This window comes from Salmo trutta, chromosome 22 (assembly GCF_901001165.1).
Source record: "Salmo trutta chromosome 22, fSalTru1.1, whole genome shotgun sequence".
Lineage (NCBI taxonomy): Eukaryota > Metazoa > Chordata > Actinopteri > Salmoniformes > Salmonidae > Salmo > Salmo trutta.
Window position 1 is genome coordinate 8563186 of NC_042978.1, and position 273865 is coordinate 8837050.

Below are 273865 nucleotides of genomic sequence, written 5' to 3' on the forward strand. Positions count from 1 at the left end.
TTCAACATGTCGCGGAGAACATTGTTAACCAGTGCCTGGAACACAGCAAGAGCGTTGGTCAGACTGAATGACACCACCAGGTATTCGTAGTGTCCGCTAGCCATGTTGAAGGCTGCATTCCACTCATCATCTTCCCGTATCTGCACCAGATGGTAGACATTCCGCAGGTCCAACTTAGAGAAAATGGTGGCACCCTGAGCGACTCGAAAGTTGAGGCTATGAGTGGTAGCAGGTAGCGGTTCTTAACCGTGATGTCATTGAGGCCCCGGTATGCTGGCAGGGGAAGCAGAAAGACAAATACACCCAGCAGCTAGGGAGTCCTCAATGTACGTTTCCATAGCCTTGGTCTCTATACCAACAGTGAATACAGCTGTCCCCGGGGTGGTGTAGCGCCCAGGAGAAGGTCTATCATGCAGTCATAGGGTCGATGCGGAGGAAGCAAAGTGGCCTGGGCCTTACTGAAAACCTCCCAGAGGTCCTGGTACTCTGCGGGAAAGGCGGAGATGTCCGAGGATTTTTCCGAGCCCATAAGAAGATGTCCCGGAGCAGGCTGCGCCGACTTCAGGCATTGAGCGTTGCAAAACGGGTTCCAGCCCATGATAGCACCACCAGTCCAGTCGATGAGGGGATTGTGACGCTGGATCCAAGAAAACCCCAATACCACGGGTACCTGAGGAGACTTGATGAGCATGACCTGCATAGTCTCACTGTGGTTCCTTGACACTCGCAGGTTGATAGGAGTGGTATTATTGGTGACTGCCTATAGAGCACCCATCCAGCGCTCTAACGTCCATGGGAATGGAGAGGGTGGTTGAGTGGGGTTGCCCAGCTCTGACACCAAGTGTCCATGACATTCTAATTGGCCCCAGAGTCAATGAGTAGCCAGAGAGATTTATACTGGTCGCACCACCGCAGGATTGCATGGGGATGGGTACGAGTAAGGGGAGAAGGAAAATTCTACATATGGCCTACCAGAGTACTCGTACCTACTGATGTCTTTTAATGGACAGGTAGACATGTAATGACCGGTAGTGCCGCAAAACAGACAACTCTTGATGTTAGCTCTGCCAAGTTGCATCGGCTCCGGAAGAGGCGAGTCGGCAGACCTCGGAGACTCTCGGGGGAACTCGGATAACCTCAGATTCTCTGAAACGTAGACGCCGGGGACTTCCGGTATTCCTCAGAGGCGAGGTGGTATCCTTGGGCGAGCGAGTGGGACTGGAATTAGACCTCTACCTCCTATGTTCCCGTAGCCGCTCATCGATCCGGATGGTCAAGGTGATGAGTGAGTCGAGATCCGTAGGCAGCTCCCAGGCTGCGAGCTCGTCTTTAACTTGCTCCGATAAACCGTGGTGGAACGTGTCAAACAGAGATTCTGGGTTCCAGGCACTCTTGGCAGCCGACATACGAAAATCAACAGCATAGTCTGCCACACTGCGGGAGTCTTGACAAAGCTGGAGTAACTTCCGGGCAGCCTCTCTCTCCCGGACAACTGGAAAGTCCTCCAGACTGAAGCATACGGCAGATTGTTGTTCCCACACCGCCGTAGCCCAAGCAAGGGCCCTCCCGGGCATCAGCATTATGAGGTATGGGGCTGCAGCTCGAAAATGAGGGAACACAGAGAGAGAAACACCAGACAGGTTCCTGACTGTCCAGCAAAGTATTTCAGAGGAGTTAAGCCGAGTTCTCGGGAAGCCGGGATTACTGAGGGGTTACTGCTGACAGCGGGGTTACTGAGGGGCTGGGAGGTTACTGTCGTGGCTGGCCACCTAACAAACAATCCACGAAAGTCTGCTGGGGCAGTCATGGCAAGTTCGTACTATCAGAACTCAGGATAAGACCCAGATGCAGACAGTTTATTTTCAAAACAGTGGGCAGGCAAATGACAGGTCAAGGGCAGGCAGAGGTCAGTAATCCAGGGCAGTGTCAAAAGGTACAGAACGGCAGGCAGGCTCAGGACAGGCAGAATGGTCAAAACCAGAAGAACTAGAAAACAGGGACTAAAGCGAGCAGTTGTACGGGAAAACACGCTTGTAGGCTTGACGAGACAAGACGAACTGGCAACAGACAAACAGAAAACACAGGTATAAATACACAGGGGATGATGGGGAAAATTGGCAACACCTGGGGGGGTGGAGACAAGCACAAGACAGGTGAAACAGATCAGAGTGTGACATGGTATTTCTATTCCATATGTTAGCTTAGAACCTCCACAATCTTAGTAAAAGATTTCACTAATTTCATATTGTATAAGACCACATTGTATAGGTATTTATCATGGTAGGAGACATGAGGTTAATAAACACTTTTGTCCATTCGCAGGTTAATTGAAGGGAAATAGGATGGAACAGAGCTTGACCACAGAGTTTTGTGTTGGGAAAAATGAGATCGAGAAAATGTAACACACCACCTACAAAACCTAATGTAACCAGTAGAGGAATGCACCATCTTCAGACAAGAACAGCCCTTCTATATCACTTCCTGTAATACCTGTCTGCATCCCAAATGGGACTCTATTCCCTTTATAATGCACTACTTTTTACCAGAGGCCGTTGGTCAAAAAATGGTGCACTATATAAAGAGCATAGGGTGCCATTTGGGATCCAACCCTCTTCTGTCTATGTCTTTTACCAGACGTCTCTCCTCTTAACTCTGTGTTCAATCATGCCTCCTCGCTTCCCAGTCATAGCTTGTTCAGCCGGCACAGCCATGCAACAGTGACATATAGGTACGATTATCCAGGATACAGTTCAATTATGATAAACCCCCCTCACACCTCTTAGGCCCTGATTAAAGGCGTAGTCCACGGGTTGATAAAGAGATCCCATCTGCCTCCCATCACCTAACAGCCATTGCTGTTCGATTATAAACCACTCTGCCATAGAGTTCTGCCTCATGCTTTTCACACCACCACCACACACGTGGACACACGCTCGCGCGCACACACATACTGGAGCAGAGGAGCGTGTGGTGTAGCTTACAGCTGATCCAGATGGATTTGGTTGGGAGTCTTTATCATTCACACATGAGTAGCGAGTCATCCCACCTACCCATCTTCGACCTGTTTTTTTTATTAATATATATATTTTTATTAATATCATGTCTGCGTTTATACTCTACACTCGCATGCGTGTGCACGCACACACCACACATGCAAACACAAGCACACACACCTTCTACATCTCAGAAGCAAAGTCACTCTCATAGTAGCAGGTTTGATAAATGGATGAGCGGTGATGAAAAGAAGATATCAAAAGAGCATGAAAGGAGAGAGAGGAAAGGAGAGCATTAATCCAACATGAGCCTAGCGCTCCACTGAATACAGGGGGATGGAAAGAGAGAGAGGAGAGAGAGAGAGAGAGAGAGAGAGAGAGAGAGAGAGAGAGAGAGAGAGAGAGAGAGAGAGAGAGGGAAAATAAGAAAGATCGCTTCTCGTCTGTGTTCCGTCAAGGGAGAAATTACACATTTACGGAGGTTTTTTCAAGCGGCGAAGGGTTCCATAGATCAAAACCAGTGGATTTACGAGCCAATTTTCACCATGAAATATAGACACCAGGAATCCATTTACCCATGTTTACCCGCCTCTCACCACCTCCCACGCTCAGGGATGAAGTTTCCCCTAGGTACAGATCAAGGATCACACCCCCCCACCCCCTCCTCCATCCTAACCGTAACCATTAGTGGAGAAGATGCAAAACTGACCCCAGATCAGCATCTCGGGGCAATGTACACCTCCTTCCACTGAAAACAGCTTGTGAGTCCCTCAGATATGCTCTCTCCTGTCCAACACCAGCAGGTTCCTCCAAATGAAAAGCATATGGCATGATTACAAACACACGCACACACAGTTAGAAATAAACCATTCAGATGGTATTTATAGTGCCTTCAGAAAGTATTCATACCCCTTGACTTATTCCAAATTTGTATGTGTTACAGCCTGAATTCAAAATCTTGCCATAGATTTTCAAGCCGATTTAACTCAAAACTGTAACTAGGCCAATCAGGAACATTCAATGTCGTCTTGGTAAACAACTCCTTGTGTTTTAGGTTATTGTCCTGCTGAAAGGTGAATTTGTCTCCCAGTGTCTGTTGGAAAGTAGACCGAACCAGGTTTTCCTGTAGGATTTTGCCTGGACTTGGCTCTTTTCCTTTTATTTTGATCCTAAAAAGACTCCCTAGTCCTTGCCGATGACAAGCATACCCATAACATGATGCAGCCACCACCATGCTTGAAAATATGAAGGGTGGTACTCAGTGATGTGTTGTGTTGGATTTGCCCCAAACATAACGCTTTGTATTCAGGACATAAAGTTCCTTTCTTTGCCACATTTTTTTGCAGTTTTACTTTGAATTTGTATTTATCAAGGATCGCCATTAGTTCCTGCCAAGGCAGCAACTACTCTTCCTGGGGTCCAAACAAATGATGGAAAAAAACTAAAATTCAATAAAACAGTACATATAACATTATTACACCACTACATATCTAAAATACAGCATTTATAATAGCACCATACATACACGTGTAGAGTGCATGCTCTGGCGTGTGTGTGTGTGTGTGCCTGTGTGTGGGTCTCCTCACAGTCCGCATTGTTCCATAAGGTGTTGTTTTTTAAAATCTGATTTGACTGCTTGCATGAGTTACTTGATGTGCAATAGAATTCCCTGTAGTCATGGCCCTGTGTAGTACTGTACTTTTTCCAGTCTGTTCTGGACTTGGGGACTGTGAAGAGACCCCTAGTGGCATGTGTTGTGGGGTATGCATGGGTGTCTGAGTTGTGTGCTAGTCGTTTGAACAGACAGCTCTGTGCTTTTAACATGTCAAAACTACACAAAGACAAGTAGTGATGCAGTCAATCTCTCCACCACTGTGAGCCAGGACAGACTAACATGCATCTTGTTGTTCTCTCCGTGAACATTTAAGCCCAGCCGTGCTGCTCTATTCTGGGCAAACTGTAATTTGCCTATGTCCCTCTTTGTGGCACTTGATCATATAACTGGGCAGTAGTCCAGGTGTGACAAAACTAGGGACTGTAGGACTTGTTTTGTTGATGGCAATGTCAAGAAAGCAGAGTAGCGCTTTATTACAGAGAGAACTCTCCTCATCTTAGCTACCGTTGCATCAATGTTTTGACCATGACAGTTTACAATCCAGGGCTACACCAAACAGTTTAGTATCCTCAAACTGCTCAATTTCCACATTATTAATTACAAGATTTAGTTGAGATATAGGGTTTAGTGAATGATTTGTCCCAAATACAATGTTTTTAGTTTTGGAAATATTTAGAACTAGTTTAGTACTTGCCACCAAATCTAAAACTGACTGCAGCTCTTTGTTAAGTGTTGCAGTGATTTTTCACTTGCTGTGGAGGGCTGACGTGTGTAGTGTTGAGTCATCAGCATACATAGACACACAGGCTTTATTCAGTGGCAGTGGCAGGTCATTAGTAAAAATTTAAAAATTTAGAGGCCTAGACAGTTGCCCTGGGAAATGCCTGACTACCTGGATTATGTTGGAGAGGCTTCCATTAAAAAAACACCATCTGTGTTCTGTTAGATAACTTTCGATCCACGCTATAGCAGGGGATGTAAAGCCATAAAAAAATATGTTTTTCCAGCAGCCGATATTTCTTTCAGCCAATCATAAGTGCCCTACATGTTGAGTGCACTTTCCTATAAGCGTGCTGAAAGTTGATTCTTTGTTTACTGGGAAATAGCATGGTATCTGGTCAAACACCATTTTTTCAAAAAGTTTACTAAGGGTTGGTAGCAGGCTGATTGGTCGGCTGTTTGAACCAGTAAAGGGTGCTTTGCTATTCCTGGATAGCAGAATTACTTTTGCTTCCCTCCAGGCCTGAGGGCACACGTCTTCCTGTAGGCTTAGATTGAAGAAATGGCAAATAGGAGTGGCAATACAATCCGCTATCATCCTCAGTAATTTTCCATCCAAGTTGTAAGACTCAGCTTGTCATTGTTGATAGACAACACATTTTTTTAACCTCTTTTACATTTGTCTTTCATAATATTTTCAGTTATTCATGGGTGTGTAGGTTCAGAATTTGTTGTTCGCATGTCATGCCTGAACTTGCTAATCTTGCCAATGAAAAAAAATATTTTAGTTGTTGGCAATATCAGTGGGTTTTGTAATGAATGAACCATCTGATTCAATGAATGATGGAGCTGAGTTTGCCTTTTTGCCCAAAATTTCATTTAAGGTGCTCCAAAGCTTTTTACTATCATTCTTTGTGTATTTAGTTTCATAATACAGTTTCTTATTTTAGTCACATGATTTCTCAATTTACAGTACATTTGCCGATCAGCTTTTGTAACGATGTGCGCTGAGAGTCGGGAAGCAAGTTCAGGGAGTGAGTGTTTTAGTAAACACAACATAATACAAAATAAGAAGCACGGACAGACATGACACAGGAACAGAAACAATAACGCCTGGGGAAGGAACCAAAGGGAGTAACATATAGGGAAGGTAATCAGGGAAGTGATGGAGTCCAGGTGACGTGCAGGTGACAGGTGTGCGCCATAACGAGCAGCCTGGTGACCTAGAGGGAGCACAAGTGACAGTACCCCCTCCGACGCGAGGCTCAAGCCGCAGGACGCTGACCAAAATGACGATCAGGAGCAGACCGGTCACCTCTGCTGAGGCGCGGGAAACCTGTCGGTCCGGCTGAGACGCGGGAGCATGGTGACCTAGAGAGAGAGCATACGTGACGGTACCCCCTCCCCGGCGCGTTCGGCTCCAGCCGCAGGACGCCAACCAAAGGGATGTCCTGGGGATCAGGAGCAGACCGGTCACCCCTGCTGATGCACGGCAACCTGACAGACCGGCTGAGGCAGAGGAGCCTGGCGATCTAGCTGAGGCATGAGAGCCTGACGAGCCGGTGGAAGCAGGGGAGCCTGGCGATCCGGCGAAGGCATGAAAGCCCTGACGAGTCGGCGGAGGCAGGGGAGCCTGGCAATCTGTCTGAAGCATGAGTCTGTAGCGGCTCCCGGACCCGATGTCATTCCCACCAATTATTATTTTATTTTTTTATAAAATAAAATAACTCAGCCGGTCAGGATGGTTCCCTTAGGTGAGGCGTTATTCTGTAACGATGTGTGGTGAGAGTTGGGAAGCAAGTTCAGGGAGTGAGTGTTTTAATAAATAAACGCAACGTAATACAAAATAAGAACCACGAACAACGCACAGACATGACACAGAAACAATAATGCCTGGGGAAGGAACCAAAGGGAGTGACATATAGGGAAGGTAATCAGGGAAGTGATGGAGTCCAGGTGAGTCTGATGACTTCCAGGTGCGCATAACGATGGTGACAGCTGTGAGCCATAACGAGCAGCCTGGTAACCTAGAGGCAGGAGAGGGAGCACAAGTGACAGCTGTGCAGCCAGACTAATTTGCCATTTCTTTTGCCTGGTCCCTCTCAACCATACAATTTTTTTTCTAATTTTTTTTAATTCCTCATCAATCCATGGGGATTTCTCAGTTTTTAAAGTACTTTTCTTAAGGGGTTCATGCTTATTAGTAACTGGGATAAGCAATTTTATAAATGCGGAGAGGAAGGCTTTAGTGCCTTATTGCAAACAGGATGAATGTTTTGGAACATTTTTATTCTGTACAGGCTTCCTTCTTTTCAATCGGTCATTAAGGTTAGTCTTGTGGAGTAACGACAATGTTGTCGATCCATCCTCAGTTTTCTCCTATCACAGCCATTAAACTCTGTAACTGTTTTAAAGTCACCATTGGCCTCATGGTGAAATCCCTGAGCGGTTTCCTTCCTCTCCGGCAACTGAGTTAGGAAGGACGCCTGTATCTTTGTAGTGACTGGGTGTATTGATACACCATCCAAAGTGTAGTTAATAACTTCACCATGCTCAAAGGGATATTCAGTGTCTGCTTTTTAAAATGTTTTACCCATCTACCAATAGTTGCCCTACTTTGTGAGGCATTGGAAAACCTCCCTGGTCTTTGTGGTTGAATCTGTGTTTGAAATTCACTGCTCAACTAAGGGACCATACAGATAATTGTATGAGTGGGGTACAGAGATGAGGTAGTCATTCAAATATCATGTTAAACACTATTATTACACACATGGAACTTCTCCATGGAACGTATTATGTGACTTGTTAAGCACATTTTTATGCCTGAACTTATTTAGTCTTGCCATTACAAAGGGGTTGAATACTTTTTGACTCAAAACATTTCAACTTTTAATTCATTTGTAAACATTTCTAAAAACTAAATTCCACATTGATATTATGGGGTATTGTTTGCAGGCCAGTGACAAAACAAATCTCAAATGAATCCATTTTAAATTCAGGTTGTAACACAACAAAATGTGGAAAAAGTCAAGGGGTGTGAATTCTTTCTGAAGGCACTGTAAATACCATCTGAATGAACCAAAACCCCAACTTAAATCAGTCATTTAAATAGCACACTCTAGATGAATGAGTAAAAAAAGCGCCAATTGACACTGAAACAAACACACTTTTTCACAAGCTCAAAGATAACCGTGCGCTGTATAAAAGCGAATGAAATATAGAATCATTAACGTAAATCCATTCATTTCAGCAATCAATTGCATTTTAGAAGTTAATTTATTTAATGCGTCTGGATGCTTGGGTGGATATATCATCCTCATATATCCCATCCTGGGGATCAACACATCTATATTCCTTTTCGGGGAAGTAACATGACTTATCAGTTATTAAATATTTCGTACTACTATACCTGGTAGAGATGAATTGCTATAAGTGGCCCTTATGCCAGTGTAATGGAGGAATTATCTATTGGCCTAATTGTTAAGATGGTGGTTTCTCACGCAGTAGACCTGGGTTCAGATCCCACCTGTGACACCATCAGTTCATGACGTTCTAGACTATTCAAATGCACAGACACAGCAGCCCTACAATGCAACACTTCTCTGGTTGTCATGGCAGGATTTTAAAGGTGAATAAAAAACACAAGAATGACTATTTATGCTAATGAAAATATTAATTGTATATAAAAATGATAAGATACTGCAATCCTCAAGAGCCATCCTTTTTTTGTGTGTGCCTGTGTGTATTTGTTCTGGGGTTGGGGTCAATTCCTTTTAAATTCGCAAAGTAAACTGAACTTCCAATTGCAATTTCTATTTTCCTCAAAGCCTTTACTGATGTGCGCATATGAATGAGTGAATATCAGCAGATAAGCTCCCTCCTCTTTCCTACTGAGGAAGCGTTTGGGCGAGCTGAGGTCTCCAAATCACCAGTTGTCGTCTTTCTGGAGCCAGATTCCCTCCATCAGCACATTGCCGTGCTCTCCGGAGAATTGCCAGTTGGCTTTGTAGCGCTGGTCCCCTGTGCCCTCCCCGAGGTCCCAAAGCTCTATAGACAGTCTCTCCTCGGGCATGTCCAAGAAGTCCATTAGGTCAGAGGTCATGCCCATTATCTGGAGGTCAAAGGTCCTCGGTGTGACAGTGGAGGCTAAGTACTGGGCCAGGGAGGGGCTGAGACGGTTGGCTCGTGGAGTCGGCTGAGGCTGGCCTTGCGCAGTGCTGCCCCACAGGCCTGTCAGGTTCTTCATAACCTCCAGACGACCAGGTTCCTCAGCTCTATAGGATACAAACACAGCCTCACATAACACCTTGTTCCTGGCCTGGTTCCATACTGTCCTGGTATGTGTTGTAGCCAACTCAATCATTGTACAGTATAGGACCTACCTTGTTTCTAGTCTTCGCAGGAAACCAGAGCTATTGAATTATATTGGGTCATTAAATTAACAAAATCATACAAATTCCATAATACAGTATTAGCTGTAATGATATTTACCCAGTGTCTGTATTGTTCCAGGCGTCTCCTGTGGACTGACCAGGCTTGAGCTGGGCCAGATCTCCAGAGATGTCCTTCTTGGCTGCTCTCGTGCACCCCCTGCTGTTATACACCTTATCGGCTGGCCTCTTCCTCTGTCGCTGCTGCTTCTGTCGTAGTGGGCTGGGGTCCTTGGAGGCTCTGATTCTGGGGTCCAGTTTAGGCCTCTTGGGCTGGCTCACCTTCTTCTGTTCCGCAATAAAATCCTTCAGCCTCTTCCAAGAAAGGTACGAGGATACCTGACTGGCTTTGGCACCGGCCTCCACATGCTGCACAGCACCCTGGGACAGCTGGGTCAACTTGGGGCATGACAGTTTAGGCCTCTTGAGCTGGCTCACTTCCTGATTGACAGGAGGACTATCCTTCAACCAAGGAATGTAAAGATTTCTTGCCTTCAACAGCTCCACTGTCAGGGGGCAGGAAAGGTCATGACTGGCATTGGCACTGGCCTCCACATGGTGTACAGCACTCTGGGACAGCACAGGACTCCACACAGCCTTCTGAGATGAGCCTGGAAAACCAACCCTTCTCAGGATCATCCTGATTGCTGAGGGATTTGTGGGGTGGACACACAGGTTGGACTCCCAAACCTGAAAAGTGTGTTATGAGTTAACAATTGGAATTTCTAAATACATGGACATCATGATTTGAAAGGTTCTGGGAATCTTTTCTACACTAGTAAGGATGGCTTTTGTAGGCCTACAGGCCAAACCTGTCGAATTGTTTATAAAAAAAAAAATATTATTAGGGTTACCTCAAAACAGTAAACCTGTCAACAACTGAAAAACGAGCAAGTACATTTGCCTACTCACGTTGCCCATTTTTGAATTCCTTTGTGGAGAAGTTTGGATAAATCTTATTTTGCGCTGAATGGAAGTCTGCGATGAAAGATCTTGTTTGAAATGTCATCCAAGTGATAGCCTATCGAATTTATTTGTTGGAGTTTAACTACCTACAGATTCTGGAATGAAACGTCATAAAAGAGCGGATGGAATAGTGGCGTTGCCTCCATTTCAATGCGCAACCGTATAAACGTTATCGGTCTCAGCTTTTGCACTGAGTTTTCTAATATGTTCAGCTATGCAGTTATCCCTGTGTGATATCATTAAAATCTTCCCTATGTAAATCATTAAAATCTTCCCCAAATATATATATTTTTTTAAACTATCGATCATTCTCATTCAAAGATGCGCGCATACTTTACCAGCCAACCCCTTTTACGTGACATTTGCGTACACATTCATGCCCAAATGAGCTCAATAGCATCATTCACATGCAATTAGCAATATTATGAGAAATCTAATGCTGGTCCAGTGGCCAGCGTAAACAAAAAATTAACATGGCCTAATTAACATATTAATGAACTCATTTGTAATTTAACTGGAATGGCAGGCAAGGCCAACATGTCATGATCTTACAGCTTTACATCACATTTATTTTCAACATTAATTGTTTCGGAATAAATCTTACATCACTGCTGCAGAGCATGATTTAAATTTAGACCGATTAGAACTCAGGGATGCTCCCTGGCAAAGCGACGGGTCTATGAGCATAACACGTTGAAAATACGTTTTTTGTCGTTGCTGGAAAGACATTGAAAAGCAACTTTTCAACTCCTCTCGGTCACACTCTGTTCTGAGCTGTCTCCTCAATCTCGTTCCACCCCATGCCGGATCTTCTGGTGTTAGTTTCAAGCTCGTGCCTTTAGATGTTTTATGTGCTGATTACAGACCCATTATACTACACCGATTCTAGCATGACCTCAATACGAGAACTATGCTACAAATGAGATATTAGAACACACAAGACAATTTGGGGAAAAAAATAGGTTTATTTATTTGGTCAATCTTGTAGGTTGCTTTCAACTCTTTTCTGATTCACTGAGGACAGCAGTCCATCTTAGCTTAATCAAACTATCAAACTATCTGAAATAGCACTTTCCATGGCTGTTGCTTTTAATGCAATGACAGGGGGTGCCTCCACTAAGCAGGAACACAAAACGACATAACCCAGGTAACAAAACAGCATGATGAAACTGTGGTCAGAGATTGCCCTTATTTATGGCCCTGGTTACCCAAAAGAATATTAAGGCTAAATTAAATTGTTAAAATTTAGCCTTAAGATGCTTTTGGAAAACCAGGCCCTGGCCCAATCTCAAATAGACAGTAGACTCATCTCTCCACCATGGCTCTATTAGCTCGGTCCGGCTATTTACAGTTTATCTGGCCTCATCTCAGCCTGCACAAAGGAGGGAGAGGAAGAGTAATGAAAAGGAATGTCAGTCGTTGTATTTGTCATGATATTGCTGTAAAGGGGAGAGTGGATGTTGGGCCTGGGGTGGTGGTGGGTGGGTGGGGGGGGTTATTGTACAGGAGCATCAGTCACATTTAGGGGGGGGGGGGGGGGGCCTGGTTATTTGTTATTTGTCGGGGGGGTGATGTGATGGATGACAAACCCTCCCCCTTTCTCCAACCCACAGCTCTACAGGCCACTCCACTGAGGCCAGGGTGGGATGTGACCTCATCCTCTCTCCTTTCCTCCTCAGTCACATAAAACCCCAGGGCTCATTTTCCACGTCAAAGCTTCTCCACCTACTTGATGGACGAGGAACTGGAGGCGGACTCTCTGCGTTTACGCTGGAATGACAAAGAATGCACCAAACGCTGTCAGCCATTGGTCCAGAACATATCTGCATAATTTCACATGCAACTATGACAGTGCCCATTGGAACACTACCTAAATGTATTCTCTTTGACAAGTTCTATTCAGCCAACTCCTGTTAGACAGCCGGGCTGTATTCATTAGGGTACACTATATCAGAACGTATAGCGACGGACAACGAAAACAGGCATTCCTCATAGGACAAGCTCCGGTAGTCCCTCCTCGTTTATATCCGTTTTATTCCGTATGGTGCCTAATGAAAACAACCCAGGTTTGTGTGTGTGGGGTGGGTTAAAAGACTTACTGAGTTGGGGGTGAGTGGGGCTCCCACCACGTCGATGATCTGCTCCTTGGCCTCCCCATTGATGTCATCGGGGCCGGGCACCTCCAGACCCCCCAGTCCTCCTCCCCCTGGGGGCCTGACAGGGCCCACCCCTCCTCCAGCCTTCAGCAGCAGGGCCTTGTAGAAGTGGCGGGGCATCTGTTGTTCGTACTCACAGTTACCATGGGCCTGCTTCAGCTCCTAGACCAGCACCATGCCAATGAGCAGCTCGTTGAACATCTGGACCATCTCCTCCGTGGGCTTGGGGTTCAGGTCTACACAGAGAGAACACAGTAGGGAAAGATGGAATTAGAAACACGCAGAAAGTATCCCGCGTACCACTTTGAGGCCCTGATTTAGGTTGTGTGAAACCGCAATGCATTGTCAGTAACCAAATTGTTTGCCTTGTTTTACTATTCCTACATGGATATGCAAACTCAAAAGGCGTTGTAACTCCACTACCTGGTAAGTGTACGTTGGTATTTTGGGGATGGTCTCTCTTACAGGTTTAGCCAATTTTTTTGTCAATACTTTCTGATTTCTGTTTCCTCTATTCAGATTGGTGTGGTAGATGTTATTTCTATAGCTTGTGTGGGATAGTGCCTTGGTTTGCTTTCCGTATCATTTAGTCCTAGGATATGGTGGTGGTAGGTGGTAACTGTGCACTCACCCACTTCCCGCTCCGTCACAAACTTCTCAATGGCCTTGATCTTCTTCTGGCCTACCGAGCTCGGCAGTTTCATCTGTAACACACACAATAAGTCGGGGGTGTCAGGAATATAGGGATAAACGTCCTCACCTCTGGCGGTTTATTCGTATGAAATGCACTTCAGCGGGGCCGATCAAAATGTATTTATCCGGCCGAGTCTATCTGACAGATTATCTGAGGAGAGCTCCACTCCTTTAGCCCTAATGCATTTTGCATAGAGAGTAACGGCTCCCCATCAGTCTTTCAGATGAATAAGCTCCCTCTGCTGCTACGTCTTACAGATATTAGTGCGCCACAAACGGCATAAATCATGGTTTTTGCTAATGAGAGCTAGGACTGTGTCCCACCTCCCAAATGGCACCCTATTCCCTATAAAGTGCACCACTTTTGACCAGAATCCTATGGGCCCTGGTCAAAAGTAGTGCACTACATAGGAAATAGGGTACCATTTGGGACTTAGAGCCAGGTCTAACATGCTCCAGCCACTCTCAGCATACATCACAAGCTATGAGACCACGCATGCTAGACTGGTGACTTAAAGTAAAATAAATGGATCTTTTGGACCCTTATAAAAATGGAACGTTGGTGGAGAGTTTTCCAAAACCATCTCAAATTGATTGTTTGAGACGAGTGCTTTATATTGGCCTTTTGTAAAGTTGAGGTCCTAGGATGATATTTTGGAGGGGAACAATCTAAGCAAAACCCATATGCAGTTCCTATATACAAATCATATACAACTGATCATTTTAGTGAATGGCCATGCTTACCCTCTGACTCCAGCTGATTTGAAGTCAGGGAATTTGATGCCTGCCATCTCAGGAACAGCCTGTTGTGGACAGACGGAGACAGTAGAGAGGTGAGCAAGACAGACAGCAACTTTTTTTAAAAGCAGGGTGGCATCAGGGTCCTTTAAATGCAAAACACACTTGAAATCGTAACCACACACACACAAAAATATTGATAGGAGTTGAGAATTGCACATGGCCTATTGGAGGGCAAGGTGTAGCCCTTCACCATTTCTCACAACTATCAGATACTCTCAGATCTCTCCAAAAGCATGGGGGGGTGATGGTTGATTTACCGGTTTCTCGGTCTCTCGTTTCAGTGGGAGCTTCTTTTTCCTGGCCTTGCGCTATGCACGTCTCATCTCTGTGCTGGTGTCGGCGGCCATGATGAGCTTCTGCAGGACCTGGGCCTTCTTCTCACGCTCCTTTTTCCTGCTCTCAATCTTCCGCAGCTCCTGCATCAGATACTCCTCTTCTTCCACCTGCAGGGCAAAACGGGGAAGTGCAACGTGAGTGCTGGGTCATGTTCATCCGGACAAAAATTAACAATGAACTGAAACAGGGAGGTACTATCTGAGCTTGTCCACTAAGAAATTTTATTTTGGTTTTCCGTTGCAAATTTTTTTTGCCCTAGTGAATACGACCCTGGACTATAACACAGCATAAAATGTTGGATCCAAACTGGGGAATCGAAACAAGAAGCTCAAAAAGGCATATCCATAAGAACAGGAGATGAAATAAGCTGCACCTTCAAAACACTAACAGTGGAATTGTCTTAATAATAATAGATTTATTTTTGAATAGCGCTTTTCATACAGAACCTCACAAAAAATAGAATTTGAAAAAAAAAATCTGCCAGCCAGATGGCAGTTCATGGGATATGGTCTTCCACAGCTGGATGATGATGCAGTTCATTAAAGGAGTAGTTTAAGTGGAGGTGGCGTCGATGGTGCAGCCAGGGAGGGAAAACATGTCAGACTTGAGCATTTCCTTAGGCACCTCTGTCTCTGACGTTCTATCAATCACATTTATTTATAAAGCCCTTTTTACATCAGCCGATGTCACAAAGTGCTGTACAGAAACCCAGCCTAAAACCCCAACCAGCAAGCAATGCAGATGTAGAAGCACGATGGCTAGCAAAAACTCCCTAGAAAGGTCAGAACCTAGGAAGAAACCTAGAGAGGAACCAGGCTATGAGGGGTGGCCAGTCCTCTTCTGGCTGTGCCGGGTGGAGATTATAACAGAACATTGCCAAGATGTTCAAATGTTCATAGATGACCAGCAGGGTTAAATAATAATGACAGTGGTTGTAGAGGGTGCGACAGGTCAGCACCTCAGGAGTAAATGTCAGTTGGCTTTTCATAGCCGATCATTCAGAGTATCTCTACCGCTCCTGCTGTCTCTAGAGTGTTGAAAACAGCATGTCTGGGACAGGTAGCACATCCGGTAAAAGTCAGTTGGCTTTTCATAGACGATCATTCAGAGTTAGAGACAGCAGGTGCGGTAGAGAGAGAGTCCAAAACAGCAGGTCCGGGACAAGGTAGCATGTCCAGTTCACAGCTACTCCTGTGTAGGTATGCTTTAGGTGCGTGCTGCTAACCTGATCAGGCGTGCGGTTGAATGGTCTCTCCGACTGCTGTTTCCTGCGACTCTCGTGACGCGCAACAAATATGTAGATCTTGGGCTCTGTCCATGTTGCAGCCCGGACCTTGCTCAGCGTGCACAAATGTTGTAGTAACATTCCTTCAGCTCCTCCGTTGAACGTTTCTGAAAGCACAAATTCCTGGAATGTTTACGGAATGTCTGTTATAATGGAAAGACATTGTATTTCATGAAGTGTCACATTCCAAAATGTGCTTTTAAAAAATGGCAATATTCAAATTGAAATGTTTTTAAATGTTTAAATCCTTCCTGACTGCGATGTGATTTGTGGATTCAAATGAAGTATTTAAAGTGTGTGTGTAATGTCAGTCATAGATAGCCTCCGCTGATGGTAGGAGCGGTTGTGGACGACGATGAAACGCAGGCCAAAGCACTTGCACAGGTCAAACAGTTGGTCCGTCTCTGCTTTGGTACAGCCGTCGTCATGGAGATACATCTGATACTCCTGCTCCGGGTACACTGGCACCTGCACTGCCTAGATATGGGGGGGGGGGAGAAACGGGGTGAAAGCGGGAGAGAGACAGAGACACGGGGGGGGAAAAGAGAGAGACGGAGGAGGGAGAGAGAGAGAGAGAGAGAGAGGGAGGGGAGAGAGAAAGGGGGAGGTGAGAGGTAGAGAGATGGAGTGTGTGAGACCAACAGTGATGGAGAGAACAACAGAGAAATAAACAGCCAGACAGAGACAAAGAGAGTGAGAATGACAGCAGAGAGAGAGAACCTGCCACTGAAAAACATCCCCACAGCATGATGCTGCCACCACCATGCTTCACCGTAGGGATGGTGCCAGGTTTCCTCCAGACATGACACTTGGCATTCAGGCCGAAGAGTTGAATCTTGGCTTCATGTTATGTTAAGCATATCCCAGTTTAGGTCACCTAACAGTACAAACTGAAGATAAATGGGGGGCAATCAATTCACATATGGTGTCCAGGGCAGTTGGGGGCTGAGGGGGGTCTATAACAAGAGGCAACAGTGAAAGACTTATTTCTGGAAAGGTGGATTTTTAAAAGTAGAAGCTCGAACTATTTGGGCACAGACCTGGATAGCATGACAGAACTCTGCAGACTATTTATCCAGTAGATTGCAACTCTGCCCCCTTTGGCAGTTCTATCTTGGTGGAAAATGGTGTAGTTGGGGATGGAAATTTCGGAATTTTTGCTGGCCTTCCTAAGCCAGGTTCAGACACGGCTAGGACGTCAGGGTTGGCGGAGTGTGCTAAAGCAGTGAATAAAACAAATTTAGGGAGGAGGCTTCTGATATTAACATGCATGAAACCAAGGCTTTTACAGTTACAGAAGTCAACAAATGATAGCACCTGGGGAATAGGTGTGGTACTTGGGGCTACAGGGCCTGGGTTAACCTCTACATCACCAGACGAACAGGGCAGGAGTAGGGTAAGGGTAAGGCTAAAGGCTATAAGAACTGGTCATCTAGTGCGTTGGGAGCAGAGAATAAAAGGAGCAGATTTCTGGGCGTGGTAGAATAGATTCAGGATATAAGGTACAGACAAGGGAGAATGTGAGTACAGTGGAGGTAAACCTAGGCGTTGAGTGACGATGAGAGAGGTTTCGTCTCTGGAGGCACCAGTTAAGCCAGGTGAGGTCTCCCCATGTGTGGGGGGGTGGGACAAAAGAGCTATCTAAGGCAAGTTGAGTGGGACTGAGGGTTCTACAGTGAAATAAAACAATAAGAACTAGCCAAGACAGCAGTAGACGAGGGATGTTGACATACTGACAATGTTAAGACTACACAAGAGTTAAGTAACCATCTGTCTTATGTAACCATACCAAACATAACATATCACACTCATTGTGTGTCAGTTACATTTACTATGTTACGTCTAGTCTATGAGACCAGAATGTCCTGGAACATTGTGGAAGGCAACCAGTGATGTACCAAATATTATAACTAACCCCCTTTCATCTGTGAATATACATCATTGTAGGCAATCCGTCTGCCTAGGGAGACTGTAATAATAAGATTATTTTTGGTCTGTAGGTGCCCAACATAACAGGTGGTGGTGGGTTGGACACATTCACTCATATAGATATAGAGGTCTATAGAGCCTGTCTGCATTCCTGATTTCTGTAACCATTAGCTAATCTGTGTAATATTGTCTTAAGCTAAGAACCAATTGTTTTGTAAACATCTAACGGGGCACACACTGATTAAAATCGACGATGTATCCAAGTCTTTTAAATGAAATGACTTTGAACCAACATGGAATACACATATTCACTTCACTAAAACTTTTATTAAAAACAACCATACATAGAAAGTTATTTGTTGTGAACATTTGATCCTGACCCACATTTTTCAAAGTAACGTTACACAGACATTAGAATGATTTTTTTTTTTTGGGGGGGGGGTTCTTGCCTGTTTTGCATGTTATTTTGGCATTAATACATGTCACATGTCAGCTTGCAAACAATGTAAAAAAAAATATATATCACTGAGTTAATAAAGCCGCATACATACATGGTCTCTTTTATGTTTTGTTAAGTAAGGCAGCTTCAAAATGCAGGTGTTTCAGCCTAGCTCAGTGCTTTCTGTGCTGTGGTGGTGGGGCAGACCAGCAGAAAATACAGAGCGTTGCACCATGATTGGCTCAGTGTTCTGTCACTCATGGGGACACTACGTTACATTAGAAGTGCCCATACAAGAAGGATCAATGTCATTGGCCACCCATAAAATTACATCAATTCACATTATATGTACAGTAGCTTTGAATGGACTGCTTTCAAAATCTTAGCTAGCAGTCATCGTCATGAATCAAGTCGACAATCTACTGTCAAAACCTTTTTAATCCTTGTCATATGAAGAGAAATAATGAACAGAAATTATAGATAAAACGTATCGGTGCACATCGGCCATTGGACATAAACATTACACAACAAGTTTGAAATCGCAAATTCAACAATGAGTGGTTTGGAAGGAATCAGTGACAGTGGCTGTGTGGTCCCAAATCTGGGATTAAGGGGCAGTTTTCCATGTTTAAAATGATAATGTCAATGAAGCATGATTTATGCCGCGTTCAAAACAACTGTTAACTCGGAACTGCGAAAACTTGACTTCATTGAGTTCAAGACAACTGGGAAATACAGAAAAAACGAGCTCCGACTGGGAAATACATTTTGAACGGACATCCAACTCCGAATTGTAAGTCGGGCACTCTGGCCTCTTTCTAGAGCTACGACCAGAAGATCAATGACGTCATCATGATTCAACCTTGTTTTTTTCAGAGTTCCCAGTTGTCTTGAAAGCACCATAAATTTGCCCACGAAGGACTGCCGTGCCACCTTCCTGTTCAAGTGAGCACAGCACAACAAGGTGAGTCCAAAAATGTCTTGTATGCTGCTGCATAAATGATGTGATATGCCAGGGAGATATGTATACTGTAGCTAAGAAAGTAATACTAAGTGTATGTTGTGTAGTAAGCTGTTAGTAGCCCATGTGCCTCACCCGTGCTTCTACATTGCTTCTGTTAGGGGTTTTAGGCTGGGTTTCTGAATAGCACTTTGTGACATCAGCTGATGTAAAAAGGGCTTTATAAATACATTTGATTGATTGATAATTTGTTCTATTTACCCCTCTTAATTTCACCTACTGTTCTGATTTGGTGGTGCACATGTAGCCTATAACCTGTTTTAGAGAAATGTAATCATCAAATTTTGTAAGAGCTTTCATTGTCTGCTTAAATGCCCCCTTTATTTATCCTACGCTTCTGACTTGGTGTACAGGAAGAACACTGTAAAAACGGCCCATGTTCTGAATTCTGTCGCTTTACATTTCAAAAGTGCTAAACAAATAGTTATATTGACTATATCCGTCCTAGCTCGCTAATTAACGTCTTGCTCGAAATTACGGATTGCCCCTTATCCGCTTGTCGTCCCCTTATTCCATAGTTTGTACATCTCAACTGTCAGTAGAAACTACATTTGTTTAAGCAAGTCAGCCATATCAGCTATGTTTTTATAAAAGGCAGTAAATGAGGCTGAATTAACTGTTTCGCTGCCAGACAAAGACGCTGATAGCCAGGTATTGCAGTGGTAAGGTGTTGGGGCTGCTGTTGGGACAGCTTTAAATTGACCCTAACAGTTTGTGGGCAATGTTTGTCTCCGTTATAGTGCAATTAATGTATTGTTTAGTGTTGTGGCTTTGCTGGCATGCATCCCATTTGTTTGTTTTTTTGCCACACCAAGATTTACATGCTAAAATCGCCACTGAGAATGACAATGCAGTGTTGCCTGGAAGTGACATTCAGAAGATATTGGATGGGTTAAACAAAACACTTAGGATTACATACATTGACGTTGCTAAAATTGTTTTGTTAAACTTGGACAATTGAAAAATAACTACTAACTACCAAGTGATCTTCGTTCACTTTATCTCCTCATATTCATGTCCCTCTACTTCCTGCTAATTCTCCTTGATCTCAGTGGTGTACACAGGCTGAACCACCACACGGTAGGAGAACTGGTCTGAGTGGCACGGATAGGCCTGGCCCGCAGTGATGTTTGCTGGGATCTGGGCCTGATTGCCGCCATTGCCAATTGTGGATGCAAAATCCTGGACATGGAATACAAACTCCCCTTCACACATCAGGACAACCTTGTTGAGGTAGCGGATGCTGTCCTGATACTCTTGGGGCAACTCCCTGTTATTCTGGGCAGTTAGCGAGACCATCGGCAGCGACGGACAGTGGACACCGCTGTTTGAGCATTCATGGTTGTGGATAAAGACCCTGGTGTTCCAGTTTAGCTTTTTGAATAGGGAAAAAAAGGCACTGTTGTGCACAGGGCTGTCAAAGTTGGCACTGAGGCTGTTGAGGTTCTGGCCTGAGTGGGAATAGTGTCCGATGTATCGGAACGTGGTGACATCCTTTGAGCTGAAAGTGAAGCTCCATGGCTTGCCAGTGTAGATCCTGGGTGTGTATTCCACCTTTTTAAGGAGGAGGCCCCCAGCTAGCGTCTGGAAGGGTAGTGCATTGAACTGAAAGCCCTGCAACATGCCGGCATTATAACGCTCTTGTTGGTCCATGTACAGTTCAGACTTGGCTTTGAGGTTGAACAAATCTTCAGCAGCGATCATGGGAAAACGGATGTGGTCCAAAATGGCGACCTGGTCTTCGTGGGTGGACGAGTTACCCTGTTCCAACACCCAGTCCTCCAAACCCTTTAGGAGGAAGGCCTCATCTGGCACTACCACGTCTGAACGGGCTAGAAGGGTCTTTACTGTGCCCAGGGCAAGACCAGTCCAGGCTGGGGAACGGATCAGTGACTCACAGTTCCAGGCAAGGTAGCGCAGACAGGTTTCCTGCAGAACTGGGTCGCCTGTGTGGACTGAGTACTCGTACAGAGAGGTCTGGGTCTGGAAGGAGGCATCATCGGGGAGCAGCCAGGTGAAGAGCCTCCCTGCCGCCTCCTGAAGCTGCTTCAGACCCCAGTTGGACGCCATCTTGTGGATGCACTGGGCAGAGGACATGGTCACGTTAATCTGCCACGTGTACAGATACCTGCAGAAGATAAAAAGATTACAAAAATACATGGATTCTCTGCCACGGCAAAGCTTTGCTTTGCAGAACAATATTGTTGATGTAACAGTAACTAGATTAAAGTTTGTTAGCAGGTTGGTGCCGCCTTACCTCAGGAAGTCGGTGACATGTGGCCGGCAGTTGAGGCTGACGTCTAGGTTGAGGTTACTGAGGTTCTCCTCTTGTGTGGCGTTTAAGATGGAGGCATTTGGGTCCAGAGTGACAATCAGCTTGTGAACACAGATGGTTTCCACAGTGCTGTTTGAAACCCGCACCATGATGTCAAAGTCGCAGTCGCGTCCACTGTCAAACAGCGCCCCCATGCGGTTACCGAGGCCTGTGTTGTGGTCCAGGGTGTAGACGCGACTGTTATTCCGAGACGATTCTGATCAAACAGAACAAATATTGATTAAGCACATCATATGCTGAATAGCACAAACAGTTTATCAACACAATATCAGAAATGTATCAAATATTTTCTTCAAATCCAATAGCCATTCACTGTAAACCTCTTTGAACATGTAACAGTTGTAACATCTTCATTAGCATCGAAAAGTGAGCCATGGGCCAATAACTTCTGCTACTGGATACTTCAATTCTGTCTTTGTGCCTTTCAATGAAACTGTGTCTGGTTTCTAGGGCTTTGTGTATCAGTCATTGTGGTCACTGTAGACCTGGGTTCAAATATTATTTAGGGTATTTCAATAACTTTCAAAGACAAGGAGTTGAATATTGGAATGCATTTGGAAATACACTGACTCAAATACACACATACATTTGATCAGTTTGGTATTTGAAATCATGTATTTGGAAATAAGTATTTGAAAATACCTTAAAATAATAGGCTATTTATAGGAAACGATTTGAAAATACTTTCCAATACTTACAATAGAAGTTGATTCCAGCCACATTACTTGAACATACTAAAATAAGTATTTAAATAATAAATAATCAAATACACATGTACCTCTTTCACAGACCACACCGGCATCCTCAGCATGTTGACAGTCAGTAACCCCCCAGCCTTTGAAGAGACAGTGGGACAAGTCTTTCTCTGTCCCCTCACAGTTTAGATCATCCATCCAGATAGGACCAGATCCTAAGGCCGGAATACAAACGTGTCACGGGTCAATGCAAACAAACAGTGCAGACCTCCATTGTATGCTAGACACTGAATGTACAAAACATTAGGAACACGTGCTCTTTCCATGACATAGACTGACCAGGTGAGTCCAGGTGAACGCTATGATCCCTTATTGATATCACTTCAATCAATGTAGATGAAGGGGAGGAGACAGGTTGAAGAAGGATTCTTAAGCCTTGAGACAATTAAGACATGGACTGTGTATGTGTGCCATTCAGAAGGTGAATGGGCAAGACAAAAAATATGGTAGGGGTATGGTAGTAGGTGCCTGGCACACCGGTTTGAATGTGTCAAGAACTGCAACGCTGCTGGGTTTTTCACAGTCAACAGTTCACGTGTGTATCAACAATGGTCCACCACTCAAAGGACATCCAGCCAACTTGACACAACTGCGGGAAGCATTGGAGCAAACATGGGCCAGCATCCCTGTGGAATGCTTTCGACACCTTGTAGAGTCCATGCCCCAACGAATTGAGGCTGTTCTGAGGACAAAAGAGGTGCAACTCAGTACTAGGAAGGTGTTCTTAATGTTTTGTACACTCAAGTGTATATGGTTCTGAATGGTGAGGTCATACAGATCTAACCTACCTTGTCCGTATATCCCACCTACCACAGCAGTGAGAGCACCAGGGTAGTTGAGATAGCGACACACCACCTGTGCCTCAGCAATGTCCCAGTTGTCATCACACACGGTCCCCCACTGTCCATTATAGTAGATCTCCACACGGCCCTCCACGGCCAGCTCACCCCCCACCAGCCTCATGTCCCCATCCTGTACCCCTGAATGGAAGTATTAGAATACAGTCAGTAAGTCAGTCAAATAGTCCCCCAAAAGCACTGAAAAAACGGGACAGTGGAAAATCTCCATTGAAATAGCTTTTCAGTCCAAGCCTAGGCTTAACCTGTCTCCGGGAAATGAATTGCACTTGGAAAATCAGTTTTAAGGGTTTCCAGCTGCAGAGGATGACCAGTGCATGAACTCACCCACAGACAAGCTGACCATGAGCAGAAGGACACAGGAAATTAGGCAATACTCCCCTGACATGTTTCTAGCCAGGCTCCAGGTGATAAGTATCTGAAAAACATGGGTAACAAAGAATGTTGAGAAATGTGTCTTCTGACTTTCCCAATGCCCCCCCCCCTCCCCCCAGATAGAGACACAAACTACGGATGTTAAAGGTTAACCTAGCTGTCGAAAATACATCTGACCGGTCATGCTATCAATCTATATGTTCATTTGCATAATTTTGTAGAATTACATTTGTGTATTTTCCTTAGTCGTCATGCATCTTATTTATCACAGGCGCAGAGCATACAGAGCCTAGTTTGAAGAGTAGAATATCCTATCACCTGCCAGAGAGAGTAGGTCCTCAATGGAGTGAAAGGTGCTTTTGTAAACCCAGTCGTTGCGCAATAAATAACAACTCTAAATACAACCCCGTGTTAAAAACTTTGACGGCCACGATTAAAAAGGAGCTATTTTTATTTCTCAACCTCAACTCGTACTTAAAGCGCGCCTCCCATTTGCCATTCCAGTGCATAGGCTATAGTCAACCGTAGGCAGGCTATCAGCGCGTCACCCACCACTTTGCAATGTGAGCTAGAGGCAGGAATTGTCTGAAAGCTTTACTTAAAATAATGAGGCATGTCTTACCTTGCTTTAAAGTAGCCTTGAGAAAATCCATCCATAGAAACGAGGCGGCAATTATTTTATAAAGACTTCCTGGTGCCATTAAACAGCATTTCTCTCCTGTTCTATTGGCTTTCATATCAACTTTCTTCATTGTTCAGAAGCCGAAGGCACAATCCTAGTTATATTAGCAACCAATCCTAGTTGTTGTTATAGATTCCCCCTCTTTCTAAGTTTCTAACAGAGATTTCCATCTGTCACATATGGAACCGCTCGCATTAGGTGCTCTGTTTTGAACTGTGTTTTCCAGCGAATTCCATTTTTGAAAATTCCTTTTTATTAACTACATAACAAGAGCTGCATGTTCAATAATAGGCTATGGCATTTTGGCTGTAAGACGATAGGCTTGCTATTGTTGCATGTTTCCATTAAGCTCTTAATGAAAAATGTCCGGTCCTTATATGCATTTATTAACTGGGTGCATCGAGCCCCGAATGCCGATTGGCTGACAGCCGTGGTATATAAGACCGTATACCACGGGTATTACAAAACATGTATTTTTACTGTTCTAATTACATTGGTAAACAGTTTATAATAGCAATAAGGCACCTCTGGGGTTTGTGATATATGGCCAATATACCACGGCTAAGGCCTGTGCCAGGGCACTCCGCGTTGTGTCGTGCTTAAGAACAGCCCTTAGCAGTGGTATATTGGCCATATACCACACCTCCTCAGGCATTATTTAAGTGATAATGCCCGAGAAGCCGGTGTTTGGAGGATATATTGGCACGGGTGTTGTTAGGCCCGAAAAGAAGTCGAGGGCAGGCAAACCGTGCCAATATATCCTCCAAACACCGGCTTCGAGGGCATTATCACTTTTATACAACGGGTTACCAACATATTCAAATAATGATTGACATATTTTAATTCAATGTTATTTTGATGAATTTATTCATACTATTTCATCCTTCCACAAGATATAGTCCCGAAACAAATCTAGTGTTGCTACCCAAGCCAGCTGGTCGTTCTTTCTATTGGTTAGGTTGCCAGAGATGGAAGCCAGATGTTCAGTCTTTTTGTTCTGTATCTTTGGACGCGACCCAGTCGTTCGTTCTAAATGTCACATTGCCATACTGGCTGGCAACGTTCTTATCCCTTGCTTGCTAACTAGCCAACTACGGCTAACTTACGATCACGTCAAAAACAGTGCAGACAGAATAACAACAGTAGCTGCATTTGTTTAAGCTGTTTTCTAGTGACATTTGGATACATCCATAACAATGGCCTAATGAGGCACGATTTCACCTGGCATAGAAAATGTGCTCTCTCGTTATGGACACTTGTTCAGAGGAGCTAGCCAACAACACAGCTAACCCAATAACTTCAAACTGAAGCTGTAAACTAGCTGCCCTTCATTCCTTTTACCGTTTTTCAATTGACATTTCTTTGTATGTATCCATAAAAATGATGCCAGCTGATTCATGATTTCGATTGTCTGAGGAACGCTGCCTGCCTCTCTCGTCTCGACTCCCGACCCCGACACGTTCATTACTATGGGCCAGCTGGAGATCGAATTTGAATATTGAAACAATGTTGCATATGTCAGAGACAGATCGTTTATACTGTTTATACAAATCTTTATACAAGGTTTATACAAATATCCGCTGTTGAAAACTAAATGTTAGTCTAAAAGAATTGTGAGAATGTCTAGATGCTTTTTATAGTGGAGATCAAGTTTATAACTTCCCTGGCTGGGCTGATGAGACAGCGGATTGCGCAGTCAGATGGAACAGAGTAATAGGAATATTAACGTCATAGATTTACCCTGTGGTAACTTGTGGAATAGACACTGTCTGGAATGCACATCAACAGCATCCTCCCAGACATCCTAGACCCACACCAATTCGCATTCCGCCCCAACAGATCCACAGATGACGCAATCTCAATCGCACTCCACACTGCCCTTTCCCACCTGGACAAAAGGAGCACCTATGTGAGAATGCTGTTCATTGACTACAGCTCAGCGTTCAACACCATAGTGCCCACAAAGCTCATCACTAAGCTAAGGACTCTGGTACTAAACACCTCCTTCTGCAACCTGATCCTGGACTTCCTGACGGGCCTCCCCCAGCTGGTAAGAGTATGCAACAACACATCTGCCACGCTGATCCTTAACACTGGGGCCACTCAGGGGTGTGTACTTAGTCCCCTCCTGTACTCCCTGTTCACCCACGACAACGTGGCCAAACACGACTCCAACACCATCATTAAGTTTGCTGACGACACAACAGTGGTAGGCCTGATCACCGACAACGATGAGAAGGCCTATAGGGAGGAGGTCAGAGAACTGGCAGTAAGGTGCCAGGACAACAGCCTCTCCCTCAACGTGAGCAAGACAAGGGAGCTGATCGTGGACTACAGGAAAAGGCGGGCCGAACAGGCCCCCATTAACATCGACAGGGCTGTAGTGGAGCGGGTCGAGAGTTTCAAGTTCCTTGGTGTCCACATCACCAACGAACTATCATGATCCAAACATACCAAGACAGTCGTGAAGAGGACACGACAAAACCTTTTCCCCCTCAGGAGACTGAAAAGATTTGGCATGGGTCCCCAGATCCTCAAAAGGTTCTACAGCTGCACCATCGAGAGCATCCTGACCGGTTGCATCACCGCCTGGTATGGCAACTGCTCGGCATCTGAACTTAAGGCGCTACAAAGGGTAGTGAGTACGGCCCAGTACATTGCTGGAGCCAAACTTCCTGCCATCCAGGGCCTATATAATAGCTGGTGTCAGAGGAAAGCCCATAAAATTGTTAGAGACTCCAGTCACCCAGGTTATAGCCGGTTTTCTCTGCTACCGCACGGAAGCGGTACCAGAGCGCCAAGTCTGGGACCAAAAGGCTCCTCAACAGCTTCTACCCTCAAGCCACAAGACTACTGAAAAATTTATAAAATCGCCACCGGACAATTTACATTGATCCCCCCTCCTTTTGTACATTGCTGCTACTCGTTGTTTATTATCTATGCATAGTCACTTCACCCCTGCCTACATGTACAAATTACCTCAACTAACATGAACCTTTTATTGTTATTCTTATTGTGTTACTTTCTATTATTATTTTTACTTTAGTCTATTTGGTAAATATTTTCTTAACTTTTGAACCTCACTGTTTGTTAAGGGCTTGTAAGTAAGCATTTCACGGTAAGGTCTACACTTGTATTCGGCGCCAGTGACAAATAAAGTTTGAATTTATTTTACTTTTAACCAATCAGCATTCGGGATTAGAACCACCCCGTTGTATGACGCTTAAACATAGTATCAGAGAGGAAGAGGCGAAGCGAGAGGTTTCGCTCTCTCCAAAATCTATCCAGAACAAACCCAATGCGTTTCTATGTCTCCTGCCTTCCAGCGGTGGGACGACTACCATTGTTAGGGCAGAGAAATACGCATCTCGTCATTATATACAGATCTCTGATAGTATTTTCTGTTGGTAACATAATTTTACTGTTTGGGAAAAAAGTAACCATTTGTTAGCCGGTTAATTTTTTTTACCTTTATTTATCTTGGCATATCAGTTAAGAACAAATTCTTATTTTCAATGACGGCCTCGGAACAGTGGGTTAACTGCCTTGTTCAGGGGCAGAACGACAGATTTTTACCTTGTCGATCTTGCAATCTTTCGGTTACTAGTCCAACGCTCTAACCACTAGGCTACCTGCCGCCCGTTAATGGGGGTCAGTTAGTTGGCAGCAAAATTGACCGAAATGTGCATTCCTAACACACACTAAAGGAACATATTGTGCAACATTTCCGAAAACATCCAGCAATCAAAGAAATTACAAACTGACATGCACACTAAAAACATAATAAAGCCATTGCAGAGGTATACATTACTTCAAATATAAAATCAGAACTACTACTACAATTTTAAAAAGACAGACAATTTACACTGTAGATTGTTACAACAGTTAACCACTGAGAGCAACCTATTGTCTCGGTCTCTCTTGATCATTGATTTTGCTTGATCACTTATTTTAATTGTTCCCTCCAGTATTATTAGCTTTTTGTATTTCAGTCACATGAATCATTCTACATTCAAATGTTAAAAATAATAATACTCTACCAATTGCTTGCCTAAATTGCCTCGCAGTGCCTTGCAGTTAGTTTCTGGTACCTCTGAATAAATACCCCCGTTGGAGTTGTTAATCACCGTTTCTACATAATCTTCTCCCTGCTCGTCCTCGAGGGCTGGCCAAATTCATGAGTTTCGTTTCTTCAGAATGCTCAAATGACATTGAATAGGAGATGCATGCATTGCTAGTCCTAGACTCCTACATGGTGCAACGCATTCAATGTGCGGCGTCCTATGTAGGTTAAACTGGCTATGATTATGCCATGTATTTCGCAAATGTGTTCATGACCAAGCACGCTCGATTCCCAAAATTGCATTGCCACGAACGCTGGATTATAAACTTGTTATTACATTGTTTTTACATATCCCATACATCACTGTGTGGGAATGGGAAGACCCCCGTTCCGGGTTAGCTAGCTAAGCAGTTGATTCAAACAACTTGAAAAGCTGTGGCTACCTTATATCATCTAATTTACTAATGAATATTGATTTGACGTTCGCGAACAATTCGTTCGATTCGAACGAGATTTTTTACTGACTCGAGAGTCGTGATTCATCTTTCTGAGTGACTCGTTCATTTGACCAGTTATTAGTGCTAGCCGCAATGAGTCATATAGCAGGATTCATTGTCCGGACCAGTGGACGAGTCATGATAATAACCATAAAACCTAGCGGTCAAACACGAAAATGGTTCAAATCGTTTTTTCACCATTCTTTTTTCACATCATGGATTTTACAAAACACTTCAAACTAAGTATGTGTTTATTGTAGGTTTACTTTGGCGTGACGTTTTGATCACTGTGTAATTCACTACGTGACAAATTGAGTTGTATCAATACATTTGCCTGGGGGTGAAAGTAGATTTCATTTCTTCTCGTTACAGCATCTCTACGGGATCAACATCTTGGCAAATGTATTCACAAATGTAAATCACTTTCCACAAATGTCAATTACCAATCCACAATATAAAACACTTTCCACAAATGTAAATCGCTATCCACAAACAAACACCTTTTGATTTGTATTTGTACATTTTTTATAACTGCAGATATGCATGTTATTTCCAAGTAAAATGACTGCCATAAAGATTTGCACAAAGGAGAGATACGTGCAAACATGACAGATATGGCAAACCTGGAAATCCATATTTGGAAGCGCTTAGGTCACCTGACTTTTAGCTGCGATTTGACGACAAGAAAAATACAAAACTTCTCACACATGGAAAAAAAGTCGCCGTAGAAAGCGATTTGTATTCATAGAAAAATGTTTGCGTCAGAGTGCTCAAGGAAGCAGGAGGGTTGAAGTCAGGCGCAGGAGACACAAGTCCGTGAACACACGTTTTAATAAATAATCACCACAAAAACAAACCTACACAGAAAGACTAAATAACCCCCCCCCGATGTCGTCCGCTTGCCTTTTTAGTTGACGTTCTCACATACTTTCTCTCTCGCCTCATTAATAAGTTAATGATTTAAAAAGTTTCTGTCTTATGTAATACATTTGGTCTCTAGTCTACGGGCTACAGAAAAAGCACAGGCTACTACTCTTTCTATCGTACTCTACATAATGTATGTTCAATTAATTTGATGGAGCATTGGAGAGGCGAGCTGGGCATAGACAAGCTAAATGTTTTGAACCCCTGCCTTTGGCAAAGTGGGCACTGCTTATCATAGGGCGGCATCAGCGCTCACCTGAATAGCCCTCATGTCACTGGGTGAGAGAAGTTATCACTTAGGCAGAATAATGTGAGGTGTTATGTGTTGCTGGAGGTGTGTCTTGGTCAGTTTAACTCAGAAATGGCCGCCCTCGTCAAACTGCCGCTCTAGGCAACTACCTAATCCTGCCTAATGGGGCCTATGATTAGCCGTGGGGCCTAATGATAGAATTCTATAAAGGGCCGGTTTCACAGACAGGGCTTAGATTAAGCCAGAACTAGGCCTTAATGTGTACTAGTTAAACTAGGACATTTAAGTTGCTTTCATGAATGTGGCTTAAATTTGGCTTGGAGTCCTGGAGTAAGGTAAGTGGGCCTAAATGAGAACACCTGGGTTAAGCCTAATTAGGTTAAGTATGAGCACATGCTGTTGGTCTAATGGTGCTCATAAAAACCCGGAATGGAATAGAAAACACCGTTACTGGTGTGAATCTTGAGACAAAACAATGCCAGGGGCAAAAATAATTTGTTCAAAAAACTTTAGTGAGTATGAAAAAATGCTACTAAAACAAGTTTTGTTAAACCATCCAGTTATTGAAGTAAAAAACCATACTACTGCTACTGAGAAAAAGAGAGTGTTTGGGCTGCAAATTGAGGTGAATTCAATGCAAATGAAAATGTAACCACAAGAAGAGTACAACAACTTCAGGTGAGAAATCTTCATTATTATCAGTATTTCTCATATTCATATTTTTGTGACCTCACTTCTATTGAATGATATCTGCCTTTATAGACTCTGTGGAAGAACCTTAAACTGGCTTTAAAAATAGAGAATGCAGAGATCAGAAGAGAGCGATTTACTACTGGTGGTGGACCACCAAAAAAGACAAGACTGATGAATTGAGCGACTTGCTGTCTGGAATAATAGAGCACCAGCAACCTCTGGATGGTATACCAGACGATGACCATTTGGACAGTTCAGATGAAGAACTGAGCACAAATGCTACATATACCAAAGAAAGTAAATTGGTTACTTCCTTTGGTAAATATATTCCACTGTCTGTGTCAATCTTTATTCTTCTTTCATTCTAAGGACCATATGAGTTTATTTGTGCTTCTAACTAAGTGTTCTAAGTGTTCTTTCTCCAGAGGAAAGGAATGTGAACAGGTTGGAAGAGCCAGTGCACAGTGAGTGTGTACCCCCCACATCTGCTATAGCATCCCTGAGAAGAAGATTCTGCCACCACCTTTCAGCAGACAACAAAGATGACCATGCATGAAAAGTTAGCCAGAGAATTTCATGAGCATAAAATGAAATATCTCTAGGAAGAACATGAAATGAAAATGAGAATTCTACAGGTTGAATTGTATATGAAGTTGGAAGAGAGAGTTATGATCTAAAAAAGATACAGTAATGAGACAATTGTGATTACCAGCCATGGTGAACAATATGAAAAAATACATGTTTTTTTTCATTTGGATATTCATGAGTGAGAGTATTTGAATCACGACAAACTACATTTTAAACCAGCCTTGGTTTAGACTCTCATTTATTTTTGCTGCACACTATTTGAATTTTGTACAGAACAAACATTATCAAAGCAAAAATAATCCATAATGAATACATTCCATATTTAAATGCATCTCATCTAGTTGAAATGCTGCAATGTGAAAGCAACTGTGTGCAAGTCCTCGTTGGTCATTGCCTGCCTCAGCCATGGGCACATCTGCTTGATCCTGAGCTAGCCACTGACTACACTTCAGCTAGCTAGTTAGCGAGCAGTAGATTAAAGAATCATTTTGTATTATTTAGCCTAGATAATTGTTTGTACAGTATGTCAACTTTGGTGTATAATTCAGACCTTATAGCATTTGTCAAGGATGAGCATAAGAGCATTAAAAGGGGTGAAGACTGCTATAAGTCTGGTCATGTGAAGAAGTGTAGCTATAGTGAGGGGAAGTTTACCAGTTTGGTCAGGGCCAGCATGAGAGATAAAGTTTATTAGGTACTTAAAAACACTTAATCAATTATATCATCATTAATCAGATTACCACGGACACCAGACTTAGATGAGTGATAAATCAGTTTTAGAATGTTGTCATTGATGAGAATGAATCTAAAAAAACTATTGACATTCAGAATTGACTTTGTTTAGACATCCAGCCCGTATTATAGTTTCATGACTAGAGACAAATCTTCAAAGGCACAGTATGTATTTATTCGGTGTGGTATGCATTCACAGAGTCTTGATTTATAGGATCCTTCCCACTATATGATTGATATGTCACTGCTAAAAAAGGGTGCTCAGATCACTGTCGTTGGATGGGGTGTTGTCTGTAAAGTGGGGCACAGATAACGAAGAGGAGGGCATCAAGTCATTCAAAATGTCTATAGGGATGGATGTGCAGGAGTCAGGGCTTTGGGTCATGGGGTCTGGGATCCTGGGTGCCTCACCGGATAGTCTTGTGGGCACCACAGCAGTGGTGGAGGTCAAGTGTTGCTATGGTTATCATGGACACAATGGGAATTATATCTGTGGTGTTAAAATAATTTTTTACCCCCCAGTGTCTTACTTGCTGAAGACCCCAGTAATTCCTGCTTGTACCTGACATGGTTGAAAAACAAGTGAACAATTAATAAAGATTATACGCAAACAATAGATTCCTAGAATAGGTTATATTCCATTCAAGTTTTCCTCAAAGCAGCCAACTAAAGTAATGTAGTTAACGTAAGTTCATTCACATATTTTATGCGTTACTGACCTGTCTGTCCACAGGCTCGTTGTGCTGTAGTCTCCACAACTGGACCGCTTGCGCTCGGATCACACTGGCACAGGATGTCTTTCCACCGGATGGTCTGAGGGATGCACTTGTCACGCCCTGACCAGTAAAAGGGTCATTTGTAATTGTAGTATGGTCAAGGCGTGGCAGGGGGTGTTTGTTTTGTGTGTTTTGGGGTTTTTGGTTCTAGGGGATTTTGGTTCTAGTTTTCAATTTCTATGTTTTTTTTTCTATGTGTGGCCAGGTATGGCTTCCAATCAGAGGCAGGTGTCTTTCGTTGTCTCTGATTGGAAGCCATACTTAGGCAGCCTGTTTTTCCTGTGTTTTTGTGGGCGGTTGCTTTCTGCATAGGTCTGTATACTGTACCTTGCAGAACTGTTGATTGTCGGTTTATTGTTTTTTCGTTTAAGTGTTCACTTTATTAAGTAATAAAAGAAGATGAGCACTATACCCGCTGCATTTTGGTCTGTCCCTTTCGACGCCTGTGACAGCACTCCTGTTGAACTGGAAAACAAAGAGACATTTGTTCAGTGGTCGATCTTTTTCAATGCTATTTCAACATCTTTATCTGGACAGAAAACGCATTGTTTGCCATAACACAAACACACATTGGACATTGTGACAGGTGGTCCCTCAATACTCAAGCCTCATGCCTCATTGTTTGTTCTTGTTTCCCAATCATCAGTCTGGATCTTCCTCTTCTGCCATGGTGGATGAGCTACCTTTTCTGGTAAATACAGGGCCATTTCTCTTTCCCAGCGGAAAATGGCAGCTGCAGACCCAAGTGTTGTCACTGGGTTTCTGGTCTGCCCATCTGAAAGACAAAAAAAAAGTTACTTTTATTAGCTAGTTAAGTTGATTACTAAAATGGTAACAACTTTATTAAAATACAATAACCCACATACTTGACTATAATAATGGTTAAATAGACTGGGCTTTGGTCTGTGCTCATCTAAAATCCTACTATGTGGATGGGACAGTTCTACTGGGATGGAGGAATTATCTGGAATGCTCAACTAGATGATCAGGACAGTCTAGGGTACTATTTACCCAAAGAGGTGAAGTATTGCGATGAGCTATACAACTGTACTTCTGATTCTAATTCTCAAGAGGAAAGTTAAAACCCTCATCCGTGAGGTCACTAAGGAGGACCAACAGTGATAAGGGGGATTGTCTGAAAGGGACTGACATACAGGAACGGATCATAAGGATTTTGGGCAGTGGACCACGACTACGCTGAGCTGTAGTCAATGAATAGTATTCTCACATAAGTGTTCCTTTTGTCCAGGTGTGAAAGGGCAGTGTGGAGTGCAATAGAGATTGCATCATCTGTGGATCTGTTTGGGCGGTATGCAAATTGGAGTGGGTCTAGGGTTTCTGGGATAATGGTGTTGATGTGAGCCATTACCAACCTTTCAAAGCACTTCATGGCTATGGGCGTGAGTGCCATGGGTCCGTAGTCATTTAGGCAGGTTGCCTTTGTGTTCTTGGGCACAGGGACTATGGAGGTCTGCTTGAAACATGTTGGTATTACAGACTCAATCAGGGACATGTTGAAAATGTCATTGAAGACACCTGCCAGTTAGTCAGCACATGCCCGGAGCACACGTCCTGGTAATCCGTCTGGCCCCGCAGCCTTTTGTATGTAGGAGCACTCCCTTTAAGAGTGTGCTCCTAATCTCAGCTCGTTACCTGTATAAAAGACACCAGGGAGCCAGAAATATTTCTGATTGAGAGGGGTCAAATACTTATTTCCCTCATTAAAATGCAAATCATTTTATAACATTTTTGACATGCGTTTTTCTGGAATTTTTTTGTTGTTATTCTGTCTCTCACTGTTCAAATAAACCTACCATTAAAATTATAGACTGATCATTTCTTTGTCAGTGGGTAAACATACAAAATCAGCAGGGGATCAAATATTTTTTCCCCTCACTGTAATAGCAGATAACTATATTTTACCTAAACAGTATCAAGTTCTTAAAAAAATGTATTACACTTCTTTCTGCCATCATACTTTTTTTTGTTTGCCGTCTAAAGCTAAAGTCTGAAGCTAAACTGCCCTGATTGATCTCTATTGGAGAGCCAGAAGCTCCTGGAAGGGGTGTTGGTGGCCAAGTAGGGGACACTCTTCTCCACCACCGCATTTGTGTTCAGTTTGACCACTGCATTAATTTGCTTGTTTTCATCACAGTTTGATCCCATTTTGCATTGTTTTTCCCATAGAAATAGAATTAATAGAATATGATGACATCTGGGTAGAGTGGCAGCCATTCTGAGTGTACCAGTAGGAAAAAAGCAGGAAGTGTTATCATCAGTCTATGCTGTGATTTGTTTAATCAACTCAACTGACATTACAAAAAAATACATTCCATTGCATGACTACTTTAGTTAGCGTCATTTGAATGAACATTCTTCATTACCATGGAAATATTTGCATCACAATACCAGGCAGCCAATGCGAGTGTACCCATGAGTTCCCCAATCAAAGTTGCCACGGTTAGAGGTTCCAAGCCCGTTCTATTCATTCTATTTCTATGTTCCCCCCCCCCGTCCCCTGATTAGCTTTTCCTCAACACTGGAGTTGAAGAGCATGCAAAGACAGATGCATTCTGGCTTTATAGTTGGATTGGACTGGCAGACTTGAGAAAAGAGGAGTTTTTCTTCTGGGTTAACAACAACAAGCTGGCGTATAAACCAGAGTATGAGCCATTACTCCCTGTTTTCCAATGGCAATCGTTCAATGCAATAACATCAAAAAAGGAGCCACAACACCTGCATGTTGTGGTGTATTTAATGTCATTATTTTATTGATTATTACCTCATTGTAACACATTAACACATTATATAATTTATATATAGGAACTTATTTTTATGTTTCACCATAATGGTTACCTGCTTACTCCATGGCTCTGTTTGAATTCTGAATCTGAAATGGTTGGATTGGTGTAAGTAATAGGGTAGTAACCTTGCTTACACTTCCTATCCAATATCTTATAGATTCACCACGTCAAAGGAGAAATTGTTGTGAAGATATTGGGGGGGACGAATAGTAGATGGGGTCCTGGGGGGGACGAATAGTAGATGGGGTCCTGGGGGGGATGAATAGTAGATGGGGTCGTGGGGGGGACGAATAGTAGATGGGGTCGTGGGGGGGACGAATGGTAGATGGGGTGGCAGCCATCTACCATTCGAATGGTAGATGGGGGGGATGAATAGTAGATGGGGTCCTGGGGGGGATGAATAGTAGATGGGGTCGTGGGGGGGACGAATAGTAGATGGGGTCCTGGGGGGGACGAATAGTAGATGGGGTCCTGGGGGGGATGAATAGTAGATGGGGTCGTGGGGGGGACGAATGGTAGATGGGGTGGCAGCCATCTACCATTCGAATGGTAGATGGGGGGGATGAATAGTAGACGGGGTCCTGGGGGGGATGAATGGTAGATGGGGTCCTGGGGGGGACGAATAGTAGATGGGGTCCTGGGGGGGATGAATGGTAGATGGGGTCGTGGGGGGGACGAATAGTAGATGGGGTCCTGGGGGGGACGAATAGTAGATGGGGTCGTGGGGGGGGACGAATAGTAGATGGGGTCGTGGGGGGGACGAATGGTAGATGGGGTGGCAGCCATCTACCATTCGAATGGTAGATGGGGGGGATGAATAGTAGACGGGGTCCTGGGGGGGATGAATGGTAGATGGGGTCGTGGGGGGGACGAATAGTAGATGGGGTCCTGGGGGGGACGAATAGTAGATGGGGTCGTGGGGGGGACGAATAGTAGATGGGGTCGTGGGGGGGACGAATGGTAGATGGGGTGGCAGCCATCTACCATTCGAATGGTAGATGGGGGGGATGAATAGTAGACGGGGTCCTGGGGGGGATGAATGGTAGATGGGGTCCTGGGGGGGACGAATAGTAGATGGGGTCCTGGGGGGGACGAATGGTAGATGGGGTCCCGGGGGGGATGAATGGTAGATGGGGTCCTGGGGGGGATGAATGGTAGATGGGGTCCTGGGGGGGACGAATAGTAGATGGGGTCCTGGGGGGGACGAATAGTAGATGGGGTCCTGGGGGGTCCTCCCCGTTTTTTAAATTATATTTTAAAATGCATTTCCTGCAATTCTACACAGTTTGACATTACTTTTTATGCCTCTCTTGAGGGGTATTTTGAGGGGTATATTGAAAACACAGTATAAGTGGAAGGATAAGTGGAAGCCCCCCCCCCCTTTATTATTTCATTCCAAGTCATCATCTCATCTCTATAGAGCTGCTGCCTATGCTGTCTGACAAAATCATTATTTTGTAGTTCTTCAAAGTAAATAAGGCATACTTTTATGACTGCTGAATACCAACTATCTTTCACTTTGATCGTGTATTTTCAGGTAGCGATACCTTGCAAAGCAACAGCTGCTCTCTATATCTCCACACGATCCTGCATCCTTGTCTCTTAGCAGGTGTAAAAGAGACACAGACCGGACAAGTATATGCGCAATGGATTATGGTCATTGTAGTTAATTAACACATTTTATGCACTAAACCAGGGTTTCCCCAAACCCGGTCCTCAGGACCCCAATGGGTGCACGTTTTGATTTTTTGTCCAAGCACTACACTTCAAATAACAAACATCATCAAGCTTTGATAATTTGAATCAGCTGTGTAGTGTTAGGTCAAAAACCAAAATGTTCACCCCTAGGGGTGCCGAGGACTGAGTTTGAGAACGTTGTGCTAAACTATGTACACTGAACAAAAATATAAACACAACATGCATCAATTTGAAAGATTTTACTAAGTTACAGATCATAGGAAGTCAGTCAATTTAAATGAATTAATTAGGCCCTAATCTATGGATTTCACATGAATACAGATATGCATCTGTTGGTCACAGATACCTTCAAAAATGGTAGGGTCGTGGATCAGAAAAGCAGTCAGTATCTGGTGTGACCACCATTTGCCTCATGCAGCGTGACACATCTCCTTCGCACAGAGTTGATCAGGCTGTTGATTTTGGCTGTGGATTGTTGTCCCACTCCTCTTCAATGGCTGTGCGAAGTTGCTGGATTTTGGCGGGAACTAGAACACGCTGTCGTAGAGCATCCCAAACATGCTCCATGGGTGACATGCCTGGTGAGTTTGCAGGCCATGGAAGAACTGAGACATTTTCAGTTTCAGATCCTTGCGACATCGAGCTATGCATTGCCATGCTGAAACATGAAGTGATGGCGGCTGATGAATGGCCTCAGGATCTCGTCACGCTATCTCCGTGCATTCAAATTGCCATTGATAAAATGCAATTGTGTTCATTGTCCATAGCTTATGCCTGCCCATACCATAACCCCACCACCATGGGGAACTCTGTTCACAATGTTGACATCAGCAAACGGCTTGCCCACACGACACCATACATGCTGTCTGTCATCTGCCAGTGCAGTTGAACATGGGATTCATCTGTGAAGAGCACACTTCTCCAGCATGCCAGTGGCCATCGAGGTGAGCATTTGCCCACTGAACTTGGTAATGAAGCCGAACTGCAGTCAGGTCAAGACCCTGATTAGGACGACAAGCATGCAGATGAGCTTCACTGAGACGGTTTCTGACAGTTGGTGCAGAAATTCTTCAGTTGTGCAAACCCACAATTTCATCAGCTGTCCGGTTGGACGTACTGCCAAATTCTCAAAAACGACGTTGGAGGCGGCTTATGGTAGAGAATTTTCTGGCAACACCTCTGGTGGTCTTTCCTGCAATCAGCATGCCAATTGCACGCTTCCTCAAAACTGCACATTTTAGAGTGGCCTTTTATTGTCCCCAGCACAAGGTGCACCTGTGTAATCGTGCATTTAATCAGCTTCTTGATATGCCACACCTGTCAGGTGGATGGATTATCTTGTGAAAGGAGAGATTCTCACTATTTAAAAAAGTGTATTTAACCTTTACTTAACTAGGCAAGTCAGTTAAGAAAGAACAAATTCTTATTTACAATGACAGCCAACCAAAAGGCAAAACACTTCCTGCGGGGACAGAGCTGGGATTTAAAATATATATATATATAACATATAAATATAGGACAAAACACACAACACAACAAGAGAGACAACACAACACTACATAAAGAGAGACCTAAGACAACAACATATCAAGGCAGCAACACAACATGACAACATGGTTGAAAAACAGCATGGTATCAGCACAAAACACGTTACAAACATTATTGGGCACAGACAACAGACAAAGGGCAAGAAGGTAGAGACAACAGTACATCACGCAAAGCAGCCACAACTGTCAGTAAGAGTGTCCATGCTTGAGTCTTTGAATGAAGAGATTGAGATAAAACTGTCCAGTTTGAGTGTTTGTTGCAGCTCGTTCCAGTTGCTAGCTGCAGAAAACTGAAAAGTGGAGCGACCCAGGGATGTGTGTGCTTTGGGGACCTTTAACAGAATGTGACTGGCAGAACGGGTGTTGTGTGTGGAGGATGAGGGCTGCAGTAGATATCTCAGGTGGGAGGGAGTGAGGCCTAAGAGGGTTTTATAAATAAGCATCAACCAGTGGGTCTTGCGATAGGTATACAGAGATGACCAGTTTACAGAGGAGTATAGAGTGCAATGATGTGTCCTATAAGGAGCATTGATGGCAAATCTGATGGCCGAATGGTAAAGAACATCTAGCCGCTCGAGAGCACCCTTACCTGCCGATCTATAAATGATGTCGCCGTAATCTAGCATGGGTAGGATGGTCATCTGAATCAGGGTTAGTTTGGCAGCTGGGGTGAAAGAGGAGCGATTACGATAGAGGAAACCAAGTCTAGATTTAACTTTAGCCTCCAGCTTTGATATGTGCTGAGAGAAGGACAGTGTACTGTCTAGCCATACTCCCAAATACTTGTACCTCAAGCTCTAAACCCTCAGAGGTAGTAATCACACCTGTGGGGAGAGGGGCATTGTTTTTACCAAACCACCTGACCTTTGTTTTGGAGGTGTTCAGAACAAGGTTAAACGTAGAGAAAGCTTGTTGGACACTAAGAAAGCTTTGTTGTAACAGGGATGTAAACACATTTTGAGAGAAATAAGCTTTGTGCGCATATGGAAAATATCTGGGACCTTTTATTTCAGCTCATGAAAAATGGGACCAAAAACGTACATGTTTACTTAATTTATATTTTTGTTCAGTATAGAATATTGCACAGTCCAGGTTGGATCTGATTTATCTGTAGAGAAACTGTGCAATGTGAGCATTGGGCTTACAGGGAAAAAAATAACGAAATGGAATTCAAATAATTGAACCGAAGTAGGTCAATTAGTTGTTTACAAAAAACGAAAAATAACTCCGGTAATAGCTCAGCACTGCCAGCTAGACTAGAGGGCCTGCAGCATGTTCCTGATGTATTCCATTCTTCCCTCAAGTGAACTCTGTGGCCAATCAATGACCATCAATTGATCAAATAACAAGTAGAAAATAAATACATGTTTGCCACAGTAGCTTATCTTAAGTGCAGTGGCCCCTATCCAAACGTTCACTTTAATTTCTATCGAAATCAACAATAAATCCACCGTCAAGGCTATGCACCTTTAAATGTAGCGGAGACGTCTAGTGGAAGTGTTTTTAGCTAGTAGCGGATTGGACAAACGGCTTCCGTTCCCTCCGTTAGTAAGTAACATGCACGTAAATCGCTATAGTGGCGGGAGAGGTCATGCGCTCTGTCTATAGGTAAACAAACAACTTGATCAGAGTATTGCATGAACAACAATAGTGAACATTGTTGTTGATTGTGGATAATCTATCCACTAGCAGCTAGTTTAACTTGCCAACTATACGGACCAAAGCGGGGAGAGAGTTTGTTATTATGAGCAGGCTTCGATCAGCGACGCAGAAGAGGATGAGAGTTGCGCTGGACAAAACCGAGTCGTCGTCAGCAAAACCATTGCGGAAAAGAGCAAAAGCAACTGTGAAACAAGGTAGGCCTACACGTTTGGTACTTTTGTCTCACTCGTCCAAAAAAAATGAGTTGAACAGAGTAGAATTATCAGCAACATCTTTGAATACGTTAGGACAACGGCGGAGACTCCTGGCACAAGTTATGCAACATGCCCCTTCTCCTAATTTTTGTCTGTGCATTCGCTCTCAGTCTCCAATCTTTATTTCGAGATGTGTGTCTCAGTCATTTCATTTCCTCTCAATCTTTGTCTCGTAGTCTCTCTTTCTCTCAGCCTCGAGTCTCTATTGACTATTGATGGATTCGACAACCAAACATGCGATTTCATAACGGCGTGAGGTAACGTCTTCCCTCCCCTCAGAGCCCGATGAGACTGCAGCGTCTACATACCATTCATTCCATGATCCTGCGGACATTACGCTCTTTAGGACACACATCCTGTACTGGTATGACCAGGGGAAGAGAGAGTTACCCTGGAGAACTGTGGTAAAGAGAATGATATAATATATATTTCCCATTATGGTTTCATTGACGCCTACACGCACGACAAGGCATGACCATGATTATTGAGTGTGTACGAATTTACTCCCTCATACCATTGGGAACGTCTGTTAGAATATTTATTCGATATTTTGCAGGATGAAATCTCTTGAGATGCACCATCTCATTTTCGATAGTGTCCAAATATTATCATGAATCATGAATATAATCCATCATTTGACATATGGCATGAGACATTTACATCGGTGGGCTATTTTAGCAGTATTAGTTTCCTCCCTCTCAACTCAGGGTAAAGTGATTGTACCACGGCTCGAACCCGGGGCCCTCTGCCTCACTAACACACATAACCGCCCTCCTCGACAACTTAACCACCTGTTGGCCTCCAATTTGACAGAACGGTCGACGGCATTTCAAGCTAGCTGTGGAATGAGCTTATGGCACATTCTTATTTCCAGTACATATAGAACCGCTTAGCTAGAATAAATGTTACTTTTCCCCAAGGAATGTGATTTCACTTAATGTTTCCTTAATAGGCTCTGACAGAACCGGACATCAACATCAGGACGTATGCAGGTAAGACACTGCATGCTCAACTCTCATATAAAAATAACTAGTGGGCCTTTGTGTTATCCTAAATTGACCTTGTTTCCTCTCTAGTTTGGGTCTCAGAAATCATGTTACAGCAGACCCAGGTTGCCACTGTGATCGACTACTACAATAAGTGGATGAAGGTAGGCCAGTCTGTCGGTCTCGTATGAACTTGATTTGAGCAGACTTAGTAAATCCCAGAAATAATGCATTTGGATTCATCTCCGTCTTCTTGTGTTTTTGCTTCGTTCTTTTCCAGAGGTGGCCAACAGTACAGGATCTTGCAGCAGCTACATTGGAGGTGATTACAATGAATGCAAGTGAGGGTCTGTGAGGTGAAAATGCCTTTGTCCTCTGACCATCTTGTCATCAGTTATCATCCTTTTTTTTATCTGCACAGGAAGTCAATCAGATGTGGGCTGGGCTTGGGTACTACTCCCGGGGAAAGAGACTTCAGGAAGGAGCTCAGAAGGTCTATGGCATATGTTATTTACAGTATGTCCTGGCTCAAGCAAGGCTTACCAACGTGACACTTTTATGACGAGAGGAGAGCTGTTCTTTGGTTCATTTTGTCGACTGCCTCTGCCTCTCTCAAAAACAGGATTTTATCTTTGATGTTAGGTCCTTACCGGTCTGTTTTTAGTTGGAGACATGGGTGGGAAATGTACTTTTTGGTGGCTGGTGGATACCAAAATTTTACCAGCCACAATTTCGAATGAAGACAAATCTCAGAAAACGCGTGCACGTGTTTTGTAATGTTAAAACAACACACAAACACACTTACACGCTGTTGATTTCTTGGATGTGAGTTTTGGATTGAACTGGGTGACCATCTGCCAATGTGACTGGTAAGAGTAGACGTTGTACTAGCCAATACCAAAATCGACAACACTGGTTGTGGGACATGTACTGTGTTGTTAGAACTATTGAGCGCCAGTTCTCTGTCTATAGTGACTTCTGAGTGTGTTGTTTTTGTTCTCCTGTCTGGCTGTGATTTGTACTACAGGTGGTATCAGAGCTGGGGGGAGAGATGCCCAGGACGGTTGAGGCGCTGCTGAAGCAGCTGCCTGGAGTGGGCCGTTACACCGCTGCAGCTGTAGGCTCCATCGCGCTGGGCCAGGTCAGAGCTCTCTCTATACGCACTCATGCTCACACACACCTTTTTTTATTTAAAGTGATTTTTAAACCCTCCCTCTTTGACATCATCGTTCACTGACATGACCTGTGACCTCTGTTGCCCAGGTGACGGGAGCTGTTGATGGGAATGTGATCCGGGTCCTGTGTCGGGTGCGGGCTATAGGGGCCGACAGTACAAGCCCAGCAGTGACTGAAGCTCTATGGTGAGGTTGAACCCATAGTTGAAGTGAGGAATTATAATTTTTTCTAATGGTGATTCTTCAGTGGATATTTAACATCCGTCCAGTGCACTGGAGGTTGGTGGCACCTTAATTGGAGAGAACGCGCTTGTGGTAATGACTGGAGCGGAATCCGTGGAATGGTATCAAACACATGGTTTCCAGGTGTTTGATGCCATTCCATTTGCTCCGTTCAGTCTATTATTATAAGCTGTCCTCCCCTCTGCAGCCTCCACTTGTCCAGTGGGGGTCATCTATTTTTAATACAAGCTGTTAACAATGAAGACATAGTTGACCAATTCCAACACCTAAATCATCATACTCAATCTCATGTTGTTGACTTGATGCGTATTCTTACCTGGCTAGATACTGTATGGTTCCCTTGGTAATTATTTGAAGGATTCATTGTTCCTCTGTGTGTATTCTAGGAGCACCGCCAACACGTTGGTGTCCCAAGAGAGACCAGGGGACTTTAACCAGGCCATGATGGAGCTGGGGGCGAGGGTGTGCACCCCGAAAGGCCCCCAGTGCACCCAGTGTCCCATACAGACTCTCTGCCACTCCTACAGGAAGGTACCACACCGAAGTCATCAACCATAACAAGACCAGGTCATAGCATTGGCCTATTCCAGACCAGTGGTGATGCCTCTCCAGTGCATATGTAGCTACTGTGTTAGTGTCTCTCTCTGTGCAGGTTAGCGTCAAACAAGAGGAGAACTCAACAAAGCTTCTGGGTAAATTGAACAGGGTACCTGCATCTCTGCGAGATATAGAGGATTGTGGTAAGTGTTTTTTTTTATTGTTTTTTTTCATTGTTTCAAGGGTTTGTGCATATAAGGATGGTAGTCATATACCTGGTATTTTGAATACAGTTATTACAGCCTATTTGATAGAAATATCTATTTTTGTCTACAAGTCTTTGTAACAGATAGATACTCTAGCTCCCGGTGTGTGTGTGTGTGTGTGTTGACGTCGCCAAATAATTCTCGCAAAACATGTAAACACTTCCTGACTCCTCCCCTAACTTTGTCCTCCTAACAGTGACCTCAGGAACATGTAACCTGTGCCCCACGGAACCCTGGGACAGCCAACTGGGCGTTCTGAACTTCCCCAGGAAGCCGGTGAAGAAAGCTCCTCGTGTGGAGCGCACACTCACCTGTGTGGTGACCCGGCCAGGAGCAGGAGGAGATGGGGAGTACCTGCTCACCCAAAGGCCGAGCAAAGGTCAGCTGCCCTTAATATAGGCTGTGTCTTAAACGGCACCCTAGTCCCTATCAGGGCTCTAAAGAGTGAACATTTTTGGCTGCTTATGCTCCTAAATATTTAGCAGTGCGACCTGGAATTTTTATTTGGGCGCATCAGTGCCCCTAGAAGAGAAAAAAAAAACTTCCAGATAATAATTAATTGTTGTAATGATTAGGCTTCGCTGTACATTTTTGTTTCCGAGTGCCCTAGAGAAAGAAGTGCAGATTTGTTAGTGCCATGGTTGCACCATTACTACTGCGGAAACATCTAGTTTCCAGATCAGAAGATCGTGGGGCCTCATTTAGAAACGTCGTGTATGCATAAGATCTGCCTCAAATCATGCCTGTGCCAGTTTTCACGCAAAGTTGCCACGTAGAAACATTGAACCTGACGTGAGAATGTGCTTATCCTCCCTCAATCTTTAGACCATGCGCACGCAGTTTCTAGTGGTTGAAGTCTAGCGTAGCAAGAAGCCAAAAGTAGCCTTGTAGTAACCTTGTGGAAATGGGGAATATGTGATAAAGGTCTTATTCATATCAAAAGAGCAGGTAGGTCTAGCTAAATATATAATAATAAGATGCAAACATTAGCTGTTAGTGAGACGAGATCTATTTATCTTTGCATTGTAAAATAATTAGAAATAGGCCTATATTTCCTATAATTTCTTTCATTTCATTGCTAAATAACTTCCTCACCTTTTCAGACTGATGGTTTCATAGTTTACTCACGAAATAGCCTATAGGCCAAAAACAAGTTAGGACAGGTTGTTCGTCCTATTTCTCTTTTAGTTGGACCCACTTTACAGTCATAAATAAATGAGATATTTTAAGCAGCCTATTTTGCTCTATGCGATCAGAAGCGCAGTTTAACGGTAGAATATGCGGTTCACCTTTTCCGTTGACGTTTGTAGGCTACGTCTGAATACTGTAAAGTGCCATTTCTTGTGTAGACAATATTTCATTTATGAACATAATACACATATAACCATTCCTCAGCTTTTCTGGCCATGACGAGTTCATATTCGCGAAGTAGCCATCAATATTGTAGTACCCGAGACCACATACTGAGTGTCTTGTCTCTGTGAGATACATTTTTAAGCGGTCTTGACTTGGTCTCGGACAGTGAGGACTAGTAATTTCTTCCCGATACCAGCGGAGTAAAATAAATAAATAAAATCAATCAGCTTCCATTCAGTCAGTGCATAAAAAAGCTTTGACAGGCCAAATATATACACTCCTTTCTTGAAACCATGAATGTCTTAACAGCCTATTGAAACCCGGGCTTCCTACTTTACTCGTTACTGTCCTTTTACTTTTGTAGAAAAATATCCTTCGTCTTTTGTCAGTATTTCCTTGACCCCCTTGGTAGGGAAGAGTGGGGGAACTTGTTGGAAAGTTGTCCGCTCACTATTAGTACAGTGGAGCCCGGGGGAAATTGTTACAGTCTTTATATCTATTATAGACATGTTTGTGCAGTGGCGAACCTATTGGACCTAGGCCTTCAGTGTGTGACAGGTTTGTGTTTCTGAAAGGACAGCAACCGTAATACCAGCACACTCATGTAGGAGAGGTCACTTCTTGTCAAACACAAAGGGCCAGTGGTGTAGTGGAGGCTATACGCAGGCCGTATAACCAGTGGGCTTTGCTTCTACTCACATCTTAATCCCCACTGATCCACATCAAAGTAGCGTAGTGGAGGTATAGGACTTAACCAGTATTGTACTACATACTTGATGTCTCACGGAGCAGCTCACAGAAGAATGACATCACTAGCTATTAGGGTAGGTAGGAGAGACCTTTCAACTTATGATATTTTCCAGTAAATGCTAACTAAGTCTTGGTTAGCAGACTAATTCATGAACACGCAGTTTGCATGAACATTTTCTAAAAGCTTTCCCCCAAAAAACTTCCCAATTAAATTTTGACTGCAAAGTAGGCCGACCTGACAGAATGGTATCATGCTAATTTGTATCAATGGGGTTTTGCTCCATTGAATTAAAGGTCAACTTCACCCTCTAAAAATATATTTTTGGGATTTTTACAAGACCTCAAAAATGGTCTCCTGAATGCATCTTGTGAAAATATGAAAGATCTACAGGAAAACTCGTAAAAAAACATAGGAAAATATTGGATTTTTCACACAGGGCACCTTTCCTTCACCGGGCAGGCCGTTTGGCTAAATTTGAGTATACCCACTTATCCAGGCACCGTTACCCCACTGCATAGTGCCAATGGAAAGACCACACTCACACACATGATTTTAAAAGATAAGCAGGCCATTCACTCAGACCAAATTATCCAGTGGGTCCCAATCATAAGACTACCAAGACACAACCATTAGGCCTAGCATTTCCCAATCGAAATGTACAACTATTACTTCCCATTTCAAAAAAAACTTTTCACGCTTATCGCACAAAGTAACCGGTGATCCAAAATGTTAAATGCAACAATGTTTCACACACAAGTTATTTTCAAAGAGATGGCAAGCAACAGCGAGTGAGCTGCAATAAAAAAAAACACAGTTCCGCTCACCAGATGATGATAATTTGAAACTTAACTTCTTGTTGAAAGTTATTCTTGAAAAGGGAGAAGCTAACAAATTAGCAACAACATCTTTGATAACACCTGCTGCAGCTGCTGCAAACTAGCCTACAAAAAAAGCTAGCTAGCTAGCTAGACCGTCGGAGAACTACTGCTCGCTATTGCGAGTAATTTTTTTAAAAGTTGGGAGCACCAGTGCTACCAATGAAAAATTGTTTAGTTTAGAGCCCTGGTCCTTATGCACTATAGTGAATAGGGTAGCATTTGGGACAGGGCTCTAGTATAGCACTAAAACACACCTTCCAAGCATTTTAATTTCGCATCATTCATGTTGTTTTCTGCATGATGTTTGTGCCGTTGTAAAGCTCCAAGGTGGGTGTGTTTACTATATCTTTACCATTGTTTTCACTAACATATTTATCAAAGGTATCTTTTTTATTATCAGTTGGGAATTTTGAGCACACTCATTAACTCTCTGTCTGCTTGCCTTTTCCTTCCTTCTTTCCTTCCTTCCTTTCTTCCTTCCTTCCTTTCTTTACTTCCTTGTAGGACTTTTGGCTGGTATGTGGGAGTTCCCTAGCCTGCTCCTGGAGGGGGAGAATTCTGAGATGAAACAGAAGGGGGCGCTGTGTGCTGGGGTGGGGAGAATGTTGGGAGTTCGGCTGGACAAGGGGCTGCTCCAGTATGTGGGGGAGGTATGTACAGGAAGAACAGGGCCTACTGTTATGTTTTGCCTATCAGGGACATTAAAGAATATGTCCCAAATTGCACCCTATTGTCCCTTGGTCCCTATGACTATTATTATACATTACTCTGTCAAAATGTGGAATAAATGACTTGTTATTCGGACTCGTGTCATAAGTTTGTATTAGTATGCTAAGCTAGGCTTCTCCCTAAGTCATTGCAATTGACTGTTGGTGTTTTGCTACTCTACAGGTGGTTCATATCTTCTCCCACATCCACCAGACATATGTTGTGTACAGCCTGTGTTTGAATGTCTCTGGAGATGGAGGGAAAGCCCAGAGTACTACACGCTGGCTCACTAGACCTTCCCTGCAGGAAGCTGCTGTATCCACTGGAGTGAAGAAGGTTTGTAATCGTAACTTGCTATGATCTACTGTGTGTTTTGTGTGCACGCGCATGTCACTAAAACAAGGGTGGCAACTAGATTTTTGCCGCAGACCGATTTTCCTCCGAGCAGATGGTCGGGGGCTGGAACACAATTGTAATAATTTGTACACTGCAAATTACATTGAGACGAGATCACGTCTCTCTTGTTATTCGTGGGAATATTTAGGAACATGGTTCCAATAATATCTTATTATTTTTGTTGCTCAACAACCCTAACAGTAATAGTGGTTAACATGATCTTTGAATTACCACTAAGATTGTACCCTACACATACAATTATCTGAAAGGTCCCTCAGTCGAGTAGTGAAATTCAAGTACAGATTCAACCAGAAAGACCAGGGAGGTTTTCCAATGCCTCACAAGAAGCCCTTACAAAAACAAATATATCAGTTATGAAGCTTCAGTAAAACTGCATTAACTGCGGTATTTTGGATGCAGTAATTGCAGAATAACTGCAGTGTACTGCAGTTGAACTGCAGTTATACTGCATTGTAACTGCCGTTACACTGCAACATTTCTGCAGTACATGTTTTTATTTATTTTGGATGCAGTTTTTGCAGCAAACTGCAGTTATACTGCTCTCTGACTGCAATCTTTTTTTGTAAGGGAGGGCACTGATTGTTAGTAAACAAAAGCAGATACTGAATATCCCTTTGAGCATGGTGAAGTTATTAATTACACTTTTGGATGGTGTATCAATACACCCAGTCACTACAAAGATACAGGCGTCCTTCCTAACTCAGTTGCCAGAGAGGAAGGGATCTGCTTAGCGATTTCACCATGAGGCCAATGGTGATTTTTAAAACGGTTACAGAATTTAATGGCTGTGACAGGAGAAAACTGAGGATAGATCAACAAAATTGTAGTTACTCCACAATACTCACCTAAATTACAGAGTGAAAAGAAGGAAGCCTTTACAGAATACAAATATTCCAAATCATGCATCCTGTTTGCAACAAGACACTAAAGTAATTCTGCAAAAATAAATGTGGCAAAGAAACTATATTTTTGTCCTGAATACAAAGAATGTTTGAGGCAAATGCAACACAACACATGACTGAGTACCACACTTAATATTTTCAAGCATGGTGGTGCCTGCATCATGTTATGGGTATGCTTGTCATTGGCAAGGACTGCAGAGTTTTTCAGGATAAAAATAAACAGAATGGAGCTAAGCACAGGCACAATCCTAGAGGGAAACCTGGTTCAGTCTATTTTCCAACAGACACTGGGAGACATTTGCCTTTTAGCAGAAAAATATCCTAAAAAACAAGGCCAAATCTACACTGGAGTTGATTACCAAGACGACATTGCATGTTCCTAAATGGCGTAGTTACAGTTGTTACTTACATCTGCTTGAAAATCAACCTGGTCTCAGAGCATTTTGAATTATTCTGTATGTAAATCCAAGACACTGCATTTAGTATGATATGTCGTATGGTATGTATTAATTTGTGGATGTCCATCACCTATTTCGTATGATATGTTACGAATTACAATTTGTATTATATGTTAGGTATTTGCAAATGTAGAATATGTTATGGATTTGCAAAATGTACTATATGTTACGAATTTGCTGAACCTATATGTTACGAATTGTAGCTAGGTGGCTAATGTTAGCTAGCTGATAATCGTTAGCTAGGTTAGGGGAAGGGTTAGCTAACATCCTAAGTAGTTGCAAAGTAGCTAAAAAGTAGTAAGTAGTTAAAGTTGCTAATTAACTAAAATGCTGATGTCCGTGATGAGATTCAAACTCGCAACCTTTGGGTTGCTAGACGTTCGCGTTATATGCCCTCCCTTATGCCCTCCCATTATTTTTCAATCATTCTTAAACATATATTTTTTAAATCTTCCACTTTGACGTTCAAGTATTTTGTTTAGATCGTTGACAAAAAAATTACATCCATCTTAATTCCACATTGCAACTCAACAAAATCAAGGGGTGTGAATACTTTTGGAAGGCATTGTTGGTTCACATTTCACAAATGGAGTGAAATATGTTGTGCAATTAATATAGCCATATGTCTACTGCACATATGAGTTAGCTTTTCTATTGCATGTACTTTGGTCCAAACTTTGGTCCATAAACCACTCCTTATCTGAAAATATAATTTAACTGAAGACTCACTCACCTTCACTCTATGACACAACATTGGACTCGGTCTCTGCCTTTACGCTATATTAAGTCGGTCTCTACTTCTTAAAGGCCCAATTCAGCCATTTTATATCAATATCAAATAATTTCTGCACCTTACTGTAAAAGATTTCCATTAATTTCTCAAGCAAGAATTTAGCTCGTACTGTCTGGAAGTGGTCTGAGTGGGGAGGGGAAAACTGAAAATTAGCGCTATGGAACTTTATTGGTCTATTAACTAATTCACTACATGGTGATGTAACCATGGAAAGCCGAAACTCCCGGCCAATGCAAACCTGCTGATTAGAAGGTCCTGTGTAGATTGTATTTTCAACCAGCAACTACAAGCAAATAGCACTGAAACACTTTTACAGTGTCCATTTCATCAGCTGTTTTACAATATGATATAAAACAGCATTTTGACTGCGCTGAGTCTTTCAATTTCAGAAAGAAATTAGAACTAATTTCAAATCTGTAGCTGTTTAATATTCCAGATAATAGAGAACTATTCTGTTGTTTGATCTGTCTGGATATGCTTAAGGATCTACTTCCTGTAGACACAGCTACTGTGTATTAATGACAACTGGAATCAGGATGATTGGAAACGTGTCTACAGCTGCTCCCATTGCAGACCTTCACCCCAAGGCCTGCTCTGAAGAAAAATAACGTGTTGGCTGAATTAGTGGAGAAACTGAAGAAGACAGGACTCCAAGCTGCTCCTCATGCTCACTGTTAGCTGGACATGTGGAGTGTGCACTGGGAGAACTCAAAGCGTTGAAATGCTATCTGGTGTGCCTGACCTCATACTGTGAGACTCAACTCCAGCCTCACTATGAATCTCTTGCCGTTTAAGAAGCACAAGTTGGTCAAAGCCTCCACACAACTACAGGAGAAAATCTGCTCTCATCATGACAAACGACTGGATGTTTATTGAGGTACTGTTCAGCAGTGTATCTGTCTGCTGTGTACAATGGATAAACATAAGGGCCATGGCACGGTATCGGCTGCAGCAAAAAGGACTGAGAAACAGATTCGGGTGAAATTGAGACAGGAACCATTCCAACAGATAACAAAAGGAAAGCAGGGTAAGAGTTCAGAAAAGCTATGGTGTCACTGTAACATTCCGCTAAGGCCACAGTGGAGGACAGTCTGAGCATCTTAACTGAGCTGATCCGTTCAATTGAGAGAAGGCTGTCTGAGGGTTAAGGAACAGATCAGAGCCCAGGAGAACGCTGAAGTGAGTCAAGCTGAAGGACTCCGGGGGCGACTGGAGCCAGGAGGTGGCTGAGCTGAAGAGGAGAAACATTAAGCTGGTGGAGCTCTCACACACAGACAACATCCAAGGATAAAATATAATCTTACTGTGAAATGCTTACTTACAAGGCCTTAACTAACAATGCAGTTTTAAGAAAAGAGTTAAGAAAATATTTACAAAATAAACCAAAAAAGTCAGTCACAATAATAATGAGGCTATATACAGGTGGTACCGGTACCACCTTTATTTAACCAGGTAGGCTAGTTGAGAACAAGTTCTCATTTGCAACTGCGACCTGGCCAAGATGGAGCAAAGCAGTTCGACACATACAACAACAGAGTTACACATGTAATAAACAAACATACAGCCAATAATACAGTAGAAAAAATCTAATATACAGCATGTGCAGATGAGGTAGGATAAGGGAGGTAAGGCAATAAATGGTCCATGGTGGCGAAGTAATTACAATATAGAAATTAAACACTGGAATGGTAGATGTGAATGCAATAGTCCGGGTGGCCATTTTATTAATTGTTCAGCAGTCTTATGGCTTGGGGGTAGAAGCTAAGGAGCCTTTTGGACCTAGACTTGGCACTGTGGTACTGCTTGCCATGTGGTAGTAGAGAGAACAGTCTATGACTAGGGTGACTGGAGTCTTTGACAATTCTTTGGACCTTCCTCTGACACTGCCTAGTATAGAGGTCCTGGATGGCAGGAATCTTGGCCCCAGTGATGTACTGGGCTGTACGCACTACCCTCTGTAGCGCCTTGCGGTCGGATGCCGAGCAGTTGCCATACCAGGCGGTGATGCAACCGGTCAGGATGCTCTCGATGGTGCAGCTGTAGAACTTTTTGAGGATCTGGGGACCCATGCCAAATCTTTTCAGTCTCCTGAGGGGGGAAAGGTGTTGTCGTGCCCTATTCACGACTGTCTTGGTGGGTTTGGATCATGATAGTTTTTTTGGTGATGTGGACACCAAGGAACTTAACTCTCGACCCGCTCCACTACAGACCCGTCGATGTGAATGGGTGCGTGTTCGGCCCACCTTCTCCTGTAGTCCACGATCATCTCCTTGGTCTTGCTCACGTTGAGGGAGAGGTTGTTGTCCTGGCACCACACTGCCAGGTCTCTGATCTCCTCCCTATAGGCTGTCTCATCGTTGTCGGTGATCAGGCCTGCCACCGTTGTCGTCAGCAAACTAAATGATGGTGTTGGAGTCGTGCTTGGCCACGCAGTCGTGGGTGAACAGGGAGTACAGGAAGGGATTAAGCATCCACCCCTGAGGGGCCCCAGTGTTAAGGATCAGCGTGGCAGATGTGTTGTTGCCTACTCTTGCCACCTGGGGGTGGCCTGTCTGGAAGTCCAGGATCCAGTTGCAGAGGGAGGTGCTTAGTCCCAGGGTCCTTAGCTTTGTGGGCACTATGGTGTTGAACACTGAGCTGTAGTCAATGAACAGCATTCTCACTGTGACCCTCCTGTGTTTCACCTCGCGCCACCATGAACAGTTGTTGTAGTTTTGGGAAAGCAAAGAATTCTGTCAGAACTGAAGCAGCAGGCAGAGAGCTATTGTGAGAAGGGAGGGGTGGTAATAACCACGGCAGTACAAGCTGTGAAATCTGTCCAAAAGGAATTGTCATTAGTAGAATATTGTGAAGAAAATTAGACTCTTGAGTACTAATCAACGGTTTGTGTTACAGTTTACTTTCACAGTTGGCTGAACTCGCATTTGATTTATCTACAGCTGGCTTCTTTTCAATATAATATTTGTACCACCAGTCATCCATTAACCGGTGTGTGAAACTCCTCGGTTAATTAACACATGTCTACGTAGGCCTACTCTGTTGGTTTAACTCGTTTCTGAATGTTTATTTGATTCAGCATCCTTTTTGGATTTGTAAAGATTGTATTCAAATTAAACATGCACTCAGGGAACAAAACATTAAGAACACCTTCCTACTGTTGAGTTGCACCCCTCCTTCCCCTGTTTGCACTCAGAACAGCCTCAATTCATCGAGTCATGGACTCTACAAGGTGTCAAAAGTGTTCCACAGGGATGCTGGCCCATGTTTCCTTTAAATGATTCCCACAGTTGTGTCAAGTTGGCTGGATGTCCTTTGGGTGGTGGACCATTTATTGATACACACGGGATACTGTTGTGTGAAACCCAGCAGCGTTGCAGTTCTTGACACAAACCAGTGTGCCTGTCACCTACTACCATTCACCCTCTGAATGGCACACATACACAATCCATGTCTCTATTGCCTCAAGACTTAAAAATACTTTTACCTGTCTCCTCCCCTTCCTCTACACTGATTTGAAGTGGCTTTAACAAGTGACATCAATAAGGGATCACCTGGATTCACCTGCTCAGGCTTTCATGGAAAGAGCATGTTCATAATGTTTTGTACACTGTATTATTTTCATTATGATATATTAGTACAAAATAGAACATTTTAAATAAAAAATAAAACCATTTTAATTTAAAATGTAATAAAATTGCCAGACTCCAGTCACCCAAGTTATAGACTGTTTTCTCTGCTACCACACGGCAAGCGATACCCGGAGCGCCAAGTTTAGGACCAAAAGGCTCCTCAACAGCTTCTACCCCTAAGCCACAAGACTGCTAAACAATTAATCAAATCGCCACTGGACAATTTACATTGACCCCCCCCCCCCCTTTGTACACTGCTGCTACTCGCTGTTTATTATCTATGCATTGTCACTTCACCCCCACCTACATGTACAAATGACCTCAACTAACCTGTACCCCCTGCACATTGACACGGTACCGGTACCCCCTGTATATAGCCTCGTTATTTTTCTGGTGCCACTTTTTATTATTTTAGTCTACTTTGGTAAATCTTTTCTTAACTCTTCTTGAACTGCACTGTTGGTTAAGGGCTTGTAAGTAAGCATTTCACGGTAAAGTCTACACTTGTTGTATTAGGAGCATGTGACAAAGTTTGATTTGAATTTGCCATTGTATCACATTTTCTGATATTTACAATAAGGATTTGTTATTTTGACCAAAAAATTAACTGAGTAACTTTAGAAGTCCATAACGGTTGCTAAGTGTGACATGTCCCTCTTTTTGTCTAATTTTCTTCAACTAAATTTCCTTGGGTGGAACAAAACAGTGCACCCACTGAATCGATAGGGAAACTCAGGAGAGCATAGTTAAAATCTAGAGTACAGAGGAAACTAACTAGCGCCCATGCAGTCTTTTCAATTGTATTTTTAAATCATCACTGTATGTCTAATACATCACTGTGCTTATTTCATGAAAACAACTCGGAACATATTTATTTGTATTTATTTCCCGGAGCCTCCTTTTGCCATTGAAATTCTGTTGGATCGTGTTGGCATGATGATACAAATGTTAATATATTTACATACATATCCCTAATTGGTGGATGTATCCTCTTCAAAGTGGATACATATGCAAATAAAAGTTTTTCGTCATTGGTCAGAATAATCCAATCAGATTTGATGTCATGCTGTGGGCCAAAAACTGCATCCCACCTGAAATAAACTATAATACATTTAAAATAAATGTACACTAAGAGGGCATTATCATAATTTTCTAAATTTCAGAGTGTTATGGAAATATCTTTAAGAAAAACAGGAAATACATTTGAGTGCACTGCCCTTTTTTAAAATAACAAAAAATACATATAAACTGTGTAGAAATTATAACGGACACTACATTTAGCTCACTAATAATCACCAAAATTAAAACTAGACAGTCAGAGTATCTAAAATTGCAAAAAAGATGGATAGAGGACTATCTTTAAAAATTGACAGCGAGGAAATATAACCCTTTTTTGGGGGGGCCCTCCGGACCTCGTTGAAGACCGAATGTGGCCCCCGGTACAACATTTGTTTGACACCCCTGATCGAGTGTGTGCGTGTGTGCACGCAGTGTTTTCTGATTTAGCACTGTTAAGGTGAGCAAGAATAGTCATGCGTCATTTATCTCTTGCAGATCATGAAGCTGTACGACACTATGGAGGATCAAGAGGGACAAACTACCAAGGTATTTCACTACATTAGCAAGACACCCTTATCCAGAGTGAATATGATTTATACTGTCTGCTATACAGTACATTCAGAATTTTTTTCCTGAAATCCTTCTGTATTGACACCTAGACTAAATGACCCATTGATGACCCATACTGATGCCAGTGGTAACTCTTCTCTGTTCTTGTCTCTGTCCGGATGGGAAACAGAAGAAGGCTACTAACGCTAAGAGTGACGGACAGCACAAGTCTAAAAAGCTCAAAGACAATTCAACAAACAGCGGGACCAGACAGCTGTCACTCAGTTCCTTCTTCAAGAGCCCAAAACAAGAAACTTGATCAATTTATACTTACAATGAATAACAATGTCGTTTTTTTAAAAGCTGATCAAGTACCATACAAGAACTACTACTGTGCCTTGCTGTCTGGATAACTGCCAGAAGTGGTCTAGGTGTTTATTCCATGACTGGAATACTTTTTAAGAGCACAAAGTTTGTCATTACTGAGTTTAATGCTGAACACAATTTTAAACAAGTTTAAAAAATAAAATCAATTGCAACAGTGGCCTCCTATACAGTTGAAGTCGGAAGTTTAAATACACCTCAGCCAAATACATTTAAACTCAGTTTTTAACAATTCCTGACATTTAATCCTAGTAAGAATTCCCTGTCTTAGGTGAGTTAGGGTCACCACTTTATTTTACGAATGTGAAATGTCAGAATAATAGTAGAGAGAATGATTTATTTCAGCTTTTATTTATTTCGTCACATTCCCAGTGGGTCAGAAGTTTACATACACTCAATTAGTATTTGGTAGCATTGCCTTTAAATTGTTTAACTTGGGTCAAGCGTTTGGGTAGCCTTCCACAAGCTTCCCACAATTAAGTTGGGTGAATTTTGGCCCATTCCTTCTGACAGAGCTGGTGTAACTGAGTCAGGTTTGTTGGTTTCCTTGCTCGCACACGCTTTTTCAGTTCTGCCCACAAATGTTCTATAGGGTTGAGGTCAGGGCTTTGTGATGGCCACTCCAATACCTTCTAGAGAAAAGAAACGCACACCTATAAAGGCGAGGTGCTGGCTAGCGGAGTAGAACACTAGAAAATAAAGGAAAGCCGCACACTCTAAGAGCTCAGATGCAAAGATTTAATAACCAACGTTTCGACAGCGAAGCTGTCTTCATCAGGGTATCATCACAAACACTGAGAGATGAGTCATTTATATAGTGTCAAGAGACACACAGGTGTTTGTAATCATGGCCAAGTATGGCCTAATATCATTGGTTAACTGAAATATTTAAAAAATGGTATACAAGGAACATACAAAAAGACAAACAAATGGATAACATATGATCATAGCATTTGTAGTCTAAAAAGTATAACAAACAATTACAATGGCAAAATCACAATAATCACAAGAATGGCTTCAGATCAAAGTCTATGTTGAGACCGAAGGGAGCAAGTGTCTTTAAATTAAAGATCTAGGCAGCCTCTCGTTTTAACAATAAATTATCAAGGTCACCCCCTCTCCTCGGGAGGGTGACATGTTCGATGCCAATATAACGCAGAGACGAAATCGAATGGCCTGCCTCCAAAAAGTGGGCCGCAACTGGGTAAGTCAGGTTTTTGCACCTAATGGTGCTACGGTGCTCTGAGATACATACTTTTAATTCACGCTTTGTTTTACCCACATAATTTTTACCACAGGGACAAGTTATAAGGTAAATAACTGCCTTAGTGGAACACGTAATAACACCTTTAATTGGGATAGATTTCCCTGTTTGGGGGTGTTTGAAGGATCTACATTTGTAAGTGCCATTGCATTGAGCACAGCCATTACACTTGTAATTTCCATCCAGTATGGGCGCAAATAGGCGTTGTTCAGGAATATCTTGGGGTGGTAAATCAGAGTGTACCAATTGGTCTCTGAGATTTCTGCCCCGCGAGAATACGACCAGGGGAAGATCAGAAAACACATTACCAAGACTATCATCATATTTCAGAATGTGCCAATGTTTGTGAACGATTCCTTTAATTTGTTCAGAGCACTTTGAATAGCGGGTAGTAAGAACGCATGAATGCGTCTTTTTGCGAGACTGACCTTGAAAAAGGTCATGTCTCGTTTTGTTTTGAATTTTCTCAATGGCAATATTAATCTGATCATTGTTGTACCCCCTCTCCTTGAACTTATCCTGAGTCTCAGCCATATTTCTGTCGAAATCTGATTGTTTAATGCAAATTCTTTTGATTCGACAGAATTGGCTGTAGGGCAAACTATTTTTCAAGGGAAGTCGGTCTCAACATAGACTTTGATCTGAAGCCATTCTTGTGATTATTGTGATTTTGCCATTGTAATTGTTTGTTAGATACTTTTTAGACTACAAATGCTATGATCATATGTTATCCATTTGTTTGTCTTTTTGTATGTTCCTTGTATACCATTTTTTTAATATTTCAGTTAACCAATGATATTAGGCCATACTTGGCCATGATTACAAACACCTGTGTGTCTCTTGACACTATATAAATGACTCATCTCTCAGTGTTTGTGATGATACCCTGATGAAGACAGCTTCGCTGTCGAAACGTTGGTTATTAAATCTTTGCATCTGAGCTCTTGGAGTGTGCGGCTTTCCTTTATTTTCTAGCACTCCAATACCTTGCCTTTGTTGTCCTTAAGCCATTTTGCCACAACTTTGGAAGTATGGTTGTGGTCATTGTCCATTTGGAAGACCCATTTGCGACCAAGCTTTAACTTCCTGACTGATGTCTTGAGATGTTGCTTCAATACATCCACATAATTTTCCTCCCTCATGATGCCATCTATTTTGTGAAGTGCACAAGTCCCTCATGCAGCAAAGCACCCCCACAACTTGATGCTGCCACCCCCGTGCTTCACGGTTGGGATGGTGTTCTTCAGCTTCCAAGCATCCCCCTTTTTCCTCCAAACATAACAATGGTCATTATTTTATTTTTATTTTATTTTATTTCACCTTTATTTAACCAGGTAGGCAAGTTGAGAACAAGTTCTCATTTACAATTGCGATCTGGCCAAGATAAAGCAAAGCAGTTCGACAACATACAACAACACAGAGTTACACATGGAGTAAACAACATACAGTCAATAATACAGTAGAAAAAAATAAGACTATATACAATGTGAGCAAATGATGTGAGATAAGGGAGGTAAAGGCAAAAAATGCCATGGTGGCAAAGTAAATAAAGTATAGCAAGAAAAACACGAATGGTAGATTTGTAGTTTGAAGAAAGTTCAAAGTTCAAATCTAAATAATATGGTGCAAAGGAGCAAAATAAATAAAATAAATACAGTAGGGGAAGAGGTAGTAGTTTGGGCTAAATTATAGATGGGCTATGTACAGGTGCAGTGATCTGTGAGCTGCTCTGACAGCTGCCAAACAGTTATATTTTATAGAGGACATTTCTCCAAAAAGTATGATCTTTGTCCCCATGTGCAGTTGCAAACCGTAGTCTGGCTTTTTATGGCCGCTGAGCGGCCTTTCAGGTTATGTCGATATAGGACTTGTTTTACTGTGGCTATAGATACTTTTGTACCTGTTTCCTCCAGCATCTTCACAAGGTCCTTTGCTGTTGTTCTTGGATTGATTTGCACTTTTCATACTAAAGTATGTTCATCTCTAGGAGACAGAACGCGTCTCCTTCCTGAGCGGTATGACGGCTGCGTGGTCCCATGGTGTTTATACTTGCGTACTATTGTTTGTACAGATGAACGTGGTACCTTCAGGCATTTGGAAATTGCTCCCAAGGATGAACCAGTCTTGTGGAGGTCTACAATTGTTTTTCTGAGGTCTTGGCTGATTTCTTTAGATTGTCCCATAATGTCAAGCAAAGAGGCACTGAGTTTGAAGGTAGGCCTTGAAATACATCCACAGGTACACCTCCAATTGACTCAAATGATGTCAATTAGCCTATCAGAAGCCATGACATTTTCTGGAATTTTCCAAGATGTTTAAAGGCACAGTCAACTTAGTGTATGTAAACTTCTGACCCACTGGAATTGTGATACAGTCTGTAAACAATTGTTGGAAAAATTACTTGTCTTGCAACAAAGTGGATGTCCTAACCAACTTGCCAAAACTATAGGTTGTTAACAAGAAATTTGTGGAGTGGTTGAAACACTTAGGTTGGAGTCATTAAAATTTGTTTATGTAAACTTCTGACTTCAGCTGTATGTTGCATAAAATATGCTTGGTTCATTTAACCTCTATCATATGATATATTTAGGTGATAATGCACGAGAAGCTGATGTTTGGAGGTGGGTCAATATCACAAACCCATACCATTTGGACCATGCAACATTTAACATTTTTATTCCTTTTATGGGAATATTATGTTGGCCAAGCTCCAGCACTTAGATAATTATAAACACATTTTCAGTGAATCAGCCATATAAGTCCACCCTGTTATGTACATGCACTTAACTGTTTTTAATTACTTTCATTGGACTATTTTAATAGTGTTTACATTTTCATAAAGCTATTGTGTACCCTTGTCAACCCTGTCCGTTTGTTCTGGCCAAATTATAAAGAAATAAAAAGTTTTGTATAAGTTTTATATAAAACTTCATCTAATCTGCACCTTATCTTTCTAAATTGAGACGGGTATTAATTATATTTTATCCAAGTTTATAAAATACATTACACAAATTCTTTATATTTGACAATGTAACTGAATTAATTTGAAAAAGATGCCAAGATAACAGGGTGCCCAGCTATAACGGGACAGAACATAAATTAAACACTGAATACTAAACACTGAATAGACATTACATGGTAATACATGTAGTAACAACATTGGAACTGCTATTTAGTTACATATTCATTGTGAAAAACAACAAAAATACATTGCCCCTACAAAAATCATTGGAATTAGCATTAGAATACATTCCTGTCCCTCTCTCGCTCACCCTCTTTCCATCTCTTCCCCCCTTTCACCCCAAATGCTCTTCCAAGTGGATTTTTTCCATCTGAACAGAGCGTTTTATTAACAGGCTGTGGCTCTGGCATCAGACAAATTATCTGTCCATCAGAGTACCAACAAATATCTTCCTTTGGACTTGGCCAGAATAATTTGTTGATGCCATTCCGGTGCATGGACTTCACCTTAATGTTATGTTCCTCTACATCCATGATGATCCCAGGGTATCCTTCATGGTCATAATTGACAACACACCACTCCCCTACGTGATTAAGTTCAATGGTGCCAGGTCGCCATGTGGTGTCAGCCTTGTCACGAGATGCAGGGAGCTGGCTAGATAATGCAGGGTCACCCAGAGTTGCCTCTTTGAGCTGAAAACAAGGACAATCCAACATGCCACTGTCCTTCTTGCACAGACAAGTAATGTCCCTGTTTTTTACCTGGCCTGGTGAGACACTGATAACCTGATGAATCTTCATCATTCCTTTAATGGCATCTAAGGCAGGCATCTGAGGTGAGAAGAGATAGCAAATGATATAAAGAGTAACAAACGACTTATATATTTTAAAACTCAACCAGCTACTGTACAAGAAAAATGTATGTGTGTATGGGGAGGAAGGAGGGTTACTTCTGCTCTTGCCTCAACATCACTCTCAGTAATGAAGAACATCTCCACAGAGGAGGAGAGGAGCCCAGGCTGATTTTCAGGAGTTGAGGGGGGTGTTTGGGACTGCAGCAACGCACAAGCTTTGGCACTGGCTCTGAGTATCTTTTTTGAATCTCTCCATTTCTTCCTTTCGGCACGCTGCACTCTGTCACTAAGTCCTTCTTCCCTGTCTCTTTGTCTTTCCTCCATTTCTCCCTCGCTTTCTCTAAATACTCTTTCCTTCTTTCTGGGACAGCATTACGTTGTTCTCTGTATTGCCGCTATCTTTCAGCTGCACTTAAAGGAGTTGCCATTCCTTCAGAACGACTTGATTCAATTGATATTTATTTATTCTTAAAATACTATACATGCTATATATACACTGTAATTATGTGATACAATTTATGAAGAAAAACATATTTTGCAACCCATTACTGCAAGATATCCATTTGTCCACCCTGTTGAGTGCATGTCCACTCTGTTACGTGTACATGGATAACAGGGTGGACATTTTGAGCTAAAATTAGCAACTATGCTCCAAGTGATTGTGATGAAGCGAGTATAATGATTGCCACTTGAAAAGGAATTTGCATTGTTTGACAAATATATTATGAAATTCGATTAACGTCTTTTGTAAATTTGCTTAACAGGGTGGACGTGTTATTTTTTATTTATTTTTTATTTTACCTTTATTTAACTAGTTAAGAACAAATTCTTATTTTCAATGACGGTTATGCTTTCCCACATCACATCACCAACATATAATGATGAAAATTTAATAGTATGAAATCTAGATACTCAACAGGTTCACCACAATTGTTTAAACTCCTGCCAAGGAAATGACATAATTTCCTGTTTGTGATGTCATTGTAGAAAATATATATTTTCTTAAAGTGCCAGTAATCACAATGTAACAGGGTGGACAACGACTTTGAGGACATACAGAAAATAGTCAATATTCTTATTAAAAGTGCAGCATTTTACATAAAGACTATACATAGGATAACATTTAATTAAGAAAATTAGGAAATATATATTTTTTTATGTATACATTTATTCCTAATTATTCTCGTTGAAGTTGTTTGAGCAGCACTTAGGAGATAGAAAAATTGCCTCCTTCCACTGAAATAAAATAGTTTAAAATGTATCAAATTTACTTTGAAGTCTATGCCACTATGCTTCTATTATCATGAAGGCATACACACATAAGGATCCTTTTTAAATTTGATCCAGTGTATATTATTTTATATACAATTTTGAATGATTTATCTTGAGGACAAAAAAATAACACTTTTAATGATTTTGACCCTGGTGTTGTTTGTCTCGGGCCGTCAAACACCGGCTTCGGGGGCATTATCCATTTTATACATAATGATTTACATATTTTCATTAACTTTATTTTGATGAATTCATTCATACTATTTCATCCTTCCATAATACACTGCAACAGTGGCCTCCAATACGTTGCATAAAATATGCTTTGGTGCGTTTTACCTCTGTCATATGATATAATCAAAGATAAACATGCATTGAGGAGACTAAAGACATGTAGACAGACTAAAATTTGAAGATACAGTATGTCTTCTTTGTTGTTGTTGCTATCTAGCATACCACCATCTCCATCTTGAGCACAATGAAATAATTGAAACAAAACATGATGTGGTTTATTTTTTTTATGTAGCCTCCATAAATATTATGGCAGCCTTTCGGTTTCGTCTTGCTGAACGCAAGCTCAAATGGTCAATAACGACTGCGAATTCCATATTCTTGAAGAACTTTGCGATACCTGCCTATATGCGCTGCTGTCGCAATGTCCAATCAAAATGCTGTGTGGAGCTTGCGCTGTCACCAGTCCAACGCTTTAGTCGGGTAAGTGCAGTTCGTTCACGTAGCACAGCTCTCTATTTTATTTATTCGTGCGAAAAGCTTAACATAAATATCTTCACAAATATGGACGTTTATAACTATATGAATTTATGGCGCGCGTGAAACGCAAAGAAGCCTAATAAAATGTACGCTAACAATGTGATTACTTCCGTACTAACACAATGTTTAAAGTCCGCTGAATGTTTGTCAGATGCATCGAGGTTATACTGCGCCTCTCTAATGTGCAAGAAATTGACCAATTGTTTGGTGATTCAGTGAATTGTATCAGACTGACCAAGATATATAGAATGGGAAATGGGAAAGTGTAAATCCTACACTTTGGTCGTTGTGTGGTCTGTCTCACAACTTGATTGTGCAAAGAGTGAACTCCGTCGTTAATTATCAATGACCAACGTTCTGTTCCAACAGTGTCAAATGGCTTCAACATGGCAAAGCGTTCAGTCCATGCGCCAGTGGATTTTAGAGAATGGAGGTATTTGCAGAATTTGTGTACAGTCTTTATGATAGGCTACTGTTATACACTGTATTTGAATTAAAAGTGCACTAATTTCTTTCAGCCTGTTTATCAGGAGAAAATAAAGCCTAAGGTGTTGTCACATTGTGCTGTTATAGTGTGAAGGGGTAGTGAATGAAATGGTGGATGTGTATCACAGCTTGCAATGCAGCCAATTCTTACATAATGGCTGCTTTGTGGCCAAGAACACAGTACATCACAGGACTGACATGAAAATTGGATTATCTAGTTGCAATTGATACACACACTGTAGAACATGCATCACTAGCCTCCCTCACACAGTCAACAGATATCAGAATATAGGCTACTACAAATATAATCAATCCATCTCCAGGGTTGTATTCATTAGTGCACTCCGTTTCAAACCGTAGCCAAACATCTTGCAACAGAAAGTGAAAATGAGTGGCTCTTATCGGACAAGTTCAGGTAGCCCCTTCCTGTTTCAGTCCGCTTTCTTCTGTTTGGTGCCTAGTGAATATGACTCTGTTGTATGTATTAGTACTACAGTGATGTGTTTCAGATAAAAGGACAGACCCATGGCTACTGGTCTACTCCCCCATGCCAGTGGCCTTTATATTCCTCCTCTATCTCGGTGTGGTCTGGGCTGGGCCCAAGCTGATGAAACGCAGGGAACCAGTTGATCTCAAGGCTGTACTCATTGTCTACAACTTCGCCATGGTCTGCCTGTCTGTCTACATGTTCCATGAGGTGTGCTATTCCTACTCCCATCAAAGTGTGTGTGTGTGTTGTGGCAGCCACAGAACTGGGACTCATTATGCTTTATAATGACATGTTTCACCTGACTTATAAGTGTTTTGATGTTGCAGTTCTTGGTCACGTCCTTGCTGTCTAACTACAGTTACCTGTGTCAACCTGTGGATTACAGCACTAGTCCACTGGCGATGAGGGTGAGAGTGCATCTGAAAACTCCCTATTGTACAACCACCGTTGGACCCCTGATATAGTTGACCTAACTGGCCTAACTCTCTTTCTTCACCAGATGGCCAAAGTATGCTGGTGGTTTTTCTTCTCCAAGGTCATAGAATTGGCTGACACGGTAAAGCACATTGAAAATCAGGGTCGTATTCACTAGGCACCAAACGGAGGAAAAAGTACTGAAATGGGGAGCGACTACTTAATAAACATTTGTTTTCCGTTCCAAAACCTTTTCTTACAGTTTGCGCTAACGAATATATCCCAGGCCAGGATTAGCATCAGAGTCAAGAGAAACACTAGAAGCCCATTCTAAACCCATTTCAAATTCTTAATTGGCAGGTGTTCTTCATCCTGAGGAAGAAGAACAGTCAGCTGACTTTCCTGCATGTCTATCACCATGGCACCATGATCTTCAACTGGTGGGCAGGGGTCAAGTATCTGGCTGGTGGCCAATGTAAGTCTAGCATGACAAAGACTAGGGCTGCGGTCCAAACATTTAAAAGATACACCCTCGTCCACTTACCCTCACCTTATGCCCTTGTGGGAATCCCCGTCGCCATCTTGGAGGGCGGTCCAAATGATTAGCCAAGCATGGGAAGTTTGCAACATAAGCCCCTCAGCCCTCGTTTTTAGTTGTCTTTGCGGGTGTACAATTATGTTCACTCCGGGGCCTGAAACTCCCTATAATTCAATTCGCTACGATTGTACATCCGCTAAGAAAAGTCAGCGAAAACTTAAAAACAACATCAATGGAGAAGTCAACATACAAGTGTAAGTAAAAACGAATGCAAATAAGTTAGAAATTGCGTCTCGTAAAAAGTAAATATGTTTTTGTTTGGTTAGCTTTTGGAAATTGTAGAAATAAAACATTTTCCTTCATAAGTTCCAGCTAGGCAGGCTAATGTTAGTTAATTAATTTGCTAGCTATCATACAGTAGCGTATATTAATAATGATATATTTAATATAAGTAGACAAGCACTCATAATTAACTGTAGCGCATATAAAGCACCCCCAAACTATCGGTGGCTGAAAACACAATCATCGCGGGGTGAACAAGGGACGAATTTCCGGCCGAGTGTGTTCCATTTAAAAATCATTCCTTCCTCCCTCGCCCCGCAAGTGTACACTCGTCAGACGTCATGATACTTCATCAGAAGTGTCCGCTTCATTTGAGGGCTGAGGGGATAGGGTGTGTCTTTTTAAGTGTTTGGACCGCAGCCTCAGGAGTTTTTCCTGATCACATGTCCTGACCAGGAAAAACTCTGGGCCATACTTGTTAATGTCATAGATTTGCTCAATACCTGCTTCATTACCATCTTATAACATTTTGTTATCCACTCCCGGGTTGGCAACTTCTCATTACCTGGGAGAATATTCATAATAGTATCACAAGGGTATCCTATAACAAATTGTCCAAACCTGTCATGACGTAGAGGTCGTGCAGCAGATGGCTGAGATGTTTTGCGTTCCTCTGTCTCCTCATAGCGTTCTTCATCGGCCTGCTCAATACCTTTGTGCACATCGTGATGTACTCTTACTACGGACTGGCTGCCCTGGGGCCTCACACGCAGAAGTACTTATGGTGGAAGCGCTATCTGACCTCGCTGCAGCTGGTTAGTGGCTTTAGCTTCAGCTCGGTATTCATCTAGTGGGGCATGAACATAAAGTGGGTAGGCTTGCACTTGGGCCTCGTATCCTGAACCTAGATTAAGCCTAATCGTGGATGAAAAAGCTACTTCAATGGAGAAACTTCTTTGAGCATGCTTTTTAATCCAGGACTAGGCTTAATCTGTGTCCAGGAAACTGGCCCTTTGAGTCTGTGGATAAGATTATTTGGGAGCTTAGGGTATTGGTACAAAACAGATCATGTTACGTCTATGAATGGATATAGTGTATAAGGTATCTGAAAACTTTCTGAACCCGAACCAATGTTCTGCCGACCTGGTGTTTCAGCTCCAGTTTGTCCTGTTGACCACTCACACTGGCTACAACCTCTTCACTGAGTGTGACTTCCCAGACTCCATGAATGCTGTGGTGTTTGCCTACTGTGTCAGTCTCATTGCTCTCTTCAGCAACTTCTACTATCAGAGCTACCTCAACAGGAAGAGTAAGAAGACATAAAGGATATGGACAATCATGCACTCACTGTGTCTTGCTGGACCTGAATTAAATTCACTGTCAAACGTAAACATTTTCAATACAGTATCTGGAGATAGGTTATTTTTGTGAAGCATTCTACAATGTTCGCTATGGTCTCTACTTCCCACTGGGCAGACGTCAGTTCAACGTCTACTCCACATTGGTTCAACGTAATTTCATTTAAATTGCGTGGAAACGACGTCGATTCAACCAGTGTGTGCCCAGTGCGTTGTTGATGACCTTTGACTGGCTGTGAACCAATGAAAACATCTTTGTCATTCATTGAAAGGAAAGAGACTGACATGTGTATTTTTGTTTGTCACGTATGCACTCTACAACTTCAATATAGAGTCAGAGGAGACATTTTTCAGGTTGTCTCAATACAACGGCATTACTTTTCAGATTGTCAGCGTGAAACGTTTTGGTTTGTACGCCTGCTTGCAGCATTTGAGAATGCCCACAAGAGGGCAGAGTCTGTCTATGGTTGGTGCGTCACTTACCAGCGTGTCAAACTGTAGTAGGAACTGTTTGCCGCTTTCTAATTTGTCTGCCACTTGGAAATTCCCATATGTATACACTACTTTATGTAGTGCTGCTGGTTATATCTTGGGCACATACATTTTAAATTACAGCAGATATATTGTGCTTTAGTTATTTGAAACTTGTAATTAGGCAAGGATCATGTACTTTGTGCTACAACCATGTAATAACACTAAGTGAGGATCATCAGGAAATGAGAAGAATACTTCAACACTGTTTTATTTGAACGCTCCCATAATTAAAATGGTCTTCTTTTACTATGACATGGCATTACCCTACACCTGCGATAGTTCCACGGATGTCAACCACCACCTTCCGGAGACACCTGAAACCCCACCTCTTTAAGGAATACCTAGGATAGGATAAAGTAATCCTTCTAACCCCCCCCCCCCCCCCCTAAAAGATTTAGATGCACTATTGTAAAGTGGTTGTTCCACTGGATATCATAAGGTGAATGCACCAATTTGTAAGTCGCTCTGGATAAGAGCGTCTGCTAAATGACTTTAATGTAATGTAATTTTAAATGATGTGCATACCACCGTAAGTTTGTATTATTGTAATAGTATTTATTTCTTAAACTTGGGAATAACAAACATTCAGAAGATCGCTTTAAACAAACTGTACATTTATACACATGACAGAGTAGATTTGACTGTGTTCCAGAATATTTCACGAATGACCATCCACCAAACCCTCCTGACAGTTCAAACAAATAAACAAACACAAAAAAACAAATAAAGCAATGCAAAGAATACATTTTTCCCCCACTGTTAAAAACAACACGGCAAAATGATATATATTTGTCTACATTTCAGTTCTTAGTAGATTGAATGATGTAGAGAAAGAGAAGGAGAGAGAAAGAGGAGGGAGTTCTGGAGTAGGTCATGTCTCCGTTTGAAATGTGTCCATTTGGATGCGTCTGAGTCCATGTGGTATCTGTTCGGGCAGGGCTGTCGGGAGCTCTGTCGTACTACAGAGTCACGACTGAGTTCTTTCAGAGCAGTAGAAAAAGCTACAAAGAATGGCCATTGACCAGCGGAACCATGGAATAACTTATTATACTAGAGTCTATCTCAATACTCTAAAATTGCCTTTCCTTGTCCCCCTTCCCTCCCCTTGTCCACCCTGATCTAACAAAAAAAAGCAACACAGAGGTCTGGAAGCTTCCGATTGGCTTGCTTTCACTCAGCTTGTTCCTCTAGATCAGTACGAACTCGAACGGAGACCAAGGAAAGGCTACCACTTCAGACTATTGAAATGCATATTCCATGAGAGGCCAGTATAGCGGTACATAGAGGACCGGATGCTGCCCTATGTCTCTGTGTAGACAGAGGACATCTGGCTCAGGCTGCGGTCGAAGCTGTTCACCTGGAAGAAGATGCTCTCCTCTGGGCTGGAGGAGAACTGGCACCCCCCTGGCCCCTGGAGGTCCTGGGCCAAGCTGAAGCCTGAGGGAGGAGAAGTCATGACTCCTTAGATACAAGCTTTGATGCTACGCTTAGGTGTGTGTGTGTGTGTGCATGTGGTTGACCTAACCGACATCAAGATATCAAAAAAATTCTGTCTTTAAAAAGTCCTAAATTGCTTTATCACACAGGCCCATACAAGATACTTCTTGTTTAGGAAGTGAAGAAGTAGGCGAAAAGACAGAATAAACACTACATTGCATAAAACGGGTGAGATGGAGAATAATGACAGGGAAGCACGTGAAATGTCAGAGGAGGAGGATGAAAAGGAGGAAGTAGAGGTGATATATCCTAGAGTCTCACCTGCCGCAGAGCCACCGCTGGTGCTGGACATGTGGAAGCCGTTGTGTTGGTGGGAAGTGTAGCCATGTGAGTCCGCCGGTAAGTGAACACCACTCACAGACTGCTCCATTCTGTAGGAGTCTCCAAAATGGAAGCAGCTCTGAAAGCTGCCTTGGTAATCTACGGCGAGAAGGAAGGAGAGAGTGAAGAATTGAAATAGAATTATTAGACTGGGAAAAGCCCTTCACCCCATGGCAATTTAACTGGAACACTCATGGATACACTAAATATGGCTGCTAGACCCAAAGACTTGAATGGGAATACCTGTTTTAGTCATGTTTTAGTCAATCTATTTCTATTTATTCATTTGATTTATTTATTTAACCTTTATTTAGGCAAGTCAGGCAAGTCAGTTTAGAACAAATTCTTATTTACAATGACGGCCTACCAAAAGGCAAAAGGCCTCCTGCGGGGCCGGGGGATTAAAAATAAAAATAAATGAAATAAAAAAATAGGACAAATCACACATCAGGACAAGAGAGACAACACAACACTACATAAAGAGACACCTAAGACAACAACATAGCATGGCAGCAACACATGAAAACACAGCAACGGTAGCAACACAACATGACAACATGTTAGCAGCACAACATGGCAGCAGCACAACATGGCAGCAGCACAAAACAGCGTACAAACATTATTGGGCACAGACAACAGCACAAAGGGCAAGAAGGTAGAGACAACAATACATCACGCAAAGCAGCCACAACTGTCAGTAAGAGTGAGGTAAAGAGGGGGGGGAGAAAAGGAAATAAAAGTGTATGAAAGGGGCATTCCTTGTGACCATACAATACGGTATGTTAAGGAGTGATTATTATGTTTGCAAAGTGATTCCATATACTGTGTGGCTTCCAGTTATTATAACGCTACATTTGTGTTAGCGCGCTAACCCTTCCAGTTCCTCAGTGGTAGCATTTGTCAATTGTCCCCTTCTCTTTTTCTACTCAAGTAATGATAATGTGAAAGCAGCCCATTTCTGGAGCGCTTTACGCAACTCCCCGACCACAGCGTGGTTTGAGAGACGTCCATGCATAGATCTTTAACAGGGAAAGCTGTGTTTAAAGCATTAGGGAGCGGGTCTGGAGTGACAGCTAACTAGAGCAGGCTTGGTGGAGCTCTGAGAGAGAGAGACAGCTGACTACAGAAGGCAGCGTTTTGTTGGCTAATTCAGAGCAGAGGAGGCTTCCGCCTGTGGTTTCGCCTGCTCTGTCTCTCTGACAGCAATCTTCTCTCTCTCTGCGCAACGCTAAACGCTCTAACAGACCTACGGGCCGCGTCCCAATTCTACGACACTGCTTCCTCTGCTTGTGTCCTTTCATGTTTATATGGTGGTAAAGTGTGAGGCCTATTCCATGGAATGGAATGTTTTAAAAGGTGCCGTTAGAAATGTATTGCATAGAACTGCTTGCATGATCTATTCTACATGACAGAAAGTTGAGTCGGTAGCGTAAAACAAATTTTAATCTTTAACCAATGCTCTGAGGCTTCCAGCCCACTAAATAGTCCAGTTGGGTTGTATTGAGTCTGGTCAGGGCTGATCTTACCGTCACTGGCAGCCTGGTGGTGGTAATGAGAGTAGGGCTTGTGGTGGGGGTGGATGTGCTGTTGCTGCTGCTGCTGCTGCTGCTTCTCCAGGGGAGGAGAAGTGCCTGTACCCTTCATCCCTGGGGAGAGGAGAGGACCCGACACCCTGCAGGAGAGCGAGAGCGAGAGTGAGAGACAGAATTCATTGTCTAATTTCCAAATATTTGTGCATAATCAGATGCTCAAGTGCACCAAGACATTGATTTCCTGTGTACACTCTAACAACTGTGGTTACATATGATTCTCTGAATCAAACGTCTCGCTTTATCAAAGTGCTACGTACTCAGCAACACATGATCTAACCGACACACTGGGGCAGTTAAAGAGTCCTGAACACCCCTCTGAAGAACACATGTTGTACTGTATGTACTGTAGTCAGTAAATGGAAACTTCCTCCACCTATCACATGTTACGATCTAAAGTCAACAAACACGAGAGCGTGCATTCGACTGAAACCAAGCTCCCCGTTTCCTTTAACTCCTTGCCTTGTGGCCTGGGAGGAGAAAGCCTATTCGTGTTTACTTTCACCAATATTTTAGAGATGGCATATGAGCATGACATGTTTGTGACAGAACGGCTCGGGGCGGGCAAGCAACGACCAATGCTTCCTCATAGGCTTTCTGGATTGTGATGAAGTAAATAAAGCTTTGTCCGTGGTGGTATTAGACACAGATGTGTGCAAGAAAATAGTTAAGAAACGTTAAGCAGAATAGCTCCAACTAGACGGGACTGTGCCAAATACCCGAAAGATCTGTGGAGTGTATTTCCCATGTTCTTCAGTTCACACTTCAAAGGGTCACACTTTGCGTTGAGTGCACCGCATTTCACAGAGGAAGGAAAACAACAACAAGGGGATGAATTGCTTTTTAAAATAGAGTTATAACTAACAGATGGGAACTTGTTCCAACCATTTGAATTCGAAACATGGTTACGCTGTTAGAACGTTGGAAAAACCTGCAATCAACGTGAAAGAAGTCATGGAACACAGTGGGTTTTTGGTGAACTTCTATTGCATTCAAGCGTTATGAGAGCAGATTGTCAAAAGGATACCACACGCTCTTTCATAAATACTGTCCCAGGAACCTTACATAAATACTGTCACAGAAAGCATCAATTGGATGTCATCCATTCAGTTCTTCTACCTATTCAGAAAGCTGCACTCTCTCCCCTTCTTCATCTAACCTCTTCTTGTTGTGTCCAGTCATTTACATTTCCAACAACAGGACATGGCAGATCATTTTTTCTAGCATTCTACAAAATACAGTTGAAGTCGGACATTTACATACACCTTAGCCAACTACATTTTCACAATTCCTGACACTTAACCCTAGTAAAAATTCCCTGTCTTAGGTCAGTTAGGATCACCACTTTATTTTAAGAATGTGAAATGTCAGAATAATAGTAGAGAGAATGATTTATTTCAGCTTTTATTTCTTTCATCACATTCCCAGTGGGTCAGAAGTTTACATACACTCAATTAGTATTTGGTAGCATTGCCTTTAAATTGTTTAACTTGGGTCAAACGTTTTGGGTAGCCTTCCACAAACTTCCCACAATAAGTTAGGAGGAATGGGCCAAAATTCACCCAACAGAGCTGGTGTAACTGAGTCAGGTTTGTAGGCCTCCTTGCTCGCACACTCTTTTTCAGTTCTGCCCACACATTTTCTATGGGATTGAGGTCAGAGCTTTGTGATGGCCAATCCAATACCTTGACTTTGTTGTCCTTAAGCCATTTTGCCACAACTTTGGAAGTATGCTTGGGGTCATTGTCCATTTGGAAGATCCATTTGCGACCAAGCTTTAACTTCCTGACTGATGTCTTGAGATGTTGCTTCAATATATCCACATAATTGTCCTCCCTCATGATGCCATCTATTTTGTGAAGTGCACCAGCCCCTCCTGCAGCAAAGCACCCCCACCACATGATGCTGCCACCCCCGTGCTTCACGGTTGGGATGGTGTTCTTCGGCTTGCAAGGCTCCCCCTTTTTCCTCCAAACATAACGATGGTCATTATGGCCAAACAGTTCTGTTTTGTTTCATCAGACCAGAGGACATTTCTCCAAAAAGTACAATCTTTGTCCCCATTGTGCAGTTGCAAACTGTAGTCTGGCTTTTTTATGGCGGTTTTGGAGCAGTGGCTCCTTCCATGCTGAGTGGCCTTTCAGGTTATGTCGATATAGGACTCGTTTTACAGTGGATAAAGATACTTTGTACCTGTTTCCTCCAGCATCTTCACAAGGTCCTTTGCTGATGTGGGATTCATTTGCACTTTTCGCACAAAGTACGTTCATCTCTAGGAGACAGAAAAGGTCTCCTTCCTGAGCGGTATGACGGCTGCGTGGTCCCATGGTGTTTATACTTGCGTACTATTGTTTGTACAGATGAACGTGGTACCTTCAGGTGTTTGGAAATTGCTCCCAAGGATGAACCAGACTTGTGGAGGTCTACAATTTTTTTTCTGAGGTCTTGGCTGATTTCTTTTGATTGTCCCATGATGTCAAGCAGAGGCACTGAGTTTGAAGGTAGGCCTTGAAATACATCCACAGGTACACCTCCAATTGACTCAAATGATGTCAATTAGCCTATCAGAAGCTTCTAAAGCCATGACATCATTTTCTGGAATTTTCCAAGATGTTTAAAGGCACAGTCAACTTAGTGTATGTAAACTTCTGACCCACTGGAATTGTGATAAAGTGAATTATAAGTGAAATAATCTGTCTGTAAACAATTGTTGGAAAAATTACTTGTGTCATGCACAAAGTAGATGTCCTAACCGTCTTGCCAAAACTATAGTATGTTAACAATAAATTTGTGGAGTGGTTGAAAAACAAGTTTTAATGACTCCAACCTAAGTGTATGTAAACCTCCGATATCAACTGTACATATGGAAAACACAGTAGGCCCTTGTCAGTATTAAAGGAGATCTGGGTGATACATGTAAGATGTCTTCTGAGTGCATTTCAACCCCCCCCCAAAAAATCATGCCTATTTCTTGAAGATTTATTAGAAAAATAATTGTACTTAGTCCATTTGCAGAAACAAATATCACATTTCTGATCTGCTCCCAACGCCTAACTTTTAACAAAACAGATATCCAGACCAGTAAGATACAAATCTCCATAAAGAGGCCCAATCTCCTCACAAATATTCAACAGCCACTTAGTACCCTTTTCCAGTTGCGTTTCAAGAATGCCAACACATAAACTGTTGCTGTGTTACTATGTGTCGTGGATGGATGCATATGGTTTGCAGTACGGGCTCTGTGAATGTGATGACAGAGAGTTGCCGAAGGCAGCGGAGCCCTCAGATGACTGCTCACCTCTAAGGCCAGGATGACATAGCTCTAACTGTGTGAGAGAGCTAGGTCAGTACCACCCAGTGCTACCACCTGGCACAGCCTTTCTACACCCCACAGGAACAGATTATGTTTCAGGCACAGCCAGGGCTCCCTTGAAAAATAGATTCTTATCTCAATGGGCATCACCTGGTTAAATAAAGGATACATACGTGAATAAATAAGGCTATGTCTAATAAAAGAAAGATGTGTTAGAGATAGGTATTTAGGCTGTGTCCACACAGACCTTTCTATTTGAAACCTCACCATGCACTAACCACGGACTCATGCGCCTCCTCTTATGCTACCACATATCCTAAAGCAAACCCTCTCTGTCGCTCTCCTGCCTCTTGAGCTTAGAGAGCCACACGCCTCTCCACTGAACACACACGGAACCATTTGAACCAGCGCAGTGTCGAACCAACGTCTTCTCCCTGCCTAGCGTTAGCATTAGAGCATTAGAACGCTTGCTAGCGGCGAGCGTGGCTAATCCGTCCATTGGCACGGGCCCAGTGCCGCGGCCATGTGTTTCTGCGGAGAGCGGCGCTCCCCCGGGAGCTGCTGTCAGCACAAACTCAGGAAACAGTTATACTGTTCATATTTTTACAAGCAGCCTCTATGTGCAGCTAAAGTGAATCATAAGCTAATCACTGCCAGCTGCCGCACGCTCAGGCTCAAGGAATGAGGGGAATCTTTCATATGCTGCACCGAGTATAAATCTCTCCCCTGGTATTCACCTTCCCTGATAATCCTCCATCCTCCTTCTCCTCCTCCTCCTGTCATTACTGCCTTTTTCCAACCGGCCGTCCCTGACCCCTTCTTCTGCTGTGAAGGAGTGGTTTAACCCCTGACCCCTGAAAGATTGACATAGAGGCTATTAACAGATAGGCTACTGGCTATTGGTCGAGATCAGGGGCGGGATGACGAGGGCTGGGGTGAGATGTTGGGGTGAGCGTTTCAGATTGACGGGGTGAGTGTAAAAGAACTGAGGGCCAAGTGTTTGAGGGACCTCACTGCTTGGAGCATTCAGCCAGATAAGCTTTGACTCAGATTACTGGCAATAGTACAGTGGATAGACTATGGCTCAGTGACTGTGACTCAATTTACCTGATTTAGTGAATATGACCCAGTGAACCTAATGTATAATACTGAGTGAATATGACTAAGGTAATACGTCAAAGTGAACATGATGATGCAATCTCTATTGCACTCCACGCTGCCCTTTCCCACCTGGACAAAAGGAGCACCTACGTGAGAATGCTATTCATTGACTACAGCTCAGCGTTCAACCCCATAGTGCCCTCAAAGCTCATCACTAAGCTAAGGATCCTGGGACTAAACACCTCCCTCTGCAACTGGATCCTGGACTTCCTGACTTGCCGCCCCTAGGTGGTGAGGGTAGGTAGCAACACATCGGCCACGCTGATCCTCAACACTGGAGGCACTCAGGGGTGCGTGCTCAGTCCCCTCCTGTACTCCCTGTTCACCCACGACTGCATGGCCAGGCACGACTCCAACACCATCATTAAGTTTGCAGACGACACAACAGCGGTAGGCCTGATCACTGATAACGATGAGACAGCCTATAGGGAGGAGGTCAGAGACCTGGCCGGGTGTTGGCAGAATAACAACCTATCACTCAATGTAACCAAGACTAAGGAGATGATTGTGGACTACAGTAAAAGAAGGACTGAGCACGCCCCCATTCTCATCAACAGGGCTGTAGTGGAGCAGGTTGAGAGCTTCAAGTTCCTTGGTGTCCACATCACCAACAAACTAGAATGTTCCAAGAACACCAAGACAGTCGTGAAGATGGCACGACAAAACCTATTCCCCCTCAGGAGACTGAAAAGATTTGGCGTGGGTCCTCAGATCGTCAAAAGGTTCTACAGCTGCAACATCGAGAGCATCCTGACTGGTTGCATCACTGCCTGGTACGGCAACTGCTCGGCCTCCGACCGCAAGGCACTACAGAGGGTAGTGCGTACGGCCTAGTACATCACTGGGGCTAAGCTGCCTGCCATCCAGGACCTCTACACCAGGCAGTGTCAGAGGAAGGCCCTAAAAATTGTCAAAGACCCCAGCCACCCCAGTCATAGACAGTTCTCTCTGCTACCGCACGGCAAGCGGTACCGGAGTGCCAAGTCTAGGACAAAAAGATTCTCGAACAACTTTTACCCCAAAGCCATAAGACTCCTGATCAAATGGCTATCCGGGCTATTTGCATTGTGTGTGGGCGTGTGTGTGTGTGTGTGTGTGTCCGCCAACCCCTCTTTTACGCTGCTGCTCTCTGTTTATCATCTATGCATAGTCACTTTAACTATACCTACATGTACATACTACCTCAATTAGTCCGACTAACCACACATTGACTCTGTACCGGTAACCCCCTTTACTTATCTATTGTTTACCTAATACCTATTTTTTACTTAAAAATTGCACTTTTGGTTAGGGCTTGTAAGTAAGCATTTCACTGTAAAGTCTACACCTGTTGTATTCGGCGCATGTGACAAATAAACTTTGATTTGATTCCGGGAATACGATTTGATTCAGTAGACATAGACTGAGCCCTGCAATAAACTTGGCTTCAAGAACTTCTACGACAGAGCAAACGGATCAGGACTATGTATTCCAACTTGGACATTGTAACATCACCCTGGGGCTAAAACAATCCAGTCAAAATGATTCACATTCCTACAACACAAGCAGGTATGTAAGGAGGACATGGACGTTATCAGCACTGGACTATCTGTCAGGTTATATACAATCTATAACAAGCAAAAAATACAATTGGCAGTGACGCAATCCTTCGCCGTTCTAGGATCTGTCCTCTAAGGCTTGGTTCTGTCTACAGGGTTGAGGGGGATGGAAAGATGGGAAGAAAGACGGAAAAGAGATGGATGCTCAGGATGAAGATTCATGAAGAAAGTTACTCTGCTCCTCGTTCGTCTTCCTTCACCTGCCCTTCCTGTCCCACTAGGGACCACGGATCAGATCCCCTTCCGTCCCCCCTCGGCGGCCCACCATTAAGCCCCTCTGATGGATGGGCATGGGCGGCTTGGCGCGGGACGGTGGGAACGCGCCTGGTTCTGGTTAGCGCGCTAAAGCCACGCGTGAGAGACGGGCCGTGCTGAGCTAAGCTAACCCTACGGCCCAAGACGAAGCACTCAAGGAGCTTTTCCTGGGCCGATAAAAGCGCTCTGTTAGTTTTAGTGAGATAACCTCTGAAAACACAGGAGGAAACACTGAAGCACTACATAAATGCCATACCTGGTGAAGGAATTTTGACTTTTGAATTGTCTGAATTGTTCTTTGAATCAGCCATTTAGCAAAGGCGGTTCAAAACCACGACTAGTCCTACTACTACCACGTCCAGAAACGTATATATGACTCCGTCCTGTCTGTTGAATTAATGACTATGATGGAATGTTTTTGTTTGACTTGGGAGATTGATACTCTGTGCAGATGATTTAGGGGTGATAATGAATGGAGGGAGGGATGGATGGATGGATTGATGGCATTGAGTTACTCGCTGACTATGAATGACTGTCTCCCTTCAGAACCGTATCTCTTAATGCCGTCTCTGCAGCCACTCTAATTCAATTAGATTGTGTCAATCACAGCTCCATGTACTCCACAAGGTATCAAACCATGTCAAACTAATATTTGCAGAGGGGCTCTAATATCAATACACTGGAAAAATTCTGTCTGCCCTGCCCCTGTAATTATAGAACGGCATATGGTAAAGAGGCACTGAATGACAACCTTTACCACCCATCGTCGCTTACAAGCCCCTCACCAACTGTAGAATGTCCGTGTCTGTGAGAGAAGCCCCGAGTGTCTCTAGCTCCTGCTCCAAGCTCCATATGCATGCCACGGATCACAGAAATCATATTTTAACTGGCATATTTTAATATCAGCTTCAGAAAAATGACACTGATATTTACAAAGTCAAATTTGTCTAAATGGCCCATTTGAGCCAGAGTAAACACATTTAACTATGAGGTCAGAGGCTGCCGCAGCACTAGAGTCAGGTTAGTTAGATCATTTTGTCAAAATGTTGAATGTCCTGCTAAACCGTTTGGGAAAAACAAGTGCTGCACGGCTATTGACTTTGGCAGTGGCCTGTATACTCAAGGCTTTAAACATGTAAATCAAATGCTCAATCTTCAGGCAAATGTGAGTAGGCATTTCATACCCAGCTTGTTGTAGGTCCTGGCACAGCTCTCTCTCTCAGATGGGCAGATAAATCTGTACAGTTACTGTATGTATGTGTATAGTACATGCATTTTTGGTCAGGTATCGCAATTTAATAAATTTGATGAAATCCACAAATTGCTGCAATTCTCGCAATGAAACGCTGTCATCGCATCACAGACGTACAAGTAGGAGCTTTGGGTGGGCAAAGAGACAGGCGTGGACAAGAACGATCACTTAGGCACTTTATCTTCATTTGTATGGAAACTGAGGAAGATTTCTCCACTTACATCATCCACTCACAGTGGTATATTTCAGATGGTCCTCATCAACCTTACTGAAAAACAGACCCCTGTCTCACTTCCAATATCTCATCATGTTGGTGGGTGTGTGTGTACCTACAGCTGAAGTCGGAAGTTTACATACACCTTAGACAAATACATTTAAACTCAGTTTTTCACAATTCCTGACATTTAATCCTAGTAAAAATTCCCTGTTTTAGGCCAGTTAGGATCACCACTTTATTTTAAGAATGTGAAATGTCAGAATAATAGCAGAGAGAATGATTTATTTCAGCTTTTATTTCTTTCATCACATTCCCAGTGGATCAGAAGTTTACATACACTCAATTAGTATTTGGTTGCATTGCCTTTAAATTGTTTAACTTGGGTCAAACGTTTCGGGTAGCCTTCCACAACCTTCCCACAATAATTTGAGGGAATTTTGGCCCATTCCTCCTGACAGAGATGGTGTAACTGAGTCAGGTTTGTAGGCCTCCTTGCACGCACACACTTTGTGATGGCCACTCCAATACCTTGACTTTGTTGTCCTTAAGCCATTTTGCCACAACTTTGGAAGTATGCTTGGGGTCATTGTCCATTTGGAAGACCCATTTGCGACCAAGCTTTAACTTCCTGACTCATGTCTTGAGATGTTGCTTCAATATATCCACCTAATTTTCCTACCTCATGATGCCATCTATTTTGTGGAGTGCACAAGTCCCTCCTGCAGCAAAGCACCCCACAACATGATGCTGCCACCCCCGTGCTCTACGGTTGGGATGGTGTTCTTCGGCTTGCAAGCATCCCCCTTTTTCCTCCCAACATAACGATGGTCATTATGGCCAAACAGTTATATTTTTGTTTCATCAGACCAGATCATACTTCAAAAAGTACGATCTTTGTTCCCATGTGCAGTTGCAAACCGTAGTCTGTTTTTTTTATGGCGGTTTTGGAGCAGTGGCTTCTTCCTTGCTGAGCGGCCTTTCAGGTTATGTCGATATAGGACTCGTTTACTTTGGATATGGATACTTTTGTACCTCTTTCCTCCAGCATCTTCACAAGGTCCTTTGCTGTTGTTCTGGGATTACCTTGCACTTTTCGCACCAAAGTACGTTCATCTCTAGGAGACAGAACGCGTCTCCTTCCTGAGCAGTACGACGGCTGCGTGGTCCCATGGTGTTTATACTTGCGTACTATTGTTTGTACAGATGAACGTGGTACCTTCAGGCATTTGGAAATTGCTCCCAAGGATGAACCAGACTTGTGGAGGTCTACAATTATTTTCTGAGGTCTTGGCTGATTTCTTTAGATTTTCCCATGATGTCAAGCAAAGGCACTGAGTTTGAAGGTAGGCCTTGAAATACATCCACAGGTACACCTCCAATTGACTCAAATGATGTCAATTAGCCAATCAGAAGCTTATAAAGCCATGCCATCATTTTCTGGAATTTTCCAAGATGTTTAAAGGCACAGTCAACTCAGTGTATGTAAACTTCTGACCCACTGGAATTGTGATGCCTTGAATTATATGTGAAATAATCTGTCTGTAAACAATTGTTGGAAAAATTACTTTTGTCATGCACATGTCCTAATGTCCTAACCGACTTGCCAAAACTATAATTTGTTAACAAGAAATTTGTGCAGTGGTTGAAAAACGAGTTTTAATGACTCCAACCTAAGTGGATGTAAACTTCCTATATCAACTGTAAGTGTGTGTTGTCTAACTGGTGTTACAATATCCTAACAACACACTTTGCATCTCTCTCCCAGTGGCAGTAACTGTGTGTGTGTATGTAGTACTACTTACCAAGGAATCCTGAAACCACATTGTAATTCTACAGAGTTCTATTCCTGCTGTTTTAATGTTTGACAAAACACAGCACCTTCCAGAAAGGGCCTGGCCTAACATGACATCTCACTGCACGCAAGCACGCAAGCACGCACATCCACACACACAAACGCACACACACACACACACACACACACCATGCTTATGTAAAACTATTCTTTTGTTACACTTTTTGCAATGCTTGATTGTATCCCCATTGCCTCCAAATGTTTTTTTAACTTTCTCTCCCTCTGGTTGTTTTGTACAGTACACACAGTGCCTCCTGACAACCCGTTGGCTTTGTTACTGTGCTCTGCTGGATCTCCGGGGAAATCATAGACGTTAATAGGAAACATGCTGAGAGAGAGAGAGAGAGAGAGAGAGAGAGAGGGGGAGAGAGAGAGAGAGAGAGAGAGAGAGAGAGAGAGAGAGAGAGAGGAGAGACTGAGACCTAGAGAGAGAGAGAAGGAGACCGAGACATAGAGAGAGAGAGAGAGAGAAAGAGAGAGAGAGAGAGAGAGAGAGAGAGAGAGAGAGGAGAGACTGAGACCTAGAGAGAGAGAGAGAGAGAGGAGACTGAGACCTAGAGAGAGAGAGAAGGAGAGAGAGAGAGAGAGAGAGAGAGGGAGGTAGAGAGAGAGAGGGAGAGAGAGAGAGAGAGGAGAGACTGAGACCTAGAGAGAGAGAGAGAGAGAGAGAGAAGGAGACCGAGACCTAGAGAGAGAGAGAAGAAGAGAGAGAGAGAGGGAGGTAGAGAGAGAGAGAGAGAGAGAGAGAGAGAGAGAGAGAGAGAGAGAGAGAGGAGAGACTGAGACCTAGAGAGAGAGAAGGAGACCGAGACCTAGAGAGAGAGAGAGAAGGAGAGATAGAGAGAGAGGGGGTAGAGAGAGAGAGAGAGAGAGAGAGAGAGAGAGAGAGAGAGAGAGAGAGAGGAGACCGAGACCCCAGAGAGAGAGAGAAGGAGACCGAGACCTAGAGAGAGAGAGAAGGAGAGATAGTGAGAGAGAGAGGGAGGTAGAGAGAGAGAGAGAGAGAGAGAGAGAGAGAGAGAGGAGAGACTGAGACCTAGAGAGAGAGAGAGAGAGAGAGAGAGAAGGAGAGATAGAGAGAGAGAGGGAGGTAGAGAGAGAGAGAGAGAGACTGAGACCTAGAGAGAGAGAGAGAGAGAAGGAGACCGAGACATAGAGAGAGAGAAGGAGAGATAGAGAGAGAGAGGGAGGTAGAGAGAGAGAGAGAGAGAGAGAGGAGAGACTGAGACCTAGAGAGAGAGAGAGAGAGAGAGAAGGAGAGATAGAGAGAGAGAGGGAGGTAGAGAGAGAGAGAGAGAGACTGAGACCTAGAGAGAGAGAGAGAGAGAGAAGGAGACCGAGACATAGAGAGAGAGAGAAGGAGAGATAGAGAGAGAGAGAGGGAGGTAGAGAGAGAGAGAGAGAGGAGAGACTGAGACCTAGAGAGAGAGAGAGACCGAGACATAGAGAGAGAGAAGGAGAGATAGAGAGAGAGGGAGGTAGAGAGAGAGAGAGAGAGAGAGAGAGACTGAGACCTAGAGAGAGAGAGAGAGAGAGAAAAGGAGACCGAGACATAGAGAGAGAGAAGGAGAGAGAGAGAGAGAGAGAGAGAGAGAGAGGGAGGTAGAGAGAGAGAGAGAGAGAGAGAGAGAGAGAGAGAGAGAGAAAATAAAAGTTGGACCTGATCTCTCTCCTCTCTCCGAGGAACTGAAGTAAACCTAGAGAGAGAGTGGGAAATGTGTTTGATAATCTGCAGCAGGACTTAGTGCCTCTTCAATGGAACACACGGTAGCTAGCGCTCTGTTAGCATCACTATATGCTAAACATTGAGGAGCCTAGTTGGTACTGCACTTATCATACTGCTACGAAATAAAATACTATAGGTATTGTATTAGTATTATACCACTATATAGTAATTCTAGCCAACATGTATTTCGAAAAGGGGAATCTTGTTAGAACTGTGCCTCTACTAAATACAATCGACACTTGTTCAGAATGAACTAGTTGACACACATTGGCGTGAACAGTACATGTCAAATAAAAGTGACGACAGTTTACACAGACAGAGCTAAACCAACATGGAGTATGTTTAAAGAACTGAAGGTTAAGTGGTGTTAATGTTCTACACAAACACACAAGAGGAGTCATCACCACACTGCTTTGACAGTTTCATCTTTAAAACCTTTGTTAAATCCTGGGCCAAACCGTTAGGTCATTGGGAGTACTCTGTAACCCCCAGCTGGGACTCGAATGGACCTGTGGATCATTGGACACAATGCCAGAAATAGAGCGGATCTTACTGGCCGCATCATTCTGACCTCACCATGGCCTTTCCCGTGAGTGCTGTATCCGAAGGGTCATGGTTAAGCTACGTCCCAAATGGAACCCTAGTGCACTACTTTTGTCTAGAGCCCTATGGGGCTCCCTATGGGCCCTGGTCAAAAGTTGTGCACTACATAGGGAATAGGGTGCCATTTGGGATGGGTTTTGATTTTGATTACGACAGCTAAAGTGATAGGATGTATTTGACGGTGGGCCCTAATATAGTTTTTGCACTAAAATGGGAATTGATTTTGGATGACACATAACAGACTTTCTATTTCGCAAGTGTCCTCACACTGCGCTGGGATCAGCATGATAATATTGATGAAGTGTACAGTATGCTATAATGATCTGTATGTGTGTGTGTGAGAGAGAGAGAGAGAGAGGGAGAGAGAGAGAGAGAGAGAAAAAGTGTGTGCGTGCGCATGCGTGCGTGTGCATGCGTGCGTGTGTATGTGTGCGTATCTGTCTGTGTTTATGTGTGCGTGTGTATGTGTGCGTGTCTGTCTGTGTTTATGTGTGAGTGTATGCGTTAAACAAATCAGTATCACCGTAGGTATGTGACAGGAGGCTGCTGAGGGGAGAACGGCTTATAATAATGCCGGGAACGAAGCAAATGGAATGGCATCAAACACCTGGAAACAATTTGTTTGATGTATTTGATACCCTTCCACATATTCCGCTCCAGTCATTACCACGAGCCTGTTCTCCCCGATTAAGGTGCCACCAACCTCCTGACGTATGTGACCTGTGACCACAATTCCATGTGTGTATGATGTCCATATATGATTTCACAGTAGTATGTTATAGGGGACTCACCCATCACGTGTGCTCTCCATGGTGGACAGAGGGGACAGATGATGCGGGCTGCTCAGGTCCCGGTCCAGACGAGGTTGCCTGGGGGGCAGGTCAGGGGCGGAGGCTGATCCAGGGGTGGGGGCTGGTCCTGGGGGGAGGAGCTCCACTGAGACACCGTGATGGGGAGTGCTGGAGCCAGTGTACAGGCCTGAAAAACAAAACAAAGTTCGTTCACTAAATGTGCCAACTTGAGTCCCTCACTCGGCCATGTTCCCTTTGACCAAATTAAAAAGCTTTTCATGGCAACGAGCTTTTGTTGTCACAACTGATCATCCAATCAGTGAGAGCTTAAAATGTTCTGTTGTTTTGTGCTGTTTGTGATTTACAGTACATTGTTTGTGCTGTCACAGGGGTTGTCCTCGGTTGTCCTTAAAATGTTTTGTTCTGGTTACAATACTATTTATTTCGTACAATAGTATTACGATTTCTGATGAGAAGACTTTATAGGAATTTTGAACATGAGTGGAGTTGAGAGAACTGCCACGGTGGCTCGGGATCTCTCTGTATGTGTGTGTGTGTGTGTGTGTGTCTGTCTGTCTGTGTGTGTGTGTCTGTCTGTCTGTCTGTGTGTGTGCGAGAGTACATGTGTGCCCCTGTGCCAGTCCCTAAGTATTTGTAGCAGTTTAAATGCATCTGACCTTCCTGTCTGAGCATCAGAAAAGAGTCAGTCTACAGATCTATGATCTTAATTTGAGCCAGTCTCCTACAGCAGGAAAATAATCCTGCAGCAACAGGAAATGTGAATTACTATGTGGATTATAATTAACGCACATTTTTTGCAGCGGTTTATACAGTGTATTTTCATAAGGGAATATCAAGTCTGAAATTTCAAAGTGGAAATTACAAACTTTAGAAGCCTTTTTAAACCTCAAAACACTACAAGTTTTACATTTCCTGCATGGCAGGAAAGTTATCCTGCAACAGGGTGATCAAATTAAGATTCCACATCTGTACTTCAGTTGGATGGTGATTCAGGCTCATGACAAATCACAATGACAGCTGAATGCTCTACTGAGAGCTCCAGTTGAAAGAGCTCAGCTCTGTCCAGGGGCTCTCAGATTGCCTAAGAGGGTCAAGGCACTGAAGTCAGCAGCCCCCTCTGCTTCTCACTCCTCCTCCTGTACTGTAAATCTGTTCTCTCGTCTCTCCTCTCCTCACTCTGTCCTGTCTGTGATGTCTTTCCCAGTGTCCTGGGGGACAGCGTAGCGTTGTTGACTGTCCAGGGCAATGAGGCGGTGCGGAGAAGAGAGGAGACGAGAGGAGCGCTCCTGGTTTCTGCAGTACTGTTCCCCCAGCTGTGCTCAAGTGGAAGCAGGGCCTATCTGACAGTTCTCTGAAATGGTTACAAGCTTGATTCATTACCCCCAAATCATCAATCACAGACCTTAAATGGTTTCCCCTTTAGCCCCCACATCTGCTACCAGACCAGCAAACATTCTACAAATAATCGCTGTGATTGCTTCAATTTCATCGCAAGCATCAGCGGTGCAGGGTTTCCCAGCGCGTTTGGGGATGATTGTAGGAGTGTTCTGTGACGATTCTAAATGTTTTCTTTTTATGTGGGTTCTGAGAGGGTTATGTGACGGGCCTGAGAACATTTGGTTGTGACGGTTCGGACAAGTATCTGTGACAGTTCTGAGAGTTTCCTCTGTGAGTTTTGTGAAGGTTCTTTGTGAGTTAGGAGGGGGTTCTGTAGGGTTAGGGTGATGTTTGTGGTGGCAGCATAGCCTGACTTGTCATAATTAGATGGACCTATGGTCATCTACAGTAATGTGCTCTAGCAGTTGAATTTAATTCCTAAACACACTAACTGAGGTCCTAAAAGGAACAAAGATATCTTCCTGAGTAAGATTGAGCCTACTGAACATCTCTTTAGCCTTAGAAACTAAAACCTACAGATACCAAAAACCAACCAAGGGGAAACATAAGATTCACAGCAACTAGAAGTGCTACCCATTGTCAGCTATGTTAACGTTCAAGAGCCTCCCTACTCTGCCCATCCTGCTGACTCTCCTCCCTCTGTTGGCTAGAGAACAAAGCTCAACACATGCAATGATGGATCCCATTTCATTTCGCCTGGCGTAAACCCTAACAAACCCGTCGTCCTCGAACGCCTCCTAATCAACCAATACGGCCACAGCAACACAACAGCTCCTGCGGGCTAGAAACCATTTGCACATTTTGTCACAATTGGAGCTAGCAACACATCCACTCAAAACAGAGGGAGAGGAGAAGGAAAGATGCCAGTATTTCAAGCATCGATTCAATAATCAAAGACAACTTGAGCTTTCATAGTCCCATAACAATAACAGAGAGAGATGGGGAGTCTGGATTGGACAAACTGAGCAAACAATGACAGATGTGTCCATAAACTGTGGACACTGCAGGGCATCTCTCCTCTCCTCCATAGTAAACCCTATATTTGATCCTGCTCATCAACCTCTCTTTCGCAAGCCAATTTGACTGTAGTATAGTCTATGGGATCTCCAAGTTGAATCAAAAAGAATGTGAATCGGAGATGTTCATGTTCAGCATTCACTGCAAGTCACAAATGTTAGCCATTTGTAGATGTTCTTTATTATTACATCTCAGTTTGATTTCCACCAAGTCCTAAATAACCCTCAACCAGCGGTCTCAACCAGCGGTCTCAACCAGCGGTCTCAACCAGCGGTCTAAACCAGCGGTCTCAACCAGCGGTCTCAACCAGCGGTCTCAACCAGCGGTCTCAACCAGCGGTCTAAACCAGCGGTCTCAACCAGCGGTCTCAACCAGCGGTCTCAACCAGCGGTCTAAACCAGCGGTCTCAACCAGCGGTCTCAACCAGCGGTCTCAACCAGCGGTCTCAACCAGCGGGAAGTGAGGCGAAAGTTTCTCGTAAAACATGAAGGACTTGTTTCTCCAAACCGAATCAGTTCTAATTAATGCATCAGGTATCACATTCAGCATGAGATTGAGCTGAAGGCACTCTGGAAAATTAACACTGAGACAGTGTTGGCCAGTCGATCATGTCAAAATGTCAACGTTTACTGTAATATTAAAGATAGGTCAGTGTGTCAGTTGGTGAATTGGGGGTTAAGGGTTGGAGTAGGATGAAGTTGCCCTGGCCTAGAAGCTGAGCTAAGGTCAGTTTTGCGTTAGAATAATTAAGAAAGATGATCCTAGATCTGAAAGCTGAGCTGATCCTAGATCCTACAGGCATCTTTTACCTGGAGCATTAGGGTCTGGGGTTATGGGTTAGCGGTTAAGGGTGAGGGGTTAGTGGGGTAGAGTGACCTCCGTGCACCTGTGAAGATGTCCTGGCCCAGTCCCGGGGAGCGGCCATCCTTCCCGTTGAACAAATGCTGCTGCGAGGGGGCGGGGCAGTGCAGGTGCTGGTGCTGAGAGGGGGCAGAGCCCTGCAGGTGGTGCACAGACAGACACTCACTCAGGACATCCTGCTCCAGGTGGGGGCAGGGCCTCAGCTGTCAATCAAGCAGAGAAGGGGAGGGGTTGTTGGACAATACATACAGGTGATTAGGAAGCATGAATTTCAGAGTTTGGTTGGACATCTTTCATACCAACACAAAGCCATGACATGAAAAGCGATAACCTGTCTTTCTGCAAATTGTATCTGGGTGAGCAAACACACATGAAACTGCAGTCTATCCCGCATTCCATGCCGGGGTGGAATTGGGGCAGCGTGTTTGGGAACACTCCTCCCAAAGTAAAAACATTACTATGACATGAAAAACGTGTTTGTGAGCTGAATTCCTGCATTCCCAGTGGTTTTAGTTACCAATCTAAATCCACGTTTTAAATTCCAACCCTGGGTATATTAAGCTAGCAGTGGTTTGAAGGTAATCTACATCAGTTGGAATGATAGCTAGGTAGTCTGTTTTACAGATCAGTGAAATGGTTTACTCTCTTCTATACATCAGTGCAGTGGCTTGCACTGTAGTAAAATGTTATTGTAGGGTATGGTACATGCTAAGGCAGTGCATTGCAGGAATTATAACAACCATGTCTTTCTTCCCCTTCATCTGCAGAAGTACCTTCAGAGCTGTCCCACTGGGCACATCTGTCAATTCAACGCCTATTCCATGTCGGCTCAACGTCATTTCATTGAAATGACGTGGAAACAATGTTGATCCAACCCGTGTGTGCCCAGCGGGGTGGTGACGTCAGGACATGGTTGATCACACCGAATGCCTGGTTTTAAGCTGAAGGTAAAGGCAGGGATTTTTTTTTAATCCAACATGATTCTATGGTGTGGCTGGACTGACGGGATAGGTGTGATCCCTCTATTGCTCTAATGAGAATCTCGTCGTTCTCTAGTCTAGTGGGCTGGTTGGCTCAGTTGATTAGAGCACAGCGCTAACCATAGAAGGTTGTGGGTTTGATCCCAAACGAGGCTATATTTATCTATAGATTGATACACTAAACTACACAGAATCTGTTAAAAGGGCTGTAGTGTAATGTTAACCACTCTACGAGGACAGCGACGCTGAGGCTCTGCCAGTAAGAGCTGACATAAGTAACATCAGGGCTATGGTAAGAATAAAAGGACATTTGTGTAAACTGGCCCACAAGCACAAAAGTCTTTAATAAAGCAGTGAATCAGTTCGTTAGTGGTGGCATCTCAACCACAGAGACTGAGAGGAAATGACAGGCTTAGAGGCCCGCTTCCCGACCACAGGCAGCCCACTTACTAGGACGAGGAGAAAGAGAGGGATCAGGACAACTAGTCCATCTAAGCTATCGTTCTGTTCATCCATTCTCTCGTTTACAGGTTGGACAAGCCAACGGAGAAAGCCAAGAGGATAGATACGCGGTTCGAAGCATGCACTACCTCGCTCACAGATATCCCAACAGATTAGTATACCAGGGCTGCCATCTGAACTACTTCAATGGAATTCATTCAGGATGGATTTAATAGCCAGTCTGGATAGATATTTGAGTTGGCATGAGGCTTTTTCTTTTATATCTGAGCCCTGGAATCAAGATTCCAGATGGAACGCTGTCTTTACGTATCACAGACCGATTCGACAATCATCACATTGTAAGTTGACACTCGGACAACGTCAGTAAGTGACCGAACACATGTGGTGATTGGCAACCGTTCCTTACCAGCGCCTTGCAACAATTCATCAAGTCTAATTGGGCCTCTGCCTTTCACAACATGACGCTGTAACAGATTGGACTGTCTTTTTTTCTGTTCCAAGATAGAGTGAGGGGGTTTGTTTGACATGTGTCCACAACATCTGGCCACTGGGGTATTCGGCTCGAGCTACAGCTTATTAACAATGGTGCAAGCCTCACATGTTTCTGTTTAACAGCAATGGTAAGCAAAGGAACACATTATCCAGGCCCAGGCCACCACCGCTCAAGCCCTTTAGACACAATGAGACCATTCTGTCGCTCCATTCTCCCCATATTTACCAAGCCCGATCAGCGGAAGAGTGTGCTGTAGACCATGAACATGACGAAATGTGGTCCAACCTGATCTATTGTCAGGGAAATAGTTTTCAAAGGCTCTGCTAAATTGAACCAACTGTGTGAAGCCGCGAGGAAGAATAAGCACTAAAACGGAGATGATTACACCTACTGGGGGACATTTGCGACGCATGTGGCCTGATAAGATCGACAAGAGTCTTAACACGCTCTCAGTCGTCATTGAATTTCTTCACTTTGACTTGAAGAGCACCGGCGAAACAGGGCTCGTCTCTTTTGAACGTCAGCCATTTAACATTCAGTTGATCAGCACGGCGGAGTGGACCCTTTTCCGGCTTACAAGTCATCGACAAGTCATCGATGTGCTACGCACTACTTACCTGGAAACGAGAACCAAGGACTAGCGCTAATATCTAGGGTCCTCCCGCTGGGGTGGAGATGATTGTGGACTACAGGAAATGGAGGACCGAGCACGCCCCCATTCTCATCGACGGGGCTGTAGTGGAGCAGGTTGAGAGCTCCAAGTTCCTTGGTGTCCACATCACCAACAAACTAACATGGCCCAAGCACACCAAGACAGTCGTGAAGAGGGCACGACAAAACCTATTCCCCCTCAGGAGACTGAAAAGATTTGGCATGGGTCCTCAGATCCTCAAAAGGTTCTACAGCTGCACCATCGAGAGCATCCTGACTGTTTGCATCACTGCCTGGTATGGCAACTGCTCTGCCTCTGACCGCAAGGCACTACAGAGGGAAGTGTGTACAGCCCAGTACATCACCGGGGCAAGCTTCCTGCCATCCAGGACCTCTATACCAGGCGGTGTCAGAGGAAAGCCCCAAAAAATGTCAAAGACTCCAGCCACCCTAGTCATAGACTGTTCTCTCTGCTACTGCACGGAAAGTGGTAACGGAGCACCAAATCTAGGTTCAAGAGGCTTCTAAACAGCTTCTACCCCCAAGCCATAAGACTCCTGAACATCTAGTCAAATGGCTACCCAGACTATTTGCATTGCCCCCCCCCCCCACCCCACCCCCTCTTTTACGCCGCTGCTACTCTCTGTTATTATCTATGCATAGTCACTTAAATATCTCTACCTACATGTACATATTACCTAAATTACCTCGACTAACCGGTGCCCCCGCACATTGACTCTGTACAGGTACCCCCTGTATATAGCCTCGCTATTGTTATTTTACTGCTGCTCTCAAATTACTTATTCCTTTTATTTCTTATTGTTATTCTTATTTTTTTAAACTGCGTTGTTGGTTAGGGTCTTGTAAGTAAGCATTTCACTGTAAGGTCTACACCTGTTGTATTCGGCAGATGTGACTAATACAATTTGATTTGAGTTAACTGGTCAAGAGATGTACAGTGTGAGAAAGTGGAGGCTGGAGAAGCTAGGATGGCTCCTTCAATGCATTCTGGCCATTACAATGAGCCCATCCTCTAATTTAAAGGGACAGCTTTTTGGGGGAGGATTGTCAGTAAATTCTCTCACTCTCTCTGAGTGTCTTACCTTTCTACGCACCTGTTGCTCTTTGGCCGAGTGGATCTTGACGTGTTTGCGTAGGGAGCTGGGGTCGGTGTAGCGCTTGGTGCATCCAGGGATCTGGCATGCGTACGGTTTCTACAGAACACGATGAACATATGAACAGTGTATGATTTAAAGCAACTAGTTATTCCGTAATGACAGCGCAGTGAAGCAGCCACAAGTCAAAGCAACCTAACATTTCGAAATGGATTAATACAAAACCGCATGTGAACTCAAGAACATGTAGGCATTGGCCATAGGCACTAAGTTACATTGCCAAAGAAGAGCAAAAATCAAGAACAAGAATGCACACAAAAACCACACAGAATAGTAATGAAATGTGATGAAATAAGAAGGCAAAGATAGCCTCCTACCTTTCAGCTGAGAATACAGAGAGTAACTGAAGAAATTGAGGGCAAGAGAGAAGGAATGAGAAAGAGAGTGAAATATAAAATATAAATTGAATCAAATATTCAATTTGACAACATTTTTAAGCACTACAAGAAATCCCATTTAAAGTAGCACATTGGCACTCCATGGAAGATTGACGACATAAAGATCACATGTGTTATAAGGTTTATAAAGATACATGCTCGTGAAGTTGTAGGGCAAACTACGCCAAAAGATGTGAGGGGGGGCAGTAAACATGATCACCGAAAGCAACAAGCACTTTGCTACACCCACAATAACATCTGCTAAATATGTGTATGCGACCAATAACATTTGATTGGATCACTACACCAGTGGTGTAAAAACGACTGCTCTCCCTGTCATTGACTTTCCTCATTGTCACACAATATTACTGAAGAAAACACAGCATGCAGCCTGGCGATGGAGATATTTTCCCCTTGTGTTTACCTGACCAAAAGCATGTGGACACATGCTCATCAAACATCGCATTCCAAAATCATGGCCATTAATAATATGGAGTTGGTCCCTCCTTTGCTGCGATAGCAGCCTCCACTCTTCTGGGAAGGCTTTCTACTTGATATTGGAACATTGCTGCGGGGACTTGCTTCCATTCAGCCACAAGAGCATTGGTGAGGTCGGGCACTGATGTTGGGTGATTAGGCCTGGCTCGCAGTTGTCGTTCCAATTCATCCCAAAAGTGTTCAATGGGGTTGAGGTCAGGGCTCTGTGCAGGCCAGTCAAGTTCTTCCACGCCGATCTCAACAAACCATTTCTGTATGGACCTCGCATTGTGCACGGGGGCATTGTCATGCTGAAACAGGAAAGGGCCTTCCCCAAACTCTTGTCACAAAGTTGGATGTACAGAATTGTATAGAATATCATTGTATGCTGTAGCGTTAACATTTCCCTTCACTGGAACTAAGGGGCCTAACCCGAACCATGAAAAACAGCCCCAGACCATTATTCCTCCTCCACCATTGGCACTATGCATTTGGGCAGGTAGCATTCTCCGGGCATACGCCAAACCGAGATTCATCCGTCAGACTGCCAGATGGTGAAGAGTGATTCATCACTCCAGAGAACGCATTTCCACTGCTCCAGAGTCCAATAGCGGCAAGCTTTACACCACTCCAGCCAAGGCATGGCATTGTGCATGGTGATCTTCGGCTTGTGTGCGGCTGCTCGGCCATGGAAACCCATTTCATGAAGCTCCCGACGAACAGTTATTGTGCTGAAATTGCATCCAGAGGCAGTTTGGAACTCGGTAGTGAGTGTTGCAGCCGAGAACAGACGATTTTTACTCGCTATAGCGGTCCTGTTCTGTGAGCTTGTGTGGCCTACCAATTCGCGGCTGAACCGTTGTTGCTCCTAGATATTTCCACTTCACAATAACAGCACATACAGTTGACGAGGGCAGCTCTAGCAGGGAAGACATTTGACGAACTGACTTGTTGGATAGGTGGCATCCTATGACGGTGCCACGTTGAAAGTCACTGAGCTCTTCAGTAAGGCCATTCCACTGCCAATGTTTGTCTATGGAGATTGTATGGCTGTGTGCTCGATTTTATATACCTGTCAGCAACGGGTGTGGCTGAAATAGCCGAATCCACTCATTTGAAAAGGGGTGTCCACATACTTTTGTATAGTGTATGTTTTTTCTCTCTCTATACAGTGTAATATAAGGTGACCATTAAAGTGAAAGGTGATACGCCTCTTTATTAGTTCTCCGTTTGTACCTCGCTCATTTCTGTAAATAACACATTGTTATTCCAAGCCACTCTCAGCACCACTCATCTCTGCCCTGTTTGTTATTCCTGCGCAACGCCACCCCGACACAGACCCGATGAGTGGAGAAAAGAGCCAGCGAGGGAGAGAAAAACACACACAACTTCTTTCTAGTATAAATATCATAGTTGAAAATGATTTTTCCCCAAAGTGTGTTTGGCAGGGTGGCGGGCGGCGGAATTAGGCTCTCGGCGGGGCGCTAATGTGCGGCCATCAGCGTCTTGGGCCGGTGGTGGAATTGGCTGTGTCAGTACGGTAGTGAGGCTGGGGGGGCTGAGGCTGGTTGAGGCCTGTGGACTGTGATAAAGTAGGACGTTGGAGGAGTAACGGAGACAGGAGGAATGAGTAGTGGCTGACTCAGGCTTTCCTTTCCTCTATATGCAGTCATTGGTTTCCCCCCCTGTAGCAGAGAGAGACAAGGCAAAGCCCTGTCTGAGCCGAACGCTCCGCGCTAACCTAACGGCTGCTTATTTCACATACTGTGACTCGAATCGGACTAATGGAAGTGATATTTTAATGATCTGTAGCATGTCGTGGCACCGGCACGGCCTCTGGCTGACGGAGGGAGTGTGGGGCGAGTGAGAACCTGCGTGCTACTCCCTGACTGATGGTCCGCTTATTGAACTGTGACACTGTCAATGGATGGAAATGGGCATTGAGGTTTGGAAATGGGCACTGACTCTTTCAAGTGTACAATTCCATTTTCCTTTAAGTTTAGTGAATGGTAGCCTTGGAAAGGAAGGGGGAAAAGAAGGGAAATCTAAACAAACACTGGTTGATGCTAAGTAAAATAAAAATTCCCCCATACACCGTAACCAGGGTTGGACGTTTGGGGATGCCCACTAGTGATTGTTACTCCTATAACAAATCAGGTCACCCCTATCAGAGTTCAAATGTTAACAATGGCCCCTCCCACTGCTTTTATGGCACTCACACCCACAATGAGTGTCTAAAATAACCCTGACTCGAACCCCTTACAACAGCCTTGATCCATGATCTACAGCAGAAAGGAAACAGGAGGTAGGAATTGTGGGTAGTAGAACCAGAGTGGAGGCTGTCTCCATGTGTTCTGACCGTGTCCAGGTGAGTGCGCTGGTGCTTGGCCCGGTCGCTGGAGTTGCTGAAAGCTTTCTGGCAGCCGGGGTGCTGGCACAGGTAGGGCTTCTCCCCCGTGTGGCTCCGTAGGTGGATCTTTAGGTTCTCCAGGCGGGAAAAGGCCTTGCTGCAGCCCTCAAACTGCAGGAGAGGATAGATAAGAGAATAGAAACACACACACACAGAGAGAGAGAGAGAGAGAGAGAGAGAGAGAGAGAGAGAGAGAGAGAGAGAGAGAGAGAGAGAGATCAATAAGAAAGGAAGGCTGTAAACAGTGGTACAATGAAGCCACTGTGTCCATGTACCTCTGTGACTCAGAGCAGCGCATGCTCCCACTCTTTCCCCCACTCCTTCTATCAGTCACACAGCTGGATGAGTCCCTTCCTTACAATGACACCAGGCCATGGAAACTAACAGATACTGTACCGGCCATGCTCAAAATCTTCAATTTTCACATGGGCTGGGCACTTGCGTTTCCACAGACCACTGTAAAAAGCTATTAGTAACCAAATTACATTGATTTAGTCCCAAATGGCACCCTTTTCCCTGTTTAGTACACAACTTTTGACCAGTGCCCATAGGGTTCTGGTCAAAAGGAGTGCATTATTTAGGGAATAGGGTGCCATTTGGGACTCAGACATTGTCATATGAGCTAGGAACACCTCACATCTGTATTTTACAGATGTAGGATCTTAATTTGAGCCAGTTTGCTACAGCAGGAAAATAATCCTGCAGAAAGAGGAAATATGAATTATTATGTGGATTACAATTAATATACATTTTTCTAGTGGATGGTACATATTTCTTATGGGAAAATCAAGTCTGAAATTTCTAAATGGAAATTACAAACTTCAGAAGCCTTTTCAAACCTGAAATACACTACAAGTTTTACATTTCCAGCATTGCAACAGGGCGATCAAATTTAGATCCTACATCTGTATATACATGCCTACAGTACTAGTGTTACTACAACTTGCTATGTAGCTACTGGTGAGGCTACAGTGCAGGGAGACGATAGTAAGCCCATACTACCAAGAGACAGGTAGTGGGTTGCAGGAGAAACGACAGTAAACCTATACTGTACAGTGACAGTTAATGGGTGAAATGCAGAGCATAGTATATGAGGGTAGATGAACTAGATAAGTGGCAGTGAGTGTAAAGAAGCCCATTACATCTGATCCTGACTGGCCACTCAGCCCATTTGATCCTATCCACTCAGCCAATGAACGCCACAGATTTGCTAGCACACCCATTATTCATGAGTCTGCTCGCATATCCTCCCCCGCTCATCAACACAAACACGGCTGATTGGCTGAGACAGTGGCCATCCTCCTCCTCCTCTATGCATGCTACTGTAAACAGCCATTAAGTGTATGGAGCACCCCTGTACATGTAGAGTACAGTACACCTCAACGTAACTTATATCCCACTTCGTTAATCTGTCTTAGCTATTCACGGGGACTCGCGGCAGTGGCTACGGTTAGCCTGACATCAATACCAGTCATGGTTGCTATCATGGTCCACAACAATGAGAGCCTTTGGGGCCACTGAGGAGCATTGCATCAAGGCCCTTTCAGTTACAATTACTTTCCTGTTACCCTATCTGAGGGCTCTGCCGGCTCCACCTCCCTGGCCATTATGCATCGATCAGGGGCGTGGACACACACACATGCGTGCGAGCAAACGCAAACACACACACACACACACACACACACACACACACACACATACATACACACACACACACACACACACACACACACACACACACACACACACACACACACACACACACAGCCACACACACACACACACACACACACACAGGGAGGGGACTAGTAGGGTCGCCTCACTCTGTGGCCTGGGCAGCAGTGAAACCTGACATGGAGGAACTGCTCTCTATTGTCCCCTGACCTTTAGTGAAGCCTGTGTGTGTGTGTGTGTGTGTGTGTGTGTGTGTGTGTGTGTGTGTGTGTGTGTGTGTGTGTGTGTGTGTGTGTGCGTGTGCGTGTGTGTGCGCGCACGCACTGGGCTGGGGAGTGTCGGGTTACGCCCAAGGAGAGAGACACACCATTCTTCTAATGGCCCTTCAGTCCTGATCTGAGCTCAATGCTCATACATGGCCTCCTTCATTCACTCACAGCACAGGCAGGAAGCGCCATCTATTCACAGCCCCCTCCATTTAATATGGACGAAACCTAACCCTGTCATGGGAGAGCTGGGTCAGATGACCGAGGTTGTGTGTGTGTGTATATGTGTGTATGTTTGTCCGTGCCTGTCTAAATGTGCTATTCAAACATAAAAAAAGAGACCAGAAGACTCCTTTGTCTCATCACACTCACATAGCTTACTCATCAGCACAACAGCTCCGTACTCAGCAACCCCATAGAGACTCACGGTTTTGTTGTGATAAGTGGACACCTTAAAGCTGTTAACACACACACACACAAACACACAAACACACAAACACACACACACACACACACACACACACACACACACACACACACACACACACACACACACACACACACACACACACACACACACACACACACAGCCACAGTCGTTTGGATTGTAGAAAGGGCAAGGATAAATATCACACAGAAGACATGATACGGCATGTAATGCACAGTAGATTTCAGTACACCAATGTCATGAGATCAACCCGACCATGCGACATCAACACAGGGCAGAGAAATGTGCCTACTCAGGCCTCCTCAATCGGAGGGCTTGGGAAACATCTAAAAGTGTCAGACAATACACACTGGAGTCGTATTATTCTAGAAGCAGGGTCATCAAATGTATAGGACTGAGAGGGGGGGTGGGTGGAATTTCCATAAAATCTCAGAGAAGAAGCCCTCTATACTAGCATGTCAGTCCTGACAGACACATACCGTGCCGACTCTTGAAATACAGGGCCGAACATTTGAGTTTGGAAAACAAATATAAACCTTATTGACGGGCCAAATGTGTGTATTTATGTAGAAGGGAAATAATCAGTCTTTCATTCTTTCTTTGACGCAATACAAATTTGAAGCTAAATGAGAGTTATAGGTCCGTGGAGAAAAGCGTGCTAATCGTGTTGCTCTGGATATTAAAGTGCCCGAGGTCGGCTGGCAGTGAGACAGTGCCTGTGTCCCAAATGGCACCCTTTAGCCCACACAGAGCCCTAGAATAGGGAGCCATTTGGGACGCAGGCAGGGAGGGTGAAGTTTCCCCGCCTGTTGAGAGCCTACTACCACCGCTGGGCAAGGGCACATGATTCACAGGACATTGGTTTACTGACCGGCTCATAGAGCATTTACTGTGCATGGTCAGGTGTTGCTAACCTGCCAGTCAAAATGGCATCTGTTAGTGTAGTGGGTTACTGGGAAGGTGTCGGCAAAGTCGAAAGCAAGACTGGGGCATAGGTTGAAATTCTACAGCGTGCGTATAACTTTACTGCTGTGTGAGAGCTACTGAAGCTATTTTGTACAGAGAAAAAAAATGTCACAAAGAATTTGGTTGTTGATTTTTCCGTGAAATGGATGAGCATAGATGTAAAACAGGACGACATGGAAGAAGGTATGGGTGGGAAGGCCTGGAGCCAGCCGAGGTGTCGAAACCACACAGGACAGCTTCAGCTTCTTCTAAACACGTCTTTGATATTATTTGTGAAAGCAGTTTAGACGCTAATCACATGAATTGCTTTAAACATGTTTGGCTTTCCCCTCTGAATGATTGGTTCTAAGGTAAACGGGCTCGATAACCACACGAAGGGAGCAGGCGAGCAGGGCCTGAGCCGGGTTTGACACCGTCTCACTCTGAGAGGGCGGCTCGGGCAGCTCGGTAAACATTGGGGTGACGGTGGGTTCTGACATGGCCGAGGGGCCGGCAGCCGATCACAACAGACAGCTTGTGGGCCCAGAGAGCTGGGCTGTGAAGGTACAGCGAGCTTGAGGCCTTCATGGGAAATTAATTCTGACTGGCAAAGAGAAGCCCAAACAGTTGGCCGCCTAAATGGCCGCAGTGTATCGCTAACCTACAAAAAAAGAGCTCATTAGAAAGAGCCTGACTGAGATGCCGGAGAAGATCGAAACAAACCGCTCGTTTATTGCGTAGCATTGGGGGGAAAAAGCTGCCGCTGACATCTCAGACATCATTTTGATAGAAAGCCTTGAGAAAGAGAGAGAGAAAGAGAGAGAGAGAGAGAGAGAGAGATGAAACGAAACAAGTTTTCTCAGGAGGTTCATTTCTTTAGAAATGCACTGTATTCGACTGTATCGAGGTCACGTAAGCGAAAGCCTCACCTTCTCAATGTGCTTTTTTTGTGAGGAATAACTTTTGAAAGTTCTTTCTCTCGACAGCTATAGTCTCCAGTGTTGCTGCTAACAGGAGGGAATCCTTTGATATCAGTGAAACCCCAGCAGGGCCCTGTCACGTTTCTGGCCTGCTCTCACCACCATCCGTTTGACTGGTGGCTTCTGACTAATGATGAGAGAAATGAGATGAAAATGTTTGGCTGCTAACTAGCATGAAATCCCTATTACTCATTTTGAGAGGACCTTCAGTAAAAGCAATAGGTACTCCGGGGCTTAACAAGGCCCACCGGTTCTCCGCTTTGATTAATTTCAGCTAATGCATCGAGGCTCTGTAATTGCCTAAGCTTCTAACGGGGTGAAGTGTTCTCTTAAAGCCTAATCTGGGAATCCAACACAGCGCCACAGAATAAAACCCTAGATAAAAAGTTATACTGGTTTCTTCTCAGTATTATTCTAATCGGAATAGGTACTGGAAGTGTGTTCATTTATCACAAGGTGCCTTTTTATACGCTGACCGACGAGGAAAACCGCCAACACTTCAGGATCTGTTCAGCTGAAAAATGCTGGAGCGGAGCGTTCAGGCTGCGGCTCGGGGAAACATGTGCGTTTAATCTGCCTGCTTCCAAATGCCCCGTGGCAACCACAGCAAAGAGCAGAAAAACGTAAATGGATGAAATTATATCCATATGATTCAACGAGACAGCTAAGGAGAGGCAGGTTTCTCATGTGCTTCGTCAGGGTACCAAATTAAAGCCAGCTTCGCTAAAACATTTGCATTACATAGTTTACACATATCATTTCCACAGCCAAGCAGGACCCCTTTTAGCAGCCAGACTCATCTGTTGCGAATAGAGGACCTAATTTGAATCAAAGATAGGGGACGATTTTTTTTTCTTCTCCTTTCCATTTCTCAATGCTGGATTGAGATGAATTCACACACACTTTACTTTGTTTTTCTTTTGCGTCATTCCCCCTTATCCTCAGCCCAAACTCTCACAGCACTTGATTTATGAATGGTGAGATATGAGTACACGCATACACAGCAGTGACTAAGGCAGGACTGTTGTCCAGATGGAACCGAGTGAGCGAGCGCTGCCGAAGCGATAGCTCGCTCAGCCGATAAATTGGTGGAAGGAAGTAGTCATGTAAATGACTAAAGAAATTGTTCCGATCAGCCATTTTGTACTCACACGGTCCCGCATAGTTTGGGGCAGATGAAAAAGTTTGTGAATGGCATCGTCTACAACAGGAAGCATTCCTATGATGACTAAATGAGGCATCCAGCATAATGGCCCACCAGCTGCTCTCTGCCACAACAAGGGGCCTGCGTCCCAAATGGCACCCTATTCCCGATATAGTGCACTACTTTTGACCAGAGCCCTATGGACCTTGGTCAAAGTAGTGCACTATAAAGGGAATAGGGTACCATTTGGAATGAATCCTAGCACTTTTGATGGAGATTGAGGGGGAACTATATGGTGGATTTGAACCCTTGTTGCTATGGGGGACTGGTATAGAACGACTTATAGAACTACTTTGGGTAAGTCTGGCTCCAGAATACATGGTGAGTCGAGTCGTCATGGAAGCACTTAACCTGTTGAGACTCAGGGGGCCTGCGTTCACATATGTGCCAGCTTCCAGGCCCTGTATTACATTAGAGAGCTAAGATGTGATTTCCTCGTGATCGGGGCATCGCTGGGTTTATGGCCCAGTTTGAGAGGGAGAGGGAAGTGGGGTCACACACGCGTACCATAGTACAGCCCTTCTCTCTTTGATAAAAGTAAAAAGGATATATCTTATTTGCTGATCTGATGTCCTTCACTGTTAGCGTTCAACAGCAACTGTTCATTCCCAAGCCGAACTCCCAGTTCCCACGTAAAAGCGAAAATGCCCTCAATGTGCCATTGGTTCAGTGGCACACCTTGTCTGTGTGTTACCTTGAAACTGGCCCGTGTTCATTCGTACCCAACCCTGTATGAAAACAGACAAACTGTGCAGGAGTTCCCATTGAAATGCACTCAACTTCCAACACAAACGGGGTCACGTTTCAGCCAAGTGACCAACCGCATCCATATCAATGCGTTCAAATGAGAGTGGACAATGTTTAGACTGCACCAGTACTAAAGCCTTAACAGTAGTCGTTTTTTTTTTGGCAGACTTGGATGTTACAGGGCAGAAGTTGACTTTTAAATCATGGTTGCGCCAACAACAACAAAAAATAATCTGAAGGGGTTTCTGAAACGTCAGTCCATTTGAGATTGAGGGAAGTTCAGTTGGAGGGCTTGTGTATTGGTTACAGCCAGAGTCTTATATTCAGGAGCCCTTATATATATTTTTGTTCAATGTAAGGCTCTGGTTACAGCAATGAAGATAGGTAAAAGAAAGACATTGGTTTTGGTGGACGAAAATCATTCCGGATCTTTACTCTTGCGAATAATCATTCAATGAGAGGTGATTGAAACTCATTATTCAGAGTTGGTGCGTCATGACTGTGTTTTATGGAGCTGTATCTCTCTCTCTGATTACTGGCCCTGTGTTTACCCTAGCTGCCCTAACCATTTCTAATAGCTAATTAGAGTGTATTACACAGCCCTGGTGCCATGACCATTAGTAGACCATCAAGGCATTAATTATAAACCTTTTCGCTGCAACTCGAACCCCCAACGTGAGGGGATCGTTAGTGAAAATCCTTAACACGATATGTGCTTTGAGACGGCTGCTGGACTGATGTTACTCCCAGTCAATACCGTATCATCTGTGACAGGTCTGAGAGCAGCATCCTCTCTCCTCTCTCTCTGCCAACCCGGGCTCAATCTGTCCAGGTCCTCTCCCTCACACCTGCTTCCATTCCCCCCTGCACCTCTTCTCTCCTCTCCACACCCCTTTCTGGGCAAAGCTCCTCTTCCTCCAAGGCTTCAGTGGGTTCCACAGTGGGGACTGTTATACAAGTGGATGGATTCAGGCGCCTGTTAGATGGCATTTATTAGTTGATCGCTTTGATACTTTTTTCTTCTAGATTGTTCTATGTTAAAGCAGCTTGACTCATACCGGCTCTCTCTTAACTCAATCAACCGTTTCTTCATCTCTTGAATCCCTCTCTCTGTCCACCACTGTCCCTCTCTCCCTCCTCCCGTGTACCTCTGACGTCAGTCTCTCGTGCATCATCCGGCTCTCCCTAACTCCGAAAAAGCAGGAAAATGTATGCGCTCACTACTGTAAGTTGCGCTGAATAAGAGCGTCCGCTAGATGACTCAAATGTACAATGTAGCCTTCTCTCTCTCTCTCTCTCTCTCTCTCTCTCTCTCTCTCTCTCTCTCTCTCTCTCTCTCTCTCTCTCTCTCTCTCTCTCTCTCTCTCTCTCTCTCTCTCTCTCTCTCTCTCTCTCTCTCTCTCTCTCTCTCTCTCTCTCTCTCTCTCTCTCTCTCTCTCTCTCTCTCTCTCTCTCTCTCTCTCTCTCTCTTCTTCTTTCTTTCTTTCTTCCCCCCCCCCCCCCCCCCTCCCCCCCTTGGCAAACTGCTGCTTGTCCACGCAACAAAATAAACATTTCAGAGGCGCCGCGTGCTGCCAAGCCAAACGCCTTGACGCCACAGGCCCCATATTATTCAGAGAGAAAACAGTCGCTGCGAAATGAAACAATAGGTCAAGATGGCATTGTGATCACCGCCCAGCACTGGCCCAAGCAAGGCGAAGAGCCGAAGAGAGAGAAAGGGCATTTTGCGCAACTAACAGTCCCTCGGAAAGAGATCGAACAGCGAACAGCGGGACGTCATTCACTCTGCTGGAGAACGTCCAGACCACTAGAGCCTTCTGGGTAATGGAGAATGGAGCGGCGGCTGCCCGAGACGTGGTGAAACTGAACTGCTAACGGTGCCCTCTCGGTTTGTTCAGTTCTTAGTGTGCCAAAGTCGTGCTCTCTTGTCTTCTCTCTCTGGGCGTCGGGGAGTCCAGTTTCACGCCAACGTGGGGATACGGCTGGCTGTGATATATCAGCCTGCAACCGGCATTCAATGTGTCAGTCCTTATCAAGGCTCAAGTATATCACCCCTCATTCGTACTTCAGCAGATGTCCAAGTATTCACTTCTGAATAAATCAATTCATATCAACATTTTAGTAAGTGGTTCCATGTTCACATTTAATAAGTCAATCCCCATTCACCACCAATCTGCATTACTGTTTTGGCCCATGTTCCTAATGCCTGGCTGCAAACACATTCGTTTAAGTGCAAAAACAGTCTCTGTTCCTGAGCAATTACTTTGGACAAAAGCAACCTGCCAACTGCAGGAATTGTGAGGTTCCAGTGTTCCCGATTGGTATTCCACAGTAAACGTTTTTATATTTATGGAATATTTTCCATTACATTTCTCATCAGACACTTGTTTATGTTAGCCGTAATATGAGTCTGGGCCTGGCACTTGCTGGCCGCACACCGTGGCCACACAATGTTTTTTCACATGCAATATCCATTAACAGTACCATCGGTTGACCAAATTGTGCATGACCTAATGTAAATCTTGGCTTTATCCCTTTAAAATATGAAACTTGGCACATCAGCAACACTGATTTTGGTTTCATTTTGCTCTGTGAAATGGACAATCTGAAAGGATCGGTCCTACGTGCCACAAACTTAATCGTTGTTATTACAGAAACCAAAGCTAGCATAAGACAGGAGAAACAATAAAAAAGTTCCCAGACTTATCCTTAATTCTGTAAGGAAACAAAACCAATGGTTATAAATCCAGCATAAACCTTTTACATCTATGTTAAACTAATTCCGAGGCTGAACCGATCAAATGTGAAACACATGTTTGAAGTTGTACAGGATCCTTTTCTGGAGACTGTTCAGCGTCACTGGAGGGGTGTAAAACTCTATGGGAGGAATGTAAATCAGATGTCTACCAATCGAACTCTCTGGTTCTGAATAAACCAAGCCAGTAGCACCAATCAATGGGGCCTGTACAATGCCACAACACAGCAGGTTAAACATTCTAGGCGCCGGTGTCATGACAAAATTCTCCACTATGACAAAGCGTGGAAGTTACTGTGATGTCGTTGCTCTCCCCCCCCCCCCCCCCCCCCCCCAGTCCCCCCCCATCTCTCTGGTCTAGGGTTGAAAAATTCCGAGAACGTTCAATAAATTCTCTGGGTTTCCAGAAATACTGGTTGGAGGTTCGGGATTTCCTGCTTATTCCCTCCTGATTCCGGAAACCCTCCAACCGGGATTTTGGGAAAACCAGTTCCCGGAATTTTGCAACCCTACTTTGGTCTCTCTCTCTCTCTCTCTGGTCTCTCACCCTCTCTGGTCTCTCTCCCTCTCTCTCTCTTTCTGGAGAGAGCTCTGATACAGCTCTGTGGTGCATCTCCATTAAAACAGGCAGAGTGAAGGCTTGACAGCGTAAACAGACAGAGCCTGTAGGGAGTGTGGACAGCCTCATTGGCCTGGAGGACTGAACACTTTGCTGGGGAACGCTCCCAGCTCTAATTGCCCTGCTGGATTCCAGCTGTGAGTCAGCGTTACAGAGCGCAATGTTCTGCCAACGCTATGAATGCTATGAAAAAGCTCACAAATATGGATCACATTCAGAACGTACCAAATCACTTTCAGGTACATCACACAGCGTGTTGAGTTGATTCTGGGCTGAATACTTTGGGGATGACATCATTTTTATACAATGACACAACTAAACTCTCTTCCATTTTCCTTCTGGCCTCCTCTTCCTTTCAAAACCCTCAAACGTCACCTGCTAGCTAGCCAACCTAGCCACTGAACACATATGTCAACATAACCCTACCACATAACACATTCTATTTCAATCCATTAAAAAAATGCTAACATCCATCCTTCTCTCTCTCGACAGTGCCAGTGTCTGTACTGTAGCTACTTTATATTCGTTTCTGGCCCAGAGTGACACTGGATCCTGGTCTGACTCTGGAGTCTGGACTGGTCTGAGTAGAGGCGTAGTCCAGGGGCTGGGGTCTGGCGGCCCTGGCTCTGAGGCAGACATGGTCTGGGTTTCTGGAGAAGGGCATATAAAGGTGTCTCTTGTTGCTCTGTTTATTGGGAGATGTGACGGCGGTCAGGCTAGGCGAGGTAGATGATGTTTCTCTGGGCTCAGTGGTTTGTGTGATGCGTGTCCCACTGACACCCAGCCCCCCTTGCTACATTAATACCTCAACAACACCCACTCCATCTCTGGGTACTGAGAGATTTACCTCTGTCCACATACTGTTCACACACTGTCCCACACACTCACCAACAGACCCGGCTCACACACTGCGGCTCACAGAGAATGTTTGCGGAATGGCTGCTGCTCGGTCACAAATTGTGTCTCGTCAGTCAGTACAAAACGAGGCTAGTGTTACGTAGGGAGTACTACGCTCGAGAAAGTATATTTTTCTTTTTCCTGGTAAACTGCCTCCAAATGTTTCCATAATAAGCTTGTCTGTCCTGAGGATTTAAATGGTTTACAAGCAAGGCCCCATGTTTTATATGACCCTTGACACTGCAGCATTAGAGAACCCAAAGTGCTTTGTTTGGAAGCGTTAGGAACAGTGGCAGCATCCCAAACGGCAACCCATTCCCTATATAGTGCACTACTTTTGACGAGAGTCCTATGGGAACTCTATGGGACCTAGTCAAAAGTAGGCTGCCATTTGGGACTAGGGTGCCATTTGGGAAGGTACCCGTATCAGAGTGGATCTGGTCTAATGAGGCCCATTACCTCAGAGGGAGATCCCAAAACACATGTTAGACCAGTGTTCTACAACAGGCCTGTTCAGGTCCCCATCCATCCCTCAGAGATCCCAGGAACGTGCCTGGATAATAGACCCTGAACACGGCTCTGTTCGTCTCTCCCATGTATTAGAAAACTGATCTGGCCCACTGGTGAGGTTAAACTGATTAAGGAATTGGATCGGACACAATTATGACACAACCACTGCGCTATGTTAGAGTCAAGCCTGTCAACTTCAGCCCGGTCGATCAGGTTTCTGATACAAAACCGTGATTAAATGTTAAGGAAATTACAAACTCAAAATATTGCATTCCAGACAAATGTAATTAGGGTACCGCATATAGTGGATCGTCCATGCTTTGATACCTGGTTACGCAGTCTGAGACAGGGGAGCTGGTTCACTGCATCTCTAACTTTGTTTCACTGTGGCTTCGTAATACTTTTATCTGTGTCAGCTGTAGTGAAATGAAATATAAAAATGACTATTGAGGCTCTTTATTTGTGGTCGTAATCATGGTTCAGCAATATATATATATATAGCTATAAGTATTTAGATCCAGACCCAAATGACTACGGAGAGAGAGAGTAAGAGAGAGAGTGAGAGTGAGAGTGAGAGTGAGAGTGAGAGAGAGAGACGAGAGAGAGAGAGACAGAGAGAGAGGAGAGAGAGAGAGAGAGAGAGAGAGAGAGAGAGAGAGAGAGAGAGAGAGAGAGAGAGAGAGAGAGAGAGAGAGACAGAGAGAGAGAGAGAGAGAGAGAGAGAGAGAGAGAAACAAGACTGGATTGCATTACTGTAAAGAGATTGACTGGAAAACTTTTATGGCTTGACAAGAACTTGGCCTGGCCTATTTGACAAGGAAAACAAGCAAGATCCATCTATTTCCAGGCCTTTCATTGCCATGCCAAAACATCAGTCTCAGACCATTTCTGCCAGCAGTTTCATCATACTAATATATGTATCGCATATGGCCAGTGTTTCTCCACTATTAGCATGACGCCCGAGACAGCCAAGTGGCACATAGGATCTGACAGATGACAGAAGATAACGATGGCATGACATTATGGCTTCATTGCACCAATAGAAGACGCGGAATAACAATTGGACGTGGCTGACCACAGGCTTGATCGATAAGAGATTGGGAGGGCGGGTACATAAATGATTGACAGCAGGCAGGGACGCTCTGATGCCACAGTCGTACAGCGGTGGTAATCATGGGTTGACACTGTCATTTCCAGATACACCGCAGACGGTTACTGTGGGCTCCTATTGCCTTGTGCTCCAAATTCAATTACTCTGGGCTTTCAAATTCTAGGCAAGCTATCAGAACTCAAGTTCCCCATACAATTATCCATTTAGTCCTGACATGTAAAAAAAAAAAGAAGCCTCCTCTCTCTTTCTCCCCTATTGCTTCTGAGTATTCATGTTTAACTGAATCGTACAGAGTTCTCCCTCCCCTTCTCCTCCAGTACAGAGTGTGTGGGTCTCTGTGAGCGCTGAGCTGGCTCATGCCTACAGACCTGGCCGTCTAGGTTAAAATTCTGCATCATATGTCTTCATTGCAGGTAGCTGCTACCGGGCCAGAGTCCCAGCCTCTGAAAGATTGCGCTGGCTAAGCAGTCCAGACAGTCCAGAGTGTCAGCGGCTCGTACTGGTACAAACACATTAATATCAACGTCAGTCGCCGCCCGCGCCCTGCGTCCAGACAGCTCCGGTTTCAGTACAGCGTTCAGGGGAAAAGTCGGGTCATGTGTAGAACCTCAGTTTTAATTAGCTAATGGCACTCGCCGTTTCATCTCCTGTGTCGGAGCTGATTGCTCACAAAAGACTCCATTTACCCGGAGAAAACACCACGCCATCTTGGCAACGGACGCCGCTGTATGTCTCAACGTCTGCTCGTGGGGGATTTGGCCACTCTCTTCCAAAAATCAGTCTAATAAATCTAAATATATATGTTTGCTGGTTTCACACCTGTGAAAAAAAAGGAAATTCCATGATCTATGTTTTTTTTCCAGCAGGTCCCTGGCTGACTGCAGTCAATTTTCCTTCAGCATATGGTGGTGTGTGTCAAGAGAGTGGTTTCATTAGGCAGGTGAGGTGGTGGCTGGGGTGTGTTTTATCATTATGACGTGGGTGGCTCGGTGCAACTCTGAGTTCTCAATCATTCTCAAAACTAAAACCGAAACTTTATTCAATTTGGAGGGTAAAATACCAAATGTGTTCTTAAAGTAAAATGGGTAACACTATTTTTTTTTCAGAGATTACCAGGTATATACTTGGAAAGTACATGGTAAAATGGTAATTACATCTGTCCTAATTCTTTTGATGGCTATATCCAATATCTTTGAATGAATTATATGTAAAATAAACCATATCTTCTATTTTATTATACAAATAATTGAGGGGGCCACATGTCCCCTCAGTTTCAGTGGGCATTATGCCTCTGGCCCTAACAGACACTCAAAAGCCTCCACACACCTGAAAAACATTGATGGAAGACACAGAGTTATACAGTGCCTTCAGAAACTATTCATACCCCTTGACCTTTTCCACATTTTGTTGTATTACAAAGTGCAATAAACATTTATTTGATTGTCATTTTTTTGTCAACGATCTACACAAAACACTCTGTAATGTCAAAATGGAAGAAAAATTCTAACATTTGTAGAAATAACTATGGAAAAAACAAGATAAGTAGATAAATATTCAACCTCCTGAGTCAATACATGTTAGAATCCCATTTTGTAGTGATTACAGGTCTGAGTCATTCTGGGTAAGTCTCTAAGAGCTTTCCACACCTGGATTGTGCAACACTTGCCTATTTTTTTATTTATTATTCAAGCTCTGTCAAATTGGTTGTTGATCATTGCTAGACAACAATTTTCATGTCTTGCCATAGATTTTCAAGCAGATTTAAGTCAAAACTGTAACTCGGCCACATTCACCGTCTTCTTGATAAACAACTTCACTGTAGACTTTGCCTGTGCTTAGCTCCATTCCGTTCATTTTTTATCCTGAAAAACTCCACAGTCCTTAACGATTACAAGCATACTCATAACATGATGCAGTCAACACTATGATTGAAAATATGGAGAGTGATACTCAATAATGTGTTGTATTGGATTTGCCCCAAACATAACACTTTCTATTTAGGACAAAAAGTGAATTTCTTTGCCAATTTTTTTGCAGTATTACTTTAGTGCCTTATTGTAAACAGTTTTGGAATATTTGTATTCTGTACAGGCTACCTTCTTTTCACTCTGTCAATTAGGTAAGTATTGTTGAGTAACTACAATGTTGTTGATCCATCCTCAGTTTTCTCCTATCACAGCAATTAAACTCTGTAACTGTTTAAAGTCACCATTGAAATCCCTGAAAAGTTTTCTTTCTCTCCGGCAACTGAGTTAGGAAGGATGCCTGTATTTTTGTAGTTTCTGGATGTATTGATACACCATCCAAAGTGTAATTAATAACTTCAACATGCTCAAAGGGATATTTAATGTCTTCTTTTTTTATTTTTAACCATCTACCAATAAGTGCCCTTCTTTGCGAGGCATTGGAAAACCTCCCTGGTCTTTGTGGTTGAATTTGTGTTTGAAATTCACTGCTCAAACAAGGGACCTTACAGATAATTGAATGTGTGGGGTACAGAGATGATGTAGTCATTCAAAAAATCATGTTAAACACTATTATTGCATACAGAATGAGTCCATGAAATTTATTATTTGACTTGTTAAGCAAAGTTTTACTCCTGAATTTATTTAGGCTTGCCATAACAAAGGGTTTGAATACTTATTGACTCCAGACATTTCAGCTTTTCATTTTTAATTAATTTGTAAACATTTCCAAAAACATAATTCCACTTCGACATTATGGAGTATTGTGTGAAGGCCAGTGACCAAAACAATCTCAATTGAATCCATTTTAAATTCAGGCTGTGACACAACAAAATGTGGAAAAAGTCAAGGGGTATGAATACTTTCTGAAGGCACTGTAGGTTAAAGAATAAACTGAACCACAATGAGTTTATATGGTATGTATCTAAAAGGTAACTTGACCCAGTCTACTTCTCAGGTAAGTCTCTGAAAAAATTGGAGGGAAGCACAAGAGAATCCTTCAACAGGCCTTCTCAACATTCATATAGTCCAACATTGAAAGTATTGCACAATGGACAGGATTTCAAAACAATTTCATACAATTTTGCCATTCAGCTAATCTGTGGAGACTTGGAGAGAACCAAGTAAAGAACCAAACGCAAGTTATGGTCCTACATGGTCCAGCATGACGTGTCTCATCAAGTTCTACATTATATAGGGTTTAGATGAATATTTATCTGAACTTCAAGGGTGCAGAGTGGAGCTATCTGACTCAGAGACATTAAGTCCGCAGGACCGTCTCGATATAACCCGCTAAGTTATCAAAGCCTGCGACTATGTCAGGGCTCCGGTTGCTGGATATATTTTTAATATTTATGCAGACAAGATAATAAAAAAATGTAATAAACTAAAACAACAGTCCGAATTAGGCATGAAACATAACAGGATATTGCAGAGAGATTATGCCATTTCCTTTTCGCCCGTGTGTCCCTGCCTGCCAGACTACTATACAACAGCTCTGGGGCCTGCATTAATTGTAGAGGGGGGGGGCTTTACAAGTTCTCCGAACTCAACGGTTACAGATGGAGCCACAATTTTTATGTGGGACCGCGTTAAACATAGCCAGGTATGGACAGTGACAAGCGAGAGGTCGGGAGAACGACTTTTGTGTTGTGATAATGACTTTTTCCTGCCAAGACACCGCATGAAACAAATGCTGTGCAGCTGGAGGAGGCTGGAGGGGAGGGGAGTGTTATGCTTGGATGTGAGCGCAGCTCCAACTCATGAGCGCCCACTGGAATCTGCCGCTGGAAAGATAATAAAGGAAATAGATGGGGGGGGGGGGGGGGGGGGGGGGGGTTCTGGAGCATTTGGTCCTGAATCAAAATGTCTCATCTGTTTCCTCTGTGCGAATAGCTGGAATTCCTAAATGCCTTTGTCTATTGCATGAGTACAGCAAACACAACAGGCATCCTTCAAACGCTTCTGACTGCAGTGGTCACAGACGCATAAGGACTAAATAAGGATACGAGATAAGATGCGACGACATACACACACACACATGCTGTACGTATAAATGCACACGCACTACAAATCATAGCCCACATTTGTGACAAATGGTGGCAGGGATCTATCTCCATAGTATTGCGCATGAATGACCACACACTCTCAACCATTACGCAAACACAAACTCGTTGCCTCAAGACACATGTGAAACACGTGCACACTTTCTTCCACTTTCTCTAAGGCGTTCTGTCGAGCTGAATCTAAATACATACTCATTAGAAGTGTTTATGCAAGTCCGAATACATTTCTGTTTTTGTTCAGTTTGAGAACTGAGTGTTAGAATCCAACATGGATCGAAAATGTGTGTGTGTGTGTGCGTGCGTGTGTGTGTTAGTGTGTGTGCGTGGGCGTGTATGTGTGTTTGAGGCCTTGCTGAGGTCTGAGTGATTGGGAGGCTGGGATGTGTAGCTTAAACCCGCACACACACTGCCTCCCGTCCCGAGATAAAGTCCAGCGGTTCCATTACACTGAGGCGAATTGTTCTAGTGTTAGCATCTGGTAAGCATCTCCCCACACAAAAACACACATACATTTATACATACATGTAGTACAGTACGTACACATACAGACACACACAAACACACACTCCGTCTATTTCCCTTCCTGTCCTACGTGGCACCAAACTGACCTCAGTGACAGAGTTTGAGTCACACTCAGGTTATACTGGCATGAACAGTCACAAGAGAAGAAGAAATGTGAGTGTTTAACATATATACAACACTCTCTGAAAAAAACACAACCAACAGCTGGACCAAAACACAGGGAATTTGTTCCCAGAACTCCCTAGAATTCCCAGAATTTGCATGAAAAACAGCACAGAGTTGAGAGAAGATTCACAGCCTGAGCACATTTTGAGCTACAACATGCACACGCACTAATGAATGATGACTCTGAGGAACTTCCAGTAACTTCCAGTGCTCATTATACATTCAAATACTACACTACGCATTCATGTAAAAATTCCTATAAAATGTAGCTAACAATGTAAAGCAGTGTTAAGTGTCACTTTAACACTTAAACACTTTAACTGCATTTCACTTAACACTTCCTTATAACGCTCGCCAGTTTTCACACTTTCACAATAATGATCAAATATTATTCTCTTTTTTTATATATCGCCTGGATTTCATAAAACATAAATCGAAATAAAACAGGTATTTTTGTGTTGTTAGGCTACGATCGTATTGCACAATAATAATTCTATTTTGGATGGTTTTCCTAGAACGAGGAAGAACATTTCTGACAGGGGTTGGGTGAAACTCTGAATTAAGCAAGACGAGATATTTTACCATCCATCCCTCTGCTTCGTAGCCTCTTCTTCCACTAGACTACTACATATTTCCCTGTGTTTGGTTTGGATAAAAAAGCCAGTTCACTTAATACTTGTGGGACAGCTAAACATTTAAACCTTCCATTTAAAGGGATCAAGTGTATGCATTGTTTGGTTATGTTAACCAGATGTGTTAGTTTTTCATGATCTGAATCCCTTCTTAAAAAAACGGCAAAGCGAGAGAAAATAAACATGACATCGCCCTACACAAATTGTGGACTATTGTGTATTTGGACTAAATCCTTCTCTAGGTTGGAGGGCTTTTTCCATTTGCTAAGGGATGCTGGGGAGTGACAGTTTGACGTTGATTGGTGTGTTGACTTGTGGAATTGGATAGTTTTACCTGTAAAGAATACAACCACAAAGCTATTTATACAGCAACGAGCTACACTGCTCCAATTATAACGCTTTTCTTCAATGGAAAATGTGTGCTTGAAACATTCTGCTAAAAAAATTCAGTGACTACAAATGTATCCATTTTCAATAAAAACTATTCTGATTTTATAATAAATAAAAAAAACTTTGCAATGAAAAAATGATCAGTCTTGCTTTTGGAAACAATGCATCTTGTTGATGTAGATGTTTCCTTGAATCACAATCGACCATCAGTCTCTGAGGATATTAAAAAAATATTTTTTACTTCTATCACCCTAACACTGCACGTTTTTTGGTTGGACACCAAACGATTTCAATGAAATACCAAATAAGGGATATACTGTACTAGAAACTAGTCTACCATCAACTTCACCTGTTCATGTTTTACACATGTACTGTACACAGCAGCTCCAAAAATGTATGTTTAAATAAAAGCTCTCTTGGCCTGCTCTGTGGGAACTAGAAAAAGTCATGTGCAGGGATACAATCAAACTGGTTGCACAAGCTGGGAAGAGTCAATTTCACACAGTAAAAATATACTGCGGAAACAAGAAATGTAACCTACAGTACAATGGACCATATAAAATGGCTTCCACTCAGAAAAGTGGGCTGTGAACAACATTGACTGCCGACACCAACCGCAATGGCTTGGTTCTCTACTCAGGGTAGGGAATTACTAGAACGGCATGGGTACATTCAATATGGCCGCCGGTGCACCCATTACGTTTACTTGAATGGGGATTTCCGTTCAATGAATTATATTTCTATGGTGGGGAGAGGGACTCACCATACACTTGTTGGGCTTCTCTCCCGAGTGGACCCTCATGTGGATGAGGAGCTTGTAGCGGGCGTTGAAGGGCTTGTAGCGGCGGATGCAGCCGGCCCAGAAGCAGGTGAAGTCCTCCCCTTTGCGCTGGTCGATGTGCACCTTCTCGATGTGCCTCACCAGCTCCTCCTGCTGCTCGTACGCCACACTGCAGTCAATCCAGCGGCAAACCTGCTTGTCGCCGAGCGGCCCATCGTCCTCTCCCCCGACGGAGCTTGATGTCTTGAGGCCCGAGAGGAGTGAGGATGAAGACGATGTGGGCTGGTTCTGGAGGTGCAGCAAGCCCCCCGGGCTTGGGCCCCCGTACTGGTGCAGGTGGTAGGGTGGGGGCATGGAGGGCCGCGGGGGGGCAGGGTGGTGGGGATGAGGACGGAGGTGGCTGGCAGCAGTGCGGCCAGTCAGGTGGTTATAATGGTGGTGATGGTGGTAGTGGTGCTGAAAGAGCTCCTGCTCGCTGGGAGAGAAGTCATCTAGAGGCTCCTGTTTCAGAGCTCCTCCACCGGCCCTCTGACAGCCCTCCAGCATAGACACGTTCCCAAGCAGGCCTCCCGTCATCAGGGCCCCACTCATCAGCAGACCCAGCCCATCGGCACCTGCTCCTCCTCCTCCACCCCCCGGCTGCATGGAGCCGGGCTCCTCACACAGTCCCTGGTTCTGCTGCTCCGGGTCCAGAGACGACACGGAGGAGGAGGAGGAGCCCGAGGAGGAGCCCGAGGAGAGGGACAGCAGGCAGGCGGCAGGCGAGGGCAGCTGACAACTCTCCTGCGAGAGGGGCTGCTGGGGGCTGCTGCACTGCTGGGCGGGCGGGGGCTTGTGGGGGCCAGCCCGGGAGGAGAAGCCGCCGCTGGGCTGGGGTGAGGGGTTTGTCCGGAGCCCGTTGACACAGGCCACCACGGACATCTGGGAGGAACAGATAATGGCGGTGATATCGATCCCCTCAGTGGCGGCGACGACGGCGTTCGCGACGGCGCTAGCGTTACTGCTGGCAGCGGCGGACTGGGAAGCCAGGGACAGGCAGCGTCTCTTCAGGCTGCTAGTAGTGAGCAGCCGCGCTGAATGTCGGGAGCCGCTTGGGGACAAAGACAGCGGGGAGGAGCCATCTTCATTATTAAACGGGTACGCCGAGTCTGCCGATAGAGCACTGCCTAAGCCACTGCCGCCGCCGCTTCCACCGAGAGGACCCTCCATCTCCCCCCGCCGGACCCCCATGTTTCCCCTGCTGTTCTGGAAGGCACCCTGGATTGTGGTGGAGACCCCTGGTCCCTGTGAGATGTTGTAGCCCATGGATGCCTCCTGTTTGATGGGATAGGAGAGAGGAAGTGCCCTGGCCCCGTTGGAGCTTCCGCAGCCTGGGTCGGGAGAGGCCAGGGATCTCTGGAAGGCAGAGGACCTGTAGAGGGGAAAAACACACGGCAGGAAATCTGAGCAGAGCGAGGCTATTAGGACAACACAGGGGAGAATATGAGCACTATTAGCCGCCCGCTGTTGATAGATAAAGGCCACGGCTGTCTGGGTCCTGCCAAGTCATCCTTCCCACATGCCGCAGCTTTCAGTCCTCGCACAACAGCAAGGCTGTGAGCTGCAGACCTGGCCTGGAGTGGGCTCTCTTTCTCCCCCTCTCTCTTTCTCTGCTCTCCCTTGCTCTCTTTCTCTGGCTACAAAAATAACATCTCACCCCAGAGAGCCCCCACAGAACTAAAAGTCTTAGTCAGGGGGTCTAACATCCACTTCACACAGCCAGAGAACTTTCAGAGAGAAACGGAAGGTTAGTTAGTGACTTGTGGTGTCCCTTTCAAAACAGGGCAGCATCCGCCAGCAGCAGATGATCCGGGAGTGATTTCATGAATAAATGAAAGGGGACCTTGAGCCCTGTGAGCAGTTATGAATGGGCATTTATGGCTAAGAATAGGAGAGCGGCAGATAGAGAGGATAGAAGAAGAGGCGATGGATGAGACTTCTTGTGTGTCACTAGTCTGACAGGCTTTGATGACACAAAGGGGTTAAACCTAAGCCTACATGTTGGGATAAATAGGAGTCACCTGGTTTGTTGGCATAATGGCGGCCTGTGAAGGGTCAGCGTTTACAATACTGTGTATTATGGTGGGAATCTTGCCCCTGGTGAATGGGGAGCCAGGTCGTATTTCTCCATGCGTCGCTGTGATGTCCTACATAATAATTCCTGTCAGTTCGCTCATTATGGATTTTGTGCAAAGCTCTTGAGTGATGTGAGAAGGCCCCTCTTTCTCGCTCTCCTGTCTCCATGAAGGAATTGTCTTTGTCCTCTCTCTCGCTCCTCTCCCTCTCGCTCTCTCTCTCTCTCTCTCTCTCTCTCTCTCTCTCTCTCTCTCTCTCTCTCTCTCCCTCCCTCTCCCTCTCCCTCTCCCTCTCTCCCTCTCTCCCTCTCTCTCGACGCACACTGGGGAAAAGTGCTAGATAGAGCCAGAGACTGACTTTTTCGTAGTCAATAAAGAGTGTGTGAGAGAGAGAGTGCCCCCCCCCCCTTTCTTTCATGAGCGCTATATCCTGTTTGGCTGTAGCGATGGCATTCAGAGACAATATGGGAGAATTGAATGTCTGTCCAGAAGCACTTTGGAGTGTATAGAGGCCAGAGAGGGGGATCGGAATCTTTGTCTGACCATTGAATAGATGTTACGTAGCGTACCGGCCTCCTCTATGAGAAATGTCATGACATGCTATAGGTAATTACATTTGACAGATAAAGTACGCATTTACATGGGGATTATTATCAATACCATTACCTGCGTAGAATGATTACTGTTCATTTTTTCAGTATGATCATGTTATTAGTGTTAATACAATAGTATAACGTGTACTGCTAACATCATTTCAGGTGTTTCAAAAACACAAACAATCTGATCAACAGAAACAATCGACAGACAGCTATACCGTTTCGGTCCTGTACTGACCCCTATGTTGCCGGTGTTCCTGTCAGAACCTGTCTGTCGTTCTTACCTGGCTTCAGCGTGCTGCTGCTGGCTGTCCTGCAGATGAAGGTTGTGTGTGGGTGTGGGCCGCTCACAGTGGACACTGTGGTAATGACCCACTGGACCTGGCTGGCTCCCTGGTGGCACCTGCACCGCCAGACTCTGCCCACAGCGCATCAGTGTGCCCTCACTGCCCCCCAGCTCTGGCCCACTCTCCTTCTCTGGGCAGTAGGCACCGCTGCAACTGCCGTTCACTGGAAAAGGGGAAGAGAAGGGTTGAAAATGACAACACTGCCTGTAACCCTCAAAGTCCCTAAAATAAGATCGAATTTTTATTCACTCCCAAAGGGGGAGTTTGTTTGCACAAGCAAATACACACAACGCCAATAAATACAAACTTATGATGACAATGACAGCACTGTAACCCCTCAGAGTCCCTCTCTAGATCTCTAGCTGGAAGTTGGCTCCGTTAGCCTGTTTCGCTACTCTAACGACAGAACAGAGAGATTAATAACTACCATAGAGTGCAACACATCTCCTCTGAGACGTTTCCATCGGTGACATGTTGAAATTGGATCAAATTACGATCAATCTCTCGAGAACAATCGCTGGCTTCGAGTTTGTGGATCCGTTGATATCCGGAGTGGTTTTGTGAACTTTAAAAGCTGATGACGTCAAAAGATTAGACTTGTGTAAATTCTTGTTGAACTGTGTACAGATAAGCAAAAAAGCGTGACGGGTCCGTGCTCAAAAAGATTGCATAAAGCTTACTTCATCTTTTTCTTCTTCTTCTTATTTTTACTGCATCCAGTTAGCATATACAGACGTTTTGGCTTAACAGCCTTCTTCAGTGTGTAGACAATAACACTTTATAGTGTGGATCTCATTGATATTATTAGTAATGTGGGAAAACTAAACAAGAGCGAGAAATTAGCTAATTATTTGCATTGATGAATGTTCCAAATGCTCTTGTGTTTGTCACTTTGCTATTGAAGAGACACTCAGGCAGTCCACAGCTGGGTAATTCTAATTCAATTACAGGAAATGTATTTTGTGTTGAAATTGTGAGAGAGTTTGCTGAACCACTAGCATAATCTATCTATATATTTAGCACCGTATGACATGAATATAACCAAGAAAAGCATTTTGGGGACTTTTAGCGTGTCTAACAAAATGTTTCCATAAAACATATCAGAATATGACTACAAATCTGAAATTTGACACATGAAAGTGAGTGAAGGGGGGCTGTGTATGTCGAAATATTTCCAGAAGGAAAGACAATACCCCCGATGCTCATTCGTGTGTAGGAGGCCACATGTCCCTGCTCCAACCTCCCTAACTCAATTTCTCAAATTGAATTTGCTCATAATGATGTTATTGACAATGTTATCACATCTCTTGAGCTATTATCAATGCAGGCACACAAACACTCCTTAAGTGATATGAAGGCATGAAAGGAAAAAGAGATGGAGGAGGAAGGCATGAGGATAGAGAAAACAGAAAGACGAGGATAAAGTAACAGGCAGAGAAAGATTTTTCTTTTTAAAAACAAGATGCAGTCAGCGAGAGAGAAGGATGGAGGGAGAGGCAGATGGACAGAGAGAGGGAGAAGTTGTGAAGAAGTCATAGAAAAATAGGTTACGGTGGAGATGCGTGATTGGCATTGGAAAGAGAAAAAGGGACTAGGGGAGAGGTGGAGAGAGCGAGAGGTGATGTATAGAGAGCGAGAGGGGCGAGGTATAGAAAGTCAGGGCAAACACTGCAGTGTCGCTCGCTGAGGGACTTTGAGAGGCATGCTGGTTTCACTCAGAGCCATAAACAGAAGGCAAAAACTCTTTCAGCTCTGTTCTGTTTTCAAGGAATACAAATGGTTCTGTTTATAAAGTTCTGGAGCGTTCTGCCTCTTCTTTTTTTTCTTTTTGGCTGCGCGTTTCCACAGTTAGCATATCCAACTGTGTTTGTGTATGAAAACTTCAAGGCCTGTTGATTGACGGCCAAGTATTTCTTGCCTCATCTGGAATAAGAGTGATTCAATCAGGACGGCCAATGGTGACATGAGTCAGGATAGAGAACTAAAATGTGTGTATACCATGGCTTTGACCGTATGTAACCTTTCACTATGTACAGTCACACACAGGTGCACACGCAAACACACGCACATGCACCACCTGTTTTAAAGAGTGAATACAGATGTAGGATCTTAATTTGAGCCACTCTGCTACAGTGGGAAAATAATCCTGCAGTAACCAGAAATGTGAATTATTAAAAAGGTAGAGAGCCGTGCATCCTCCGAAACACAACCCAGCCAAGCCTCTTGACACAATGCTCGCTTAATCCGGAAGCCAGACTCACCAATGTGTCGGCGAAAACACCGTGCACCTGGCAACCGTGTCAGCGTGCATTGCGCCCGGCCCGCCACTAGTGCGCGATGGGACAAGAACATCTTTGCAGGCCAAACCCTCACCTAACGGACGACGCTGGGCCAATTGAGCACCGCCCCATGGGTCTCCCGGGTCACGGCCGGCTGCGACAGAGCGTGGACTCGAAGCAGGATCTCTAGTGGCACAGCTAGCACTGTGATGCAGTGCCTTAGACCACTGCGCCACTCGGGAGGCCAAGCCTGACTTTTCTAAGTGGAAATTACCAACTTTAGGAGCCTTTTAAAAACTGAAATACACTTCAAGTTCGCATTTCCTGCTGTACAGGAAAATGCTCAGCAAAAAATGAGTGATCAAATTAAGATCCTACAACTGTATTAGTTGCACAAGCACCCTATAAAATACACAGCCAAAGGGAGAACAGTATAAAGCCTATGGTCTAACCATTCTATATAATATTATCTGTACGGTATGTCTTTAAGATGTAGCTTATGTTAGGATCAGGTACAATGAACAATGAAATACAACATATACCCAGGCAAAACAGATTGAGCCACACTCATGCTGCCAAACATACCCTCGTAAAACTGACCATCCTACCGATCCTCGACTTCGGCGACGTCATTTACAAAATAGCCTCCAATACTCTACTCAATAAATTGGATGCAGTCTATCACAGTGCCATCCGTTTTGTCACCAAAGCCCCATATACTACCCACCACTGCGACCTGCATGCTCTCGTTGGCTGGCCCTCGCTTCATACTCGTCGCCAAACCCACTGGCTCCAAGTCATCTACAAGACCCTGCTAGGTAAAGTTCCCCCTTATCTCAGCTCGCTGGTCACCATAGCTGCACCAACCTGTAGTACGCGCTCCAGCAGGTATATCTCTCTGGTCACACCCAAAGCTAATTCCTCCTTCGGCCACCTCTCCTTCCAGTTCTCTGCTGCCAATGACTGGAACGAACTACAAAAATCTCTAAAACTGGAAACACTTATCTCCCTCACTAGCTTTAAGCACCAGCTGTCAGAGCAGCTCACAGATCACTGCACCTGTACATAGCCCATTTATAATTTAGCCCAAACAACTACCTCTTCCCCTACTGTATTTATTTATTTATTTATTTTGCTCCTTTGCACCCCATTATTTCTATTTCTACTTTGCACTTTCTTCCACTGCAAATCTACCATTCCAGTGTTTTACTTGCTATATGGTATTTACTTCACCACCATGGCCTTTTTTGCCTTTACCTCCCTTATCTCACCTCATTTGCTCACTTTGTATATAGACTTATTTTTCTACTATACTATTGACTGTATGTTTGTTTTCCTCCATGTGTAACTCTGTGTTGTTGTATGTGTCGAACTGCTTTGCTTTATCTGGCCAGGTCGCAATTGTAAATGAGAACTTATTCTCAACTTGCCTACCTGGTTAAATAAAGGTTAAATAAATACATTAAAAAAAATTCAAGCCAAATAAAATACAATGCACTTCAGAAGAGGCATTCTCTATTTACCTGTTTGGAAACAGTTGCTGTTTGCCAGTAGAAAGTACTTTATGTAAATCAAGGCAAAGCTGCGCGCACACCACAAATATCCCAGCGGAGTGATTACCTATGATTTGTTCTGTTTATAGAGATTGGGGAGGCAGGTAGCCTAGTGGTTAGAGCGTTGGACTAGGAACCGTGAAGGTTGCAAGATCGAATCCCCGAGCTGACAAGGTAAACATCTGTTGTTCTGCCCCTGAACAAGGCAGTCATTGAAAATAGGAATTTGTTCTTAACTGACTTGCCTAGTAAAATAAAGGTACAACAAAATTATTCAAATACAAACAATTGTTTCAAGCTTTGCTATGGTGTGTTTGGCAATCTTTGGAGTTGCCTCCCTGAGCACTGACCTTTGACCTGGCACTCTAAGAGATACCCATCTCTATGAATGAGAGGAGGAACATGGCTCCGGATCAGGAAATAGTGAGGTATAGAGGAGATGTTGGAGCAAGAGGAGAGGACATTGGGGAAAGGAGAAGACCACACTGGAGGTGCTAGTTTGGGGCTACAAGATCAGCCTGGTCTCATAGACTAGACGTAACATAGTATAAGTACATCTGGGACACTCAAAGTAGTATGATACGTATATGTATGTTACATATGTTAAGTTTGGTATGGTTACATAAGACAGATGGTTACTTAAGGCAAAAATAAAAGTAGGGTGGTTGGTTGGGGTGAATCGGTGGGTGTATAACCCACCGATTAGTAACCCAAAGGTTGTGAGTTCAAATCTCATCACGGACAACTTTAGCATTTTAGCAAATTAGCAACTTTTCAACTACTTACTACTTTTTAGTTGCTTTGCAACTACTTAGCATGTTAGCTAACTCTTCCCCTAACCCTAATCTTAACCCGTTTAGCTAACCCTTCCCCTAACCTTAACCGTAACTCCTAAACTTAACCCTAACCCCTAATCCAAACCTTTAGCTAGCTAACATTAGCCACCTAGACAGAATTTGTAACATATCATACATTTAGCAAATTCGTAACATCTTCTATGTTTAGAAAATTCGTAACATATTGTAAATGTAGAAAATTCGTGACATATAAAACAAATTGTTATTCATAACATATACAAAATGGGTGATGGAATCCATAAATAAATAAATAACATACGAAACATAACATATCCTACCATAAAATGGAATGTTCCGGATTTACGTACAGAATAATACGAAATGCTTTGAGACCAGGTTGTGAGAGGAGCCTAAACTGTATGGAGATGATTATGACACTGAGACCAGGTTGAGGAGGTAGGAGCTGGCTAGGGTATATCATCAGGAAAAACTGGCCCTAGTTATAGGCAATTGGTAGGACAAGGAGTTTTTTCTGATCAGGTCACACCCTAGACTATATAACTAGTCTGTCTTTAGATCTAGATTCGAACAGTCACTCTTCTACAATAAACCAGGGTGCCTCCACTCCAGTCACTGTGTCTGTTCTAAAGTCTTATAGTTGTTCTGTGTTCCGTAAAGCATACAGACTGAACGCCCGGCTGAAAGCTTTGCTACATTAACAGAATCAGTCATGCTCAGGCTAGGAGGAGAAACAGGCTTCTCAACATATGGTGGCTTGGAAGGAAACCAACCATAAATTCAGTTTATATTGAATATGCCATGGTAATTCAACATTGTGAGTATTTCATTGTGTGTTAGGGCTGGCTTGATCAGGAGGTGGAAGCCAGTGAAAGCACCTAGGACCGAGGTGAAATGGAAGACACACAGAGCCGGTGAGAGAGATAGAGATGGAGGGAGGGTGAGAGAGAGGTCCATTGTTGCGCTGACACAGTGATGGGAACATGCAGGGGTCAGATCAGTGCTGACTGGTCATGTTGCGGTTAGGTCCTGTAAGAGTGGTCATGGGTGGTCTCTAAGGAACCATTTAGGGCTTCTTTTTTTCCAGTTTTCTCCAAAGTGTGAGCTGAAATGAACTCCATGATTTCAGTCATGTATTTTGTAAGTGAAATCGTTTTGAAGAAAAGGAGGGGGGGGGGGGGTCATTGGTTGCTCTGATAATGATATGCACACTTGCAAGCGTTCAGAGCCAATTAGAGGTGACAATCTAAGGGCATGAGATCAGGGAGAGACTCGTTACAGGCCGCTGCCAGAATCACCGCGGGCAACTGTGCTGCTCTATCAAGACCATGTACAGATGTGCTTTTGGCCCATCCTTACAAACACCCACTGATGTCAGCATTCACAACCAGAAAGAGCTGAGACGAAGCCCAGAAGAAGGCCTCTATTGTTATCCCCCCTTCTTGTTCTTACACACCTCCCAGAAAAACAACTTGTGGAACAGGACCACAGGAAAATACCCTGTTTGATATCATGGTTATAGATCTATTACTATCATTGCGGGATGATTCGAAATGGTTGAGCTCACTAATCCCCACGGGGGGGGGGGGGGGGGGGGGGGATAGTGCGATTAGATGAGAAGAATATCTCTCTATTACACATGAATGAACACATAAACTATAGATGCAGACATGGGGTAATTATAAAGCGATATATGTGGTTACTGGAGAACTTCTATTGAGGGACATATGTGATTCTTTTTTTTTGGGCTCGTGTCAAGGGGAGAAATGAGGTTTCCAATCGCCCCCTATTGATTCAGTGTTCTTAGGTCATCCATTTGTCACGCTTCCTCCGTTTCAAACCCCATCGAGAACACAAAGCAAAGCCCTAAAAAATCAGATGCATCGAAAACCACAAATGGAAAGCCCTTACAAACTATTTCCATGGATGAATTAATCCAGTTCTGCATCTAAAGATAAAGAGACAAGACAGGCAACAAATACAATTAACCAGAACAAATGTCATGCTCTCTCTTTTGACTCGTTGATGTTTATCTGGTTTAGAAGAAGAACAAGAAAAGCATTTTGAAACACGTATTTCCACGGCTGTATTCCAAATGGCACCCTATTCCCATATAGTGCACTACTTTGGACCAGAGCACTATGGGCCCTGGCAAGAAGCAGTGCACTGAAGGGAATAAGGTGCCATTTGGTATACACATGTGTACAGTAAGGCTGTACTCTTGTTGCCAAAGGGGCAAATCATCAGAGAGTCATGTTGAGATAAATCAGTTTGTGCTTTGGCTAACTCCCTCTCTATCTGAATGACTAATAAATGACTAATAAAACAGAACATCCCACATGTCTCCAACAAAGAAAGAGCATAGCTAACCCCACAAAAACAATGGCTATTATCTCCAGATTTGCATGTCCTGTATTGTATTCCTCAATGCATTCTACACTCAGAATGACCTGACATTCAATCACATCATCATATCACATCACATGCTATCATTCTGAACCCAGCATTCCTCGAATAATGGACCTCTCTCATTTCACACGACTTACGATAGGATCCAGATTCTGATTGTCTGTCTCTCTTTCGGTCTCTGTCTCGGTCTCTTTCTCCTTCTTTCACAGTCTCTTCTCTCTCTCTCTCTCTCTGTGTGTTCTTTGTCTATCTGATCTCTCTCTCTCTCTATAGTCTCTATGCTGCATCTGATCAGCAGATGTCCTGGTGTGGTGCATGATTAAGTGTAATTGGTGGTAATCTCAGGCGATTTTTTTTTTCTGTGACACTTCATTTTCTATAATTCTCGCCTCTGCCTTTTAAGTCACCTAAGCGCTGTTTTAAGTGCTGGGGTGAGACTGCGCTTGTGCCAGTGTTTAATGTGTTTAAGTCTTCTGAGATCCCGGGGAATAAAAAACAGATGTGCAGATGTTTCGGGGGGAGCGGAGGAGGTGAGGAGGGAAGAGGAGGAGAGTGGGGGAGGTGAGGAGGGAAGAGGAGGAGAGTGGGGGAGGTGAGGACGGGAGCGTTCAAGAGGTGTACTGTACTGAGAGAGGGCAGCTTTGTTCGGAGGGAACTGGCAGCATGGGCTTTGGTAAAAAATTTGCGCACTATATAGGGAATTGGGCACAATTTGGGACACAGGCCATGTCAGGGCCCAGACGCTAAAATATCTGAACTCAAGAAACAACAAGCTGCCAAAACCACAAGACGGATGCATCTGGAAATCCAGCGTGACAATTCAACCCGGTGCCACTTTGGGCTCCATAAATCATAAGATGTGCACATGAACAGTTAATAATAATCAGTTAATTCTTCCTCTCCCTTCTTCTCGCCTTATATAACACTTATTACACACAGCATGACTGGGGTGGGAGATGACAGGCTGGAGGAGTTTGCGGGATGCTCTGTGTTGTGTGACTGCTGTCCGCCGCAGATGTTGCATATTACAGTCCAAAGCTGCCTTCTCCTGCTTTAAATCTCATAACTCATCTATATTTGTGTCTGCTGCATAGGCCCAGAACTTATTTGTTTGCTTAGTAATGGATGTATGATTGAAAAACCTGGGGGCACAAGTAAATGAAAAATAACAAAGTCGAAAGGACAGCTCCTTTAAACAGGTGCTCGACGGAGTGAGGGAAAAGAGGGGGAAGAAGAAAAGCAATTAAATTAGGAGGACAGAAAGGTCTCTGTTTTCTTAGAAGGATTACTAGTACCAGCAGACATGGGAATTTTCATGAGGATGAAATCAGTTTGTTATGGATTTTAGCTGTGCTCGGAAAGGTATCCCATATTCTCCTTGATTTGTCATGAACAACTTCACCATGAATTCAAACTATGTGTGAATAAGAAAAACAATTTTCTAAAACATTCCGACATTTTAAAGAAACAGAGCAAGTAATAGCAAATCCCCCCAAAAATCTCCAAACTCTGTGTAAAGTTTGTTGTACAATCACTGCATTCCCCTACATGGTGTAATGAATAGTCAAACATTTCCAAACTCCGTGTAAAGTTTGTTGTCCAATCACTGCATTCCCCTGCATGGTGTAATGAATAGTCCAAAATCTCCAAACTCTGTGTAAAGTTTGTTGTACAATCACTGCATTCACCTGCATGGTGTAATGACTAGTCAAACATCTCCAAACTCTGTGTAAAGTCTGTTGTCCAATCACTGCATTCCCCTGCATGGTGTAATGAATAGTCAAACATTTCCAAACTCTGTGTAAAGTCTATTGTCCAATAACTGAATTCCCCCGCATGGTGTAATGTATAGTCAAACATCTCCACTCTGTCTAAAGTTTGCTGTCCAATCAATGCATTCCATACATCGTGTAATGAATATTCAAACATTTCCAAACTCTGTGTAAAGTCTGTTGTCCATCACTACATTACCCTGCATGGTGTAATGAATAGTCACACATCTCCAAACTCTGTCTGTTGTCCAATCACTGCATTCCCCTGCATGGTGTAATGAATAGTCAAACATCTACAAACTCTGTGTAAAGTCTGTTTTCCAATAACTGCATTCACCTGCATGGTGTAGTGTATAGTCAAACTGCTCCACTCTGTCTAAAGTTTGCTGTCCAATCAATGCATTCCTAAATGGTGTAATGAATATTCAATCATTTCCAAACTCTGTGTAAAGTCTGTTGTCCAATCACTGCATTCCCCTGCATGGTGTAATGAATATTCAAACATTTCCAAACTCTGTGAAAAGTCTGTTGTCCAATCACTGCATTCCCCTGCATGGTGCAATTAATATTCAAACATTTCCAAACTCTGAGAAAAGTCAATTGTCCAATCTCTGCATTCCTTGCATGGAGCAATAACTAGTTAAAAATCACCAAACTCTGTGTAAAGTCTGTTGTCCATTCACTGCATTCTCCTGCATGGTGAAATGACCTGTCAAACATCTCCAAACTCTATGTAAAGTCTGTTGTTCAATCACTGCATTCCCCTGCATGGTGTAATGACTAGTTAATAATCCCCCAACTCTGTGTAAAGTCTGTTGTCTAATCACTGCATTCCCCCGCATGGTGTAATGAATAGTCAAACATTTCCAAACTCTGTGTAAAGTCTGTTGCCCAATAACTGCATTCACCTGCATGGTGTAATGTATAGTCTAACATCTCCACTCTGTCTAAAGTTTGCTGTCCAATCAATGCATTACCTACATGGTGTAATGAATATTCAAACATTTCCAAACTCTATGTAAAGTCTGTTGTCGAATCACTGCATTCCCCTGCATGGTGTAATGACTAGTTAATAATCTCCCAACTCTGTGTAAAGTCTGTTGTTCAATCCCTGCATTCCCCTGCATGGTGCAATGAATATTCAAACATTTCCAAACTCTGTGTAAAGTCTGTTGTCCAATCACTGCATTCCCTGCATGGTGTAATGACTAGTCAAACATCTCCAAACTCTGAGTAAAGTTAATTGTCCAATCAATGCATTCCCTGCATGGCTTAATGACTAGACAAAAATCTCCAAAACTCTGTGTAAAGTTTGTTGTACAATCACTGAATTCCCCTGCATGGTGTAATGAATAGTCAAACATTTTCAAACTCTGTGAAAAGTCTGTTGTCCAATCACTGCATTCACCTGCATGGTGTAATGTATAGTCAAACATCTCCACTCTGTCTAAAGTTTGCTGTCCAATAAATGCATTCCCTACATGTTGTAATGAATTTTCAAACATTTCCAAACTCTGTGTAAAGTCTGTTGTCCAATCATTGCATTCCCTTGCATTGTGTAATGAATAGTCAAACATCTACAAATTCTGTGTAAAGTCTGTTGTTCAATCACTGCATTCCCCTACATGGTGCAATGAATATTCAAACATTTCCAAACTCTGTATAAAGTCTGTTGGCAAATCACTGCATTCCCCTGCATGGTGTAATGAATAGTCAAACATCTACAAACTCTGTGTAAAGTCTGTTGTACAATCACTGCATTCCTCTGCATGGTGCAATGAATATTCAAACATTTCCAAACTCTGAGTAAAGTCTGTTGTCCAATCACTGCATTCCCGTGCACGGTGTAATGAATAGTCAAACATCTCCACTCTGTCTGAAGTTTGCTGTCCAATCAATGCATTCGCTGCATGGCTTAATGAATAGACAAACATCTCAAAACTCTGTGTAAAGTTTGTTGTCCAATAATTGCATTCCCCTGCACTGTGTAATGACTCGTTAAAAATCTCCCAACTCTGTGTGAAGTCTGTTGTCTAATCACTGCATTCCTCTGCATGGTGTAATGAATAGTCAAACATCTACAAATTCTGTGTAAAGTCTGTTGTACAATCACTGCATTCACCTGCATGGTACAATGAATATTCAAACATTTCCAAACTCTGAGAGAAGTCAATTGTCCAATCTCTGCATTCCCCTGCATGTGGCACTGACTAGACAAAAATCTCCAAAACTCTGTGTAAAGTTTGATGTACAATCACTGAATTCCCCTGCATGGTGTAATAAATAGTCAAACAATTCCAAACTCTGTGTAAAGTCTGTTGTCCAATCTCTGCATTCCCTGCATGGTGTAATGACTAGACAAACATCTCCAAACTTTGTGTAAAGTCTGTTGTCCAATCACTGCATTCCCCTGCATGGTGTAATGAATAGTTAAACATCTCCAAACTCTGAGGAAAGTTAATTATCCAATCACTGCATTCCCCTGCATGGTGTAATGAATATTGAAACATCTCCACTCTGTCTAAAGTTTGCTGTCCAATCAATGCATTCCCTGCATGGCTTAATGACTAGACAAACATCTCCAAACTCTGTGTAAAGTCTGTTGTCCAATCACTGCATTCCCCTGCAAGGTGCAATGAATAGTCAAAAATAGACAAACTCTGAGTAACGTCAATTGTCCAATCTCTGCATTCCCTGCATGGTGTAATGACTAGACAAACATCTCCAAACTTTGTGTAAAGTCTGTTGTCCAATCACTGCATTCCCCTGCATGGTGTAATGAATAGTCAAACATCTACAAAATCTGTGTAAAGTCTGTTGTCCAATCACTGCATTCCCCTGCATGGTGTAATGAATAGTCAAACATCTACAAATCTGTGTAAAGTTTGTTGTCCAATCACTGCATTCCTCTGCATGGTGCAATGAAATTTCAAACATTTCCAAACTCTGTGTAAAGTCTGTTGTCTAATCACTGCATTCCCCTGCATGGAGTAATGAATAGTCAAACATCTCCACTCTGTCTAAAGTTTGCTGTCCAATCAATGCATTCCTTGCATGGCTTAATGACTAGACAAACATCTCCAAACTCTGTGTAAAGTCTGTTGTCCAATCACTGCATTCCCCTGCATGGTGTAATGAATAGTCAAACATCTACAAATTCTGTGTAAAGTCTGTTGTCCAATCACTGCATTCCCCTGCATGGTGTAATGACTAGTCAAACATCTCCAAACTCTGTGAGAAGTCTGTTGTCCAATCACTGCATTCCCCTGCATGGTGTAATGACTAGTCAAACATCTCCAAACTCTGTGTAAAGTCTGTTGTCCAATAACTGAATTCCCCCGCATGGTGTAATGTATAGTCAAACATCTCCACTCTGTCTAAAGTTTGCTGTCCAATCAATGCATTCCATACATTGTGTAATGAATATTCAAACATTTCCAAACTCTGTGTAAAGTCTGTTGTCCAATCACTGCATTCCCCTGCATGGTGTAATGAATAGTCACACATCTCCAAACTCTGTCTGTTGTCCAATCACTGCATTGCCCTGCATGGTGTAATGAATAGTCAAACATCTACAAACTCTGTGTAAAGTCTGTTTTCCAATAACTGCATTCACCTGGATGGTGTAATGACCAGACAAACATCTCCAAACTCTGTGTAAAGTCTGTTGTCCAATCAATGCATTCCCCTGCATGGTGTAATGAATAGTCAAAAATCCCCAAACACTGTAAACTTTGCTGTCCAATCACTGCATTCCCCTGCATGGTGTAATGAATAGTCAAACATCTACAAACTCTGTGTAAAGTCTGTTTTCCAATAACTGCATTCACCTGCATGGTGTAGTGTATAGTCAAACTGCTCCACTCTGTCTAAAGTTTGCTGTCCAATCAATGCATTCCTTAATGGTGTAATGAATATTCAATCATTTCCAAACTCTGTGTAAAGTCTGTTGTCCAATCACTGCATTCCCCTGCATGGTGTAATGAATAGTCAAACATCTACAAATTCTGTGTAAAGTCTGTTGTACAATCACTGCATTCACCTGCATGGTACAATGAATATTCAAACATTTCCAAACTCTGAGAGAAGTCAATTGTCCAATCTCTGCATTCCCCTGCATGTGGCACTGACTAGACAAAAATCTCCAAAACTCTGTGTAAAGTTTGATGTACAATCACTGAATTCCCCTGCATGGTGTAATAAATAGTCAAACAATTCCAAACTCTGTGTAAAGTCTGTTGTCCAATCTCTGCATTCCCTGCATGGTGTAATGACTAGACAAACATCTCCAAACTTTGTGTAAAGTCTGTTGTCCAATCACTGCATTCCCCTGCATGGTGTAATGAATAGTTAAACATCTCCAAACTCTGAGGAAAGTTAATTATCCAATCACTGCATTCCCCTGCATGGTGTAATGAATATTGAAACATCTCCACTCTGTCTAAAGTTTGCTGTCCAATCAATGCATTCCCTGCATGGCTTAATGACTAGACAAACATCTCCAAACTCTGTGTAAAGTCTGTTGTCCAATCACTGCATTCCCCTGCAAGGTGCAATGAATAGTCAAAAATAGACAAACTCTGAGTAACGTCAATTGTCCAATCTCTGCATTCCCTGCATGGTGTAATGACTAGACAAACATCTCCAAACTTTGTGTAAAGTCTGTTGTCCAATCACTGCATTCCCCTGCATGGTGTAATGAATAGTCAAACATCTACAAAATCTGTGTAAAGTCTGTTGTCCAATCACTGCATTCCCCTGCATGGTGTAATGAATAGTCAAACATCTACAAATCTGTGTAAAGTTTGTTGTCCAATCACTGCATTCCTCTGCATGGTGCAATGAAATTTCAAACATTTCCAAACTCTGTGTAAAGTCTGTTGTCTAATCACTGCATTCCCCTGCATGGAGTAATGAATAGTCAAACATCTCCACTCTGTCTAAAGTTTGCTGTCCAATCAATGCATTCCTTGCATGGCTTAATGACTAGACAAACATCTCCAAACTCTGTGTAAAGTCTGTTGTCCAATCACTGCATTCCCCTGCATGGTGTAATGAATAGTCAAACATCTACAAATTCTGTGTAAAGTCTGTTGTCCAATCACTGCATTCCCCTGCATGGTGTAATGACTAGTCAAACATCTCCAAACTCTGTGAGAAGTCTGTTGTCCAATCACTGCATTCCCCTGCATGGTGTAATGACTAGTCAAACATCTCCAAACTCTGTGTAAAGTCTGTTGTCCAATAACTGAATTCCCCCGCATGGTGTAATGTATAGTCAAACATCTCCACTCTGTCTAAAGTTTGCTGTCCAATCAATGCATTCCATACATTGTGTAATGAATATTCAAACATTTCCAAACTCTGTGTAAAGTCTGTTGTCCAATCACTGCATTCCCCTGCATGGTGTAATGAATAGTCACACATCTCCAAACTCTGTCTGTTGTCCAATCACTGCATTGCCCTGCATGGTGTAATGAATAGTCAAACATCTACAAACTCTGTGTAAAGTCTGTTTTCCAATAACTGCATTCACCTGGATGGTGTAATGACCAGACAAACATCTCCAAACTCTGTGTAAAGTCTGTTGTCCAATCAATGCATTCCCCTGCATGGTGTAATGAATAGTCAAAAATCCCCAAACACTGTAAACTTTGCTGTCCAATCACTGCATTCCCCTGCATGGTGTAATGAATAGTCAAACATCTACAAACTCTGTGTAAAGTCTGTTTTCCAATAACTGCATTCACCTGCATGGTGTAGTGTATAGTCAAACTGCTCCACTCTGTCTAAAGTTTGCTGTCCAATCAATGCATTCCTTAATGGTGTAATGAATATTCAATCATTTCCAAACTCTGTGTAAAGTCTGTTGTCCAATCACTGCATTCCCCTGCATGGTGTAATGAATATTCAAACATTTCCAAACTCTGAGTAAAGTCAATTGTCCAATCTCTGCATTCCTTGCATGGAGAGATAACTAGTTAAAAATCACCAAACTCTGTGTAAAGTCTGTTGTTCAATCACTGCATTCCCCTGCATGGTGTAATGACTAGTTAATAATCCCCCAACTCTGTGTAAAGTCTGTTGTCTAATCACTGCATTCCCCTGCATGGTGTAATGAATAGTCAAACATCTACAAATGATGTGTAAAGTCTGTTGTCCAATCACTGCATTCTCCTGCATGGTGTAATGAATAGTCAAACATTTTCAAACTCTGGGTAAAGTCTGTTGTCCAATCACTGCATTCCCCTGCATGGTGTAATGAATAGTCAAACATCTCCACTCTGTCTAAAGTTTGCTGTCCAATCAATGCATTCACTACATGGTGTAATGAATATTCAAACATTTCCAAACTCTATGTAAAGTCTGTTGTCGAATCACTGCATTCCCCTGCATGGTGTAATGACTAGTTAATAATCTCCCAACTCTGTGTAAAGTCTGTTGTTCAATCCCTGCATTCCCCTGCATGGTGTAATGAATATTCAAACATTTCCAAACTCTGTGTAAAGTCTGTTGGCCAATCACTGCATTCCCCTGCATGGTGTAATGAATAGTCAAACATCTACAAATTCTGTGTAAAGTCTGTTGTCCAATCACTGCATTCCCTGCATGGTGTAATGACTAGTCAAACATCTCCAAACTCTGAGTAAAGTTAATTGTCCAATCAATGCATTCCCTGCATGGCTTAATGACTAGACAAAAATCTCCAAAACTCTGTGTAAAGTTTGTTGTACAATCACTGAATTCCCCTGCATGGTGTAATGAATAGTCAAACATTTCCAAACTCTGTGTAAAGTCTGTTGTCCGATCACTGCATTCCTCAGCATGGTGTAATGAATAGTCAAACATCTCAAAACTCTGTGTAAAGTCTGTTGTCCAATAACTGCATTGCTCCGCATGGTGTAATGAATAGTCAAACATCTACAAACTCTGTGTAAAGTCTGTTGTCCAATCACTGCATTCCCCTGCAAGGTGTAATGAAGAGTCAAATATCTCCAAACTCTGTGTAAAGTATGTTGTCCAATCACTGCATTCCCCTGCATGATGTAATGAATAGTCAACAAACTACAAACTCTGTTTAAACTTTGCTGTCCTATTACTGCATTCCCCTGCAAGGTGTAATGAATAGTCAAACATCTACAAATTCTGTGTAAAGTCTGTTGTTCAATCACTGCATTCCCCTACATGGTGCAATGAATATTCAAACATTTCCAAACTCTGTATAAAGTCTGTTGGCAAATCACTGCATTCCCCTGCATGGTGTAATGAATAGTCAAACATCTACAAACTCTGTGTAAAGTCTGTTGTAAAATCACTGCATTCCTCTGCATGGTGCAATGAATATTCAAACATTTCCAAACTCTGAGTAAAGTCTGTTGTCCAATCACTGCATTCCCGTGCACAGTGTAATGAATAGTCAAACATCTCCACTCTGTCTGAAGTTTGCTGTCCAATCAATGAATTCCCTGCATGGCTTAATGAACAGACAAACATCTCAAAACTCTGTGTAAAGTTTGTTGTCCAATAATTGCATTCCCCTGCACTGTGTAAGGACTCGTTAAAAATCTCCCAACTCTGTGTGAAGTCTGTTGTCTAATCAATGCATTCCTCTGCATGGTGTAATGAATAGTCAAACATCTACAAATTCTGTGTAAAGTCTGTTGTACAATCACTACATTCACCTGCATGGTACAATGAATATTCAAACATTTCCAAACTCTGAGAGAAGTCAATTGTCCAATCTCTGCATTCCCTGCATGTGGCACTGACTAGACAAAAATCTCCAAAACTCTGTGTAAAGTTTGATGTACAATCACTGAATTCCCCTGCAAGGTGTAATGAATAGTCAAACATTTCCAAACTCTGTGTAAAGTCTGTTGTCCAATCTCTGCATTCCCTGCATGGTGTAATGACTAGACAAACATCTCCAAACTTTGTGTAAAGTCTGTTGTCCAATCACTGCATTCCCCTGCATGGTGTAATGAATAGTTAAACATCTCCAAACTCTGAGGAAAGTTAATTATCCAATCACTGCATTCCCCTGCATGGTGTAATGAAAATTGAAACATCTCCACTCTGTCTAAAGTTTGCTGTCCAATCACTGCATTCCCCTGCATGGTGCAATGAATATTCAAACATTTCCAAACTCTGTGTAAAGTCTGTTGGCCAATCACTGCATTCCCCTGCATGGTGTAATGAATAGTCAAACATCTACAAATTTTGTGTAAAGTCTGTTGTCCAATCACTGCATTCCCCTGCAAGGTGTAATGAATAGTCAAAAACAGACAAACTCTCTGTAAAGTCTGTTGTCCAATCACTGCATTCCCATGCATGGTGTAATGAATATTCAAACATTTCCAAACTCTGAGTAACGTCAATTGTCCAATCTCTGCATTCCCTGCATGGTGTAATGAATAGTCAAACATCTACAAATTCTGTGTAAAGTCTGTGGTCCAATCACTGCATTCCCCTGCAAGGTGTAATGAATAGTCAAAAATAGACAAAGTCTGTGTAAAGTCTTTTGTCCAATCACTGCATTCCCCTGCAAGGTGTAACGAATAGTCAAAAACAGACAAACTGTGTGTAAAGTCTGTTGTCCAATCACTGCATTCCCCTGCACCGTGTAATGAATAGTCAAACATCTCCAAACTCTGTGTAAAGTCTGTTGTCCAATCACTGCATTCCCCTGCACGGTGTAATGACTAGTCAAAAATCTCAAAACTCTGTGTAAAGTTTGTTGTCCAATCACTGCATTCCTCTGCATGGTGCAATGAATTTTCAAACATTTCCAAACTCTGTGTAAAGTCTGTTGTCTAATCACTGCATTCCCCTGCATGGTGTAATGAATAGTCAAACATCTCCACTCTGTCTAAAGTTTGCTGTCCAATCAATGCATTCCCTGCATGGCTTAATGACTAGACAAACATCTCCAAACTCTGTGTAAAGTCTGTTGTCCAATCCCTGCATTCCCCTGCATGGTGTAATGAATAGTCAAACATCTACAAATTCTGTGTAAAGTCTGTTGTTCAATCACTGCATTCCCCTGCATGGTGCAATGAATATTCAAACATTTCCAAACTCTGTGTAAAGTCTGTTGGCCAATCACTGCATTCCCCTGCATGGTGCAATGAATATTCAAACATCTCCAAACTCTGTGTAAAGTCTGTTGTCCAATCACTGCATTCCCCTGCATGGTGTAATGAATAGTCAAACATCTACAAATTATGTGTAAAGTCTGTTGTTCAATCACTGCATTCCCCTGCATGGTGCAATGAATATTCAAACATTTCCAAACTCTGTGTAAAGTCTGTTGTCCAATCACTGCATTCCCCTGCATGGTGTAATGACTAGTCAAACATCTCCAAACTCTGTGAGAAGTCTGTTGTCCAATCACTGCATTCCCCTGCATGGTGTAATGACTAGTCAAACATCTCCAAACTCTGTGTAAAGTCTGTTGTCCAATAACTGAATTCCCCCGCATGGTGTAATGTATAGTCAAACATCTCCACTCTGTCTAAAGTTTGCTGTCCAATCAATGCATTCCATACATTGTGTAATGAATATTCAAACATTTCCAAACTCTGTGTAAAGTCTGTTGTCCAATCACTGCATTCCCCTGCATGGTGTAATGAATAGTCACACATCTCCAAACTCTGTCTGTTGTCCAATCACTGCATTGCCCTGCATGGTGTAATGAATAGTCAAACATCTACAAACTCTGTGTAAAGTCTGTTTTCCAATAACTGCATTCACCTGGATGGTGTAATGACCAGACAAACATCTCCAAACTCTGTGTAAAGTCTGTTGTCCAATCAATGCATTCCCCTGCATGGTGTAATGAATAGTCAAAAATCCCCAAACACTGTAAACTTTGCTGTCCAATCACTGCATTCCCCTGCATGGTGTAATGAATAGTCAAACATCTACAAACTCTGTGTAAAGTCTGTTTTCCAATAACTGCATTCACCTGCATGGTGTAGTGTATAGTCAAACTGCTCCACTCTGTCTAAAGTTTGCTGTCCAATCAATGCATTCCTTAATGGTGTAATGAATATTCAATCATTTCCAAACTCTGTGTAAAGTCTGTTGTCCAATCACTGCATTCCCCTGCATGGTGTAATGAATATTCAAACATTTCCAAACTCTGAGTAAAGTCAATTGTCCAATCTCTGCATTCCTTGCATGGAGAGATAACTAGTTAAAAATCACCAAACTCTGTGTAAAGTCTGTTGTTCAATCACTGCATTCCCCTGCATGGTGTAATGACTAGTTAATAATCCCCCAACTCTGTGTAAAGTCTGTTGTCTAATCACTGCATTCCCCTGCATGGTGTAATGAATAGTCAAACATCTACAAATGATGTGTAAAGTCTGTTGTCCAATCACTGCATTCCTCTGCATGGAGTAATGAATAGTCAAACATCAACAAATTCTGTGTAAAGTCTGTTGTCCAATCACTGCATTCTCCTGCATGGTGTAATGAATAGTGAAACATTTTCAAACTCTGGGTAAAGTCTGTTGTCCAATCACTGCATTCCCCTGCATGGTGTAATGAATAGTCAAACTCTTCACTCTGTCTAAAGTTTGCTGTCCAATCAATGCATTCACTACATGGTGTAATGAATATTCAAACATTTCCAAACTCTATGTAAAGTCTGTTGTCGAATCACTGCATTCCCCTGCATGGTGTAATGACTAGTTAATAATCTCCCAACTCTGTGTAAAGTCTGTTGTTCAATCCCTGCATTCCCCTGCATGGTGTAATGAATAGTCAAACATCTACAAATTCTGTGTAAAGTCTGTTGTCCAATCACTGCATTCCCTGCATGGTGTAATGACTAGTCAAACATCTCCAAACTCTGTGTAAAGTATGTTGTCCAATCACTGCATTCCCCTGCATGATGTAATGAATAGTCAACAAACTACAAACTCTGTTTAAACTTTGCTGTCCTATTACTGCATTCCCCTGCAAGGTGTAATGACTAGTCAAACATCTCCAAACTCTGTGTAACGTCTGTTGTCCAATCACTGCATTCCCCTGCATGGTGTAATGACGAGACAAAAATCACCAAACTCTGCGTAAAGTTTGTTGTCCAATAATTGCATTCCCCTGCAAGGTGTAATGACTGGTCAAACATCTCCAAACTCTGTGTAAAGTCTGTTGTTCAATCACTGCATTCCCCTACATGGTGCAATGAATATTCAAACATTTCCAAACTCTGTATAAAGTCTGTTGGCAAATCACTGCATTCCCCTGCATGGTGTAATGAATAGTCAAACATCTACAAACTCTGTGTAAAGTCTGTTGTAAAATCACTGCATTCCTCTGCATGGTGCAATGAATATTCAAACATTTCCAAACTCTGAGTAAAGTCTGTTGTCCAATCACTGCATTCCCGTGCACAGTGTAATGAATAGTCAAACATCTCCACTCTGTCTGAAGTTTGCTGTCCAATCAATGCATTCCCTGCATGGCTTAATGAACAGACAAACATCTCAAAACTCTGTGTAAAGTTTGTTGTCCAATAATTGCATTCCCCTGCACTGTGTAAGGACTCGTTAAAAATCTCCCAACTCTGTGTGAAGTCTGTTGTCTAATCAATGCATTCCTCTGCATGGTGTAATGAATAGTCAAACATCTACAAATTCTGTGTAAAGTCTGTTGTACAATCACTACATTCACCTGCATGGTACAATGAATATTCAAACATTTCCAAACTCTGAGAGAAGTCAATTGTCCAATCTCTGCATTCCCTGCATGTGGCACTGACTAGACAAAAATCTCCAAAACTCTGTGTAAAGTTTGATGTACAATCACTGAATTCCCCTGCAAGGTGCAATGAATAGTCAAACATTTCCAAACTCTGTGTAAAGTCTGTTGTCCAATCTCTGCATTCCCTGCATGGTGTAATGACTAGACAAACATCTCCAAACTTTGTGTAAAGTCTGTTGTCCAATCACTGCATTCCCCTGCATGGTGTAATGAATAGTTAAACATCTCCAAACTCTGAGGAAAGTTAATTATCCAATCACTGCATTCCCCTGCATGGTGTAATGAAAATTGAAACATCTCCACTCTGTCTAAAGTTTGCTGTCCAATCACTGCATTCCCCTGCATGGTGCAATGAATATTCAAACATTTCCAAACTCTGTGTAAAGTCTGTTGGCCAATCACTGCATTCCCCTGCATGGTGTAATGAATAGTCAAACATCTACAAATTTTGTGTAAAGTCTGTTGTCCAATCACTGCATTCCCCTGCAAGGTGTAATGAATAGTCAAAAACAGACAAACTCTCTGTAAAGTCTGTTGTCCAATCACTGCATTCCCATGCATGGTGTAATGAATATTCAAACATTTCCAAACTCTGAGTAACGTCAATTGTCCAATCTCTGCATTCCCTGCATGGTGTAATGAATAGTCAAACATCTACAAATTCTGTGTAAAGTCTGTGGTCCAATCACTGCATTCCCCTGCAAGGTGTAATGAATAGTCAAAAATAGACAAAGTCTGTGTAAAGTCTTTTGTCCAATCACTGCATTCCCCTGCAAGGTGTAACGAATAGTCAAAAACAGACAAACTGTGTGTAAAGTCTGTTGTCCAATCACTGCATTCCCCTGCACCGTGTAATGAATAGTCAAACATCTCCAAACTCTGTGTAAAGTCTGTTGTCCAATCACTGCATTCCCCTGCACGGTGTAATGACTAGTCAAAAATCTCAAAACTCTGTGTAAAGTTTGTTGTCCAATCACTGCATTCCTCTGCATGGTGCAATGAATTTTCAAACATTTCCAAACTCTGTGTAAAGTCTGTTGTCTAATCACTGCATTCCCCTGCATGGTGTAATGAATAGTCAAACATCTCCACTCTGTCTAAAGTTTGCTGTCCAATCAATGCATTCCCTGCATGGCTTAATGACTAGACAAACATCTCCAAACTCTGTGTAAAGTCTGTTGTCCAATCCCTGCATTCCCCTGCATGGTGTAATGAATAGTCAAACATCTACAAATTCTGTGTAAAGTCTGTTGTTCAATCACTGCATTCCCCTGCATGGTGCAATGAATATTCAAACATTTCCAAACTCTGTGTAAAGTCTGTTGGCCAATCACTGCATTCCCTTGCATGGTGTAATGAATAGTCAAACATTACAAATTCTGTGTAAAGTCTGTTATCCAATTACTGCATTCCCCTGCAAGGTGTAATGAATAGTCAAAAATAGACAAACTCTGTGTAAATTCTTTTGTCCAATCACTGCATTCCCCTGCAAGGTGTAACGAATAGTCAAAAACAGACAAACTGTGTGTAAAGTCTGTTGTCCAATCACTGCATTCCCCTGCACCGTGTAATGAATAGTCAAACATCTCCAAACTCTGTGTAAAGTCTGTTGTCCAATCACCTCATTCCCCTGCATGGTGCAATGAATAGTCAAACATCTCAAAACTCTGTGTAAAGTTTGTTGTCCAATAATTGCATTCCCCTGCACTGTGTTATGACTAGTTAAAAAACTCCCAACTCTGTGTGAAGTCTGTTGTCTAATCACTTCATTCCTCTGCATGGTGTAATGAATATTCAAACATCTACAAATTCTGTGTAAAGTCTGTTGTCCAATAATTGCATTCCCCTGCACGGTGTTATGACTAGTTAAAAATCTCCAAACTCTGAGAGAAGTCAATTGTCCAATCTCTGCATTCCCTGCATGTGGTACTGACTAGACAAAAATCTCCAAAACTCTGTGTAAAGTCTGTTGTCCAATCACTGCATTCCCATGCATGTTGTAATTAATATTCAAACATTTCCAAACTCTGAGTAACGTCAACTGTCCAATCTCTGCATGCCCTGCACGGTGTAATGACTCGTCAAAAATCTCAAAACTCTGTGTAAAGTTTGTTGTCCAATCACTGCATTCCTCTGCATGGTGCAATGAATATTCAAACATTTCCAAATTCTGTGTAAAGTCTTGTCTAATCACTGCATTCCCCTGCATGGTGTAATGCATAGTCAAACATCTCCACTCTGTCTAAAGTTTGCTGTCCAATCAATGCATACCCTGCATGGCTTAATGACTAGACAAACATCTCCAAACTCTGTGTAAAGTCTGTTGTCCAATAATTGCATTCCCCTGCATGGTGTAATGAATAGTCAAACATCTGCAAATTCTGTGTAAAGTCTGTTGTTCAATCACTGCATTCCCTGCATGGTGCAATGAATATTCAAACATTTCCAAACTCTGTGTAAAGTATGTTGGCCATTCACTGCATTCCCCTGCATGGTGTAATGAATAGTCAAACATATACAAAATCTGTGTAAAGTCTGTTGTCCAATCACTGCATTCCCCTGCAAGGTGTAATGAATAGTCAAAAACAGACACACTGTGTGTAAAGTCTGCTGTCCAATCACTGCATTCCCATGCATGGTGTAATGAATATTCAAACATTTCCAAACTCTGAGTAACGTCAATTGTCCAATCTCTGCATTCCCTGCATGGTGTAATGAATAGTCAAACATCTACAAATTCTGTGTAAAGTCTGTGGTCCAATCACTGCATTCCCCTGCAAGGTGTAATGAATAGTCAAAAATAGACAAAGTCTGTGTAAAGTCTTTTGTCCAATCACTGCATTCCCCTGCAAGGTGTAACGAATAGTCAAAAACAGACAAACTGTGTGTAAAGTCTGTTGTCCAATCACTGCATTCCCCTGCACCGTGTAATGAATAGTCAAACATCTCCAAACTCTGTGTAAAGTCTGTTGTCCAATCACTGCATTCCCCTGCACGGTGTAATGACTAGTCAAAAATCTCAAAACTCTGTGTAAAGTTTGTTGTCCAATCACTGCATTCCTCTGCATGGTGCAATGAATTTTCAAACATTTCCAAACTCTGTGTAAAGTCTGTTGTCTAATCACTGCATTCCCCTGCATGGTGTAATGAATAGTCAAACATCTCCACTCTGTCTAAAGTTTGCTGTCCAATCAATGCATTCCCTGCATGGCTTAATGACTAGACAAACATCTCCAAACTCTGTGTAAAGTCTGTTGTCCAATCCCTGCATTCCCCTGCATGGTGTAATGAATAGTCAAACATCTACAAATTCTGTGTAAAGTCTGTTGTTCAATCACTGCATTCCCCTGCATGGTGCAATGAATATTCAAACATTTCCAAACTCTGTGTAAAGTCTGTTGGCCAATCACTGCATTCCCCTGCATGGTGTAATGAATAGTCAAACATTACAAATTCTGTGTAAAGTCTGTTATCCAATTACTGCATTCCCCTGCAAGGTGTAATGAATAGTCAAAAATAGACAAACTCCGTGTAAATTCTTTTGTCCAATCACTGCATTCCCCTGCAAGGTGTAACGAATAGTCAAAAACAGACAAACTGTGTGTAAAGTCTGTTGTCCAATCACTGCATTCCCCTGCACCGTGTAATGAATAGTCAAACATCTCCAAACTCTGTGTAAAGTCTGTTGTCCAATCACCTCATTCCCCTGCATGGTGCAATGAATAGTCAAACATCTCAAAACTCTGTGTAAAGTTTGTTGTCCAATAATTGCATTCCCCTGCACTGTGTTATGACTAGTTAAAAAACTCCCAACTCTGTGTGAAGTCTGTTGTCTAATCACTTCATTCCTCTGCATGGTGTAATGAATATTCAAACATCTACAAATTCTGTGTAAAGTCTGTTGTCCAATAATTGCATTCCCCTGCACGGTGTTATGACTAGTTAAAAATCTCCAAACTCTGAGAGAAGTCAATTGTCCAATCTCTGCATTCCCTGCATGTGGTACTGACTAGACAAAAATCTCCAAAACTCTGTGTAAAGTCTGTTGTCCAATCACTGCATTCCCATGCATGTTGTAATTAATATTCAAACATTTCCAAACTCTGAGTAACGTCAACTGTCCAATCTCTGCATGCCCTGCACGGTGTAATGACTCGTCAAAAATCTCAAAACTCTGTGTAAAGTTTGTTGTCCAATCACTGCATTCCTCTGCATGGTGCAATGAATATTCAAACATTTCCAAATTCTGTGTAAAGTCTTGTCTAATCACTGCATTCCCCTGCATGGTGTAATGCATAGTCAAACATCTCCACTCTGTCTAAAGTTTGCTGTCCAATCAATGCATACCCTGCATGGCTTAATGACTAGACAAACATCTCCAAACTCTGTGTAAAGTCTGTTGTCCAATAATTGCATTCCCCTGCATGGTGTAATGAATAGTCAAACATCTGCAAATTCTGTGTAAAGTCTGTTGTTCAATCACTGCATTCCCTGCATGGTGCAATGAATATTCAAACATTTCCAAACTCTGTGTAAAGTATGTTGGCCATTCACTGCATTCCCCTGCATGGTGTAATGAATAGTCAAACATATACAAAATCTGTGTAAAGTCTGTTGTCCAATCACTGCATTCCCTGCAAGGTGTAATGAATAGTCAAAAACAGACACACTGTGTGTAAAGTCTGCTGTCCAATCACTGCATTCCCCTGCACGGTGTAATGAATAGTCAAACATCTCCAAACTCTGTGTAAAGTCTGTTGTCCAATCACCTCATTCCCCTGCATGGTGTAATGAATAGTCAAACATCTCAAAACTCTGTGTAAAGTTTGTTGTCCAAAAATTGCATTCCCCTGCACTGTGTAATGACTAGTTAAAAATCTCCCAACTCTGTGTGAAGTCTGTTGTCCAATCACTGCATTCCTCTGCATGGTACAATGAATATTCAAACATTTCCAAACTCTGTGTAAAGTCTGTTGTCTAATCACTGCATTCCCCTGCATGGTGTAATGCATAGTCAAACATCTCCACTCTGTCTAAAGTTTGCTGTCCAATCAATGCATTCCCTGCATGGCTTAATGACTAGACAAACATCTCCAAACTCTGTGTAACGTCTGTTGTCCAATCACTGCGTTCCCCTGCAAGGTGTAATGAATAGTCAAAAACAGACAAATTGTGTGTAAAGTCTGTTGTCCAATCACTGCATTCCCCTGCATGGTGTAATGAATAGTCAAACATCTACAAATTCTGTGTAAAGTCTGTTGTCCAATCTCTGCATTCCCTGCATGGTGTAATGACTAGTCAAAAATCTGCAAACTTTGTGTAAAGTCTGTTGTCCAATCAATGCATTCCCTGCATGGCTTAATGACTAGACAAAAAACTCAAAAACTCTGTGTAAAGTTTGTTGTACAAACACTGAATTTCCCTGCATGGTGTAATGAATATTCAAACATTTCCAAACTCTGTGTAAAGTCTGTTGTCCAATCACTGCATTCCCCTGCACGGTGTAATGACTCGTCAAACATCTCCACTCTGTCTAAAGTTTGCTGTCCAATCAATGCATTACCTGCATGGCTTAATGACTAGACAAACATCTCCAACCTCTGTGTAAAGTCTGTTGTCCAATCACTGCATTCCCCTGCATGGTGTAATGAATAGTCAAACATCTACAAATTCTGTGTAAAGTCTGTTGTTCAATCACTGCATTCCCCTGCATGGTGCAATGAATATTCAAACATTTCCAAACTCTGTGTAAAGTCTGTTGGCCAATTAATGCATTCCCCTGCATGGTGTAATGAATAGTCAAACATCTACAAATTCTGTGTAAAGTCTATTGTCCAATCACTGCATTCCCCTGCAAGGTGTAATGACTAGTCAAAAATAGACAAAGTCTGTGTAAAGTCTTTTGTCCAATCACTGCATTCCCCTGCAAGGTGTAACGAATAGTCAAAAACAGACAAACTGTGTGTAAAGTCTGTTGTCCAATCACCTCATTCCCCTGCATGGTGCAATGAATAGTCAAACATCTCAAAACTCTGTGTAAAGTTTGTTGTCCAATAATTGCATTCCCCTGCACTGTGTTATGACTAGTTAAAAAACTCCCAACTCTGTGTGAAGTCTGTTGTCTAATCACTTCATTCCTCTGCATGGTGTAATGAATATTCAAACATCTACAAATTCTGTGTAAAGTCTGTTGTTCAATCACTGCATTCCCCTGCATGGTGCAATGAATATTCAAACATTTCCAAACTCTGTGTAAAGTCTGTTGGCCAATCACTGCATTCCCCTGCATTGTGTAATGAATAGTCAAACATCTACAAATTCTGTGTAAAGTCTGTTGTCCAATCACTGCATTCCCCTGCAAGGTGTAATGAATAGTCAAAAACAGACAAACTCTCTGTAAAGTCCTGGTTATCCAATCACTGCATTCCCATGCATGGTGTAATGAATATTCAAACATTTCCAAACTCTGAGTAACGTCAATTGTCCAATCTCTGCATTCCCTGCATGGTGTAATGACTAGACAAACATCTCCAAACTTTGTGTAAAGTCTGTTGTCCAATCACTGCATTCCCCTGCATGGTGTAATGAATAGTCAAACATCTACAAAATCTGTGTAAAGTCTGTTGTCCAATCACTGCATTCCCCTGCATGGTGTAATGAATAGTCAAACATCTCCAATCTGTCTAAAGTTTGCTTTCCAATCAATGCATTCCCTGCATGGCTTAATGACTAGACAAACATCTCCAAACTCTGTGTAAAGTCTGTTGTCCAATCACTGCATTCCCCTGCATGGCTTAATGACTAGACAAAATCTCAAAAACTCTGTGTAAAGTTTGTTGTACAAACACTGAATTCCCCTGCATGGTGTAATGAATATTCAAACATTTCCAAACTCTGTGTAAAGTCTGTTGTCCAATCACTGCATTCCCCTGCATGGTGTAATGAATATTCAAACATTTCCAAACTCTGTGTAAAGTCTGTTGTCCAATCACTGCATTCCCCTGCATGGTGTAATGAATAGTCAAACATCTCCACTCTGTCTAAAGTTTGCTGTCCAATCAATGCATTCCCTGCATGGCTTAATGACTAGACAAACATCTCCAAACTCTGTATAAAGTCTGTTGTCCAATCACTGCATTCCCCTGCATGGTGTAATGAATAGTCAAACATCTACAAATTCTGTGTAAAGTCTGTTGTTCAATCACTGCATTCCCCTGCATGGTGCAATGAATATTCAAACCTTTCCAAACTCTGTGTAAAGTCTGTTGGCCAATCACTGCATTCCCCTGCATGGTGTAACGAATAGTCAAACATTACAAATTCTGTGTAAAGTCTGTTGTCCAATCACTGCATTCCCCTGCAAGGTGTAATGAATAGTCAAAAATAGACAAAGTCTGTGTAAAGTCTTTTGTCCAATCACTGCATTCCCCTGCAAGGTGTAACGAATAGTCAAAAACAGACAAACTGTGTGTAAAATCTGTTGTCCAATCACTGCATTCCCCTGCACCGTGTAATGAATAGTCAAACATCTCCAAACTCTGTGTAAAGTCTGTTGTCCAATCACCTCATTCCCCTGCATGGTGCAATGAATAGTCAAACATCTCAAAACTCTGTGTAAAGTTTGTTGTCCAATAATTGCATTCCCCTGCACTGTGTTATGACTAGTTAAAAATCTCCCAACTCTGTGTGAAGTATGTTGTCTAATCACTTCATTCCTCTGCATGGTGTAATGAATATTCAAACATCTACAAATTCTGTGTAAAGTCTGTTGTTCAATCACTGCATTCCCCTGCATGGTGCAATGAATATTCAAACATTTCCAAACTCTGTGTAAAGTCTGTTGGCCAATCACTGCATTCCCCTGCATTGTGTAATGAATAGTCAAACATCTACAAATTCTGTGTAAAGTCTGTTGTCCAATCACTGCATTCCCCTGCAAGGTGTAATGAATAGTCAAAAACAGACAAACTCTCTGTAAAGTCTGTTATCCAATCACTGCATTCCCATGCATGGTGTAATGAATATTCAAACATTTCCAAACTCTGAGTAACGTCAATTGTCCAATCTCTGCATTCCCTGCATGGTGTAATGACTAGACAAACATCTCCAAACTTTGTGTAAAGTCTGTTGTCCAATCACTGCATTCCCCTGCATGGTGTAATGAATAGTCAAACATCTACAAATTCTGTGTAAAGTCTGTTGTCCAATCACTGCATTCCCCTGCACGGTGTAATGACTCGTCAAAAATCTCAAAACTCTGTGTAAAGTTTGTTGTCCAATCACTGCATTCCTCTGCATGGTGCAATGAATTTTCAAACATTTCCAAACTCTGTGTAAAGTCTGTTGTCTAATCACTGCATTCCCCTGCATGGTGTAATGAATAGTCAAACATCTCCAATCTGTCTAAAGTTTGCTGTCCAATCAATGCATTCCCTGCATGGCTTAATGACTAGACAAACATCTCCAAACTCTGTGTAAAGTCTGTTGTCCAATCACTGCATTCCCCTGCATGGTGTAATGAATAGTCAAACATCTACAAATTCTGTGTAAAGTCTGTTGTTCAATCACTGCATTCCCCTGCATGGTGCAATGAATATTCAAACATTTCCAAACTCTGTGTAAAGTCTGTTGGCCAATCACTGCATTCCCCTGCATGGTGTAATGAATAGTCAAACATCTACAAATTCTGTGTAAAGTCTGTTGTCCAATCACTGCATTCCCCTGCAAGGTGTAATGACTAGTCAAAAATAGACAAATTCTGTGTAAAGTCTTTTGTCCAATCACTGCATTCCCCTGCAAGGTGTAACGAATAGTCAAAAACAGACAAACTGTGTGTAAAGTCTGTTGTCCAAACACTGCATTCCCCTGCACCGTGTAATGAATAGTCAAACATCTCCAAACTCTGTGTAAAGTCTGTTGTCCAATCACCTCATTCCCCTGCATGGTGCAATGAATAGTCAAACATCTCAAAACTCTGTGTAAAGTTTGTTGTCCAATAATTGCATTCCCCTGCACTGTGTTATGACTAGTTAAAAAACTCCCAACTCTGTGTGAAGTCTGTTGTCTAATCACTTCATTCCTCTGCATGGTATAATGAATATTCAAACATCTACAAATTCTGTGTAAAGTCTATTGTCCAATAATTGCATTCCCCTGCACTGTGTTATGATTAGTTAAAAATCTCCAAACTCTGAGAGAAGTCAATTGTCCAATCTCTGCATTCCCTGCATGTGGTACTGACTAGACAAAAATCTCCAAAACTCTGTGTAAAGTCTGTTGTCCAATCACTGCATTCCCATGCATGTTGTAATTAATATTCAAACATTTCCAAACTCTGAGTAACGTCAACTGTCCAATCTCTGCATGCCCTGCATGGTGTAATGACTAGACAAACATCTCCAAACTTTGTGTAAAGTATGTTGTCCAATCACTGCATTCCCCTGCATGGTGTAATGACTAGTTAAACATCTCCAAACTCTGTGTAAAGTCTGTTGTCCAATCACTGCATTCCCCTGCACGGTGTAATGACTCGTCAAAAATCTCAAAACTCTGTGTAAAGTTTGTTGTCCAATCACTGCATTCCTCTGCATGGTGCAATGAATATTCAAACATTTCCAAATTCTGTGTAAAGTCTTGTCTAATCACTGCATTCCCCTGCATGGTGTAATGAATAGTCAAACATCTCCACTCTGTCTAAAGTTTGCTGTCCAATCAATGCATGCCCTGCATGGCTTAATGACTAGACAAACATCTCCAAACTCTGTGTAAAGTCTGTTGTCCAATAATTGCATTCCCCTGCATGGTGTAATGAATAGTCAAACATCTACAAATTCTGTGTAAAGTCTGTTGTTCAATCACTGCATTCCCCTGCATGGTGCAATGAATATTCAAACATTTCCAAACTCTGTGTAAAGTATGTTGGCCATTCACTGCATTCCCCTGCATGGTGTAATGAATAGTCAAACATATACAAAATCTGTGTAAAGTCTGTTGTCCAATCACTGCATTCCCCTGCAAGGCGTAATGAATAGTCAAAAACAGACACACTGTGTGTAAAGTCTGCTGTCCAATCACTGCATTCCCCTGCACGGTGTAATGAATAGTCAAACATCTCCAAACTCTGTGTAAAGTCTGTTGTCCAATCACCTCATTCCCCTGCATGGTGTAATGAATAGTCAAACATCTCAAAACTCTGTGTAAAGTTTGTTGTCCAAAAATTGCATTCCCCTGCACTGTGTAATGACTAGTTAAAAATCTCCCAACTCTGTGTGAAGTCTGTTGTCCAATCACTGCATTCCTCTGAATGGTGCAATGAATATTCAAACATTTCCAAACTCTGTGTAAAGTCTGTTGTCTAATCACTGCATTCCCCTGCATGGTGTAATGCATAGTCAAACATCTCCACTCTGTCTAAAGTTTGCTGTCCAATCAATGCATTCCCTGCATGGCTTAATGACTAGACAAACATCTCCAAACTCTGTGTAAAGTCTGTTGTCCAATCTTTGCATTCCCTGCATGGTGTAATGACTAGTCAAAAATCTGCAAACTTTCTGTAAAGTCTGTTGTCCAATCACTGCATTCCCTGCATGGTGTAATGACTAGTCAAACATTTCCAAACTCTGAGTAAAGTTAATTGTCCAATCAATGCATTCCCTGCATGGCTTAATGACTAGACAAAAAACTGAAAAACTCTGTGTAAAGTTTGTTGTACAAACACTGAATTTCCCTGCATGGTGTAATGAATATTCAAACATTTCCAAACTCTGTGTAAAGTCTGTTGTCCAATCACTGCATTCCTCTGAATGGTGTAACGACTAGTCCAAAAAAGATAAACTCTGTGTAAAGTCTGTTGTCCAATCACTGCATTCCTCTGCGTGGTGCAATGACAATTCAAACATTTCCAAACTCTGAGTAAAGTCAATTGTCCAATCTCTGCATTCCCTGCATGGTGTAATGACTAGTCAAAATCTCCAAACTCTGTGTAAAGTCTGTTGTCCAATCACTGCATTCCCCTGCATGGTGTAATGAATAGTCAAACATCTCCACTCTGTCTAAAGTTTACTGTACAATCAATGCATTCCCTGCATGGCTTAATGACTAGACAATATCACCAAACTCTGTGTAAAGTTTGTTGTCCAATAATTCCATTCCCCTGCACGGTGTAATGACTCGTCAAACATCTCAAAACTCTATGTAAAGTTTGTTGTCCAATCACTGCATTCCCCTGCATGGTGCAATGAATATTCAAACATTTCCCAACTCTGTGTAAAGTCTGTTGTCCAATCACTGCATTCCCCTGCATGGTGTAATGACAAGTTAAAAATCTCAACTCTGCGTAAAGTCTGTTGTCCAATCACTGCATTCCCCTGCATGGTGTAATGAATATTCAAACATTTCCAAACTCTGTGTAAAGTCTGTTGTCCAATCTCTGCATTCCCTGCATGGTGTAATGACTAGTCAAACATCTCCAAACTCTGAGTAAAGTTAATTGTCCAATCAATGCATTCCCTGCATGGCTTAATGACTAGACAAAATCTCAAAAACTCTGTGTAAAGTTTGTTGTACAAACACTGAATTCCCCTGCATGGTGTAATGAATATTCAAACATTTCCAAACTCTGTGTAAAGTCTGTTGTCCAATCACTGCATTCCCCTGCATGGTGTAATGAATATTCAAACATTTCCAAACTCTGTGTAAAGTCTGTTGTCCAATCACTGCATTCCCCTGCATGGTGTAATGACAAGTTAAAAATCTCCAAACTCTGTGTAAAGTCTGTTGTCCGATCACTGCATTCCTCAGCATGGTGCAATGACTGGTCAAACATCTCAAAACTCTGTGTAAAGTCTGTTGTCCAATAACTGCATTGCTCCGCATGGTGTAATGAATAGTCAAACATCTGCAAACTCTGTGTAACGTCTGTTGTCCAATCACTGCATTCTCCTGCGAGGTGTAATGACTAATCAAAAATAGACAAACTCTGTGTAAAGTCTGTTGTCCAATCACTGCATTCCTCTGCATGGTGCAATGAATATTCAAACATTTCCAAATTCTGTGTAAAGTCTTGTCTAATCACTGCATTCCCCTGCATGGTGTAATGAATAGTCAAACATCTCCACTCTGTCTAAAGTTTGCTGTCCAATCAATGCATACCCTGCATGGCTTAATGACTAGACAAACATCTCCAAACTCTGTGTAAAGTCTGTTGTCCAATAATTGCATTCCCCTGCATGGTGTAATGAATAGTCAAACATCTACAAATTCTGTGTAAAGTCTGTTGTTCAATCACTGCATTCCCCTGCATGGTGCAATGAATATTCAAACATTTCCAAACTCTGTGTAAAGTATGTTGGCCATTCACTGCATTCCCCTGCATGGTGTAATGAATAGTCAAACATATACAAAATCTGTGTAAAGTCTGTTGTCCAATCACTGCATTCCCCTGCAAGGTGTAATGAATAGTCAAAAACAGACACACTGTGTGTAAAGTCTGCTGTCCAATCACTGCATTCCCCTGCACGGTGTAATGAATAGTCAAACATCTCCAAACTCTGTGTAAAGTCTGTTGTCCAATCACCTCATTCCCCTGCATGGTGTAATGAATAGTCAAACATCTCAAAACTCTGTGTAAAGTTTGTTGTCCAAAAATTGCATTCCCCTGCACTGTGTAATGACTAGTTAAAAATCTCCCAACTCTGTGTGATGTCTGTTGTCCAATCACTGCATTCCTCTGCATGGTGCAATGAATATTCAAACATTTCCAAACTCTGTGTAAAGTCTGTTGTCTAATCACTGCATTCCCCTGCATGGTGTAATGCATAGTCAAACATCTCCACTCTGTCTAAAGTTTGCTGTCCAATCAATGCATTCCCTGCATGGCTTAATGACTAGACAAACATCTCCAAACTCTGTGTAAAGTCTGTTGTCCAATCACTGCGTTCCCCTGCAAGGTGTAATGAATAGTCAAAAATAGACAAATTGTGTGTAAAGTCTGTTGTCCAATCACTGCATTCCCCTGCATGGTGTAATGAATAGTCAAACATCTACAAATTCTGTGTAAAGTCTGTTGTCCAATCTTTGCATTCCCTGCATGGTGTAATGACTAGTCAAAAATCTGCAAACTTTCTGTAAAGTCTGTTGTCCAATCACTGCATTCCCTGCATGGTGTAATGACTAGTCAAACATTTCCAAACTCTGAGTAAAGTTAATTGTCCAATCAATGCATTCCCTGCATGGCTTAATGACTAGACAAAAAACTCAAAAACTCTGTGTAAAGTTTGTTGTACAAACACTGAATTTCCCTGCATGGTGTAATGAATATTCAAACATTTCCAAACTCTGTGTAAAGTCTGTTGTCCAATCACTGCATTCCTCTGAATGGTGTAACGACTAGTCCAAAAAAGATAAACTCTGTGTAAAGTCTGTTGTCCAATCACTGCATTCCTCTGCGTGGTGCAATGACAATTCAAACATTTCCAAACTCTGAGTAAAGTCAATTGTCCAATCTCTGCATTCCCTGCATGGTGTAATGACTAGTCAAAATCTCCAAACTCTGTGTAAAGTCTGTTGTCCAATCACTGCATTCCCCTGCATGGTGTAATGAATAGTCAAACATCTCCACTCTGTCTAAAGTTTACTGTACAATCAATGCATTCCCTGCATGGCTTAATGACTAGACAATATCACCAAACTCTGTGTAAAGTTTGTTGTCCAATAATTCCATTCCCCTGCACGGTGTAATGACTCGTCAAACATCTCAAAACTCTATGTAAAGTTTGTTGTCCAATCACTGCATTCCCCTGCATGGTGCAATGAATATTCAAACATTTCCCAACTCTGTGTAAAGTCTGTTGTCCAATCACTGCATTCCCCTGCATGGTGTAATGACAAGTTAAAAATCTCAACTCTGCGTAAAGTCTGTTGTCCAATCACTGCATTCCCCTGCATGGTGTAATGAATATTCAAACATTTCCAAACTCTGTGTAAAGTCTGTTGTCCAATCTCTGCATTCCCTGCATGGTGTAATGACTAGTCAAACATCTCCAAACTCTGAGTAAAGTTAATTGTCCAATCAATGCATTCCCTGCATGGCTTAATGACTAGACAAAATCTCAAAAACTCTGTGTAAAGTTTGTTGTACAAACACTGAATTCCCCTGCATGGTGTAATGAATATTCAAACATTTCCAAACTCTGTGTAAAGTCTGTTGTCCAATCACTGCATTCCCCTGCATGGTGTAATGAATATTCAAACATTTCCAAACTCTGTGTAAAGTCTGTTGTCCAATCACTGCATTCCCCTGCATGGTGTAATGACAAGTTAAAAATCTCCAAACTCTGTGTAAAGTCTGTTGTCCGATCACTGCATTCCTCAGCATGGTGCAATGACTGGTCAAACATCTCAAAACTCTGTGTAAAGTCTGTTGTCCAATAACTGCATTGCTCCGCATGGTGTAATGAATAGTCAAACATCTGCAAACTCTGTGTAACGTCTGTTGTCCAATCACTGCATTCTCCTGCGAGGTGTAATGACTAATCAAAAATAGACAAACTCTGTGTAAAGTCTGTTGTCCAATCACTGCATTCCTCTGCATGGTGCAATGAATATTCAAACATTTCCAAATTCTGTGTAAAGTCTTGTCTAATCACTGCATTCCCCTGCATGGTGTAATGAATAGTCAAACATCTCCACTCTGTCTAAAGTTTGCTGTCCAATCAATGCATACCCTGCATGGCTTAATGACTAGACAAACATCTCCAAACTCTGTGTAAAGTCTGTTGTCCAATAATTGCATTCCCCTGCATGGTGTAATGAATAGTCAAACATCTACAAATTCTGTGTAAAGTCTGTTGTTCAATCACTGCATTCCCCTGCATGGTGCAATGAATATTCAAACATTTCCAAACTCTGTGTAAAGTATGTTGGCCATTCACTGCATTCCCCTGCATGGTGTAATGAATAGTCAAACATATACAAAATCTGTGTAAAGTCTGTTGTCCAATCACTGCATTCCCCTGCAAGGTGTAATGAATAGTCAAAAACAGACACACTGTGTGTAAAGTCTGCTGTCCAATCACTGCATTCCCCTGCACGGTGTAATGAATAGTCAAACATCTCCAAACTCTGTGTAAAGTCTGTTGTCCAATCACCTCATTCCCCTGCATGGTGTAATGAATAGTCAAACATCTCAAAACTCTGTGTAAAGTTTGTTGTCCAAAAATTGCATTCCCCTGCACTGTGTAATGACTAGTTAAAAATCTCCCAACTCTGTGTGATGTCTGTTGTCCAATCACTGCATTCCTCTGCATGGTGCAATGAATATTCAAACATTTCCAAACTCTGTGTAAAGTCTGTTGTCTAATCACTGCATTCCCCTGCATGGTGTAATGCATAGTCAAACATCTCCACTCTGTCTAAAGTTTGCTGTCCAATCAATGCATTCCCTGCATGGCTTAATGACTAGACAAACATCTCCAAACTCTGTGTAAAGTCTGTTGTCCAATCACTGCGTTCCCCTGCAAGGTGTAATGAATAGTCAAAAATAGACAAATTGTGTGTAAAGTCTGTTGTCCAATCACTGCATTCCCCTGCATGGTGTAATTAATAGTCAAACATCTACAAATTCTGTGTAAAGTCTGTTGTCCAATCTCTGCATTCCCTGCATGGTGTAATGACTAGTCAAAAATCTGCAAACTTTCTGTAAAGTCTGTTGTCCAATCACTGCATTCCCTGCATGGTGTAATGACTAGTCAAACATCTCCAAACTCTGAGTAAAGTTAATTGTCCAATCAATGCATTCCCTGCATGGCTTAATGACTAGACAAAAAACTCAAAAACTCTGTGTAAAGTTTGTTGTACAAACACTGAATTTCCCTGCATGGTGTAATGAATATTCAAACATTTCCAAACTCTGTGTAAAGTCTGTTGTCCAATCACTGCATTCCCCTGCATGGTGTAATGAATAGTCAAAAATCTCAAAACACTGTGTAAAGTTTGTTGTCCCATCACTGCATTCCTCTGCGTGGTGCAATGACAAGTCAAACATTTCCAAACTCTGAGTAAAGTCAATTGTCCAATCTCTGCATTCCCTGCATGGTGTAATGACTAGTCAAAATCTCCAAACTCTGTGTAAAGTCTGTTGTCCAATCACTGCATTCCCCTGCATGGTGTAATGAATAGTCAAACATCTCCACTCTGTCTAAAGTTTACTGTACAATCAATGCATTCCCTGCATGGCTTAATGACTAGACAATATCACCAAACTCTGTGTAAAGTTTGTTGTCCAATAATTCCATTCCCCTGCACGGTGTAATGACTCGTCAAACATCTCAAAACTCTATGTAAAGTTTGTTGTCCAATCACTGCATTCCCCTGCATGGTGCAATGAATATTCAAACATTTCCCAACTCTGTGTAAAGTCTGTTGTCCAATCACTGCATTCCCCTGCATGGTGTAATGACAAGTTAAAAATCTCAACTCTGCGTAAAGTCTGTTGTCCAATCACTGCATTCCCCTGCATGGTGTAATGACTAGACAAAAATCACCAAACTCTGTGTAACGTTTGTTCTCCAATAATTGCATTCTCCTGTACGGTGTAATGACTAGTTAATAATCTCCCAACTGTGTCAAGTCTGTTGACTAATCACTGCATTCACCTGCATGGTGTAATTAATATTCAAACATTTCCAAACTCTATGTAAAGTCTGTTGTCCAATCACTGCCTTCCCCTGCATGGTGTAATGAATATTCAAACATTTCCAAACTCTGTGTAAAGTCTGTTGTCCAATCTCTGCATTCCCTGCATGGTGTAATGACTAGTCAAACATCTCCAAACTCTGAGTAAAGTTAATTGTCCAATCAATGCATTCCCTGCATGGCTTAATGACTAGACAAAATCTCAAAAACTCTGTGTAAAGTTTGTTGTACAAACACTGAATTTCCCTGCATGGTGTAATGAATATTCAAACATTTCCAAACTCTGTGTAAAGTCTGTTGTCCAATCACTGCATTCCTCTGCGTGGTGCAATGACAATTCAAACATTTCCAAACTCTGTGTAAAGTCTGTTGTCCAATCACTGCATTCCCCTGCATGGTGTAATGAATATTCAAACATTTCCAAACTCTGTGTAAAGTCTGTTGTCCAATCACTGCATTCCCCTGCATGGTGTAATGACAAGTTAAAAATCTCCAAACTCTGTGTAAAGTCTGTTGTCCGATCACTGCATTCCTCAGCATGGTGCAATGACTGGTCAAACATCTCAAAACTCTGTGTAAAGTCTGTTGTCCAATAACTGCATTGCTCCGCATGGTGTAATGAATAGTCAAACATCTGCAAACTCTGTGTAACGTCTGTTGTCCAATCACTGCATTCTCCTGCGAGGTGTAATGACTAATCAAAAATAGACAAACTCTGTGTAAAGTCTGTTGTCCAATCACTGCATTCCTCTGCATGGTGTAACGACTAGTCCAAAAAAGATAAACTCTGTGTAAAGTCTGTTGTCCAATCACTGCATTCCCCTGCATGGTGTAATGAATAGTCAAAAATCTCAAAACACTGTGTAAAGTTTGTTGTCCCATCACTGCATTCCTCTGCGTGGTGCAATGACAATTCAAACATTTCCAAACTCTGAGTAAAGTCAATTGTCCAATCTCTGCATTCCCTGCATGGTGTAATGACTAGTCAAAATCTCCAAACTCTGTGTAAAGTCTGTTGTCCAATCACTGCATTCCCCTGCATGGTGTAATGAATAGTCAAACATCTCCACTCTGTCTAAAGTTTACTGTACAATCAATGCATTCCCTGCATGGCTTAATGACTAGACAATATCACCAAACTCTGTGTAAAGTTTGTTGTCCAATAATTCCATTCCCCTGCACGGTGTAATGACTCGTCAAACATCTCAAAACTCTATGTAAAGTTTGTTGTCCAATCACTGCATTCCCCTGCATGGTGCAATGAATATTCAAACATTTCCCAACTCTGTGTAAAGTCTGTTGTCCAATCACTGCATTCCCCTGCATGGTGTAATGACAAGTTAAAAATCTCAACTCTGCGTAAAGTCTGTTGTCCAATCACTGCATTCCCCTGCATGGTGTAATGACTAGACAAAAATCACCAAACTCTGTGTAACGTTTGTTCTCCAATAATTGCATTCTCCTGTACGGTGTAATGACTAGTTAATAATCTCCCAACTGTGTCAAGTCTGTTGACTAATCACTGCATTCACCTGCATGGTGTAATTAATATTCAAACATTTCCAAACTCTATGTAAAGTCTGTTGTCCAATCACTGCCTTCCACTGCATGGTGTAATGAATATTCAAACATTTCCAAACTCTGTGTAAAGTCTGTTGTCCAATCTCTGCATTCCCTGCATGGTGTAATGACTAGTCAAACATCTCCAAACTCTGAGTAAAGTTAATTGTCCAATCAATGCATTCCCTGCATGGCTTAATGACTAGACAAAATCTCAAAAACTCTGTGTAAAGTTTGTTGTACAAACACTGAATTCCCCTGCATGGTGTAATGAATATTCAAACATTTCCAAACTCTGTGTAAAGTCTGTTGTCCAATCACTGCATTCCCCTGCATGGTGTAATGAATATTCAAACATTTCCAAACTCTGTGTAAAGTCTGTTGTCCAATCACTGCATTCCCCTGCATGGTGTAATGAATATTCAAACATTTCCAAACTCTGTGTAAAGTCTGTTGTCCAATCACTGCATTCCCCTGCATGGTGTAATGACAAGTTAAAAATCTCCAAACTCTGTGTAAAGTCTGTTGTCCGATCACTGCATTCCTCAGCATGGTGCAATGACTGGTCAAACATCTCAAAACTCTGTGTAAAGTCTGTTGTCCAATAACTGCATTGCTCCGCATGGTGTAATGAATAGTCAAACATCTGCAAACTCTGTGTAACGTCTGTTGTCCAATCACTGCATTCTCCTGCGAGGTGTAATGACTAATCAAAAATAGACAAACTCTGTGTAAAGTCTGTTGTCCAATCACTGCATTCCCCTGCAAGGTTTAATGAATAGTCAAACATCTCAAAACTCTGTGTAAAGTCTGTTGTCCAATAATTGCATTTCCCTGCACTGTGTAATGACTAGTTAAAAATCTCCCAACTCTGTGTGAAGTCTTTTGTCTAATCACTGCATTCCTCTGCATGGTGCAATGAATATTCAAACATTTCCAAACTCTGTGTAAAGTCTGTTGTCCAATCACTGCATTCCCCTTCATGGTGTAATGAATAGTCAAACAACTACAAATTCTGTGTAAAGTTTGTTTTCCAATCACTGCATTCCTCTGCATGGTGCAATGAATATTCAAACATTTCCAAACTCTGTGAAAAGTCTGTTGTCCAATCACTGCATTCTCCTGCGAGGTGTAATGACTAATCAAAAATAGACAAACTCTGTGTAAAGTCTGTTGTCCAATCACTGCATTCCTCTGCATGGTGTAACGACTAGTCCAAAAAAGATAAACTCTGTGTAAAGTCTGTTGTCCAATCACTGCATTCCCCTGCATGGTGTAATGAATAGTCAAAAATCTCAAAACACTGTGTAAAGTTTGTTGTCCCATCACTGCATTCCTCTGCGTGGTGCAATGACAAGTCAAACATTTCCAAACTCTGAGTAAAGTCAATTGTCCAATCTCTGCATTCCCTGCATGGTGTAATGACTAGTCAAAATCTCCAAACTCTGTGTAAAGTCTGTTGTCCAATCACTGCATTCCCCTGCATGGTGTAATGAATAGTCAAACATCTCCACTCTGTCTAAAGTTTACTGTACAATCAATGCATTCCCTGCATGGCTTAATGACTAGACAATATCACCAAACTCTGTGTAAAGTTTGTTGTCCAATAATTCCATTCCCCTGCACGGTGTAATGACTCGTCAAACATCTCAAAACTCTATGTAAAGTTTGTTGTCCAATCACTGCATTCCCCTGCATGGTGCAATGAATATTCAAACATTTCCCAACTCTGTGTAAAGTCTGTTGTCCAATCACTGCATTCCCCTGCATGGTGTAATGACAAGTTAAAAATCTCAACTCTGCGTAAAGTCTGTTGTCCAATCACTGCATTCCCCTGCATGGTGTAATGACTAGACAAAAATCACCAAACTCTGTGTAACGTTTGTTCTCCAATAATTGCATTCTCCTGTACGGTGTAATGACTAGTTAATAATCTCCCAACTGTGTCAAGTCTGTTGACTAATCACTGCATTCACCTGCATGGTGTAATTAATATTCAAACATTTCCAAACTCTATGTAAAGTCTGTTGTCCAATCACTGCCTTCCCCTGCATGGTGTAATGAATATTCAAACATTTCCAAACTCTGTGTAAAGTCTGTTGTCCAATCTCTGCATTCCCTGCATGGTGTAATGACTAGTCAAACATCTCCAAACTCTGAGTAAAGTTAATTGTCCAATCAATGCATTCCCTGCATGGCTTAATGACTAGACAAAATCTCAAAAACTCTGTGTAAAGTTTGTTGTACAAACACTGAATTCCCCTGCATGGTGTAATGAATATTCAAACATTTCCAAACTCTGTGTAAAGTCTGTTGTCCAATCACTGCATTCCCCTGCATGGTGTAATGAATATTCAAACATTTCCAAACTCTGTGTAAAGTCTGTTGTCCAATCACTGCATTCCCCTGCATGGTGTAATGAATATTCAAACATTTCCAAACTCTGTGTAAAGTCTGTTGTCCAATCACTGCATTCCCCTGCATGGTGTAATGAATATTCAAACATTTCCAAACTCTGTGTAAAGTCTGTTGTCCAATCACTGCATTCCCCTGCATGGTGTAATGACAAGTTAAAAATCTCCAAACTCTGTGTAAAGTCTGTTGTCCGATCACTGCATTCCTCAGCATGGTGCAATGACTGGTCAAACATCTCAAAACTCTGTGTAAAGTCTGTTGTCCAATAACTGCATTGCTCCGCATGGTGTAATGAATAGTCAAACATCTGCAAACTCTGTGTAACGTCTGTTGTCCAATCACTGCATTCTCCTGCGAGGTGTAATGACTAATCAAAAATAGACAAACTCTGTGTAAAGTCTGTTGTCCAATCACTGCATTCCTCTGCATGGTGTAACGACTAGTCCAAAAAAGATAAACTCTGTGTAAAGTCTGTTGTCCAATCACTGCATTCCCCTGCATGGTGTAATGAATAGTCAAAAATCTCAAAACACTGTGTAAAGTTTGTTGTCCCATCACTGCATTCCTCTGCGTGGTGCAATGACAAGTCAAACATTTCCAAACTCTGAGTAAAGTCAATTGTCCAATCTCTGCATTCCCTGCATGGTGTAATGACTAGTCAAAATCTCCAAACTCTGTGTAAAGTCTGTTGTCCAATCACTGCATTCCCCTGCATGGTGTAATGAATAGTCAAACATCTCCACTCTGTCTAAAGTTTACTGTACAATCAATGCATTCCCTGCATGGCTTAATGACTAGACAATATCACCAAACTCTGTGTAAAGTTTGTTGTCCAATAATTCCATTCCCCTGCACGGTGTAATGAATAGTCAAACATCAACAAAATCTGTGTGAAGTCTGTTGTCCAATCACTGCATTCCCCTGCATGGTGTAATGAATATTCAAACATTTCCCAACTCTGTGTAAAGTCTGTTGTCCAATCACTGCATTCCCCTGCATGGTGTAATGACAAGTTAAAAATCTCAACTCTGCGTAAAGTCTGTTGTCCAATCACTGCATTCCCCTGCATGGTGTAATGACTAGACAAAAATCACCAAACTCTGTGTAACGTTTGTTCTCCAATAATTGCATTCTCCTGTACGGTGTAATGACTAGTTAATAATCTCCCAACTGTGTCAAGTCTGTTGACTAATCACTGCATTCACCTGCATGGTGTAATTAATATTCAAACATTTCCAAACTCTATGTAAAGTCTGTTGTCCAATCACTGCCTTCCCCTGCATGGTGTAATGAATATTCAAACATTTCCAAACTCTGTGTAAAGTCTGTTGTCCAATCACTGCATTCCCCTGCATGGTGTAATGACAAGTTAAAAATCTCCAAACTCTGTGTAAAGTCTGTTGTCCGATCACTGCATTCCTCAGCATGGTGCAATGACTGGTCAAACATCTCAAAACTCTGTGTAAAGTCTGTTGTCCAATAACTGCATTGCTCCGCATGGTGTAATGAATAGTCAAACATCTGCAAACTCTGTGTAACGTCTGTTGTCCAATCACTGCATTCTCCTGCGAGGTGTAATGACTAATCAAAAATAGACAAACTCTGTGTAAAGTCTGTTGTCCAATCACTGCATTCCCCTGCAAGGTTTAATGAATAGTCAAACATCTCAAAACTCTGTGTAAAGTCTGTTGTCCAATAATTGCATTTCCCTGCACTGTGTAATGACTAGTTAAAAATCTCCCAACTCTGTGTGAAGTCTTTTGTCTAATCACTGCATTCCTCTGCATGGTGCAATGAATATTCAAACATTTCCAAACTCTGTGTAAAGTCTGTTGTCCAATCACTGCATTCCCCTTCATGGTGTAATGAATAGTCAAACAACTACAAATTCTGTGTAAAGTTTGTTTTCCAATCACTGCATTCCTCTGCATGGTGCAATGAATATTCAAACATTTCCAAACTCTGTGAAAAGTCTGTTGTCCAATCACTGCATTCTCCTGCGAGGTGTAATGACTAATCAAAAATAGACAAACTCTGTGTAAAGTCTGTTGTCCAATCACTGCATTCCTCTGCATGGTGTAACGACTAGTCCAAAAAAGATAAACTCTGTGTAAAGTCTGTTGTCCAATCACTGCATTCCCCTGCATGGTGTAATGAATAGTCAAAAATCTCAAAACACTGTGTAAAGTTTGTTGTCCCATCACTGCATTCCTCTGCGTGGTGCAATGACAAGTCAAACATTTCCAAACTCTGAGTAAAGTCAATTGTCCAATCTCTGCATTCCCTGCATGGTGTAATGACTAGTCAAAATCTCCAAACTCTGTGTAAAGTCTGTTGTCCAATCACTGCATTCCCCTGCATGGTGTAATGAATAGTCAAACATCTCCACTCTGTCTAAAGTTTACTGTACAATCAATGCATTCCCTGCATGGCTTAATGACTAGACAATATCACCAAACTCTGTGTAAAGTTTGTTGTCCAATAATTCCATTCCCCTGCACGGTGTAATGACTCGTCAAACATCTCAAAACTCTATGTAAAGTTTGTTGTCCAATCACTGCATTCCCCTGCATGGTGCAATGAATATTCAAACATTTCCCAACTCTGTGTAAAGTCTGTTGTCCAATCACTGCATTCCCCTGCATGGTGTAATGACAAGTTAAAAATCTCAACTCTGCGTAAAGTCTGTTGTCCAATCACTGCATTCCCCTGCATGGTGTAATGACTAGACAAAAATCACCAAACTCTGTGTAACGTTTGTTCTCCAATAATTGCATTCTCCTGTACGGTGTAATGACTAGTTAATAATCTCCCAACTGTGTCAAGTCTGTTGACTAATCACTGCATTCACCTGCATGGTGTAATTAATATTCAAACATTTCCAAACTCTATGTAAAGTCTGTTGTCCAATCACTGCCTTCCCCTGCATGGTGTAATGAATATTCAAACATTTCCAAACTCTGTGTAAAGTCTGTTGTCCAATCTCTGCATTCCCTGCATGGTGTAATGACTAGTCAAACATCTCCAAACTCTGAGTAAAGTTAATTGTCCAATCAATGCATTCCCTGCATGGCTTAATGACTAGACAAAATCTCAAAAACTCTGTGTAAAGTTTGTTGTACAAACACTGAATTCCCCTGCATGGTGTAATGAATATTCAAACATTTCCAAACTCTGTGTAAAGTCTGTTGTCCAATCACTGCATTCCCCTGCATGGTGTAATGAATATTCAAACATTTCCAAACTCTGTGTAAAGTCTGTTGTCCAATCACTGCATTCCCCTGCATGGTGTAATGAATATTCAAACATTTCCAAACTCTGTGTAAAGTCTGTTGTCCAATCACTGCATTCCCCTGCATGGTGTAATGACAAGTTAAAAATCTCCAAACTCTGTGTAAAGTCTGTTGTCCGATCACTGCATTCCTCAGCATGGTGCAATGACTGGTCAAACATCTCAAAACTCTGTGTAAAGTCTGTTGTCCAATAACTGCATTGCTCCGCATGGTGTAATGAATAGTCAAACATCTGCAAACTCTGTGTAACGTCTGTTGTCCAATCACTGCATTCTCCTGCGAGGTGTAATGACTAATCAAAAATAGACAAACTCTGTGTAAAGTCTGTTGTCCAATCACTGCATTCCCCTGCAAGGTTTAATGAATAGTCAAACATCTCAAAACTCTGTGTAAAGTCTGTTGTCCAATAATTGCATTTCCCTGCACTGTGTAATGACTAGTTAAAAATCTCCCAACTCTGTGTGAAGTCTTTTGTCTAATCACTGCATTCCTCTGCATGGTGCAATGAATATTCAAACATTTCCAAACTCTGTGTAAAGTCTGTTGTCCAATCACTGCATTCCCCTTCATGGTGTAATGAATAGTCAAACAACTACAAATTCTGTGTAAAGTTTGTTTTCCAATCACTGCATTCCTCTGCATGGTGCAATGAATATTCAAACATTTCCAAACTCTGTGAAAAGTCTGTTGTCCAATCACTGCATTCCCCTGCATGGTGTAATGAATAGTCAAACATCTACAAATTCTGTGTAAAGTCTGTTGTCCAATCACTGCATTCCCCTGCATGGTGTAATGAATAGTCAAACATCTACAAATTCTGTGTAAAGTCAATTGTCCAATCACTGCATTCCCCTGCAAGGTGTAATGACTAGTCAAAAATAGACTTTGATCTTTAGACTTTGATCTGAAGCCATTCTTGTGACTATTGTGACTTTGCCATTGTAATTGTTTGTAAGCTTGTGTAGTCTAAACTGAATCTATGATCGTATGCTATCCATTTGTTTTTTGTATGCTGTTCTTTGTATGCCATTTTTATATTTCAGAATTAACCAATGATATTAGGCCACACTTGGTCATGATTACAGACACCCGTGTGTCTTTTGACACTATATAAACAAGTCATCCCGCAGTGTTTGTGACGATACCCTGATGAAGACAGCTTGGCTGTCGAAACGTTGGATATATCATTTTTGCATCTGAGCTCCTAGAGTGTGCAGCTCTCCCTTATTTTCAAGCAATGAATATTCAAACATTTCCAAACACTGTGTAAAGTCTGTTGTCCAATCACTGCATTCTCCTGCATGGTGTAATGACTAGTCAAAAATAGACAAACTCTTTGTGAAGTCTGTTGTCCAATCACTGCATTCCCCTGCATGGTGTAATGAATAGTCAAATTGATAGGTTCTCTTTCCGTTACATGTCATCCAGAAAATGCTGGATCCCTTTTTACCCTAAAATACATGACAAGGCTTCCCTAACGGAGTTCTCCTTAGCAGTCTGTGGCCATTAGAATTGACTGCTAGTAGAGTCCAGAGTCAGATTGATATAACAGTGGTCAGATGAATGAATGGGTCCCCAGCATTACAGAGGAAACAGACACCAGCCTTTCTAAACAGAGCAGGGCTGACCGCAGTCTGAACACAAACAAACAGCCGGCAGTAAACACACCACCGCGCCCCCAGGCTCCAGTCCCCAGGCTCCAGTCCCCAGGCTCCAGTCCCCAGGCTCCAGTCCCCAGGCTCCAGTCCCCAGGCTCCAGCCCCCAGGCTCCAGTCCCCAGGCTCCAGTCCCAGGCTCCAGTCCCCAGGCTCCAGTCCCCAGGCTCCAGTCCCCAGGCTCCAGTCCCCAGGCTCCAGTCCCCAGGCTCCAGTCCCCAGGCTCCAGCCCCCAGGCTCCAGTCCCCAGGCTCCAGTCCCCAGGCTCCAGCCCCCAGGCTCCAGTCCCCAGGCTCCAGTCCCCAGGCTCCAGCCTGCAGCCCGCAGCCTTCAGCCCAACAATTGCATCCTCATCCCTACCACAACCCAATGAGTTCACCGCATGGCCGGAGAACACAAGGGGTCACTGTAAATCAAAGCCCACACACTGGAGAAAACAATACAAAAGGCTGCAGTTTCATACACACAGGCACGCACGCATGCACACACACAGGGACACACAATAATGTGCAAACACTGACACACACAAACCAGCAAGCAAAAGCAGACACACACACGCATGTGCAAGCGCTCACAGACAGTCACACACACACACACACAGACCTTATCCACCCCCCCCAACCCCAAGCCACACCCAAATTACATATCCATCAGTGCTCTTATAAACTGAGTGGCCAGTCCTGCTTAAACTCCATCACCAATGACAGGGCTCTCCTCTATCAGCACACAGCCAATCACTGTTCTCTGTTGTTTTCCTTTGTTGTAATTACAACTTTACACTTGTGCATGTCACCACCTGGTGGTCACACAATGCCACTGGTGGTGCCCAGTCGTCTCTCCACACAGGGGACATGTGGGTAGGTGTCATGTGACAAGGGTGAGATGTGTGTACTGTGTGTGTTCAGTGTGTAACCTGTCCATGTGGAGCTATACCAGATACACCAGACTGCTCCACATCTTCATCAACACAGCAGGCTCTACGTCCCAAATCGCACCCTATTCCTTATACAGTGCACCACTTTCGACCGGAGCGCTATGGGCTACGGGCCTTGGTCAAAAGTAGTGCACTACGTAGGGAATAGGGTGCCATTTTGGGATTTGCCCTAATATCAGTAGAAGTGTCCAGGTGAGTAACCGAAGCTCATACACCATTAGTTACTAATTGAAACTTGTGAAAGGCATGCAAGACACCTTAATAGTACCTCCATCTTCCATCTGTCTGTCAAGTCCACTGTCCCCAAAACCAGCTTCTCGTCGTAAGGATCTCCCTGAGTCTCGGTACTCAGATGGTCCACTCTAGGAAGCCATGTGTCCTCTTGCCAACACAAGGGAATGTAACCATTATCCCAAATCCAGGTTCAACCGTCCAGCTATCCTCGAACTGAATTACTTCAGTCAATGTGAATCTATCCAGCCATACAGTATCTAAACTCGAAAGGTCTTAGTCTTAGTAGCTAAGCTAAGTCAACCAAGGTCATGTCACTCACTACTCACAAACCAGGTCTCCATCTGTCTGCAGCCACAGCAGGATGTGTCTGCCTGGTGTCCTGACTGACTCCTGAGAGGATGTCTGTGTGTGTGTGTGTGTGTGTGTGTGTGTGTGTGTGTGTGTGTGTGTGTGTGTGTGTGTGTGTGTGTGTGTGTGTGTGTGTGTGTGTGTGTGTGTGTGTGTGTGTGTGTGATGGCACTGAGAGCCAGACATGACAGGAGCCGCTGGCCGGGTGACAGACGCCTTTACGAGGTGAGCGACACAGAGCCAGGACTAAGCCAAGCTAGGGTCCAACCTGGGTTCAAATACTACTTGACATCTTGCAAATACTTTTAGCGTTTGCGCTAGCCTGCTTAGATCTGGCAAACAGTAGGAGCTTGCCCTTTTAAGACTATTCCATTTGTTCGATTGGGCCAGGCAAGCTCAATTTAGCCCAGAAATGATTTCAAAATAGCATTTGAACCCAGGTTTGATCAGGACGCGGTTCAAAGCCAAACAAGAGGTCCGTCTGTTAGGGAAGGCAGCAGCAGTAAATAGTGACGGAGTGATGTAGTGATGGAGGAGTGTGTCGGGTCTGACCAGTGTCAAAAGCATCACCACACCCTGCTGCTTCACAAAAAAACAACACTTAACATTTCACTTTAAATTTGAATTTAATTTGAATAATAATATTTCCACTTGTTTCCACGTGGACAAACCATCTTGGATTTTACTGTTGGAGATCTCTTAAGAGATGATTTGAAATGTGTTTAGAATTTTAATGGTTGTGGGTGTGTGTGTGGGTGTGTGTGTGCGTGCGCGTGCGTGTGTGCGTCCCAACCACAGCCTTAGAATTGTAATGGCTGTGGGTGTGTGTGTGTGTCTGTGTCTCAGTGCGTGTGCACACATTCAAGTGTGAGCACATGCACATGTGTGCATTGCGGTATGTGTGTGTGTGTGTGTGTGTCCTTCTACAATCGCTCATGAGAATAACCACTGTATATAAATCTGCTGTGAAGAATAAACAAGACAAAGTTTGCGCAGAAACAGAGCTTTCCTCTAGAACAATAGGCCTCAGTCTCTCTCTGCGCCTGCTAAAACCATATAAAAACACTGTTGTATTCCCTGTGAAACTTATGTTAGATCTTATCCAGTTGTCAAACATCAGCATGTAGCTCTATTTGTCACAATTACTGTACTGACCTGCTGAAAACTGATCATTTTCTTTACATTTATTTTGTCTAACAAGGGTTGACTCATATTATGTTTTTCTAATGGTTTCCTTCACTTGTACCACAGATCCCAAGTGACAATTGTGAAGCACATGAGTAGTAGAGCTGCGTCTAAGCATTCCTATAGTATGACAACAGCGAGCAAAAAGTACCCCGTGGCAGATAATGCTTCCTCTTTGTCACACAGACCTGGGACTCTGAGCCCTCCGAAGCAGCGCATCCTGCTCTCGTCTCTCAATTCAGATTAACAGAGCTTCGTTAGCCGATCCCAAACCTCAGCCAACATCATGTTCACAGTTTGACTCAACTCAACTGGCTGATCGTGATAGTGTTCCAACGCAAGACAACGGCACGCTACAGTCCGCCCAGCCTCAGCCAATTCCTAATATTTACAAGCAAGCCCAAATCTGTGAGAATTCGATTGAACACAGATGGCAGGAAATTCCCCCGAAATGATATTGGCCAAACTCGACCGCAAAACATGAGAGTAACCCAGAGAGTAGTAGACGCGGCTGAGCACGTCGTATGGATCTTCTTTACGCTAGCCGCTCACTGCGTGTCTGCCATTGATTACCGTTTGACATGAGGGAAGATTTATAGGACTTCTGTAAAACAAGTAATCAATTTGCGGCAATTATTGTATATTTTTTAATGGTTTGAAAGGGGCGTAGGGAGAAATGAACGAATGTTTAGCTGACTGCGTGGAGGAAGAACGTGGAGTCAGGGGGAAATTCCCTCGCTGGTCCGACTGACCACGGTCCAAATGAGAGGTTGGATTTAAGTGGTGGTAATTATATTGCATTTAAATGGAATGCATTTGAAAAGTATTAGTTTGTTACCTACACAGCACATCAACCTTCTGTAATTCTCAGAGGGGATACTCGTTATTAAAAACCAGATGTTTACACGGCCAACGAGAGACGGAATCATATTTCACTTCCTATTGTTTTATGATTGTTTTAGTGGATGAGGAATAATGGAATGCGTCTTCCGATTAGGATACGTTCAAAGCATGCGTTGTAATTGCTTTGGCTTTGATGTTTCCGGCTAGGGTTGAGACAGAATCCCCAATGAGTAGGCTATATTGGGGTCATCAAGATGATTAGGGAAGGACTTTGCCCCATAATGTTTCTCTTTGGGGAGGAATGAGTCATTTTTTTTTAAATGCACAATTTGCTTTGACAGCAGAGGCAGAGAGGGGAAGCTTGTATTTTGATTTGATTATTGGTATTGTTTCATGTCGCCATTTTCCATGCCCTCGGGTTTCAGAGAGTACAGTAAACTGATCCGCAAACATAGGAAGTAAATCCCCCAGCCTATCCTCAAAACAAATGTCATCTCACAACTCAAGACAGATGTCACAGCCCTTACCCTATTCACGTCCATGTTGTGTGAGGGTACTGTTGGCCTACAGTCCAGTACAGCATACCCTCAGTTACACTGTCACAGTACAGTACCTGGACAATGCTTCTTCTCTATCTGCTCAGTCAATTCAGGAAATGGCCCAAAGGGCAAACACTTGGGTGATGTGGTTAAACGTCAATCGGCTGTTGTGAATCCAACCAATCGATATTATTCTCTTTTGGGAAGGCGGCCAAGAGGCCTGCTGGGGAAAAAAATGACAACGTTTTCTTCATGACTCTCCACTGTTGGGACCTCCCTAGTGGGACCGAAGGCGCAAGAGTATCATAAGTCTTAATAACGCCACAGAATAAATAAAAGAGTAACCCTGTGCTTTTCCACTGTGTAAACCTGTGTTGAGTTTCAAACCACACATACCTAAGGAAGTGAGAAATACGATTCTCCTCTTTTATTGTGGGGGGAGTTATTTCTCACCAAAGGTTTTTGCTCTGAATCTAAGCTCCTTATACACACACGCACATGCACATGCACACACAACACACACACACACACACTTACACACCCTGGCCTCCTCAGGCCCCTGCAGGTAACCTGAGAGAGACAGTCCAGCAGACATTATATATCATCAAACAGCGTCTCACAATACAGGCAGGAGTTGGATGAGGAGGAGGGGGAGGGGGCACCAGTCTGAGTCCAGCACTCATCTGACGGCACACTCAGGAAGGACCCATGATGGGCCACCACATGAGAAATGATGGCATGACTTAGGAACCCTGGTGTTTCTGGGGGTTGGCCAACGTGGGGCCAATAAAAAACCTTTTACGGTACCGAATGACACCTATGGAAACACATTCAATCTTGCATGGTGAGGGGTTAATATACAAGCTATTTATTCAGACAGCAGTCCAGTGCTCAGGGAAAGACAGGGCCACCATCAAAGAATTTACAAGCGAATATATTGTCACTGTGTAAACATTTGGATGTCCAGGCATTAAAGCCCTCTGTGTTTTCCCTTCTCTTGTTTAATGGCTGTAATAAGAAGCCTTTTATTATTACTTCTTGCGCTCACACCGCTCTTCCCAGCGGATGCGGCGTGAATCAGGTCCCAGTATGCTGAGATTAAACCCGGGCTGCGTCTCAATACGGCCTTAGCGCTCTTTTCAACATCCAATCTCCGCACCTATTTGTTAATCTGACAGGTCACAGAGAGAATTTCAATTGGTTTTGCCTGCCTGAATTGGTTCTCTCCTCCGTCCTCTTCTTGCCTGCTTTTGAAAAAAGTCAAAGGTAATTGAGACGCGGCGAGGAGCGAGAGAACGTGGAAACAAATGTGCTTGTATGAAATGAGCCTCTCCTCTATTTGTGCATCATTAGGCAAATTACGTTTACAGGGGTGGAAGTGGAATCCCAAAATAAATGTGTAAAGTCATAAAAAAAAACTAATTTAGCTAGTTGTGCAAGACATTTTATAGATAAAAGGAGATAATTAGCATATAATTTTTAAACGTGTGCATGCTTTTCTCCTTTGAGAAAACAACAGCTGATTCAAAGGGGCTGTGGCGGATTTTCAAAAACTTCCGCGCCAGGCACCAAAAGGATACTCATGAGTATCCTCAGCGAGAGGAGGCTATCGAGGAGCCTACAGTACTAACGAATTGAGACTCTCCAACCACTCGACCACTTATCGGTTACAGGTCAAGGAGGAGAGGACTGATTATTAATTACCAATTGAGACCCTCCCATAGCAACAAGTCTACCACTTGGCAAAGAAGAATGTCGGCCATTTTGTCGGCCACCTAGGGATGAATCGCAAATCACCCCCTTCCCCAATCCCCTCGGCCCTCCATTTGCGCATTCACGCGTGCCTCTGCCCTTTGCACAAGTGTCCCAAAGCTGAGGGAGTGAAAATGATCAAGGGTGTATGAGCTAATTAGATCCTCAGATGGCCACTTTGACCGAGCCAGCAAGGCTGCAGGCTTCAGAGCGACGTGTTATCCCAACATGCACTGCGATATGTTTTGAGTTAACGTAATTTCATACTAGAGAATGGAGAAGTGTGCCTAATTATATGTCATGTGCATTTGTTTATGTCTGATTTCAACACCTGACACGTGTAACAGATGAAATACCTCCTAAATGAAATGTTTAACTGTTACTTAGGTTTATATCTTGTAAAACGACAGGAGGGATTTGTTCATTAGAATTTCATGCTTGTTTAATTATTTAAAAGTGGAACATGAATTGCATCATTTAAGTCAGGAGTGAGCACCAGGTTTATTGATCCCATCGCCACTCTCTCAAAGTTACCCTCACCCTCGGAGTTTCGTCAACAACATGTGACAGTGGAGGGCCCACCGAGCGAGTTGGTAGGGCGCGGGGGTGGTTTGGGATTGACCATCGCTTTCACCTACCCGGGTGCAGATGGGAGGAAACGCAAAGGAAATTCTGTCCTTTAACAGCTATTGGATCGGTTTGCGATTGGTTTTGTGGCGAAAAGCATCATAAGTAGACGATAATGATGAGAAATAAAGAAATCATTCTTCTTTATTAAATGAATCACTCCGTCCTAGCCATCTGTGTTGTTGGCGTTGCATGGGCCATGAGTTTAAAGGCTGAATTAGGAGGGATTCTCTAAGGGCTTGAGGCTCTACCATGTGTCAATTCTTTCACATAACCTGGCATTCATTGTGAAGGACTTTATACGAACTATAAAAAAATATTCATTTCGTCCCTGAACTGTTTTCCAATGAAGACTCCAAGCCCATAAAAGGGTTTGCTTTTCATTTATTTTTATTTGAAGAACTTTGAAATGCAAATGTTTGTTTCCTTACGCATAAAAAATGAGAGAGAAAATTATCTTAAAAGTGAAATTTGATGTGAAATATGAATTCTCGCCATGTTACATCATCCCTAACACAAACATGGAGAAAAAATGCTGGGTTTACGGTGCAACTCGTTTTGTGCTCTTAAATCAGTGTACCTTGGCAGCGAAGAGTGTACATATCCTTACGCTCTGCCTCTCTCGCTCTCTCTCTCTCGCTCTCTTACTGGACTCGTTTCATGCCCCACAGCTCATGAGGCCTGTGGAAGACTTTACAGTGGCCAGATTAGAAAGGGCTTCATGTCCAACGATAGGACTGTAACAGGACTGTACATGTAAAATGAGGTCTGCGTCGCTAAATGGGCATTTAGATCAACTGCTAATGCTATCTACAACATGGCTAACAAGAGTCGACTTTCACTCAAATTGCGGTTTTCAGGGTAAACACGAAACGTTTCTTTGATTACACCCTTCTCCAGACCATTTTGCTTTACAGGGATATGGCTCTGGCTAGGCTAACCTGCTTTCAAAATATGCACTTATTAAATACATAGTTCATTGTCCCGTTTAGTTTATAGTCCCAGCTTGTTGCTAGTTGGAGTCCAACGTAAAATGCAGAAAACAATAATGATTGTTATTCTAAAAATCACAAAAGATTTATTGTTCCCAGAATAAAGTATACCCAAACCTCTGAAACATTTACACATAAAGAGACACATGCTTATAGTTTAGTTGGAAACCAATACACCATATGAATTATTTGTAATCAGATATCACTATGTGCATCAAAATAAGAAAGAACAAAAAAACATGACAGATGAATTTCATAAATAAAACAAACTCTAAAGACTTTAATAATTCCACTCTTCGCCTCATCAGATTTCTTCCAAAACCAATTGAAGGGCAATTTTTTTTTAATGGACATAACAGCCTGTTTCACTTGAAATGCTTATGCCCACTTTAATAGAGCTATACTCCAAATGTAATTTGAATATTCTGTCAATTCTATAGAGGCAATCAACTTCAAGTATAAACAGTTATGCTTTATTCAAAGTGTTGTGCATTGGCTTCGCAAATCTCCTAAAACAGCTCTCTACTCTGTTTGTGCCTGAAGAGGCAACCTGGTGTCAGAGCATTTTCGTATTATTCTGTACGTAAATCCGAGACACTCCATTTACACTCCATCCACTCCATGATATGTTACGTTTGGTATGATTACATAAGACAGTTAGTTACTTAAGGCAAAAACGAAAGTAGAGTGATTGGTCACGAGTTCGAATCTCATCACAGACAACTTTAGCATTTTAGCTAATAGCAACTTTTCAACTACTTACTACTTTTTAGCTACTCTGTAACTACTTAGCATGTTAGCTAACCCTTCCCCTAACCCTAACCTTAACCCCTTTAGCTAACCCTTCCCCTAACCCTAACCTTAACCCCTTTAGCTAACCCTTCACCTAACCCTAACCTTAACCAGTTTAGCTTACCCTTCTCCTGACCCAAACCATAATCCTTTAACCAAACTCCTAAACGTAACCCTAAGCTTAGCCCTAACATTAGCCACCTAGCTAATTAGAATTCGTAACATATCCTACATTTTGCAAATTTGCAACATATTGTACGTTTTGCAAATTCGTAACACATAATACAAATTGTAATTTGTAACATATCATACGAAATGGGTGATGGACTTCCACAAATGATTACATACCATACAAAACGTAACATATAATACTAAATAGGTGTGTCTCGGATTTACGTACAGAATAATACGAAATGCTTTAAGACCAGGTTGCTAGAGGAGCCTAAACTGTATGGAGATGATTAGGACACTGAGTATTCTGAAGATGTGGCTAACCCCATGTAAACAAAGAGAGCGTCTGAAAAGACATAGAATACGAGTCCTCTTAAAGATGAAAGATGTGTGGTTGGCAGCGTTCTACTCATGTGGAATGAGAAACATGTCCATCTAAGAAACCATAAGGGGCTTTTCTTCAAGAGACCGAGAGAGGCAACAATGAAACCTTAGACGAGACAAAAATGTCTGTCTTCTATCATCTAATTCTAAACCCACATCTTCCGATAAAAAGTTTGTCTTAATTATATTGTAGATTGTCGTAGGAAGTCGCTGTCATGTAATCTCTCGAGAAAATTAGGCGATCCATTGACTTTGGGATTACAGTGCATGTGGAGTTTCGTTCAATGTCAAGTGTCAAGCAAGCTGCCATGTAATCCACTGATTCTATCTATATCAGTTAAAGGAAATGATAGCCACACGGGTTGAGGGCTGACATTAGAGTTGTAGCAGTCATCTCAAGACATAGTCAACACTTAGATCCACATTTAGTCTTTCAGAATCCTCATAGTAGTTTCAAAATGCAAAACATTCAAATCCTCTTGAGCCGGGGCTATATATCGAACTATGCCCCTTCGATGTCTCAACCTCAGGCATCAACTCTCCAACCATCTCTGAACCCACTGTAACAGAGTAGGCCTATGTGTTACCCCCACGGAACAACAAACACACTGACAAACTCGATGGATCGTTCCCAATGAGCCTGGCTGTGTAACGCTGTGGAGCAAAGCAGCAGGTATTTGTTAGTTAGCCACTGTTTGAATTAGGCCCTGTCTCAAGCAGCTATGCGTACACTCGTTCAGGAGCGCCAAGCGTTCACAACTGTTTTGACTAAGCCATCTCAGAGAGGGCCCGGTCGTGGAGACTCCTAGCATTTGTAAAATATTAGCGTCCCAGGCCCGGTGTAGCGAGTCCCAGGTCAGGGAGAGTGCAGACAAGGGAAGGCGGCGGTGGTGAGTAACTTCCAGACCCTATCTGTTCTTCCCATCTGTGGCAGGCCAGTTAGGCAGTTACACAGGCCGTCTGCCCTGTGTATACATGAGGCACAGGTCTATAATGTAATTAAGGGTATGTAGTCACAGTGGGGGATGACCTTACAGGAGGCTAGGTCTTCAGGTCTGGTCGCCTAGTTTGACAGTCAATGCCACTGTCATGCCATAGAGGGCATGGTGGATTGTGGGTGTTGTACTGCAGTTGTGATTGATAAATGCTGTCATGATTGACTTTTGTTTACAGGAGTAGTTTTCCTGTTTGTTCTTCAGAACGCGAGGCATTTACGTCGGTAATATTGCATGTTTTGGTCAGATTGAATGTTTCTGTCAGATTTGACTAGCCCTAGTTAGGTTATGTATGAGCTGTACAGCAAGGGGAATGGCCCACATGCTCTTAACCTAATCATTAGCCAATAGCCAAAAGACTAAATGAAAACCAACTGTGCGGGAATAATACAATAATTTGTCAAGGGAAAAGGGTGCAGATAAATTCTTCAAAGCAGTTTCCAATTGGCCGTCGCTGCCGTGCTTGGCGCCAACTGCTCAACACCTGGCTGTCAGAGGCTCAGCGCTGCCTAACTTCATTTCAATTTAAAACGCAACCCTATTAGATCACTGTCGATACAAGCTCAAAGAGGCTGATATGACTTTTGATCAGTATTAGTCAACATATGCTGCACGCTGAGTTTTTAAGGGCAAAAGTTAAATAAACAGATTGAAAAAGAAGAACCAAAAAACTACCCAGCTCCCCTTCCCCGATCCTATGACTCAGCCTAGAGCCGATACTGGGGCCAAGGCCAGACGTTTCTCCCAAATATTCTTGTCAAAAACTCCAAGTGATATATAAGAATTGCTTCCTGTTGCGTGTACCTTTAAATGGGAGCCTTATGAGCCTATGCGTCCATTCTATGTCGATCCTGAGAATGCCAGCAAATCAGTTATATGGCATAGCTTCTCTCGATGGGCCGTGGCTCTGTCGTAAATGCCGAGTACAGCGCAGAGCTGGGGGAAAGGCCATAAACGTCAAGCCAGCTAGGACACTCTAATGACCTGGTTCTTACTAGAGTGAGATTGTTTTGCTTTTCCATGTTGGCTGCAGCCCCAATGAGCCCCCCCGCGTGGGATTAAGCTCTGTTTCAAAGCTCGGCTCAGTCAGATATGTTTTTCTTCTTCTTCCAATCAGAAGCACATATAGTGTTGTGTACACACTGGTGCACATACACGTATACACACACAGTAATGCACGCACGCACATACCAGTCCAGTCACATTCGGTGTTCATGTATCTGTCTGTCTCCGGTTCCCCCCACTGTGCACCCGACTTCAGCTCTGCTCCGTACTTGTTAAACCCAGCTCGCTCCTGTAACTGCCAACAGTATAACCCCCTAAGAGATCCTAAGTGTCTAACATGATGTTTGCATTAAGTAGCTTTTTATATAAACGGACTGCTTGAGCCTTGGGGGGAAAAGGTTTAACATGTAAGTGAAGAGGTGGTGGTGCAACTTGACCCAATGCTCATTTACAAGGAGACTAGAAGAGTAATCATGGATTCCAATGGGGTTTATCATATGAGGTTCATCTTTGATATTAAGAAGTTGATTCAATTATATAGCAGCTTTAATCTTACTAAACACTTTCCATTGGCTGGGGCAGGTCGGCTTGTGTCAGACAGAAATTGATGACATAGAAAAGCAACATTGGGCAAGCCCTAGAGCTCTTACTAAGACAGAGTAAATAGAGTGAGTCAAACAGATGAGTGATGCGATGATGCCTCTCCTATTCCAGTGGAAACTTCTGGAAGGAGACAGCAGCTCATCTGTGATATGTGGTTTCTAGCTCCAGAGGGCGAGATCAGGCAAACATCTCTGGGAGAGCAGTCAGCAACATCAGTGTAAAAGCTAAAAAGACCTAAGTCATGATCTCAAATGAGTTTGGTCAGAAGTCCACAGAACACTAACATTGAAATAACATCTGACGAACTTCAGAAACATAATCTTCTTATTTAAAGTGGATAGAATGATTATTTAAAAAAAAAAAATTATTGTCACATTCACTGGATAGGTGCAGTGACATGTTTTGTTTTACAGGGTCAGCCATAGTAGTACGGCGCCCCTGGAGCAAATTAGGGTTAAGTGACATTGCTCAAGGACACATCGACTGATTTTTCACCTCGTCAGCACGAACCAGCGACCTTTTGGTTGCTGCCCCAACGCACTAACCGCTAGGCTACCTGCCGCCCTAGATCACTAGGTTAGTTATTCTGGGAGCTGGATGTCGGCAAAATGCAGACAAAAAAATAAGAAAGAAAATAAGTTATAAGTATACATAGGGATATGAAGAGAGTCTCTAAGAGTCCGTCCCAAATGGCACCCTATTCCCTATTTAGTGCACTACCCACAGGGCTCTGGTCAAAAGTAGAGTACAATAGAGGGTGCCATTTGGGACAAAGCCAGTCTCTTCCTCTAGGTCCCAGACAGGTAGGAGAGCGAAGACAATCTACAGCATTAAGGCGGGAGAAAAGGCCCATCGTGGGAAATTGCATGTCCTTATCACATTGTGGCATCTCTCCCCTACAATATTAACCATCCCAACAGCGGCCTCTCATTTCAAATCTAATTGAAGTCTGTCTAAATAACCCAAAGCGTACCGAGTAATCACAGCACTGGCACAGAGCCTCCAAACTTTATTAACATCCCAGGCCATGTCTCAAATGGCACCCCATTCCCTACGTAGTGCACCATATAGGGAACAGGGTACAATTTGGGACGCAAGCCTGGCTCTCAGCCGGTTCCTAGTCCCAGTTCAACCATGCTGGTGGATTAACCTGGACAGGGAACCACCGTCACCCCACGTCCCAGTAATACTCCACTTCCTCCCGGCATATGGTCTACTAGTATGTCTGGGATATGATTAGTGTATTACAGTGAGGACTAAATGAGAGGACTAAATGAGAGGCTTTGAAGTTACTGGCTCTTATTACCTGTATCTTAAGCGTGTGTGTGTGTGTGTGTGTGCGCGTGCGTGCGTGTGTGTGCGTGCGTGCGTGTGTGTGTGTGTGCGTGTAAGAGAGAGAAGATATTTGTGCATCTGCCTGAATTAATACCGTTTTCAATATTCCATCTTTAAGTATGTTATGTGTCTGAAGTCTTGCCATTGGACTCTCATCGAGTAAAACTGGTTGAAGTCAAAAACAGTATCCATATTCCGAGACTTTGTTTTATTTATTTCATGAATTCAAATGCAATCTTCACCGTTAAGAAGCGAAAAGAAACTGGGCAGCGCGTTAATTCAAACATGCTCTCTTGGAGCAGAATGTTGTTTTAGTTTTTCCTCGGAGACCTGTAACCCGTTTTGATTGAATAGGGCCTGTTGTCTTTACACAGCCTCATCGGTTGGATTGACGCTTTGGCACGGACAACGTTGTAGCCTTGGTGTGGTGTCAAACAAGTTGTCAAAGTGAACCCTGTTCTTAAATTGGAGAGAACAACAAAGTAATCCAAAACCTTTGCCCCAAACACATGTTGACAGCCGGACAAAACAGAGATGAATGCCTCATAACTGCACATTACCGTAAAGCAGGCAAGCAATGTACAGAATTAAAACATAGGCTATTTTTCTTATTCTATTACACAATCACTCATTACGTTTCTAAGTTTCCTAAATATTATGAGGGTATATAGACAAATCTAAATCTTGAAAAACGCTTAACACACACGGCACTCTTCTGAACGTACAAGTCAAAAGTAGCAAGGTACAGTAATACAATTTGTCTTTCTTCGGTTTATGATGGATGACAGCCCACATCATTCACGAGCATTGCGAAAGAAGCAAAGTGTTTTTTCTCTAAACAAACTTAATTCAGTGCTTGCTCATGTGCGGTTATTAGTCCAGGCAGGGAAAAGCTTGGGAGTGTCATTTAATATTGCAGCAGGGCTGGATTGGATTACCCAGGACTAGAGAATAACTAATTCTTCCAGAACGCTGGGCTTTTATTAACGAGCAGTAATAAAATATATAAACTGCACTATTAGACTTTATAATGTCTTTCATAGTCCTCTGGGGCCGAGCCAGCCAATCGCGTCGTCCGCTCAGTGGGCACTGCCCCATGGCAGCTTCCTGGCACAGACGCACACCGAACAACAGAGAGGATAAAACTGAGCCTTTTGGCTGATTTCTCCCCTTCGCTAATGAAGGCATAAAACAGCTCTGCGAGCATCATGTTTGCCCGTTCTGTTTTTGACCACTCAGATGAAGCCAATGGCTAATTGGCTTGGTGATTAGTCGGTGACATGCCCAGCCTTGTAAAAGCTAGGGCCGTTGGTTTTAGACACTATCCACAAGAGACTGTGTACTGTTATTGTACTGTACATTGGAAGGGAGAGCGAGTTGCTGCTGCAATAGGTTTGGCCTCAAAAGCTACATTTGCTTGTTGTAAAACTTGCTCATACCAGTAACTACAGGTAAGTACCAGCTTAGATTATAAACCATATTCTGGAGCACAACAGCAGCACCGGGTGATTACTTAGCCACATCTTCAATAGCAGAGAACTAAGCTGACCCACCAACTCAGCGCAGTACTTTTTTTTTTATCAGCCTGGCCCCGGGGAGGAGGAGGTCAAGGGTCAAGTGAAACAAGGCCGTGGTGACCGCATCTCCGTCAGCCTTTGGACCCATCCATCTTCCGCGGGGCCCTCTGCTAGCACAGCCTATCGAACTGCCGCAGAGCCAGCAGATTTTATTTTCTTCTTCTTCTCCTATTTGATGAAACAAGGCAGAGGTGAGCCAAGAACAGCAAGTGCCACAGCCGAGATGTAAATCAAAAAACCACCCGTGCGCCAAAGTCATACACGGCAAGGGTCCGGGAGACGCAGTCGCTGTCGTCTGAAAACGCATGAGTAATACAGGCTCTATGGACATGTGGTTAGCTAAGGGCATGTAATGCCTCCCCTGGCACACAGAGAGAAAGAGAGAGGGATGGGAGAGAGAGACGGAGGGGGGGGGGGGAGAAGGAGGGAGAGAGAGAGAGTCGGGGGGAAAGGGGAAGAAGAAGGGGAGGAGGAGAAGGAGAGAAGGGAGAGAGGAGATGTAGAGAGAGAGAGAGAGAGAACCATCTCAGCTAAGAGTCAGTGAAAGAGTTTGGGCAAAACAATCAGATCTATTTCACTTGGAGGAATTTAATCCGCCATATCAAGAAAAAAAAGAACGTGTGGGTGAAACCTTATGAGTGATTCTCAAGGCAAAGTTCATGCTAAAAATACATTTTATGATGACATATCTGAGCCAATGCTGTTTTTCTTCGATTAAAACAAGGTCCAACACACAATTCCTCTGGTATTCCAAAGATATTTCGACACTCATTCAAACCAGATCAGATTTTTGCAGAATGACTGTTGGAGCTACATTGGCAGAGAGTTCTGGCTCTGGAAAGTCAGGATGCCTTTGGTTAGTGTGACATGCCAGTCATACCACACTAATATAATAACTTTGAGGAGAGGATTCACCAAAAGACAATACATACTGTACTAGTTTCCTCACAGAACAGTGAAACAAGTGAAAACCTCATTGGTGAGAGAACTGCTGCTATTTGAAAAGGAAACATGCAGTAAAAAAGTGTTTCACTACATCTTCAGCACAAACTATATTACATTTTTTTCACAAGTCATATCTGATGGTGTGAGTTGGTGTGTGTGTGTGTGTGTGTTTGTCCGTGTGTGTGCACGGTGTGTGCGCGTGTGTACTCGCTCACATATGTGTGTTTGTGTGCGCACATTCTTGCGTAGGTGTGTTTCCCGATGGTTGTGTCACAGTTGCTTTTGCAGAGGACACTCAAGAGGAAATGCTCTGTCACTACATAACCTCACACCAATAAACATCTCAGGGTCTTTAAAAAAAAACCTGACGCAACACCCGTTATCTAGTTCCATCTCCGATCAGCTCTTATTTCCACAAACGAAATAAATGAGTATTCCTGGGGCACCTTTGTGTGGCTGAAGAGATTTAACCCACTCTACTGCCAGAATCAGGGTGTTCTTCCTCTCTCTCTCTCTCTCTCCGTCTTCTCTCCCTCGCTCTCTCTGTCTGTCTGTGTCTCTCATACGCTCCCTCTCTCTATTATCTCTTCCCTCTCTCGCTCTGTCTCTCTCTCTATTATCTCTTCCTTCTCTCACTCTGTGTGTCTCTATCTCTCTATTATCTCTTCCCTCTCTCTCTGTGTGTCTCTCTCTCTATTATCTCTTCCCTCTCTCTATTATCTCTTCCCTCTCTCTCTGTGTCTCTCTCTCTATTATCTCTTCCCTCTCTCTCTCTGTGTCTCTCTCTATTATCTCTTCCCTCTCTCTCTCTCTATTTTCTCTTCCCTCTCTCTCTCTGTCTCTCGCTCTCTGTGTGTCTCTCTCTCTATTATCTCTTCCCTCTCTATCTCTTCCCTCTCTCTCTGTGTGTCTCTCTCTCTATTATCTCTTCCCTCTCTATTATCTCTTCCCTCTCTCTCTCTGTGTCTCTCTCTCTATTATCTCTTCCCTCTCTATTATCTCTTTCCTCTCTCTCTCTGTGTCTCTCTTATCTCTTCCCTCTCTCTCTCTGTATTATCTCTTCCCTCTCTCTCTCTATTATCTCTTCCCTCTCTCTCTCTCTCTCTCTCTGTGTCTCTCTCTCTATTCAATTCAATTCACTTTATTGGCATGACGTAACAATGTACATATTGCCAAAGCTTACTTTGGATATTTACAATATATAAATATAAAAAAAAATCTCTCTCTCTCTCTCTCTCTCTCTCTCTCTCTCTCTCTCTCTCTCTCTCTCTCTCTCTCTCTCTCTCTCTCTCTCTCTCTCTCTCTCTCTCTCTCTCTCTCTCTCTCTCTCTCTCTCTCTCTCTCTCTCTCTCTCTCTCTCTCTCTCTCTCTCTCTCTCTCTCTCTCTCTCTCTCTCTCTCTCTCTCTCTCTCTCTCTCTCTCTCTCTCTCTCTCTCTCTCTATATATATATGACTAAGGAAGGGCTTTCATTCCATCAGTAAACATTCCCTCCTCTCTTTTTCTCAGGTCTGACTTCAGGTTTTTACTGGAATACCGCAACAGAGCCATCATCAACCCTGGCTTTATGAATCAATGGAACATACTGCAAACATTACACACCTCCGTCCCAACGTCCGAGGAAGTACCATCACATTTACCCATACCTCATGGCTGAGGTCATGTGAGTCACACACAGGGAGAGACATGGGCTGACGCTGGGACTCCTTGCAAAAGGAGTCAGTGGTGTTTGTGTGTGGGTGGGGAATAAGTGTGTGTGTGCGTGCACAACAACACTTGGGTTGCGTTCCAACTGGCACCTATTCCCTTTACAGTACACTTCTTTTGACCAAAGCACCGAAGAAGTGCACTATATAGGGAATAGGGTGCCATTTGAGAAACAACCTTGGTGTTTGTTTATGCAAGCATCTTACATTGGAGTCCAACACAGAGAACAGAAGATGGAAATAGATGGTAAAGAACAGCTACACTGTTCTATGATACAGTAGCAACTAAAAGCATGGGGAATAATGTTTGACTGTTTCCCATAAACACTCAGATTATCACTCCTCAATCAGAGAGCAACAAACGTCTGCTAAGGAAAACACAGGTAACTAAGTCACTTATGGGGAATTCAACATGGGTGCCAATGCCACTTCATGAAGAGTTGTGGTGTGATCCAACAGTGTGTGTGTGTGTGTGTGTGTGTGTGTGTGTGTGTGTGTGTGTGTGTGTGTGTGTGTGTGTGTGTGTGTGTGTGTGTGTGTAATGTTATAGCTGCCTCACAGACTCACTCCAAAGTCGATTACTCATCTTTTCACGAGCTGAATCAACAGACAGACCGGTGCATTTATCTGAGAAAGCGTATGATTCCAGCACTCTGCTCTAATTAAAACATTTTCCTCAAATAAGCTCATAATCTGCATCCCAAATGGCACCCTATTCCTTATAGAGTGCACTACTTTTGACCAGAGCCCATGAGGCTCTAGTCAGAATTAGGAACTGGTGTTAGGCGAATGAGAAAAATCGAGAGTTTTTTTTTTAGGTGAGTTCCACGTCTTACAAAGCCGATCTGTTGAGGGACGAGCATTGCGTATGAGTGGCGCCATCTGACTTGAGACAATGCCGTATGTCATGTACAAATCTTCCCAGCGTGAAATAGTTCCCGATTGTTCTGATTGTGTCGTGATTGTGACTTCATGTTGTAAAATTTCTCACTGAGGATGTTTCTTTCACACCCTTACTCGACCTCGACACTGTATACCTTCCCTATTCACATCCATCATTTTTTTTGCCCGGTACCGGGTTACCTTCAGACCAGTCCGTGACACTTTTGGGGGACTTAGAGGACAACGGAGAACACCGTGTTTGTGACAGTCTCAGCTATTATATTGTAGCCAAAACCACTCAGATGCTACAGACAAAAGTGGGGGTCGCAGAGCAAAACGGAAACCTTTCGGATGATACAGACATTTTTGTGAGAAGACCGATTTTCGGGATGTCTCCTGGTCTGACAAACACCGCTATAGTTCTGCCACATTCCACCGCAGATGCGGAAGGCTGATATCAGTGGATGTGGTGGCTTGAGACGCAGCCCACGCAAAAAAACAAGATATCTCTAGCTTAAAAAAAATGATTTTGATGAGGATTTTTTTATTTATTATTATGCCAATTAGATTTCCGCTCGGACATCGACTCTAAATGCCTCAGAGCCAAATTGAACCGAACAGACACATAATGTGGATTTAGTCAGAGACACTGAGATGTGATTGGTGTGTTGAATTCCCGATGTGTTCCATATGGAATTATCCATATGGGCTCTCGAGGGGAGGCCCAGAGTTCGAGTCAGTGTGATAGAGCCGGAGCTGAACGGGTTTCAATCAATAGTGACTCCTTCCTCCCCACTAGCAGAATGGACCGGCCCAGCAGCCAGAGATAATAACAAACATGGCTTAGACTAAAGGCCTTATTTCATCAAAACCGCTAAGTGTGATTGGGGATATTCAAAGAAAAGTGTGTTGTTATGCCATAAGAAATGTTTGAAGTGAAATGAGATAGATATATTATCTTCTTTTTGTGCAGCACAATCTTTATTCTAATCCCCAAACTCCAGTTACCGGTATTGTTTCAATAGCTAGGTCGCTTAAAAGTCCAACCCTAGTTGTTGTAAACTTTTAGAAAAAGAATTGTAATCAAATAGTGATGATGATGTTAAACGTTCAAATTGAAACAGATATTATAGTCTCAGGGAGAAAAAAGATTTGCATGAGGTCTGTATACTTTGTTGGTCTATGGAATCCTGATGTATTGTATACAGAACATTGTATAGGAATTTCAGGGAAGCAGGCATTGCTTCAGGTACGGTAGTGTACTCAGTCAGTGGCGATACACTTAACAAAGGAAACAGCAGTTAATCTGCAGTGTAGCCAACCTTGGGGCTACTGCACTATACATATCAGTGCCCACCACCAAATACAATATTATCTAGCATAGACAAATGGCCTCCTCACAATCATGTTTTTTAAGCTTGTATTTCTTATTTAATTTGATACCTTATTAAAGTTTCTCCTGGCCTGGCCAATGTTTCCGGAGATTCTATGGCTTTGTCCCAACTCTCAGCCTATTCCCTAAATAGTGCACTACTACTGAAAATCACTCCGCTCTCAGTAGCTATTACGCACTGGCTACTATGGCAAATTATGCTCGGTTAACTGAGCAAATGTACTCCAGCTAGCAGCCTAGTGCTAACTGGTTTGAATGGCCATACGTTAGATAGTTTGCCAGCTTGTTGATGAAGTTGTGTGGCACCAAAGTTATGGGACTGTTCTCAGAATTCAGCATGTATCTGACTCTGACAGCTGGCACTGTCCCTCGCTACTTTGTAACATTTGGCCAACGCGATAACGTCGCAGAGAAGAGTCAGCCGTGCTGTAGAACTCAGCTCACTAATCGCGGCAGAACAGATATCATGAAAACCAATTTGTGCATTAGCTAGAACTTCACTACAAGTTAGCTAGCTAGCTAGAGAGAGTACTCAGCAGTAAGTGTATGAACTGGCGTTGTTAGCATCCCTGCCTTTCATTTCACATTGATTGATTTGAGATTGGTTCAGCCAGCAAGCAGAAATATTGATTCTACCACTACAAATCATCTTACCTAGATGTATAATTATGTAGTGAAGACTTGTCAATATTAGCTACAGGTTTATAGTTTTTTGGTAAGATGAACTGACTTTTTAAGGACGAAGGGGTGTTCAGTGGACAATGTCACCTCGTTAACATCTTTCAATGTTAAGACAGCATATTGTAGCCAAACTTCTTTTTAGCTATCCCATGAGTGTTTGCGAGTTCAGACAGATCAGTGCAGATCAAATCAAATCAAAATGTACTTGTTACATCTGCCGAATACAACACGTGTAGTGTAGACCTTACAGTGAAATGCTTACTTACAAGCCCTTAACCAACAATGCAGTTTTAAGAAAAATAAGTGTTAAGAAAGTATTTACTAGAATAAACTGAAGTAAAAAATCAATTTAAAAAAAGAAAATAGAAAAATCACAAAAAATTAAAGAGCAACAATAAAATAACAATAACGAGGCTATATACAGAGGGTATCGCACAGTCAATGTGCGGGGCACAGGTTAGTTGAGGTAATTGTGGTAATACGTACATGCAGGTAGAGGTAAAGTGACTATGCATATATAAACAACAGAGAGTTGCAGTTGCGTAAAATCCGGGTAGTAATTTGATTAGCTTTTCAGGAGTCTTATGGCTTTGGGGTAGAAGCTGTTAAGAATCCTTTTGGGCCTAGACTTGGCATGCCGGTACCGGTTGCCAAGCAGTAGCAGAGAGAACATTCTATGACGAGGGTGGCTGGAGTCTTTTGCAATTTTTAGGGTCTTCTCTGACACCCAGGGTATAGAGATCCTGGTTGGCAGGAGGCTTGGCCCCAGTAATGTACTGGGCCGTACGCACCACCCTCTGTAGTGCCTTGTGGTCGGAGGCTGAGCAGTTGCCATACCAGACGGTGATGCAACCAGTCAGGATGCTCTCGATGGTGCAGCTGTATATGTTTTTGAGGATCTGAGGACCCATGCCAAAAAAAAGGGCTCTGACCTCCTCCCTATAGGCTATCTCATTGTTGTCGGTGATCAGGCCTACCACTGTTGTGTCGTTGGCAAACTTAATGATGGTGTTGAGTCGTGCTTGACCATGCATTCATGGATGAACAGGGAGTACATGAGGGTACTGAGTACACACCCCTGAGGGGCCCCCGTGTTGAGGATCAGCGTGGCAGATGTGTTGTTACCTACCCTTACCACCTGGGGGTGGCCCGTCAGGAAGTCCAGAATCCAGTTGCAGAGGGAGGTGTTTAGTCCCAGGGTCCTTAGCTTAGTGATGAGCTTTGAGGGCTCTATGGTGTTAAACGCTGAGCTGTAGTCAATGAATAGCATTCTCACGTAGGTGTTCCTTTTGTCCAGGTGGGGAGAGCAATGGAGATTGCGTCATGTGTGGATCTGTTGGGGCAGTATGCAAATTGGAGTGAGTCTAGGGTTTCTGGGATAATGGTGTTGATGTGAGCCATGACCAGCCTTTCAAAGCACTTCATGGCTACAGACGTGAGTGCTATGGGCCGGTAGTCATTTAGGTAGTTTACCTTGGTGCTCTTGGGCACAGGGACTATGGTGGTCTGATTGAAACATGTTGGTATTACAGACTTGGTCAGGGACAGGTTTAAAATGTCAGTGAAGACACTTGCCAGTTGGTCAGCGCATGCTCGGAGTACACGTCCTGGTAATCCGTCTGGCCCTGCGGCCTTGTGAATGTTGACCTGTTTAAAGGTCTTACTCACATTGCTACAGAGAGCGTGACCACACAGTCATCCGGAACAGCTGGTGCTCTCATGCATGCTTCAGTGTTGCTTGCCTTGAAGCACGCATAGAAGTCATTTAGCTCATCTGGTAGGCTCGTGTCACTGGGCAGCTCGTGGCTGTGCTTCACTTTGTAGTCCATAATAGTTTACAAGCCCTGCCACATCTGATGAGCGTCGGAGCCAGTGTAGTTGGATTCAATGTTAGACCTGTATTGACGCTTTGCCTGTTTGATGGTTCGTCGGAGGGCATAGCGGGATGTCTTATAAGCGTCCGGTTTAGAGTTCCGCTCCTTGAAAGCGGCAGCTCTACCCTTTAGCTCAGTGTGGATGTAGCCTGTAATCCATGGTTTCTGGTTGGGGTATGTACGTACGGTCATTGTTTTGACGACATCATCGATGCATTTATTGATGAAGTCAGTGACTGATGTGGTGTACTCCTCAATGCCATTGGAAGAATCCTGGAACATATGGATATCTTAAGGTGAATGCACCAATTTGTAAGTCGCTCTGGATAAGAGCGTCTGCTAAATGACTTAAATGTAAATGTAAATATTCCAGACTGTGCTAGCAAAACAGTCCTGTAGCTTAGCATCTGCGTCATCTGACCACTTCTGTATTGAGCGAGTCACTGGTACTTCCTGCTTTAGTTTTTGCTTGTAAGCAGGAATCAGGATGACGTTATGGTCAGATTTGCCAAATGGAGGGCGAGGGAGAGCTTTGTACACGTCTCTGTGTGTGGAGTAAAGGTAGTCTAGAGTTTTTTTTCCTCTGGTTGCACATGTAACATGCTGGTAGAAATGAGGTAAAATGGATTTAAGTTTCCCTGCATTAAAGTCCCCGGCCACTAGGAGTGCCACCTCTGGATGAGCATTTTCTAGTTTGCTTATGGCGGTATACAGCTTGTTGAGTGCGGTCTTAGTGCCAGCATCGGTTTATGGAGGTAAATAGACGTAAATACGAAAAAATATAGATGAAAACTCTCTTGGTAAATAGTGTGGTCTACAGCTTATCATGATATACTCTACCTCAGGCGAGCGAAACCTAGAGACTTCCTTAATATTAGATTTCGTACACAAGCTGTTATTGTCAAATAGACACAGACGCCCACCCCTTGTCTTACCGGAGCCAGCTGTTCTATCTTGCTGATGCACCGAAAACTCAGCCAGCTGTATGCTATCTATGTCATCGTTCAGCCACAACTCTGTGAAACATAAGATATCACAGTTTTTAATGTCCCGTTGGTACGATAGTCTTGATCGGAACTCATCCAGTTTATTATCCAATGATTGCACGTTAGCTAATAGGACGGATGGTAGAGGCGGATTTCCCACTCGCTGTCAGGATCCTTACAAGGCACCCCGACCTACGTCCCCTATATCTCTGTCTCTTCTTCATGCGAATGATGGGGATTTGGGCCTTTTCTGGTATCTGAAGTAAATCCTTCGCATCTGACTCTTTCTTATATCTCTCAGACATAGGACAGACACTTCAAAACATACTTACATTTGATTTATTTTTTGACTATCTGTTTTTCCATGTATGAATCTGTTATTCAACGTGTTTCTATGGGCTAATAACATTAAGGCCAAATTCAATGTTTCATCAAATCATTTGTAAATATTTTTGGGGGGATACCTACAGGGGTCCTAAAATTCTAAATCAAATAGCTAAATGATCCATGGTATGATCATCTTAAAACAATTAAAGCTTCGACACGAGATTAAGGCATGGACATTTTTGATGGTTTCACGTGGTTCGCATTGTTGTCTCTACAACTGTTCTGATGGATCCCTTTGTCTGGAAAGAAAATGGCCATATTCTTCTATCATTACATGTAAAGTTTCATTTCTTGTATAAAAGACATACAATATTACTAAAGGCAGGGCACTTTCTCTGAATAAATGTTTGATAAATGTATGCTCTTTACTCTCAAACCATTGTCTCCCCTCCGCACAGAGAGAAGTTCATCATCTGTTGAGTCCAGGCTATCTATGGCATGAATCTAAAATAATGGTCCAACATTCCACGTGAGACCCTATAGTCTTATAGAGAGACAGGCGAATGAAATAAGATTAGGCTGAAATGAAGCATGATACTAAAGCCTGATGAGCCCTATAGATCATTTACATGTACTGTCTATAGATTCAGTACTGTAAAACACACCACAATGTGAGCATAGGGATTAGGGCTGAGGCACGACCCTAAGAAAGAGGCTGAACTGTGTTAAGACGAAAAAAAATACGTGAAACTATTCCACAAAACTTTACCCCAAACAAAGAACTCAATCGCTGTTATTACTTAGGAGCATATTTTTGTCTGCTATAAAAATACCTTTGGACAGCTGAAGCAAGAACTTTTTTTTTTACATGCGGGCATGTTTACCTTTCATAAATATTTCTAAATGCACAACACTGAATAATCATCTGAATGTCTTTCAAGAAAATGAAAAAAAGGACTATAAATGTATCTCCTGAATATTCATCCACACAGACCACATCCACAACATATCTTGCATTCCCACATTCACGACAACAAATCCAGTGCAAAAGCATCGGAAAGACAATGCCATGATTCATGTTGGTCTGGGACGGTGGGGAGGGCACAACGGTGCTCAGCTCAGAGGAGTCAGTCCTCATAAATGCTGAGACACATTCAGAGACATATGGTTTGTGTTTGGCCAGGAAAAAAACAATAATCAAATCCTTTGAGCCTCTTTTTGTTAAAGGATGAATGCTAATATAAAAGTGGGTTTTGTATCATCATAATTTACGATGAGGGAGTAATTACATCTGCCCTCTCTCTGCTGCACAACAACAATATAATATTGTCTCTTCTCAACAGGACGTAAAGTAGCCTAGGATTTCACACATGAAGTAGACCAGGCTTTCCCCCCACATAATCCGGGTAGGTATACAACGGTGTCTGTCTATATACAATTATTGGCACCCTTGATAAAGATGAGCAAAAGGTAATACAAATACTAAGCCATATTGTATGAAAATGTTTTTGGACAATTATAATATATTATACTAATACAATTGCTCAAATAATGATCATTTAGACCATACCTCCATACAGAATCTTTCCAAAACCTTGATATTCTTCGTCTGCCCTTATGGACTGCCCTCTTCAAATCAAACCATGGGTTTTCAATGGGGTTCAAGTCCGGAGACTGAGATGACCATTGCAAAATGTTGATTTTGTGGTCAATTAACAATTTTTTTGGTGGATTTTAATGTGTGCTTGGGGTTATTGTCTTGCTGGAAGATCCACTTGCGGCCAATTTTTAGCCTCTTGGCAGAGGCTACCAGGCCTTTGGCTAGGACGTCCTGGTACTGGGTAAAGTTCATGATGCCATTGACCTTGACAAGGGCCCCAGGACCAGCAGAAGCAAAATAGCCTCATAACATCAAAGATCCACCACCATATTAAAATAGTATACTGTATGCATTGATTGAAGCTCAATGTTAAATTCAAATCTCCCTACCGTCATATCTAAGCCAATATGACACCAATGTCGATGAAAATGAGCAAAACCTAAATGATTGGAGGTACACAACACACTCCCCGCCTCTCGTCATGAGCCATCTGGCCATTACCGAGAACCACATACTGAATTGGGCATTGGCATTAGAGGAAAAAAAACAATTTCCTGCCCGACCTAGCTGAATATCTAGGCATCAGTAAGGACGAGACTACAGCATCCATAAAGTGACCATTAGACTTGCCACCTTTCGGACTGAATACGTTTGTAGGGGCAACCGTTTTGATTAAATGTATCATTTATCGCTCTCACATGCTCATTTCTGTCCATTAAGAACCAATGATGCGCTACCTTTGTGTAGCATTTCTGATAATGCTAACATCTTTTCAGCTGAATCTCAGAGTTCTAAAATCAGACCAAAGCACTTGGGTTGCATAGCAACAGCGCTAGTAGCTAGCTAACACCAGTTGGATGAGAGGCAAGCTACAAGCAAAGGAAGCTAGCTATACTTTACTATGTAAGGTGTTTCACATTGTTGAAGTTACCTGTGTAAACTGTTGGCCTTGAAACTTGCGTGTAATCAGAACGCAACCACATAAGCACAAACATGATAGCGAATGTCCTTAGCTGCTATTGCCAGTTAGCTAACCAACTAACATTAGCCAGTAACATTAGCTAGTTAGCTACAAGCCAACAAGACTGTAACATTAGCTGTATGGACAGATTGCGATGCACCGGCACAACTCAATGTTGAACATATCTCCCACATTCTTCCAAAAAGCACATCTAGCTAGCTAGCTAATGTATAATACATGTAATGGGCATTGCTCATCTAACGTTAACATTAGCTAACGTTACTCCAAACACTAGGCAATCTGGTTTGAATTCTAAGCAACCTGCATACACATTGTTTGAAGTACAATAGACCAACATTGCTACTGTAGTGCTGGAAAACCTTGGTAGAGCATGGGTGGAGTAGGCATTGCGGTGCTCATGTGAATTTCCTTTATTTTTTGGCCTCTTACCAATGACTACTTCTCACCTAAAACATCATTCTTAATTTTTTATTTTACAGTAGGTATGGGATTATTTTCTGCTTATGCATCCATATTTCAACACCAAAGAGTTATATTTTCATGTCATCTAACAAATGTAAAAACCTGGAGTTTGCTAAACGGCACTTACACTTGGATTGAAACTGGTGCTATAGTCAGATGATATGAAAATAGAGCTCTTTAGCCACGTACACCAGTGGTGAGTTTGGTGGTGAAATAAGGATGCATAAGCAGAAAATATATTTTTTTAATTCAGCATACAATATTAGATATAGCTCAGTATTTGTATTACTTATTTTAGACAGTCTTTTTTGCTCATCTTTATCAAAGGCGCCAATCATTTTGGACCTGACTGTATATATCTGACCGTTGTTTCAAGGCAAGGGTATGAAAGGGTCTGAAGACTAGTCACTGCAGTCAAGGCCTGTGCAGGATTCACAGTCAAAAACAATTTATGATTGAAAAAATGGGAATATCAAACAAAACAACAGCATTTTTCAGTTCAACAAATTCTATAAATTCTATATTTCTGAATGATAAAAAGGTTAAAAATGGAATTTTGTGCCATCTTCAAAGCATGACAGAAAGAAAATACAAATAATACTGTATGTTTGACGTAGATTTGAAGCAGAAGCGTGTGTAACTAACGGCCGGGTATCAAACCCAGACCATCTGCACAACTCACCATCAACATTTTAGTCCACTGAGCTAACGTTTTAGGGGTTAGACATAGGAGCTAACACAAGTATTTAAGTCCCAGACAAGATACTTGCCTCATAATACCTCTACGTCTTGAAGCACTACATGCATTCATCCCAGTACACAATATCCAATAATTAAGGGGGACATTTTTTAAAAACAATTTAATGTTCGTTAATAAACCTGAGTGAGGAGGTTACAAATTAGATTATAGAAAAGCCTTGAGGGATGTTTATTAATCTCAATGATGCTTAAATTCAAACTACTTTAGGTAATTCGCCAAACAAATGGCATTTAATCTTAAAAGATCTACTATTACATTTACACTTAAAATTAATTTCTTAAAATAAACGTGTGCTAATAGGCTACATAAATAATGTTCTATTAAATTTGTCTATTGAAGTTAGTTTGTACCTATCCATTTACAGTATGTTATCTGTAACAGCTCAATAAAATGGTATCCGCTCATATACTCCAGAGATGTCCTCATCTGTCCACCTCCATCTGTCCTCATACAGAACTTGTTAAATGAAGCACTTTCCCTAAAGTGAGTGCAGTCACATCTGTTGATGATCCATAGAGGAGAAGTCAAAGTGCTCCATTCTCTGGCTGTCCCTTCGCATGTATCACTTCACAGGGCTGCGCTGTGTCGCTGAGATGACTTTGATTGTGGTGCTCTTTATGAAATTGGCAAGACTATACATCAGTGACCTCTGCACTTAATTAATGAGGTTGTTATCAACAGTAGAATCCACAACTGCAAACACAGATCTGTCAACTAAATATACAGTAGGGCCCCACCGCTGGATCAAAGAGGAAGAGGAGTGCACTTAAAGACTCCATATGTAGCCAACTAGAAACCCTGGCACAATTTCAGAGTAACCAGATGGATGGGATGGAAGGAATGACAATAATAGGACATGATTTGATACACTTATAAAATAGTTTCCCTGATAGCATAAAAAGTGCAAATTCGAAGCAATAAATGTTAGTAATTGTGTTAATATTTCCCCAATATTGGCATGATACAATTTAGATTTAGACAGCATGTTTCACCGCCCAAAGAAACTGTTGCTTTAAACAACTAGATTTTACTGATAAAATACATTATGCGATACAAGAGCCGGGTCAGTAATGAGTGCGTTGAATCAAAGTTTTAGCTTTACCTTGTTCCGGGGAGAGAGAGAAACACGCGCGGGGAGATTTGGCTGTCAGAAGGCCTTTCTCTTGAGATCCATAGCGCTCTTCTGGCGCGGCATGCCGCTTTGGACTCGGACATTGCATATGACTCGGGATGTGATGTGGGCTCCGGCAGTTCTGGGCTCCAAAACCATCGTTCCCGATGCGTCTGGCGCAGATGTCCGATTTACTGCTGTACATGGAGAGAGTCAGTCCCGTGAAGTCTGAAAACGATGGGGTTTGGCAGTGACTGACCATTCCGAAGAGTGCTGAGGATTTCTGCATCGGAATTTCGTTGTTCCCAGTGTGTACTTTCTGTGTTCACATTTACCTGTGTTCGGGACAGAAAATCACATATCCCCTTTAAAATATTTGAAGACACACCAAACCATCTCCTAAAAGTTTGACATTGTTTTCCGAATTGGAAAATAACATGGAATCTTTGGGGATGATAAATGCAAGAATATACACTGACAAGAAGTGAATGATCTTCATTCTCTTGACGACACCTACCTTATCCGACTAATGAACCGACAAAAGGGGAGAATATGTATAGCCTATGGTCGGACTCGGTGTACATCAACATCGTCCGCCAAATGCGAAGAAAAGCACGTCTTAACCAACAGCATCCTCTCTGCTTCCATAAACTTTTACCACTTTTCTAAAGTATCAATTCTCAGCATCCAAAACATGCGTCTTCCCTTTGACTGACATCTGATGCATCCACTGAGTCGGCAGTATTCGAGTCATTGCGTCTCTGCACCAATGAAGGCACTGTCAGGGGGCCAATGGGAGGATATGAAGATATTGATCGAGGAGAGTTGTTTTACGGGGAGAGAAAACTGATGTGCTATTGACGAAACAGCAGACCATGGACAGGTGCCAAGTAAATTATGAGCAAATATCAATACGACCATATGGCTTTAGGTTACTTAGGACTACAGGCATTTGTAGGCTACTGCAAACTTCAGTTAGAAATCGATTAGGAATAAGGGAACATTTATTTTATATGACAGAGTAAAAATAAGGGAACATGTTGGGGGGGGGGGATTTCGTTGAAATGTGTGGTAGCTCTTGTTCACATTGTGATTTGTTTAATTATTTGTATTAAGAAACTATAAAAAGGAAATAGAGCAAGTGTCGATGATTTCATAAATATTAATTAAAAGACAGTGCACACGCACGGACGCACGCACGCACGCACGCAAACACACACACACACACACACAGAGAGAGAGACAATATAATAAATCATCTAATTTATGTGACAACATCGATGTTGTTAGCTCAATGTGTGACTTTTAGTTGTTCGTTTTATTTCAAAAGGAGGCACATTATTGAAGTATTCAATGTATTTTATTTGAGCTTGTAAGCCTAACCTGACAGTTGTTATAATTGTATTTTTATGTCCGTCAAATTGGTCGTGTAGGTCAGGGAACTGAAAAGCCTATATGCTTATTTTTCAAAAATGACAGTGTATATCGTATGTTGTTAAGGCATGCACCTATGCATAAGGCTCATATTAGGCCAGTTTAAGAGTAAGAATTATCACGTGTTGCAAAAATAGACTAGAATTATAAGGCCTATGTGAACTAAGCCTGTTCAATAACATTATAGGCCTATTGACGTCCATCCATATTAACATGAATCACCTAAACAAATGATGCATTTGATTAGTAAAATAAATACATGTAACAATATAGGCCTATGCCTATGAATTGGATAAGCATGATAGCACATGCTGTGAGGTTGAGGGTCTAGGATTTAAATTTAAAAGAAAATAACAATAATAATGTGAAATATATTATTATATTTTTATTATATTATTATATATTTCTCTTAAATAAATATAGGATGTGAATAGCCATAGCCATTAGAACATATTCGTAATTTAGATAATTATTTAGAAATAGTGGTAGGCCTTGTGGTTTACAACACGTCAACGATATTAGATATAGGGTCATTCCATTTGATTTCAATCACTTTTTGACCTCACCCCTTTTGATTTAAATAAAACTTTCTATACATATTTGCCCATGGTAGAAGTGGTCAGAAGGTAACTTAGGGGACCTGAATGCCAAAACATTTAGGAGAATGAGGTGCTCAAAGTTGACTCATTTTGCATACCCCACCCTACCATGAGACATAATATTAATCAAATGAATTTTTCAATCAATCAAATGTATTTATAAAGCCCTTTTTACATGAGCAGATGTCACAAAGTGCTATACAAAAAAACAGCCTAAAACCCCAAACAGCAAGCAATGCAGATGTAGAAGCACGGGTGCAGATGTAATATGTGTGTGTCTTCCTCTCTGGATAAGATAAACATTTGAGTTTGATATAATTTAAAAGCTTACAAACAGGGTTGTCAAACTATTTTATAAAAATGTATCTAAAAATGTCTGAACTCTGTTTTTATTATTCATTTTTATTGCATTATTCATTTTTATTGCATATGTTGTAGCTTAGACCCTATTTTACATCATCTGAGGTGTTTGTGTTGTGCCCGCCATTGGTTGAGACACAGCATGCTCTTAAATACGGGGTGGGTGCACCATGCGTGCCATGTTTTGGCTGAGAAATGTACTAAAATGGAATAAAATAACATTTTCAACTTTCAAATGGTAGCACAAAGATGGTTGCAGGTCCACACGTCAGAGAATGTGGACTTGAATGGGAATATCAGTTGTTTTAAATTATACTGTTGATCTTCAATGGGAAACCTATTGAAATCATGGAAATATAGATCATAGAATAGAACTTCCTATTTATGTGGACATTCAGGTGGGTTGACCGGTGGCCATCTTTGTGGTAATAATTTAAAGTTTCATTTCTCGCATTCCTGATGGCAATTTCCCTTGTCACAACTGTGTTCACTGTAATGCTATGATCAGAGGTTGGAGGTAGAATAACTTGTAACACAAATATTATGTACATCTCCTTAAGTGCTGCTGTAACTTTTATTATGGGGGTAAGACCAAACGTGAACTTAAGACAAGGATTTGTATGCATGATGCCTCCATTCGTAACCACAATGAAAAATCACCTGTTGCCAGCATTTCAATTGCCATAATCATGAACTGTGTGCCTAACGTTATTTGGGCATTGATTAGTGAAGGCGCCACGTAGGGTATAGGAGATAGGGATAAATTACTTCTCCAAAGAGAGACACATTGGATAGATCGCTTGGGCACCCCTGCCCCGGCAGGTCTCAAAAAATAATGTTCCTTTTCTTGTTGTTTTGTAGAAGGCTATAAATATGTAGGCTGAATATACGCTCCTAACATTTAGGCTGATATCATAATGTATCTTTATTGTGTGTTTGTGTATACACTGAGTATACAAAACATTAAGAACACCTGCTCTTTCCATGACATAGACTGACCAGGTGAATCCAGGTTAAAGCTATGATCCCTTATTGATGTCACTTGTTAATCCACTTCAATCAGTTTAGATGAAGGGGAGGAGACAGGTTAAAGAAGGATTTTTAAGCCTTGAGACATTGATTGTTTATGTGTGCCATTCAGAGGGTGAATGGGCAAGACAAAAGATTTAAGTGCCTTTGAACAGGGAATGGTAGTAGGTGCCAGGCGCACCGGTTTGTGTCAAGAACTGCAATGCTGCTGGGTTTTTCACGCTCAACAGTTTTCCGTGTGTATCAAGAATGGTCCACCACCCAAAGGTCATCCAGTCAACTTGACACAACTGTGGGAAGCATTGGAGTCAACATGGGCCAGCATCCCTGTGGAATGCTGTTGACCGACACCTTGTAGAGTCCATGCCCCAACAAATTGAGGCTGTTCTGAGGGTAAAAAAGGGTGGGGGGGGGGGGAGCAACTCAATATTAGAAAGGTGTTCCTAATGTTTGCTATACTCAGTGTATTTTCATGTTTTCCCCAAAGCTCCCTCTGCTGGGATCTCTTGACTGGGCCAAATTTGACTTGAATCTATAATTATGCCCCCTTGTGTGTGGCCTGTATTGTTGTTGTAACATTGCCTCCTATGCATTCTGAAGAAGGGGTCATACCCAAAACGTTTGTAAGGCAATACAAATATGTTCATTTAAGTTTATTTAGCGGAGAGCTGTCTTATTTTTGTTCAACTTAAATTTCAACAATGTACCAGCTAAATTGCAGTGATCTGAAGGGACATGTCCATTCTATTAATTATATTTCTATGATTAAAATGACGCCCGCCCTGTATTCAAGAGTATGCTATGTCTCAACCGATTGTGAGCACAACACAAACACCTCAGATTATGTAAAAAAGGGTCTAGGCTACAACATATAGATGGGGAAAAAACAGGAGTTTACATGTTTTTAGACAATTTGACAGCCTTGCTTGTAAGCTTTTGAATGATTGTGGTCCCGTGTGGCTCAGTTGGTAGAGCATGGTGTTTGCAACGCCAGGGTTGTGGGTTTGTTTCCCACGGGGGACCAGTACGGGGAAGAAAAAAAAAAATTATGAAATGTATGCATTCACTACTGTAAGTCGCTCTGGATAAGAGCGTCTGCTAAATGACTCAAATGTAAAAAACGTAAATATAAAACTCAACCGTTTATCTTTTCCAGTGATAAAGACATGGATGACTCGTGGTAGGGTGGGTATCGGTATCACTTTCAGACAACTTCTACCATGGGCAAATATGTATGGAAAGTGATTGATATCAAATGGAACGACCCTTAGGCTACTGGTTGACGACAATAGGAGACATGAATATCAGTGAAGTACGGCTGAGTAGTGACATCTAGTGGATGATTCAGTGTCTGGTCAACACACACACGCACTTCTATTCCTAGTCCTGGAGATACATTTGTTAAGTGCGCTCACAAGGTGTAGTTTACGGTAAATTCAATCGTCAAAATGATCCAAAACGGATCTAAAATACGTGGATGGGCTCAATCAGTATGGTGTAAAAAAAAATTGGGCCAAAATGTATTACAACATTCTGCTTTACTCTGTCAAATCGCATACGTGTCAGGGGTAAAAGTAACGTTTAGACAAAAGCCCACGTAGACGGTCGAGGAGGGAGTGTTTGTTTGCACAACGTTCCGCTCTGCCATAAAATAGGCTAGAAATCACGCATAGGCTATTGTTTCGCTGAGCACCAAAGAAAAAGATGATATTAATATGGAAATTGTTCATTTATCTGTCAATGCCGTGTTTATTTTGCTTTGCGTTCATGCAATTTATCTTTCTCACGCTTCTGAATTTGATTTCACGAAGCGTGACCAAGAAACTTATCTTAAAAATGGGTGAAAAGGTAACTATGACCCAGAATCCGAAGTTCAAGTATGAAGATTGGGGACCGACTTTTATGTCATGGAATTTTGTCAAGACCATCCTAGGGCACATGTGGACTAATGTCGGTCAAGAAGCTTTTGTGGGCAACAGTGCTCCCGACTCACCAGTGATTACATTGGACGGCAAGATGACCAGTATCTACAACTATTTGAAAGGTGAGTAGACGATTGCTCGTGTGCAGTATAGTCAGCAGTATCATGCCAGTTATTTGATCAATTTCCTTTCTAAATACTAGGCTACTATAATGTTCTCTCTCTCTTTTTTTGTCTGTCAGACAACAGACCACTGGTGTTGACTTTTGGAAGTTGCACCTGACCCCCGTTCATGTATAAACTTTGCGAGTTCAAGCAACTCGTCAAGGACTTCAGCGATGTGGCAGACTTCCTGGTGGTCTATATTGCCGAGGCGCATTCCACAGGTGAAGGAGGTGGTCATTGGTCAAATATCCGGACACTTCCGCCTTTGCTCAATTAGCCTGGGGACGATGTTATTGGTCAAATGAATAGTACAAGACCATATAGACCTACGTGATGATAGCTTTGTAATCTATCCTAAACCTGGATAAATTATTATAATGAATAATAACTGATTGTGGCTTTTTATAATCGGTTGTATTAAACTTTACAAGGTATATAGCCTAGGCTACACAAATATCAAGCCACTACAATCCTCACTGTGATTTTTTCTCTGCTTCAGATGGTTGGGTCTTTGCCAACAACGTTGACATTACTAAACACCGAAACCAGGAGGAGCGGTTGGCTGCAGCACAGTTCCTGGTCAAAGAGGACCCCCTGTGCCCCATCGTAGTGGATGAAATGAAAGACACCACAGCTAGTAAATATGGTGCTATTCCAGAGAGGCTGTATGTGCTGCAGGCAGGAAAGGTTGTTTATAAGGTAAGGACAGTTAAGAAAAAAGGAAGTAGTAAAAAGACTACATAGATCAAATGTATTTTTTTTCCTGCATAACAAAACTGATGGTGTGCAAAGGTAAAGAGAAATCAAGGTGCAGTTCTTGTCTTGAGTTTTTGGAATCCTGCCATTGCATTCTTTTCTTTCTGGCTCACATGGACACATCCTGACTAGTAGTTTTTCAGAATTACGGGAAAGGATATTTGGAACACAGTGAAGGCTGTTGAACTTCTGTTACACAGGTATATTATTGTATTTTTATTTAACCTTTATTTAACTAGGCAAGTCAGTTAACAACAAATTGTTATTTACAATGATGGCCTACCAAAAGGCAAAAGACCTTCTGCGGGGACGGGGCCTGGGATTAAAATTAAATTAAAAAAATTAATATATATGTGTGTGTGTGTGTACAACCATATCATACAAAGGTATAGGCCTATAAGACCTGTTAGGCACCTGAATCTCTCACTTTCTTTTGTGAGCCTCATAGAGAGGAGTCTGTCACTCACAGTTCACCAATGAATCCACTTTTTGCTCCTGTCCAATCACCAGTCTTCTATCTGTTACCAGGGAAAGATTGGGCCAAGAGGCTACAGCCCTGAGGAGGTGCGCTCCTTCCTGGAGAAAATGAAGTAGGAAGAAGTGAAGCACATCTGTCACTTAACTCAGTTTTTCTGTTATTTTGTTTATCCCATGCCCATATTATCATGTGTAATTCTGCTCTCTGGGATCCCAATTATCCACCTTTGAGTTTGGAGACTTTCTATGTTTATTAGTGACAGACACCGATCAAGCCTATGGTCTCTGTAACCCGATGAAGAGAAACATGGAGAGACCATTCAATCAGAATGGGTGGGTTGATAAAACAAGGAACATCATAGGAAGTAAAGGGGGATGTTAATTCTGACTTTTTTTAAATCCAGGTTGCGGTTCAGGTCAGAGTTATTGTATTGACATAACTGCAATCACACCTTTCTAATGGCTGAATGTGAAACAAGCCCTTTGGCTGCTAGATTATCAATATATATTTCTTATTGGATCTTGTATTTTACATAACATTAAGAATTTCTCAAATGTAGGTAGGTCTATTTGATGTCATAGCCATATAGTAATTGCACTGGCATATCTGTAACCATTCTCTTGATACATTGTCTATGAATGTTCATAAGTTACTTTAGGATAAAACTGCTTTTTCCATGATGGTTACAGTGCAAACCTCTGGTCATTGTAATTTGATGAACTGAAAGCAGTTTTTTGCTAAATCATTTAGGAGCATTTAGAGCATGTGGTGATGAGGATATACCTGCTTATTAAAAACTTCATGAACTGATGTTGCCCTTGGGATCATTGTTTATAAAAAAAAACAATATTTGCATGTTTTCATTATATGATTAATTGTTCAGAATTCTCACAAGATTATTGACTTCATACACTGAGTATACCAAACATTAGGAACACCTTCCTAAAATGAGTTGCCCTCAGAACAGCCTCTATTTGTCGGGGCATGGACTCTACAAGTTGTTGGTCAACAGCGTTCCACAGGGATGCTGGCTCATGTTGACTCCAATGCTTCCCACAGTTGTGTCAAGTTGGCTGGATGTCCTTTGGGTGGTGGACCATTCTTGATGCACACGGAAAACTATTGAGCGTGAAAAACCCAGCAGCATTGCAGTTCTTGACACAAACCGGTGTGCCTGGCACCTACTACCATATCCCGTTCAAAGGCACTTAAATCTTTTGTCTTGCCCATTCATCCTCTGAATGGCACACACACAATTCATGTCTCAAGGCTTAAAAATCCTCCTTTAACCTGTCTCTTCATCTACACTGATTTAAAGTGGATTTTAACAGCAACATCAATAAGGGATCATAGCTTTCACCTGATCAGTATGTCATGGAAAGAGCAGGTGTTCTTAATGTTTTGTCAACTCAGTGTATCGTAACAAGATGAGACAAAGAAGTTCTCATCAGTCCATCTGCACATCACATGACTATGCCTCACCTTGGACTTGTCCCAAATGGCACCCTATTCCCTATATAGTGCACTATATGGGAATTGACTACCATTTGGGACACAAACCGCACCTCATCTTGTTGTTATTGAACAGGTCACCACCCAAGCAGTAAAAATAAATATTGCAGATGCCTGCCAGATCTAAAAACGCCTGGATAGGTGTTTAACATATCAGCTAACCACATCATATGATATCGGAATCTGATAGCCGACTGCACAGTGGATTACGTGGCATGCCACCATTGGTTAATGCAATACAATGTCGGCCTGGAACGGGACCAAGACCACAAACAGAATAAAGACAGAAGGAACTTTGGCCAAGACGTCCACCCATTTTTACAAGATAAGTCAATAATCTGGCTCCATGCAGTGTATACTATTCCCATGACAGCCTCAGCTCGTAAGACAAACGCACAAATAAAAAAGCACAATGCGAAAATCAAAGAGAAACCTGAGGCATCATAACTCAAGGTTATATGTGAATTACTAGGATACAGTGAACAAACTGTTTAGTGTTGCTACAACTTTCCAAACAATCTTGTGAGGAGGACCTAAGCCAGCGAGGGAGAGGTTGGTTGGCTCGTCCCCAGCCAGGCCACATCCTGTTGCAGTGGATGTGTCCCAAATCACATCCTATTTCCTTTATAGTGCACTGCTTTTGACCAGCTCCCTATGGGCCCTGGTCAAAAGTAGTGCATTGCAACAGGACTAGCGTGCCATTTGGGACGCGTAAAGTGAGGAAAAACGACTGGATTCACTGAAGCAGTTTAGGCCTAGTTCCTATTGTGAGGCAGGAGCCAACATGCAAGTGGATGAGCTTTTCAATTGGAATACAGCCCTGAGCATAGTAGAGTGATGGGCTTGCCCAGTGTGCAGAATAAATGCAGAGCCTTATATTGGTTTGCTGTAAATATTTTGTACAGTGACAGTAGCTTGGCAGTGCTACAACGCAAGGTGAGGGGGGCTGAGTAGCAAAGGCAACCCACAGAAAGCACATAAGGGGGAGGGAACAAGTAAGAGTGTAACGATTGCTCCTGTCCATTCCCCATCACAGCAGAGCCAACCTGGGCAGGTAAGAGCAAAACCTCAACAGAACCATCTATTCATCTGTATTGGGTCACCGAGCTCTATTGGATCAGAGCTATGTTGCATTGTAAAACAAGACATTTTGTATAGTAGATATTGATTATTTGCTTAGCATCCATATCAGCTACATAAAATTGAAATTATTTTCAAATGTGTGGTTTATGGGGAAACAAATATGAAGTGGTCTGGACGTCATCTCTTCTACTTACCACTACTGTTTAGAAATGGCAGCCAAGGACGCCAGAGGCAGCGAGGTTCCAGCCACTGCCTCAGTGAGAGAGAGCCAGGAGAAGAGCAGCAAAGCAGTAGAGGTACAACAAGGCACCATATAAACCTATAACTATTGTAACGGGGGACAACATTTAAAAAGAAAACAGAACATGAGTGTTGCCTGATCAATTTGGATTGTTGTTGTGTCCAGCCTTGAAACAGAAAGTACGCAACGATGAATGTCTTCTCAGTGTATCTACTAGATGTTTATTATTGAAATGGTTACCACCAAAATGGTGTGTCCACTGATCTTTTGTGTCTATATGTTAATCACAGGTGTCAGCCCCTTCATTGCTCCGTAGGCTGTCGTCTAGGCCGTCGTCTAGGCCATCGTCTAGGCCAGCTCCCAGCCAGGCTCATGCCCACACTAAACCCCAGGCCCTCTTCAGCCTGAAAGGGCTCCTCGCCGCCCAGAAGTTCTCCAAGGCACTCAAGGTGGGGGCACAGTATTCCCTACATAGTGCACTACTTTTGACAAGGGCTCTGGTCAGAAGTAGCGCACTACATAGGGTATAGGTTGTAATTTGGGACGTAGTCAAGGTAAAGCCCCTCAAGGAGCCAGAGGACCCATTCAAACCAATGGGACATGTTCAGTAGGAAGAAAACATTTAAGAGCAGAGTGAAACTGGGAAGTTCACTATGAATATAAACAAAAAAAATTATGTTTGATGCAAACTGTTTTGCAATGGTGTGCCCTACTGAACATGACCCAGTGTTTCTTATTGAATACCTAATTGAATCACTAGTTTGCCTGTTAAGTATCTCTTTTTAGCTTTCACGTTGTATTAATTCGGATGAATAAATGATGGGTATAGAACATAAGTAGACATTGGTCTTATTCACTAGGAACAAAATGGAAGCAACGGTATGGGACGACCTGAACTTGTCCTGTAAGAAACGCTTGTTTTTGTTTTCCGTATTTTGCTACGGTGTTCACTAATGAATATGACCCTGTTGTCATACTGGATCTCTCTGTTAAGTTATTAATTGTGTGTACTCAGGAACACATTGCACTGAAGATTGCAGTGAGGAACATCCCGGCAAGGAAACCTATTGTTATAGTCAATGAGCAGGTCAGATCAACACATTCATATAGCTACACACTAACGTAACTGCGATCACTGTTTAATAGAACAGCCCTGATCTTTCACCAGTAGTCTAGCCACTTAGCCAACAGTTACCCCTCTCCCTGGCCTGGGCATATCTCAGTCTAAAGTGGCTTTGTTTCATCTCATTTCCTTCATCTGCACTGATATAGAAGAAACCGGACAGACGAAATGAAATTCCTGGTGGCCAACCGCCATGTTGCATTTACCTTTCCTGTGTTTTCAGAGCAGTGCCTAGAAATGAGATAAGACAGAGGAATTTTAGACTGTTAAGACACATCCCTGGCTGTCTCTTCGGATTGAATCTCAATTTTAGGTCCTTGATTCCTCGTGTCTTCCCTCCTCACCTTCCCAAAGTGCATTGGAGGAGAACAGCAGAGGGGAGGAATCACAGATCGTGTCCTCCAATGCATTTGGAGAAGTGAGGAGGACTTGAGAAATATAATTGGGATTCACCTCTGCTCTTCAGGTGCCAGGGGGTTCGGCCCAGCCTGCCGAGAAGTTCCCCTGCGGCCTGGTCCATCAGATGCTGCAGGACTTCCTGTCATCTCGGCTGGAGGCGGTGGGTTATAGCGCCCCCTCCTGTGGTGGTCTGGTCAAGGCGCTGAGTGAGGAGGTGAAGGCTCTGGTGAGGACTGTGTGTCCTGACCGCTACCGGCTGGTGTGTACTGTGGCACTAGGCCAGCTGGGTCCAGAGGGGCAGCAAGGATATGGAGGGCTGGTACTGGCTAGTCGTAGTCTCTGGGATCCCCATACAGACACCTGTGTTGCCCACACCTACCGGAGCCAAGAGATGTTCTGTACTGCAAATGTGTTTGCTGTGTACTTCGAGTAAGGTAGAAGTTGACAAAGGCCCTAATCCAATATATGAAAGTGGTCCAAAAAATAAAATAAAAAAGAGCTGTGACACAGGGTATGCATCCCAAAGAGCTCTGGTCAAAAGTAGTACACTATGGTCCCTAGTTGAAAGTAGTGCATTAAATAGGTTAAAGGGTGCCATTTGGGATGCAGAACTTGAACAAGAGGTCACCAGCACTAGTCACTTCCTGTCTGTCCAATTTGTATGAAAGACTCATCTGCTGTTCTTTGTAAAACAGCAATAATAATATTTGGAGTGTACTTGAATAAAACAAATGTATTTATGTACACAAGCTGTTAGGTTTAAATATTTGTTACTAGTTCTTCTCTTGGACACTTCCCTGATATCTATTGTCAGACATTTGGAGTGAGTCAGGGCATTTTGTGAGCGTGTGTGTGTGGCTGCTTGTATTACTATCCTCGTGGGTACCGGAAATCCCCACACAGATAATAAAACGGTTATTTTAGGTTAGGGGTTAAGGTTAGTGTAAGGGAAAATAGGATTTAGGATGGAAATTAATGTGTTCCAGACAACGATAGTAAAACATGTGAGTAAGAGTGTCAAGGTAATTAAATAGTATCCAAATCACCCTACTTGCTTTGAAAAGTGGCAAACAGGAAAAAAGAAAAATGGACAAGAAGTTAAGTTATTGTAAAATTATATTAACAGCACTCTTTCCCCCAATTTGAAAAAAAATATATATACCAGCAACAGGTGTATAATGCTTAATATTCACAGAAAATGAAATAAAAGTTCACATTTACAAGACTGCCGCTAAGTTTATGATACTAGAATTGGTTTACAAAGCTTTAACTAATCTTGAAATAACTGGGCCAATATACGTAGTCAAATTTGTATCAAAATATTAAAAAAAAAAAATAACCCAAAAAATACCTTGAGAAAAAAAAAAAAAAAACTACCAATCTGCATCTCAGGTTACAATGGGTTTAACTTTCATCATCACCGTGATGGAACAGTAGGAAAACACAGACTGCTACAACGATGGCGAGAAAAAAAGGGCACAGAGTGTTAAGCACAGGCAGGGAAGAGGTTAAAGACACCACATGTGGACTGGAGCAGCACTAGGTAGTATGTTGTACAAAGATCTTAGTCATGCACCCCCCCCATTGCATCCACACCCATGGTTTAGCCCAAGTTAGCTTTCCCCTTGACCGAACAAGAACAGCAGTCCGACTGTTTAAATAAAAAGCAACATAAAACCAGTGCAGAATAAGATCGCTCTCCTCGACAAAAACAGAACCCACAAAACACATTCCCTATCGACGCATCGCATCCGATCCTACATTTTAAAAACCTCACTGAGCACTTTGAAACTGTTACAGGCCCTATCCTTACTAAGGCCCAATTCGATCACACCACTTCCCTTTGAAAATGTGGCTACATAGTGGGAGCTAGTACATCGGGACAAAGTCATTCAATGGAGTGGTCACAGAGTTACAGGCAGATTCAGACTCCATGTTTTCAGACTAGTTCTGTGACATACTACATGTGGCTGAACGCGGGACCTGAAATATGAAAACAAAAAGATACATTTCTCCTAGTTCACAATGGACACTTCAGTGTTTTAGGTGGCAAAAGCTGAAACGGGTTCTGCACATCTTGCACTACAAAGCAATAATTAAAGCACGTGTCATGTATGCAGTAGTTTCCGTCGCTGGTTTCGTCACACTTGGGGTGGTGATTATAGAAGAACTGTCCTTCATTTGGAACGAGGAGGAGCAGAAGTCACCAGCCATTTTGAAAATGTGTATATCAGCATTCTGGAATTGTGTGGAACCAAAATGGCACCCTGTCCCTGGTTCTGTGCTGATGTGTTTTGGCCATGTCCTGTTATGAGCTCAGATCCTCAGTGATGGCAGATTCAGGGGGATGTCACACACTCATCGTCATGGTAGGAGAGTACTGCTGAGGGGTACAGACGGGAAAGAGTTCAAAATCAGGAACGCCTATTGGAATGGCCTGACACAAACAAACAAGCCAAAACGGTTACTTGGCAACCGCCCAGTGCCCCCACACTACACCGCCACTCTAGAGTCAATGATGCGGTCACTGTGGCTTTGCCTGACTGTCAAGGTACCGCCACTGGAGTCAATACTGCCCTCTAAGCCTTACAGTACATATAGGCTTCTTTAAAGCTTTGTTACTGGCAACAGTGGCCTCAGCTTGGCCGTGTTCATTAGGCATCAAACAGAACAAAATTGTACAGAAAAAAGTAGGGGACAACTCATTTTTAAAACGTTTTCTATTGCATGCCCTAATGAAAACGGTCCATAGAGATGCATGGTGGGGTAGGGAACTTACATTCTCACTCTGAAAGGAGTGCAGGAAGTTTCCGCCCAACTCGTCGCCGTCCCTCGGGGTTCCAGGAGGATTGCTAATGCCACTTAGATTGTTTGGGGAGTTCTACGATAGGGCAGGAAAGAGAGTAAGTAAATTGGGCAACTAGCAGTAGCCTCAGTGCCAGTCTGTTGTGCCATCATACCCACTCTTGACATTGACAGAAATGGAGTTGGCAAGAGCATAAACAGATCTGGGACCAGGCTAAACAATAAGTAGTAGATGCAAACAAATGTATTGCTTACGTTTTATGAAGGAAGTCAAAATGATTTGTCATGTTTTGATAGGAATCTAGATATATGGCCATGTTATAATAGTCACCTTGTTGAGTCCGTCCATGTCACCAGAGCCTAAGAAAGAGAGAAAACAATTCACAGTCCAAAATTTAAACCTTCCATTCTAACTTGAACTGATAATGCAAAAGGTGCCCGGTGGAAGCGTTCCTTGCCTCTTTGGCCAGATTAAGCGAAAGCCTGGCACCTCTGCTGAGAATCCGTCTCCTTGCTTCACATCACTGGTTTGTCTATTACACGGTGTACGTCCCATAGGACACCCTATTCACTATACAGTGTACCCCTTTTCACCAGAACCCTTTGGGCCATGGTCAGCAGTGCACTACATAAGGAATAGGGTGCCATTTGGTACTGTACCATACGTTCAGATTGACTGAGTCTGCAACTATTCCCAGACAGTCATACACTAGTCAATACTGTTATTCCCTAAACCAAATCCCAAATTGAGACTTGCAGCTCTGGTGTTGTAACAGTGGCGGAGTAGAGTGTTACCTAGCGATCCATTCATGTGGTGTGGCTCCATGCCCGCCATGGCGCCTAGGGGTCCGTCAGAACCGGGGCCCATAGGGAACTGCAGCATAGGAGACACAAGCACTGCCTTATTAGACATGTCAACAGGACAAGCACCACTATCAAACGAGACTGGGCCAGGGAGAAACAGTGTGCATCCCAAATGGCACCCTATTCCCTACATAATGCACTACTTCTTACCAGGGCCCCCCTCTTAAGGCTCTGGTCAAAGGTAGGGAACCATGTAGAGAATAGGGTGCCATTTGGGATGCAGCATAGTTTCATTATGGAGGACGAGAAAACTCGTAAAGATATGACTGGAAGAAACATCTGGCGATGAAGAAACGTGAAACAGCGTGACTGGAACAAATGTGAGGAGAGGGCTGGGGCGAGAAGGAGACTCACATTTGATCGGTTGCCAGGTCCAGTGTTGATCATAGTGTAGAGATTGTCCCCAGAGTTGTTAGAGTCTGAAAAGTGGTTCATACACAGATCACTATAGATTATGATGATCAATAGACTAGTGTACGTTAGGTAAATGAGAACAGCCAAACATGGCAAACAGTCATTGAAGACTAAGGTTATTTGCCACGACATTTTGACATGCATTCATGTTCCTCAGTGAAGACTTGGTGTACCTACCAGCAGGGCTGGGCATAACGGGGGTCCCAGGGGGTCCCCCTCCACCAGAACCTCCCTTTGGAGTGGCAGGAGAACACAAAACTATTACAATTCAACAGGAAATCACAATACAGGCAATGCATCTGTATCAGGTCAGATTCTACCTACACCAATACAATCAATTAAGAATATCGAAAGACAATACTACAATAGTGGCTTCAAATGGGTGAAATATAAACACTGCCGTAATGGCCAGTGTGTGCGTTTGTGTGTGAGAGCTCATCAGAGAGAGTGCTTACCCCGTACGCTCCAGGAGAAGGTGATGAGTAAGGCATCTGAATAAATCACAACAGAAACATTACTGCCCAGGAACAGGGAATGGGATTTATGTACTCACCTCTCAAAACATCACCATTCATCGTTTTAGCATCATCATATCATCATCATCATCAGTATCTATGGGGTGTGTCCCAAGTGTCCTTATTCTCTACGTAGTGCACTACTTTTGAACAGAGTCAAAAAGGCCCCTGGTCGAAAGTAGTACGCCAGAAAGGGAATATGGAGTAATTTAGGACGTAGCCTGGGATACATAATACTACAATTACATCCAGAACTGGGAAACTTGGTAATGCATTGGGCCTCCAGAGCTCTTACTGAGAGAGGACAGACACAGACCGGTGCAATCTGAGCCGATAACATCATGGTGTGTGTGTGTGTGTGTGTGTGTCTAAAGTGGAAATTGGACTCACAGAGTTGCCATTGTTCGGATTGGGCCATGGCCGTCCAGCACCTGGGCCCCTGCAATACAGCAAGGGAAACCCGTTAGATATCAACATACACTGGTGATGTATAATGTATTAAGATGGAGAGGAGGCTCACATGTTCACTCCTGGCATCCCGGGGCCCATAGAGTTGTGTGGAGGCCGCATCCCACCACCAAAGTTCTGCAATGACAACCAAGGTGTCAGACTACCATAAACAAAACCAGAGAGGGGGGGGATTGGAAAGACATGGTTCGTGGGGTGGGTGTCTGAAGCGTAATCAACAACTTGGAATCCAAGGAGACCGACTGGAAGGGTGATGTTGCACGAGCAGTTTCAAAAACGAATGGGCTAGCCTGAAAGACTACAAGCAAACTGCTGAGAAATACTAGCTGCTCATAGATGGGTGTGTAACAGTACTAGTCTGACAAAAGTAATAGAATTGGGGCATATCAGTAGTGTGGTCTACCTGGGGTCCTGGCCCCATAGGGCCCATGCCTCGAGGGCCACTCATTCTCTGCATCGGTCCCAAGTTAGGATGGCCTTGTGGTCGTGTGTGGTCCATGTTTTGGAGCATGGGATGGGGGCCAGGGCCACCGCCAGGAGGCTACAAGGAAGAAGAGGGAGGGGTGAACACACGTCAAATAAAACAACGACAAGACATGTTATCAAACAACAACTCATACTGAAGTAAGGCTCTTTTGTTAAACTGATGGTAGTACTGTAGTGGTGGTGGAGAATTATGGGTACAGTAGTTTGTTTACCTGGTTGCCCATCCTGATAGGGGGACCTCGCGGGCCCCCAGCGACGCGTAGGTTCATGAAAGACTAAACCGCAATACATTTATCAGTGTTTCCTTCACAACAACAATTACACTGAACAGCCATGCATTTTTCCCCCTCACTGATTTTCCAGACGGAGTAATACGTTTCACTTTTAATAGAACATAATAGACTAGTTTATACCCTATGCAAATACGCAACACAAGAACTAGCTACACAAAATGGCGACCCTGCGTAGTTGTATCGTGTTACAAATATGCTATGAGAGTACGCAGAATGGCCATTTTGCATAGCTAATTGCATAGGGTATAAATGAGGCTTAATGGTATAGTTTCCAATAACATATTTTAAAACAAGTGTGATTATGCACTGCCGCCAAAAGCATCAAGCCAAAGGACATAGAGGGTACAGACATACATCAAGTGGGCATGGGTGGGGTGAAATGACCGTAGTCTTCCCAATATGAAAGCATATAAAGAAACAGGATTGCCAACAGAGAGCAGTTGCGTCCCAAATTACACCCCATTTCCTAGATAGTGCACTATGTTTGATCTGGGCCCTGGTCAAATGTAGTGTACTATAATAATTTGGGACATCCTGAGAGAGCAGCGGTACCTGGCTGTGGGGTCCCATCATAGTGTTAGTGGGAGGAGGCTGGGGGTGAGGAGAGCCTTGGGGACCAGGTGGACCCTGTGGCGTCAGAGAAAAAGTGACAGAGAGGGAGGGAGAAAGAAGGGTTACTGAGTGGAGGAGAGTGCAAGAGGGTGGTGAGCAAATGCAAAAATCTGTGCTTAGGAAAGAGGGTTGGGTGTATCCGTTGATCATGCTCTCCTTCCAGGCGTAGTAAGAGTGGGGGGAAAAAAGAGACGGTGCAAGAAGAGAGAAAGGGGGGGTAGAGAGACGTAGAGAGGATGTGTGCTAGCCAGAACAGCAGCCCGCTTGTGATCACTGGCAATCTACCCTATCTGCAAATTACCACCGAATCAATTAAGCCCTGCTTTACAGCAGCTGCCCCAAACGCTGTCACTATGGAGCTAATGACAGGGTTGTCTAATTAACACCACTTGCATATTTGAATGACTGATAAAGAGAGAGCTGTCCGTGTGTGTGCCTGCAGCGTTTCCCCTAGGGCATTTTTCAGCAGCGGGGGTTTACAGAACGACTGAGGTCACTTCTGGTGACTTTAAAAAGACATTCTACTCCTAAATGCATGGACATGTTGACACCATCTGAATTTAACTGATGCGCGCCACTGCGCTGCAGGGAGCAAGCGGTGGCTGTGTGCTCGTGGCTCTCATTCGTGCCACTGCTCGCTCTGTTTGCTACAAACATAAGCCCCATTTCTACTTACCCAGAGTCAGATGAACTCATGGATACCATTTTTATGTCTCTGCGTACCGTTTGAAGGAAGTTTCTAATTAGCATTAGCGCAATAGCTAACTAGCATTAGCGCAATGACTGGAAGTATACAGGAACAGCTAGTAAAAGTATCAATTTGAAAAGTATTCACACCTCTTGTCTTTTTCCACATTGTGTTGTGTTAGACTGAATTGAAAATGGATACAACTTAGATTTTTTTGGTCACTGGCCTACACACAACACAATGTCAAAGTGGAATCGTGTCCAAATTTTTACCAATTAATAAATGAAAAAGCTGAAATGTCTTGAGTCAATAATTATTCAACCCCTTTGTTATGGCAAGCCTAAATAAGTTCAGGAGTAAAAAAATGTGCTTAACAAGTCACATAAGTTTGTGACGACCCTCCCACTGTCTGCCGAATTCTCTCTCTTTGCCCTTGTTTTCCTTAATAGGATGTCGGTGGGCGGAGCCGGGAGGGTCGTCAGCGACATGGGACACACCTGGGCCTGGGTGTGTCCTGGGATAAATACACCTCTTCCCCATTCATTGAGGACTCTCCATGCAGACACACTTATATATTTTGGTTGTGGCTGTTTCGGTTGCGTTGACACCTTTCAGCATCTCTCATCACATTTATGCGTGCAACCACTCACACTACTGATTACACACACACACACACCATTGTTAATTGTATTTAGTTTACTTCAGTTAATAAATATATTTTGTCATTCCTTATCTCCACGTTGTCTCCTTTTTGTTACGAACTTCGAGCCGGTTCGTGACAAGTGGGGGCTCATCCAGGATCTTGAAGGTATTGTGTTCGGGAGAAAACGTGGAGTTAATGTTGAGAACTCTAGGTGCTTTGACTTTTGTTACAGCTTTTGAGTTGTAATGTTTGGTAGGCCCAGTGTTTGCCTTTGTTTGGTGAACTTACCACTGTGGTGGATAGTTGGTTGTGTGCTGCGTTGGAGAAAGTATATTGGTTAGTTTCCAGGACCCTGCCGAGGCTGGAGACTCTTGCTCTACTCGCTGTGGGATATCGGTCTAAGGTGAGTACAATCGGCTGTGTACCTCAGTGGGAAATTTGGGTAGTGTAGTGAAACTTGCTACCTGGAGCTATAGCCTTTCTTTTTCCCCTGTTAGGCTTAGCGATGTGTTTCACTTTGGAATACGTTGGGCATGGTTATTTTGTTTATTTTATCTGTGTCTTTGGGGAATCTGCCAGCGTGCTGGGTGGTTTATTTCCTTGCCAGTGGGCTACAGTGCGCAATTACCCACCGCAAATCCACACAAAGACTAGAGTTGAGTTATTGTCGATTTTGGGGAAGCTCCATATCTCTATTCTGTGGTGCCCAGTGTGATTGTCATTTTTCTGGTTGTGGTCTGGTGTGCTCAGAGGGGAAGAGCGAGATTTGTTTGTATTTTCTTGTGACTATGGTGTCTTACGTAGTAGAGTTCATTCGCTTTCTGTCAGAGGAACTGTTAGAATTATGTACTAAAGAACAGCTGTTGAAGATTGCTGAACACTACAAGGTTGAAATTAGTGAAATGTCTAAAACTCTACTAGGTGAATATTGAAGGCCAATCTGATGGAGTGTTATTCTTGAAGTTACCACTGGGGCAGCCTCTGCCTTCTCGCCATCTCCCAGTAACATTAATGGCCACGCCATCCGTTAGTCCTAGTCTTTTTGAACAGCAGAAATCCCTGCTTCTGTTACAGCTAGAGCATGATCGTGAGAAGTATGAAAAATAATTGGCATTTAAACAAGATTTTGAGCGTGCTAAAATCAAGCTGCAACAAGAGCTGGTTAGGGAATATAAAGCTCTCAAGGGAGTTTGCTCTGGGAAGGTGACTTACCTAGGGGTCGATTTACCTAGGGGTCGCTCCTCTTTTGGTCGTGCCCCGGACACATTTGATATTGTTGGGAACTTACGGTTGTTGCCTAAATTTAATGAGAAGGACCCTGAGACATTCTTTTCGTTGTTGGAGCCTGTTGCTGACACTAGGAGTTGGCCTGATTCTGACCGCACTTTAATGTTGCAGTGTGTGCTGACTGGTAAAGCGCAGGAAGCATATTCTGCTCTTATTGTAGCCGACAGTGTCAGTTATGTTAAGGTGAAAATGGCTGTTACAGATTTGTGAATTGGTTCCTGAGGCTTACTGCCAACAAATTAACTTTAAAAAGGGATGATAAAGACTCATTTTGCGCGAGAGTTGTCTTCACAGTTTAATCACTGGTGTTCCGCCTCTGCAGTTGACTTCAGGGCTGTGTGATCTGATTATGCTACAGCAATTTAAGGACACAATCCCTGATTGTATAGCCACGTACATTAACGAACAAAGTAAAGACTGTCGCTGTGGTTTTCGTGGACGAGTATGTTTTGACTCCCAAGTGTCTTTGCAGAGCCCCGTATTCGGAGTGAGTGGGGGCGTTCGGAGAGTTTTGGGCCTCGCTCACCGAGATAGCGTTTTCACGAGGCAGAGATTCATTCAACTAGGGTTGAGCCTGACTCCCGTGGTAAAGCTTTGGTCAAGAGTGTCACTACTGTCAAGATTCAGGTGATTGGAAAAACGAATGTCCGGTTCTCAGGGCTAAGGGTAAATTCAGTACTTGCGCTTACGTTAATTCTAAGCCTATGGCATTAGCAGCGCCTGTCCCACATAACTTCACTCCTGACACATTGTCTCATGCCCAGGTGCATGTGAAAGTCCATACTGACCCAGACTATTTACCTTTCATTAGAGGGTTTTGGGTCTATGTTAAGGACTTAATGCCAGTGAAGATCCTGAGAGACACAGGTACCTCCGAGTCATTTGTGTTGGAGTCTGTTACTCTTCTCTGCTGAGACTGATTTGGGAAAGTGTTCTAATTAGGGGAATAGGTTTGAACACTGTCAGTTCCATTGCATAAACTAATGTTGGATTGTGGACTGGTAAAAGGTGAGGTTGTTGTGGGGGTGCATCCTTTGTGGCCTATTGAGGGTATCAACGTTGTCCTTGGGAATAACTTGGCTGGTGAGCGTGTATGGCCTGTTGCATTTCCATATCTAGTGGCTTCTGCTAAGCCATCATTTGTAGGGATGCCTGATGAGCGTGCAGTTTCCCCAGAGGTGTTCTCTGAGTGCAGTGACACGTTCTGAGCCGTGGCGACCTGGTCACTGTGCCGGCTAACGAGAATGGCACAAAGAAATGTCACTACTTTCCCTGTTATCCCGTTATCTGTACCCCGCTCTGATCTAATCAAGGAGCAACGGGCTGACCCCAGATTAGAAGATTTGTGACCAAATTGTGCCTGTGGAACAGTTGGGAGATGTCGCCCATGGCTATTTTCTCCAAGAGGATGTCCTGATGAGAAAGTGGGTGTCTCGTGGTAGTTGTTTTCTGGGGGAGGCGATCAGTCAGGTTGTTGTACCAGTTAAGCTTCGTGAGTTGGTGTTGACAACTTCCCACAACGACATTGCTGGACATATGGGTGTGAGGAAAACCTACAATCGCATATTAAGACATTTTTGGCCTAGGTTAAAGAGGGATGTTTCTGAGTTCAAAACTTGCCACCCCTGTCAATTAACTTCTCTAGGGTAGGGGGCACTATTTTCACCTCCGGATGAAAAGCGTGCCCAAAGTAAACTGCCTGCTACTCAGCCCCAGAAGCTAGGATATGCATATAATTGGTAGATTTGGATAGAAAACACTAAAGTTTCCAAAACTGTTAAAATAATGTCTGAGTATAACAGAACTGATATGGCAGGCGAAAACCTGAAATCCATTCAGGAAGTAGGAATTTTTTATTTTTTTTGTAGTTTTCTATTGAATGCCTTTACAGTATCCATTGACTTAGGACTCAGATTGCACTTCCTATGCCTTCCACTAGATGTCAAGTCTTTAGAAATTGTTTCAGGCTTGTATTCTGAAGAATGAGTGGACACTACAGTGGCCTAGAGATTTTTAATGCGCGAGAACGAGAGCTCGCCTTTCTTGTTTACCTTTTATATTGACGACGTTATTGTCCGGTTGAAATATTAGCGATTATTTAGGCTAAAAACAACCTTAGGATTGATTATAAAAATCGTTTGACATGTTTCTACAAACTTTACGGATACTATTTGGATTTTGTCTGCCTGTTGTGACTGCGTTTGAGCCTGTGGATTACTAACCAAAACGCGAACAAGAGGTTTTTGGATATAAAGAGACTATTGAACAAAACAAACATTTGAGTAAATGAATGTCTTCTGAGTGCAACCATATGAAGATCAAAGGTAAGTGATTCATTTTCTCTTTCTGACTTGTGTAACTCTTCCACTTGGCTGGTTACTGTTTGTAATGATTTGTCTGCTGGGCTCTGTTCTCAGATAATCGCATGGTATGCTTTCGCCGTAATGCCTTTTTGAAATCTGACACCGTGGTAAGAATAACAAGAAGTTAATCTTTAAACCTATGTATAACACTTGTATGTTTTATGAATTTTTATGAGTTTCTGTTTTTGAATTTGGTGCTCTGCAATTTCACTGGATGTTGGCTAGCGTCCCACACCCCCTAGTGAGGTCAACTGGTAAAGCTAATCAAACTATTAAGCCGGTACCACTTTTTCCTATTCCTGTACTCAGCCAACCTTTTGAGTATCTGATTGACTGTTGGTCCTCTGCCTTGTTCTAAAAAGGGTTGTAGTTATCTGTTCACTGTGTCAGACCACTAGGTGTCCTGCTGCCTATCCTCTCAGGTCTATCACAACTAAGTATGTGTTAAAAGCTTTGAATCAGTTTCTCACTGTTTGGAACCCCTAAAGTCATTCAGAGTGATCAATGATCCAATTTCACCTCTAATCTGTTTGGTCAGGTTCTTCAACAGCTCCATATTAAAAACACAATTTGTCTAGCACCTATCACGTGCAAAGTCTAGGAGCGCTGGAACGTTTCCATCAAACGCAAGTCTTTTAAGAGCTTATTGTACTGAGATGGATTGGGAAGAGGGGTTGCCTTGGTTACGTTAGCCACTAGTGAGGTTTCACAGGAGAGCACGGGTTTCAGTCCAAATTACCTTGTGTTTGGACATAGGGTGTGTGGACTTCTATCTGTTCTCCAGGATGACTGGAAGTCTCCCGAGCCCCCTCAGTCCCCGTTATCTTGTGTGCGATTTCCAGCAACACCTGTACGCCGCTGGTGAATTAGCCAACTTCACAGGAGTATGAAGGGCATATTTGAGCGACGAACTGAGCCTCATCACTTTAGTCCAGGTGACCAGGTTCTTGCTCTGCTGCCAATTGTTGGTCCTCCTTTTCAAGCCAAGTTTCAAGGTCCATATACGGTTGTGCGCCAGTGCACTGAGCAAAACTATCTAGTTGCCACTCCAGAACGGAGAAAAGCACACCTGTTGTTGGTCCCCGGTTTTATGGGGGGGGGTGACCCTCCCACTCTGTCTGCCAATTTCTCTCTCTGCTCTTGTTTTCCTTAATAGGATGTCGGTGGGCGGAGCCGGGAGGGTTGTAAGCAACACGGGACACGCCTGGGTGTGTCCCGGATGAAATACACCTCTTCCCCATTCATTGAGGAGACTCTCCATGCAGACACACTTAGATTTTGGTTGTGGGATTTTTGTAGCTGTTTTTGTTTGCTTGCGTTGGCACCTCTCAACATCTCATTTATGCTAGCAACCACTCACACCATTGTTAATTGTATTTAGTTTACTTCAGTTAAAGAATAACAAAATCTATTTATTTCCACGTTGTCTCCCTTTTTGTTACGAACTTCGAGCCGGTTCGTGACAAGTTGAATGTACTCACTGTGTGCAATTTAACTTTTTTTTTAATGACTACCCGCACACACAGTTCATTGTAAGGTCCCTCAGTCTAGCAGTGAATTTCAAACGCCAACAACAAACCAGGGAGGTTTTCCAATGCCTCGCAAAGAATACCTATTGGGGGGGGGGGGGGGGGAATCCCTTTGAGCATAGTGAAGTTATTACACATTGGATGGTGTATCAATACACCCAGTCACTAAAGATACAGGCATCCTTCATAACTCAGTTGCCAGAGCAGAAGGAAACCGATCACAGGCCAATGGCGACTTTAAAACAGTTATATAAGAAATCTGAAGATGGATCAACATTGTAGTTACTCTACAATACTAACCTAATTGACAGAGTGAAGAGGAGGAAGCATGTACAGAATTCAAATATTCCAAAACATGCATCCTGTTTGCAACAAGGCACTAAAGTAGTAACGCAAAAAAATGTTTTTGTCCTGAATACCAAGTGTTATGTTTGGGGCAAATCCAATAACACATTACCACTCCATATTTTCAAGCATAGAGGTGGTGGCATCATGTTATGGGTATGCTTGTAAATGAAGGACTGGGGAGTAATAAAAAAATATGTACACAACTCAAATGGAGGAGCTTAGCACAGGCAAAATCCTAGAGGAAAACCAGGTTCAAGTCTGCTTTCCACCAGACACTGGGAGATGAATTCACCTTTCAGCAGGACAATAACCTAAAAACACAGGAATTACTTACCAAGAAAAGAGTTAATGTTCGAGTGGCCGAGTTACAGTTGAGACTTAAATCTATGGAAAGACCAGAAAATAGTTCTCTCAATTAGGGCTGAACCCATTTAGTCAACCAAGATTGTGGAAAGCACATAAGACAAACCCAGAAAGACTCCCAGCTGTAATTGCTGCCAAAAGGTGCATCTACAAAGTACTAAGGTGTGTGAATACCGACATTTATTTTTTCATTTTCAATAAATTAGCAAACATGGGGTATTGTCTGAACGGCCTTAAAAGGTTGCCGATACAGGGCTCATTTTACTGTGGATATAGATACTTTTGTACCTGTGTCCTCCAGCATCTTCAAGGTCCTTTGCTGTTCTGGGATTGATTTGAACGTACTTTGGTGCGGCTGCGTGGTCCCATGGTGTTTATACTTGCGTATTATTGTTTGTACAGATGAACATGTTACCTTCAAGCGTTTGGAAATTGCTCCCAAGGATGAACCAGACTTGGAGGTCTACAATATTTGAGGTCTTGGCTGATTTCTTTTGATTTGCCCATGATGTCAAGCAAAGAGGCACTGAGCTAGAAGGTAGGCATTGAAATACATCCACAGGTACACCTCCAATTGACTCAAATGATGTCAATTAGCCTATCAGAAGCTTCTAAAACATCAACTTAGTATATGTAAACTTCTGACCCACTGGCATTGTGATACAGTGAAATAGTCAAAAAAAAAAAAAAAAATTGTTGGAAAAATTACTTGTCATGCACATATTCGATGTCCTAACCAACTTGCCAAAACTATAGTTTGTTAGCAAGACATTTCTAGAGTGGTTGAAAAACGAGTTAATGACTCCAACCTAAGTGTATAAACTTCCGACTTCAACTGTACATAAGTATTCAGACCCATTACTCTGTACTTTGTTGAAGCTCCTTTAGAGCCTTGTCTTCTTGGGTGTGATGCTACAACCTTGGCCCACCTGTATTTGGGGAGTTTCTCCCATTGTTCTGCAGATCCTCTCAAGCTGTCAGGTTAGATGCACAGCTATTTTCAGTTCTCTCGGGTTCAGGTCCGGGCTACAGCTGGGCCACTCAAGGACATTGAGACTTGTCCCGAAACCACTTCTGCATTGTCTTGGCTGTGTGCTTAGGGTCGTTGTCCAGTTGGAAGGTGAACCTTGGACCCAGTCAGATGTCCTGAGTGCTCTGGAGCAGGTTTTCATCAAGGATGCCTCTGTACTTTGCACCATTCATCTTTAACTTGATCCTGACTAGTCTCCCAGTCCCTGAAAAACATCCCCACAGCATGATGCTGCTACCACCACGCTTCACCATAAGGATGGTGCCAGGTTTCTTCCAGATGTGACGCTTGGCATTCAGGCCAAAGAGTTCAATCTTGGTTTAAATCAGACAATCTTGTTTCTCATGGTCAGAGTCCTTTAGGTGGCTTTTGGCTAATGCCAAGCAGGCTGTCATGTGCCTTTTATTAGAGTGGCTTCTGTCTGGCCAGTCTACCATAAAGGCCTGATTGGTGGAGTGCTGCAGAGATGGTTGTCCTTCTGGAAGGTTCTAGAAGAAAAAGAAACGCACACCTATTAAGACGAGGTGCTGGCTAACGGAGTAGAAAACTTGAAAATAAAGGAGAGCCGCACACTCTAGGAGCTCAGATGCAAAAATGTAATATCCAACGTTTCGGCAGCCAAGCTGTATGGGGTATGATCAAACACTGCAAGATGACTCATTTATGTAGTGTCAAAAGACACAGGTGTCTAATCATGGCCAAGTGTGGCCAAATATCATTGGTTAATTCTCAAATATAAAAATGGCATACAAAGAACACCATACAAAAAAAAAATGGATAGCATAAATGGAAGGTTCTCCCATCTCCACAGAGGAGCTTCAGCGCTTTGTTAGTGACCATCAGGTTCTTGGTCACCTCCCCGACCAAGGCCCTCCTCCCCGATTGCGCATTTGACCGGGCGGCCAGCTCTAGGAAGAGTCTTGGTGGTTCCAAACTTCTTCCATTTAAGAATAGAGGCCACTGTGTTCTTGGGGACCTTCAATGCTGCAGAAATGTGTTGGTACCCTGCCCCAGATCTGTGCCTCGACAGTCTCGGAGCTCTACAGACAATTCCTTTGACCTCATGGCTTGGTTTTTGTTCTGACATCCACTGTGGGACCTTTTTATATAGACAGGTGTGTGCCTTTCCAAATCATGTCCAATCAATTGAATGTACCACAGGTGGACTCCAATCAACTTGTAGAAACATCAAGGATGATCAATAGAAACAGGATGGACTGGAGCTCAATTTGAGTCTCATCAAAAGGGTCTGAGAATACCTGTAAATAAGGTATCAGTTTAATTTTTTTAAATATACAAACCTGTTTTTGTTTTGTCATTATGGAGTACTGTGTAGATTGAGGACATCTTTTTATTTAATCCATTTTAGAATAAGGCTGTAACAAAATGTAGAAAAAGGGAAGGGGTCTGAATACATTACAAATGCACAGTATATATTTTTTGTGGAGTGGCAGCAATGTTTTAGCAGCGGTAAGTGAAAATAGGGGAAATGCTGGTGTTTGTGTTCCTTTGGCTCTCAACCACACCATGCTACATAGAATTGCTTCTCAACAAACATCTATGACTAAATCCTATACACAACATACCTGCCAGTATATACTTAAAGGTCCAATGCAACCATTTCTTATTATCATCATCATGATGTTCACAATATTACTTCAACCTCAGTGTGGAAATAATATATAGAAGACGCAGGAAAATCCCATTTTACTGCACTGGGCCTTTAAAGAAACAGAAGTGGATGCTTTGACTTGTACTACAGAGCTACAGAATAATACTGCATGGAATGCTGAAGTCAAATCCTCCACGGCTGCCAAGAGTTCATTCTCATGATATATTGATCTACGGCAGGTGGTGCAGCACCTTTAACATTTCTTGATTAAGGGCTAGTCCCAACCGTGCCTCCACGTTTCACTAGAGTACACTGGAGTGGGTAGTCAGACAACAGCACTACATGGGATACGTCCCAAATGGCACCCTATAGAGTAAGTGCACAACTTTTCACCAGGGCCCATGGGGCTTGGTCAAAAGTAGTGCACTTTGTAGGGTGCCATTTGGGATGAAGGCAGGCTCAGAGCAGAGACGAGACACAGCCTACGGACCACAGCAGAGCAGAAGCAGCGCGTCATTGACACATGCAGAGCTTTAACACATCCTGATAAGCCCAGCCAAGTTCACAGGTACGAATGTGGAATGCACATCAGCAGGGTGGTAGAACAGGTGAGAGACAGAGCAGATGCCAGCGTGAGGAGCAGTTGCGCAATAGTGTGTTCCATGCATGCACATACAGGCTAAATTCTTTACTTGAGAAATCACACATACAATAAATCAACCCTATATTGACGACAATTGAGATCAGCAGAAATTGACGTCAATTTTTCATGCTGGTGGATCTCAAGTTAGGATTCAGCCCATAGAGCAGTGGTCTACAACCTGTGAGACGACTTGTAGTCCACACATTACCCCCATAACATAAAGATCTGTTGGTGCTCAAAGGAAAGGGTTGGGAACCACTTAGGGCTGGGCGATATATAAACTCAGCAAAATAAGAAACAGACCTTTTTCAGGACCCTGTCTTTCAAAGATAATTCGTAAAAATCCAAATAACCTCACAGTAAAGGGTTTAAAACACTGTTTCCCATGCATGTTCAATGAACCGTAAACAATTAATGAACATGCACCTGTGGAACGCCCGTTAAGACACTAACAGCTTACAGACGGTAGGCAATTAAGGTCACAGTTATGAAAACTTAGGACATTAGAGGCCTTTCTACTGACTCTGGAAAAACACCAAAAGAAAGATTCCCAGGGTCCCTGATCATCTGTGTGAACGTGCCTTAGGCATGCTGCAAAGAGGCACGAGGACTGCAGATGTGGCCAGGGCAATAAATTGCATTGTCCGTACTGTGAGATGCCTAAGACGGAGACAAGACGGACAGCTGATTGTCCTCGCAGTGGCAGACCACGTAACAGCTGCACAGGATCGGTACATCCGATCATCACACCTGCGGGACAGGTACAGGATGGCAACAACAACTGCCCGAGTTATGCCAGGAATGTACAATCCCTCCATCAGTGCTCAGACTGTCCGCCATAGGCTGAGAGGCTGGACTGAGGGCTTGTAAGGCAGGTCCTCACCAGACATCACCGGCAACAACGTTGCCTATGGGCACAAACCCACTGTCGTTGGACCAGACAGGACTGGCAAAAAGTGCTCTTCACTGACGAGTCGCGGTTTTGTCTCACCAGGGGTGATGGTCGGATTCGCGTTTATCGTCGAAGGAATGAGCGTTACACCGAGGCCTGTATTCTGGAGCGGGATCGATTTGGATGTGGAGGGTCCGTCATGGTCTGGGGCGGTGTGTCACAGCATCATCGGACTGAGCTTGTTGTCATTGCAGGAAATTGCAACACTGTGCTTTACAGGGAAGACATCCTCCTCCCTCATGTGGTACCCTTCCTGCAGGCTCATCCTGACATGACCCTCCAGCATGACAATGCCATCAGCCATACTGCTCGTTCTGTGTGTGATTTCCTGCAAGACAGGAATGTCAGTGATCTGCCATGGCCAGCGAAGAGCCCAGATCTCTATCCCATTGAGCACGTCTGGGACCTGTTGGATCGGAGGGTGAGGGCTAGGGCCATTCCCCCCAGAAATGTCCGGGAACTTGCAGGTGCCTTGGTGGAAGAATGGGTGGGGTAACATTCACAGCAAGAACGGGTAAGTCTGGTGCAGTCCAAATCAAATTTATTTGTCACATACACATGGTTAGCAGATGGTAATGTGAGTGTAGCGAAATGCTTGTGCTTCTAGTTCCGACCATGCAGTAATATCTAACAAGTAATATAACCTACAAATTTCACAACTACCTTATACACACAAGCGTAAAGGAATGAATATGTACATAAAAATATATGAATGAGTGATGCCCGAACAGCATAGGCAAGATGCAGTAGACTGTTTAGAGTACAGTATATACACATATGAGATGAGTAATGTAGGGTATGAAAACAGTAGCTAGTGATAAATTGATTCCATCAATTTTTCTATTATTAAAGTGGCTAGAGTTGAGTCAGTATGTTGGCATCAGCCACTCAATGTTAGTGATTGCTGTTTAACAGTCTGATGGCCTTGAGATTGAAGCTGTTTTTCAGTCTCTCGGTCCCTGCTTTGATGCACCTGTACTGACCTCGCCTTCTGGATGGTAGCGGGGTGAACAGGCAGTGGCTCGGGTGGTTGTCCTTGATGATCTTTTTGAACTTCCTGTGACATCGTGTGGTGTAGGTGTCTTGGAGGGCAGGTATTTTGCACCCAGTGATGCGTTGTGCAGACCTCACTACCCTCTGGAGAGCCTTACGGTTATGGGCGGAGCAGCTGCCGTACCAGGCGGTGATACAGCCCGACAGGATGCTCTCGATTGTGCATCTGTAAAAGTTTGAGTGTTTTTGGTGACAAGCCGAATTTCTTCAGCCTCCTAAGGTTGAAGAGGCGCTGCTGCGCCACCTTCACCAGGCTGTCTGTGTGGGTGGACCATTTCAGTTTGTCCGTGACGTGTACGCCGAGGAACTTAACTTTCCACCTTCTCCACTGCTGTCCCATCAATGTAGATAGGGGGATGCTCCCTCTGCTGTTTCCTGAAGTCCACGATCATCTCCTTTGTTTTGTTGACATTGAGTGTGAGGTTATTTTCCTGACACCACACTCCGAGGGCTACCACTGTAGTGTCGTCTGCAAACTTGATGATTGAGTAGGAGGCGTGCATGGCCACGCAGTCGTGGGTGAACAGGGAGTACAGGAGAGGGCTGAGAACGCACCCTTGTGGGGACCCAGTGTTGAGGATCAGCGGGGTGGAAATGTTACCTACCCTCACCACCTGGGGGCAGCCCGTCAGGAATTCCAGGACCCAGTTGCACAGGGCGGGGTCGAGACCCAGGGTCTCGAGCTTAATGACGAGTTTGGAGGGTACGATTGTGTTAAATGCTGAGCTGCAAACGATGAACAGCATTCTTACATAGGTATCCCTCTTGTCCAGATGGGTTTGTGCAGTGTGATGGCGATTGTGTCGTCTGTGGATCTATTGGAGTGGGTCTAGGGTGTCAGGTAGGGTGGAGGTGATATGGTCCTTGACTAGTCTCTCAAAGCACTTCATGATGACGGAAGTGAGTGCTACAGGGCGGTAGTCATTTAGCTCAGTTACCTTAGCTTTCTTGGGAACAGGAACAACGGTGGCCCTCTTGAAGCATGTGGGAACAGCAGACTGGGATAAGGATTGATTGAATGTCTGTAAACACACCAGCCAGCTGGTCTGCGCATGCTCTGAGGATGCGGCCGGGGATGCCGTCTGGGCCTGCAGCCTTGCGAGGATTAACACGTTTAAATGTTTTACTCACGTTGCTAACAGTGAAGGAGAACCCGCAGGTTTTGGCAGTGGGCTGTGTCAGTGGCACTGTATTGTCCTCAAAGCGAGCAAAAAAGTTTTTTAGTCTGTCTGGGAGCAAGGCATCGTGGTCGGTGACGGGGCTGGTTTTTCTTTTGTAGTCCGTGATTGACTGTAGACCCTGCCACATAACTCTCGTGTCTGAGCCGTTGAATTGCGACTCCACTTTGTCTCTATACTGACTTAGCTTGTTTAGCTTGTTTGATTGCCTTGCGGAGGGAATATCTACACCGTTTGTATTCGGTCATGTTTCTGGTCACCTTGAATGAAGTTCTTTCAGGGCCGTCTGTGTCTGCTTGGGGGGGAATATACACGACTGTGATTATGATCGAAGAGAATTCTCTTGGTAGATAATGCGATCGGCACTTAATTGTGAGGAATTAAGTCAGGTGAACAAAAGGACTTGAGTTCCTGTATGTTGTTACGATCACACCACGTCTCGTAAATCATAAGGCATACACCCCCACCCTTCTTACCAGAGAGATGCTTGTTTCTGTCGGCGCGATGAGTGAAGAAACCAGGAGGCTGTACCAACTCATATAGCGTGTCTCGAGTGAGCCATGTTTCCGTGAAACAAAGAACGTTAGTCTCTGACGTCTCTCTGGTAGGAAACTCTTGCTCGGATTTCATCTACCTTGTCGTCAAGAGACTGGTAGTAGTATGCTCGGGAGCGGTGCGCGATGTGCCCGTCTACGGAGCCTGACCGGAAGACCGCTCCATCTGCCCCTTCTATGGCGTCGTTGTTTTGGGTCGCCGGCTGGCATCCGATCCATTGTCCTGGGTGGTAGGCCAAACAGAGGATCCGCGTCGGGAAAGTCGTATTCCTGGTCGTAATGTTGGTGAGTTGACGTTACTCTTATATCCAATAGTTCCTCCCGACTGTATGTAATAAAACCTACGATTTTCTGGGGTAACATTGTAAGAAATAACACAAAAAAACTAAATAGTTTCCTAGGAACGCGAAGCGAGGCAGCCATCTCTGTCGGCGCCGGAAGTAGGAGGAGATGCACTGCAGTACTTAATGCAGCTGGTGGCCACACCGGATGCTGACTGTTACTTTTGACTTTGACGCCACCTTTGTTCAGGGACACATTATTCCATTTCTGTTAGTCACTTGTCTGTGGAACTTGTTCAGTTTGTCTCAGGTTGTTGAATCTTGTTAATGTCATACAAATATTTACACATGTTAAGTTTGCTGAAAATTAACTCAGTTGACAGTGAGAGGAGGTTTCTATTTTTGCTGGGCACTTATACAATATACACACACAAGTATGTGGACACCCCTTGAAATTAGTGGATTTGGCTATTTCAGCCAGACCCGTTGCCGTCAGGTGTATAAAATCGAGCACAAAGCTATGCTATCACCATAGACCAACATTGGCAGTAGATTGGCCTTACTGAAGAACTCAGTGACTTGCAACATGGCACAGTCATAGGATGCCACCTTTCGAACAAGTCAGTTAATCACATTTCTGCCCTACTAGAGCTGCCCCGAACAACTGCAAGTGCTGTTGTGAAGTGGAAACGTATAGGAGCAACAACGGCTCAGCCACAAAATGGTATGCCACACAAGCTCAGAGAACGGGATCTCTGAGTGCTGAAGCGCATAAAAATCGGTCCTCTGTTGCAACACTCACTACAGAGTTCCAAACTGCCTCTGGAAGCAACGTCTGCACAAGAACAGTTTGTCGGGAGCTTAATGAAAATTGGTTTCCATGGCCGAGCAGCCACACCACGCACAATACCAAGCGTTGGCTGGAGTGGTGTAAAGCTTGCCGCAATTGGAGCAGTGGAAACACGTTCTCTGGAGTGATGAATCACGAGTCACCATCTGGCAGTCCGACGGATGAATCTGGGTTAGGCGAATGCCAGGAGAACGCCATCTGCCCCAATGCATAGTGCCAACTGTAAAGTTTGGTGGAGGAGGAATAATGGTATGGGGCTGTTTTTCATGGTTTGAGCTAGGCCCCTCAGTTCCAGTGGAGGGAAATGTTAAAGCTACAGCATACAATGACATTCTAGATGATTCTGTGCTTCCAACTTTGTGGCAACAGTTTGGGGAAGGCCCTTTTCTGTTTGTCAGCTAATCTTTTATATTTTAAATTTAGCCAACTAGAATCTATTTGCTAGCTAACAAGGTATGTTGAATTATTATAAACACACCCTTCTGCAGTGGTGTAAAGTACTTATGTAAAAAAAAAGTCGTTTTTGACAACTTTTAAATCACTACATTCCAAAAGAACATAAGGTACTTTACTTCATATATTTATCCAGACACCCAACAGTACTCACTAAATTTCGAATGCTTAGTATGACAGAACATTTTTCCATTCACACACACTTATCAAGATAACATCCCTGGTCATCCCTACTGCCTCTGATCTGGTGGCGGAGTGTGCCCCTGGCTATCCGTAAAGAGAATTAAAAAAACATGAACATTGTGCCATTTGGGTTGCTTAATATAAGCTTTTGATATTTAAGTTTATTTTTCAGATACTTTGACTTTTACTCAAGTATTTTACTGGGTGACTCACTTTTTCTTGAGTCATTTTCTATGAAGTTATTTTTACTCAAGTACTTTTTCCACCACTGCCCTTCTGTCAGTCTCCAACTGTTTGAACAGTATTCTAGCCTGTCCACTTTGTCGAAATCGAGTGGCCTTACTTATTTCTCAGAATGATAACAAGTAGTCAATTAATTATATACAGTGCATTCGGAAAGTATTCAGAGCCCTTGACTGTTTCCACATTTTGTTAGGTTAAAGCCGTATTCTAAAAATGTATAACATTTTTCCCCCTTATCCACACACACACACACACACACACACAATACCCCATAATGACAAAGCAAAAACAGGTTGTTAAATGTTAATTTTTGGAAAAATAGAACACAGATATCACATTTACATAAGTATTCATACCTTTTATTCAGTACTTTGTTGAAATCACCTTAGGCAGCAATTACAGCCTTGAGTCTTCTTGGGTATGACGCTACAAGCTTGAAACACCTGTATTTGGAGAGTTTCTTCCATTCTGCTCTACAGATCCTCTCAAGCTCTGTCAGGTTGGATGGGGAGCGTCGCTGCACGGTTATTTTTCAGGTCTCTCCAGAGATGTTCGATCGGGTTCAAGTCCGGGCTCTGGCTGGGCCACTCAAGGACATCTAGACTTGTCCCGAAGCCACTGCTGCATTGTCTTGGATGTGTGCTTAGGGTCGTGGTCCTGTTGGAAGGTGAACCTTCACCCTAGTATGAGGTCCTGAGCGCTCTGGAGCAGGTTTTTAAATCAAGGATCTCTGTACTGTGCGCCGTTCACCTTTACCTCGATCCTGACTAGCCTACCAGTCCTTGCCGCTGAAAAACATCCCCACAGCATGATGCTGCCACCACCCATGCTACACCATAGGGATAGTGCCAGGTTTCCTCCAGACGTGACACTTGGCATTCAGGCCAAAGAGTCCAATCTTGGTTTCATCAGACCACAGAATTGTTTCTCATGGTCTGTCCTTTAGGTGCCTTTTGGCAATCTCCCAAGCGGCCTGTCATGTGCCTTTTACTGAGGAGTGGCTTCTGTCTAGCAACTACCATAAAGGTCTGATTGGTAGACTGCTGCAGAGATGGTTGTCCTTCTGGGAAGTTCTCCCATCTCCACAGAGGAACTCTGGAGCTCTGTCAGTGACCATCAGGTTCTTGGTCACCTCCCTGACCAAGGCCCTTCTCCCCCGATTCCTCAGTTTGGCCAGCTCTAGGAAGAGTCTTGGTGGTTCCAAACTTCTTCCATTTAAGAATGATGGAGGCTACTGTGTTCTGGGGGACCTTCAATGCTGCAGACATTTTTTGGTACCCTTCCCCACATCTGTGCCTCGACACAATCCTGTCTCTGAGCTCTACGGACAATTCCTTCGACCTCATGGCTTAGTTTTTGCTCTGACATACACTGTCAACTGTAGGACCTTATATAGACAGGTGTGTGCCTTGTCAAAATCAATTGAATTTACCACAGGTGGACTCCAATCAAGTTGTAGAAACATCAAGGATGATCAATGGAAAGAGATGCAGAGCTCAATTGAGTCTCATAGCAAAGGGTCTGAATACTTATGTAAACAAGTACTTCTGCTTTTATAAATTTGCATTCTAAAAAAAACGGTTTTCACTGTCATTGGGTTATTATGTGTATAGATGATATTTTATTTCATCCATTTTAGAAGGCTGTAACGTAACAAAATGTGGGAAAAGGGAAGGGGTCCGAATACTTTCCCGAAATCACGGTAATTGTGTTTAATGGCATTTATAAAAACAAACTAGACAGCTAGTATAACAGTCTGTTTAAAATGCTGCTAGCAGTACATGGTACGATATTGTGGAAAATGAATGCTCAGTTTCAATGTTCATTGAAAGTCCGTTTTAGTAGTCAGCTCGTAATTTGAGGAGTTGAGACATAAAAAGGGTATCGTTAGAAAGGTTAACCTCAATTACAGTAAAATAATGTCTTACTGTGTTTCAGTGTCCATATGATCTATTCTGTTGGACCAAACCGCAAATAGCAAGTTGAAACCATTTGTCAGAGAGTACAAAGTGATCTCTTGTCTTCGCGGTGAATTGCAGGGGTAGGGGCTTGGTGTGTGTAAATGAGGTGCCTACAGTCACGGCACACAGTACAGAAGGAGCGAAGGAGACGACACTAAAAAGACAACGAGAACAATTGGACAAACGCTCAAATAGGGGAAAAAAAAAATAATAATATTGATTAGATAAGATATATAAACTTAATTAGATATCACCCAGCCCTAGAACCACTATCATAGAGTGTAGATGGAGGTGTGTGTGTGAGAGAGTAGGAGACTGACCTGGAAGAATCCGGGGGGCATGGGTCCACCGGGCATCCCCTCTCCAGGGGGCATTCCCCCCATCACTGGACTGGGGGCTGCAGCCGCACTCTGTAAAGATAAGACAATACAGAGTTAGAACTGAGAAGGATATTTCGTCTGTGTAGGGTTGCAAAGGTAGGGTGTTTGTGGAAACTTGAGGTTTACCAGTAAGCTACCTTTCATGTTTTGGGGGGAATTTATCTGATGAAATCAAAGTGTCATTTTTGGGTACTTCAGATTATCACAGGTGTCTAATTATCTTTGGCACTTATCACAAATCTGTAAAACATCCTAAATATAAACCATCAACTTGGTAGTCGCTAATGGTGTTTACACGAGAGTTCCTGAAAAAATATAAAGGATATTTCACTATGTCAAGGTCTTTGTTGTAAATGTTTTTGCGCCAAACTGGTGGCAGTTTTGAAAATGTCAATAGTTGGAAGCGTTGCAGAGTTAATTGAAAATGTCATTGTTTCTCTGATTTTGTCATTAATTAGGCAAATTTTCGACCCATATGGTTTATGCACTAGAAACTCATGGACAATATGGACACAAATAAAATATTATATTTCTTAAAAGCTATTCAAGTATAAATTACCATAGATTGACAGTTACTTTGGTAAATTACCACTAGCTTTGCAACCATAGTCTGGTAAATTGATCGTTCAAGTTTATCATTGACTGGTTGGCTCTGAGCGCTTTAAAGTTTAGAAAACCGGTCAACGTGTGATATTATGCAAAATGCTAGGAGTCAAACCTTTAAAACAATTTGCATCAACAGAATGATGAACATGATTTCTTAGTCCAAGACCAGGCTTATCTGTGTCCATGAAACTGGTCCTTATAAGTATCTCACACACCACAGACAGAACAAGCCTCTCAAGTTTGACCGGGGTGGAATCTAACTGCACAGCCAAACGTGCTGATCCAGCAAGTATCCAGTAGATCTGATAAGAATCTGTGGGATTCATTCCAAAGTGCTCATACACAGCAAGGTCTCACTGCTAGGCCACTTCCTGTCCCAACCACAGCCATAATTCACTAATGTGCCATTTGCTTTGGTCGCACGCTTGTAATTGACCGTTGTTTTTTTTGTAGGAGCATTTCAGCAGAGGCTAATGCTTACATTGCACACTGGTATTAACATCTGGTATCAAAGGCTAGTTATGACAGGAGGCTTGTGAGAGCATGGAGTAGTCACAAGTAGGGTAACAGGATACAAAGTACCACCACCAAAAACACACATCTTGAGAAAATGAAGTCACATCCAGGCACACACACACACACCTTACTATCTCACCTCCCTGCACTCTCTAAAGTGCTCAACCTTCACAGACAACACTAGTGGATATAACCGAACACACTCGCAGTCCCTGGTATATCGACTGACTGCACCCCTTCCTAATTATATCTGAGCCGGGTCCTGCAGGCCCACTGTGAAATACCACAGTAGGGGGAGAAGTGAGGCCAGAAGGAGCCATCCAGGACCAGTCATCATCCAGCCCAGCTGTACCTGGAACACACTGACCGAGTTAGCTACATTCAGGGGGCATCCTTCAACCCTGGGACACCTGGGGGGGGGTATTTCACAAAGCAGGATCAATGACAACCAGCCAACTTGCTTGAATGTTCAGAATTAACTTCACATTTCTAAGAAGATTTTGCTAAAAATGGGCATGTATTGATTCAACCCATATTCAAATTTAGATTTGTTAATGACACAGAAACAATGTATTTGTTTATCTAAGTTAGCTGGCTAACATGATCCTGCTTTGTAGGATCCCTCTGGGTCGTAAGCTATTCACTGGAAACCAAACGGAAGAAAATGGACTAAAACGGAATGGAGAGACTAACCTGAAGGTAATGGGTAATGCTGGGTTTGGTTGCAAAATGTTTTGCAACAGCGCACCCTAATGAGTACAACCCTGCCTTGAGCCTACAGGAAGCAGACCTGCCAACCCTGTCCAACTTATTAGAGTACCAGACACGCGCGGCAAATTGGAGATTCAACTCATGCGCCAAATTGGGATCCCCCTCCCATGCTCATGGGCTGTTTGTCAGTTTAATCGCAATTATAGAATTGTACCAAATGAAGTCAATAAAAAAGGTAGGAATACTTTCTTGACAGCATTCCATTTACACATATGGTCAAAGTCACTAACAAGATCTAATTAGAACACACAAAAGGGCCTAATCTTGGAGTTTTTTTATTTTATTAAACAAATGTTATTTGTTTAGGTACAAAAGTCTTAGCCACGATTACATTTTTTTTTTAAATGACTGATGGAAACAAATGTTTGAAGCAGATCATCAGTATCAAATAAATATGTAATCCATAATAAAAAGGAAAAAGCTATGATAGGAAACAGTGGGTGAGATCCAATCTTCTGGAGACCTTCAAATGGTCAGGAAATCATTTCCTAGACAGATTTGCCTGGTAGCTAGCAGATTTAGCACTTTAGAGCCCACTGAAATGTCCAGCTTATGTTTGCTAACGTTAGCTTGAAACAATTAGTGTTCACCTTTCCACAACACACGGAGTCGAAAAGGGATTGGTCCTTGTTTACATACAGCTGACAGTCGGCAAACTCAGCATCACAACAAACAGGAGGAGGGGCAGACACGGGGTAGCTACGTCCAATAATGATTTATTCATCTCCGTTGACAAACTCCGTACATGTCTGTGTGTTGCAGCTCGAGAATCAGGATGTTAGATTTACTCCGTTGATACATTGCTTTTAATTCAAATGTTTTAATTTAAATTTAAAAAAAATAAAAAAAAATAAAAAAAACAGGCCCTATTCATTTCTGCATACTTTTAACTCGGATCTCGTACCTTCGAACGTGGACAGAGAATTGCGTAGTTACGTGCAGGTCTGCAGAGGCTTATAGATAAATGTCTCTCTGGGAGACTAGTATGGTTGTCATAGAATAGTGTGATCAAGCACTGCTATGTATGAAGTGGAGGTCAGGTAGCTGTGGAGGGATATTGGAGCGTTGACACTTCATGGACTAGGGGGATGTTAGCGTTACACCTAAGAATGATCTGTTACTTCAATGGTAACAATCATATTTATGTTCTAAAACAAGTCTACATTGCTCTTGTACCTTAACATACGAACTGTAAGCTCTCAAATGCACTAGTGTGCATGGAACGTCTCCAGGAATGTTCCTTCTGATCCTTATCTTCTGGTACTAGAGCCCACTGTGGTGCATATTCAACTGTAGCTCTGTGTCCCCCACCAAATGGCACCATATACCCTATGGGCCCTTGTGAAAAGTAGTGCACTCTAAACGGGAATAGGGTGCCATTTGGGATGAAGCCACTGTTCTGCTGCGGGAGAGGAGGGCCAAGACTCCCAGATGCTTTGGTACAGGAGGGGGCAGATGTCACAGACTCCGCTGCCTGGGAGGGGGCAGCTGAGTGGGGTGGTGCGGGGGCCCATCTCTAAACCTCCCCTGGGGGGGGCTTCTTTTTGACAGACTAGACCCACCCCTTTGGTTGTGTGTGTGTGTTGTAGGTCACAGCAGCTGTTGTCTCTGTACAAAGACAGAAAGTGGGGGAGAGAGGAGAAATAAAATGGGAAAGTGGTTGAGTAAGGTAGCTCTGAGAAGGTAGACAGAAAGGGACAAGGTGGATGCAGCATAGCTCGGAGAAAAGGGGACGGGCCAGAGAGACCACACTAAACTAACTGTCCATGACCTGACCTTGGCCGTATGTATCAAGCGTCTCGGAGTGCCGATTTAGGACCAGTTGTCTTTTACATCACAATGAATAAGACTTCATGGACAGTGCTATCTCTAAGACGCTTGATACATACGGCCCCTGGACTGCTTTACCATCTCACTTCATCCACCTGAACCAAGCTATAAAAAGGAAATGGGCCTAAGCTAGTCGATCTTCAACCATCCACCAACTCCATAAAAATGGCTTTGTTTTCATAGCAGTCTCCTCCTTGTCCCTGATGGTGAAAGGTCTGGCAGTAGGACCCAGAGAAGAGAACTCAAGCTCTCTACCACTCCCCATCCCCCCCTTTCACATATTCTCTCTGGTCCTCCCTTGGTTGCCAGGCATATGCCACGGTGGCCACTCCCCTTTTCTAGTCTGTCCCTCAGCTCCATGACAGCCATCAATCAGCTGCTGACACCATGGCGACGGAGCCCCGGGGGAGCATCCATCCGACCAGGCGTGAATACGCCAGGGAGGAAGGGCCCTGCGCTTTACGAGCCGCGATGCATCGCTGCTTCCCTGCTAGCAGCCCAGCCAGCCACCTCCCCCCCACCCAAAGCCCACAGAGACAAAGACAGCGCTGGGACTACTGGCCATGGAGGTAGATACAGAGAGAACGAAAGACAAACCCTGGGCCTACTGTACGCAAACACACAGAGCAGAGAAAGAGAAAGCCTGGGCCCACGCAAACAAAGAGAGAGCACTGACCGCACTGTCCAATTATACATGTGTTAGCCTAAGATCAACACAAAGAAACATCGATTCACAGGGATCCCATCTCCCAATGGGATCCCTGTTTGATGAACAGGACCTTAATTTTAATCTAGGTTTCTCTGTAGACAATTACAAATGATCTATAACAGAGGGTGGATAGGGCCCTGTATCAGTTTGACCACATAGATCACCTGTTAAATGGTTATAACGAGGTTTGACTGTGTAGAAACATCTAAATTACCTTCAGAGATATGCTAAGTTGCAGTCAAAACAGCTCATAAGTCAGTCAGTGGTATGAATACTTAGTAAAACTGTAATACAGATACCAGTTACCCTCAAATGTACACAGTGCTGTATTGGTGTGTTTTATTTTACTGAAAATGTGATATACAGTGAGCTGCAGCAGTATTGGGACAGTGACACATTTGGTTTGGCTCTCTACTCCAGCACTTTGGAATTGAAATGATACAATGACTAGGAAGTTGTCATCTTTAATTTGAGGGTATTTTCATCCATAGCAGGTGAACTGTTTAGAAATTACAGCACTTTTTGCACTAATATATTAGGTTAGCATGTCTTGGGGGTATGATATTTGTGCGTCTAACTTTCTCACTCATCCATAATCATGCTAGCATCCACATTAACGTAGAAATTTTTTGAGAAAAACATTTACCATTAATTTCTATTGGGGACAAAAATAATCTGAAACCAAACGTAGTCATTGCGTGCTATGAATGTGGGACCAAATACTTATATTTATTAAAAAGTTAAGTGAATTTGTCCTAATACATTTGGTCCCCTAAAATGGGATTACAGCACTTTTTATACATGGTCTCCCCCATTTTAGGGGACCAAAAGTAAGACAAATCCACTTATGTTTATTAAAAAGTCAAGTAAAATGGTCCCATATTCATGGCACGCAATGACTATGTTTGGTGTTTTCAGTTGTTGCCCTGTCCCTTTCTCTGCGATTTTAATTCTAATGGAATCCGGAAAGAACAAGACCTTGTCCTCAAAACATTTACATCAGAAGGTGCAATGTTATGGGCAAAGCAACAAAACATCCACAAATTAAATATTTTTCTTGATCAAATAACACGGAAACAACCACTTTGTGCAGTATTAAAATTGACCAGCCATACAAACCAGTTAATGTAAATTACTGTATTGTACATAGGATATTCATCTAGGTTTGGTAGCTGTAGACTTTGCATCACTATGAAGAAAAAGTGATTGAGACAATCGGTTTGTGATGATTTGATATGTGGCTCAGTTGGTACAGTAGAGCTTAGCGCTCACAACGCTAGGGTTGAGGGTTCGATTCCCACAGGGGACCGGTATACCCTCAGTGTAAATTGCCCCGGATTAAAGCATATGCTAAGATGCAAACGGAATGAATATACCATTTCAGTTTACACAAAAATAAGTTGCATTTGCAAAGTATTTCAGGAAATTGGAAAACATAACAAGCAAGTATTTATATGCTCCACAAGTATTATCAGATTCACTGTTTTGTACAGATAATTAATCAGACTCAAGTTACAAATGCTGGTTAAACACTCAAATACACGGAACAAAAATATAAAACGCAACATGTAAAGTGTTGGCTCCATGTTTCATTAGCTGAAAGAAAAAGCCCTTTTGTGGGGGAAACTCATTCTGATTGGCTGGGCCTGGCTCCCTAGTGGGCCTGGCTCCCTAGCGGGCCTATGCCCTAGCGGGCCTATGCCCTAGCGGGCCTGACCCATGGCTATGCTCTTGCCCAGTAACGTTAAATCCATAGATTAGTGCCTAATTAATGTTAATTGACTTATTCCTTATATGAACTGTAACTCAGTAAAATATTTTGAATTTGTTGCATGTTGTGTTTATATGTTTCTTCAGTATACATTTAGTTTAAACGTTCACACAAAAGTAGCACACTGAGCCTTCACTAGTCCTATATTAGCAGACTGATGTAGATGTCTTCAGCGCGGGCTTGGTAGAGGCACGGGCTAGTAATAGTTCACTTCCTACCAAATTTCTTATACCAGTAGTTTCTTTTCAAATCAGTAAAGGGAACTGAACAAGTGTACACTTTGGGAGGAAGAGAAGATAATTGGGATGTAGCCATGGTTATTTGGATGCTTCCAATGGGGTTTCTGACTGCCTGTCCTGGGGCAGACTGACCTGACCAGCAGTAGTATGAGCTACGAATGATGGAAGACTAAAGCCATTTCCCCAAATGCAGTGTTCTGAACATGCAAAGACCGTATGCAAATTGCCAATATGCAAGAGCAGAGTTTAGTGATAGGCCACAAGCACTGTGCAGCCATTTTGGGAGAAATTATCTATTTGAACAGAAGAATCTTTTTTAAAAAAAGGTACAGGCTCTGTAAATGGCAGTTCCAATGGAGTACTACTATCCTGTTAGCTCAGGGAAAAAGCCCAATGTAGCTCAAGATGGAGACGGGTTCATCTAGAGTTTAAAATAACAACTCTTGGCCCCTGTCATCCTCAAGATAGTTGAGAATCTGAACCCATCTCTGCTCTTGAACATTGTGCAACAGTGACTGGACACAAAGGGAGAGCTGGATCGTGTTCATTAGGACACACTTTGCAATGTTAAACAAAAATAAGCATTTATTATTGGAAACATCTATAAGCAGAAGTATAAGGTAACATGGGGTAACTAGCCACCCTAAAAACAATGTCCAGTTGCTGACACAAAAAAAATGCAAAGGGCAATAAGTGGCTACAGTTTACACTTTAGTTATTCAATGAAATATTTAGAAAAGGGGCATTTTTCCCCATTCACCGGAGTAACTGCCCCCCACCCACAAAAGTGTTAGTTTTATTTTATTTTTTTTGTTATAAACTCTTCAAAGCTCTAGTCAAGGTACTTCAATATTTTATTTAATAAAAAAATTAAACAAAATGCCATTGCACATGTCACTATTAATATCCACACTATGATGAGGTTGATGCAAGGTCCCTACTTACACTTTCATGCCAAAACATGTCCAAATCAACTTGTGGCAGGGGGGGATGTGACAAAGTAGTTTGTGAAAATTACAGGGGGGGTGGGTCCATTTAAATTAAGAGTAGAAAAACAGTCAGAACATATCTCCATTGCCACGACACATGGCATCAAAACTGTATGAGGTGTAATATGGAAGATTGTCTACAGCAACAAAAAGGTACTGATGGAAAATGAAACATTTTTACGTAAGCTGGGCTGAGGCCCATCTGGGTGCAATCTCATTCTACATTTGAAAATGTAGTAGGTGCAAATGAAACCAGGGTCCGTATTTATAAAGGGTCTCAGAGTAGGAGTGCTGATCTAAGATCAGTTTCCACTTTTAGATAATCTTCAAAACAATTATATGTACAGGAGGGGACCTGATCCTAGATCAACACTCCTACTCCGAGACCCTTTAGAAATACTGCCCCAGGCTCTTCAGCAGAACCCCAGCAACATGTGCAGCAGCAAGTCTCATGAGGAGCAGAACTCACATAATCATGGAAGGCTTTCGCTTCACTGGAGTGGTCACATGTCTCTCTTCTCTCTGGTGCGGCACAATACAGGTCCCAAAATACACTGTGGACAAGACACACAAGTCATAAAGCAATAGAATACTGTACACAGTAGAACTTGGTGTATTGTTAACAGTGACATAAGTAACACTTACCACCACCAAGAGTGTAGGAATCCAGGTGGTTCCCCAAGTGTGATGTTCTTTTCCCATCGTATCTGGAAAGTGGAGAATAAATTAAAAAAGGTACATGAACAATAGGGCCTACTTAATTATTATTTATTAAAAAAAAGAATGGATTCATGTGGAAGTGTGTTTGGTAGTATGATACTCACCTCTGATAAAAAGGTCTGTGCTGACTTCTGTGCTCCTATGTGTAACAAATATTCATAGACGTATAAAGCTAACCTGTGAACAAAAAAAACAGTTTGAACAATACAAAAAAATAAGTGTTTTAGAAATACACAGTTTAGCCAACTCTAAACTAACCTACTTTGACTCTATTAGGACTAATGAGTGTCTCTAAATCAACTAATATTTCTTACACTTTGGGGTACATGATCGACAGACATTCATTTTTCAGTAGTTTGCATGGACCGCCGACTCCAAAAAGGCCTTTCGAACAATGGCTTTCCAAACACTTGAAATCGGAAACACTAACCAAGAAAACGCGTTATTAGAAATAAAAGGGATTGAGCGTTGGAGACTGCCCTCATAGCCGCGAACTGATACAAAGTAGCAACCGAAGCAAAAGTGTATCAATTAATGCAACAGAAACCACGTAAAGCCAAATTGGACAGTACATTTTTTTTTACGCTACTCATTTCACGGTTTCCGTATTTTTTTATTTTTTACAAAAGATAGTTAGACGCTGAATTGCAAATACAAACACCAATTTACGTTCAGTAATGAGGCCCAGGAAGAATATAAAGCCGAAGGCAGGGTAAGGAAGGAATGGCGAGCAGACAAGGCGGTTCATTCAATTCCATCCTCGAATGAGGAAATTCGCTCCTTTAATTCAGCTGTCCAGCAAACCACACAACCGAGAAGGGAAACAATTTGCATTAGGTAAGACATAGGTTTTAAAACTTACTTTTCCCGTGCTTGGCCATCCGACGGTACAGCGGACACTTTGCCTTTAGGGAACATGGTTTTCTGAGGGAGGAGGACGCCCGTCTTCTCTTTCTGTATTTTCGCTATTTCATCTGTCAGACCATCAGTCAGCCTCGGCCGCGACCCTCTCACACTCCAACCGCACTTCTCAACCGAGCCTGGTCAATGGGAAGAGATGGGGCTAAATTGACTGGCGATTATTTTTCACCAATGAGCGTACAGTACTTCCATCTAGTCCTGCCCTACAGTTATGTCATGTCTTTTGTTGCCAATTGGAGGTGGTTGTTTACAGTAGGCAATCTACTTTACATATCCCAACGTTTTTATTGTCATGCAATGTTAGAATAAAAGGCAAGCTATCTTCAACATTGAGAGGTATCATCATAGCATTTCAACAAATCATTAGATACCAGAACACTCCAGTTTCAGCCCTCTCTATGATGACTTATTAAATTGTCAGTTATTATTAGAGCCGTATCCATAGTATACCTTATCCATAGGACATAAGCAAATAAAACACATTATGTATTTTTACCCATATCCTGTTCCATTTCCATGGTTAAAATAGCACAACCATAGACTATTGTGAAATAAAGGTTTTATTCCCTTAATTTAATAAATAGGCTATACATTTTTTTTTATGTATCATAGGCCTAGGCTACCACCTGTTTCCATCTAGTCTAATATGTATAATTGACCATTCAAGAGACTATGGTAGATCTGAACTGAAGTAACAGCGTCTTCCCCTTTAAGGACACTCAAAGTAAAAAGAGACATCTTATTGGTTGTTGATATGGAATCAGTTCACGGGTTCCTTAAAACCGCTGACTGTTCTACACGCTCTTTCACGCGTCTGTCTATCACAATTGCTGCAATTAGAATATCCTGTTATCACATTTCTACCGTTTGTATTGTCATAAGCCTTCTGCTATTGGGAATTTTGCAAATTATAGCCTACTGTAGGCTCACATGCAGTTGATCATTTTCCCCAAATGATTTAAGAATGTATTAATGTCTTCTCATTTTGTTTAAATCCGATTTGACTCAAACTAGGTCGCTGAAAAACATGTATCATCATACCTGGCGTTATGTAAATTTAAACAGGCCTACAGTAGCCTTCAGATATGATAATGAATTTCAACTAAGCAGTCGATTTTCCACTATGAGAACCAACAGGATTCCGTCTATCTGGTCACAGTTGGTTTATGGGGGAACTTGAAACCGACAGTAGACTATTACTCATAGGGGTAAAATGTGACGGGACAAACCTGCCATAGTGCGGCGCTCGTTTCACTCTGCAATGAAGAAAATGGCTTTAGGCCTACAGTAAATATTACCTATAAAACAATGTAACCTATAACCTTATAACAACTATAGACTATTTAAGCAATAAGGCACGAGGGGGTGTGGTATATGGCCAATATAGCACAGCTAAGGACTGTTCTGTTGTATGACGCAACGCGGAGTGCCTGGATACAGCCAACAGTAAAAAGTAATGTTTTGTCATACATGTGGCATATGGTCTGATGGTCTGATATACCACTGCTTTCAGACAATCAGCATTCAGGCCTGGAACCACCCAGTTTATAAAATGAGTTATATTGCATATCTATTGAAGACAAATAACAAAAATTCATTGACTATCTGTGTAAATAAAGTGATATATCCACATTTCCATGATTTATTTTTTTGATGTATAGGGCCTACTTTCCTCCCAAACAGACTAAACAAATAAAAAAGCATGATTCATGTGTGCCTATGCTACCACAGCCTCGGGGAAGAGGTCTGAACCTCTGACACAGTTAATAGTTTGCTCATTCAGTACAGGGTCATTGGATCTGGATTAACCGGTGTGCCTGACTAACCGGTGTCGGTGTCTGTATAGCCGCGCTACTGTATATAGTCTGTCTTTTTACTGTTGTTTTATTTCTTTACTTACCTAACACCATTTCTGCACTATTGGTTAGAGCCTGTAAGTATTCGGCGCATGTGACAAATACACTTTGATTTGAAGCCCCATTTTGGTTGTTTTCTCTCAATCGCTACATTGTTGTTGGTAGGCCAGCAACCGAAAGGTCTCTGGTTTGAATCACCGAGACGACTTTGTGAAAAAACAGTCGATGTTCCCTTGAGCAAGGCACTTAACCCTAATTGCTCCTGTAAATCGCTCTGGATGAGAGCATCTGCTAAATGGCTGAAATGTACATTTAAATAGGGCCTAGGCCTAAGGCTTTTGATGGAAGTGTCCCCTGTTTACATTGGGGTTTGTATATGGAACACTTCAGGAGAGTGGAGGAATATTGTTACCTCCCTTGGACACTGCCAAAAGGTCTGGACCTATGGCACAGGTGGCAATGTACTTTCTCTATTTCCGCAGGGGCGCTGAGTCATGCCTTTCATGGACTTTTTCCAATTAATGCGAGAGCATTATATAGTATGTGTATGTATGTGTGTCTTTCGGAGAGGTTGGGTTAAAAGCGGAAGTCACATTTCGGTTGGACCTTGTGTGCAATCAGTGGCGGATTTAGGTATAGGCGACATGGGCAGCCACCCAGGGCGGCATCTTGCCGGGGGAAGCACAGGGCGCCTGCACAAAAATATTGAAATGTTGACATTTGGCGATCGGTTTGCTATCGCTCATTTGCATGTCACGTCAATGATATCATGTCACCGTGTGGGACTGTGGGTCAATTAACCTTGTCGAAGTGTGCTAGGCAGGCTACTGGCTGGGAAGGTCTCCCACTCAGAAGTGCGAGATGGGGAGGGGGGCGGGGGGCGGGGGTAGGTTGACCTCAGGTCTCTCCACTGGAAGCCCAAGGTAGGGGGAGCAGGGGAATCTATCAAATAGCGCATCTCTAACTTTGTACAGTACTAATGCAACTAGTAAAATCAGTCACATTACGAAATGTTACCAAATAAACCACAATTCATTCATAATACTGTGAATATATAGTTTCACAGACATATTGTTGCATTTTTTCTGGTTTGTGCGAAATAGTTAAGAATAATATAAAACCAGTCTGCACACCACCAAGGTGAATTGGTTTAGTCTTGACTCTTGGTTGACAGTGTTAAGGGATGGGTAATGTATTGATGCTCAAGTGCCAAATCAACACAAATTTGTTTGTTTGTCTTTTACTTATTTTTGATATTTTTTTTTTTTTTGATATTTTTTTTTTTTCTAATTTTTGTATATATATATTTTTTATATATGTATATGTGTTTTAAATGTTATGATTATTTGTGTTGTTCCAAATGTCTGAATAAAAATTACAGTTAGTGCGGAATGGTGCTTTGGGGGTGGGTGGGGCGCTGAAGAGGGGAGGGGAGCCACACAAGCTAGAACCGCCGCTATGTGCAATAGACCAATAAAGTGATATTCATCTTAAAGTTCCACCTTAAAAAGTTTAAATGAAATTGGTCACGCAACTCTACCAACAGGAGGTGTGTGTGATCTGTTTAGCGGCGACACCACCCTGTTGGTTGCGTCCGAGGAATGGGCAGAGATGGGGTGGTGTCTGGTGTGCGGACTTTTCCGTGTGTGACCGGATCGTCTGCATATCATTTCAGTAAGTCATTTTTTGTGTCTTGGGAAATTATGTAAAACGTTTAAGAAGCGATTGCCTAATCTTTGTTTTTAGTCTGCTCTGTCAAATTACTCTGCAGACAGACTTGAGACTTTGTTGTGTTGATATATACCTATAGTTTTCTACTCCCTCGGTAGTTTCACCACGCTAATAGTCTATCTCATGAGTGTGGGATGATAACCGGATAATCAAATAACGGGATTGATAACGGGACCAATCCAGTTATTGCAGGTCACTGCTACTGCTCCGCTATGTCGCCATGTCCGGTGAGCACGAGACAGGTAACCATTCCATGAGAGCTGGAACAGACAGTTGATAACTTTATGCCAAATGGCCCTATGACGATCAAATCCTTCTCAGCCGTGATGGATATATAGTCTTTAAATTGACTGTGTTTTAACCAGATAATGTGTTGAACATAAATACTGTTTTTCTTTGGAACTAATGTGTGGAATAGATTCCAATCCAAAACGATATTATACAGTATTTCTCAATACGGCACGAGAACCAGTGGATTATGAAGCAATAAGGTCCGAGGAGGAGTGGTATATGGCCAATATACCACGGCTAAGGGCTGTTCTTAAGCACAACGCAACACGGAATGGCTGGATACAGTCCTTAGCCGTGGTATATTGGCCATATATCACAAACCCCCAAGGTGCCTTATTGCTATTATAAACTGGTTACCAACGTAATTAGAGCAGTAAAAATAAATGTTTTGTCATACCCATGGTATATGGTCTGACATAACATGGCTGTCAGCCAATCAGCATTCAGGGCTCGAACCAATCAGTTTAGAATAGTGAATAACACACAGGCTATAATTAGGGGAAATAACCCTTAGGGGTGTCTTATTCACCATAATTCATGGGTCGAGTACCTTATTGTTTTTATCAAATGGTTAGCAACATACAGTTGAAGTCGGAAGTTTACACACATTTAGGTTGGAGTCATTAAAACTCGTTTTTAAACCACTCCACAAATTTCTTGCTAACAAACTATAGTTTTGGCAAGTCGGTTATGACATCTACTTTGTGCATGACACAAGTAATTTTTCCTACAATTGTTTACAGACAGATTATTTCACTTATAATTCACTGTGTCACAATTCCAGTGGGTCAGAAGTTTACATACACTAAGTTGACTGTGCCTTTAAACAACTTGGACATTTCCAGAAAATTATGTCATGGCTTTAGATAGGCTAAATGACATCATTTGAGTCAATTGGAGGTGTACCTGTGGATGTATTTCAAGGCCTACCTTCAAACTCAGTGCCTCTTTGCTTGACGTCATGGGAAAATCTAAAGAAATCAGCCAAGACCTCAGAAAAAAAAATTGTAGACCTCCACAAGTCTGGTTCATCCTTGGGAGCAATTTCCAAACGCCTGAAGGTACCACGTTCATCTGTACAAACAATATTACGCAAGTATAAACACCATGGGAACATGCAGCCGTCATACTGCTCAGGAAGCCAGACTATGGTTTGCAACTGGCGACAAAGTTCATACTTTTTGGACAAATGTCCTCTGGTCTGATGAAACAAAAATCGATCTGTTTGGCCATAATGACCATTGTTATGTTTGGAGGAAAAAGAGGGAGGCTTGCAAGCCAAAGAACACCATCCCAACCGTGAAGCATGGGGGTGGCAGCATCATGTTGTGGGGGTGCTTTGCTGCAAGAGGGACTGGTGCACTTCACAAAATATATGGCATCATGAGGCAGGAAAATTATGTGGATATATTGAAGCAACATCTCAAGACAGTCATGAAGTTAAAGCTTGGTCGCAAACGGGTCTTCCAAATGGACATTGACCCCAAGCATACTTCCAAAGTTGTGGGAAAATGGCTTAAGGACAACAAAGTCAAGGTATTGGATTGGCCATCACAAAGCCCTGACCTCAATCCTATAGAAAATTTGTGGGCAGAACTGAAAAAGTGTGTGCGAGCAAGGAGGCTAAGGTGTAAACTTCCGACTTCAACTGTATTTAAAAAATTATTAATGACATGCTTTCATTAAATGTTATTTTAATGAGTCAATTAGTTTTATTTCATCCTTCCACCAGACGATATAATCTGGACAAAACCCAGTTGTTTGTTCTATTTCTGAGGTTGCTAGCCAAGCGGACTGGTCGTCCGTTCTATTGGCATGATTGCTAGCCAAGTGGACGGTCATCGTCCATTCTAAGCGAAAAAGGTTGCTATGCAGGCTGGCACTTCTCCTTTGCTTGCTAGACAACTAAAGCTAACACAATCACATTGAGCAGCTGAAATGACAGCAAGCTATGTGTATATTCATTTGTTTTACTTTTAGAGCAGTAAAATGCCATTTATTTGGATGTATCCATAATAAGGAATGCTGATGCATGAATTCGCCTGGCTCAGAGAAGCGGTCTGTCTCATCCGGACATGTTCATTCTCTATGGCACGGTGGAAATCACATTTGTAATTTGAAACATTTATTGCAGAGGTCGGAGAGGCAGGAAGCAAGGTTTAGACAAACCCCCACTGTTGCAAACCAAATGCTAGGCTAGAAGCATGGGGAAATAATGTTGATGCTTTTTTTCATGTGGAGATAAAGTTTATGAATTGACTGACTCGGCTGTGGGACAGTACATGCGCATTGATAATTGAAATGGAACTGTTAACAGCCATTACCTGTAGATTATTGTGAATAAATAAGGGCTATCAACCAGTCACCATCCAGGATCCAAATGTACCATTTTAGAATGTAGATTGACAAATGCCATTACAGTAATGTCAAGAGACAAATGCCTCTGCTCATCCAATTTCCTCGCATAACGGTGAAAGCCAGGTCCCAAATTCACTTCTTTATTTCATTCTCAGGATGGGGAAAGATGCTACAAGAAGGCTATCGCTAGGGAAAAAAATCAGACTGGACAGGTGAGGGGAGGGAAGAGGGGAGGCAAAATCATCACTGTGCTATCACACTTCATTTGGACAGTCCCCTATAGATGATCTACAGATGCTCACACTATCAACAAACTATCAACTGTTGCAACCACTTGCTATGGTTACGGTAGGGTTAGGTTTATGGTTAGAGTTAGGGTAATGGTAAGGGTTAAACCATAGTTGTGCCGTGTGTCTTTCCATTTGACCAGTTCTATGAAAACTCAAGTTGCAATCTCGTCTGTTATGAGATCACTATACATCACTATATGTTTACAGGAAGTACATTATCTCCTGCAAACAAACGGAGGAGCCTCTGTCTGTACCCTGGGACATCAGCAACCAGGTAAGACAAAGCACACACACATATACACACACTTACACGGAAGAATCCAAACCGGTTTCTTTTTCAGATGTATCTCAGCTACAACAATGTGTCGTCTGCACTGAAAATAATGGCTGCTCAAAGCAACTGGATGTTGAGCTGAGAAAAACAAGGTAAGTCTCGTTTGTGGAACAGTTAAACATAAAGGCATCAATCATTAGAAACGTTATTCAACTAAATTAGAATAAGCTCATGGGATTGTTTGTTTCCTGCTAACTCTCCCCTCTCCTCCCTACTGTCTAATCCAATTATGACTTTCAATGGCCAGCTGAAAATGCACAGTCATAGTGAGTGTTTTCAGATTAAGTTGGATGGAAGCAATGTGGAACAAGTCAACTGCTTTCTTAAAGGAGCTACGTATAACATTTCCACTTGCACTAATGTCAATGATTTAATGATGTAGTAATATATGAATAGAACCCTACAAGGCTCTGTTTAAACCCATATAGATTCTATAGTAATTTCCATGGTTTAACCCCCTCCTTCCTGATCTGTTCCCAGGTCAGTCTGTACACTCTGGAGAACCAAATGCTTTGTTTTAAAGGTAGACTAATATCAACGTCCCCGCTGAACAGGCCTTCCATCTGCTCTCAGGCCTGTGCAGGAGGCATGAGTGGGACAGGCATTACCAGTGGGTAACAGTCACATCTATTCACAACTACTGTAGCCACAACAGTCATCGAGTCATAACACAGATACAAGTAGTCACAACAGTTAGAGCTAGTCACAACAAAATCCCAGCTAATCATAACCAGTGTTTGGGAACGTTACTTTTAAAAGTAACTTGTTAGGTTGCAATGTTACTGCCATGAAAGTCATTACGTTACACTGTTACTTACTGTGGAAAGTAACTTCTTAGTCGTTACATTACTTTTGAGTTACCAAAACCAGAAAACCCTCTGAAAATGCCTTGCGCGTGTTGGACATTGTTAAGCCCAGTAGAGAATGGCTTGTCTACTTAGTACTCGCGGGATATTCAAAGTGGAACAATCCGCTAAGCATCTAACATGCTGGCCGCATTGTGTGCGGGAGCGTTGCAAAATAAATGTACACATACAGTGCATTCAGAAAGTATTCGGACCCCTTCACTTTTTCCACATTTTGTTACGTTAGCCTTATTCTAAAATTGATTCAATCGTTTTTTCCCCCCATCAATCTACACACATTACCCCATAAGGACAAAGCAAAAACTGTTTTTTAGAAATTGTAGCAAATGTATTAAAAATCAAAAAAACTGATGTGACATTTACACAAGTATTCAGACACTTTACTCAGTACTTTGTTGAAGCACCTTTGACAGCGATTACAGTCTCAAGTCTTTTTGGGTATGACACTATAAGCTTGGCACACCTGTATTTAAAATCAAAATCAAAGCAAATTTTATTTGTCACATACACATGGATAGCAGATGTTAATGAGAGTGTAGCAAAATGCTTGTCCTTCTAGTTCCAACATTGCAGTAATCTAACAATTCCCCAACAACTACCTAATACACACAAATTGTCACAGTTGTCGTCGGTGAAGGAGGACCAAAACGCAGCAGGCATGCGGTTGTTCATTTATTAAATCAAAATGAACATTCCAAAACAACAAAACAAAACCACGAACAACAAAACAGTCTGGCAAAGCATAAGGCTTACACACTGAACAATCACCCACAAATAACAAACAAACACACCCTAATATATGGGACTCTCAATCAAAGGCAGATAGACAACACCTGCCTTCAACTGAGAGTCCCAACCCCAATTAACCAAACATAGAAACAGACTAAACATAGAATACCTGAAAACCAAACAGTGCCCAAAAACCCCGGAATACTTAAACCAAATGCCCCTTCAACAAAACACACCACCCCGAACCACATAAAACGAATACCCTCTGCCACGTCCTGACCAAACTACAATACTAATTAACCCTTATACTGGCCAGGACGTGACAGTACCCCCCCCTTAAAGGTGCTAACCCCGGAAGCACCTTAAAAACAAAAAAAACAACAACCCCAAACAACAAAACAAATTTCCCCCCTACTAAAAGGGAGGGAAGGGAGGGTGGCTGCCGTCAACGACGGCACTGTGCTACACCCCCCCTCCCCAACCCACCTATATCAGGAGGTGGCTCCGGTTCTGGCCGTTCCGGGCAGTCTGGCCAGTCTGGCAGCTCGGGGCAGTCTGGCAGCTCGGGACAGTCTGGCAGCTCGGGACAGTCTGGCAGCTCGGGACAGTCTGGCAGCTCGGGACAGTCTGGGCAGTCTGGCAGCTCGGGACAGTCTGGGCAGTCTGGCAGCTCGGGACAGTCTGGGCAGTCTGGCAGCTCGGGACAGTCTGGGCAGTCTGGCAGCTCGGGACAGTCTGGGCAGTCTGGCAGCTCTGGGCAGTCTGGCAGCTCGGGACAGTCTGGGCAGTCTGGCAGCTCGGGACAGTCTGGGCAGTCTGGCAGTCTGGGCAGTCCGGCAGCTCGGGACAGTCTGGGCAGCTCCGACGACTGTTGACTGGCGGGCAGCTCCGACGACTGTTGACTGGCGGGCAGCTCCGACGACTGTTGACTGGCGGGCAGCTCCGACGACTGTTGACTGGCGGGCTGACGCACTATAATCCTGGTGCGTGGTGCCGGTACCGGATATGCCAGCTTGGGAACACGCACCTCTAGGCTAGTGCGTGGAGCGGGAACAGGATATATAGGACCATGGAGGCTTACTGGCGGTCTCGAGCTTAAACCTGGCATCGCCCTTTCTGGCTGAATGCCTACTACCCCCTGGTAACTGCGGGGCGCTGGTATAGCGCATACTGGCCTAAAAACACTTGGCCTCGCCATAACACCCATTACCCCGAAGCATAAGACCTGTCCATTAACTGGCCTCCGAGAAACAGTCTGGGGATTTGGCCTGGGGCTCCAAACTTGCCCCGCCAAACTACCCATATGCCCCCCCAAAATTTTTTATTGGGGTTGCCTCTCGGGTTTAATCGCCAGTCGTGTTCCTCGGTAGCATTCCCGGTCTTTGCTCCATTTCATCCATGTATCCAATCCAAATTCCCTCTGCTCCTTGGTCCTTTGGTGGTGGGAGATTCTGTCACAGTTGTCGTCAGTGAAGGAGGACCAAAACGCAGCAGGCATTCGGTTGTTCATTTTGAACATTTATTAAATCAAAATGAACATTCCAAAACAACAAAACGAAACCACGAACAACAAAACAGTCTGGCAAAGCATAAGGCTTACACACTGAACAATCACCCACAAATCACAAACACACCCTAATATATGGGACTCTCAATCAAAGGCAGATAGACAACACCTGCCTTCAACTGAGAGTCCCAACCCCAATTAACCAAACATAGAAACAGACATACTAGACTAAACATAGAATACCTGAAAACCAAACAGTGCCCAAAAACCCCGGAATACTTAAACCAAATGCCCCTTCAACAAAACACACCACCCCGAACCACATAAAACGAATACCCTCTGCCACGTCCTGACCAAACTACAATACTAATTAACCCTTATACTGGCCAGGACGTGACACAAATCTAAAGGGGTGAATGAGAATATGTACATGTACAGGTGAAGTCAGAAGTTTACATACACTTAGGTTGGAGTCATTAAAACTAGTTTTTCAACCACTCCACAAATTTCTTGTTAACAAACTATAGTTTTGGCAAGTCGGTTAGGACATGTACTTTGCATGACACAAGTCATTTTTCCAACAATTGTTTACAGACAGACTATTTCACTTATAATTCACTGTATCACAATTCCAGTGGGTCAGAAGTTTAGACACTAAATTGCCTGTGCCTTTAAACAGCTTGGAAAATTCCAGAAAATGATGTCATGGCTTTAGAAGCTGCTGATAGGCTAATTGACATCATTTGAGTCAATTGGAGGTGTACCTGTGGATGTATTTCAAGGCCTACCTTCAAACTCAGTGCCTCTTTGCTTGACATCATGGGAAAATCAAAAGAAATCAGCCAAGACCTCAGAAAAAAAATTGTAGACCTCCACAAGTCTGGGTCATCCTTGGGAGCAATTTCCAAATGATCTAGCAACAGCAACCTAGCTAGCTAAATGTCCATGAATGTTTCATGTGTTTCGACCTGTCCCCGAATCAATATAGTTGGTTCAGAGTTCGTTTTGATATTTCAACCTGTGTGTCCAGATCACTTCTGGTGTGGATGGACAAAATCAACATGAACGCGATGGCAGACGCATGCGCATGCCCGGTCTAGTCAGCATGTAGAGTAGCTCAAGACCGAGATCTCTGTCAGATTTCCTAATAGCCTAGTTGTTACAGTTGTTTTAGTAAATTGAACCGTGTATTTTGCAAAAAACAAAGTATTTTTTAAATTGTATTATTATTTGGCCTTTATAGTTCAGTAGCCTATATTGAAATGGAACTTTTCCACATAAAAATGTGTGATGGAGAAGAAATATATATACACACACAATGTATAAATAATAAACATGTATAAATAATAGCTTATGTCCAAGTGTTCTAACAAAATTCCATATTAAACTATCGAAATGTATGATGAATGCAAAGAAAAGTGCTGCATCACAATGAAATTCTATCTTGATAAATCCAACGCATCAAAGGAACACTGTCCGTAAATCCAAACCAACATTTAAGCAGCTTTATGAAACCAAATATACACATTAAAGCCACTTAATACAGGCTATTAAGTCACAACAAGCCTGACTTAAAATTTTGACATGAAAATTAAAATAACCTACGCATTAAACTGCTGACCACGAATGGAAACTGTCAGATAAATCCTAAACATACTGCATTGAAACAAATGGCATATAATCAAATGCATACAATTTCAAGTTCTCTCAGGGTGACAGGTTTAGCTGAACAGAAATCTAGCTTTTGCTGTTTTGGAGCAGAAGTACCGTCATCCTCAGTATCAATGGCAATCGGTAGGCGTGGGTCTTTCTCCACCAGTCTCCACCAGGTGCTTTTTGATATTTGAAGTTAAGTTCTTCGCAGTTGAAAGGCGCATATCTCCGAGGCAGTTTGCATTTTATGTGTTTTTCTTATTTTCTTCTTCCAATTCAAAATCATGTGAATACTTCCACGATGTCAAGCCTGTTGTGTCTGCCATATTGCTAGCTAGCTAACTTCCCACCACAACGTTCTTGCAGAAACAGGAAGAGTGTGAACTTAGGGGAAAGAAAAAAGGGAAATAATATTTAAAAGTAACAATTTGCTTATTTTAATTAACTCATTACTTAAATTGAAAAACTAAACGCGTTAAGTTACTCTTTACCACAAAGTAATTTGAGTACTCTAACGCGTTACTTTAATGTGTTACTCCCCCAACACTGGTCATAATACAGCTACAAGTAGTCATAACTAGACACAGCTAGTCACAACCACGGGAGAACGACTGCCCCTCTCATTGAAGCCACGGAAGTTCAAGGCCCACCACAGTACTGCAGAAAACAGGATCCCCCATTATAGTGAATGGAAAAATGGCAATATTCATGTAAAAAAAACAATATTTGCCTCTAATACAGATGTATGTCCTTGAATCGATTATTCTAAAATGGCACAAGAGTTATAAGGATAATTTGGCAGCCTGCTAATGGCAGCCTTCAATTTGAGCTACTCAGTGAGCAATGAGTTTCTCCATGAAACATCTTAACCGACTTTATTTTGCTTCATTGCGCTGTTGAGGCTTCACATAGGAATGAATGGTGATTGATGGCTTTGTGATCGATGGCATTGTCCATTCATATATACATTCATTGGTCACAACAGTTATTTACAACTAGTTATAACACGGTCACAAGTAGTCACAACCAGTCTTTATCCTTGGATTGAAACCTCCACTTGTCCCTTTTGTCCAATGTAGACAATGTGATGTGATCGTCCAGGCAGATGAGAATGACACTATCTACCGTGTGGCCACTCCGTGTGTCAGTAAGGGGGGAAAGGGACAGGACTTAATTCCCGTAATCACCAGTATGCTTTTTTGTTGGTGTTGCTTGGTCACTGTTCCCCCCCAATGCTTCCATAATCCTTACAAATGTCCAATGGCACTGCATTCTTTTTCTGTTCTCTCACTGCACCCTAACTGACCCAGATTTGGTTGTACCCCCAAATGTTGCTTGACTGCATCCCACAGTGCACCTACACCTTCCAGATTTCATGTCCTTGTCACGTTTTTAATGGTACAATCTGCCTCTTCTGTCTCTCTTAGGGACCCATACCTGATTGCCCTGCCACTAAGGAATACACCCGGGGAGAAGTACTCTGTGCATGCTTCAGTATCTGCGAGGAGTCCGACTCAGGCTGGGCCAATGGGGCTCTTTGTTAGCTCAGCGAAAAGCTAGCCTGGTCCAAGATCTGTTTGTGCTGTAAAGCCTACTTTGGTCGTTCTCATGCCAAACATGACAATGATCGTAGTTGGCAAGACAGTACCAATAGATCTAGGACCAGGCTAACTGTGCTTATTTTCTTCACACTGTGTATTCACCCTTATTCTATAAGCTGAGAATGTGGAAATCTATATGGACCACTGATCTCATTGTCTCTGTGTATTTTGCCTCAGATCTCCTACTACAACCAGGCCACACCGGGAGTCCTCCATTATATCTCCAACGACATCGCAGGCCTTTCTTCCAGCTTCTACGATACCTTTCACTCCTACAGCAAGAACCGAGAGGAGAACAGAGACAGCCTAGCCACCCTGCCCCCTTCTGACCTGTGACGGAATGGTATCATCCTGATCCCCTCTGTCCTGTCACAAATGGTACAGTCCTGGAAGCGCTGCCCCTTTGACCTATGATAGAATGGTACCATTCTCCTGGCCGCCTTGCACCACTCTGACCTGTGAAAGATGGTATCACCCAGCACCCTTCTGCCTTGTTACTGAATGACACCGTCCTGCTGCCCTGCACCCCTACCAATATGTGCTCTTGGAAAGGACCAGGATAGCTAGTTCCCTTTACACCCCTTCTGTACTGAGGAACAGCCTACCCTATCCACCCCTCTTCTCCTTGGGAGACCTGATAACGCCAGTTCTGGGATATCCCCCGACCCCAACTGCCAAGGAAATCTGTTATTTTGCATTTCTAAAATGTGGGATTTTCAAATGTGGGACTAGTTTTGGGATTATTAATGTTTGTTACTCTTATTGGTTACTCTCTTTGATGTTACATCATGATCTTGGGGCGGCAGGGTAGCCTAGTGGTTAGAGCGTTGGACTAATAACCGAAAGGTTGCAAGATCGAATCCCCGAGCTGACAAGGTACAAATCTGTCGTTCTGCCCCTGAACAAGGCAGTTAACCCACCGTTCCTAGGCCGTCATTGTCAATAAGAATTTGTTCTTAACTGACTTGCCTAGTTAAATAAAATCTTGCCTAGTTAAAATAAAAAATCTTCCAGACCAGTGTACATTGCCACACTACGGGTTACTCTTAAGACTGTCAGCTGGTGAACGTCCATTAGAATAATATTATATAGAACTCATCTTTTGATATTTTGTGCAATACTTGTGTTTAGTTAGGTCTTATCTGGACATTAAACAGTTAGTAGCCCTATGAACAGGAGAAGTATGCAAACTGGTTTGTTATGCAGTTTAGTCTGACATGTTTCTACATGTTTTTGTCCACCGAACTGTGGATAAAAAAGCAGACTACAGTGAGGGGAAAAAAGTATACTTATTTCCCTCATTAAAATGCAAATCAATTTATAACATTTTTGACATGCGTTTTTCTGGATTTGTTGTTGTTATTCTGTCTCTCACTGTTCAAATAAACCTACCATTAAAATTATAGACTGATCATTTCTTTGTCAGTGGGCAAACGTACAAAATCAGCAGAGGATCAAATACTTTTTTCCCTCACTGTAGTTCAAGTAGAAGTATTTACATGCAATTTGTTTTATAGGCTATTTCCACCATTTGCCTTTCAAATCTGTAGTCGAGATATACATATACTGTATTTGTGATAGCATTTTGATTTGGGAGACTAGTGTACTGTATAATCTCAGAATGAGCCAAATACACTTTGCTTCACAACAGGTATTTCAACATGAGTAGACGCCACGAGGTGAATAAATAGCCATGATTTCACTCAACAATAAACACAATAGACCAGTGACCCCTTTGTTTGACCTCTCCCTTGTCCCTTACTGTACATAGCATTTAACTCTTGACAAGCGCTGCAATGGCGGATGGATACCGGGGGGGACTAGAGGTGGCGATCATAAACCCTTTATAACACCTTCATAGGTGCCTCTCAAATGGTCAATAAGCTTGCGATGCTATGTAGGTGGTGGGGAAAAAGGGTCTGTTTTAACATCTTTTATACATTATGATTATAAATGTCACGTGAAGCATCTATGTTGGCTTTATAAAGGGTTTTCGAAATCATTCTGAATGACAATGATGAGATGAAGGTACATTTAGAGGTAGAGAACAGTTACAATCCACCTGTTGACTGTACAGTACCTGTCCTCTATGCATCCCTTGATGAGTTTCCAGTTTTCAATGATCTCCTCGTCAGAGATCACAAAGTTATCCAGAGTCTTCAGTGACCAGATGCTGTTGACGACGCAGTGTCTGTATTTACCCTTTAAGCACAGGGGGCTTTGTCGTAGAGGGTCAACGCTGAGGTTAAGACAGCCTGACAGATCCTCAATGTTCTTCCTAGTCCCCATGATGTTATCATGGAGATGGAGGAGCTGGAGTCATCTCAGGCTGTCCTAGAACACTACGCCAGGCAGGGAAAAGACCGATGGGAAAAACATCTAGCTCTGGTCCAGGGCGTTAGTGCTCGTTCCTCCACTAGTGTACCTCATGAACACTAGTGGAGGAACGTGTACTAATGCCCTGGCGCAGAGCTAGAATGCATCATGCTCACATTTCAAGTTCTGCAAAATGTGGAACAAGTGTTCCACACGTCACACACATGTTGTTTCACACATTTAACACACGTTGTTCCACATAATGTAAAACTCCTTAAAAAAGGGGTAGAAGTCTGGCACATCCAAAGCATCCGTAAAACTCAAAGGCTGTGTCTCATGACCAGAGCCCAATGAGGCCTATATGGAACTAAAGTGAATAAGGTGTCATTTGGGACAAAACATTTAAGAGAGCAAGATATTAGTCATGACTCATGATGTTATAGTACGATACAGAATATAAATGGATCACTACATTAAACAAATCACATACAAAGATAGAGACAGTAGCATCCAGGCATAGCGAAGGAATAAGATATACCACATAAATATCAATTGAATTGAGTCGTATCCAGGTCTCCCTTCCCGAAAGAGGTCTTCTGACCTCAATGGGACTTCCTGGTTAAATAAAGGTTAGGCTTAAATTTAAAAAAGTACCTGATTTCCTTTTAGGTCCTAATTCAATAGATGTACACATGCAATAAGAGAATCTGTCTTGGTTATGAAATTGTCCACCAAGATGCATATTCTAAATGACCTGCAGCATGCCCGATTGTCCAAGTGTTTCAGCAGTAAGCTGCCATAACAACCTGTTGAGGGTGAGTTTATTTCTCCTCCTGTTCCAAACCTGCCAATGGCTCAGTATAAAGTCCTCTGGGCATTGAGTGAATCATTTTCTCCAGGGGTATTCATATTTCCCTCTGATTTGTTGAAGCATATTATAGGCTAGTCGTGAATATTACAATCGTAGCCTAGCCACATTTGTTTGAAATTACATCTAACAAAAAGTTAATAAAACCAAAAGTTGGCAATAAAGAAAAGATCCTACAATGATATTAAATAAAATATTAAGTTAAATATTTTGCTTTTTTTTGTTGCGAATTAGATTTCTGATAACAATACAATTAAGGTATTCATTGTGCAGTGTTGCCATCCCAGTGTCAGTGAACATCAATATGTTTCATGTTGTCATGGCTACAATTAATATGCACACCTTCAAAGGTTTGGCTTTGCAGAGGCAGAGAGCAAGCAAGGTGTGTTTCTCGCTTTGTTGTCATCTTTTATCAAATAAAATACAAAAGGTATTCTCATAACATTTTGTCCAGTTTCAATAAAAGACAGCCAACAGCTGTAGGTAATGTGGCTAGGGCTATTTACTTGTCTGAAAGAAACAAACGGATGACTAAATGTTGAAAATACAATTTTCTCTGAATGGAGGCTATGAATTGGACTGCATTCATCATTGAACCTTTAGCATACACATTTCTACAAGCATCACAACTAGCCCTACACTAACTAGCCCAATTGCTTTGGTCTGTTTCCTGTTACAGCCTATGTCGCGCATTTTACACATGGCAGCCCTGACCTGAGTGACCAAAAATGTAAATGTAAAATCCAGTGTTGGGGAGTATACAGTGGGGGGAAAAGTATTTGATCCCCTGCTGATTTTGTACGTTTGCCCACTGATAAAGAAAGGATCAGTCTATAATTTAAATGGTAGGTTTATTTGAACAGTGAGAAACAGAATAACAACAAAAATATCCAGAAAAACGCATGTCAAAAATGTTAGAAATTGATTTGCATTTTAATGAGGGATATAAGTATTTGACCCCCTCTCAATCAGAAAGATTTCTGGCTCCCAAGTGTCTTTTATACAGGTAACGAGCTGAGATTAGGAGCACACTCGTAAAGGGAGTGCTTCTAACCGCAGCTTGTTACCTGTAAAAAAGACACCTGTCCACAGAAGCAATCAATCAGATTCCAAACTCTCCACCATGGCCAAGACCAAAGAGCTCTCCAAGGATGTCAGGGACAAGATTGTAGACCTACACAAGGCTGGAATGGGCTACAAGACCATCGCCAAGCAGCTTGGTGAGAAGGTGACAACATTTGGTGTGATTATTCGCAAATGGAAGAAACACAAAAGAACTGTCAATATCCCTCGGCCTGGGGCTCCATGCAAGATCTCACCTCGTGGGGTTGCAATGATCATGAGAACGGTGAGGAATCAGCCCAGAACTACACGGGAGGATCTTGTCAATGATCTCAAGGCAGCTGGGACCATAGTCACCAAGAAAACAATTGGTAACACACTACGCCGTGAAGGACTGAAATCCTGCAGCGCCCGCAAGGTCCCCCTGTTCAAGAATACATATACATGCCTGTCTGAAGTTTGCCAAAGAACATCTGAATGATTCAGAGGACAACTGGTGAAAGTGTTGTGGTCAGATGAGACCAAAATGGAGCTCTTTGGCATCAACTCAACTCGCCGTGTTTGGAGGAGAAGGAATGCTGCCTATGACCCCAAGAACACCATCTCCACCGTCAAATATGGAGGTGGAAACATTATGCTTGGGGGTGTTTTTCTGCTAAGGGGACAGGACAACTTCACCGCATCAAAGGGACGATGGACGGGGCCATGTACCGTCAAATCTTGGGTGAGAACATCCTTCCCTCAGCCAGGGCATTGAAAATGGGTCGTGGATGGGTATTCCAGCATGACAATGACCCAAAACCCACGGCCAAGGCAACAAAGGAGTGGCTCAAGAAGAAGCACATTAAGGTCCTGGAGTGGCCTAGCCAGTCTCCAGACCTTAATCCCATAGAAAATCTGTGGAGGGAGCTGAAGGTTCGAGTTGCCAAAGCTTCAGCCTCGAAACCTTAATGACTTGGAGAACATCTGCAAAGAGGAGTGGGACAAAATCCCCCCTGAGATGTGTGCAAACCTGGTGGCCAACTACAAGAAACGTCTGACCTTTGTGATTGCCAACAAGGGTTTTGCCACCAAGTACTAAGTCATGTTTTGCAGAGGGGTCAAATACTTATTTCCCTCATTGAAATGCAAATCATTTTATAACATTTTTGACATGCGTTTTTCTGGATTTTTTTGTTGTTATTCTGTCTCTCACTGTTCAAATAAACCTACCATAAAAATTATAGACTGATCATTTCTTTGTAAGTGGGCAAACGTACAAAATCAGCAGGGATCAAATACTTTTCCCCCCACTGTAGTTACATGTAGTAATTACAACTAGTAATTTAACTACATCTTGCAGTGCCTTGGTGGTAGTTTAACTAAATTCAAATCCTGGTAGTGTTTTTAGTAATAATTTACTTTTTTGTGATGAGGTGGTGTAGCTACTGGAACTACACACTACTTATTTTGCAAAAATAAAAAACATATAATTTGCTTACTTTGTCGGCATCAAACCTGACATTTTTCTGTTAATAACATATGACTCCAAAGTGATTTGTTATTGCAATTTTGTAGTCTATGACATTGAAGATTTAGATATGATGATTCATCACAAAGTAGTTTGGATGTAGCCAACTACTTTTTTAAAGAAACTTTAGTTGAGTAAACTATATTTTCTTACATGTAGCTTTAGTGTATCTTAACTTCTTCCAGTGTGAAACCATTGGTAGCTTGGTAAACTATATTTTAAGAGTAGCTTCCCAAACACTGGTAAAATCCCAAACGCTCTTCGTTGCGTTCGTTTTTACAACTCACCCTGTTGCTTGTTTTGTGATGGATATGATGTCCACACCTTGTTGCCTACTGACACTTTTTCCTTTTTCTTCTTCTTCTTTAAATTTGTATAGGCAGATCGCAACCAACAGAAAGGCGCATACACGCCACCTACCGTACTGGAGTTTGAGGCCGTTCCTATTCATCTATTTCTCCTATCTAGCCCCGTTTTTCTGCCTACTGTTCCGCCTACTGTGTGAATTCGTTACACTGTGACACAAAAGGGAAGAGAAAAAAGGACAGGGAAAAGGGAAGAAAAATTGCCCTACCAGCTAACCCTACACCCATTAAAACCCCACCACTATTCCAGTACTTGACCCTATCTGATCCTACACCAGGCAGGCAGCCTGGGAGAACCGGACACTATCATTCAACACAACTTGTTACTCCTCTGCAGTAACACAACTTACACCCAAGTACTTCTCTGCAGCTGCCACCACAACATATATTTTCTGTGATTTATGTTCACTTTCTACAGTACAGTTGCTAAACCATGACCATAAACGCTAAGAAGCCAACCTCACTGAAACATGTGTTATTCCTATCACTCTCTATTGGCCTCTTAGGATCCCTCACCCTGGACCCATCTTCCTCTACTACTTCCTTCACTGTCTCAGCATACGACAACTTCCCCACTGGGCACAGACGTTAATTCAACATCTATTCCACATTGATCATTTCATTGAAATGACGTGGGTCTATACTACTCTGATCCTGGCAACCTCGACCTGCCTTTCTCTCACCGGGACACTTCTGATCTCCAGCACCATGGCTACCCCTACAGTTAACAGCTTTTCCCACTGGTGCTACACATTCCTTTGTCTCATGCCCTCCCGTACACTTCTCACTTCTATGAATCTCCCTCCTACGCCCTGCTGCAACATAACCATAAGCTTGGCAAACTGTAATGGGTTTGGGACAAAAGCTCTCATGGGATAACTGACACATGCTAACTTGACTTTGTCGGGTAAAGACTGCATCAAAACTCAGCAGGACAGACAGCGTCTTCTCTGTTTCACCACGCTCTACACCAGGTCTGCGTCGCTCCAAACGGCGGGCATCACAGACACTGGGAATCTTCCATTTCAGTTGGTCCTCCTCAACACTTAACATCATTCGAGTTATCACTCCTTTCAATGGCGGCCTGATCCGGAAAGCAAAGCAAGTCACAGATCTTGTCCCGGGGCACATGGCGCGGAGCGCCTGCTCCGCCTGGACAAAAAACCCACAACAAATCATCACGATTTAACGGTCCCCAACCTCTTCTCCACCCACCCTGATACCCAGGGGCACAACTTTCACTGGGGACAGGGGGAGGACATGCCATTCTGAAATAGAATTTCTGCCCCCCCCAATTTTATCATTGGAAAGTGATACAAAATGAGTCAACAGTGTGCTTTATGACCATGCGGACACCTCTGAGCGGTCGGGTAGGCTGTTTATAATAATTATGCCCCCCCCCAACTTCTAAAACCAAAGTTGCGCTCCTGCTGACACCACATATGGGTCAGCCAGAAGGCATGGATTCCTTCTCTCCAAAAAGCTCACTCCCACTGGACTCCCACATGCGTGAACTCGGCGGTGTTCACCACACCTCAGGCCCTTCTCGGAGGCCTCTGAAGATGCTCAGGGTTCAGTGCAGGGGGCAGTGGACTCCGAACTCAAATCCACATGTGCACTTTTCTTTCTATTCTTCTTCTCCAGGACGGTCCCCAAGAGCCCAAAGACTGGCTCATTGATGTTATCAGCAGGGCTGTCTTGGGGCCGGGCAGCCTTCTTATCAATGGCCTTCTCAAAAAAAAGATTGATGACATCCTCTCATCAAACCACCCCCTCCTCCATATTACAACCTATGTGTTGTGACAATTGCTTTGTTTGCTCTATAACCTGTTAATGCATATGCCTTGCGACTATGACATATGCCTTGCGCCGTAGACAGTATACGCTTCCTCAAAATAGCCAGAATTAATCTAAAATAATTCAAGAAATCGGTCATTAATTGGAGTATTTCTGGTGCAGTATTTCTCATGAAAGAAAATGCATTAAAATTATTCGTCTCTTGTTGAATGACAACAATGACTTTATTGAATAATCCCTATATAAAGGGATTATTCAATATATATATATATATATATATATATATATTATTATTTTTTAAATAAAAATTATTTACAAAAAAAAATTCGGACACCGCCAATCCACTAAAAATCTCTCGACCCACCAGTTGAGAATCGCTGGGCTATGTTGTAGCCAAAACCTTCTGTGTCATTGAATCGATTAAATAATTAGTTACTTTGTAACTAGTCTCTCGCTGCCAGACAGAATGCTACTTTTTTGCAGCCTTGAACAACATTGTGGATAAATAAAGATGTCCTTTACCATTGAAAACAATGTCTAATTTCCGGTCTACTTAAGGTCCCATAGACACCAATGCGATAGCAACTGGGCCTGGTCCACTTAGTTCTTTGAATGTAAATGAACGAGAAGAAAATGAGGGAGTGGGATGTCTCGCATCCTCTTCTGTCTCTGATTGTAGCCCTCGGCATAATAATAACCATGTGACTAAACCCGGAAATTAGGCAGGTGACGTCACTGCAGCAGATTCGAGTCAGAGCATTTCAATTTCAATCCATTCCGTATCCACAAGAACTGAATAGGCTACATTTAAAAATTGAATGACGCAAATGTGATGTTAGTTGTTCTGCGGACGCCCGTTTCGTATGCATTAGACCACTTGACTTTGAGCCAGGAGAATGAACGAACAAGGAAGTAAAAAGTTGCAAATTGCAACAATGGAGAAACTTGAGAGATTCGATACATTACGTGGTAAGTGTAGCCTATTGTAACTATTCAAACTTGAAGGGTTCAATGTAAAAGCTTTAGGATAGTGACTTCTACAAAATTTGATTGACTGATTGATTGATAGGCAGTAGTAGCTTAGTCACCAGTCATAGGCTATCAGTGTCATTTAAGTAATGTTTACTTGTCATTTAGGTAAGCAGGTGCAACCTGGAGAGTTTTGGGATCTAGTTGTTTTAACCGCTGTAGATGACAACCAGAGAGAAGCATACGAGCTTCAGATCTCAGAGAAACTTGAGAGGAAAGAGATCCCACTTGGCATTTCATATCACGTGTTCTCAGATCCACCTGGAGCCAAAATAGGTGAGGATAACCCATCCTGATTTATGTGCTGGTTATGGACCAGTTTTGCCTTTTGAATCACATTGAATGAGATTACATGGACAAGGAGGACCTGATTCTAGATTCCTACTCGGAGAACCTTGATACATACTGCCCCTAATTTCACTGAAGCGTTTCACTTTGACTGAATTGAACTTCTCTCGCAGGAAACGGAGGCGCAACACTGTACTCTCTGCAGCGGCTGGAAGACATCTATGGGAAGGCGCTGGGTGGATACAGGGTCCTTCTGATTCATGCAGGTATAATCGCTCATTACATTGTAAAACTGTATATTAGTTGGATATTATGTAAAAGTGATATAAATGTAAGATAGGCCTATATTATTGAAAATAATTATGCACGCACTACTGTAAGTCTATTGTAGGTCACATTGGATAAAAGTGTCTGCTAAATGGTGTATATTTTTGACTGTTTTCAAATAACTTTGATTTTCCTAGGTGGATTCAGTCAGCGTTTGCCCAATGCCAGTGCCCTGGGGAAAATCTTCACCCCCATACCCCTGGGTGACCCTCTTTACCAGATGCTAGAGCTCAAACTGGCCGTGTTTGTGGATTTCCCCAAGCACATGAAACCGGGTGTGCTGGTGACCAGTGCGGATTGCATAGAGCTCTACAGCATAGCGGAAGATGAGAACATCAGGTTTGACAGGTCTGGGTTCACCGCTCTAGCCCATCCCTCCCCCATCTCCATTGGAACAACCCATGGAGTCTTTGTGCTGGACCAGAAGGAGAAGTCTGTATTGGCCGACATGGAATACAGGACCTGCCTCCATTTTCTGCACAAACCTAGTGTCAAGAAGATGCACGAAAATGGTGCTGTGTGTAAGAGCCAGGATAGCTGTATGTCACTTCTGAGTGATGCAGAGTTTGTGTACACAGACAGTACATATTATGTAGATTACAACACTGCGATGTCGTTACTTAGTCTATTCCGAGAAGTGGGTCCTTTGGGCTGTGAGATAGATGCCTATGGGGACTTCCTTCAGGCCCTGGGTCCCCAAGCCACGGTGGCTTACACCAACAACACTGCCAACGTCACCAAGCAGGAGAGCAACCTGGTGGAGATGCGTCAGAAGATCTTCCACTGCCTTAAGGGAACCCCGCTCAACCTGGTGGCTCTCAACCACTCCAAGTTTTACCACATCGGCACCACCACAGAGTACCTCTTTTACCTCACAGAGGACCCGTGCCTGAGGGGTGAGCTGGGACTATACAAGGTGCTAGGCTACAGCCAGAACTTTAGCTTTAAGGTCTGCTGTGCGATGCTCAGTGACGTGAAGCCCGGCTGCTCTTTAACTCCAGGCTCGGTGGTAGAGTACTGTAGGCTGGAGGCCGGCGCTCATGTTGGCGGGCGAACCATTCTCAGCGGCTGCTGGGTAGGTGCGGGCCTGAAGGTGCCTGATGGAACCTTCATGCACTCCCTCTGCGTGAACCGGGAGGGCCAAACCGGTTTTGTTACCGTCACCTTCGGCATCGAGGATGACCTCAAGAAGAGCGTGGGGGCCCCTGCGAATATGGAGGGCTTGAACCTGTTCGGGGCCAGTTTGGTCGAGTGCCTGGCCAAGTGGGGCCTGAGTCCCGAGAGCCTGAGGTTCTCTGGTGACACATCGAGTTGTAGTCTTTGGAATGCCTGTCTCTTCCCTGTGTGCCCGGACATGCGCGACTCGTTCTCCCTGACTCTGGAGATGCTGCAGCCGGGCGGGTCCACTGTCACGTTGCCCCCAGGCACCAAGCTGATGTCGCTACAGGAGGCCCTGCAATGTAAAAACTTGGAGGAGATGCTCAAGTACAGGAAGAAACTAATGGAGGATGTAAAGATGAAGAAATGGAGCTGACTGTGAACTATAGCGATAATACCATTGTGCCTTTTGTAATCATGATGGGAAGGATTGTGTGTTAAATTGAACTGAAGTAGGGATACAATGTGGTGGGCATTTGGTAGCATTCAGGTACAATGGTTGGATCAGCTGTTAAATACATAAACGGGACGTTTGGATGTAGCTTTTTTTGTTAGAAAGATGTTATTTCTGTAGTGTATATATAAAAAATGGTCTATGGGGAAATGATTGGGTAATGACAATCCATTTTGTAATAATGACAGAAAATATTTGAAATTTGTGTTTGTCTCTTCATTGTCCTATGCTGGTGTGGGACACTTTCTTCAGAATTAAAATAGATTCTGGTACTGTGCTCAATTTTAGAGCGCAAGTGTAAGGGACAGCTTTTGACGTCCTGTACAGTAGTGCAGTGCCAGCTCTAGCCTTTTGGGGGCCCTATGAAGCAAGTGAGCAATTATTTTTGGTGGCCCCCCTCTTGACAACGGAGAGAACATTTAAAGTTTTAAAGCAAGTTTGCTGCAGTTCTACACACTTTGCAATGGGGCGGAGAGAATTTTCTGCAATTCTACACATTACTTATTCCATGTTAATGATATCTGAGTGAGAGTGACTAACAAAATCAGTATTGGCCCCCTGGAGGTCAGGGCACGTGCCCTGCTTGCCCGGTCGGTAATTCGGCTATGATTACTACAAGATTAGCAAATTGACTAGATTAATTTATAAATCAAAAAATTGTCAGTTGACATGGCTAATTGAGTGACAATCAGTCACTGACAAAACAAGAGGAAAACTGCTGATGCACGACCACATTTCGAACTTGCATCTTGTGTATTCTACTATTCTAACTCAACAGTAAGTTGAGCCCCGACTGTCGCTTATGCCTGGAGTCGGCCCTGCAGCAGTGTTTCCCAACTCCAGTCCTTGAGTACCCCCAAAGGCACACAATTTTGTTGTAGCCCTGGACAAACTGACTTGATTCAACTTGTCAACTAATCGTCAAGCCCTGGATGAGTTGAATCAGGTGAGTTTGTCTGGGCGGGGTCTACAACAAAAGTGTGTGCTGTTGGGGGTACTCGAGGACAGGAGTTGGAAAACAATGCTACACAATAATATATAGGTAGTGGCCTATCGGCATTCATTCAGAGGCAAGTTTCTAGTCTATGATGTCATGCTGGTATGATTGTTTGGTTTCCCCAGAGAGAATATCAGATATCCACCAGTCTGAAGTCCTGAGGGCTCTGGAGCAGGTTTTCATCAAGGAACCCTCAGTACTTTGCACCGTTCATTTTTGCCTCAATCCTGACTAGTCTCCCAGGCCCTGCTGCTGAAAAACATCCCCACAGCATGATGCTGCCACCACCATGCTTCACCGTAGGGCTGGTGCAAGATTCCTCCAGATGTGATGCTTGGCATTCAGGCCAAAGAATTCAGTCTTGGTTTCATCAGACCAGAGAATCTTGTTTTTCATGGTCTGAGAGTCTTTAGGTGCCTTTTGGCAAACTCCAAGAGGGCTGTCATGTGCCTTTTACTGAAGAGTGGCTTCCGTCTGGCCACTACCATGGTGAAGTGCTACAGAGATGGTTGTCTTTCTGGAAGGTTCTCCCTTCTCCACAGAGGAACTCTAGAGCTCTGTCAGTGTGACCATTGGGTTCTTGGTCACCAGAGGTGTAAAGTACTTAAATACAAATACTTTAAAGTACTACTTAAGTTGTTTTTGGGGGTATCTGTACTTTACTTAACTATTTATATTTTTGACAACTTTTACTTTAACAACACTACATTCCTAAAGAAAATGATTTACTTTTTACTCCATACACTTTCCCTGACACCCAAAAGTACTCGTTACATTTTGACAGGAAAATGGTCCAATTCACACACTTATCAAGAGAACATCCCTGCTCATCCCTACTGCCTCTGATCTGGCGGACTCACTAAACACAAATGCTTAGTTTGTAAATTATGTGTGAGTGTTGGAGTGTGCCCCTGGCTATAGGTAAATTTAAAAAACAAGATCGTGCTGTCTGGTGTGTTTTAATATAAGGAATTTGAAATGATTTATACTTTTACTTTTGATACTTAAGTATATTTAAGTATCTTTACTTTTACTCAAGTATGACAATTGGGTACTTTTTCCACCACTGTTGGTCGCCTCCCTGACCAAGGCCCTTCTCCACCGTTTGGCCGGGCGGCCAGCTCTAGGAAGAGTCTTGGTGGTTCCAAACTTCTTCCATTTAAGAATGATGGAGGCTACTGTGTTCTTGGGGACCTTCAATGCTGCAGAAATATTTTGGTACCCTTCCACAGATCTGTGCCTCGACTCAATCCTGTCTTGGAGCGCTACAGACAATTCCTTCGACCTCATGGCTTGGTTTTTGCTCTGACATGCACTGTCAACTGTGGGACCTTATATAGACAGGTGTGTGCCTTTCCAAATCATGTCCAATCAATTGAATTTACCACAGGTGGACTCCAATCAAGTTGTAGAAACATCTCAAGGATTATCAATGGAAACAGGATGTACCTGAGATCAATTTCAAGTCTCATAGCAAAGGGTGTGAATACTTATGTAAATAAGGTATTTCTGTTTTTCATTTGTAATACATTTGCAAAAATATCTAAACCTATTTTCGCTTTGTCATTATGCGGTATTGTGTATAGATTGCTGAGGAAAATGTTATTTTTTTATCCATTTTAGAATAACGCTGTAATGTTGAAAAATGTGGCAAAAGTCAAGGGGTCTGAATACTTTCCGAATGGACTGTAACTCAGTAAATCAGGCTAACAATGTATAATGCTAACTCATATTAAGATGAGTGGAAAAAGCTGAGTGAGTCGTACTGCGTGATCATCGAGAGGCTTGAGAATTACCTACGCATCAAAGACAGAGAGCTGATAGACCTCAAACTGGTCTTCAGGTAACAGTAGCTCTCTGTGACTAAAGTGATGCATTCATCCCTATTCCTAGTCTTTCACATGTCATGATATTGCATCATCATAACATCACAGAAATAATATGAGACTCATGCCCTGTCTCCATGGACATTTCATATTTCTAGACAATGTCCAAAGTTTTTGCAACAGTTGTGTAAAAAAAATTAGGAATGGGTTCAGTGCTCTATACCTTGCTGTGTATAAGGTGACACTCCTCTCAAAATTAAATGTATGTAATTTCAGGAGGGGATATATACAGTATATATAATATATATGTTCCCTATATATTAATGCATTTATAATATGTTTACAAGTTCATTGGACATATAATATGTTTAACAAGTTCATTAAATGTGTTCTCCTTAGTGAGTAATGAATTGCAATTTGCTGAAAGCTTTGTAAAAATCCATTGGCCTTTCATACGGTGAATGTGATGCATGGAGATATTTCATGGTATTACCACATGGTGGGGCGCAAGTCACATGAAATATCACACATTATTGTCCTATTTTTCTTTCCTGATAAAATGCCTAGAGTGTGTCCAGTCCTGGGGTTTCAGGGGATCAGCAGTACAGATTTAGCCAGGTCCCTGATCTGTTTGTGCTATCATGTCAACTCCTTGTCACTCATTGTCATGCCAAACACTCTGCTCAAACACTACAAGCGTCCCCTGGATGACTCCCCTTGCAATGAGTACTCCCAGCCCGGAGGAGATGAGTGGAGGAGAAGGGGGTCACTGGGATACTCTGTCATACCCCCTGACTGACTAATATTCTCTATCTGATATTATACACTATATATACAAAGGATGTGGACACCCCTTCAAAGTAGTAGATTCGGTTATTTTAGCCACACCCCGTTGCTGACAGGTGTATAAAATTGAGCACACAGTCATGAAATCCCAATAAACAAACATTGGCAGTAGAATGGCCTTCCTGAAGAGCTCAGTGACTTTCAATGTGGCACCATCATAGGATGCCACCTTTTCATCAAGTCAGTTCGTCAAATTTCTCCCCTGGTAGAGCTGCTAGCAGGGGAGAAGTACTGTTATTGTGAAGTAGAAATGTCTAAGAGCAACAACGGCTCAACTGTAAAGTGGTAGGCCACACAAGCTTACAGAGCGGGACTGCCGAGAGCTGAAGCACGTAAAAATGGACTGTCCTCTGTTGCAACACTCAATACCGAGTTCCAAACTGCCTCTGGAAGCAACGTAAACACAAGAACTGTTCTTCGGGAGCTTCATTAAATGGGTTTCCATGGCCGAGCAGCCGCACACAAGCCTAAGATCACCATGCGCAATGCCAAATGTCAACTGGAATGAGGTAAAGCTCACCACCATTGGACTCTGGAGCAGTGGAAATGCGTTCTCTGGAGTTATGAATCACTCTTCACCATATGACAGTCTGATAAACGAATCTGGGTTTGGCGGATGCCAGGAGATCGCTCCCTGCACGAATGCATGCCAACTGTAAAGTTTGGTGGAGGAGGAATAATGGTCTGGAGCTGTGTTTCATGTTAAGGGCAAGGCCCCTTCATTCCAGTAAAGGGAGATCTTAACACTACAGCATACAATGACATTCTCAACTATTCTGTCTGTATCTCAACTAGTCTTTTGTTTCAACAGTTTGGGGAAGGCCCTTTCCTGTTTCAGCATGACAATGCCCTCGTGCACAAAGCGAGGTCCATACAGAAATGGTTTGTTGAGATTAGTGTGGAAGAACTTGACTGGCCTGCACAGAGCCCTGACCTTAATCCCACCGAAAACCTTTGTCTCACCAGGGGTGATGGTCGGATTCACGTTTATCGTCGAAGGAATGAGTGTTACGCCAAGGACTGTACTCTGGAGCGGGATCGATTTGAAAGTGGAGGGTCCGTCATGGTGTGTCACAGCATCATCGTCCTGAGCTTGTTGTCATTGCAGGCAATCTCAACACTGTGCGCTACAGGGAAGACATCCTCCTCCCTCATGTAGTACCCTTCATGCAGGCTCATCCTGACATGACCCTCCAGCATGACAATGCCACCAGCCATACAGCTCGTTCTGTGCGCGATTTCCTGCAAGACAGGAATGTCAGTGTTCTGCCATGGCCAGCGAAGAGACCGGATCTCAATCCCATTGAGCACGTCTGGGACCTGTTGGATCAGAGGGTGAGGGCCAGGTCATTCCCCCCAGAAATGTCCGGGAACTTGTAGGTGCCTTGGTGGAAGAGTGGGGTAACATCTCACAGCAAGAACTGGCAAATCTGATGCAGTCCATGAGGAGGAGATGCACTGCAGTACTTAATGCAGCTGGTGGCCACACCAGATACTGACTGTTACTTTTGATTTTGACCCCCCCCCCCTTTGTTCAGGGACACATTATTCCGTTTCTGTTAGTCACATGTCTGTGGAACTTGTTCAGTTTATGTCTCAGTTGTTGAATCTTGTTATGTTCATACAAATATTTACACGTTAAGTTTGCTGAAAATAAACGCAGTTGACAGTGAGAGGACATTTCTTTTTTTGCTGAGTTTACATATCTGTTGTAAAGGAGAGGATGTTGCCTATTAACATTATTGATGTTTAAGTCTAAGATAACACCTTACCAAGAGTACTGATACAACAGAAGTAAATATGTCATTTTCTACAAAGGAATAGATGTTGAGCTAGCTTGGTCAGTCTGTTTCTGCTCTCTTGACAACTCCTTTTGATAGCACAGACAAATCTGGGATCAGGCTAATGTTGAGCATGGTTTGAGCAGAAAACATGGGTGTTTCAGTGAACATCCTGTTTATCTTGTCACTACTCTTTTAGATTGGTCCTACGTGTCTGTGCTGGCCCCCCTGGGCAAGATCAAAAGCATGACTAAAAAGTACCCCAGTACTTCAGCTGATACACACACACACATATACACATGCACATACACACACGCTGAGTAATCCATCCCAGCAGCACTTCACATCCCTGTCAGCTGACAATGGCTCACTCACCGGTTCACTGGTTACTGTTGCTATGGGACTTATTACAGAGTGTCTCCTAAATAAAATAATATGGTACAACAAGCCAAAGTAAAAAAACAAAGTTTTCTGAAACTCCCTGGTTACTTTATTTAATTAGGCATGTCAGTTAAGAGCAAATTCTTATTTACAATGACAGCCTACCCCTGCCAAACCCAGACAATGCTGGGTCAATTGCACACCACCCAATGGGACTCCCAATCACAGCTAGATGTGATACAGCATGGATTCAAACCGGGGACTGTAGTGACACCTCAAGCACTGAGATGCAGTGCCTTAGACCACTGCGCCACTCAGGAGCCCACTGTTGCTATGTCACTCATTAGAGTGTTTCTCCTAATTATTGTCTGGTAATCAATATAGTAAACACCAAGCTAAACACTCAGGGGCTCCCGAGTGGCGCAGTGGTCTAAGGCACTGCATCTCAGTGCTTGAGGTGTCACTACAGACACCCTGGTTTGAATACAGGTGTCAAGGTGGTCCTTAGTGGGTGAACTTTGTCATCAAAGTCTGGCATTCTCTGGATTTATGGTGCTAACAAGGTCAAATCATGATGATGACAGAGATCTAGAGAGAGACCTGACGTGCAAATCCAAATTGGGTGACCATTTAAAATGTATTTTCCCAATCGGAGCTTGTTTTTTTCAGAGTTCCCAGTTGTCTTGAACTCACTGAAGTCTGAGATTTCCCAATTCCAAGTTTCCAGTTGTTTTGAGCACGGCAGAAGTCATGCTGGATTGAAAGCATGGCCAATGTTAAATGTTAATCCTTTTAAGCTTGGAGAAGAGACCCTTAAACCCAGACTTGGACCACACACCCACACCACTGAATAGCAGGCTTGTGATTGCTTTTCAATACTTGCAGTTAGCCACTAATTCCTTCCAAACCAGCCATTGTTTAATTGTTGATTTCCAACATGTTGTGTAATGTCTATGTCCAATGGCCGATGAGTACTGATACGTTTTATCTATAATTTCTCATAATTTCAAGGATTAAAAAGGATTTGCCAGTAGATTGTCAAGCGTGTGCAAAGCTGTCATCAAGGCAACGGGGTGGCTACTTTGAAGAATTTCAAATATAAAATACATTTTGATTTGTTTAACACTTTTTTAGTTACTACATGATTCCGTACAGTATGTGTTATTTCATAGTTTTGATGCCTTCACTATTATTCTACAACGTAGAAAATAGTAAAAATAAAGAAAAACCCTTGAATGAGTAGGCGTTTCCATACTTTTGACTGGTACTGTACATATTGGGGTGGTACCCTAAAAAAGCACATTTGAACCATAATAATCGGGGGCGCAACTTTGGTTTTAGAAGTGGGGGGGGGGGGGGCATTTAAATATATACAGTAAAGTCGGAAGATTACATACACTTAGGTTGGAGTCATTAAAACACGTTTTTCAACCACTCCACAACTTTCTTGTTAGCAAACTATAGTTTTGGCAAGTCGGTTAGGACATCTACTTTGTGCATGACACAAGTAATTTTTCCAACAATTGTTTACAGACAGATTATTTCACTTATAATTCACTGTATCACAATTCCAGTGGGTCAGAAGTTTACTTACACTAAGTTGACTGTGCCTTTAAACAGCTTGGAAAAGTTCAGAAAATGATGTCATGGATTTAGAAGCTTCTGATAGGCTAATTGACATCATTTGAGTCAATTGGAGGTGTACCTGTGGATGTATTTCAAGGCCAACCTTCAAACTCAGTGCCTCTTTGCTTGACATCATGGGAAAATCTAAAGAATTCAGCCAAGACCTTAGAAAAAAAATTGAAGACCTCCACAAGTCTGGTTCATCCTTGGGAGCAATTTCTAAACGCCTGAAGGTACCACGTTCACCTGTACAAACAATAGTATTAAAGTATAAACACCATGGGACCACGCAGCCGTCATACCGCTCAGGAAGGAGATGCATTTTGTCTCCTAGAGATGAGCGTACTTTGGTGCGAAAAGTGCTAATCAATCCCAGAACAAGAGCAAAGGACCTTCTGAAGATGCTGGAGGAAACAGGTACAAAAGTATCTATATCCACAGTAAAATGAGTCCTATATCAACATAACCTGAAAGACCACTCAGCAAGGAAGAAGCTACTGCTCCAAAACCGCCATAAAAAAGCCAGACTACGGTTTGCAACTGCACATGGGGACAAAGATTGTACTTTTTGGAAAAATGTCCTCTGGTCTGATGAAACAAAAATAGAACTGTTTTGCCATAATGACCATCGTTATATTTGGAGGAAAAAGGGGGAGGCTTGCAAGCCGAAGAACACCCCTCCAACTGTGAAGCACAGGGGTGGCAGCATCATGTTGTGGGGGTGCTTTGCTGCAGGAGGGACTGGTGCACTTCACAAAATAGATGGCATCATGAGGCAGGAAAATGATGTGGATATATTGAAGCAACATCTCAAGACATCAGTCAGGAAGTTAAAGCTTGGTCGCAAGTGAGCCTTCCAAATGGACAATGACCCCAAGCATACTTCCAAAGTTGTGGCTTAAGGACAACAAAGTCAAGGTATTGGAGTGGCCATCACAAAGCCCTGACCTCAATCCCACAGAACATTTGTGGGCAGAACTGAAAAAGTGTGTGCGAGCAAGGAGGCCTACAAACCTAACTCAGTTACACCAGCTCTGTCAGGAGGAACGGGCCAAAATTCACCCAACTTATTGTGGGAAGCTTGAGGAAGGCTACCCGAAACGTTTGACCCAAGTTAAACAATTTAAAGGCAATGCTACCAAATACTAATTGAGTGTTTGTAAACTTCTGACCCACTGGGAATGTGATGAAAGAAATAAAAGCTTAAGTAAATAATTCTCTCTACTATTAGTCTGACATTCCACATTTTTTAAATAAAGTGGTGATCCTAATTTACCTAACACAGGGAATTTTTACGAGGATTAAATATCAGGAATTGTGGAAAACTGAGTTTAAATGTAGTTGGCTAAGGTATATGTAAACTTCTGACTTCAACTGTATATATTTTTTTATCCAGTCAGATAAATGCTCCAAACCTGCAGGTAGATTTTTTAAAAATTGTTTTTAATATGTGTTTTTGCATGTACATTGATTAATATTATGCTACACAAAGACAAATAAAAATCTGTAAACTAATCCAATCACTTAATTCAATTTTTTTGCACCTGTTCCTGAAATGGTTGTTCCATTTTAAATGGCTTAGGTTGGCTCCTCACAATGTCCCTAACCCTGGTAGTCATTATGAATGCAGTTTGAGGGTGATCCTAACTCTAGCTGGATTCCAAAAGGAATTACACATCACTTTGCAAGCCAGAATAATGTTACATTTCTCGAAAAAAAATTAAGGTTGGAAGATTTAACCACACGTAAGTGGAAATGTTGAATCACTTAAAGTGGTTTATGGTAGAGGTACATTGTACCTGTGGACTACAGTATATGTAATAAAGGTACTATCTGAGGTATGAACTGGGCAATGGTGACCCGTCATTCACCGCAGAGCCCCATCTTTTTTGAGCGCCACCGTTTTTAAAAAAATGAACAATTAAAAATATTGCCTGTTTGGCATTTTTATTTTGGCATTAAGACGTGTTGCGCCGTGATTGAATCAGTGTTCTGTCACTCATGGGGGCACGAAGGCAATGCGAAATCTATCGGTGCTGCCCTAGAGTTACATTAGAAGTGCCCATCCAAGAAGACTCAAGGACATTGGCCACAGAAGTATGTCAAATGAAGTTATAGCTACAGTAGCTTTGATTGGACTGATCATGTCAACATCATACTTTCAAAATCTTAGCTAGCAGTCATCATCATGAATCAAGCAGTTTAAGGTCAGACCATTACTTTTTCACATCAGGCATAGTTCTGTCTTGCTGCCCCACCTCGTTCACTGCAGCGGCGACAGACTCCCAAGCTACCTGTTTAGCTTTGTTTTGTCAACCCACTATTTAGTCCACTGAATAATGTGTGTTGCCTGTCTTCAATCTCCTCTACCATCGCTGTGATCTCCTCTTCCAAAAAATGTTCTTTTCTCTTTTGGCCCATGGCTATTCCTGACTAAACCCTCATTTGTGCTAGCATTCTATAAGGGGAAATCGCTGATTGTAAGGCACGTTCAGGTGCCGTCAATTTTAAGTTCATTTGAGATTTATAGATCACAGGTGCGTAAATTACAAACGGGCTTCTTAGAACCTGCGTAAACTAGGTTTTTTTATGCTCAGTATCTTTTATGAATCGAACGTAAGCACACTGTCGGAAATTATTTTACGACTAAGTTCAAATATAAATCTAAGATTTTTTTTAAATTAATGAGGCCCCTGGACTTTAATTGAAATAGGCACCAAAACTGCTCAGACACCAACGGAACTGTTATCGAGCTTCCTCGATAGATTTCTATCGTCTTCAAGGAGTGATCTTTCAGTAATGCACGCCGGTTAGAAAAATTAGCATTCAGATGCTTTGAAAACATCTCATCGCACAATTTGCCCAATGAGCTACAGATGCAGCTTTGAAGTCCGGTATAAACAGACTAGGTTTTTTCTCTTTCAATGAGAAAATAATTTCCTTTGAGTCTGTTTGTGAAACAGTGTTGACACTTTCAATCACAAAACTTGATTTATGGAACCATGAAATTGGGAACTACTCGACGTCTGCAGTGAAAAACTGTCAAGGGGTACAGGTACTCAGCTTGAATTTTCCTGATGGTGTTAAAGGCAGTGTTAATCTGACCTTGATCCATCTTTAAAGAATCTCACCCACACGAGTGAAATTATCTTTGTGACACTCAGACGATTCCTGTCACATGGTTGAAGACACTTTTGTTTCAAGACTATCCTTTAGTAAACATCACCACAGAACTTATGTTGCTTGATAAATCTGAAATGGCTGGATTTAAGACGCAATCAAATAACCACCACTGTGGACTTTACATTTACGGGACTTGGTGAATTGGTTATTCCTAGACCTAGGGGATTCAAGATCTCCCAACAGTTTCTTTGACCTGCAAAGCTTAGAAACCCTAATACTGGTAAATAATCCACTCATGCAAACTTCACCTGTCTCACTTTGCTGACGAACGTAGATTTAGGGATCATTCCCCAACCATCCAGCCAGTGTGAGAAACCTGCAAGTGTGAGTATGAATCTGATGCACATATTCTGCTGAACATCAGCACCCCGAAACCAGGTTTCACCCTACAGCTCTTCACTCAATTGAGTGTGATCTTCCAGGACTGCAGGAGACCATTCTTTCAGTCTGTTGTCCACTTTAAGGCTGTCACATGTGGGTCTCACTTCGTCACAACGTATTTCCTCTCCATGCAGAAATTCGAGTTTGAGTTGGTTCTCTCACCAGAGTTTGTGGGAGAACAAACTGTGGACATGAATAACCTGAACAGGCTTGTGCAGCTGAGGTATCTCAAGATAATAGAAGTGGATCTCAGCGTGCAGCTAGTGCTGAGCATCATGTTCCATAACTTGACCAGGCTGAAGAGCCTCTGTCTGATTTGAATGTAGGATCCTCACTTTGGAGGAGGAGCTGAGCAGAAACCTGCACTCCCTCAGTGTGATTCAAGTTCAAGCCCGAGAGGAGTTTAGCATGTTTGAGGGATTCCTGTAGGACATCCCATCCTAGGCAGCTGTCTACCCAAGACTGCCTGGCCAGGCTGGTCAAGACTAGAACCTACCTGGACTGGCCCCAGGACCCGGACCTGCAACCTACCTTTAAGGACCGCCAGTGGACCGAACAGGCTCCTGCTGAACCAGGCCCCAGATAGTAACACAACACAGAGATGCACGATTATCAACAGCATTATTCAGGGCCGGATTAATGCAGGGTCTTACCAGGGCTGAAGCACTTGTGTCTAGGCTTGTACGGGGCTGAAAAAAATACAGTAAAAAATATATATAATAATAATAAAGGAAATGTGTACAGTGCCAGTCAAAAGTTTGGACACATCTACTCATTCAAGGGTTGTTTTAAAAAAAACTATTTTCTACATTGTAGAATAATAGTGATGACATCAAAACTGTGAAATAACACATATGGAATCATGTAGTAACCAAAAAGTGTTAAACAAATCAAAATATATTTTATATTTGAGATTCTTCAAAGTAGCCACCCTTTGCCTTGATGACAGCTTTGCATACTCTTGGCATACTCTCAACCAGCTTCATGAGGTAGTCACCTGGAATGCATTTCAATTAACAGGTGTTGTAACAGCTGTCTGAGGAAGAAGTGGACCAAAATGCGGCAGAGTTAGGGTTCGTCATATTTAATTACACGAACACTATGCAATTTACAAAAACAACAAAACTGACAGCCAACACAGTCCTGTCAGGTGCAACCACAATGACAAGCACAATTACCCACGAAACACAAAGGAAACGTAGGCAACTTATGTGTGACTCCCAATCAACCACAACCCTCTACAGCTGTGCCTGATTGGAAGTCACATGGCCAAAATCAATGAAACAATAAAAAACACACACTCCCTTCTGCCACGTCCTGACCCAACTACCCCCTCTACTGGTCAGGACGTGACAGGTGTGCCTTGTTAAAAGTTAAGCTGTGGAATTTCTTTCCTTCTTAATGCATTTGAGCCAATCAATTGTGTTGTGACAAAGTAGGGGTGGTATACAGAAGCCCTATTTGGTAAAAGACCAAGTCCATATTATGGCAAGAACAGCTCAAATAAGCAAAGAAAAACGACAGTCCATCATTACTTTAAGACATGAAGGTCACTTAATACGGAACATTTCCAGAACTTTGAAAGTTTCTTTAAGTGCAGTTGCAAAACCATCAAGCGCTATGATGAAACTGGCTCTCATGAACACCGCCACAGGATAGAAAAACTCAGAGTTACCTCTGCTGCAGAGGATACGTTCATTAGAGTTACCAGCCTCAGAAATTGCAGCCCAAAAAAATACTTCACAGAGTTCAAGTAACAGACACATCTCAACATCAACTGTTCAGAGGAGACTGCGTGAATCAGGCCTTCATGGCCGAAATCCTGCAAAGAAACCACTACTAACGGACACCAATAATAAGAAGAGAATTGCTTGGGGCCAGGAAAAATGAGCAATGGACATTAGACCGGTGGAAATCTGTCCTTTGGTCTGATGAGTCCAAATTTAAGATTTTTGGTTCCAACCGCCGTGTCTTTGTGAAATGCAGAGTAGGTGAACGGATGATCTCCGCGTGTGTGGTTCCCACCGTGAGGCATGGAGGAGGAGGTGTGTTGGTGTGGGGGTTCCTTTGCTGGTGACACTATGTGTGATTAATTTAGAATTCAAGGCACACTTAACCAGCATGGCTACCACAGAATTCTGTAGCAATACGCCATCCCATCTGGTTTGCGATTAGTGGGACTATCATTTGTTTTTCTACAGGACAATGACCCAACACACCTCCAGGCTGTGTAAGGGCTATTTGACCAAGGAGAGTGATGGAGTACTGCATCAGATGACCTGGCCTCCACAATCACCCGACCTCAACCCAATTGAGATGGTTTAGGATGAGTTGGACTGCAGAGTGAAGGAAAAGCAGCCAACAAGTGCTAAGCATATGTGCATATGTGGGAACTCCTTCAAGACTGTTGATAAAGCATTCTAGGAGAAGCTGGTTGAGAGAATGCCAAGAGTGTGCAAAGCTGTCCAGAAAAAAAGGGTGGCTACTTTTTTGGTTACTACATGATTTGTTATTTCATAGTTTTGATGTCTTTACTACTATTCTACAATGTAGAAAATAGTAAAAATAATGAAAAACCCTTGAATGAGTAGGTGTGTCTAAACTTTTGACTGGTACTGTATATATACAGTACATATATTGTAGTGAGGTGTGTACTGGCGGCAGAGAAGTCAGGCGCAGGAGAGCAAAAACTGATTTACAACGGTGTCGTTTAATATCCATAAACCACCATAAACAGAACAATACAAATAAATGGGTCAAACAAAACCCGGTAAATACCAGCATACCGTGCATAAGCACTACAAGAAACAATTAAGGACAAGGATATGGGGGGAACAGAGGGTTAAATACACAACATGTAATTGATGGAACTGGAACCAGGTGTGATGGAAGACAAGACAAAACCAATGGAAAATGAAAAATGGATCGGCGATGGCTAGAAGGTTGGTGACGTCGACAGCCGAACGCCACCCGAACAAGGAGAGGGACCAACTTCGGTGAAAGTCATGACAGTACCCCCCACTTGACGCGCGGCTCCAGCTGCGCGTCAACACCGGCCTCGGGGATGACGGTGGAAGACGGTGGAACTCCTGCAGCATTGAAGGGTCCAACACGTTCTCGACCGGAACCCAGCACCTCTCCTCCGGACCGTACCCCTCCCACTCCATGAGATACTGAAGGTCCCTCGCCCGACGCCTCGAATCTAGTATGGAGCGAACGGAGTACGCCAGGGCCCCTCGATGTCCAGAGGGGGCGGAGTGGAAGCTGTAACCTATAACAAACCTCTTTCACTCTCCTCAGGACTTTAAATGGCCCCACAAACCGCGGACCCAGCTTTCGGCAGGGCAGGCGGAGGGGGCCAGGATCGCGGTGTTACCCTGTGAGAGTGGAAGATCAGTCAGAAAATCCACCGACAGGTGCGACCAAGGCCGCTGTGGAACATGTAAGGTGTAGCTTACCTCTGGGCAGGTGCCTAGGAGCCTTAAACTGGGTGCACACCGAGCAGGAGGAAACCCTCACGTCCTTAGCCAAGGTAGGCCACCAGTACCTCCCGCTCAAACAGCGCACTGTCCGAC

The 273865-nt window shown here is 42.9% G+C and overlaps 9 protein-coding genes, 1 long non-coding RNA gene and 1 pseudogene across 26 annotated transcripts; 6 read left to right on the forward strand and 5 right to left on the reverse strand.

Moving 5' to 3' along the window:
* Positions 1–8373: 8373 nt before the first annotated feature.
* On the reverse strand, positions 8374–10975 carry LOC115158982 (uncharacterized). Of its 2 annotated transcripts, XM_029708405.1 has the most exons (4): positions 10671–10975; positions 9820–10448; positions 9711–9740; positions 8374–9602 (listed from the first exon to the last, which is right to left on the reverse strand). In XM_029708405.1, the coding sequence occupies exons 1-4, from the start codon at positions 10677–10679 to the stop codon at positions 9254–9256; spliced, it is 1017 nt and encodes a 338-aa protein (XP_029564265.1). In that variant the 5' UTR covers positions 10680–10975; the 3' UTR covers positions 8374–9253. The 2 variants fall into 2 exon arrangements, with proteins under 2 accessions (XP_029564265.1, XP_029564266.1); XM_029708406.1 differs by lacking the exon at positions 9711–9740.
* Positions 10976–12320: 1345 nt separating this feature from the next.
* On the reverse strand, positions 12321–16433 carry LOC115158942 (DNA methyltransferase 1-associated protein 1-like; annotated as a pseudogene).
* Positions 16434–20395: 3962 nt separating this feature from the next.
* Positions 20396–29764, reverse strand: LOC115158001 (galectin-3-binding protein A). Of its 5 annotated transcripts, none has more exons than XM_029706435.1 (6): positions 29572–29764; positions 23659–23749; positions 23263–23454; positions 22498–22629; positions 21642–21915; positions 20396–21512 (listed from the first exon to the last, which is right to left on the reverse strand). In XM_029706435.1, exons 1-6 carry the CDS (start codon positions 29581–29583, stop codon positions 20417–20419), a joined length of 1797 nt encoding a protein of 598 aa, XP_029562295.1. In that variant the 5' UTR covers positions 29584–29764; the 3' UTR covers positions 20396–20416. The 5 variants fall into 5 exon arrangements, with proteins under 5 accessions (XP_029562295.1, XP_029562299.1, XP_029562297.1 ...); XM_029706439.1 differs by lacking the exon at positions 29572–29764 and adding an exon at positions 28480–28691; XM_029706437.1 differs by lacking the exon at positions 29572–29764 and adding an exon at positions 28440–28691.
* A 10664-nt stretch (positions 29765–40428) lies between these two features.
* mutyh (mutY DNA glycosylase) lies at positions 40429–56135 on the forward strand. Of its 2 annotated transcripts, XM_029706441.1 has the most exons (15): positions 40429–40816; positions 41156–41280; positions 41829–41868; positions 41953–42026; positions 42143–42184; positions 42284–42355; positions 42890–43003; positions 43126–43223; positions 43667–43811; positions 43933–44020; positions 44280–44462; positions 47573–47718; positions 47960–48112; positions 55530–55580; positions 55774–56135. In XM_029706441.1, exons 1-15 carry the CDS (start codon positions 40705–40707, stop codon positions 55900–55902), a joined length of 1572 nt encoding a protein of 523 aa, XP_029562301.1. In that variant the 5' UTR covers positions 40429–40704; the 3' UTR covers positions 55903–56135. The 2 variants fall into 2 exon arrangements, with proteins under 2 accessions (XP_029562301.1, XP_029562302.1); XM_029706442.1 differs by lacking the exon at positions 41156–41280 and having other exon boundaries at positions 40430–40816.
* Positions 56136–62958: 6823 nt separating this feature from the next.
* Positions 62959–67440, forward strand: LOC115158004 (elongation of very long chain fatty acids protein 4). Of its 3 annotated transcripts, none has more exons than XM_029706446.1 (8): positions 62965–63029; positions 63456–63519; positions 64082–64269; positions 64389–64469; positions 64562–64618; positions 64837–64951; positions 65984–66111; positions 66452–67440. In XM_029706446.1, the coding sequence occupies exons 2-8, from the start codon at positions 63462–63464 to the stop codon at positions 66617–66619; spliced, it is 795 nt and encodes a 264-aa protein (XP_029562306.1). In that variant the 5' UTR covers positions 62965–63029; positions 63456–63461; the 3' UTR covers positions 66620–67440. The 3 variants fall into 3 exon arrangements, with proteins under 3 accessions (XP_029562307.1, XP_029562306.1, XP_029562308.1); XM_029706448.1 differs by lacking the exon at positions 62965–63029 and adding an exon at positions 63055–63172; XM_029706447.1 differs by lacking the exons at positions 64389–64469; positions 64562–64618 and having other exon boundaries at positions 62959–63029.
* A 282-nt stretch (positions 67441–67722) lies between these two features.
* Positions 67723–190500, reverse strand: LOC115158003 (zinc finger protein GLIS1). 3 transcript variants are annotated; one of them, XM_029706444.1, is made up of 11 exons: positions 190174–190500; positions 189648–189991; positions 115356–115581; positions 112344–113772; positions 93635–93796; positions 90362–90460; positions 86686–86863; positions 83364–83550; positions 70533–70678; positions 68947–69105; positions 67723–68625 (listed from the first exon to the last, which is right to left on the reverse strand). In XM_029706444.1, the coding sequence occupies exons 2-11, from the start codon at positions 189943–189945 to the stop codon at positions 68489–68491; spliced, it is 3021 nt and encodes a 1006-aa protein (XP_029562304.1). In that variant the 5' UTR covers positions 189946–189991; positions 190174–190500; the 3' UTR covers positions 67723–68488. The 3 variants fall into 3 exon arrangements, with proteins under 3 accessions (XP_029562304.1, XP_029562303.1, XP_029562305.1); XM_029706443.1 differs by having other exon boundaries at positions 90350–90460; XM_029706445.1 differs by lacking the exons at positions 189648–189991; positions 190174–190500 and adding an exon at positions 165705–165850 and having other exon boundaries at positions 90350–90460.
* A 4146-nt stretch (positions 190501–194646) lies between these two features.
* LOC115158005 (type I iodothyronine deiodinase-like) lies at positions 194647–197208 on the forward strand. The gene is made up of 4 exons (XM_029706450.1): positions 194647–195122; positions 195242–195385; positions 195664–195863; positions 196449–197208. The coding sequence occupies exons 1-4, from the start codon at positions 194783–194785 to the stop codon at positions 196512–196514; spliced, it is 750 nt and encodes a 249-aa protein (XP_029562310.1). The 5' UTR covers positions 194647–194782; the 3' UTR covers positions 196515–197208.
* A 1342-nt stretch (positions 197209–198550) lies between these two features.
* On the forward strand, positions 198551–201500 carry LOC115158007 (tctex1 domain-containing protein 1-B-like). Of its 2 annotated transcripts, XM_029706455.1 has the most exons (5): positions 198551–198964; positions 199201–199289; positions 199525–199683; positions 200250–200321; positions 200824–201500. In XM_029706455.1, the coding sequence occupies exons 2-5, from the start codon at positions 199203–199205 to the stop codon at positions 201187–201189; spliced, it is 684 nt and encodes a 227-aa protein (XP_029562315.1). In that variant the 5' UTR covers positions 198551–198964; positions 199201–199202; the 3' UTR covers positions 201190–201500. The 2 variants fall into 2 exon arrangements, with proteins under 2 accessions (XP_029562315.1, XP_029562316.1); XM_029706456.1 differs by lacking the exon at positions 200250–200321.
* A 354-nt stretch (positions 201501–201854) lies between these two features.
* LOC115158006 (single-stranded DNA-binding protein 3) lies at positions 201855–235059 on the reverse strand. Of its 4 annotated transcripts, none has more exons than XM_029706451.1 (17): positions 234821–235059; positions 234063–234135; positions 233884–233945; positions 233708–233792; positions 225748–225837; positions 207154–207228; positions 206521–206583; positions 206226–206363; positions 205875–205939; positions 205745–205793; positions 205295–205330; positions 205017–205071; positions 204780–204844; positions 204357–204435; positions 203893–203921; positions 203536–203637; positions 201855–203139 (listed from the first exon to the last, which is right to left on the reverse strand). In XM_029706451.1, the coding sequence occupies exons 1-17, from the start codon at positions 234874–234876 to the stop codon at positions 203107–203109; spliced, it is 1155 nt and encodes a 384-aa protein (XP_029562311.1). In that variant the 5' UTR covers positions 234877–235059; the 3' UTR covers positions 201855–203106. The 4 variants fall into 4 exon arrangements, with proteins under 4 accessions (XP_029562311.1, XP_029562312.1, XP_029562313.1 ...); XM_029706452.1 differs by having other exon boundaries at positions 201855–203136; positions 234821–234876; XM_029706453.1 differs by lacking the exon at positions 207154–207228.
* A 3120-nt stretch (positions 235060–238179) lies between these two features.
* LOC115158008 (uncharacterized) lies at positions 238180–249268 on the forward strand. 3 transcript variants are annotated; one of them, XR_003868610.1, is made up of 6 exons: positions 238180–238409; positions 241271–241327; positions 241613–241679; positions 241747–241831; positions 242220–242349; positions 247922–249268. It is a non-coding gene; the product is annotated as an uncharacterized LOC115158008 (long non-coding RNA). The 3 variants fall into 3 exon arrangements; XR_003868611.1 differs by lacking the exon at positions 241271–241327 and having other exon boundaries at positions 247574–249268; XR_003868609.1 differs by lacking the exon at positions 241271–241327.
* A 7458-nt stretch (positions 249269–256726) lies between these two features.
* On the forward strand, positions 256727–259470 carry fpgt (fucose-1-phosphate guanylyltransferase). The gene is made up of 4 exons (XM_029706458.1): positions 256727–256982; positions 257151–257318; positions 257504–257596; positions 257795–259470. Exons 1-4 carry the CDS (start codon positions 256910–256912, stop codon positions 259189–259191), a joined length of 1731 nt encoding a protein of 576 aa, XP_029562318.1. The 5' UTR covers positions 256727–256909; the 3' UTR covers positions 259192–259470.
* Positions 259471–273865: the final 14395 nt, after the last annotated feature.

Bases quoted from the DNA above. Each gene is read 5' to 3' on its own strand.
- fpgt (XM_029706458.1), top strand. From the start codon at position 256,910: ATGAACGAACAAGGAAGTAAAAAGTTGCAAATTGCAACAATGGAGAAA. The intron at 257,319-257,503 runs GTGAGGATAACC...CTTCTCTCGCAG, and splicing joins TCCACCTGGAGCCAAAATAG to GAAACGGAGGCGCAACACTG. The intron at 257,597-257,794 runs GTATAATCGCTC...TGATTTTCCTAG, and splicing joins GGTCCTTCTGATTCATGCAG to GTGGATTCAGTCAGCGTTTG.
- LOC115158006 (XM_029706451.1), bottom strand. From the start codon at position 234,876: ATGTTCCCTAAAGGCAAAGTGTCCGCTGTACCGTCGGATGGCCAAGCA. The intron at 207,229-225,747 runs GTCAGTCTCCTA...CTGACGCCACAG, and splicing joins TGCCCCCCGGATTCTTCCAG to GGTCCACCTGGTCCCCAAGG. The intron at 205,331-205,744 runs GTGAGTCCAATT...TGATTTATTCAG, and splicing joins ATCCGAACAATGGCAACTCT to ATGCCTTACTCATCACCTTC.
- LOC115158001 (XM_029706435.1), bottom strand. The intron at 23,455-23,658 runs GTGAGTTCATGC...ACTTCCATTCAG, and splicing joins CATGGTCAGCTTGTCTGTGG to GGGTACAGGATGGGGACATG. The intron at 21,916-22,497 runs GTACATGTGTAT...CTGTTTGATCAG, and splicing joins CGGTGTGGTCTGTGAAAGAG to AATCGTCTCGGAATAACAGT.
- mutyh (XM_029706441.1), top strand. From the start codon at position 40,705: ATGAGCAGGCTTCGATCAGCGACGCAGAAGAGGATGAGAGTTGCGCTG. The intron at 42,027-42,142 runs GTAGGCCAGTCT...GTTCTTTTCCAG, and splicing joins ACTACAATAAGTGGATGAAG to AGGTGGCCAACAGTACAGGA. The intron at 42,185-42,283 runs GTGATTACAATG...TTATCTGCACAG, and splicing joins TTGCAGCAGCTACATTGGAG to GAAGTCAATCAGATGTGGGC.
- LOC115158007 (XM_029706455.1), top strand. From the start codon at position 199,203: ATGGCAGCCAAGGACGCCAGAGGCAGCGAGGTTCCAGCCACTGCCTCA. The intron at 199,684-200,249 runs GTGGGGGCACAG...GTGTGTACTCAG, and splicing joins AGTTCTCCAAGGCACTCAAG to GAACACATTGCACTGAAGAT. The intron at 200,322-200,823 runs GTCAGATCAACA...TCTGCTCTTCAG, and splicing joins TTGTTATAGTCAATGAGCAG to GTGCCAGGGGGTTCGGCCCA.
- LOC115158003 (XM_029706443.1), bottom strand. From the start codon at position 189,945: ATGCAGAAATCCTCAGCACTCTTCGGAATGGTCAGTCACTGCCAAACC. The intron at 86,864-90,349 runs GTAAGACACTCA...CTTGATTGACAG, and splicing joins AGCAACAGGTGCGTAGAAAG to CTGAGGCCCTGCCCCCACCT. The intron at 68,626-68,946 runs GTGAGACTCTAG...CTCCTCCCTCAG, and splicing joins CAGCGGTGGCTCTGCGGCAG to GCTTCAGCTTGGCCCAGGAC.
- LOC115158004 (XM_029706446.1), top strand. From the start codon at position 63,462: ATGGCTTCAACATGGCAAAGCGTTCAGTCCATGCGCCAGTGGATTTTA. The intron at 64,270-64,388 runs GTGTGCTATTCC...TTGATGTTGCAG, and splicing joins CTGTCTACATGTTCCATGAG to TTCTTGGTCACGTCCTTGCT. The intron at 64,952-65,983 runs GTAAGTCTAGCA...GTCTCCTCATAG, and splicing joins GTATCTGGCTGGTGGCCAAT to CGTTCTTCATCGGCCTGCTC.
- LOC115158982 (XM_029708405.1), bottom strand. The intron at 9,741-9,819 runs GTAAATATCATT...ATAATTCAATAG, and splicing joins TGGAACAATACAGACACTGG to CTCTGGTTTCCTGCGAAGAC. The intron at 9,603-9,710 runs GTAGGTCCTATA...TGTATCCTATAG, and splicing joins CTGCGAAGACTAGAAACAAG to AGCTGAGGAACCTGGTCGTC.